The sequence below is a fragment of the Eretmochelys imbricata genome, chromosome 6 (genome assembly GCF_965152235.1).
Source record: "Eretmochelys imbricata isolate rEreImb1 chromosome 6, rEreImb1.hap1, whole genome shotgun sequence".
Lineage (NCBI taxonomy): Eukaryota > Metazoa > Chordata > Testudines > Cheloniidae > Eretmochelys > Eretmochelys imbricata.
Window position 1 is genome coordinate 71,443,366 of NC_135577.1, and position 233,332 is coordinate 71,676,697.

General features: G+C 42.9%; 6 protein-coding genes and 3 long non-coding RNA genes across 14 annotated transcripts; 5 read left to right on the forward strand and 4 right to left on the reverse strand.

Annotated features, from left to right (window-relative positions):
- Positions 1-7,380: 7,380 nt before the first annotated feature.
- Positions 7,381-62,891, reverse strand: RTF1 (RTF1 homolog, Paf1/RNA polymerase II complex component). Its single transcript, XM_077818857.1, has 18 exons — positions 62,709-62,891; positions 58,700-58,810; positions 52,364-52,511; positions 48,677-48,881; positions 34,670-34,784; positions 32,208-32,319; positions 30,813-30,948; positions 29,782-29,959; positions 28,469-28,551; positions 20,607-20,694; positions 20,401-20,508; positions 19,280-19,357; positions 17,970-18,091; positions 16,569-16,626; positions 14,655-14,732; positions 13,190-13,285; positions 11,715-11,826; positions 7,381-10,219 (listed from the first exon to the last, which is right to left on the reverse strand). The coding sequence occupies exons 1-18, from the start codon at positions 62,784-62,786 to the stop codon at positions 10,113-10,115; spliced, it is 2,013 nt and encodes a 670-aa protein (XP_077674983.1). The 5' UTR covers positions 62,787-62,891; the 3' UTR covers positions 7,381-10,112.
- A 2,462-nt stretch (positions 62,892-65,353) lies between these two features.
- Positions 65,354-77,389, forward strand: NDUFAF1 (NADH:ubiquinone oxidoreductase complex assembly factor 1). Of its 4 annotated transcripts, none has more exons than XM_077818859.1 (6): positions 65,354-65,421; positions 66,172-66,242; positions 71,190-71,817; positions 73,810-73,995; positions 74,438-74,512; positions 77,187-77,389. In XM_077818859.1, the coding sequence occupies exons 3-6, from the start codon at positions 71,311-71,313 to the stop codon at positions 77,325-77,327; spliced, it is 909 nt and encodes a 302-aa protein (XP_077674985.1). In that variant the 5' UTR covers positions 65,354-65,421; positions 66,172-66,242; positions 71,190-71,310; the 3' UTR covers positions 77,328-77,389. The 4 variants fall into 4 exon arrangements, with proteins under 4 accessions (XP_077674985.1, XP_077674988.1, XP_077674987.1 ...); XM_077818861.1 differs by having other exon boundaries at positions 65,372-65,389; XM_077818860.1 differs by lacking the exon at positions 65,354-65,421 and adding an exon at positions 65,575-65,735.
- A 949-nt stretch (positions 77,390-78,338) lies between these two features.
- Positions 78,339-112,656, reverse strand: NUSAP1 (nucleolar and spindle associated protein 1). Its single transcript, XM_077818858.1, has 12 exons — positions 112,487-112,656; positions 103,107-103,172; positions 101,170-101,361; positions 98,195-98,372; positions 95,598-95,696; positions 90,610-90,722; positions 89,747-89,812; positions 89,348-89,535; positions 88,772-88,956; positions 86,834-86,947; positions 80,339-80,450; positions 78,339-79,694 (listed from the first exon to the last, which is right to left on the reverse strand). The coding sequence occupies exons 1-12, from the start codon at positions 112,577-112,579 to the stop codon at positions 79,607-79,609; spliced, it is 1,494 nt and encodes a 497-aa protein (XP_077674984.1). The 5' UTR covers positions 112,580-112,656; the 3' UTR covers positions 78,339-79,606.
- LOC144265832 (uncharacterized) lies at positions 80,537-84,160 on the forward strand. The gene is made up of 2 exons (XR_013346375.1): positions 80,537-83,158; positions 83,488-84,160. It is a non-coding gene; the product is annotated as an uncharacterized LOC144265832 (long non-coding RNA).
- A 449-nt stretch (positions 112,657-113,105) lies between the features above and the next one.
- OIP5 (Opa interacting protein 5) lies at positions 113,106-124,236 on the forward strand. The gene is made up of 5 exons (XM_077820269.1): positions 113,106-113,412; positions 114,365-114,431; positions 115,818-115,940; positions 116,981-117,062; positions 122,073-124,236. The coding sequence occupies exons 1-5, from the start codon at positions 113,106-113,108 to the stop codon at positions 122,229-122,231; spliced, it is 738 nt and encodes a 245-aa protein (XP_077676395.1). The 3' UTR covers positions 122,232-124,236.
- Positions 124,237-127,772: 3,536 nt separating this feature from the next.
- LOC144265833 (uncharacterized) lies at positions 127,773-150,238 on the reverse strand. Its single transcript, XR_013346376.1, has 3 exons — positions 150,131-150,238; positions 139,237-139,329; positions 127,773-137,738 (listed from the first exon to the last, which is right to left on the reverse strand). It is a non-coding gene; the product is annotated as an uncharacterized LOC144265833 (long non-coding RNA).
- A 117-nt stretch (positions 150,239-150,355) lies between these two features.
- On the forward strand, positions 150,356-184,249 carry LOC144265836 (uncharacterized). Its single transcript, XR_013346377.1, has 2 exons — positions 150,356-150,951; positions 183,592-184,249. It is a non-coding gene; the product is annotated as an uncharacterized LOC144265836 (long non-coding RNA).
- CHP1 (calcineurin like EF-hand protein 1) lies at positions 154,641-196,944 on the reverse strand. 2 transcript variants are annotated; one of them, XM_077818866.1, is made up of 7 exons: positions 196,223-196,938; positions 186,276-186,348; positions 164,638-164,718; positions 161,347-161,474; positions 160,096-160,157; positions 158,584-158,706; positions 154,641-156,663 (listed from the first exon to the last, which is right to left on the reverse strand). In XM_077818866.1, exons 1-7 carry the CDS (start codon positions 196,287-196,289, stop codon positions 156,610-156,612), a joined length of 588 nt encoding a protein of 195 aa, XP_077674992.1. In that variant the 5' UTR covers positions 196,290-196,938; the 3' UTR covers positions 154,641-156,609. The 2 variants fall into 2 exon arrangements, with proteins under 2 accessions (XP_077674992.1, XP_077674993.1); XM_077818867.1 differs by lacking the exon at positions 164,638-164,718 and having other exon boundaries at positions 196,223-196,944.
- EXD1 (exonuclease 3'-5' domain containing 1) lies at positions 196,826-230,567 on the forward strand. 2 transcript variants are annotated; one of them, XM_077818865.1, is made up of 11 exons: positions 196,826-196,883; positions 197,751-197,989; positions 199,068-199,136; positions 201,545-201,587; positions 206,001-206,131; positions 208,206-208,273; positions 213,665-213,751; positions 214,835-215,137; positions 217,921-218,064; positions 219,394-219,585; positions 227,605-230,567. In XM_077818865.1, the coding sequence occupies exons 2-11, from the start codon at positions 197,857-197,859 to the stop codon at positions 228,382-228,384; spliced, it is 1,950 nt and encodes a 649-aa protein (XP_077674991.1). In that variant the 5' UTR covers positions 196,826-196,883; positions 197,751-197,856; the 3' UTR covers positions 228,385-230,567. The 2 variants fall into 2 exon arrangements, with proteins under 2 accessions (XP_077674991.1, XP_077674990.1); XM_077818864.1 differs by lacking the exon at positions 196,826-196,883 and having other exon boundaries at positions 197,268-197,989.
- The last annotated feature ends 2,765 nt before the right edge of the window (positions 230,568-233,332 follow it).

Below are 233,332 nucleotides of genomic sequence, written 5' to 3' on the forward strand. Positions count from 1 at the left end.
CAGACGTGTTCCTGTCTTTAACACTCAGATGCCCAATTCCCAATGGGGTCCAAACCCTAAATAAATCCATTTTGCCCTGTATAAAGCTTATACAGGGCAAACTCATAAATTGTTCACCCTCTATAACACGGATAGAGAGGTATGCACAGCTGTTTGCCCCCCCACCCCCCAAGTATTAATACATACTCTGGGTTAATTAATAAGTAAAAAGTGATTTTATTAAATACAGAAAGTAGGGTGTAAGTGGTTCCAAGTAGTAACAGACAGAACAAAGTGAATTACCAAGCAAAATAAAATAAAACACAGAAGTCTAAGTCTAGTACAGTAATAAAAACTGAATACAGATAAAATCTCACCCTTAGATAAAATGTCACCCTTAGAGATGTTTCAATAAGTTTCTTTCACAGACCGGACACCTTTCTAGTCTGGGCACAATCCTTTCCCCTAGTACAGCCCTTGTTCCAGCTCAGGTGGTAGCTAGGGAATTCCTCATGCTGGCTTCCCACTTGTTCTGTTCCACCCACTTATATATCTTTTGCATAAGGCAGGAATCCTTTGTCCCTCTGGGTTCCCACCCCTCCTTCTCAATGGAAAAACACCAGGTTAAAGATGGATTCCAGTTCAGGTGACATGATCACATGTCACTGTAAGACTCCAAGTCTTCATTCCTCCCAGCCTGACTCACAGGAAGGCCTGCATGCAAACAGAGCCATCCACAGTCAATTGTCCTGGTTGATGGGAGCCATCAAGATTCCAAACCACAATTAAATGGCCCACACTTTGCACAATTACAATAGTCCCTCAGAGTTATATTTCATATTTCTAGTTTCAGATACAAGAATAACACATTTATACAAATAGGATGACCACACTCAATAGATTATTAGCTTTGTAATGATACCTTACAAGAGACCTTTTGCGTGAAGCATATTCCAGTTACATTATATTCACACATTAGCATATTTTTATAAAATCACATAGGGTGCGTCACACCTGGGTTAGTGTTTTTGTTGTGTGGTTGCTGATGAGTATTTGCTTCAGATTGGGGGGCTGTCTGTTAGCAAGGGCTGGCCTGTCTTCCAAGATCTGTGAGAGTAAGGGATCGTCCTTCAGGATCTGGAGAGGTTTTAGTTGGGGGCTGAAGGTGATGCTCAGTGGCGTTCTGTTACTTTCTTTGTTGGGTCTGTCTTGTATTACGTGACTTCTGGCTCTGTCAATCTGTTTCTTCACTCCAGCAGGTGGGTATTGTAGTTGTAAGAATGCTTGATAGAGATCTTGTAGGTGTCTGTCTCTGTCTGAGGGGTTGGAGCAAATGTGATTGTATCTTAGAGCTTGGCTGTAGACAATGGATCATGTGGTGTGGTCTGGATGAAAGCTGAAGGCATGTAGGTAAATATAGCGGTCAGTAGGTTTCCGGTATAGGGTGGTGTTTATGTGACCATTGTTTATTAGCACTGTAGTGTCCAGGAAGTGGATCTCTTGTGTGGACTGGTCCAGGCTGAGGTTGATGGTGGGATGGAAATTGTTGAAATCATGGTGGAATTCCTCAAGGGCTTCTTTTCCATGGGTCCCGATGATGAAGATGAAGATATCATCAATGTAGTGCAAGTAGAGTAGGGGCGTTAGGGGATGAGAGCTGAGGAAGCATTGTTCTAAGACAACCATAAAAATATTGGCATACTGTGGGGCCATGCGGGTACCCATAGCAGTGCTGCTGACTTGAAGGTTTACGTTGTCCCCAAAACGTGAAATAGTTGTGGGTGAGGACAAAGTCACAAAGTTCAGCCACCAGGTTTGCTGTGACATTATCGGGGATACTGTCCTGATGGCTTGTAGTCCATCTTTGTGTGAAATGTTGGTGTAAAGGGCTTCTACATCCATAGTGGCCAGGATGGTGTTTTCTGGAAGATCACGAATGCATTGTAGTTTCCTCAGGAAGTCAGTGGTGTCTCGAAGATAGCTAGGAGCTGGTAGCATAGGGCCTGAGGAGAGCTGGTATGGCCACCCCCATTTTTTCATGTTCTCTCTGTGTTTGTATTTTATATATATATATATATATATATATATATACACACACACACACACACACACTAAAAAAAATTATATCTTCCTACTGTATTTTCCACTGCATGCATCTGATGAAGAGGGCTTTAGCCCACAAAAGCTTATGCTCAAATAAATTTGTTAGTCTTTAAGGTGCCACAAGTACTCCCCGTTCTTTCTGAGGATACAGACTAACATGGCTACCACTCTGAAACCTTACTCCTAGATGTCCTCCACTCCTGTATGCACGGGGCAGGGGGGGATCTCCCTCCTCCAAACCTCAATCTCCACCCTGGGTGACCCAATGGGAGACTAACAGGGAGATGAGAGGTCTAGAAAGACAGGCAGACCCCAACACATACCCTTCTTAGTAACTCTGTGCCCACTTCCACAGTTTCGCTACCAGCTGGAGCAGTATTGGTCTCGCTGGAGTATAAAAACTCTTATGCCAGAAAACCTCTTTCATTTTCTTAACTGACATCCCCTTCTCCAAGGAGTCAGCTACAACCTCCTCCATCTGCCCTGCTTCCCCAACCTTAGCAGGTACAGGAAGAGTACATGAGTGTGGATGACCAACCTGCCCTAGACCAGGAGCTACCAACTTCTCAAGGAGCCACTTCCTCTTCTCCCAATAAGGCCATAAATCCACCTTCTTCAACATCTCAGGATGAGTTTAAGATTTTTCATGATCTCCTCAAGAGGACTGCTGAGACTCTGGACATTCCTCTTGAAGTTATTCAGGACAAACAAATTGTTGGTGATTATCCATGCTGCAACATTGGGTAGAATAGCAATGCCCATAAATAAGGGCCTTCTTGAGCCTGCTAAAGTGACCTGGCATACTTTCTCTTTGTTATACTAAAATAGTGATAGATTTCTAATCCTTCAGTCAAACATGCCTTATAGATAGGTTGATGGAAATCTAAGGCATGTTTTCTAATCCTTCAGTCAATCTCAGTGCTCTTTGCTGAACCCTCCCCAATTTATCAACATCCTTGAATTTTGAGCACCAGAACTGGACATAGTATTCCAACAGCAGTCACACCAGAACCAATTACAGAGTAAAATAACATCTTTACTCTTACTCGAGTTTCCCGTTTATGCATACAAGAATCGCATTTGCTGTTTTGGCTACAGCGTCACACTGGCAGATGCTACCAAGGCTGATAGGCAAGAACAACTTGACCGATGGACTGAACATTACAAAGAACTCTATTCAAAGGATGTCATTATCTGTGATACTGCCTTAGCTGCCATTCCCCATCTTCCAACGATGCAGGAGCTGGACCAGACACCAACTCTTGAAGATGTAGAGAAAGCTATTAAAGAGATTGCATCTGGGACAGCAGCAGACAACTATCCGATACCTCTCCAGCTCCTAAAGGCAGAGGGAAGGAAGCTAGCAAGTGACAACTAGGCACTTCTCTGTGCCTGTTGGGAAGGAAACCACATACCCCAGGATCTGAAAAATGTGACAATAATTACTCTATATAAAAATAAAGGGGACAGAGCAGTCTGCAACAACTATTGAGTGATATCTGCTCAGCAAGATGCTTAAAAGGGTCCTGCTGAAAAGACTAAGTCTTTGCTGAGAGAGTCTACCCTGAGAGCCAGAGTGGGTTCAGAGCTAAATGCTCCATGACTGACATGTCCTTCACATTGCACTTGTTCCAAGAAAAAATGGCGTGAACAGGCATCTCTCTACACAGCATTCGATGACCTACAAAAGGCCTTCAAATATGGTTAGCAGGAACGGCATCTATAGGATTCTGTTGAAATTGAGTGTCCACAAAAAGATCCTCTCTATTGAAGGAGTTCCACAAGGGAATGAAGACAACCATATTGTATGAAAATGAAACAGAGTTTAGTATTGATACTGGTATGAAGCAAGGCTGCATCAGCCACCAGCTTTGGCATCTTCTTCTCTATTCTTCTTAAGTACGCCTTTGGAAATGATCAATCTGGCATACTAATTGAATCAAGGATGGACAGCAGCTTGTTTAGCAGATGGTTCCAGAGCAGAAGGTATGTCACCCAGCACACTATTCAGAATCTGTTTTTCTATACATGCTGTATTAGTCTCTAATTCACCTGATGAATTGCAGGTCATGATGAACAAGTTATCTGATGTATACACCAAGTTTGGCATGGTAATCAGTATCAATAAAACAGTTATGTCACAAGATACCACCTTTCCACCTAAAATTGATGTCAATGAAGCTCTGGATAACATGGATCTCTTCTGCTATCTCGGCTCAATTCTTACCAGCTGTCAAGGTTCCTTCCACACTCTGAATGCTAGGGTACAGATGTGGGGACCTGCATGAAAACCTTTTAAGCTTACTTTTACCAGCTTAGGTTAAAACTTCCCCAAGGTACAAACTATTTTACCTTTTGCCCTTGGACTTTCGCTGCCACCACCAAACATCTAACCGGTATTATTTTATTAGGAAAGAGTCCGTTTGGAAACGTCTTTCCCCCCCAAAATCCTCCCAAACATTACCCCCCCTTCCTGGGGAAGGTTTGATAAAAATCCTCACCAATTTGCATAGGTGACCACAGACCCAAACCCTTGGATCTTAAGCACAATGAAAAAGCATTCAGTTTCCTAAAAGAAGAATTTTGACAGAAGAAAGTAAAAAGAATCACCTCTGTAAAATCAGGATGGTAAATACCTTACAGGGTAATCAGATTCAAAACACAGAATCCCTCTAGGCAAAACCTGAAGTTACAAAAAGACGCAAACAGGAATATCCATTCCATTGAGCACAGCTTATTTTCTCAGCCATTTAAACAAACAGAATCTACCGCATATCTAGCTAGATTACTTACTAAGTTCTAAGACTCCATTCCTGTTCTGTCCCTGGCAAAAGCATCACACAGAGAGGCTTTGTTTTTCCCTCCCCCCAGCTTTTGAAAGTATCTTCTCTCCTCATTGGTCAGGTCATTGTAGTCAGGTGCCAGCGAGGTTATCCTAGCTTCTTCACCTGTAAAGGGTTTTTCCTCTGGCCAGGAGGGATTTTAAAGGTGTTTACCCTTCCCTTTATATTTATGACACCAGCTCACTTAACCTTGATAGAGAACTTGATGCTAGAATCAGCAAAGCTTCTGTCACTTTTGGCAAATTTACATCAAGTGTTTGGAGCAACAAGTTACTAATCCTGAACATAAAGGTGTCCATGTATCAGGCTGGTGTCCTTTGTACCCTCCTTTAGGATTGTGAAAGCTGGGTTACATACTCCAAGCAGGAGCAAAGATTGAACCATTTCCATCTCCGATATCTTAGAAAAATCCTTGGAGTTACTTAGGACCAACAGATCACCAACAACGAGATTCTTGAGAGAACCAGCCTACAGTCTATGCAGACTACACTGGATGTTTGCAGGCTTTGCTGGTTGGGACACATGGACTGCATGCCAAAGGCTGTGCTCTTAAGAACTGCCTGCAACACAGAGGAAGGCCAAAGTGCCAATACAGCAACAAGGTCAAGCAAGGTCTCAGGAAATTCAGCATTCCCACTGGGAAAATCCTGCCCACAATTGCTCAGTTTGAAGAAGACGGGTTAAAGCTGGTGCAGTCACCGTGGAGTGCCATCACAGAGCCCAGGCTGAGGCCTGCAGGCAAGCCAGGAAGCAGAGTATGCTTCAACCTCCATCTCGCAAGTGGACCTGTAGCCACTGGAAGGTTTGCCGCTTGTGCATTGGGTTCTTTTCCCAAACCATTGCTAAGCACCACTCGTGGACTTTGTTGCGTCTCCTTTAATCTGTCAAAATGTTAGATGGCGCACTGGGAGCTAGTGTTCAGCTGATTATCCACCAAGAGCCCCAAAATCTTTCAGATCACTGCTTCCCAGGATAATATCCCCCATCCTGTGAGGCCTACGTTCCTGGTTCCTAGATGAAGGCATTTATATTTAGTGACGTTAAAATACGTTGTTTGCACTCAATTTATCAAGCAATCCAGGTGACTCTGAATCAGTGACCTATTCTCTTCATTATTCACCACATCCCCCAATTTGTGTGTCATCTGCAAACTTTATCAGTGATTTTGTTTTCTCTTCTAGGTCATAGATAAAAATATTAAATAGTGTCGGTCAATCCTCTGGAACCCCACTGGAAAAAGACCCAGGATGGAAGGCAACAACATGTCTTCACGCAGATGACCAGACATATGAATTTCCATACCCTGGGGAGACTGGCATATCAAGAGAAAGAATTTGGAAACCTATGGTCTATTTCTTGACATGTATGATCAGTGATCCATTGTTGTACACTGTAACCCTCTTATCATTTCCACTTTACATGTGCTATTCATTGAACACTTAAGTTTGTCTTCTCTTACTGCCAGTTCTTTCTTCAGGGAACCAGCACCCCCCCTTTGACTCAAATTTTACCTACTTACGCCAAAAAAAAAGTTAACGCCCCACACCCCCAAATATTGCCTTGATGAAAACTGCCAGAAGTCTTGTGATGCTGCAAGATTCCACTTAGCATTTTAAAAGTGCATTTACTTTGAATTCAGCAAGAAGACAAAAGCACAGATGTATTTTAAAGTGTTCAACAGTGACCAATAGGTATATACCTACCTAAAAGTGACAAGACAAACTATTATAAATAGCACACTTAGCAGATGATCCAGACACACAATTTTCCCAACGGATTTAGTGAGATAGGGTCAGTTTCTGCAGATTTGTTTTCTTCAAAAAAGATTCCTTGATGAGAAGTCTCTAGACCAATTTGGAAAATGTCAAGGAAACAAACATGCTATCAAAACAATAGTGTATCCACCATATAAGCCCCCTAGTCTCATGACAGCTCTCTTCAGACAACGATCTGTGTGTACGGAGGGCAAGCCAGAAGGAGACAAGCCAGATAAAACTGAAGGACGTTTAAGTGATGTGGCATCCATTTCTTTAAATAGCTTCTCTGACCTCAGTTTCATGGTTCAGCATTTCTGACAAATAATGAGATAGGAGAAGAGTAGCTCAGGTTTCTGTGGAATGAACAGAAGTAAGTTTGGGTCTGCAGTGAAGGACAATAGAAAGGCATAAATCATAGTGAACTATCCTTCCCAGTGGCTCTACTTCACTCAACACTTAATAGCATCAAGGAGCCCACACTTGATTTTCTTGTACCCAGAAGTAGAGAGCTGCTCAGAAAACAATTGTCCATTTTACCATGAACAACAGCAGCACTTTTCAATAAGTATGTTATAATGTTGGGCTTTTAAATCATTTCAAGTCATGTTATGGACAAAAATGCATAGGAACATGGAAAAAACACAGGTTCCAAGCATGTGGAGACCAGAGTGCCCCATATCAAGGGATTAAACATGATCAACCTTATTAAACCAACCAACCAAGTTTATTTATAGAAGTCTGTACATTTGTAATGAACTCAGCTAGGACACCAATAAAACAAAAACAAATAAACCCATCCCTTCCCAGTGAACGGGAGGTGTCACTCACCTTTACATGCACTTAAAAAAGCAAAAATAAGATTACATCTTCATACACAATTAGTTCTGTAACTATTCAAGAAATGGAGTCCCTTGATGCATTATTCTCAACACAGAGTGTGGTTTGCATACAGTAACTCCTTGGCTATTGCCTCTGTTCGACAGTATTTCCGCAGAAACCATTCAGACTTCCAGAAGGTTGCAAGTGGTAGCTGATAACTGGGGATGCTCAGGACATAACCACTTTACAAGTTTTGCACACGAAATTCACTGTGTGCACCCATCTTTTTAATTTGATAAACTCCATTAATTCATGTGGGAAAACAAAGCAGATGTACTATTTACAACAATATCAGGGTCTCATCACTGTTTTTATTATAAAGTCTGTATCTTAGTTTGTGACTCAGTTGTAGACGTTTACTCTGGGATGAAATGGCACATCAAGTGAAAGCATGTAAAAAGAACTGAGGAGTAAAAAGTTTCTCTGTAGTCATTGTACCCCACAATAGTTTTTAGTAATTTTTGTAGGCAATTCAAGTTTTGCCTTGCACAATTTTGCAGTTATTCTTTTGTAAATCTTCAGAAATTTTGATAGTTGGGAAACTGTCTACTGCAAATAAAGTTTTTTTATTACATATCTGTAACATCATTGTAGTTGCTGCAAAACCAAAATGATACCAAATGCATATCTATCCAGTGGATCATGATGTCTCCTACAAAGCTATAATGGCAGATTCCATAAATCCACTTTTTAAAAAAATGTCAAAAGGACATACGTAAATGAGAGCCCACAACAGCTCCAGAGAAGTTGCTACAGACAGACAATCAGGAAAAAGTCTATGATTACATATTTACACAATAGTCCATAAAGGAGTTCCAAAGCTATGGACTATCTAGTAAATAAGCTATTAAAAAGTCCACAATTTGTTTACACAGCAAATAAGAGCTGCTTCAGAGGTGGAATTTTTTTTATACACAGTTCATTATATCAATTTTCACACAATTACATGACATTTCTTTAAAACTACTGTTAAAAAATTAACAAAAGGAAATTAAAATAAGAGCTAGATTAAAGTTTCATTAAGGATCCAACAAGTAAGTCACCAAGAGTCAGACTCAGGTTTAGATATAACCACTATATGCAGCTCTTAGAAAAATAATGCTACAACACTCCAGGAGGAGGTGTCAGGATCTTCCGTTCCTTCAAGACTCAATTTAGAAGAGCATCCTTACTTGTTCAGCACTTAAGCTCATGCTTTGGTGCTTAACTCAAGCAGGGTCTCTGAATTGTCAGACCTCTAATGCTTTTTTAATTTAGTTCTTAGTTCAGTATATTCAGCTGTATTTGTTTTGAAAAGCTCTTTGTTAAATGCCACTTATATTTACACTTGGATTTTTACACCTGAGTGATTATCAAGCAGTCATCTTGTTTCTAGTCAAACATTCCATAAAGCCATACAATCCTTGTGCTAGTGTTTTACTGCACCTGTACCACTTATATATAGAAAATATGTATCAGCAACTGCCCTCAGACATTTTCAGTACAGTTTCTACCTTGTCCTTCCCCTTCCACATAATATGAACTAATTTTTTTTTTAAAGCCTAGTTTAGAATTACTCACAAAGCAAAAAACCAAAACCACAAACAGATTGGAACCCAGTAAAGACAAGGTGATGTGAGAAAGATGGGACGTTGAACGATTAGTTGGATTTGTAGAAGAAATATAGGAGCCTACCTCATGAGCGCCCAGGGGCATCCCAGAAGGAGCTACTTCATTCAGTTACAGCAGGAGACTCAAGATACTCTACAGATCTACGGAGGACGAGTCTCACACAAGAGCACTTTGTGGGACTCTCAACAAGTATGTGTGAGTAAAAAGGGGAATGTGAAGGTACACAGCTATATCAGCCAGGCCTGTTTAGTAAGAATCACATTTAATGAGTTTCTTTCTTTCAATTTCAGATGCTCAAATACAGCTGGTAGAAATTCAAAAACAGCCGTAAAGAAATGTGACAGACTGATACAAATAGTACTGCAGCATAAAAAATGATAAAAAAACACCTGAAAAAAAGTCACGTAACACCCTCCCCCCACAAAAAAATTTACACTTTGAACCTAAGCCAGTTTTTGAAGTTTCCCTTCTCCAGAGCTAGGAGGAGGAAGAAGAGGAGGAAGAAAGTGCAGATGACCTTCAAGCCACAAAGGTCTTGTGCCAATGTTTACTCGCCATGCCCGTGGTGGTATGTACGGAGAGATCACCAAGTGCCGATGCTGCCACCACCAAAGAGATTCCTACAGAAATCCCAACTTGAGGCTAATACTGAACACAACGAGCTGCATCAACAATAAAAACAAAAAAATAAAAATAAAATCAAACTAAAAAGTGGGAGAACCCCAAATAGCACAGATCCACATTTGTGAAAGGGCAAGAAGGGAGGTCTATACAGTAAATAGTCAAATGGTTTATGTTACAGATGACTGGCAGTTTTAAAGAGTCTCTTCCCAGCTCCATTGCTGCTCCAACCCAGAAGGGGAACGGAAAAGGAAGGAAGAAGAGAAGTTGGGACATCATCATGGAGCATGCGGGATCAGAAGCAGCGGAGTGGGTATGCTCAAATAAGCCCCCGCCTTTTCTTGTAGTCTTCCAGGTTCAGTGATCGCCGAGGGGCACCATCTTTTGCTGGTGGAGCTTTGGAGGTGATGGCCAGCGTCTTAGATTCTGTGAGGAAATAACAGAAAGTCAGTGCTAGAATACATGAAAGTGGAAGTTCTTTTGCTTGGTGGTAATGATAGGAGAGAAGAGATTTCAGCCTTCCTGCCACAAAATAAACCAAGCTTCTTCGTGACAATTTCACCTTGGAAGTATGGTTAGCTTCTCTGCTAAACATTAAAGTAATAGTACATTGAACTAAAGGCATTTCCAATTATATGACAAGCATGTTCAATTTTGACTTTGCACCTCTTAAACCTGCTCTCTGCCACCAATGCTTCCATCTCCAGAAGAAACTACTCTGAAGTTACTAATGTTGCTGTCTCACATGCTGCATTGCAGTGTTCTGACAATGAAGGACATTTGTTACATGAGCATAGCAGAGACACAGGACAGACCTCACAAGGGAGTAAAACCAGTCAAGTTTTCTGTGCAACATTTCTTTACTTCCATAATAAAAAGCTTTGTCCAAGCTGGGTTTTTTCACATTGACTAGTACAACCTCCCTCCTTCTGACCTCCCTGACGCCCATCTCATTCTCCTTCAATTCATCCAACACACTAATGTCAAAATGCAACTTCACAAAGAATCTATCTGCTCTGAACACATACAGTCACACTCAGATCCCTATACTGGTTCTCCCTCAGCAGTAAAACCTACATTTTGCAAAATCCCAACTTGTCATCCAATCTTACATTAGATTTAAGCTCCCTGCCGTGGCATACACTGCACTGTCTACCTTTTGGCTCTACTTTGATTTACCTCCCTTGCTCACTTCATTCCTCCCAAGCCCTTCACTCCCACTACCCCCTTGTGTGTCCTTCAACTCTTGTCTTTCTGACTTCTTCCACTCTGACCCTTATGCCTACAAGGCCCTTCTTGGCCTGTTCTGCTATGACTTGACGTTCTTTCATTTCCCTCCTGAAACTACAACATAGGAACTTCCATATTGGATCAGCCCCATGGTCCTCTTCTGAGACCCTTGCTAGCTCTAGTCCTCCCAGCAACTTGATGCAAGTTAATCTTCATTATTCACACTATGTTACACCCCCACCCACTCCCTACATTTATAAAGTTGTCTGTTTAGACTGCAAGCTCTTTGGGACAGGGGTCTTGTCTTCCTATGAGTCTCAAGACGATTGCTGGCAGTGCATAAACAAACGCCACCATCAAAAAGACTATGTAGAGAGGTAGCTACAAATTCACTGCTACAATTAACATCTTATCTCCTTACCTCATTAGGCTACTGTCTTGGTGCCCCAAGAGTTTTACTAGTAACATGAATCTCAAAGCAAAGTCACAGATGTTCCTGTGGTACAGCACCTTCTCTTAAAGGTATTTGCCAGAACTATAGTACAAAGCCCGCAAGTCCCATTCCCAAGTCTGCTGCTGATCCAGACAGCAGTTGACTCCCAACTAAAACTGGCAGCCCTGGTCCACATACTTCTGTAATCTAGCAAAAGCTGGAAAATCACCTCCCTACACATACATAAGAGACACCCACCTGAGCTGGGAACCTGGAGATCAATCTTCACATCAAAGTCATGCACTTTGAACAGGTCCTCTGAGAGGTCACTAGCTGATTTTGAGTTCACGTCTTTGTCCTTCCCCTGACCCTGAAATTTAAACAAAGTTTCAGCAGTAGCAGCAGCACAAATCTGACAAAGCAGAGTCACAGAAAGAGATGAGAACGTTTTATTAGCCACCAACATGTTCAATCTGGACCTTCTGTTGTAACAGAGGCTACACATTTATCCTAATTATGAGCTTAACTGTAAAAAGTGAGTGAAAATTCACAAAATGTCACAATAACCTATAACAAACAGATAAAAAGAGGTCCAAAACGGAGACAGAGACTGAATTAGTCCAACCAAAAAGGCCTGCTGATATAACTCAAGGCCAATGTTAAGATCACGCCTGGTAAACAAGAGAAGTATGGAACTGGAAATCAATTAACCAAAATGGGTATGTAGAAAATTAGGCCTAATGGGTGAACAAAATAATGAGGGGATGGGGTACTGCCCCACCACTCCCTTTTTGGGGTCTTTAAAAGACTTTGGGGGGGGGAAAACAATTGAAGGACGAATATGGACGCTGGCTAAAAGACTGGAGAACAGGAATGAGCAAGCTTCACCATCAGGGCTGCCATTTTCACCATCTCTCAGACCTTGAGATCTACCATGAAACCATTAGGCCTTCATTATCCTAATCCTGAAAATATGTTCCCAGACTGGGGGTGGGGGGCAGCAGCAAAAGGGACCCAAATGACATTGCCATCTTCACCTGACTCCTGACCACCACCTGGGGTACAAGATTGTCTTCCCTGTCCCCTTGTGTGTCCTTTCCCTCCCCCACTTCATTTTCTTCTCTTTTCTATCCCTCTCCTTTTTCCTTCTGTCTAATAAAAGCCTGGCTTAGCTGGCTAAGACTGTGTATTTCGCAACACTGCTGTAACCAAAAGGTAAATAAAAGCAGCTCAACTAACTTCTTTTCTTTCCTCCAAAAGGACAGTTATTACCACTTTAATGCCATGTAACACCCTGCCAATTAGAGGGGGTGGAAAGGTTTCTTTTTGAAAATGCTCTCCAGCAAAAAGGTACAAGGAAGGTTGTTAACATGAAAACCTTAATAGTTTACATTTCAAATGCTCTCTTTTTTCCCCCCCCGTTCTGTATTTTTAATAAAAGGTTAAAAGACATTTAATGGTGTTTGCGCCATGGTACTAAGCAGGCTGAGGTCTCTGTACCCCAAACCTTGTGTAACACTGTTTAATACTGGACAATAATAGCGTCATATTAAAACCTTCAATTCTTTGGGCCCATACGTTCCATCTCAATTAATACAACACTTCTCTATACCCATGACTCCAAGGCACTATGATAATACAAATAAATAATAATAGTACCTTAAAATTAAACTGCAGGATTCTAAAAAAAAAAAAGGTGGAGTAACACAGCAGAGGAGGGATGCAGTACTTGCCTTGCCTATGTCCTTTGGTGCATCCGGTAAAGCACCAGATCCATATTTTGCATTTAGTTGGGCGAGGATGGCAGCTTGGACAGCAGGATCCCTGGACTATGAGCAAGAGAGACAGTGAGCAACTGCATATCCTTAGTGATACCCATGCGAGATCTGTCCTGACATTAAAGCTCATAATGCTCAGATTCAGAGAGCTTAAGGCCCGAATGGACCATAAGATCATTTAGTCAGACTTCCTATATATCACACAATTACCCCTGTATTGAGCCAAATAACTTGAGTTTGGTGAAAGCACAGCTTCCAGGAAAGCATCCAGGCTTGATTTGAAGACATCAGGAGAGGGAGAATCCACCACTTCCCTTGGTGATTGTTCTACTCCCATTTATACAAGGATCACATAGCCCAGTTTTGCCACAGCATTGCACCACAAAGTCATGTTGAGCTGCTTGTTCACTAGGACCCCTAAATCCATTTCAGGGTCACTGCTTTCCAGTCCACAGTCCCCCTCATCCCCTCGGGATGTTTTAGGAAACTGTTAATGACCCTTACTGCCAAAAAAAAATTGTGCCTAATTTCCGATTTGAATTTTTCTGGCTTCGGCTTCCAGCTATTGGATCTTGTTATGCCTTTCTCCTCTACGTTAAAGAGCCCTTTAGCATGGGGTATTTTCTCCCCATAGAAGGTACTTGTACACTGTAATCAAGTCACCTCAATCTTTTTTGATACGTTTAAGTCTCTTACTGTAAGGTATCTTCTCCAGTCCTCCAGTAATGTTCGTGACTCTTCTCTGCACCCTCGCCAACTTTTCAACATCCTTTTTATACTGTGGACTCCCGAACTGTATGCAATATTCCATTGTGCTATACAGAGGTAAAACACCCCTCCCTGCACCTACTCCCATTTATACAAGGATCACATAGCCCAGTTTTGCCACAGCATTGCACCACGAAGTCATGTTGAGCTGCTTGTTCACTATGACCCCTAAATCCATTTCAGGGTCACTGCTTTCCAGTCCACAGTCCCCCTCTTCCCCCCGGGATGGTTTAGGAAACTATGCACTCAACTAAATATTTTAAGCATTAAAACATATATTACGTTACACAGGGAGACTTGGCAGCTATACCAGCACAGAGCAGGTTGTTGACCCAAAGCTGTCCCATAAGAATTTACTAGTGAGTTCCAAAGCACCATCATCTCCCCACTCCTCCATGCCCATGTCCAGATCACTAATCCGACACACTTCGCTAAGAATAATGTGCTATAACACCTTTTCCTTGCGGTGGGTGTATTGATCCTGGTCTGAGTATGTATCACCGTTGTATCTGGACAACTGTTCCCAGTAGTCCTTCCTGACTGTGACACAACAGGATATTTATTCTTTTCCTTTCTATTCCACACATGGACAGTCTGCACTGCTCCCAACCATCCTCCACTTGCCTTGGACTGACTTCAGTGTTATACTTACATTGGAAACTATCGTGGGCTTGCACTGCCGCCTAGTAAAAGGGTCCATTTGCTGGTTTTTCATATTGTGACTTTCAGCCTACAGAAGAAGCAATGAACAGTCTTACATAACTCACTACGTTCACCTGTCTTGCCTTTGTCAACCCCAACACAGACACCATCGCCATCTGCAGCATCAAGGTTAGAAAGACAACAACAAGCACCACCAATAACCTCTATTAGATCATATCCACAAATTTTACACTCCAATCACGCTACTCCAGGGGTCGGCAACCTATGGCACGCGTGCCAAAACACGGCACGTGAGCCAATTTTTAATGGCACACTGCTGCCTGCCCGACCCGGGCAGACAGCAGCGTGCCACTAAAAATCCTGCCCGGCCCGCTCTTTTCTGCCCCCCCTTGCCACGGAGCGGGAGAGGTAAAAGCAGAGCCGCAGCACGCTCTCTGCTCCGGGGACCTTGGGGAAGGGGGTGGGAATCAGGGCATATCCCCTCCAGCTCCTTGCCATGAGCCGCTCAGGGCAGGGGGCTGGGAGCATCCCCACGACCCCAGCCCTCTGCCCTGACCCCTGCAGCCCCCTCACACAGCCCCAGCTCTGACCCCTGAACCCTCCTCACACACACCCAGCCCTCTGCCCTGACCCCTGAACCCTCCCCACAACCCCAGCCCTGACTCCAGCACCCCCCACACATACCCAGCCCCCACCATGCCCTGACTCTTGCACCTCCCACATTCCCACTCCCACCCTGAGCACCAAACAGGAGCTCTTGCACACCCCGCCCCCCACATTCCCACCTGCACCCCTTGCACCAAATGGGAGCTGCCCAGGTAAGTGCTCCACACCCAAACCTCCTGCTCCAACCCTGAGCCCCCTCCCTCATTCTAGCTCCTGGCCAGACCCTGCACCCCAACCCCCAGCCTGTTCTCAGCACACTCCCACCCTCATGTCAGTGCAGAGAGAGGAAGAGAATGGCTAGAACCAGGGAGAAGGTAGGTACCTACTCTATGTGGATAGGGCCGGGACTCCAGACCAGCAGCGGGCTGAGCAGGGCCGGCAGCCGGATCCCTGGATGGCAGGAGCTGGCGGACGGAACCCCAGACCAGCAGCGGGCTGAGCCGCTCAGCCCACTGCCAGTCTGGGGTCCCGGCCATCGGCCCTGCTCAGCCCACTGCCGGTCTGGGGTTCTGGCTGCCTGCCCCTTGCCAGCTGGAGTCCCAGCCGCAGGCCCCAATCAGCCCGCTGCCAGCCTAGGTGAACGGAACCCCAGGCCGGCAGCGGGCTGAGCGGGCCGGGGTGTAAGATCAGCATTTTAATTTAATTTTAAATGAAGCTTCTTAAACATTTTGAAAACCTTGTTTACATACGACAATAGTTTAGTTATATAATATAGAGACTTAGAGAGAGACCTTCTAAAAAACGTTAAAATGTATTATTGGCATGAGAAACCTTAAATTAAAAGTGAATAAATGAAGACTCAGCACACCACTTCTAAAAGGTTACCGACCCCTGCTCTACTTCCTGAAAGACAAAGTGGAGACGCTACTTGCATATTTCTCATGGATGTTGAGAGGCTTAATTAGTGTTAGTTAAAACACTTTGAAGTCCCTTGAATGAAAAGCACTACAGAGCAGAGCAGTATTTCCCTCCATTACTATACCTTCGTAAGTCTGATTTCTGACTCATGCAACACCCAATATTCTACTATTACAACCACCACGGAAACCTGCTAAGAATGTGGCTGGTCATGGGAGGGGCATGTAATTTCTTTATAATGCCACTTTCTGAGTTTTGTTTTTAAAGAACATCTTGTAGGATAAAATAATATGTATATCACCATATAATTAGCTACCCGCCACTCCCCTGAAAATTCCTTTTTTTCTTGTAGCCCAAGTATTGCTTCAACATTCCTTACCACTAGAGCCTTCTCGGACTCCACAATGTTCCATTCTCTATTCCTCTGGTTGATGTAACTGCAAAAAAGAAGGGGGACAGAGGGGAGGGGAGAGGAGACAGAGTACAACAACAGTGTTATTTAATGCATGCTACTAAAAAGCAGGAAATCATAGAAACCCAGGACTGGAAGGGACCTTAATAAGACATCTAGTAGAGTCCTCTTCACTCAGGCAGGGTTAAGTATTATCTAGAACAGTGGTTCTCAACCAGGGGTCCGAGGCCCCCTGGGGTGCCGCGAGCAGGTTTCAGGGGGTCCACCAAGCATGGCTGTCATCAGACTTGCTACGGCACAGGACAGAAACCCAAAGCCCTGCCACATGGGACTGCAGCCAGGGCCCCCGAATCCCACCACCAGGGGCTGAATCTGAAGCCTGAGCACTTAGCTTTGTGGTGCCCCAGGCAACTGCCCTGCTTGCTACCCCCTAACGGTGGCCCTGGCTTTTAGACGTAGAAAACAGGTGGGCCATGGAGTTTTTATAGCATGTTGGGGGGAGCCTCAGAAAGAAAAAGGTTGAGAACCCCTGATCTAGAAGACCATCCCTGACAGGTACTTGTCTAACCTGTTCTTAAAAACCTACAAAGGAGATTCCACAGCCTCCCTAGATAATTTGTTCAAGTGCTTAACTCCCCTTGCAGTTAAGAAGTTTTCCCTAATGTCTAACCTAAAGCTCACTTGCTGCAATTTAAGTCCATTGCTTCTTGTCCTGTAGATATGGAGAACAATCCCCCCCTCTTTATAACAACCTTTTATGTGCTTGAAGACTTTTGTCCGTCCCCGCCACAATCTTCTCTTCTCCAGATTAAACAAATCTAGTGTTTCCAATCTTTGCTCACAGGTCATGTTTACTAGACAGTTCATCATTTTGTTGCTCTCCTCTGTATTTCTCCAATTTGTCCACATCTTTCCCAAAGTGTGGTGCCCAGAACTGGACGAAGTACTCCAGTTGAGGCCTTACCAGGGCTAAGTAACCCTTTATGTCCCTGGCTAGTTTAATCGCATTTTGTGCCTTGGCCTTTCTAATTTTTTCCTATATGCTTTTAATAGTCATTTTATTTAAGTGACTGCTCTCACTGGCAATCACTTTCTGGCACACAACCCTTTATTTGAGATGGTTGGGAAGAAAGGTTTCATTTTTGACAACAGGAAATGGATTCTGGTGCATATGATCAGAGGGAGAGAAACAGCAAGTGAATAAGTAGCATAATTAGCAATCCAGGTATTCAGGTCATAAGTATATGTACAGGAAAGACATGCCAGAACTTGCAAGTAGCACTAAATGTTTTTTGTAATTGGTTTCTCTCTTCTGTTGCCTTTTTATTGATGTGCTTTAAAGGGACAATGTCAACTTCAGGTACCTACCTGATTGCAGAAATGTTTTTTGTCCGCTGGCGATCCAGGGCCTCTGCTCTTTCTTCCAGTTCATTAAGCTGATCTTGAATCTGTTTTGCCTTGTCCTGGTCCCCCAAGTCTTCTGCCATAGCCTTCAAACAACCAGTAATTTGTTAGGCATAATTCTCCTCCCCCACAGGGCCAGTCAGATATTAGGGATAGACCTAGAGTCATCTAGCCTGTTTTACTTCAGTGCCGTTCTTACTTCTACCACTAGAATAAGAGGATCTCATTTTTTGTTCCTATACAGAAGGCTGCTATAGTTTGATTAAAACTCACCTTTCCCCTGCCCAGTACAGGAAAAGACTGATTATTATTGCAATTGTGAATTTTAGTTTAGTTAATGCAATGAAAGTTTAAATCAGACTGCTCATTTAATGAGATATACAATACCACCTTTGTCATCCTTTCAGAAAGTCAAAACTCAAAAGCTTCTCTTTCACCAACAGAAGTGGGTCCTATAAAAGATATTACCTCACCCACCCTGTCTCTCTAAAACTGAAAATACACCATCACACAACCCACAACTCTGCATAAGTGAATTTCAGTAAATAATGGTTTATCAAAAAAGTTAAATCAGTCCAAAGCGTGCAAGAGCAAACTTAACAGGATACTAAATCCCTTGATTTCTTGGGTTTGTATTTTCTAGTATCAAACTTAACGAGAAAACCAAGTGTAGATTTTTCCTTGGTGTGAGAAGCTACGACAATTTTTATTCTTCAAAGGTATTTTAAACTGTTTGACTTTTAGGCCTGTGCTATGCACATGACCAAGTAAGCCACTCAAGGCTCTGAATATTCAAGTCTCTTCACATGAGACGGCTGCATGGAAAGAAACCATAATGGCCAGTAAATGGTTCAGCCATCCATTCCTTTCAATAGGAATTTGAACAGCGGGCTGTAAAAAAAATAGTATAGGCAAGCGATTTTCAAATTCTCCAAAGAGTATATAGTAGCAACAACGAGGAAAGAAAGTGAGCTTCTACAGCCACCAACTAGGAGCGTCTCACCCTGAGGACAAGAAAGGACAGCTGAGACAGCTGCTGGCCATTGTGCCTCATCAGAAGGTGGCAAGTGCCCTCCAGTGGTGAAGGAATTTAATGATTCTGACTGGCCTCCAGATGTTCTGGAACCCAGCAGTTCTCTGCGTTCTATTTGCTGTTGAATTTAAGTCAAGTTGCTGCAAAGTACGTGGTGCTTTGGTTATAACTAGCATCCAAATAAGCTTTGATTCTTCAATCAGAAGAGCTTTGCACTAAGTAGGGGAGTATTATCTCTTACCTTCTCCTTTAGTAGCTGAGTTTTCTTCATGGCATAGTTGGGAGGGGCTTTTCGGAACCTCTCTTTCTCTTTTACAATCTTTCAAAAGAATCAGAACAGAGAAGTTATAACAATATATACATTTTATAATACCTGGAGGAGCTACAAGTGACAGGCCAACCGGTACCATTAAACGTAAGACAATATTTACTTCTACAGAACTTAGAGAACCTGGATTTGTGCAGGAAATGGCCTAACTTCATTATCATGCACATTGTGTAAAGAGTTGTCACTTTGGATGGGCTATCACCAGCAGGAGAGTGAATTTGTGTGGGGGGGTGGAGGGTGAGAAAACCTGGATTTGTGCTGGAAATGGCCTAACCTGAAGATTACTTTAGATAAGATATTACCAGCAGGACAGTGGGGTGGGAGGAGGTATTGTTTCATATTCTCTGTGTATATATAAAGTCTGCTGCAGTTTCCACGGTATGCATCTGATGAAGTGAGCTGTAGCTCACGAAAGCTCATGCTCAAATAAATTGGTTAGTCTCTAAGGTGCCACAAGTACTCCTTTTCTTTTTGCGAATACAGACTAACACGGCTGTTACTCTGAAATCTACCAAAACACAAACTAACAAGTTACAACCTTTTACTATATATATGGCCTATAACAAGACTAATGACACCAAATTACACTTAGTAAATACTGAGCTAGTAAAGAGCTGAAGAAATTTATAATAGCCAACTTTAATGTGATGCTAATAACTACTTAGGACTCCGTACTATTTTACTCTGCTCAGAGAAGGTGTAACTAAGTGAAGGAACTCTTTGCAAGGCTGCAGCATAAGCCTGAGATGGGGCACAGAACACAGAGAGGATATAATAAAGTAGGAGCGGGCATTAAAAATCAGGCCTACTTAGGCCCCAAACTATTCTTTCCACCTCTTTCATTTATTCCATTTAATTTTATTACTTGTACCTTTCCCACTCACCCTCACCACAGTGAAACCAAGCACTTCTGACTTCACAAGCTCCAGAGCTCTGCTCTTGTGAGTTTTTGCTCCTTTTGAGCACTGCCCTAGTGTCACTTTAGGAGACCTTACTTACAGGGCCCCATCTCAAAGTACAGTCATTTTGTTTACCTCCTCAATGTCCTGGTCATTAAATTTGTAGTTGAGGGCTTCTTTGATGGACACTTCCTTCTTGTTTATCTCATCTAGTGTAGGCAACTGCATCCCAGCAGAGAACATCTAGATATAAAAACAAAAGGTGTCAAAATCATTCTCCACTCATCAGAATATCCCTGGCAGAGAGCTGCTACGAAGAGGAAAAATTAGGGCAAACTCACCGCTTCCTTCCACTTCATGAACTCACTTTCAGTAAATTCCTGATTTGAGACAAACTCCAGACGAAACACACGCTGGTCACTGCCATGCCTGCAACAAGAAGAAAAAAAAGTTACTGGAAAACTTATGCCAACCAATACAGCAACATGCCCATCTGCTGGATATAGGGCAATGACTTGGGTCTACAAAGAAAGACAAAAGGTTCAATGTACTCTAGCCAGTTAAGTGACAATTTAGGCTGCTCTAATTGTGTTCACTAGGTGTCTACCTCCATCCCAAAATTCCTGCACACACACTCCAGTGGGTCAGTCCTGTTCCAGTCTGCATGTGAGAGACTGGGGGGGGGGGGGGGGGAAGCATACTATCCTACAGCATGGGGATAATCAAGGAGGCCTGGGGGCTGGGCTATTTAAACACACGACCAAAAAGCTGAGGGAAGGAGACGCCAGATAGGCTGCAGTGGGTGGTGGTTTCTCTCAGAGACCAGGAGAAAAGCCTAACCTGATTCTCAGATTTGGATTTGTGGACTTGTTTGGGAGCTCTGAAGCAGGGCCCTCATGAACTGTTTGTTGTAATGATTCCTGTCCTGTAACCATATTAAGAGGGGAGGTGGCATTTGGTCAATGTGTGTTGTTTCTCCCTGCCCTGAGCTGTTTAAGTGACTCTACCTTGGGAAATTAATGAGACAGACTGCAAACATCCTTTAATGTTGTGAACAAGCCTAATGGAATTAAGATAAAAACTTATTTCAATAAAGTTAAACCTCACTTAAATAGGGTTAATACTTTTGGGTAAATTGTATTAAAAATGCAACTATGTATTTTCTCAAGCAGGAGGGAGGATGCTAAATGAACTTCCTCCATCAGCAGCCTTGGAAGAGCCAGGCCATCCCTCTCCTCCCCCCCCCGAGAGATACACATTCTAGTTCAAACTGGATTCTTCAGTGACTAACAGACAAAGAAAATACTTTGATAAATAACCTGGGTTTAGATAGACTCAGGGCCTTCTTCCTGATCCAGCCAATGGACAGGACCTCTGATCCCCGGAGGGTCCCAATCCTTCAGGGAGGGCTGGAAGGATTTGGTCTATTAAGGCCCCATAGGACTGGGTGCTTGTTCTGAGTGGGAGCTGTGGTAAGCTGTTAAACACAAGGACTCCCCTAGAGTGGGGGGTTAAAGGACTTATCCTGGCAGAATCCATGTTGGGACTGGGGTTCCTGGTAAGCTTATTAGTGTGCATGGAGATTCTTTTATTATTTTCTCTGTAAAGTATAAAGTAGTCTTGCTTAGAAAGAACTGTGTGGTAACATATCTATAGCAATTATACTCTTTATCCATCTCTGAAGAGAGAGCAAAACAGGTCTGTTTTGGCAGACTGTCTTGGCTGGGAAATAAACAAGGAAAGCAGGGAACTGTGCAGCCTGCGAATACCCTGATCACAAGGGGAAGAGACACGGGTCTCCACCCAGAAAGGCAATGACTAGAAGCTGGAAGCCGAGAGTCGGTGCCCTTGCTGAACCACTGAAGGGAAGTGTGCCCTGAACTGTGAAAATTAAGGTGGGGCATACTTGCAGTACCACAATAGCTAAACGGGGCATGGAGGGACTGCCCATGCCTTTACATTGCATTACTACTTAGTAGCCAGTTTCTAAGGAGCATGAAGCTGACAATATCCAGGCATATTATATGGTGGCACTAGTTCCATCCAAAGGCACAAGAACACCCATCTCTCCCCCAAACCTTGACAACATATGGCACTACCCACTAATAAATAGGATTCTCTTCCACTACCTTAGTTTTGAACAGTGACATTTGACAAAAGGAAGTTACTCACCTTGTACAGTAATGATGGTTCTTCGAGATGTGTCCCCCTATGGGTGCTCTACTACTCACCCTCCTCCCCTCTACTTCAGAGTTCTTGTCAAGTACTCTGCAGTAGAGAAGGATCTCGGGGGGAGGGGGTCACCCGCCTGCATGTGCTGGTTAATTCACAGCACTTCATCAGCTGTTAGTTCAGCAGCAGCACAAGGACACAAGTTCACCTGTATTGGAGTATCCACAGGGACACAAATCTCAAAGAATCATCGTTACTGTACAATGTGAGTAACTTCCTCTTCAAGTAGTGTCCCTATGGGTGCTCCACCGCAGGTGACTCCCATGCAGTATCCCCAGTGGGAGGCTGGGGCTTCAACATTGAGTCTGCTATGAATGACAATGCTGCGGAAGCAAAGACAGCATCAGAAGTAGAGCCCCTGGTAATCGCATAGCGTTCTGCAAAGGTATGCTCAGACGCAGGGGTTGCTGCCCTGCAGATTTCAGAAATAGGGACATGCCTGAGGAAGGTAACAGAGGAGGAACCCAATCTCGTGGATTGTGCGTGGATTCCAGATGGAGGTACTACGTTATGAACCTGATAGCAGTGTTTGATACAGTTCAAGTTCCATTTGGAGAGTCTCTAGGATGATATCGCGGCTCCTTTAAACCTTTGTGCAATAGAAAGGAAAAGCTTAGGAGATCTCCTAAAGGCCTTCATCCTGTCCAGGTAAAAGGCCAGGGCTCTTCTAATGTCTAGTGTGTGCAGTATAGCCTCCCTGTTATCATGGTGAGGCTTAGGGTAAAAGGTCAGGAGATGAATCAGTTGGTTTATGTGAAAAGATGAGGTCACCTAGGGGATGAACTTCAGGTGTAGTGTAAGAGTAAGCCTGTCCTGAAAAAATATTGTATAAGGGGGGTGTGCTATCAGTGCCATTATTTCCCCTATTCTTCTCACTGATGTGATCGCCAACAAGAAGGCTGTCTTCATAGACTGGTATGTGAGCAAACAAGTAGCCATGGGTTCAAAGGGCTGCCTAGTCAAGCTCTTTAGTATTAAGTTTAGGGCCCATGTTGGGATAGGATGTCTGGGTTGGGGGAAAAGGTATACTATACCCTTGAGGAATTGATTTCTGGTTGGGTGTGAGAGCACTGAGCATCCCTCTACTTGTTGATGGAAAGCTGCGATGGCGGCTTGGTGAACTTTGAGTGAATTAAGAGATAGTCCTGATTTCTTGAGAGTCAGTATATCATCTAAGACCACTGGGAGAGTAGCAGATGTCAGGGAAATTTGTCTGGAATTACACCAAACTTAAAACATGGTCCACTTTTGCAGGTAAAATACAATGTGTACCAGATTTTCTACCGCGTAGTAACACACCCTGTACCTCCTCAGAGCAGGATCTTTCTATGTGCTGGAACCATGAAGGAGCCAGGCCTCGAGTCAGTATCTACAGGTTTGGATAGAGAGTGCATCCTTCATTCTGCGAGAGGAGGTATGGAGCGGGTTAGAGAGATATCAGCAGGCATGTCGCCAATTATGACAGGTAAGGGTACCACGTCTATCTCAGGAGGGAGCAATCAGTATGATGTTTGCTCTCTTTTTATTTTTAAGAGGACTTTCAGCAATAGAGGGAATGGGGGGAAGGTGTAGAGAAGGTCCTTGTCCCATGGAAGAAGAGTATCCCCTAAGGAGTACTGTCCTATTTCTGCCCCGCAGCATGGACATTTTTTGTTCAGGTAAGTTGCGAACAGGTCTATAGTTGGTGTCCCCCATCATCTGAATATGTTGTGTAGCACTGCTGAGTTTATCCCCCATTCATGGTTGCATGGGAACTTGTGTCTGAAATAGCCCACTTTCATGTTTTATACTCCTGGAAGATAGGTCGCTGATATGGTGACACTGTGGGAAACGCACCAGTTCCATAACCCACACAAAGGGAGAGTGATCTGGCACCTCCCTGGTGATTTATGTACTACATGCATGCTGTGTCAAGTCCCGAGTGTGCGTACCCTTGATTAGTAGAAAGAAGTGGGTGCAGGAATTCTTAACCATGCTGAGTTCGAGGAGGTTGATGTGAAGAGATGTCTCTGTGGATGACCACTTGCCCTGTGTCGTAATATTGTTGAGATGTGCACCCCACCCTATGAGGGGTGCACTGGTGGTGAGGCTTAGTGATGAGCAAGTGTGCAAGAAGGGGATCCCTGAGTAGACATCTGATGTGGATGATTGTGATGAGGAAGACTGGGAGTCTGACAGTTTACATATGGAAAATCTGGATTTTTTCTTTTGTGGCTCATAATAGCGTTGAGTTGCAAAATGTGGTGTGCAGGATTTATGTTGTGGTTGCGGACTACATTTTCTTTTTTGTCCAGGTGTATAAATCCCTAATGACTGGAGAGTGACCCTTGAGTCTTTGAGTGTATGGAGGGATGATCAGTCTTCTCGGCAAACAATTTGGTGCCCTACAAAGGGGAGGTCCTCTACTGTAGTCTGTACTTCTTTAGGGAAGCCAGACAGGTGCAACCAGGACACTCGCCGCATAACCACCACTGTAGAGATGGACCGGCTGCTGTGTCAGCTGCATCAAGCGCTGATTGTAGCGCTCTCTTGGCCACCAGGTTTCAGAGTGGTAGCTGTGTCAGTCTGTATTAGCAAAAACAATGAGGAGCCCTTGTGGCACCTTAGAGACTAACAAATTTATTTGGGCATAAGCTTTCATCAGATGCATGGAGTGGAAAATACAGTAGCAGGTATAAATACACAGCACATGAAAAGATGGGAGTTGGCTTACCAAGTGGAAGGTCAGTCTAATGAGAATTCAATTAACAGTAGGATACCAAGGGAGGAAAAATCACTTTTGTAGTGGTAATGAGAGTGGCCCATTTCAAATAGTTGACAAAAAGGTGTGAGTAACAGTAGGGGGAAATTAGGTTTTGAAATGACCCAACCACTCCAAGCCTTTATTCAGGCCTAATTTGATGGTGTCCACTTTGCAAATTAATTCCAGTTCTGCAGTTTCACATTGAAGTCAGTTTTTGAGGTTTTTTTGTTTAAGAATTGCCACTTCGAGGTCTGTTATTGAGTGACCAGAGAGACTGAAGTATTCTCCTACTGGGTTTTGAATGTTATAATTCCTGATGTCAGATTTATGTCCATTTATTCTTTTGCGTAGAGACTGACCAGTTTGGCCAATGTACATGGCAGACGGGCATTGCCACCAGTTGTCCTTCACTAACAATGGCTCAAAACTGTTCCCAATGTGACTCCAGGAGCTGATCAATAGATGCATTAAGCTGGTATAGTTGTCGTAGTCGTATTTTGCAGTCAGAGCTTGATAGTTGGCAATTCTGAATTGTAGTGTGGCAGATGAATAGGCCTTTCTCCCAAATAGGTCAAAACACTTCCAATCCCTATCGCTGGGGGTGGGCTTCACATGGTGTTGGTGCTGGGAGTTCATTCGATCCAAAATGGAATTGCGGGGGAAGAGGTGGGAACAAAAGAAATTCCATATCCTTAGTTGGGACATATTTCTTATTGGCCTGTTTGCAGGTAGGCATGACTCATGCCGGGGTTTGCCACATAAGTTGGGCTGGGTCCAGAAGGGCCTCTTTGATCGGGAGGGCTATTCTGGAGGAAGAGGAGGAGTGCAAGATGTCCAGGAGTTTGTGATGGGTGTCTTTTACTTCTTCAAGAGGAACCTGCTATGTGTTTGCCACTCATTTAGCTAGATCTCGAAAGAGCCTGAAATCATAGTCTAGGGATAGCAGAAGGGGCATCACTACCTCATCTGGATAGGAAGAAAAGATGTGAGTTTGTGGGTGTGACTTCCTCCTCAAATCCACCCTCCTGTTCCTCCATAATCTCCTCTGGAGGTTCAGAGGCTCTGGATACTGTGGCTGAGGGAAAGCATCTCAAAGGCTCACAGCAGGCCACACTAGATGCTTGAGAGGCTTGGAGTCTGTATGCCACCGAGGGATCCCAGTAGGGCCAGTGGTTCCCACGTTGGCCATACCAAGGTGGTTGAGGAGCAGACAGAAGGTATGACTGAGGGGGCCCAGGTTGGTAGAGGGCACAATTAGGACTGGGGGAAGAGTAATGGGAGACTACCTCTTCCTGCTCACTATCTGATTCACCACTGGAGAATGGAGATGTGTGACACAGCACGAGACTCCTGCACCCAAAGTGAACTCGGTACTGGAGCCCCATGAGATTTTAGAGTGCCTGAATTCTTGTTGTGCCGACCTCCTAGGTGCTGATGGTCATTGTCGGTGGCCATGGCACTGAAGGGATCGGTGATCTGGGCTGTACCAAGCGCTCTGAGGCTGGATGGCTTGCTGTTGACAGTGCCAATGGCAAAGCTTGTATTGGCAGGGTCTTCTTAGTGGTGGTGCAGTCTCTGTCCTTGCCTTTATCTGTCAGTACTGTTGCTTCGGTGCCCTTCACGTCTTTCAGCACAACAATACCTGCCACTTCAGACCCTAGTGAGTCTGGCTACTGTGTTTAGACTAGCTCAGTACCTACGATACCAAATGATGATCTTTCCCAGCTAGCTCAGGACTCACGGTTCTCTTTTTTGAAGCCTTACATGAGGGGTCCGTGGCTATTTTCTTTGACACATAGTCCTTAGATGTCACGGGCTGTGGGGAAGATTCGCACCATCTGGGTGACTCCTGGCATGGGTCCAGGGATGGCTGAAGAGCTGCCTCCATGAGGAGTTTTAGTCTCAGCTCTCAGTCCTTCAGAGATCTGGACTTGAGTTGTTGGCAAAGACTACAGTTTTGGGAAATGTGGCTTTCCCTAAGGCAACAGATGCAGTGGGAATGTTTATCCACTACAGTGATGGCCTCCTTGCATGTGAGGCACCTCTCAAAGCCCAGTGAAGTGGGCACACCCCCATGCTGGGGCAAAGGTTGTTTTTTTGTTTTTTTAAAGAAAGAGAAAATAAAGAAAGCTCTACAACTCAGAAAGGGATTAACTAAACTACTGAAGTGCTAAGCGAGAGATAGTCTGTTCACCGTATTGTTAACAGCTCAGTCTCTAGCCAGAGGCGGTTGAGAAGGAACTGAGGGGGGGTTCACCTGTGCAAACTGGTTAGCCTCATGGCAGAGCACGAGGGGGGCACAGCACATGTGCAAGCTGAATGGACACTTCTACCAAAAGTTTTCTGATCAGCTGTGCTGGACACAAGCACCCACAGGGACACTACTCGAAGATGATGACTAAATTATACTGTCCTTAACGCTAAGAGGAGGAGTCCTTCTAGTTTCTAAACAGTATCAAAAGTTCTCACCATCAGCCAGTCAGCATTCTATTTCTGATGAGCATCTCACATGGCTCTCAGATTACCAGGGAATCCCTACTGCCTGAGGAAGTTAGCTGCCCTGGTGAAACATTCCCTTAGACTCTAAGGCTTACAGTAAGGATTTCTCTCCTTGAACTAGGAAGCAGAGGCTATTACCAGCCATCAAAGTGTTAATGATTAATAAGGCTCTTTCAGAGAGTTTATCAAGTTATTGCAAACCTGCACCAATATGCAGTCTCCAAACATCTGTGAGAATTAAGAAAGCAGGTGTCTCATTTTCATACCTCACCAGGATGTTGTGAGGATCAATGTATTACCATGCTGAGTGCCTCACAATCTTTAATAGGGTCCATATAGGTACCCGAGAGAGAGATTTGATACGTCACCCTGTCCACCATCTGGTGTTTAAGCAGCACTGTGTGCCTATCCCTGTTCTACCTCTGCCATAGGAAGATACATTTTCCCATTGCCCTATCTGGAGGTGGTGAAGAGGAAGAAATACAGATGGCTGACATCGCACAGCAGGAATATGCAGACCTCTGCTCTGGCAGTCTCCAGATTAATTTCTTGGACCGCAAGGGAAGTAAGTGGCCATTTTGTGAGCTATTTACCACCTCCCTATTTAAGGGGGAAAAAGCGTTCTGACAAGCAATCTGCTTTATGGCTCTTGTCTCCATATCACACAGGAAACATTCCATCCCATAAGAGGGCAATGTACCAATTGATAGAGTAATTTTATCACCTTACCGTAACTGTAGTCCTTTGTTTGTCCTGGTACCCCCAAGCTGGTAAACCTTTGCAGTTTCTACAACACCAGTTATTTCAGCAACCTAGACCATTAAAAAAAGATGTACAGGAGAACAGACTGTGAGGACTAAGTTCATGACATTTTCTGAACACTCTCTGTACTTCGAAGTCCTCTCCGCTTGAGACCAAGCTTAGTCTGATTAATAATTCTAACTAGAAATCATCATTTAGATGAAAGAAAGATAAACTGAAGACTCCTCCCTGCTATGTTAGCAGATATTGTACAAGTTACTTCCTATAGTTTTGTTCTTCACCTTCAGCTAGCAACTAGCTGGCAGTTTATGATGCCAGCTGAAATAGGTATGGTGTTTAAGTGGTCTCAATTCTTCCCCAGTAGCATGATGTATATAATCCTACAGTAAAACAGCTGTATCTACTATAGGGAGGAAATAAAATACACCTTCAGCCCTGCCCCATGTATTAGCACAATCACTCTGAAGTACCAGTTTTTGATTGGAACTTCAGAGGATGCTGCCATATTCTTTCATGTAGTCACTGTGATGAACAGCAATTAAATGATTAAATTATCTCCCCAAGGATAGTCAGATGTGTCAGATTGTGTAAAATAAAATAAATTAGCACAGGAGAAAAAATGAATCTATGCTCTCTCTCATCAGTTCAAAAACCCAGTTTGACAGCACTATCTTGTCTTCACTGTAGAGCACAGCTGGTGTTAAATCCTTTACCAACGTCCTCAAATTCACTATCAGTTTTGAAGCAGCAAAGCATCGTTTCCCCAGTTACCCTCTTTTCTGAAGAGCACAGGCAAAGTGGAAATGTCTGGTACCGTAGTGCATACTTTGATTTCTCAAGAGACGAAGCAGTAAGACTTTATGGGAGTGACCACAAATTACAGGAAGTGGGAATCATGCTGATCCTTACTTGGTCACAGCAATAACTCAAAAACTATTTTTCAATACAGAATAAAGAGAAGCAGAGCAGCATCAGTTAGGGTTGGAAGACTAGGTTTTCAATATTGTTTTCGTATGGCCCCAATTTATCGCATTGGATTTAGAAATCAGTAAGCTGCGGCTCTCTATTTGGCCACCTTGCCCCCCTCAACTTTTTAAAAAAAAAATACAGCCGTCTCCACTACTCTAACAGCAACAGGCTCCTTCAGTACATAATGAAGGATCGTTTACTTGTAATCACCCAATAAATTATGGGCTCTTTCTCGTCAGATACCAGACAAATAACGGTAGCTGTGAATACTGCTACCAAATGGGAATCAAATCCCTGGAAGACAAACTTACCCGATAGACAGGTTTACTGTTGTGGTTCCCAATGCCAATACGCACAAAGCAGCCAGTGACTGTCTTGGCAAAGAAAGGCATATGACACCAACGCTCCAGCTTATGCCGAGATAACCGTACCCGATTCAGTTCTTCGGGTAAGGAGACTGGCTGGGATTTGGGAGGAATTTCTTCTTTTCTGGTTTGGAGAAGACAAAAGGAATATAAATCTATTAGCACCAAACAAAGGGGCTTTAGATAAGGTGTGGACCACCAAATGCTAACTAACTGAAACATTTGTAAAGGGATTCAATTTGTCAGGATGGAACAGTGTAGCTATGTGAATTTAGTGCTCATGAGAGGTGTCCAATGGAAAGCCCTGGAGACCAAAGCCCTCTATACATAGGACAGGTACAGCATGGGCAGTAGTTTCCCTTACACTTCTCAACTATGAGCCATGTTCTTCAGGGTGCAAGTACTTTAGTCTCCAGGGCAATTTAATCCTTGGCCCAAGGTCACCAAATCACAAATCAATGGTAGTAAATTTCAGTCACTAAAAATATGGGCACAATTTGAACAGTAATGTAGGCTTCTTATCCCATCATTACGAGGCTCCTCAACCAGCCATTTTATACTCAACGTTTTTCACAATGCAAGTGTGTAGCTTCAATTTTTCAGCACAACTGGGGCTATTTCAAAATGTTTCCCCAACTGGCTTAGCCCTCAAGGTTCAAGTGCAAACTCTGGTGCCAAGAAGCAAGAATTACCTCACCTTCCAATCACTGAAGACAACAGGAAAGAACACACTTGGGCCACAAGAGTCTTAAATCCTAGTTGCTGATCCAGTGGTGGGAAGCTGGACTATAAGAGGGAATGCAAATAAACCCCAAATCTACCTGCACATAGAAGCCCGCAAATGACATTGCCAAGAGGCAGAGCCACCTCTGATGCACCAAATTGCCCGCACTTAATCCTCTGAACCTAAACATGGACAGGTATTTTAAACACATACACAGAACAGCAGTTTTCTATAACCTGTGCTCAATACTTACTCTTCCTCCTCATCAGATGAGGATGATCTGGACGTGCGATCACTCTTCTCACTAGACTTATCATCTTCCTCTTCCTCTTCATCATCTGAGTATACTTCACTAGTTTTTAATGGCTGTTTTTTTGCAAGCAACTCAGCTGAAAAAAGAAATAATTGTGCCTTTATTTTTGCTGAAAGCTACTCCTTGCACATGTAACCCTCCAGTTGTAAGAGACAGGATAACCAGATAATTATGTGATCACAAGCTGGAAACCACTTCATAGCATGCAGTTACACTTACACCTAAGCATTCAGTTAGTCATTGTAGGTATACTGTTTGAAACAGACAAACAGGAGTATGCAAAAGTTTCCTAAATCTCAACTGTGCTCATTTGAAACACTTGGTGGGGAACAGCAACGTGATAAGGAAACAGGATTCACATACACATACTTAAGCTTATCACTACCTTGCCAGTCTATCTGCGCAGAACACCAACTTTTGGAAGAAAAGGCACAAACCCTGAAGGTATTAGACCTTTTTAACCATTCTAGTCAAGGACCAAGGAAGGCCAAAAGACGGTGTCGCAACTGTAATCTGCAACAAGAAGCCTGGGGCATGTGGTGGAATGAACAAAATGTGTTCGGTTTACATGTATAGAAACAGATGGCCATAGACAAAACATTACTAAGAAATTAACAGAATCTGGGTGGTTTAGGGGGTTAGTAATGGAACCTTTCATCTCGAGGTAGTCACTTGAACTATATCTCAAGCTGGCAGGAATGAAATGTTGCCATGTGCTCACGATTCAACAGACTGTGTGAAATTATTTGGTGGTTTCAGTCCACTCCCCAGTGAATACATATCCCTGTCTCACAAGCCATCACCGCCAACTGGCACCTTTGTTAGCAATTTCAGTCAAAAGACCAAGGAAAGAGAGAACATGGAAATGGCAGTTCTGGAGTGAAAAAAGGTCAAAATTGGAGCATGTTAGGGGCGGAATGTGAGAGTTTAAGGATTTTGGGCTAAATTTACATGAAATTGTATTGAAGATTTTTTTTTTTTTAAATTAAAAACCACACAGTTTTGGAGATATTACAGGGTTTAGAATCAGTTCCGTAGGCCACTAAAGAACAAAATGTACTGGCTTTTAAAATGGTGGAGGCAGCACTATAGGGAGAAGTGGGTTCAGGAAAACTCTGCCCAAATCAAGAACTGGGGGCAACCAAGGAGGAAATGGGGCACAAGGCCACCACCATTAGTTTCAAAACCAAACCAACCCACTTAACTGAGTTTTTTATATTGACACCAGTTTAGAGACTAATGCCCCAGCATTACCTGTTATAGCCATATTACATGATCAGCAAACACACTCCAAATTAGGTTCTTTGCAGGTCGACAACAAACGTTCATATTCACCTGTTCTGTTCTTCCTTTTCTCTCTCTCTGCTTTCAATTCCTCCATGGCCTGAGATTTCTTATCCAGTTTCTCATCCCGCTTTGACCGTCGTTCTTTGTTGTGTGACATCACCTAAAGGGCGTGCACAGAGAACACTTCACTACCTAGCCACAGCTCAGACTGAAATGAGGAACAAAATTAAAAAAGTTCTCTATTCTAGAATTAGAGCTGGTTGACATTTTTCATTCAAACCATTCAATAAAGTCCCTTTTCCTGCCCCCAAAAAACCTGAAAATTTTCAGAAAAGCCTTTGAAAATCCTAACCTCGGTCTCAAAACTGAAGATTGATATTTCAAATTTCAAAGTTTAATTTTTTGTTTCTCTCCTGCTTTTTCCTCCTTTTTTACTTCCTAATTCCCTTCTGCCACTGAGTGTTGCCTCGGGTTTGTTTTCACTTTTTTTTTTTTTTTGCTGCTAAATTTCAGAACTTCAATTTTGGAAGAGTTACAGAATGGCAAAAGCAAAAATGAAACTAACTTTGCCACTAACTTGGAGAGTCTCAAAAGTTTTGAAAAGTTAAAATGGCAAAGGAAAAATGGGTCAATCAAGGTAACATCATTACATCATACACCTGGACATCATTCATTTTATTGCACGCAGTGACAAAAGGGAAAAAGGGGGATGATGGGGAAAAAGTTATACATTTTTCAAAATATACTTTGCACAGAATTTCAAAAAAGCTAAATGTTGTTCCATTTCAAACTCTGCAAGATGGAAACAACTTGAAGATGTCATTTCTCATAAGAGATTTTTCCATTTTGAGCACCTCTATCTCAAATACCTGGTAGTGTAGTATGGAAGGTTCTATCAGCATAAGTCCTGAGCGACTTATGCAGGATATGTCCAAGAATATCCTGCATAAGTCGCTCAGGACTTATGCTGATAGAACCTTCCATACTACACTACCAGGTATTGGAGATAGAGGTGCTCAAAATAGAAAAATCTCTTGTGAGAAATGAATAGTACAAATAGTACAAATGAATTGGGTTCAAGAGTTACATCAAGGGCAAAAACCAACTAAAGTTTTTAGATGTAGCTGAAAGTTTCCTAAAGTAGCTCTACTATCATCACTGTAAAGTCTGATCTTGGAACTTCCCAATGGAACACAAGTAGAAAGCTCAGACTCTTCCCTTTCCAGTGGTATAAAACTCTCATTTCTAGCCCTCCTGGGTTATGAGATAGCAGACTTTACAATCTGTCATTGGTGCAAAAGTGCATATTGCATAACCTACACTTCAGACCAATGACATTTCTTTGCAAGGTCAAAAAGACCACCACCACCAAAAAAATCATTTCTCTGGCAGGTTGTTTTTCAAAAAAAGTGGCAGTTTGAAGTTGTTCAAATGTTTGGAATTTTAGAGGTAGCCCCTAGGAAAGATGGAATAGTTGGCAGAATACATGCCAGTCAGTTAAAGATGCAGGAAAAAAAAGTAACACGTGGCTCTGCCATTTATCACATATAAGTAAAGTACACAAGGGAGGTTACCCAGGTAGGAGACAAAAGACTATATAGACAAAGTGGATTCTTTCTTTATATTTGCTAGATGACAAAAATTGTGTAAATTAAATTTCACACAGAAAGATATACTAAAAGAGCATTCAGGTTGCAAAGTGAAAGCACTCAAGAGGCAAGAAATGCCGAAGTGTTCTTGCATAATTAACTCTTACCCCTTGTGCATGTGAATTACAATACAGTCCTTCATGACATGAACACATTCCTTCAGAGCCCTACCTCTGGTCCTCCTAGAACATTGCCACATACACTTCCAGGTGTAATGAGAAATTCAGCTCAACTTCCTTATAAATACAGGTAATAGAGTCATTAGAATATTGAGAGGTCATTCTTCAAAGAGAACTCCTGTATAAAAGTCTGTACACATGCACAACACACGTTTAAGAAGTTATAACTTAACTTAATGCTAAACAGATTTTCACCAGACTACAGAAAGTCTCTAGGTTGCAGATGTGCTTATTCTTTGTGCTCAAAAATGGCTTAACTGTTTTTGGTCAAACTCCCTTAAAAATGCACTTCCACCATGACACCAAATGTGGGAAAAGTAAAAGTTTGACAAAAAGATATAAGCAACAACAAAAAGCCCCTTTAGAATGAAAGCAGTTAAGCAGATATTATATAATAGCACAACAAATATAGCTATAGTTTTTCTTTAATTTATACATTCTTTGTGAAGAGTCACCTGTACATTCCTCAATAGACAAAAGATGTTTGGTAGCTTTATTTTTTTATTTATTTTTTTAAGTGATCTGAAAACTCAAGATTGCATTGAGCACAGAAGAGACCTGACTTCCCTGCCCCCTACCAGGTTGCCGAGAGGGGTATGGAAAGTGGCAGGAAGGAGGGCAAAAGACAGCAGCATTCCTCTGTGGGATAAAGTGACTAGTAGTGAGAATTGCTGTTTCTTACCTGGCACTCCTGGATCTGTGTGAGCTTTTTCTTCTCCTGCTCTTCCTCTTGCTTTTTCTTTTTCTCCTTTTTTTCTTTCTTTTTTGCTGTTTTTAGTTTCTTCTTAATTTCAAATCTGGGCATAAACAAGTGGGGGTGAAGAAGCAGATGAAAGTATCCCTCCTCAGGGGGAGGGATAGCTCAGTGGTTTGAGCACTGGCCTGCTAAACCCCGGGTTCTGAGTTCAATCCTTGAGGAGGCCATTTAGGGATGTGGGGCAAAAATTGGGGATTGGTCCTGCTTTGAGCAGGGGGTTGGACTAAATGACCTCTTGAGGTTCCTTCCAACCCTAATATTCTATGATTCTATGAAAGGGCTGAAACCAATTTCTGGCATGACTCAGACAAGGACAGCATCAGATTCAAGGAGCATTACGAATTAAAAACTGAGATGGACAGTAAGTGTAAAATCTTGAGTTCTCTACCACTAAAATAGTGCCTGAAGTTAAAGAAAATGGATACATGCTCAGACTCTCACAGCTGAGCCATAGTTATGCCGTGATAAAGTGGGAATTGGAACAGTCAAGCGAAGTACAGTAAGAATCAGTAGTTGAAGTTTGATAGTAATCTAGAACCCAGACACAGACTCGTTGGAAAGGTACATGTGATACCACATTATACCTGGGGGAACAGACATACTAACTAGCAAATTTTGTTATTTGTTACATTGCAGCAAAGTTCCTAAATGTAATCAGGTTCTTCAGATTTCAGCCTATAAGATTGTGAAGTTTCTTTTTCAGCACCTATACAAATCTCAGTGTTCAACTCCACAGCTATAGACCTTTCCAAAAGAACCAGAAAAAGCATGTATCTAGTATTCATAAGCTACAAGAACAAAATAATCCAAAATTGCATTTCAAACTTGGTCCCAGTTCTGTTATACACATACTTCACATTATAAGACAGCCAGAGAACAAAGACATAGCTTGACAACTTATATTTATTATTATAGAAGTACAAATAGGGTTTCCATTCAAACACCCGCCAACTTAGGAGGAGACATGCACAGAATGGGTAGGAGTACTGGAGCAGAGTGATTGAGCCTACAGCAGAGAAAAGCAGCATATTTTTGATGCCTGCATATACAAACTCAACGCTGACCTGTATAGCATCATTTATGTAGATGGGTCTTCCCATGGGTTTGAATGTATTCCACAGAAACAATGTTAATTTAAGGAAGAGAAGAATCTAGATTTTCTGGTTAGAGAACACCATCTCCACTCTAACAGCCCAATCCTGCAAAAGATTGAGCATGTGAGTAACTTTACTCAAACAAGTAGTTCCACTGGAACACTTAAACCCCAAGAAGAATGTTGAGGGGCTTTTATTAATGTGCTCTGTTGAGGGACCAGAGCTGAGTAAATTAGTTTCCGGTTCTCGTCAACCTCCTTTCAAGAGGCTCAGTCAATGAAGACTCTCTACCACCCCACTAAGAATCTCCAAAAACCTGCTGCTGAGCCCTGGAAGAAGATACCCTTTTTGAGTGAGCAGAATATCACTTGCTACCCACTGGCCCCAGCTCCCAAGATGCTATCAGAAAACCACAGTGTTTCCAGAGTTTCAAAACACCAGCTCCATGCTGGTACCTCCCCATATCTTGTTCAACATGGAATCCACCTTGCCTTAAGAGAAAGGTAAAGTAGAATGGAGGGGAAACTGGGCACTGAAGAGCACAGATCAGGGGAAGTTGGAACTACCCCACAAGGGGTGAGGAGGCAGCATGGTTCTCCCTGGAGTCCAATCTCAACTTCCTCTTCCTCTTCTCCAGCACAGTGGCTCCCTCCAGGTTGCCTCAGCAGACACCTTCAAATATTCAAAGTTGACTATTCCAAGGTGTTAAATCTCCACAACCTAAAGGATGATCACATAAAACCCACCAACATGTTAACATTTTTAGTTCAACTCCACTTTCCTAACGCACAGAACAACGTAACAACTAGTCACTGAGGTGGATCCAAAACATCATGGATTGAGGAGTTACATGGGTATATCACGGAGTATTTCCTAGGATGAGAAACTAAATTTAGGACACTTCTCATCTAGCAAACTTTTGCAAAACACTAATTTTTAAAGATTTGGCAACTTGTTCAATTTAAACAGAAGACCCTGAAAAGATCTTGAGCCACTCTTAGCAATGCTCAGCTGTTTATAGATTTTCTTAGCCAGCATGGTAACTAGACCAACTGAGCAGATGGTTTGTAAGAGATGGGGATTCTCAAGTTATTCTCCTGGGGATTTAGAGAGACACTAGCTCTATTCTGGCCCTTTCAGTACAGCAGGAATTACCTGAGCATCAGGAATTCTGCACTGAAGGTGATCAAAGCAGTAGCAATGTAGAAGCCCATATGAGTTTCTAAAATGAAAGGAAATCATAGAATCATAGAATATCAGGGTTGGAAGGGACCTCAGCAGGTCATCTAGTCCAACCCCCTGCTCAAAGCAGGACCAATCCCCAATTAAATCATCCCAGCCAGGGCTTTGTCAAACCTGACCTTAAAAACTTCTAAGAAAGGAGATTCTACCATCTCCCTAGGTAACACACTCCAGTGTTTCACCACCCTCCTAGTGAAAAAGTTTTTCCTAATATCCAACCTAAACCTCCCCCACTGCAACTTGAGACCATTACTCCTTGTCCTGTCATCTTCTACCACTGAGAATAGTCTAGAACCATCCTCTTTGGAACCACCTCTCAGGTAGTTGAAAGCAGCTATCAAATCCCCCCTCATTCTTCTTTTCTGCAGACTAAACAATCCCAGTTCCCTCAGCCTCTTCTCATAAGTCATGTGTTCCAGACCCGTAATCATTTTTGTTGCCCTTCGCTGGACTCTCTCCAATTTATCCACATCCTTCTTGTGGTGTGGGACCCAAAACTGGACACAGTACTCCAGATGAGGCCTCACCAATGTCGAATAGAGGGGAACGATCACATCCCTCGATCTGCTGGCTATGCCCCTACTTATACATCCCAAAATGCCATTGGCCTTCTTGGCAACAAGGGCACACTGTTGACTCATATCCAGCTTCTCGTCCACTGTCACCCATAGGTCCTTTTCCGCAGAACTGCTGCCTAGCCATTCGGTCCCTAGTCTGTAGCGGTGCATTGGATTCTTCCGTCTTAAGTGCAGGACCCTGCACTTATCCTTGTTGGACCTCATCAGATTTCTTTTGGCCCAATCCTTCAATTTGTCCAGGTCCCTCTGTATCCTATCCCTACCTGCCACCGTATCTACCACTCCTCCTAGTTTAGGATCATCTGCAAATTTGCTGAGAGTGCAATCCACACCATCCTCCAGATCATTTATGAAGATATTAAACAAAACCGGCTCCAGGACCGACCCTTGGGGCACTCCACTTGATACCGGCTGCCAACTAGACATGGAGCCATTGATCACTACCCGTTGAGCCCGACAATCTAGCCAACTTTCTACCCACCTTATAGTGCATTCATCCAGCCCATACTTCTTTAACTTGCTGACAAGAATACTGTGGGAGACAGTGTCAAAAGCTTTGCTAAAGTCAAGAAACAATACATCCACTGCTTTCCCTTCATCCACAGAACCATTAATCTCATCATAGAAAGCGATTAGATTAGTCAGGCATGACCTTCCCTTGGTGAATCCATGCTGACTGTTCCTGATCATTTTCCTCTCGTGTAAGTGCTTCAGGATAGATTCCTTGAGGACCTGCTCCATGATTTTTCTGGGGACTGAGGTGAGGCTGACTGGCCTGTAGGATCCTCCTTCTTCCCTTTTTTAAAGGCTGGCACTACATTAGCCCTTTTCCAGTCATCCGAGACTTCCCCCGTTCGCCATGAGTTTTCAAAGATAATGGCCAATGGCTCTGCAATCACAGCTGCCAATTCCTTTAGCACTCTTGGATGCAACGCATCCGGCCCCATGGACTTGTGCACGTCCAGCTTTTCTAAATAGTCCCTAACCACCTCTTTCCCCACAGAGGGCTGGCCACCTACTCCGCATGCTGTGTTGCCCAGCGCAGCAGTCTGGGAGCTGACCTTGTTCGTGAAGACAGAGGCAAAGAAAGCATTGAGTACATTAGCTTTTTCCACATCCTCTGTCACTAGGTTGCCTCCCTCATTCAGTAAGGGGCCCACACTTAACTTGGCTTTCTTCTTGTTGCCAACATACCTGAAGAAACCCTTCTTGTTACTCTTAACATCTCTTGCTAGCTGCAGCTCCAGGTGTGATTTGGCCCTCCTGATTTCATTCCTTCATGCCCGAGCAATATTTTTATACTCTTCCCTGGTCATTTGTCCAATCTTCCACTTCTTTTAAGCTTCTTTTTTATGTTTAAGATCCGCAAGGATTTCACCGTTAAGCCAAGCTGGTCGCCTGCCATATTTACTATTCTTTCGACACATCGGGATGGTTTGTCCCTGTAACCTCAATAGGGATTCCCTGAAAAACAGCCAGCTCTCCTGGACTCCTTTCCCCCTCATGTTATTCCCCCAGGGGATCCTACCCATCAGTTCCCTGAGGGAGTTGAAGTCTGCTTTCCTGAAGTCCAGGATCCATATTCTGCTGCTTACCTTTCTTCCCTGTGCCAGGATCCTGAACTTGACCAACTCATGGTCACTGCCTCCCAGATTTCCATCCACTTTTGCTTCCCCTACTAATTCTTCCCGGTTTGTGAGCAGCAGGTCAAGAAAAGCTCCCACCCAGTTGGCTCCTCCAGCACTTGCACCAGGAAATTGTCCCCTACATTTTCCAAAATGTGTTCCTCTGAGGGGTCCAAGCTTCTCTTATGGCACATAAGCTGTAATATAATGGCTATGCAGCTGCTCCATTACAAGCCACTTGGCTGAGGGAGAAATAAATGGATTCCCTTTACTCCTACTCTCTGATTCTTTGCACAAAGCCTGCATCCATTCACCTCAATAGAGTGTTAATGCAAACCTAGAGACAACAGTTTAAATTCTCAGCTTCAGCTACTTCCTCTGCTGATTGCTTTAGCAGAAACATGCATTTCAACTGAGGCTATGAATGCAGAATGGGTAGAATACCACCTATTTTTCATGCAAACTGATTCATGAACCATCTTAAGACAGATATTGTTCAGAGAAGACTTGGAAGAAACTGCTAAAAGCAGACTCTTAACAGCCAGGCTGGGCCAGATTCATGAAGATCCCATAACTGATCATACTGGCATGGGTTGTAAGCCAGAACCTTCCCCTTTACAGACCTGCCACAGGAAAGGTGAGAAGAAGAGATGAAAAACACTGAGAAAAAGCAGAATAGAAGGGAAAAATCTGTTTCGTGTAAACCATAATTTTGTCAATTACACACAACAGCACCACCTTTAATGGAAAGGATTTTGTCACTGAAATAGCAAGTCTGATGAGAGAGACACAAAACCCACTCAATCTAAAACCTTGTCTACACTACAAAGTTTTGTAGACAAAAGGCATCTTTTGTCGACAAATCAGTGGATGCATACACTGCGATGCGACTTTTGCCAGCAAAAGTGCCTGTTTTGGCAACAAATTAAAACCACCCCAACGAGAGAGACAAGGCTTTTTGCACAAAATTTGTGTCTACAAAGTGCCAGTGTAAATACCATGCTTGATTTTATAGCTTTAATTGGCCTCCAGGAAGCGTTCCACAATGCCCATCGTGACCGCACTGGTCAGCGGTTTGAACTCTACTGCCCTGCAGCCAGGTAAACAATTATTCTCCCCCCTCCCCCCTCCCCCCGAGAAACACTGGGAATTTTTGAAATTCCATTTCCTGTTTGCTCAGCATGGAGAGGTCTTATCACATCTTCCCAGGTGACCCTGACAAGTTATTACACAAAGGTTTTCCCACTTGGCCCACTGCGGAGCTGCTGGGTATATGGGGAGAGGAGGCTGAGCAGTCCTAGCTGCACTTGAGCCGTAGGACTTTTGATACCTATGGGCAGATTTCTCGAGGCTTGTGTGAAAATGGCTATGATCAGGACACGCTGCAGTGCAGAGCAAAGAGAAAGGAGCTGAGGCAGGCGTACCATAAGGTGAGGGAGGCAAACCATCGCTTTGGTGCTGCACCTAAGACCTGCCGGTTCTATAAGGAGCTGGACACTATCCTTGGTGGTGACCCCACCTCCACTGCCAAGAGCTCCATGGATAGTTCGGTAGACCTGGAGGTGGCGGAAAGAGGACCTAACCCAGAGGACCAAGTCACTGATGAAGAGGTGGAGTTAGAGGACGATGTGGAGCAGACAGCCAGGAACTGTTCACCACTTTGGAGGTGTCTAGCCAGTCTCAGCAGTTCCTCTCCAGCGAGCAAGAAACAGGAGAGGAGACACCTGGTAAGTGGCTGTGGTTTGTGTAGTGTGGTGGATTCAGGGTATTGAAATGTACAAGGCTGGCTGTGTTTGTGTGTGCTGGACATTCCCTGTGTAGCTAATCAGTAGGGCAGAACAGGGTGTTGATGCATGCCCAGATCTCACAGGAATCCTCCAGAGAGATCTCTAGGAAAGTTTCCTGGAGGTACTTGGTAATCCGCTGCCGAAGGTTCCTTGGCAGATCTGCTTTGTCCTTCCCCCATAGTAGGAAACTTTCCCGTGCCATTGGGCAATCACTTGTGCAAGGACAAAAAGCAACACACAAGCAAGCAGCATAGGGACCCAGGGAGGAAGCCACAAGCATGTAGTAGATGTACCCTTGCTTCCCTTACTCTCAGCAGTGAAATACCTACTACAATGACCTCCTGCCTGTGGAAAAATGTGGGAGAATTTTAGAATTTTTCCCCTAGTCGGCTGCACCACAACCCTTGCAGAGTGCTTTTTCCCCCCAGGTAAAGCCCCCCAGCCAACACTCATCATGCTTTGGGTGTTCACCAAGATGTGTGCTTATCAAGGGTCAGTGAGAAAGTGATTATGTTACAAAAGGTATTTTACTGAAATGTTTCAATGCTGTGCGTGAACTTAACAATCATGCTTCTGTGCATTGTTCCTTCTGCTTCAGCAGATGTGGCCTTCAGGAACACAGCACACACCAGCTGAGCGTCTCCGATAAGAAATCGCCCAAGACAGAGCAAAGACGACATGTTCCAGGAGGAACTGCACTTCTCCAATGCAAAGAAAAGGGAACGAAAGGAGTGCTGGGAAGCCGAAAGGCAGGACAGAAAAAAAATTAGGAGTTTGTTAAGGATGCTACTGAGCAGATGATTAAAGTCATGGAGGAGCAAATGCAGATGCTGAAGTCCTTAATAATGCTGCAGACTGAGTGGATGCGTACCTGCCCTCCCCTGCAGCACGTTCAGAATTCTTTTCCATGCCCCTCCCCCACCCCAAACTCCGCCCACACAGTCCTTTCTGCTTTCCCCTTCACTCCACCCCCTTGGACAAACTTTCAAAATGATAGCTGGACATACATGCAGCTCTGAAAGTCTACCTTTCCCTGATACCTCCTTTCCCACCAAGCATCTTTGTGTGTGCGCGCTTTCTTGTGCAATAAAAGCAAAGTTTTTGAACGATAACTCATCTTTATTTGTTTCCTATAAATTGAGATAGCAGGCACTACCAATACATACACAGGTAGGTCAAACATTTCCTTACTGGAATGTAAGGCTCCAAATGCCACCATTGCTTCCCAGGAAAACTACATGCAATGTAACATTGCAGCACCAATCACAGAGATAGACATTACTGGTTCTTATTTTCAATGTTGCCTCAAGGCCTCCCTGATTTGAATTGCTCCCCTCAGGGCCCCTCTGATACCCCTGGTATCTGGTTGCTCAAACACTCCACCCTTGAGCAAACGTTTCACCCTTAACTTCAAAGATTATCCAACATACAACATGTGGCTATGACCATGGGAATATTATCTTCATTGAGGTCTAACCTGCTATAAAGGCAGCACCAACACACCTCTAATCTGCCAAAGGCACATTCAACAACTGGCTGAGTAGATGCAGGATGACAGTGGAACCGCTCCTTACTGCTGTCCAGGTTTCCCGTGTAAGGTTTCATGAGCCATGGCTGTAAGGGGTACGCTGGGTCTCCCAGGATCACTACGGGAATTTCAACATCCTCCACTGTAATATTCGGATCTGGAAAGAAAGTCCCTGCTTGTAGCTTTCTATACAGGCCGGTGTTCCTGAAGATGCGTACGTCATGCATCTTCCCAGACCACCCTGCGTTGATGTCAGTGAAAAACCCATGGTGATCCACAAGCACCTACAACACCATGGAGAAGTACCCCTTCCTATTTATGTACTCCATTTCAAGGTGGTCTGGTGCCAAAATTGGAATGTGCATGCCATCTATCGCCCCTCCACAGTTAGGGAAACCCATTTCTGCAAAGCCATCCACCATTTACCGCACATTTCCCAGAGTCACGGTCCTTCTTAGCAGGATGCGATTAATTGCCCTGCACACTTGCATTAATGCAGCCCCAACAGTCAACTTCCTGACTCCAAATTAATTCACAACCGACTGGTAGCAGTTTGGAGTCACCAGTTTCCACACAGTGATTGCCACACGCTTCTCTACCAATAGGGCAGCTCTCATTCTGGTGTCCTTGTGCTGCAGTGCTGGGCTGAGCTCCGCACACAGTTCCAGGAAGGTGGCTTTCTGCATCCGAAACTTCTGTAGCCACTGCTCGTCATCCCATAACTGCACGACAATACGATCCCACCATTCAGTGTTTGTTTCCTGAGCGCAAAAGCGACAGTCCACCCTCTGCAGTTCTTCTGTGAATGTCAAAAGCAATCTAAAATTGCTCCTATCCGTATCACACATCATGTCAGGCAACTGGGAGTCTTCTTCAGTTAGGAATTTCACGATTAACTGCACTGCCATCCGCAATGTCTTCATGACAGTTATCAGAGCATCGGAGAGCAGTGCAGGATCCATCCCTTCTCACAAAGATGCTGGGTGCACAGCAAACAAGGGCCATTGAAAAATGCCAGGAAAGACAGCCAGAAGCCCAAGGAACACTGGGAAAGAGAGCAATGCATCATGGGACATTGAGCCCAGTCCCAAGATATGCTGTGATACGCTCCGCCTTCCCACAAGACCTAGCGGCAGAAGGCATCGAGCTGGACTGTGGGATAGGTATCCACAGTGCACTGCTCACACTGTCTGTGCTAGTGCCCCAAGTTTGGACGTGCTCTGCTGACAGAGGGTGAGTGTGAACATGCAATACAGATTTTTATTATAGTGCTTTTTGAGTGTCAACATAACTTTTTGCAACAAAACTCTGTAGTGTAGACGAGGCCTAAGATAGGAAACCAGAAACAACCCCCTGAAAATGACAGAGGAGAATGCTGAGAAGCCCACAGAAGAAAACAAAGAAAGGTTACATAATTTCTTTTGACTGTGTGTGGCTTAAATGTGTTGACTACAGATGCAGAGGTAGATTATGCAGATAATTTCCAGATGCTCCCTCTACAGCTTTCCTCCCACTTCTGGCCCATCCAAGAACTCTCACTCCCTCTGCAGTTTCTTTTCCCTTTCTAACTGTGTGTTGCCCCACTATATAGCTCTCCATGATTTCTGAAAAAATTTCAGGAGCCCAATACTACCTGTTAGATTTACCACTCTAGGCAAAGTATACTCCTTGTTTAACCTCTCAGACCATATAATGGTATTTTAGAAAACAGTAATGGGGAAAGGCAAGAGAGAAATGGATTCTCTTTTGTACAGATTAGCTGGCAACAAGTCCCTGAGAAGCAGCAGGAGCTTTAATAGTAGTAGGCAGAGACCACCCTATTATATCCAGCAATGAGGAAACTAGCAATGAGGAAACAAGCTTTTACAGATACTTGAACATCTGAGAGTTACAACATTAAGATGTGTCTAAGTTTTATCTTCTGTGGAGGGAGTGGAAAAATAGAAATTCCATTCCTCACACACTCACCATCTATTTGTTTTTGGTGGCATTGGAGGACATGGATGGCCACCAGTTCACACAGCACAAAGTAATAGATTAATGTAGTCTATAGCCTTGTTAATTAATTAACATAGGAACTGACAGAACAGGACATACTAATTACATCTGGTCTAGTTGTCAGTTTCCAGCAGTAGCGAAATCTGGAAGCCTCAGTCAGTCCTCCTCCTTCCTCTGGTAGATTCTCAAAGAAAGGGGGGGAATCTCTATTAGGAATATTGCACAGCTGCTTTTATGGAATTAGACTCAAAGGGATCAGGTATTTTCTCAGCTACCCTGAGCCTTGGCTTCCTCTGGAGCAACTCTCTCCCAATATCTAGACTGATTCTACCTCCCTATTGTGATGTGATCCCGGCACTGTGATGTTTTTAACAAACCTAAAATTTAGGGGTTGGATTTCTATGTGAGCATGTAAACCCATCAAACCTTAGTCCCCTCATACCTTTGCTTTACATTTCCACATGACGTGAGCAGCAGTCAGTCTTTACCAACTGGTGCCTGTTAGGTCTGACAGTGAAATTTCTGTACTATTTTTTCCTTCCCTCCTTCATTTTTTTGGTTTAAAAATAAGTTAAATATAAAAGCTATGCTAATGCAATCTCAAAGTAACACACTGCAAATGACAAACCCAGTAAGATTTAAGACTTCCAGCAATACTTCCAGCTGTAGTTTCTATTCCTATTTCTGTATACGTTTTACACACCATACAACACACAGGATGCGCAACAATGAGTTAATGTGGCTGTAGGATTTGTGATTTTACCTGTGTAACCTTGATGGTGCGTCAATTGTTCTTTCAATTTAATATCAATATTGTAACACACCAGTTTCTGTACAGATTATTAGTTATTTGTATTACTGTAGCACCTAGGAGTCCCAGTCATGGGCCAGGACTCAATTGTGCTAGGTACTGTACAAACAAAACAGACAGACCCTGTCCCAAAAAACTTATAAGCTAAATATGAGACAGGTGAATAGACTGGGGAAGACAAGGAAACAATGAGAGAATCTTGGACAGAATGATCAACAGTGGTCTCAGCACACTAACGGCGTACCCACTGTCAATATATTGTAGGCACCATGGCAAAGGAGAATTTCAAGGAGGGATTCAAAGGAGAACAACAAAGTGGCTTTGTGAATGTTTACAGGGAGCCCCTCCCAACTACAGGGACAGCATGGGATTACACACGAAAGTGCCTGTTTGAAAGATCGTCACAGGCCAGTAGGAGGCAGGACTTCATCTCTCCATAGCAAATGAGAGAAGTAGGTTGGGGACTGATCATGAGGGACCACAAAGGTGAAAACATGCATTTTATGTCTGATGTGATAGAGAATGAGGAGCCAGATGAGGAATATGAAGAGGCTGTGACATGGTCAAAGCAATGGACTAAGAGAAGGATCTTTGCAGCACTATGAACAGGGAAAGATTGCATTTGCCCACACCAGGAAAAAACAAAACAAAACCAATGTTGCAATAATTTACACACAAGGCAAATTAACTGAAACTATAGTGAACAACAGAATTATCAGACACAGAGATGAATGCGATATGTTGGGGAAGAGTCAACACACAGCATTTGTAAAGGGAAAATCATACCTCATCAATCTATTAGAATTATTTGATGGTGTCAACAAGCACGTGGAAAACCATCCAGTTGATATAGTGTACTTGGACTTTCAGAAAGGTTTTGACTAAGTCCCACACCAAAGGCTCTTAAGCAAAGTAAGGGATCATGGAATAAGAGGGAAGGCCTGTGACAGTCTGTACGTTTAGATTCACCCTTTTTACAAGACTGAGAAATTTTGTACAAATTATGCCTTGTGAGGTATCATTTGAAAACTCATGATGTGCTCATCATTATTGTCCTGGTAAAATGTGTGTGGCAACACTGTATGTAAAATTATAAGAGTCTACTGTATAACGTTAGTGAAACATATTCCAAGTTTAGAAAAGCAGGCACAAACAGTTCCTTGAAGACAAAAACCAAACTGATGCCTCAGCTAGGTATAAACAAAAATCAAATGAACCATCACCTGGTTAAGTGGCCATTCTTTAGCAGGAAAAAGGGGTGTGAGCAAGAAATTTATATCCTGACAGTGGAACAGCTGGAAGTTCCCATGCAAACAGACTTGCTGTCGCCTGAATCCCAGTTGGAGATGATTCTCAAAGAAGGGGAATGCTATAAGAAAGGGGAACACTCTCCAGATTATTTTTCTCCCCTCATCTCTAACTCACAGCATCAACAAACACTTGAAAGACAAAGGAAGCATCACTGAACTGGGGGGGACTCCTGGCTGAAAAGAATCCAGCCAGGCTGCTATAAGCATGTGGTGAGAGAAACCTTTTTGCTTTAAATTCACTTAGCTTTTAAGTATTAATTTGCATTTTACCTTTTATTTCTTTGTAACCATTTCTGACTTTTATACCTTATTACATGCAATCACTTAAAATCCATCTTTCTGTAGTTAATAAACTTGTTTTATTGTTGTATCTAAACCAGTGTACATTTGGATTAAAGTGTTTGGGCAACTTTATTTGAGATAGTCTGTCATTTTATTAATAGAAAATGATGTTATCTATAAGCTTGTATTGTCCAGAAGGAAAGAACTGGGTAGTATAAGACGTACATTCTGGGGACAAACCTGGGACTGGAAATTTGCTGGTGTCACTATGCAATATAATTCAGGAGTGAATGGCTAGAGCACTCTCATAACTCAGCTGGCAGTAATTTACATGCTAGAGGCCGTGTGTGAGCAGGCCAAGAGTGGTTGCTCTCACAGCAAAGCAGTGTAAAATGCACCTAAGGTTGGAGAATTGAGAGGACACAGCTGTTCAGCAGTCCAGATTGTACCCTGAGTAATGTCACATGGTCTTCTCATGAGTCAGTAGCTGGTTAGAAGACAGGAAACAAAGGGTAGGAATGCATGCTCAGTTTTCACAGTGGAGAGAGGTAAATAGCAGGGTCCCTCAAGGATCTGTACTGGGACCAGTGCTGTTCAACATATTCATAATAAATGATCTGGAAAAAGGTGGCAAAGTTTGAAGATGATACAAAATTACTCGAGATTGCAGTCAGCTTTGGATTTAACTAAGAGTTACAAAGGGATCTCACAGAACTGGATGACTGGGCAACAAAATGGCAGATGAAATTCAATGCTGATAAAAGGAAAATAGTGCATGTTGTAAAACATAATCCCAACTATACATAAGAAATTATGAGGTCTAAATTAGCTGTTACCACTCAAGAAAGAGATACTGGAGTCATCACAGATAGTTCTCAGAAAAACATCTGCTGAGTAGCAGTAGTAGTCAAAAAAGCTAACAGAATGTTAGGAACCATTAGGAAATGGATAGAAAAGATAGAAAATATAAGGCCACTAGATAAATGTATGGTACGCCCAAGCCTTGACTACTACATGCAGTTCTGGTCGCCCCATCCCAAAAAAAAAAAAAAAAGATATTAGAATTGGAAAAGACACAGAGAAGGGCAACAAAGATGATTAAGGGTATGGAACAGCTTCCATACGAAGAGAGATTAAAAAGACTGGGTCTGTTCATCTTAGCAAAGAGACAACTAAGCAGGGATATAACAGAGGTCTATAAAAGCATGAATGGTGTAGAACAAGTGAATAGGGAAGTGTTATTTACCCCTTCACATAATACTAGAACCAGGGGTCACCCAATGAAATTAAAAGGCAGCAGGTTTAAAACAAACCAAAGCAAACACTTCTTCACACAACAGTCAACCTGTAGAACTCATTGCCAGACGATGTTCTGAAGGGAAAAAGTATACATGGGTTTAAAAAAGAACTAAAGAAGTTCATGGAGGATAAGTCCATCAATGGCTATTAGCCAAAAGGGCCAGGACACAACCCTATGCTCTCGGGGTCTCTAAACCTCCAAATGCCAGAAGCTGCGAATGAATGACAGGGGATGTATCATTTGATAGCTGCCCTGTTCTGTTCATTCCCTTTGAAGCATCTAGCACAGGCCACTGTCAGAAGATGCGATACTGGGTTAGATGGACAAGTGGTCTGACCCATTATGGCCATTCTTATGTTCTTAATTCATAAACTTACCTTCTCTTCAGCACTTCCCTCTTCTCTATCCGGTTAAACAGCTCCTGTTCCCTCTCCTTCTCTGTCATCTGTTCCAGCCGAGCTCTGTCCTCTTCATCTCCCATCAGGTCCTCCCCATAGCCATCATGGAACTCCTCATCTTCAGATGATGAATCTGAATCTGAGCTGGAGGAGGAGCTGTTGCTCTCAGAATCAGACACTTCACCTGAAATGAAACCATGGGACAGTTATGTTATGCTGCAGTAAAACTAAGTACTCCAGCTTGGCCCTACCAACAAGGGATGTGGAATATGGCATCTGTATTAGTTCTCCACTATGCTAGTAACAATAGTATGGAATAAGGAATCAGAATAAAGACAATTAAATTGAAAGACAATACATTTAAAAACTCAAAATGGAATACTCAGTAGTGCATTTTGTGTGAAAACAATCTTCAAAGTATCATGGAGTCCAAGGATTTTACAGAATTTCCAAGAGATTATGGTGTCACTGCTGTTCCACCATAATGTCCACTTAAAGATGCAATGAAGTTTTCATTTTGACAGGACTGTTAAAAATGTATTTTTCCTGAAATGTAGAAGTAACAAAAATATTGAGTGACAGAGTATGTGAATTTTTCATTGTTTTGATGTAGATCAGGTTGACACACCCTGAATAATAAGATGTCAAAAGTGACTACCAGTTTTGAATTTTTCAATCGCTTTTGACAAGAACGTTAAAGTCCTGTGATCTGATTTTTGCCCCATATATTACTTTACATCTGCTAAGTAGGACACAGAACCTACTTATAAGTGGCATTAAGTTTCCAACAAGTTAGTTTTAATACACCAACATGAAGCTGACAGCTTAAGCACTGTTGACATCACCATTCCCATAGTTGTTGAAACAACAGAATGTTGTCTGCATAGGACTTCAGGGGACAACATTGCTAAGCTACAACACAGGCTAGAGCTGAGACAGACTACCCTAATGGATAGTTCCTTGAGGGGACCTTAAGTTCATCTCTCAACTCAACTAATGGTAGTTTATAGTTCCATACCCTTCACCACCCTTATTGCTAGGCAACCCAAGAAGGCAATTAAAACTGCCAGTACCTCCCCACCAACACTTTACAAACAAATTAGCTTCAGGCACTGCTGAGAACAGAGCCCAGGCCTCTGATATGACCACCCAAATATTACCCAGCCATACTGCACCACAGATTGATTGTTCCACATTGTTATTTTAACCAATACACCATATTGCCCTCCCAGAGTCACGGATAGAATCTTGGATTCCTGACCCCATTCCCAACAGATACTAAAAAGGGCCCTATGAAACCATAGGGCCCTATGAAACCCATTTCATTTTTGTGGATTTTCAGATTTATTATTTTCTGATTGTTTTTTCCCCCCCATTTAAAAAAAATCCATCTTTATGGGGTTTTTTAAATCAAAATTGTTTGATACATTGACAATTAAGTCACCTTACCGTAAATACATAAAAATGTTCAGATATGGACTGCAATGGGAAAAATTGATTTTACAAAAACAGTCCTACCATTTGAACAAAACATCCTGCAGATATACAGTAACACATTTTAAATCACTTTTTAAAGTTGTGCTCAGTAATGTGACCAAACTGACACTGCTGAACAGTAACACAAGCCCACAGAAGTAAGAGCTCTTACAGTGTCAATTCAACTGAATTCATATTTGAATAATTAAAAAATTTTAAAAATGCACAAAGCATAAATATTTCATCCTTGGAGCAGTTGCCATTTTAAATTAAACTCAGTACTTTCAAACTTCTTATATTCTGAAGGAATGCTTAAATTCATTTTGAATGCGATTAAATAATTTTGAACTATCATATCAGTTTATTGCCGAGTCGCATTACAAATTGACAAACTTAAATGTCATTTTTGCCATCTCTGGCAGACATCTCCACTGTGATACAACATGGTTAGCCTCGTAATGTTTTCTTCAGAAAGTGATTCCCTCTTGGCTGTAAGTAGATTTTTATATTTACTAAAGCTTCTTTCTGTGTCTACAGAGCTGACAGAGAAAAAGACATAAGGGTAGGACAATCTCTGCTATTTTAGGCGCTCGTCCCTTCATAACCTTCCAGTAAGTGCAAAGACACAGTGCATCTGGGACAGGTTCATTCTGAGTGCTGCACAGAAATACCAGCCATTGTTTATACAGTTCTGGTGAGGGGTGGGTGAGAGGTGGTAGCTTGCTGTACTGATCAATGTTTTGTTGCATGGCTGGAGTTTTCCTGAGAGCTGCAACTCCTGTGAAACTAACACAGCAAGGAACTGAGTTCTCAAAAGCTTCATTTAAATCCCAGATGCTGGCCCTTCTTCCCTAGCCCTTGCACTCATGGGTGGCCCTAGCGCCCTGCATGTCCCTCCCCACACCCTAGCCCCTGCGCCCCTGTCCCAGCATCCACTGGTCTCTTACCTCCGGGGCTGCAGATAGCTCAGCTGTGTAGCCTGCACTGCCCGCCTGCCACTGCGGTCCTAATGCCGGGGAGAGCCTGGATTCTGTATTATTTTGATTCCAGGATTCCGTCTGAGTTCTCATTAATGGAGATTTCATAGGCCCCTACATCCCCCAACTTCAAACTTGCAATCTAGCACAAATCCTTAAATAAACTCATATGCTTTTATATCAACAGATTGGCATATCTAACTGTCACACAGTTTCATTCACTTAGGAAATTATTCTGCCTTAACATTGCTGTGGTCACTGTTAAGTTTTTCAGTTAGAGTGAGTCTGATAAAGCTGGGGAACATATTGTTTTTCAGTATTAGTTGGAAATGGAAGTAACAACCCTTAAACTTGTCAGAATGTTATCACCACCACGGTTGGCATTATGAAAGTGGCGTAGAATATGGGCGAGTTTTCCCTTAATTTATTTTAATTAGAGATGTGGGATGTGTCTGGATACAAAAGATGTGCCTGGATGCAACAAGAACTGTCATTGAAAGTTTTTCTTTGCATTAACATGGATTACAGCACCTTCCTCTGAAATATCTGTTACCAGCCATTGTTCAAGACAGAATAATGGAATAGATAAACAATGGGTCTAACATCTTCCTAGATCTTTTCCATTCCCAGGTACCTGCCTGACATTGTTACTATAAACAAAGTTACACTTGATTTTTCTTCTACAATTTCAGCAACACATAGTATAGAATTTTGATACAGTGTATAGGATAATGAGCAGTCTTATAGGAATACATAATTAAGTATTCCCCATACAGCACAGTACCTGCAATAACAGCCAAAGGAAAAGTTTATGGGAGTGTGGGCAGGAAATGAGGAGGAACATCCATGGGAATAAAAGATCATGGGCCCTAAAGGGGAGGAACAAACTAGAGGGCCTAAAAACTCTACCCTTCCCATCTTTAATTTCTAACACAGATTGAGATAGGTTTAACATTTTTCTGTTAAAGTACTATTTAGTATTTTTAATAGGTGCTTTCAGCAATACTGTAGTCAACTACATGCAGTTTGAGGTCAGCTCCGAGTCACCGCAAGTCTAAAAATTATTTGACAAGATCATCCAGATTACTAGGAGGGTAACACAAGTATTCTGAAGATGATTTGGGGTATCACTGACATACTGAATAGCACATATAATGAAGTAGCTTCATTCTGAGTAGCACTGGCACCTAGTGCACAAGGAGTGTTTTCTTACCCTCTTCAGGTGCTGAACTCTCAGCCGAGCTGTCTTTGTCTGAGCTGCCTGAGGAGGCAGCTTTGTTCATCTGTTTCTTCATAGCTCCCTTCTTCTCTACTTTGCCAGCTTTTCCCTTCTTTTTGTTTTTAGAACCTCCAACAGTCCACTGAAAAGTAAAAGGAAAGGACAGAAACATGAGACAAGACACTGGAAGACCCCACTCACTATCCTCTAAAATAATCAGTACCACACCACAGTATAAGAAATACAGTTTTGAGACGCATCCCAATATACAGACAGCTGGAAGACAAATCAGTGCTACAAGAAAACTGAGGCAAATGGCAAGCCGTGCATTCATCCCATCAGACTTAACAATCAGTCACATGAAAATCACCCAGATTTTTACCAGCTGCTTAACAGATGGCTCATATTGATAGGACAAAACAGTTTTAAGTCACAGGAAGGTCCCCAAACTCTAAAATCAGAGTTTTGTAATATTTAAAAGCAAATCTGAGCCGTGAGGGCTTTTACTCAGAAAAACAAGTTTACCGATATAGCTGGACATTGCTTATTCAGTGTTTTAGCTTTAGTCTCCCACTATTAAACAGGCAAAAGCGATTGATTTGTTTCCAAATCAAGTTTATTCAAGAAGCATATTTTAGATTCCACTAAGGGAAAGAGGTAGAGAAACAGAATCCTGCAAAAAAGTCCTCACCCTCAACCCCACCAGGAATACACAGAACAGACAAGTATCAGATGTGCAAGTAATTGCAGCTTTTCTTGCCCCAAGATTAATGCATGAAACACCATATGCAGTAATACAAAATATTTCCACATACATAAGAGACACAGTAACCGCTGCAACAGGAACTATAAATTTAGTTTGACTTCTATACTTAAAAGGCTCAACTTCAGCATTCTCTTAACATCCTTCTCTGCTTGTTAATATGCTTAAATTATAAGCTTCCTGGGGCAGGATTGTACCTTCTTGTAAGGGGGTGGGTCGATGAGGTTCTGTGGCCTGCAATATGCAGGAGGTCAGACTAGAGGATCATGATGGTCCCTTCTGACCTTAAAGTCTGTAAATGTGTATGGAGGGCACCTAGGACATGGTGCAAAAAGATTAACATTGTGTCCTTGTAGTTGCACAAATTCCTTTTACCTTCTATTATACAGTATATTTTTATATTAGGTTTCTTCATCATCCCTAACCACTCATCACCCAGTCACAGCTGACCAACCAACAAGAAGGGTCAACGATCATTCAGTAAACATATACTGTGTTCATGTGCTCTGGTCCATCATTAACTGCCAGTAGTCTTGTGCTTTTGAGAATTCCCACTTGATATGAAAGAAGGTTCCTTTATCTCCGAAAGGGGTAAGAGTTTTAAAATTTTTGTATCTTGACACCATGCCATTACATTAACCTCATCCCCATGACCACCCCAGTCAGGGTCCACTGACGTTATTTAAGCAACCAGTCCATTAAACAGAAACTCCTTGTGGTATAACAACAGATATCCTTTTGCATGAATGAGATCTTGCACTCAAGACCATTCCCCCAGGCTATTTTAAAAAGAGAGGGGATACAAAACTTCTGCCTAATTAATAGGGCTGTCAATCACAGGTAACTCATGCAATTAACTCAAAAATTAATTGTGATCAATTGCACTGTTAAACCATAGAATACCAATTGAAATTTATTAAATATTTTTGGATTTTTTTTACATTTTCAAATATATTGATTTCTATTACAACACAGAATACAAAAGTATACAGGGCTCACCTTATATTATTTTTATTACAAATACCTGCACTGTAAAAATGAAAAAAAAAACAAAATATAGTGTTTTTCAATTCACCTTATACATGTACTGTAGCGCAATCTCTTTATCATGAAAGTGCAACTTAGGAAAAAAAACCCTATGTTTGTGTTACAAAACTGCTCTCAAAAACAAAATAATGTAAAACTTTAGAGCCTACAAGTCCACTCAGTCCTACTTCTTGTTCAGCCAATCGCTAAGACAAACAAGGTTTTTACATTTACAGGAGATGCTGCTGTCTGCTTCTTATTTACAATGTCATCTGAAAGTGAGAATAGGCGTTCACATGGTGTTTCTGTAGCCAGCATTGCAAGGTATTTATTTACGTACCAGATATGCCCAACATTCATATGCCCCTTCATGCTTTGGCCACCATTCCAGAGGATATGCTTCCATGCTGATGTTGCCCGTTAAAAAATATTGTGTTAATTAAATTTGTGACTGAACTCCTTGTGGGAGGACTGTATATCTTCAGCTCTGTTTTACCCGCATTCTGCCATATATTTCATATTATAGCAGTCTCGGATGATGACCCAGCACAAGTTTGTTTTAAGAACACTTTCGCAGCAGATTTGACAAAACGCAAAGATGATATCAATGTGAGATTTCTAAAAATAGCTACAGCACTCGACACAAGGTTTAAGAATCAGAAGTACCTTCCAAAATCGGAGAGGGACGAGGTGTGGAGCATGCTTTCAGAAGTCTTAAAAGAGCAACATTCAGATACAGAAATTACAGAACTAGACCAACAAAAAGGGAAATCAACCTTCTGCTGGTGGCATCTGACTCAGATGATGAAAATGAACATGCGTCGGTCCACTCTGCTTTGGATCGTTATTGAGCAGAACCCATCATCAGAATGGACGCATGTCCTATGGAATGGTGGTTGAAGATGAAGGGACATATGAATCTTTAGCAATTCTGGCACATAAATATCTTGCGATACCGGCTACAACAGTGCCATGCAAACACCTGTTCTCACTTTCAAGTGACATTGTAAACAAGAAGCGGGCAGCATTATCTCCTGCAAATTGTAACCAAGTTTGTTTGTTCGAGCGATTGGCTGAAGAAGGACTGAGTGGACCTGTAGGCTGTGAAGTTTTACACTGTTTTGTTTTTCAATGCAGTTATTTTTTGTATATAATTCTATATTTGTAAGATCAACTTTGATGATAAAGAGATTGCACTATAGTACTTGTATGACGTGAATTGAAAAATAGTATTTCTATTGTTTACAGTGCAAATATTTGTAATAAAAAATATAAAAAGTGAGCACTATATACTTTGTATTCTGTGTTGTAATTGAAATCAATATATTTGAAAACGTAGAAAACATCCAAAAATATTTAAATTGTATTCCATTATTGTTTAATCGCGCGATTAATCACAATTAATTTTTTTAATCGCTTGACAGCCCTACTAATTAAGTATTATTAGGAGACCGTGTCAGACCTGAACGTAGTCTCATACATACCTCAGACTGCACCTGTTATTCCTTTTGGCACATATCAACTCCCATCCTCCCTGCCTGCAATCAGTGGTCACATAAATCAAATTTGACTTTGTTCTCCTTCAGCAAGTACCCTTTTTCATCCAGTTAGCCTGCCATTCCTAGAATGCATGGACACCACAGATTTCTGAATTAACTCTCTTGATACTCAGTTATAGACTTTATCCTCTGATCTGTCAACAACTTTTTATTTTTCCAGCTCTTGATTTCTATGTTCCCTCTTTCATCCTCTCCATACAGTTCTCCTCAATCGACAGTTACTTAGTGCTGTGCAGTACATTCTCTTCCTATGTTTAAATATCCTTTGCTCAACAGTTTATGGGGGAGGCTCCATCACTTCCAGAGTTTTTGAAATGTATACAAGTACTATAGACTGATCAAACAGCTAAAGTATATTTGTCTCAAAACCCACTAGCAGCTATTATGAATACTAACGACCAATGATCTTGTGAGATCTTGGGATAGTGAGATTTGACAGATGACTAGCAAGGTGTTTATCGGTGTATTCCATGCTCTCAGCATCCCTCTAAGTGTTCCACTTAGTGTCACAGATGTTAAAGACTTGCAACAACCATGCAATTTCTTTATGAATTTTTTTCTTTTAACATTAAACTCTGCCCTGCTTCCACATGGCTGTTCAGCAGGGAAAAAAGCAGAGAGCGAATGAGGTAGAACATGACAGATAGATAGCTTCCTTCCCCACATTTCCACCTCGCAAGATATGATATAGCAGAGGTGCTGCTGCATTTCACTTAAGAGGCCAATGAGTTGCTGAATAGTTATAATTATGTCTGCTACCGATCATTTACTTAGAAGCACACTTGTCACCAAAGCAGAGGAAGCCCCAGAGGATCCGCAAGAATAGAGAGGTGACAATAGCGTACTGACAGGTTTCAGAGTAGCAGCCGTGTTAGTCTGTATTCGCAAAAAGAAAAGGAGTACTTCTGGCACCTTAGCTTATGCTCAAATAAATTTGTTAGTCTCTAAGGTGCCACAAGTACTCCTTTTCTAATAGCGTACTGCCTACTCTCAGCAGAAACACTGGGCTAGTTTACAAATCTGGGGATGGAGTACATAAGCAACTGGATAATTGACTGAAGGAGAACAGTCATGGCCCTGTCCCTCCCTTCTTGCAAACCCCACCATGCCAAGAGCACCAAACACAGCAGAATTTAGCCATAATGAAAGAAGAGGAGAGATGAAGAAGATTTTCCACGGTTACCTTCTTGCTAAGACGACTCCCCTCTGTTGCGTACAAGATATTTTATGTCAGAGCCTGCACTTATGGAAAAAAATCTACTGCAATGATCAAGGTGCATGAATAGCACATGATGGAGCAGAAATATGTACTTCATCTTAAAATTCAGTGTGGGTGAAAACTGAACACTTTGTTTTATTTTTCCTGCAATTTACAAACCCATTTATTTTCATATTTTGTGCACAGTGAATATGGAGGTCTGATGACTGAATCGTGATGCAATCAAATCCTAAATTAAACTTCAGAATATGTATGGACAGGTTTTTTTTATTTGTATTTATTCAGAGTCAAAAAACTGAATATAAATACTTGCGCAAAGTGACAAGACAGTCAATGACGAGGAACTGAATTTTTCACATCCCCAAGATGTACACTACATTTAGAACAAATCAGCTGTGTGCCAGAAAATCAGAATGCATAAGTGATTAAAAGCCAACAGTCATCAAATAAAATAATGTACTTGTTAATAATACCACCTAGCTCTGATATAGCATTTTTCATCTGTAGATCTCAAAGATGTACTAAATATAATAGAAAGTCATTGGAATGAAGCTTCACAGCATCATCTCCTTCTTTAAAGACTTAACACCACAGTTTTGTTTCAATCCTTGTTTTCTATAAATGTCTCAACAGGAGAACTATAGCCAAACACATTCTTCCTACTCATTTATATTTATTGGAAGAACACTTTACTACGTGCTAGAAATTTGGGAGAATGGCTGTTTATCATTGGTCTACACTAGTGGTTTTCAAATTGTCAAAATGTTCTTTCTTGCAATTATAGAAAGAAGAATTCCACAGCTCCTGGTGTGACCATTTTTAAAGGGTGGAATGAACCATCACTCCACTTAGAACAGAAGAACTGAAGAAACTTCCTGCAGAAAGATGTTTGTAAAGCTAACTGTAACATTTCCAGACTCTTGAGCCCAACATTGCAACTGAATATTTTTACTCATGTAGTTGCGCAAACAGCTTGTTAATTTTTCTGTCTTACTGGGTCATTTTTATTTTAATTTTTAATAAAAATTAAATTAGGAGGCACCAATCCCCAGTTCTAGAATTCCTACACACCAAGACCAAACAAAAAAAACCAAAGCCAACAGCCAGGCCTTACCATATAACAGAAATAGTCAGGCAAACCCTTAGAACAAAAGAGATCAGAAATATCTTGCTCTCCCCAGGCATCCCACTTCCTCAAAAGCTCTGGTAAAAAGATGTGCTCTGTAGCATGCTGATGATCATCAAATCTGGGCTATTTCAGACAAGGTTTTCTGGAGGAAGTTAGAGAGGAACAATGCAAAGGGCAGTTCTAATGCCAAGCCCCTCAACTCCCAAGAATACTCAAGTTCTAAAACAAGCAGTCCCTCAAACTGAAGGGCTCTCAAGCACCTCCACAGATCTCACCTATGACAATATCATATGAGGAAAGCAGTAGTTTTAAGCACGCAGGTCAAAAAACATTTAAGCCATTTTTTCATAGCATTAAACAAGTGCTGAATTTTCTAAAGATATTCAGTGTACCGAGCATACAACTACAATTCTGCATTTGCTGAATTCCAAGTGAAAGAGAAAGAAAAATGTTCTTTCTGAAGCTATTTTCTCTAGGCTTAGTTAAGCCTCTCAGAGAGGCCAGCCTCACTTTATGTGTGTCTATACACAATGGTTCTGAGCATACTGTATAATAAAAATATTATCACTGCTAATAATGTCAGAACTCTCAAGACAAAAGCTGTAGCAACTCAGATATACCATGTCAAACTTACCTCATCATCACTGTCTGAGGTCTCAGAGTCCGAAGAAGCTGTTGGTTTGCTAACAGGTGGCTCTTTTTCCTCAGAGTCGCTGCGTTTCCGTTTGGCCAAAGACAGTAGCTCCTAGTACAAAAATAGTTTACACTTATTTTAAAGATAAATAACTGGACCTGCTAATCCATGCTTTTATATTTGTACCCCTCTCTATAGGATCCAAGTACTTTCCAAAAACAGTAGGTCTCTCAGTCAGCGTCAATCATCAAGTTTGTGTTTGTATTTGTATTACATGAAAATAAAAACAGATCAATTCTGGAAAAAAATTTTGAAGATGACAAGCCATAAGTGCTAGGTATCATTATTACTGTTTACTTTGTAAAGAGACACAGCATCAAGACTGATTACTTTCAGAGACAGATTACCTTTTGGTGATGCCACATGGCAAGGTGCGTGATGCCACACGGCAAAGTGCGTTACAGACACTTTAAGTGCATTGTTGCATGACCCAAAGACCAACTGCCTCTAACTAATCAGGTAATTCCTATGTAATCTCATTTTTTGAAGTATGTTAGTAGTTATATACTTTGAAAGTAAGTTATTTTAAAGTTGCAAAGACATTAAGACATACACGATTCAGAATCCTAACTGGTCCATTCAATCCCTCTTCACATCCCATAACTACAATAAAATGACACACTAAATCTTTGTATAAACACATTCATATGGCAGGCCTCAGGCTGGAAGATTGTAAATTAGCAGAGTCATGCTCCCACAACAAAGTTCTAATGAGCACTTTCAAAAACTGGGAATGAAAATAAAAATACATTATCAAGAGGAGTAAATATTAGCCAAAAGTAAATATCAACTGTCAAGAATCAAGGGCTCCACTAATAGGTCCAGGGGCAATAAAATAAACTCCTACTACCTCAGCTAGGTGGAGCTGGGTGCTGGGATTCTATGTTCTGCAGCAGCCTTGGCTAGTTTGTGTCTGATAAACCAGTGGTTCTCAAAGCTGGTCCGCCACTTGTTCAAGGAACGCCTCTGGTGCGCCGGGCCAGTTTGTTTACCTGCCGCATCCGCAGGTTCAGCCGATCGCAGCTCCCACTGGCCGTGGTTTGCCACTCCAGGCCAATGGGGGCTGCGGGAAGGGCAGCCAGCACATCCCTCGGCCCGCGCCGCTTCCCGCAGCCCCCATTGGCCTGGAGCAGCGACCAGTGGGAGCCGCGATCAGCCGAACCTGCGGACGCGGCAGGTAAACAAACTGGCCTGGCCCACCAGGGGCTTTCCCTGAACAAGCAGCGGACCAGCTTTGAGAACCACTGTGATAAACCAGAAGTGTCAACCCTCCCTAGCTGTTAAAAGGAAGAGGAGCTTTTTGTCTTCTGTTTGCTGTAAGGATGTAAAGAGTCACAACTTCTCTAACCTTACCTTATTTCTGGACTCTCCCACCATGAATAACTCCACTCCCTGGCTCCATTCCTAGCTCTTTCAAGGAACACAAGCAACCACATGAAATTGACATGACTCTACAGTTTAGATGTTGCCTGCGACGTTCTGAACAGCAGATTCTCTAAAATCCTTCACTACTGCTGCTGCTGCTGAACTTAAGCTATCAGTAGCAGCATCACCACATGGGAACTTTTGCAGTCTTGGGAAGATAACACTAAAGTGGTTTACAAATAGTTTCCACAAATGGAAGGTTTACCTCACAACCATATGATTTGGAACTTCATTTTTTAAATGCATGTAAATTCTGCAGAAATTGATGGCTTAGGTCAGCACACTTGCCAAGAAAGCTTCCACTGGCAAGTGGTTTTTTCAAGCCTCTCTCTGAAACAAAGGCATGTAACATCAGAAGATTAAGTTTATATAAGATTGTAATTTTTTTGAAGCAGTGGTTCCTGACCTTTTTTGTTGGAACTCCTAACCACTTGCACAGAAATGGCTGAATAGCATCCCTCACCCCACCTCCCCGTGTATCCCCTCACACTGTCACCATTGTCCTTTTATTCTTGACCATTTTTTTTTTCATTTCTGAGTAACTATTCTGAAGGGTTCCTTCTTCTCCAATTTACCAAAAGACTATATGCTGCAAGGCTAGAGGGGAGGCACCAGTCAGGGCCCTATTTAGCATATGCTTTCCCAGTGGAGCCACAGAAGATAAAACTGCATCTCTGCTACCTGAGCCTGAAGTCCAATACATGTGAGCAGCTAATACGGCTGTCTCAAAGGCCTCTGTGGAACAGTAGGAGTAGATGGGTAGCTTTGATGGAGCCATCGACTACTTCACCCACAACTGTGAACACATGTTTATAGTGTATGGGGGAGGGGACCCACAAGCTCCCCTCACGCACAATGTTCCTCTTCTCTGGCCAATGCCAGCCTGCTCTAGCCCTGGCTTGTGGTCATTCTCAGGCTGTTTAACACTGTGAAATTAGTATGAATTTAGTGATGGTGAAGAGCTGAAAGCCCTAGAGACTGAAGTTCATTATTCATGCAAAGAACAGAGATAAAACCATAGCATCTGTGCAAGTTTTCCTATCACTGCTCCACTACTATTTCTCAACCTTTCCTGAAGGAGCCACCTCTCTGGGTCATAGACAAATTCAGTCTCCAGGCGATGTTCATTCTTCATCTTTCTATCAAAATGCCAAACAACAAAACTTTGTTTAAATTTGTTTTATTTCCCAACACAACAAAAGCTTCTCCTATGAAGTTACCAGTTAATGGACCAGTACCTGCATCCGCTTCAGATATATGTATGCTTAAGAATATTTAACCAAGATACCCAACTGGATGAACCTCCTTATGTGAGTTATAATATATACTGTACAGAAATATATCACATCACCAGTGACTGTTAAGATTACAGGAAAATTAAAAAGATGGGATGTCTTTTGAACAAAGTCCACTCCACAGGGCAAAAGAAGTGGAGTCTAACTTCCATGCCCTTTTTGAAGCTCTCATGCACTTCAATTAATGCCAGATATAGTATTTTTCTTTTGGATTCCTCTTGAGATGTGCAGACACTCTACCTCATTACTATTTCTGGGCTCCTAACCTCAAGTAATGTCCCACCAATTGAGCTCCCCAGGTTCAGCCACTGCGGCTCAGTGGAAACTAATGAATGTGTATTAATAATTCCCACAGTAGCCCATCTTGACCCTCTACGGACATACGGTGCTAGAGGGTCTGGAGAGAGAGGGGACCTGATTATATTTATCTTCCCCTAATTGGTCTCCTAGCATCTGAAATACCATGAGAAAACTAACTGTTCTTTTAAGTATATTCCACTTATTCCTGCAGTTTTTGGTGTACCTATAGGCATAGGCCACCTGAACCTTCAATCTGACAAGCATCAGCAACTGAGTGACACTTTTCCCATGGAGCCAGCACCAGGAACTAAGTCCAGGGGATGAAAGCATTTTAGAACACCAAATTCCCTCAACTTTTAGCAGCCTACCTGACCCTCAGACCTTCATCTTTAAAACAGAACAAGCTAACACCTTTTCCTAGCAAGTAAGATTAGCTATGAAAGAGCTCTTTCCAAGGCCTGGATGAAAGTAGCCACCATTCTACAGCACAGACATTTACCCTCTGCCCCACATTCTAGTCCAAATTGATGCCAAGGTTTCCATGGATTCTTATATCCCCAGGGGGGTGTACCATAATTAACACCTGTATCCAGGGCTCTAGAGCTTCTGTTGTCACCCCCCGCCTCCCGCAGGGGGCCCCACCACCCCACGCCAATTTCACCCCATGCCACCCCCAAGTGCCGGGCTACTCTCTACCAGCACCCGCTGCCTCCCTCCCCCCACATGCGCTATGCCCGGGGGTCTCTCCCGCGGCCCCGGAGCCCAATCGGGACCCCATCCCGGCAACGGGAGGGGGGTCCAAGGCCTCCCCCAGCAGGGCGGAGCGAGCTCCGGCCGGCCCCGGCGGGGGGACAGTGGCGCCCAGCCGTGTGCTCCGAGCAGCGAGCCCGAGCCCAGGCCCCGGCCCTGCCTCCCGCTCAGCTGCGTACCTGGTCCAGGTTCTCCTCGCTGCCGCTGTCCTCGGTGTCGGAGTCGATGAGGACCCGGCCTTTCCGCTTCTTCACCATGGCGGGGCCGGCTCCGCCGCGCTGAGGGGCCCGCGGACGGTGCGGCACTGAGAGCGGCTCGGCCTCCCCCGCGCCGCCCGACCGCCCTGGACACAAAGGGCACCGAGCATGCGCCCCGCGCCGCCCCGCCCTCCGGGGCGGGGCCTCCGCAGCCACTGGCAGAGGGGGCGGGGCCTGGGCCGGGTGCACGTGCCTGTGGGGGGGCTGCTGGGACGCGGAGTCACCCGTGGGGCGGGGGTGTCTGTCACCGCAGCCTCGCGCCTGCCGCCACGGCCCCTCGGCGCCCCGGGCCGCCCATGCGCTGCAACTCGTGGCTCCCGGGTGACTGGGGCCGACAGGGATTGCGGAGAAGTATGTTCTTCTCCGTTTTCCAGTGCGGGCTGGTGTCTCAGGGCATCTGGCAGCGCTCTGAGCGCAGACACGTTCGCTGCCGTCCCGGAGAGTCAGGCCGATTGCCCCCCTGTCTGGGTGGGGCTTTCATAGCGCAACTGGGGAGAGAAAATATTTAAAACACGGGAAACTGTGACTGTGAAGTCTCCAAACTGGGAGGGAGGGGGGACACGACTACAAAGGTGTGTGTGTAATACGCAAAAATACTTTGAACTGAGGCTTGAAATTGACTAGATAGCAAAGTAAGCACCGACACCTTGGACAAAGCCCCACTGACGTCAGTAGGGCTCCTTAGAGGTGCAAGTGTCATGATGCAGAGCTTGTTTCAGGATTAGGGCTCAAGAGCTCGATCCTGCTTCCACTGAAAGTCAGCGATCTAACTCCCACTGACTTCACTGGTGCAGGTTTCAGAGTAGCAGCCGTGTATTCGCAAAAAGAAAAGGAGTATTAGTGGCACCATAGAGATTAACCAATTTATTTGAGCATAAGCTTTCGTGAGAAGTGAGCTGTAGCTCACGAAAGCTTATGCTCAAATAAATTGGTTAGTCTCTAAGGTGCCACTAGTACTCCTTTTCTTTTCACTGGTGCAGGATCAGGCCCGAAATGAGGACAGAATGTATCCAGTTGTTTTTATATTATAACTGAATGGGTTCAATCATGAGAGTGGGTTTATAAAATCACCTTTTAATAAGTTAAGATATAGAGCACTGCAGCTTCATGACCACACAAACATCGAAACAGTCAGCTAGCTGTACATATGAGAGTACAACCTGACGTTTTTACTTAGGTTGTACTTGAGCAAATTTCCCATTGACTTCAGAGAGTTTTGACGGAGCGAAGTGCTCAGATACCATACCATGGTGATAGGTACCATATAAGAAATATTATAGAATTCAAGATTTGCCCCTGGAGAATAGAATATAACCTTCTTTTCTTAAAGCACAGATTACATACTTCGTCCCTGATTCTGCATGAGGCTCTGCAGTTGGCAAGACATTTTCTTAGCTGTACATATGTTTAGATAAGGACTAACGGTTGTTATTAAGAATAATTACTTTTGTAATCAAGACAAAAATCTTCAGTAAATTATAGTTAAGATTGTAAATCAGTATATATAATCTAGGGGGGTTCCATTAAATACCATTGATATTGGAAAGCCATGAACGTGAAGGTAGTGTTTAAAACCCCAAACAACAGATGTTGAGATGTATCAATGATATAGTTAAGGTACTCTAAACCAGTGGTTCTCAAAGCCAGTTCACCCCTTGTTCAGGGAAAGCCGCAGGGCAACGGGGGCTGCGGGAAGGGCTGCCAGCAAGTCCCTTGGCCCTCGCAGCTTCCCGCAGCCACCATTGGCCTGGAGCGGCAAACCGCGGCCAGTGGGAGCCGCGATCGGCCAAACATGCGGAGGCGGCAGGTAAACAAACCGGTCCAGCGTGCTAGGGGCTTTCACTGAACAAGCGGCGGATCAGCTTTGAGAACCACTGCTCTAAACAGCTTTAACTCTTACCTTCCCTAACACCACAGAGTACCGTCGTTACTCTGGATACTTTCAATGTAGTATAAATTAGCCTGTACTGTACTAAGTATCACACGCTTAACTAGTTAACAGTTCATATAATGAAAAACAAATCCTTAATGCTGTTCATAGCATACAGAAAAAAAAACCCTTTTGATGTTTCAATAAAACTACATGTACAATTAAATAATACTTTGCACTTATAAATCTCATTTAAAAAATTTCAGCTGAGGCTCTCAAAAACACTTTACAAGCATTAACGATTTAACCTTCACAACCTCTCTGTGGCTAGGAAACCTTTAAGAGACACCTGACGAACACGAGTGACTTGCTCAGTATCACACAAGGAGATAGTGATACAGTTGGGAATAAAAACCAGGAAACCTGATCCCCAGCCCTTGTTCTAACTAGTAGGTGATGCTGCCTCCTGGCAGAGGGATCTGTATCCTGGAGGGACGCGCGCACACACACACTAGGGAACCCAGCTGCAGACAATGACATGCAGGCTGAGCGGGGACTGCGGTGGCTGTAACTGTGAGCACTGAGGTTCCGAGTAACTCGCTCCCACTTGAAGCTAGTCCGCCAAAGCGTTGCCGCGCCTCAGGGGGGTGCGGAACCTTTGCGACGCGGCCAGGGTTCCCCTGACGGGGGCTGAATGCGGCGGACCGGGTCGCTGGAGGCTGAGCTGCCTGTGGTAAGGGGGAAGCCTGTGGTCTCTGGCGTCAGGTGAGGCCGTTGGAGGGGGGGCGTGGTTGTCCTACGGCGGGCTAGCTTGGGAGAGGCGGGGGGCCAACCTACCCCCGGGGAGTGGGGCTGGTCTGCGGGGAGGAGGTTCCTGCCTGGCATCGGCCCGTTTCTCCTCAGCACCGACCAGCGCCCCCAGCCTGGTGTTCTCCGATGAGCTGGTCTGGGGAGGCTGCTGCAGCCGGGCGCCTTGAGACAGTCACCGCGTCGTGACATGATGCTGCCGAGCTAGCCCTAGAGTAGCGTCCAGGGCCGCTGTAATCATGTCTGGAAACGGTGGGGTTGGCCCCTCAGAGGTAAATGGCGGAGCTCCTTTGTGCTATGTGTCATGTCCCCCCACGCCCTCACACATCAGGGGGATTAGAGAAAACAACCTGTTAATTAGGGCAGAGCTTAAGTGAGTGCATAGGAGTGCAGAGGGGAGCATGGTGGGAGCGCTTGTGTGTTAAGGGGGGGTGAATGCATGGGGATTATTCTGCTCTGGGTGCATTTGTTTATAGTCACAAAATGCTGCAGATTCGGTAGAACCCCAGCTCTCCAAAGGTCTCTGAGGACCCCTGGAGACTAGGCAGTGAGGTGCCTGCCAAGGCAAACTTTAAAGGTTACCTGCAAAGAAGAATAAATTGGGCTTTTGCTCTGATTTGCTTCTCTGTGATCTATATAAAGGACGGAATGGCTTTTTTTTAAGATTGTTTTTCACTCCTCCCCTTCCCTGCTTGTGTTGTACTTTAGAAATCTGGGTTCTGCTTCCACTGAAAATTCTATGATGACCAGAAAACTAGTGAAATGGTGACATCACAAAGGTAAAAAGAGTAAAAATTGAGCTCCTGAGAGAAGGGATTTTTAGTCAGACTGTTTAAAACTCTCTTTTGAGTTGTTTTAACATCTGTGATAAATTAATATTTTGGAAAAAGAATGTCTTTGCTAAAGAGTAAAAGAGCCCTCCACTAATATATGTGCTGAAATCTGACTTTACTTATAAAAATTTATGCAAATAATTTCTACTTAACTGACTAAATTGAAGTTCTATAACAGTTCAGTTTTATCAGCACTCTGTCTCTTAGATCAGTGTTTACATGCTTTTAAAGTGAAAATGAAAATCAGAACTGTAATATAATTTACAGAATGAATAGTAAATTTGCCAATCCATCTCTCTCCAAAGCCTATGGGGGACCAGAATAAATCTATGTTGAGCCTGGCCTAGTAATCTTCACTGCACTTTGGAAGGGCTGAGGTCTGCATAACATTCCTAGGACTGTCAATTCTCTTTTAGTTAGTAACTGTACTTTGTTTTAGGGAGGATCGTTACTTCATCCCTTGCCAGCAGGGAACTGCAAAACTTGAGCGCTTTCCTTGCCAGCCATTCTGATTGAACAGTAGTGTGTGTGTTTATGGGGTGGGAATTCCTTGTCCTAAAAATGATTTTAGGCTACAACACGTATCCCTTGGTCTGTCAAGAAGCAAACATGGGACATGAGAATAACAATAATGCTACAGTCTATTTCTCCACTCTCATAGCAGTTATGTGCTGGATAAGCAACACTTTCTTCTTTTTTTGACACACATGTTCTTCTGTCATGCTTTCTAATCTTTGGTCTGCTACTGACTGCCTGGACATATCATTGGTTAGGTGGCAGACTCAGACAGGACAACTAGCAACAGCTGCTTCAGAGTAGCACAGTGCTAGTGTTGAAGCTGGCTGCAGAGGCAAATGGCAAACTAATTATAACTGATCTAGTTTCCTGATGCAGTCAATACTACATGTAAAGTGCTTCTGTGCTTGAGTTAGTTGCTCCTTTGTAACTGCTTCTGACACTGCAAGGAAAGGAGAAGAAAAAGGGGGAAAGAGAGGAAGAAAATGAGAAGGACTGGAGGATAAGCAAATGCAGAAGGTTGGAGATAAGAGTCTTGCTGATGTTCCACAAAAAATTTTAACTTTGAATTATATGGGACATCAACGTTCAGAAGAAACTCTGGGGTAGGGAAGTTGGACTTTTGAATTAAGAATTCCCATGGGGAAAGAACAAGTACAACTGTTGAGCATTATTGGCACTTTTATAATATTTATCTTGAACACCTTTCTTAAAATCCCAGAGAAAATAGTGTATTTTAAAATGTCCGGTCAATTTCTATAGCAAGTCCAATCCAGTCTAGTTTTACTTGTCTGAAATTATAATAGCCAATACATGGGGCTGTGAACATTAGGGATGTGAAATAGAGGGAAAAGTGTGTGGATGGGGGGGAGGGTAGCCGTCTAAAAAGAATACAGAGAACATCCTTTCTTCTCCTAAGGGGAAGATTGTCATACTACTTCGGGGTGGAAGCTTTAAAAGCATTTTTGGGAATGTTTTCGGCTGCAATCTGCCATCTTAAATCCTCCGGCCAATTTAACTCTTCCTGGCATTTCTATGGTGGTAGCCTAAATGTGATCTGTTAGGCATGCAAGGTGGGTGAGTGATGCTTAATAATGACAGACAGAATGAGGGAAGGTACAGTATGACTGCTTAGACTTTCTGCATATTTGCGTCTGAAAGGTCATAACTGAATGCCAGATGAAAGGAACATAGCAGTCCATATGGCATTATGGTTCAGCTGCTGTGCTCTTCCCTATGGACTGATCTACACTTAAAATGCTACAGCTACGCTGCTGTAGTGCTTCAGTGTAGACACTGCCTATGCCAACGGGAGGGATGCTCCCATTGACATATATAATCTACCTCCCCAAGAGGCAGTAGCTAGGGCCATGTCTACACTAGATAGTTTACAGCAGCACAGCTGTAAGATCTCTTGTGCAGCCGCTCTATGCTGATGGAAAAGAGCTCTCCTGTCAACATCATTACACCACCCCAATGAGCAGCAGTAGCTATGCCAGTGGGAGAAGTGCTCCTGCCAACATAGCGCTGTCCACACCGGTGCTTATGTCGATGTAACTTAAGTTGCTCAGAGGTGTGAAAAAACGTAAGTGGCATAAGTTATGCCAATATAAGTGGTAGTGTAGACATAGCCTAGATCAACGGAAGAATTATTCCTTCAACCTAGTGCTGTCTACACAGTGGGTTAGGTGGGTTTAGCTAAATTTCTCAGGGATGTGGATTTTCACACCTGAAGAGATGTAGCTATACTGATGTAAAATTCTGTGTAGACCAGGCCTATGCCTCTTACTGACTCTGCCACGTTCCCCGCAGGGAAGAATATTGTGCAGATGAATTATGGGCTTTTCAGTTTTTCCATATCTGGCATTTGATACTGTTGGAGACAAGATACCACAGGGGTTTTCAAACTTCATTGCATTGCAACCCCCTTCTGACAACTAAAATTACTACATGACCCCAGGAGGGGGGAACTGAAGCCTGAGCCAAAGCTCGAGCCCCATCACCCCGAGTGGGGAAGAGGAGGCAAAGCGAAAGCCCAAGTCCCACTTCCCCAGGTGGGGAGGCCAAAGCTGAAGCCCAAGGACTTCAGCCCCAAAAGGGGGCCTGTAACCTGAGCCCTGCTGCCCAGGGCTGAAGCCCTCGGGCTTCAGGTCTGGCCCCGGGTCCCAGCAAGTCTAAGCCAGCCCTCGTGACCGTGAGTGCCGACTCCGTGGGTGCTCTGGGGCTGGAGCACCCACAGGGAAAAATTAGTGGGTGCTCTACACCCACCGGCAGCTCAGCTCCCCTCCCCACTCCATCTCACCTCACCTCCGCCTCCTCCCCTGAGCGCGCAGCGTCCTCGCTCCTCCGCCTACCTCCGAGCACTTGCCACTGCAAAACAGCTGTTTCGTGGCGTAACAAGCTCTGGTGGGGAGGGGGAGGAGTGGGAATGTGGTACGCTCAGGGGAGGAGGTGGGGAAGAGGCAGGGCCGGGGTGGGGATTTGGGGAAGGTGTCCAATAGGGGCAGGGAGGGGGCGGAGTTGGGGTGGGGACTTTGGGGAAGGGGTTGGAATGGGGGTGGGACGCGGTGGGAGGGGGCAGGGCAGGGGTGGAGTCACGGTTGGGCCAGGGGCAGAGTGGGGTCGAGCACCCATCGGCACCAGAAGAAGTCAGCGCCTATGCTGGCGATCCCATTAAAATGGGGTTGCGACCCTCTTTGGGATCCCGACCCACAGTTTGAGAACTGCTGAGATAGAAGATGAGATGGGCCATTGCTGTCCTAGTATGGAGTTCCTGTTTTTTCCCACGTTAGATTCCAGATTGCTTCAGTTACTGGAATGGCCAACATCGGATGATATTATCAGAACAAAGATTACAAGGGATGTCGGACTGAATCTGGTCTTTCATAACATTTGTTCCATGACTTCTTTAGATGAGGTTGACGTCTTCTTCAGGATTGTCTTTTAACTTGTGCCTAAATAAGGGATGTAAAGCAGGGGCTGAGCTATTGCACTATAAGGTCTACCTTTGTCAAGTGACCTTCTCCTGTCCTGTGACAGAATTCAACACACTGTGGTATCTGGATACCACTGACCTTAGAGTCTGAGTCCCAGTCTTCATGTTAATCGCTAGGCTGTGAATATTTCTATGCAATTACATATCTGCAGTTCTCCTTTCACATCCTGTCAGGCTATGGTGCACATATGTAGTGATTATTCCCAGACATATAGTTATCTTGAAATTGTGTTCAGATTTGTTAATTAGAATTCAGGAGTCCTCTAACAGTGATGGTAGGGTATTTAGGAGCTATTTATACAGAGATGAAATGTGTATTTTTTGAGCTAACATGCCTTTTTTTTTTCTTTTCTTTTTTTTTCTCCTTTCTTCAGTTCTCTCTTTTGCTTAGAGTATTCCCTGCACACTTAGTTCCATCCAGCTACAGAAACTTTTCAACTTTTAAAAATATTTTATAAGAAATTATGTGGTTGGGTTATCAGACATGAGCATGTTTCAGTCTGTGCGTTTCTAGTGGGATGCCTTTGATATGAACTCTAAAATAAATGCAGTAATGAATTGGAAAATTAATAATTATTGAGATGGATAATAACATACATAAGTAAAAAAAAAAAAAAAAAAATAGTGAGGTGGAAATTCCCTTTGCATGAAACCTAGTAATTTAATCTGTACTTAGTTGTCCTAAAAACACTGTTTACTACATGATGATTCCATAACTGGTTTGGGTCAAAATTGTTCACAAAATTCTGTTCACACAATGCTTTAAAGTAGGGGTTCTCAAACTGGGGGTTGGGACCCCTCAGGGGGTCGTGAGGTTATCACGGGGGGTCGTGAGCTGTCAGCCTCCACCCCAAACCCCGCTTCGCCTCCAGCATTTATAATAGTGTTAAATATAAAAAAATGCTTTTAATTTATAAGGGGGGAGGTCGCACTCAGAGGCTTGCTGTGTGACAGGGGTCACCAGTACAAAAGTTTGAGAACCGCTGCTTTAAAGGTACACCATCAACTTGAAAATTTTATATCTCTTTGTAAAAGTTGTATCTACTGTTGTTACAAGTAGCACCTGAATTTACTATAATGGAAAGAGAATAAATGGGGAAATATCTTTCAGTTGATTTACTTTATGCATTTGACAGTACTTTGTGTAAGTCAGTCATTTTCTCCTGTTTGTGTCTTCAACACAACAAGGGCAGGCAAAAAGTATTTAAAAATTAGGAAAATGTTACTGTAAATTCACAAGAGGGCTCAGCTGGTGTAGTACCTGAAACTACTTTTAACTCATATTTTTTGAATTGACTGGATTTCAAGTTGGTGTCCCTTTTAAAATAAACTTGCAAGAATGCTTCAGGTATAGCTTCTCTAATTGTTTCTTCTCATTACAGGTGGAGGCAAGCTACATTAACCAAAATAGGATCTATCTAGGTGGCTTTTTTTGAAGAATTTGTTTCCAACCTGATAGTTATCTTAAGGAATTCTGATTATTCTTCAACCTTGTTTATCGTTATGGCTCTATCTTTTAAACTGCTGGACAGTATCTTTCTTTCTAGTAGGTGCCATAGGCAAAATGCCTTGTATCCTTTGCTTGGACCTCTCCTCACTGATTGCATCTCAAAATTGTACAGTAGCTATAGGAGACCAGGGACATCCCCTGATAACACTCCACCTTGGAAGATGAATTTCAGCTTTGAGAAGGGAGTGGATGGAATTAAGAAACATTTTGGCATCCTAAAAAAGGAATTGGTGGATCACTGGAAAGGGCCTGAGGGCTATCCTTTACAGGAGTACTTGTTGGAACAGACTAGAGTGGTCTGGGAGTTTCGCAGCCAGAAAGATTTAGATGAGTGGGTGGTTTCTTCTGACGTAGAGATCGGAGGGAAAAGTGAAGCCTACCTAAAACTGGGTAAGAATAATCAGACTGCTCTGCTGTATGGGACCCTCAATACTGAAGCACCTCGTGATGGGGAGACAGAATACAGTGGATATTGCGCAATGAGAGCCAAACTGCCAAAGGTGAGTATAACTTAGTGACTTAAGTTATTAACATTGTGTTGAATCAGTCAGCATTTCTCTGCAATCAGGACCGGAGCAGTAGACACTTGGGTGGAAATTCTCTCTCTAGAAGAATACCTTATTGTGTCATGTTTAATTTAAATGAGGAAAGAAAATAAATGCTCCCTGATGCAAGAAAAAGAGAAACAGGCTGAAGTTACATACTATGCATCCCAGTCTTATTGCACAAAATTGACTTCATGCGACGCCCAACTGGAGAAACCTCTACCCCTTGGGTACTCGTTCTTCTGAATATGAATAACTGATGTGTTTACTTGGCACGGTGCAGGGAGCTTACAGATGAACTTTCACTATTCCACACATTTCACAGTCTGTCCATTGAATAAAAAAAGCAAAGCTCATACTATCACTTTTTACTGGTATTAGCTAATTAGGTTTCTGAATTTAAATTTATAACAACTTAATGTGTCAATTTGACTAAAACAAAGGCAGCCTTTCACCTAAGATCAGAATCTCTTGAGAATTTAAAAGGAAAATCTATTGTCCTGTGTTTTACGGCTGTATAACTGCTTGTCAAACCAGCCAGAATAAGTGGTCTTTTACTTGTTGCAAATGTATCAGAGCATCTGAAGGAATGAGACACTACTGCATCAATCCATTTAGTGATGTAATTGTTGCCCTGCTTCGTGAGCAGGCTCAATGAAGCCTTATCTCAGGGCTAGATCTTCCTTTTCAGGAAAGAAACAAATGACTTTGTTTTTTTATCAGCATAAAGTGGGTTTCCTACTGCACCTTGATAACTGAGTAAAAGACAACCTTGTGTATGGTCTCCCCACAAACCAAAGATCTCCTGCAACAAAGTTTTGTATCCAGAATTGGTTTGTTTTAAATAATTGGTTTAGTGACTAATCTGGACACTAATCTGTGTTCCCCCAGAGTCTCATTCATCTCAGTGGGGCTCCTTGTAGGTGCTTAGGTCTGCCTGTGTGGAACAAGTTGCAAGATCAGGGCTGCATCTTATAAAATAAAGGTGATGAAATAGGGAAGGTGTGCAAGAGTCAGAGGAATTGGACATTTATATGGATAACAAGAGTGTCAGTATCTAATACATTTTGGAAAGGATGGTAGTTATATAAATGCTAGTTTCAAGGCTCAAGCTAATTTTTATTCGGGATTAGAACGAGACTTTCATAGGGGGCAGGGTGTCCCACATCTGCCATCTGTGAGGTTTCTTGCACCTTCCTCTGAAGCATGCTGGGCTAGATGGAGCATTGGTCTGATGTACTATGGCACCCCTTTTTATGTGTGGAAGTAAAAACAGATGTTAGGCCTGCTACCTTTGAGAGGGTAATCTGGTGCTGGAAATGAAGTCTCACTTGTTGTGATTGAAGAAACAGCAAGCATGAATCTTTAGACCAGTGGTTCCCAAACTTGTTCCATCGTTTGTGCAGGGAAAGCCCCTGCTGGGCCAGACCGGTTTGATTACCTGCCGCATCCGCAGGTTTGGCTGATCACGGCTCCCAGTGGCCGCAGTTTGCTGCTCCAGGCCAATGGGAGCTGCTGGAAGCAGCATGGACTGAGGGACGTACTGGCTGCCGCTTCCAGGAGCTCCCATTGGCCTGGAGCAGCGAACTGCAGCCACTGGGAGCTGTGATCGGCCGGACGCGGCAGGTAAACAAACTGGCCCAGCATGCCAGGGGCTTTTCCTTCATCAGTGGTGGAACAAGTTTGGGAACCACTGTTTGAGCATTCAGTCCCATTTGAGGCCTGTAACACATTACCGAAATTCTGTGTGACTGATAGCGTAGTGGAAGTCACTCACTCTAGCTTTCCTTATCCTCCAGTTTCCAGTAGGTCACAGCAGATAGCTTGGATAAGGAGAGTGCCCAGAAAGGGGAAATTGATCAAAGTGGTGGTTACCTGTAGTCTTCATAGTAGTAATTCTCATTGAAATATTGAGCTGCAATAACATGCTTTATTTATACCTTCTAGGGAGCGTTTGAAAGGAAGAAGTATTATGATTGGTCAAACTTCAATAGTCTGTATTTACGCATTCGTGGTGATGGTCGACCCTGGATGATAAATATCTATACAAACCCATACTTCTCCCATCAAAAGGATGACCTGTACAATTACTTCATATTCACCCGAGGGGGTCCATACTGGCAGGAAATTAAGGTAACTTTGAATATTTCCTTGGGACTGAGGAAGATTAATCCTCTTCAGTACTGTATTGCTTTAAAGATTGCTGCATTTATGCATATGTAGTTCTTTGGCTTATTAATACTGACAGAAGCTCCCCCAACAGCTATTCTTTTTCTATGGAGAAAATAGCTAGCTTATATAATTCTGTCTAGTCAAAGGGTCAGGTCATGGAGTTCAACAGGGCAACCAGCAACAGTCACCACAGAAGAGTATAGGGCTGGAGCTGGCTTCAGAGGGAAACAAAGAATAAGTTTGATCTGGTCCATCTTCTGTGTATTAACTCCATGTGTATGACTGGCACTATTGCAGGAGCCAGACAGAGCATAAAATGGGTTATTAAGTCTTTTGGGGAAAGTGATTCTTCTTGTATTGTATGTGTACATGTAAAACTAAAGTCCGTATTCCTTATTGTCAGATTCCATTCTCCAAGTTCTTTCTCTCAAGTCGGGGGAGAATCCAGGATGATCAGCACCCACTCTGGTTAGATAAGGTAAGTTGTTTCTGCACTTTATACTACTGAAATTCTCATTAAATGATAGTAACTGTGTAAGTGAAGACCATTTAAAACTCAAGGTATCTAGAGCTATATGAACTTGAAATTGCAGTATTTTTTCTCCAGATATTAAATATATGTAGTTTCTCACTTTTTCTCTTAATATTCCAAATTTAATTAAAAATCTCTTATCTAAACCAGTGGTCTCCAAACTTTTTTGATTGCACACTCCTATCGGTAAAAATTTTTTGAGCACGTACCCCCAATATATGTGTATATATTATATACATGTACTACTGTACTAATATAGGGTGTAAATTATAAAACATACACAAAAAATAGAAATTAAACGATGAGATAAAGATGAAATAAAAAAATTTAAAAATATTTAACAGTATAAAACCCCTTTTTGCTCATTAAAAAAATTACTATTAATTTAGTGAGCAATGTGATTGAATATGCTTTATTATTTTTGAAATCTTGGTTTAACACTTGGTGATATAGCAGGCGCTCAGGGTGGGAGTGCCGGGTGTGGGAGGGCGCTCAGGGTGGGGGTGCGGGAGGAGGCTTAGGGCTGAGGCAGGTAGGGGGTGCAGAGCACTTACCTGGGGCAGCTCCTGTTTGATGCAGGGGGTGTGCGGGTGGCTCTGTGCAGTACCATCCCGATGGCCACGATTCTGGGAGCTGTCCCCCCACCGCGGCAGGCAGGGCCACCCAGAACGCAGGGGCTTCAGGGCCCTGGGGCCCTGGCCTGCAGCTCTAAAGCCCCTTTTGGAATGCAGCCCTGCGAGCACAGGCCGGAGGACTCAGAAGGAGCTGGGGCAGCTGCGCAGCCAGTGGCTGGAGAGAAGCAGCACTTTCCCCTTCAAAGCGCCGTTTCTCTGCGGCTGGCTTTGAAGGGGAAAGTGCCGCTTCTTTCCGGCTGCTGGCTGCCCCTGCTCCTCCATGGGCCGAAGGACTCAGGCCTGCCCCTCCCCCCTCCTGTAGTGCTCCTCCTGCTGTGCCACCTTTTTGCTCCTGCTGCACCCCCCCAATCGATCGTCTTGCGCACCCCCCTTTGGAGACCACTGATCTAAACAAATTTGAAGAGATGTGGTTACTAAGAATCAGTTGACAATTTATTGAGGCTTTCAGAGAGCCTTGAAAAACTAGTGATGAGAAGAGGCAAAGTCCTGCATTTAGACAAAAAACCGTCAAAAGTAGATCTAAATGGTCAATTATGGCAAGAAAGTGGGGTGTATTAGGACAGGTATTAAATATGTATTAGCAACCTCAAAAGGGCGAGCGGTGAGGTGATAATTTGTAGCTCACAATTCTTTAGGATAGTCAAGACAGAAGAAACCAAAAGCTAGGTGAATGGGTAACATTGTAGCATATGAAATTCACTGTTGGCAAATGCAAGGTGAGAGACATTGGAAGCAATGGGCTATTTGTACACCTTACTGGGTTCTAAGTTAACTCAAGAGAATGCTGGTCATCACTGAGGACTGGTCAATGTACAGTTTGTCAAAAGTAAGCAAACAATGTAAGGAGAAGAGTCATTTTATGTAGTACCCATTACATAAATCAATGTTATGTACTCACCTGGAATACTGGGTTCAATTTAAGAACCCAGTTAAAAAAAAATAGATAGGGGGTTCAGAGAGGGGTGATGAAAGTGATTAACAGCATGAAAACACTTCAGTAGTAAGAATGAAGAAATTGGAACTGTAGATGAGACATGGTAAAGGTATACAAAAGAGCAATTGATAGAGTAGGTAAATCAGATAGAAGAACAAGGAAAATTCAATGAAATTAAAGCTTAAATACAAACCTAATAGAATACTCAACGTTACCCTGTCAGACTCCTTCCACAAGATATCATTGAGACTACAGGCTTAAGGATCAAAAAAGTATTATACCTTTTGTACAGTTAATGAGAACATCCAGAGTTACATTAGTGAAGATTAAAAATAAAACCTAAAATCTTGTAAGAGAGGCTTTACATTTCAGGGCATTAGCCACCCTCTGTTTGATGAAGGCCAGAAAGAAACTATCAGAGTAACATAAGCCAGAATTGGCTACTACAAAATTTCATGCACTTTCCTTGGTCTGATTGGGTATGGGAATTCTTGTGTGTAATACCTGACATTTCCTCCTTACATCCCCCCCTTCCGCAATGGCCTCCATCCTTTTAACATTTTTGTTTGTGAAAACCTTTAGCAGGCTACTTAAGTTTGAAATCCTAAATTACATGGAAATAGTTATTATGTCAAATGGGAAGTTTGCCGTGAATAAATGTCTGCATATTTAGCAGTATACTTAAAGGCAGAATCAGAGAAATTTGCAGCACTGAAGAATTTCCTGGGTTAAAAATTTCAGGGCTTTTCCAGGATCAATAACACACTCCTTTTTCCATATAGCTCAACATAGTTCAAAGACTTTAGAAAATACACAAGGGCACATTATATCACTCTTAATCACATTCTGTAGTATTAATCCAAAGTGTTTTAGGAGTTAATTTTGCTGTAGCAGTGTTGCACATTTGAACAGATTCCTGTTGTAACATGAATATGCTTGTGTGGTCAATGCACTGTATGGAGAACATGGAAAAGTTTCCTAGGCTTTACTACCTCTAATCTCCCCATTACTTGAAACAATATCCAAATGAATAACCAATTTCTTTTATCAGATCAGTACTGTTGGATTCACACTGGGAGACAAGGCAGATGGCTCTTTCCAGCTGGAGATAGACTTTATTGGATTGCTGAATGACAGAGCTCATACAGAGGAATTTGCCTATGAAAAATATGAAAGAAATCCCAAGGTCTAGATGGGCCTGTAATCCTGTGGAACCTGCTTCAGTAGCTCATTTTATTAAATATTTATACACCATTGTTAAACTTGAGTTTCTTCATGCATGATGGGGGTGGAAGTTCACATAAATATTAAAGAGTAACTGCATGAAGTGAGTGGGATGGACTCCATAATAAACTGAGCAGACTTGCAGCTTCAGAACATATGGTATTTCTTGTGGTTTCCAACAGCCAGTTGCAGAAGTTCACTGTGAAAACAGACTATATGAGATTATTGGTCTATTGTTGGGGAGATAGTTTCAAAGCGAATCAGGGTCCAGTAGTGCAAAGTTATGTTAGAAACTGCTGTCTGGATATATTGTTCAGGCACATGCCTACTCGTTAGAGGCAGTTTCTATCCCAAAACTGACACTAGGATTCTCCAGAGTGGGGATTCAAAAGCTGGGAAAGGCCTACACATCTTAATTTATACAACATGTAGCAGGGTGTGGAGGTGATGAGATTTTCCTGAAGAGGGTTTAGTTTTCAAAATGCATACATTTGTTTTAGGACAAGGAGTGCTGGGTTTCAGTTTTTCCATAATCCTGAGTAAAGGTTTATATTTAATAAAGGATTTCAATCAAAATAGTGTTCAAAAAGTGCTCAACTTAAAGTCTAGAGAGTTAGAACAGTTCAGATGCTGTACCTGCTTATATTCCCTGCCAGTTTGAGGCATATTTTCCTATTCAAGTGTCTTTCTCCCATTATGTCAGACTCAGACAGTAAACTGGTAAGACCATACACAATATTGTCAAAAACAAAGTGACACATTCTGTAACATTATCCCTCTGTCCCTGCTAATCACTATCAGTAAGAGTGTTTCAAAACTCTAATTTAGGACATCCCAACAAGTGAACTGCATCAGTAAAAGTGATTAGGTGGACCATGAAGCTTGGCAAATGGTAATACATTCCTTTTCTTTAGTGGAAGAGAGGATATGACCTGTATGTATGAGCACATCTGGCACTTGCATACGGTTAAACTTTGTGTCTGTCTCACACACACACACTAACAGCCATACTTATTATTTAAGTCATAAGCAACAGCATTAAATACAAAAAAACAATTTATTTTCCCCAGTTAAACAGTATAAACATTTATATAAAAAGCTTTTCTATTTCTGCATCTAATGTTTCAGCAAATATCACAGGAAAGGTTAAGCCTAAACACAAAAGTGAACCTATTACTTTGTAAATATTTGCTCATAAGTCCAAAGAGCTGTAATGAAATAGCAACTGCAGTGCCGCCTCCTCCCCCCACTCCCTTCCCCTGTGCTTCAAGTCCATTCCATGATGTTTAATGATAAAATCAAGATGATTTTTCTTTACATATTACCTTGGGAAATTGCTGATATTACTGCTACAGGCTTTCTAAATCTACTCTAAGTACATCATACCTCGAAAGAACTTGGTTTATAATATAGAGTATCTTGTAAACACTTCAGACTAGACAACTGTTGTTCTATTATGCTAAATTTTATCCTGTAATAAACGTGGAGAGGGACAAAAAACTAATAACTGCTCTTCACATATCTGATTAGCAACCTACCAAGGTTTGCGTTAACTTCTATTTATTTTTTTCCTATTATTTAGGGCTTTTAGTTCTCCAGAAAGCCCTTATATGGTTTTCCCTCTCCTAGAGATTGTCGTTTACTGCACAAAGGACTTAAATATAGGAAACCGCTCTAGCAATTGCTACTACATATACCCTACTTGTCAGAGAAGTCTCCCAGTGTCTTAAACTTCTTGATAATGGAACATATTTGAAGTTATTTAGCATCTAGAGAAATATGCCCAACTGATAAGTGACTCAATGTGAATAGGTTTCATGATTATTCCTTTAACATTTCCTCCCCCTCCTCCCCCCTTAATATCTCTTCAGTCTAATAGTTTTATGGAATCTGCTTACTTAGGAGAAAGCTTTTGTTCAAAATCTGCAATCAAGAATATCTGGCCAATCTAAAACCTAACTGGATGAATGGCTCCAAGTGATTTGAGATACTCTTGGGGCTCTACTTAAAACATATTAAAAGATTTAGAGTATCGATATTTTATCCAACTTGTAAAATCACTAACAATGTTAAGCTCAGCAGTACTAAGAAAGCCTGTCCTACATGGCTAGTAACATCCAGTCAACTCAGGTGACCTGACTCATCCTTTAATGCACACATTACAACCAGAAATATTTACAAAGGTTGGAAAGATTTTTCCTGAGAACAGTATTTACAGTGAGTCCTTAAGAAGTTACTAAATTCCTCCTAAGCCATAGATAGTCCCCTGCGGGTTCCAAGCAGCTGAGCCTTTTTCTGCTTTCTCTCGTGCACATGCTTCTCACGCCTCCCTTCTCTGAAAGTGAAAAGAAAACAAATCACATTAAATTGGAGCAGGTGAGCAATTAGTTGCATAGGCACAGATAACTATATGCATAAGCAATTAGAAGGAATCTTTTAGGTTAGCCAGATGAGAGGCTCCCAAATTCGCTTAGTTGCACTGGCCATTTGCTCCATTTTTTACTCATTAGATTACATATAGAAATGTATGGCTGGAAGGAACCTCAAGGAGCCATCTAGTCCAGCCCCCTCCACTAAGGAAGGACCAAGTAAACAGAGGCCATCCCTGACAGGTGTTTGTCTAACCTATTCTTAAAAATCTGACTCTTATGAACTCTTTTGCAGAAGCACAGCCCATAAAACATACAGGTCCCACTATATAAGGCTACATCTTGAGCTGATCAACCTGTTAAAATCAAGGTGGGGCCTACCATGCTGGGACCTGTACTTTCCAGCAGTCACATTTAGCCTAGGTAGAGGGCAGCTGTGAGCTATACTTTGGTCATCCTGATGCTAAACATTTTGATAGAGATAGAAAAATTTCTCTAACATAAGTATGGTTAAGGACAGTGCATTTATTTAAAAGTGTTGGCTTGTCACACATTTAAGTGTTAGTGCTCTCTAGTGTTAAAATGGCACCTAAAACACCCTTGTACTGACCTGGTCTGGAGATGTGGCTGTTTGTAATCTTTTGTGTGTGAAGAGACGCTGCTATTCATAGATTTATTCAGGACAGTGTTTTCTTTTGAGTCACCCCAAGGTTTCAGTCTTCCTATATTGTAAGAAGCAAAAAAACCCAACAAAAAAACCAGACCAGCTAGTTATTAAAATTTAGTAATTGTGTGAATTTATGTTGTTAATACTGGCATTCTTATCCTCAACTCTACAGATAACACAAGTTGCCTGACTGCATTTAAGATCAAGCACAAACACCCTGGTGAATTACATCAATCTGGGTACTAGCCAGCTATTTGGGGAGGGCTTTCTATTGGGGGTGGCAGAAGCCTCTGCTCAGAATCCTGCCTGTGGGGTAGTATTAATTGGGAACTACCCCATAATGGAGCCCTCTCTGCTACCGTGGAAGGCAGGGATCTGCCACGATGGTCTTTGGCTGACAAAATCCTTCCCGTTCCTTAATCCACTGTGCCCTGTTTTAGAGGGAGGGGAAGTGGCCTGGTCCAGAAGAGAAGCCTCAGCTCCCTGCCATCTGAGCAGAAAGCTCTGAGTGGGGCTGTCTTGCCAACACAGCAGCAGACTCTAGGGTCAGCAGAAAAAAGAGTTACCAACCTTTCGTAACTGTTGTTCTCAGAGTTGTGTTGCTCATGTCCACTCCATTGTAGGTTTATGTGCTCATCACATGCACTGTTTTTCCCTCCATGGTATTCATAGAGAACCAGCTCTGGTGCCCACTGGAGTGGTGCATGTATTCACTGGTATAAGGAGCGCCGCCAGCTTCTCCCTCCCTCAGTTCCTTCTTGCTGGAACTCCGAGAGAGGGGAAGGAGGGTGGGTCATGGAATGAACATTAGCAACACATCTCAAAGAACAGTTACAAAAGTTAGTAATGATTTTCCTTCTTCGAGTGATTGCTCATGTCCATTCCATTCTAGGTAACTCCTAAGCAGTATCTCTGGAGGCAGGCAGGAGTTCATGGACGTGTCAATTGCAACACAGCTCTGCCAAATTTAGCATCATCTCTGGCCTACTGGGTAATGGCGTAATATGTGGTGAACGTGTGTACCAAAGCCCGGCTCGCAGCCCTGCAGATGTCCTGGACAGGGCCACGCACCGGGAAGGTAGCCGAAGACACTTGAGCTCTAGTAGAGTGAGCCTTCACTATTGGTGGAGGCACAGCCTGTGCCAACTTGTAACAAGTGCAGATGCAGGTGGTAATCCAGTTTGAAATCATCTGAGAGGATACCGGAAGGCCCTTCATCCTGTCAGCGATAGCAGTAAAAAGCTGAGTCAATCTGTGGAAGGGCTTGGTGCAGTCCAAGTAGAAAGCCAGGGCACACCTGACATCTAGAGTGTGCAGGCATCTCTCCTCGTTGGTCGTGTGAGACTTTGGACAGAACACTGGGAGGACGATATCCCGACTGACATGGAGGTGTGACACCACCTACAGCAGGAAGGCCTGATAGGGTCAGAGCTGAACATTGGCCTTCTAAAATACCGTATACGGGGGCTCCGAAGTGAGGGCTTTAATCTCGGAGACTCAACTTGCTGAAGTAATGCCTACAAGGAATGCAACCTTCCACAACAGGAGGAGGGGGAACAAAAAGCCATAGACTCGAAGGGTGGACCCGTGAACCTGGAGAGGACCAGGTTAAAGGTCCCATTGGGGAACCAGGCTGGAAAGAGTCTTTCAAGAACCTGAGTCATCTCATGTGAGAATACAGATTACCCTAGACACAGGGATGGAAGGCCAATATGGCTACCAAGTGCACCTTTATCGAGGAAAAGGTGACGCCCTGGTGCTTCAAGTGAAGCAGGTAATCCAGATGGGACTGCAGGGACGACTGGGTCGGGGAAATATTCCATTCCGACTCCCAGCAGGAGAAATGCTTCCACTTTTCCAGGTACATCGCTCTGGTGGAGGGCTTTCTGCTCTCCAAGAGAGCCTGCTGTACCTGACTAGAGCAGGCTTGTTTCTCTAGGTTCAACCACACAGCAGCCAAGCTGTGAGGTGGAGAGCGGCGAGGTTTGAGTGCAAGAACTGACTGTGATCCTGGGAGATAGGTCCAGGCAGTTGTAAAGTGGCCAGGTCCATGAGCATGCCGAACCAATGCCGGTACAACCATGATCCATGCCTTGTCCCTCTTGATCTTCAAGAGAACCTTGCTCATGAGTAGAATCAGCGGGAAGGCATACGTCAGGTCGGCTGACCACGACAGGAGAAAGGTATCGGAAAGTGAGTCTCTGCCTAGGCCTTGCAGAGAGCAGAACTGATGACATTTTCTGTTCTGTCTGGTGGCAAACAGGTCCACTCGGGGAGCTCCCCACTTCTGGAAGAGTATCTTGACGACCTCTCAGTGAAGGGACCACTCATGGTGAGAGAAGAAGGACCTGCTGAGATAATCCGCCAGCATGTTCAGGACGCCAGGGAGGAGCGAGGCTTCCAGGTGGATTGCATGCTAAATACAAAAGTCCCATAGACAGAGGGTTTCTTGACACAGAGCCAATGAATAAACTCCACCCTGCCTGTTGACATAGATGATGGAGGCTGTGTTGTCTGTCGACACCTGCACCACCCGAGCAGACAGCTGGGGAAGGAAGACTCTACATGCCAGGCGGATGGCTCCGAGTTCTCTGATGTAACGTGAGATCCTCCCGAGACCATAATCCCCGAGTCTACAGTGCATAGAGATGTACTCCCCAACTGAGGTCAGACGCATTTGAAATCAGAGAGACTGTGGGTTGTGGGCTTGCGAACGGCACACCTTCCATTACCAGAGTTGGATTGGACCACTACTGCAGGAAGGTAAATACCTGTGTGGCGGGATTGTGACAATCTTGTCCAGGTGATATCTGGCCAGGGAGTAGACTGACACCAGCCACATCTGGGAGGGGAGGCAGCCTGAGTCTTGCGTGACAGACAACATACGTGTAAGCTGCCATGTGCCCCAGTAGTCTGAGGCAGACCCAGGCAGTGGCGAGTGGATGGGCCATGATGCTGGCAATCAGATCTGCCATTGCCCTGAACCTGGTCTCCGGCAGGAATGCTCTGGCTTGGATAGAGTAGAGTATCTCTCTAACAAATTCTATCCTTTGGATCGGGATTAATGTTGATTATTGTTCGTTTATCAACAGGCCTAAAGCTTGGCAAGTGGCCCACAACTTCTCAACATTGTGCTGGACCTGGAGCAGCCTTTGATGAGCCAGTCGTTGAGGTACTGGTAGATCTGGAACCTTGACGTCTGAGGTAGGCTGCTACCACCGACATGCACTTCGTGAATACCCTTGATGCCTTTGCTAGGCCAAAGGGGAGCACGACATTGGTAGTGACTGGTCCCAACTATGAAATGTAGAAACCTTCTGTGTCCTTGAAATATCGATATGTGAGTAGGTATCCTTCAGGTCAAGGGCGACGTACCAGTCTCCCAGATCCAGAGAAGAAATGATGGAGGCCAGGAATACCATGCGGAACTTCAATTTCTTGAGATACTTATTGAGGCCCTGCAGGTCGAGGATGGGGCATAGACCCCCTTTTGGGATAAAAAAAAAACCCTTTTCCCCTTAAGTGCAGAGGAACATCCTCTACCGCTCCCACCTGCAGAAAGCCCTGCACCTCCTGAGCGAGTAGATGCCTGTGAGAGGAGTCCATGAAGAGGGACAGGGAGAGAGAAGGGGGATAGAAATAAACTGAAGGGTATACCCCCCTGCTACTGTGCTGAGGACCCACTGGTCCAGTGTTATAGAGGCCCAGGCAAGGAGGAAGGGAGACAGGCGGTTGTAAAAAAAAAAAAAAAAAAAAAAAGAACAACGCCAAGCCATCAAAGGGAAGGTCCTGGATGGGTTGCTGAACCTCTGCTGACAAACCCCGACGACTGCAACCAGGATGCCCGCCTCATTGAAATGGCCAAAGTCATAGACCAGGACAAGGAGTCTACTGCATCTGAGGCTGCTTGCCTGCCCTGACTACCGCTCTGCTCTCCTCCAGAATAGCCAGGAATTCCTTCCTGGGCTCCTCAGGCAGCGACTCTGCGAACTTGGCCATGGACTGCCCAATGTTATAATCAAAGTGGCCAAGTAGGGCCTGATGGTTGGCCACTCTTAGCTGAAGGCTGGTTGTAGAATAAATCTTTCTACTGAAAAGATTGAGCCTCTTCACCTCCTTATTCTTAGGGGTCGATCCCGGTTGGCCTTGTCTATCATGCTTATTGGCTGCTGACACTTCCAGTGAGCTTGGGGTGGGGTGTGTGTACAGATATTCAAACCCCTTAGCGGGAACATAGTACTTCCGCTCCATCCGGTTAGAGATGGGGGGCAGGGAGGAGGGGGTTTGCCAAAAGGGCTTTGATCAGTTTCACAACTCCCTTGTGTACTGGTAATGCCTGAGACCAACTGATTCTCTGGCAATGGTTGGGGAAATGCCCAGAGGTTCCACAGGTGCCAGGGGGTTGGCAATTGGCCCTGGGGCCGTGCAGCCCATGGGGGCCCAGAAGGAAATGCCGATGGCCCCAGCAGCTGGCCTTGGCCTGTGTGTAGGAGTTCCTCCTTGCTTTCAGAGCCTGAAGACAGGGAGGCTTGTCTGGGGGGAACCAGGACGGGACTGATGTTGCCTGTCTACCCTGTTCCTGTCAGCTCTCTCTGTGGACCTCCACTGGGGAGCTGTACTGGGACGATGTCTCTTGGTGCCACGATTCCAGTGACTGGCGGCTGCGTTCGGTGACAGTACCCCAGCAATTGACGCCTCACGCCATGGGGGCGGTGCTGTTCTGTGGACCAGGAGTGAGAACGGGAACGAGAGGATCGATATCTTGGAGACTGTCAACGTACCCACGGGGATCTGTACCGGTGAACTGGAGACTGGTGACAGGACTCTGTGGACCAGCGTACCAAACCTCCGGAATGGTGCCGCGAGCCTGGAGACCGATTCGGATGCTCCAGGTGCTGGGGCTCTGGGGACCAGTGATGAGCTTCCAAGGGTCTGTGCCAGATAGCAGGTGATTGACGCTAGGATCCCAGTGAACACTGCCTAGAGACCGGAGAACAACTCTGGGAACTCTGGCAGGTAAGCTGACCCGCATCCAGGGGCTGGTGGGCGGATCTCAAAGGGGGCTCGACAGCTCTGTAGGTGCTGGAACCAGGCCACCGTCCATAGAGAAAGAGCTGCCCCTCACATAAGGGTCTTTGCTGTCCTCCAACTCTCTCCTTCCCTTTACGAGACACAAGAGAATACCCTCTCCCGGCCTTTCCTTGCTTTTCAGCTGGTACCAGGGATGGGGATTGGCGCCAGTCTGAGGTCGGTGCTGGCAGCATGCTCTGCACCGAGGCTTCAGTGCTCAAAGCAGAGTCCAATCTAGTCAGCTCCAATGCGAGTGCGAGGGCCAACTCCATAAGGAGCGCTCAAAGACGAATGTCCCACTTCTTTTTCGTTCGTGGCCTGAAGCTCTTACAGATGCGACACTTGTCGCTCACATGGGTTTTCCCCAAGCACTTTAGACATCTTTTATGGGGACCACTGACTGGCATAAGTTTCTTGCAGCAGTCACAAGGCTTGAAGCCCAGGGACCAGGGCCTGCCCCGTCCCTAGGCTAAGTCCCATCCAGGACTAACCAACTATTACTAACTCTAACACAAAGGGAACTGTATAAACTATAAAAGTTTTTAACAACTATATACAAAAAGTTCACAACTAGACACAGTTGAGAGATGTAAGCTTGCGGAGGCAAGGAGACGTTCCAGCACTGTCACTGGCAGTAAGAAGGAACTGAGGGAGGGGGGAAAACCAGCAGTGCCCCTTATACCGGTACATATGTGCACCACTCTAGAGGGTGCCAGAACTGGTCTCCTACGGATACCACTGAGGGAAAAACCTCCGGGACTGGTGCATGTGGTGGGCACATACACCTACAAAGGAACGGACACGAGCAATAACTCGAAGAAGAACTTGATTTATGTGGGTCATATGTTTCTGTGGAGATGTCCCAAAACTGACTTGTTTTATGTGGTGGTGGTGGTGGTGGTGGTGGTAAGAGGGCAGCATTAATTGGCAGCAGAGCTCAGTCAGTAGGAATCCAGTATCTATAGGCCCAACAGGAGGGTGTGTTTTTCAGCCTGGTGAATAGGTGTTTGACAGGGCTTGGGAAAAGTTGCCTGTTTATTTGAATTTTATGTTCTGATACCTAGAATGCAGTATGTCTAAACACTTAAGAGAAACTAGAATTCTTCTAGCAGCAAACAGAAAGAACCAGTCCAGCTGTTAAAAGCCCAGATTGTTTTAGCAAAAGCCTCTCTGCTAGAGAACATACTTTGAATGGTTTAACTTCAGAGCACAAGCTATCATTTTTAAGGCTGCATCCCCATGTAGAGTGTGTGATCAGATATGGAATATGACAGAGCTGCTTTGTTGCTGCCCATAATGTAAGAATGCCCTCTTTCATAAGTTCAGTACTTGTGTCCCCCCTATGGAAATAGCACAAAGTCATAGTACCTCTGTGTGGCTGATATCCAAGTGGCCTTGACAGACTTGCTTTCAGATCAAATGTTGGCTTCTTGGTACTTGTGGGTTCTGCAGTCTGAGCTGCAAACTTGAATGGCGTAACAACTAAAAAGAAAACCAGGGTATCATGTTTAGAGAGAGGGAACAAGAATTTCCAAACAGCCAAATTTAAGCAAACAGTTAGGAAACTGCACAAGGAGAACACTACAACAGCCCAATTCTATAAGCCAGCCAAACCAAAGAACCATAGGGTCTTACAAACTACCAAGGATCCTCACACTATAAAATGTACTCCACTGAAAACACATTTAACACATGGGATAACAGGGAAGAGGTTGAACAATATGGGGCAATAGTGTACAAAGGACAGATGTGGAAGATCTCACACTTCTGGTTGGATTTTAAGTAGATCGCCCTGGTGTGTAGCAGATCTGCTAAGCCATACATCTAGTCCAGTACTTCTCAACTGGCCTGTGGCCTCCCAGTGGTCTACAGAGAGCACGCTGATCACATGATGCTTATTTCCAGCTGTCACATTAAATCACAACTAAAAATTCATTAAGTACTTAATGCTATTTTTTCATGTAAGCAATTACTGTAGGTTACAAAAGGTTGGTCTGCATTCATGAAGAGCAGGGAAGGTGGTCCACAAAACTATGAATGGAAAGGGAAGTGTCTGTGATAGTCTAGCATGTGATCTATACTGGAAGACACTGAGGGTAATGGATGGCTGTTAACAGTTCTACCTGCACACCACTGAGCGAACTGTTAGTGCCAAGTAAAAGTTGTGAGTCACATATATAATGCAATTTACATGGTCATGTAGTTTGCTATGGAACCATGGACTATTTTAAAAGGCTACATAATTTACTCCAGAATCTAAGTCTTCATTTAAAAACATTAATTCTCTAGTAGTTCAAGATTCTCTATGTCTTGATCTCATGTTTCAACAGAAAAACAAAACAAACAAAAAAAAACAGATAACCAACAAATGGATACTGTACTGATTGGCATAAGTGCCTGCATGCCATTCTTGGGTCCTTGACATATAGGTCAAACGTGCCACATAGGACATAAAGTGTGAATGAGCGAGGAGCTCAGTCCTTTCTTAAGATGTTTAAGAAAACAAGACTACGTGGGGTGCCTTATCCCTTTTATGTAAGCCAGCTACTATCCCATACAAACTTTTGTCAACACTTCCAGGAAATGTTGAATTTAACCCTAATCCTGAACTACCCAAAACAAAGTAAGACACTCAAACAGTTCTAATATTGACTTCTTGCTCAGAATTGATTTATTTTAGCTATCCAATTTATTTCTATCTCAGGACATGACCTTCACATGCTGTCCAACACTTGCTTCCCTGCTCTCAACTTCAGTACTCTGTAGGATATGAACTGTTAGTTTTATTATCAGGAGTGGGACTTCTATACAATTGTATGAGCATGTTTCGAGACTGGTAAGTCATGCATCACACCATACATGATTTTCCACTTCTCCAGAACAAGTTTGATAGCTCGTTCCCTATTCCATTGTATGGTTATTTGGTTGTCCAGGGAGCTTTTATACAAGGACACTTAAACCTCTTCTGGAGTACTCTAGTACCAAGTCTGCAATGGTGCTTTTATGTTTCCTTGGGGCAGTTTTATCTACTAATAGCATAATACAGAAACTGCTCAACCACACACAATAAGTACAGCTAGACTGGAGATAATTTCTTGCCTTTTATCTTATCCAAAGATTTTTAGCAACTACCTTTTTCAGTTCAAAGGATTGAAAGAAAATATAAAATTTAAAAACAAGATATTGCAGTCCCCTAAAGAATCACTCCTGTCTTGGGAAGTATTTCCCCTTGCCCTTTGCTAAAGCATTAACGTTTGTTTCCAAATATTATGTAAATTTTAAAGCATCAGTTTCTCAGAAGATTACCATTAGGGTTGGTCTTTGATGCAGTCAGCTCATGGTTTGTTGCATTTCCATTAGTGCTCTTTCTAATTGTGGGTTTGCCACTTTTCTGGCTATCAGGTGTGCAGATCTCCAAGAATGGTGACTTTCTAGATGGAGTCTTCGTAAGGGAGCGCTTGTGTTCATTATCTTTTGTAGCTTCTGAGAATCTGAAAGGAAGTAGTTATTAGTCAGAATAAAGATCTGAACCTTCCTGCATTAACAGGTGCTCATTAAAAACACTGCAACCAATGTAAGTCTCTTATTATCTACCAGAGAAAACACGAAATGCTGTAATACATGATCCTTTGGCACATTCCTTGTCATGAATATGCAACAAGAATTTGAATCTGCATCAAGTGCTATCAACAACTAATGCAACAATCACACAATGTTTTTATTACAATTTGATTTTTGAAGTTCAATTTTTAAATTTCATGATTTAGTTCACTTTTGGAGTTATGAATGCAGTAGGATAAATCAAAGTAAGTGTTCATTAATCTGTGTTGTTTATATATTGTACCAAATACTTGACTGATGTTTTTGGTGAGTCCTTTTTACCTGACATTCATTTTGGTTGTTGAGAGAATGGAGGGATTGAATGAAGATTTCTGAGATAAAATACTCCGATTTGTGGTGCCTACAGAGATGCGTGGGGAGCGCCGCAGGTTGCCTGGAGTACAACTCGGAGAGAACTTTCCTCTTTGGGGATTTGGGCTGAATAAAAATACTCTGCTGCTGGAGCATTTCTAGAAACAGAGAAGTGGGCGTTTAGCACATTCTATGAGAGTTTGGCATTTGGAAAGGCATTGCTGCCTGGATTGTGCTGGAGCTACAGAACAGAATACATTTAATCATAAGTGCACAGATCAGTCTGCTTTAAAGAATAGTATTTCAAAAAAGAGAAGATCTCCCTCATAACTAGACAGACAAGATTATCTGGGGGGAAAAAACTCTCACCTTAGCATTGCTGTGTGGAGTTCCTTTCTCACATGCCTTTGCATGGTTAGCTTTTTTAGCCAACATCTGCAAAAATAAAATGTAAGGGGTCTTAAATAGATACCAAGTGTATGGATGAGTGAGTATCAGCAAGATAAGAAACATAACATTCAGAATAAAGTTTCAATTTTCCTGTTTTGACCATATTCATTGGTGTACATTTCTGTAAATCTTAGCATGTGCACACATTTGTCACACCTGGAAATGCCATTATTTTGGAATTCCCACACGTTCAAGTTTAGAATACAAAATCTGAGAGAGATCCACGGGCCATCAAGAACCATTTACATGCCAGGTCTTTTGAAGGTGAGTTGAATGCCTTTCCCTGAGAAGGTATATAAAAAGCACTTAAGTTTTTCACTTTGGATGGGCATTCACCGGTCAAGACCATCATTTAAATCCCACTTTTTAAGATGCTCAAGTTCCATGGCAACCCAGACACAATTAAGATGTTTGGCTTTTTTGTCTAACAACCCCACCAATGTAATTAGGAGTCTACTTTTTTAAAGAACTACTTATAAAGTATGTATGCTACCCTGATAGAGTCAAAGAAAGATTAGTTCTGTGGGAGACAGAAAGAGGCCTTGGGGGACAGTCAGAGTACTCAGGATAGACTTATATCCTCACAGTCTATGGGATGTTAGGATTGTTGAAATTGCATGGGCCTGCTACCAGTCAATTAGTCCTCAAAAATGGTCCTTTAGCCACATGGGAAAATGCATGGCTCATACTGAGGCACTGTGGGGAGACAATGCAATAAAGAACCCTCTCTAGATTTTAGAAGAATGTAGGGATGAGGGATATGATCCTCTATTGATTCCTACCTTGACCTCATTGATAGAATTGCTGAAGTTTTCAATCAGTTTATTTTTTCTCTCAATGTAAGCATCAATAGACTCCATTTTCTCGAAGTGAGCCTCATGCAGCTTCTTGAAGTCTTCAAAATTCCAAAAATATGGAAGAGAAATTGTCAAGATTGGTCATTTTATAGGTAAGTGTAAATGATCAGAGGATGGAGCAAACCTGGAATAATTGTCAGTAGGGGATAGGAGAAAAAAATATTTAAGTGCACTTTTTTTCTGACTGTATCCTGTGAGTCTAAGTCAGTGGTTCTCAAACTGCGGCCCACTTGTGGCCCAAACGGCACACAGCTGCGGCCCATGTGACATCCTCAGGCCCATACAGGCAGTATTATTTATCTATACATTTTAGTTTAGATGTGGCCCACATAACAAAGCCCTGGTCTACACTACGAGTTTAGGTCGAATTTAGTAGCGTTAGATCGATTTAACCCTGCACCCGTCCACACGACGAAGCCATTTACTGCGACTTAAAGGGCTCTTCAAAATCGATTTCTGTACTCCTCCCCCAACAACGGGATTAGTGCTGAAATAGATTTTGCCAGGTCGAATTTGGGGTAGTGTGATCGCAATTTGACAGTATTGGCCTCTGGGAGCTATCCCAGAGTGCTCCATTGTGACCGATCTGGACAGCGCTCTCAACTCAGATGCACTGGCCAGGTAGACAGGAAAAGGCCCGCGAGCTTTTGAATCTCATTTCCTGTTTGGCCAGTGTGGCAAGCTGCAGGTGAGTGCAGATCTCATCAGCAGAGGTGAGCATGATGGACTCCCAGAATCGCAAAAGAGCTCCAGCATGGACCGAACAGGAGGTACGGGATGACAAATCTGTGCTATCAGACCTCCGTTCCAAAAGAAGGAATGCCCAAATATTTGAAAAAAATCTCCAAGGGCATGAAGGACAGAGGCTATAACAGAGACCCGCAGCAGCGCTGTGTGAAACTTAAGAAGCTCAGGAAAGCCTACCAAAAAAAACAGAGAGGCAAATGGCTGCTCAGGATCAGAGGCCCAAACGTGCCGCTTCTATGATGAGCTGCATGCCATTCGAGCGGGTGCAGCCACCACTACCCCACTGCTGTGCTTTGACTCACTCAATGGATTATCACGCAACAGGGATGCGCATTTTGGGGACGAGGAAGACGATGATGAGGAGGCTGAAGATAGCACACAGCAAGCAAGCGGAGAAACCGTTTTCCCCGAGAGCCAGGAACTGTTTCTCACCCTGGACCTGGAGCCAGTACCCCCTGAACCCACCCAAGGCGGGCTCCCGGACCCGCCAGGCGGAGAAGGGACATCTGGTGAGGGTACCTTTGTAAATATAATACATGGTTTAAAAGCAAGCATATTTAATGATTAATTTGCGGCCAGTACAGCTACTGGAAAAGTCTGTTAACGTGTCTGGGGATGGAGTGGAAATCCTCCAGGGATATCTCTATAAAGCTTGCTGACAGAAGGCAGGAGTCAATTCTGAGGCTACTGGAGGATCAAGCTGATATGCTCCGGCATATGGTTGAGGTGCAGGAAAGGCAACATGAGCACAGACCGCTGCTACAGCCCCTGTGTAACCAACTGTCCTCCTCCCCAAGTTCCATAGCCTCCTCACCCAGACGCCCAAGAACATGGTGTGGGGGCCTCCGGTCACCCAACCACTCCACCCCAGAGGACTGCCCAAGCAACAGAAAGCTGGCATTCAATAAGTTTTAAAGTGCAGTGTGGCCTTGTCCTTCCCTCCTCCCCCACCCCTCCCGTGCTACTGTGGCAGTTATCCCCCTATTTGTGTGATGAATTAATAAAGCATACATGAATTTGAAGCAACAATGGACTTTATTGCCTCTGCAAGTGGTGATCGAAGGGGGGAGGGGGCGGTGGTTAGCTTACAGGGAAGTAGAGTGAACCAAGGGGCAGGGGTTTTCATCAATGAGAAATAAACAGAACTTTCACACCGTAGTCTGGCCAGTCATGAAAGTGGTTTTCAAAGCTTCTCTGATGCGCACCACGCCCTCCTGTACTCTTCTAACTGCCATGGTGTCTGGCTGCACGTAATAAGCGGCCAGGCAATTTGCCTCAACTCCCACCCCACCATAAATGTCTCCCCCTTACTCTCACAGATATTGTGGAGCGCACAGCAAGCAGTAATAACAATGGGAATATTGGTTTAGCTGAGGTCTAAGTGAGTCAGTAAACTGCGCCAGCGTGCTTTTAAACATCCGAATACACATTCTACCACTGTTCTGCACTTGCTAAGCCTATAGTTGAACAGCTCCTGACTACTGTCCAGGCTGCCTGTGTCTGGCTTCATGAGCTATGGCATTAAGGGTAGACTGGGTCCCCAAGGATAACTATAGGCATTTCAACATCCTCCACGGTTATTTTCTGATCTGGGAAGAAAGTCCCTTGCTGCAGCTGTTGAAACAGATCAGAGTTCCTGAAGATGCGAGCATCATGTACCTTTCCCAGCCATCCCACGTTGATGTTGGTGAAACGTCCCTTGTGATCCACCAGTGCTTGCAGCACCATTGAAAAGTACCCCTTTCGGTTTATGTACTCGCTGCCTTGGTGCTCCGGTGCCAAGATAGGAATATGGGTTCCGTCTATCGCTCCACCACAGTTAGGGAATCCCATTGCAGCAAGACCATCCACTATGACCTGCACATTTCCCAGAGTCACTACCCTTGGTTGTTGCATCCGATGAAGTGAGCTGTAGCTCACGAAAGCTTATGCTCAAATAAATTGGTTAGTCTCTAAGGTGCCACAAGTACTCCTTTTCTTTTTGTGAATACAGACTAACACGGCGGATACTCTGAAACCTACCCTTGGTAGCAGCAGCTCAGTGATTGCGTTGGCTACTTGGATCACAGCCGCCCCCACAGTAGATTTGCCCACTCCAAATTGATTCCCGACTGACCGGTAGCTGTCTGGCGTTGCAAGCTTCCACAGGGCTATTGCCACTTGCTTGTGAACTGTGAGGTCTGCTCTCATCTTGGTATCCTGGCGCTTCAGGGCAGGGGAAAGCAAGTCAAAGTTCCATGAAAGTGCCCTTACGCATGTGAAAGTTTCACAGCCATTGGGAATTGTCCCAGACCTGCAACACTATGCGGTCCCACCAGTCTGTGCTTGTTTCCTGGGCCCAGAATTGGCGTTCCACGACATGAACCTGCCCCATTACCACCGTCTGTCTAAAACTGGGGCCCGTACTTGGTGTCCACATTGCTGGGGCACGTACTTGAGAGCCGTCTGTTCCATGTCCTCATCACTCTCCTCACCGTGCTGCTGTTGCCTACTCGCCTGGTTTTCCAGGTTCTGGTTCTGCATATATTGCTGGATAATGCGCATGGTGTTTAGAACAGTCATAACTGCTGCGGTGATCTGAGCGGGCTCCATGCTTGCCGTGATATGGTGTCTGCAGGAGACCAGAGTGGCAATGGAAGCGGCAGGTGGATGACAATGCTGACAGAAATATGGCGCCCGCACGGAAAAAGGCGTGAAACGATTGTTGGCCATTGCTTTCACAGAGGGAGGGAGGGGGGAGCAAGGGGTAGGCTGGCAGCAGACGGTGGAGTATGACTGCTAGCTATCATCATCTCCTGGGTGCTCGCTATGCTGCTGGCTGGGAGAGCAGCCTGAGGCAGAATGGCCCCTTCAAGGATTGAACTCAACACTGGGTTTAGCAGGCCAATGCTCAAACCACTGAGCTGTCCCTCTGCCAATATTCCAGGCAGGACTGAATCTCCATTAGATAAAACTTAAAGAAGAGAATGACCTGAGTCACTCCCATTTATATCAAGGCGCCCTGACAGACCTCACCGAGGTCTGCCAGGAGCACCCATGTCTGCCCAGGTGCCCCGACTGACCTCACCGAGGCCGGCCCAGAGCACCCAGGAGAGGACAAGGATGGCTACCAGTTGTAATGTACCATCTGCTGCCACAAGGCAATGAGCTGCTGCTGTTTAGCAATGCAGTCCCACGTCTGCCAGCACCCAGGAGATGTATGGTGACGGTGAGCTGAGCGGGCTCCATGCTTGTCGTGGTATGGCATCTGTACAGGTAACAAAGGGAAAAAGGTGCGAAACGATTGTCTACAGTTGCTTTCACAGAGGGAGGGAGGGAGGAATGGGGGTGGGGGGCGGCTGACAACGTGTACCCAGAACCACTCACGACAATGTTTTTTGTCCCATCAGGCATTGGGATCTCAACCTAGAATTCCAATGGGCGGCGGAAGCTGTGGGATAGCTACCCACAGTGCAACGCTCTGGAAGTTGATGCTAGCCTTGGTACTGTGGATGCACTCTGCCGACTTAATGGTCTTAAGTGGGGGGGGACACACAATTGACTGTATAAAATCAATTTCTAAAAAATTGACTTCTATAAATTCAACCTAATTTTATAGTGAAGACATAGCCGTAGAGTGCTTCATATGTGGCCCACAATGGTAAATAGGTTGAGAACCATTGGTCTAAGTGATTAAAAACAAGTGGAAGTGGTTGCCTATCTCTGCCTTGACTAGTTCTAAACGAATGGCAAGTAATTATTTCTTCAGTTACTGGGTGTTCATTTTAGTGCAGATCATTAGTTCAAAGAAAAAAAGATAGCAACATAATTTAGCATTTCCTGTCTGATGTTAAAAAAACCCTTACAAATATAAATGCTTTTCATTCAGAAGGGTTTCAAAGCACTTGACAAACTGATTTTAAAACTAAGCACATTTATATACTACCAACATACAACCAGCTCTTGGGAGAAACACAGGCAGATATACACCACACTGGAACACTTCGGAGTCATGACAACTGCTTTATAAAAGAGCAAGATGTTTTCCCCAAGCAAGCCCTATGAGATTTCAAGCCCCATATTAAAAAAAAAAAAAGAATGAGATTGGATTCATTTAGGCAGTAACAGGCAAGTCTCCTTTCACACATGTTCAATAAGCCTATTTTCAGAGATAGTAAATAACTTACTTGGCGTAATGGGTTTCACTCCTGTTCTTCCAGTTTTAGACAGACGGTCTACATATCGAGGGATCTTCCCAGCTGGAGGATGGGCTGGGAGAGTGTCATCTGGTACCATCAAATCAAAACAAGACTGTTAAAACTACTGGAAGGTTAGCTTAATGCCACTAAAACTCAAGCTATTCTTTTGCTTCATGAAACTCTGGAAGCTTCCAATACCGAAGGAGTACTCACTCCCTTAAATTGGGGCTGTAGTATGAGAAATAAAAATGGAACTGTGGAGTCCCACATTCAGAGTCTCTCAAAGGCTTCCACATTAAAGGTGTTCCCAAGAAATAGGATGACTTTGCCAACTGCAAGCTCAATATGGTATCAGAAAGTCAAGGTAGGTTGTTTCCTTCTCATGCATCACTATCAGTAAAGGTTCTGCAGGCCAAATTCTGCTCTGGGTGGCAACCCAATTGCCTGCGTTGGCTCTGCAGCACTACTACTAGTAATAATAAAAGCTTCCATGACTATTGTACATGAATGCACATCTGGGAGCTTATCTGTTTAAACAGGGGGTGACATTTTTACTTAGAGACTTGAGAGCAGAACCCACAGTGACTAAAGATTTAGCCAGTAAGTCTTGAAGCTTTTCCTCATTTTTATGGTTTGAATTTCAAGCTTCTTCTGTATCATGTTTACACCGATATTTCTGCTGAGTTCAGTTAGTCTTCTTTCTTAATTTTAAAACAATTCACAAACAGCTGTATTTTTTAAAAAGACGTTAGATTAGAGTATGATAGCATTTGTACACAGAAAGTGAATGCTCAATTATTCCTTATTTCAGGCCTGCCCTGAAGTCAGTATAGAATGGCCCCAAGGTATTGGGGGAAAAAAAACCCAACATGATGGGACCAAGGGGTGGGAAAATTAGTGATTTCTTTTAACCCATGTGTGTAATTTTCTCTGTAGGCTTGTAACAGAACACTTGTTGAGTCACTAGAAGGACATATTGCTCAGATAGAAGGCAGCAAGTGTAAACTCAAACAAGAACTATGATCATGGTATAAGAGAGGGATACTGCAGCTGTTTCTCAATGTGAAAGCTCAACTTGTTGGGTCAAACAGAAGGCTCTTTTATATTGTGTGTGTTGATTGGTGTATCTAACTTGGGGCGAAACATTAAAGTTGGCTTCCCATAACAGTTTTCTTGCATACTCTACTGAACAGCAGTTATGCCCATGCTTCAACTCAGAGACTGTACATACCTATTGTGCCATCTTCCTGGGGCAGAGCATAGGATTGCATATGGCTTAGTGCTTGGGTTCTCAACCTTTTTCTTTCTGAGCCCCTCCCCACCAGTATGCTATAAAAATTCCATGACCCACCTGTGCCACAACTGTTTTTCCTTCATATCAAGTAGATTAAAAACCAAGGCTGGCATTAGGGGGTAGCAAGCAGGACAATGGCTCAGGGCCCGATGTCACAGGTGGCCTCGTAAAGCTAAGTTGCTCAGGTTTTGGCTTCAACCCTGGGCGACAGGGCTCAGTCTTTGGCTTTCTGCCCTGGGCCCCGGCGAGTCTAACGCCGGTCCTGCTCTCTGCTTTATTCTGGCAGATCCCCATAAACCTGCTCACAGCCACGGCCACACACACAAGTGAGGAAGACACCTGTTCTGATTTTCAGCATCATATCAAACACAGCAGGCAGGGAATGATGAAGTTTCACTTCCCTGGACATGTTTTTTTGCTGTCTAAGCTGCCCAACAATAATATTTTTTCCTAGCCTGCATATAAATTTATACTAACTACACATCTGGGAAAGTTGAGTCATCTGCAAGCAGAGGCCAATGAAGTACAACACCTGAAGTACACTTCCCCACCTCTTTCCTCAGGAAGAGAGTGCCACGTTTATGATAATCCAAGAGGCACTGAATTTAAAGGTGATCTCCAGAGGAAAAGAGTTGGGATTGTGTACCTCATCGTCTTCTTTTTTAATATATGAAGAAGGCCTGAAAGATTTTTTTTTAAATATTCAGCTTGCTTTTCACATAAGAAATTCAGGTCTTGTCTACCCTGAAAGGCTATGGTGACTAGATTTAAACAGTTAACAAAAAAGGTTTTGAACAGCCTGACCCAAAAATCTTTCTATTCTCAACTGCTCACCTTTCACTCACTTTAAGCTTGTGAAGGTTATTTTACTAGTTCTCCAAGAAGTAATGTTTGGGAAACGGACCTTTGCTAAAGATTTGATACACTAGTCAATTTAAGTAAGGGCATGCTTAGACCCCCAAGAAGTCCTTCACCAAAACTACAGAAGACCAGACTTGACATTCCCAAGGAAAAAACCCAAGCAGAACACCCACCATCTCCGAACTTTCAAGCGTCCTTTACAATTCATAAAGGAAACAAGTGCACAAGCCCAATTTTAAAAGATTCTTCACATATCACCTTTAAGTGAAAGGTGTTCCTCAGACAAACAATCTGTCATGGAACAACGATCTAGGCTATTAAACCATCAGGACATTTCACAATATTTTTACGGACATAGTACATAAATCAAAATTCCTGTCTGAAGTATCATAAGTACCCAAACTAAGAGCTACTTGCATTTTCCCCTTACTTTCAACTCCATTTCTTTTAGCAGAAACCATCTTCTCCCTTTGCTGGCTCTTCATGGGATGCATCTCTGGGTTCACAGGAGCTTTGTTCTTAGCTACAGGTTCCTCATTTTGCCGTCTTTTCAATCTTTTGCTGTCTCCATCCTGGGGTACTTCTTTTTCTGTCATTTCTGGATAATTCTGGAGTTCAAAGATGTTTAGGTTAAGCCTTTTTTTCAGGATGTTCTGCCTGTTCTTTAGGACAAGGTCTACAGTAGAAAAGGTTTGCGGTATAGCTATACCATCAAACCCTAGTAGTGTAAATGAAACTTATACCACCAAAGAAGCGATTTTTCTGATAGCTTATATTTGGCAAGCAAAATAAGCCTACTCACGGTCACTTTGTTGCCAGTATACCTGCATCTACACCAAGGGGTTTGCTGGTATATGTGTTGCAATTTCTCACCCCTTATAAACAAAAACAAACAAAAAAACCCACTGACATTGCTATGGTCACAGTTCTGGGTTTAACTGCACATCTGCCCCCTTTGTGGTCTCCTCAAGAGCATCCCCTTAGGTTTCTGGCCTGACACCTTTGTTCTTCTCCCTCCAGATCAGAGTTTTAGCGATGCAGTCCCCTTGCAATTCACTGTGCTTGTCACAGAAAATCTGACTTTAGTTTAACACTTGCAGTTCTGCTCTCTCAGGAACAACGAGAGTCAGTGACCAACCAGCTTTTGCAAAGTACAGTATATTTAGTTAAGTCAAAGCATTACAGAGAAAAAAATTCAACTATTAATCTATATGCATCCTAAGCTTACCAGATATGACCCATCATCTGCATGAGATTCTGGTAGGTCCATAAATTTGTCAGTTCTCTGTTCCAGAGTGAATCTTTCCATGAGTCAGATCAGGCTGACTCTTTATATAGTTTTTGGGTCTTTGTCTCTTAGGCCTCCTAAACCAGGTAAAACCAGTTAATTCTACTTCTCCTATGGGGAGAAGCTTCCAAGGGCTGGGTATTTGCATAGTCAGCACTGGAAATTTGCATTAAACTTCCACCCCTTACTAATTCTAGATTCCACTGCAAACACACCCTGTGAGCCAGAAACACAAAGATATATACACCACTTATTGATACAATGGTCTATCACTATTCCATGCGTGCATGGCATCTGACACATCTCCATGTAATTGTCTTTGATATTTCCATGGTCTCACATCTGTCACAGCTATGCTGGTAAAAGCTTTTAGTTTAGACCTGGCCGAATATGCTATACCAATTTGGCACTTTACAAACAAACAAACATTCTCCTTCTGCACCCCTTTCTTCTACCCACCCTTTTCTTTTTAAACAAAAAGTCTCACATACCAACTTAGAGAGAAAGACCTAATGTCTATATAAGGGAAAGTGAAACTTTCCAGACACCAAATGCCGCTAAATGCACAAAGCAAACCAACTGAAGAAAGTTTTTCTTTCAATTCTGGTCATCTGAGGTGTTGCTTGTGTATACTAGTTAACATTTCAGAAAGCGGCATGACAAACTGAAAACATCCTTTACTCTATTTTTCCAAACTGACCAATGCTCTTTATGTTTAGGATAAAGAGTGAGATCACCTAGTTATCTCAGCAATTACATAATGTTCCAGGAACACTAGGAAAAGATTTTGACAATGTTATTTTAATTAGATGGACTGCTTATAAACAAGGTACGGCAAGCAAAGTTCTCAGTCTTGCTAGAACTCCCTTTTCATCAAAGCTAGCCAGCAGAGATAAGGAGTATTGTAGAAGCATGGAGTTTAATGCAAGTTGATTGGCTGGATGATGAACATGCCTGGCACCAGTGCTGCGCTGGATGTATCAGGTACAGCATAGAGTTCCACCCTTTTATTGGAACACCCAAGAATATCGCAATACACAGATGTGGGAGAGGAGAACACAGAAACTCTTACTTATTTGAAAAGAGCAAACATGAAGGAAAATATTTTAACAAAGATAGCACACGAGAAGGAAAATTCTTGTTGATCATTAGTTGTCATTCTGCCAGAGTAAGTGAGGAGGAGGAGAAATTCAAAAGCTGCAGGACCAAGTTAAGAAATAGTGATGTCTCGGCAGCTTTGGTGCAACTGCACCTGGAATACTGTGTACAGCTCTGCTTCAGACTGCATAAAATTGGTTGTTTCCTCAACAGTGACATTTCAAAAGTTCTGGATAATTTTAAAAACTGACAACAGGGGGACCATCATCTTTCTTTGAGGGCAACTTAGTTTAAATCCCATTAGGGATGGGGGAGGGGGAAGAGGGGAAGGTTGTGGCCATTTTTAAAAAGAGGGTGGTTCATATTCAGAATTCTCTAAAGAACATGCTTTGTCAACCTTTGCTGAAGAAACCTGCAGTTATGAAGAACAAGAAAAAAGGGACCAAAAGTCTAAAAAATGTTTCTTCAAATTTAAGACACTTTCAGGAAGTTTAAAGCACTCAAAAAGCCATACTTAGAACATGGTGTACTATAGAGTACAAAAGGAAAACGATATTTCAATGCTTGAAAAAGTGCAAAGATGGCTACTAGACTCATCTGGTGATCAGAGCGTCTATTAAGAAAAAAACTTCAAGAGTTGAGTGTATTTAGCCTGAAAAGAGAGTGAAACATGATTATACTGTCCTGGTACTTAATCTCTAATAAGGTTCTTAAACTGCACCCACTGTGGTATTTGAGCACCTAAAGTCAAATTATGACTCTGGGAAAGACCCATGAAGATTACAGGTGATCTGAAGTTGATAAAGAATAAGCTTAAACAACAGGAATAGTTGATTGCAGCTAGCAGTTGACACAAGTTTCAGAAAAGTAGGGTACCAAAATACAAAGTCAATAACATTACTGGGTTTGCCTGTTGAAAGGCAGGCATTTCCTGCCAAGTGGTGGCAGAATAGACCAAAGGTTCTATTTAACGTGTGCTTCTCTTAATAAAAAAATAAAACCTGAAAAACTTGAGTTACCTCTTTCTCAACACAAAACACCATATCTTCTTCATTAGTATTAATTTCCTCTTTGGAGGCCATCTTTCCAGTTGCTACCTTCCTCCCTTTCCCACGCCTTTTTGTGACAAAGGACACTGGAATAGGTTTGACCTGCTCCAGACTGCTGAGCTCCTCTGCATCTGTGGAGGAGGATTCACTCCTTCCAAAGTCCTGTATAAGAGAAATGGGATTATTGTCTAACATCCTTACATGTGCATATTCATGTCAGATGCACTAACGAGAAAGCTTCACAACTTATTAATGGAACACAGATATGTCACACCCATTGTTCACAAACAACAAACCTGTTGGCATTCTCGCTGTTCACTGGCATTACAGTCAGTGTGCTGATGTCAGCTTTTTCCTCAAACACTGAAGTTAGTTTTTTGAGGGCAGTTTGTTAGTCTTCTATCTGAAATCCTCTCATTTGTTTTTATTGTATACATAGCATTCCGTCAAGGTATTTAACATATTCAGCATTTCACATTTGACACCTGACCGGAAGAATCTTGGGGCTCTCCAAGTTTTTAAGATCTCATAGATCTTTTTAAAATCCTGCAAGAGATCATGTCATCTGTGCTCCTCCTACAGGGCTACTCTGATCTCTAGCAATGGAAAAGCATACCTATGCTGTTGATACTGCATATACCACAGCCCAAGGACTCAGCAGAAGAGTGAATCTGACAAGGATCATATCAGTTCTTAATGGTTTCACAAAAGGGGCCACAATAGAAGTATATGCAATACATAATGACAGAGAAAGTAGCTTCTGATTTACCTTATTTCATAACATAAAAACAAGCGGACATTCAATGAAACTGAAAGGCAACACATTTAAATAAAAGAGGAAGGTTGTTTTTGTTGTGTTTAAAAAAAAAAAACCACACATACAGCATAACAATATATTAGGATAAAAAAAAAACTATAAAAAAACCAAACCAAACCAAAAAAAAAAAAAACCTTTTTCTCTAGGATGTCCTTTGGTTATAGCATCCTTAGGAGTAACTTGTAAGTGTAGTAGGCACAAAATGGACAGACAAATAGGATTAGACATTCATTCATAGAGGTGAGAACATCCAGTTAAAGAATATAAAAGGTAGATAGGATAAACAAACAAAAAAAGGAAGGGACACTCCCTCCCACCCCAACTGCCTAGGTTTAGCAAAAGCTTCCTATACAAGCTAATTTATTCCATATAATAATTGTCTTTATGAGGTTTCTTGTACCTTCCTCTGAAGCATCAAGTATTGACCACTATCAGAGAAGATAGCAGATTTGATGGACTATGGATGTGGCATGACATTCCCTGTTTGTAGGCTATCCTGGGAAAGCATTAGTTGCAGAAGCAGCACAGGTGTTCCCTGATGGTGGGTTCAAAGCTTCACAGCTAGTATTTAAAATATTGAGATCTAGGTTGTCATTGGCTTGGTTCAGCTCCTGAAGATGATCTTCTCTTAAAGGACACAATGGAGAATTTTGTACATTTCCCATTGCTAATGTCTGGAGCTGAACAGATCAGAGCAAATTTGAATATTAGCATATCAGCTTCCATTTGACTACATTTTAGCTCACACTAAAGATAAATCTATGTAGGTACTGGAGCACGAGTTCAGTTTTAACTCCAAATTGTTTTGTCACAATTCCATTACTAGGATGAACACTGGCCTAGTCATATATGGAACCATTTCGAAACTAAATACCAAAAATGTCAATTTCCAGCAGTAGGTGAACACAGTAAGCATGAGGCAGTGATTTTAAGTAAAAACTTAAATTTATATTACCATTAAATGAGAAGCACTTGTCATTAAATGCAATGCACTGCAATTATCAAAATAGGAGCAACTTTCTTAGAAAGAATGGTTTCTGCATATTGTCTTTCATAAGATTATAAGAAGTCAGCAGACATCTGTTCTTACCTTACTTCCATTTTCTTGTTTTGGCTCATGAAAGTGCTGCTTCAGAGCTTTCAGCAATTTGTCTGCCTGCAAAGGAGTCAAGAGTATAAAATGTGACCCAAAGAAGACACTAATCCATTAAACAAAAGGTTGCATAAGCCAACCCTGTATATCGACCAATTCAGCAAAGCACTTAAGCATCTGCATATGGCCTTTTCTATTCAGCAAAACACATGTTTAAGGGTATGTCTTTTGGCAGCATGTAGAGTACCTACCTGCCAAGCCCCCCAGCACAAGTATAAATAAGCAGTGTAGCTGGTGAGGCTTGGCTTAGGCAAGCAGAGTAAAAGACATGTCTGGGGGAGGTGGGTCTGTATGTACATACTAGCCTACACACTCTCTGCTGGCCCAAGCCGTGCCTCCCCGTCTACACTGCTGTTTTTATCAGTGTAGCGTCCTGCTGCTGGAGCCTTTTCCCTCTGCAGGAAAGACTCCCACAGCAGGGAAAGACTTCAGCAGCAGGGGTGCAGTGGGGAAACCTCTGCCAGCTCCCAGCTGCTACAGCTCTTCCTTGCCGCAGGAAAACACTATGGAAGCTATAAAAGACTCTGGCAGGAGGGAGGCAGCAGAGAAAGACTGAGACTTTTCCTGCTGCCTCCCCGCAGTGAAAGGCTCCAGTGGCAGGGAGGTGCTGAAGCTTTTTCTTGCTGTATCCCCTCTGCCAGAGCGTTTCTCTGGCACGTATAGCTATGCAGTGCAGTATGGACGCAGACTGCTTTTCACTGCAGCACGTGGCTACATGTACACTACACGCCATTTCCAGTGGCATGTAATATAGACATTGCCTAATTTTAAGCAGGTATTTGAGTCTCATTAAAATCAATAGGACTTAAACACATAGAATCATAGAATATCAGGGTTGGAAGGGACCTCAGGAGGTCATCTAGTCCAAACCCCTGCTCAAAAGCAGGACCAATCCCCAATTAAATCATCCCAGCGAGAGCTTTGTCAAGCTTGACCTTAAAAACTTCTAAGGAAGGAGATTCCACCACCTCCCCAGGCAACGCATTCCAGTGTTTCACCACCCTCCTAGTGAAAAAGTTTCTCCTAATATCCAACCTAAACCCCCCCACTGCAACTTGAGACCATTACTCCTTGTCCTGTCCTCTTCTATCACTGAGAATAGTCTAGAACCTTCCTCTCTGGAACCACCTCTCAGGTAGTTGAAAGCAGCTACCAAATCCCCCCTCATTCTTCTCTTCTGCAGATTAAACAATCCCAGTTCCCTCAGCCTCTCCTCATAAGTCATGTGTTCCAGACCCCTAATCATTTTTGTTGCCCTTCGCTGGACTCTTTCCAATTTATCCACATCCTTCTTGTAGTGTGGGGCCCAAAACTGGACACAGTACTCCAGATGAGGCCTCACCAATGTCGAATAGAAGGGGACGATCACGTCCCTCGATCTGCTCGCTATGCCCCTACTTATACATCCCAAAATGCCATTGGCCTTCTTGGCAACAAGGGCACACTGTTGACTCATATCCAGCTTCTCGTCCACTGTAACCCCTAGGTCCTTTTCTGCAGAACTGCTGCCTAGCCATTCGGTCCCTAGTCTGTAGCTGTGCATTGGGTTCTTCCGTCCTAAGTGCAGGACCCTGCACTTATCCTTACTGAACCTCATCAGATTTCTTTTGGCCCAATCCTCCAATTTGTCTAGGTCCCTCTGTATCCTATCCCTGCCCTCCAGCGTATCTACCACTCCTCCCAGTTTAGTATCATCCGCAAATTTGCTGAGAGTGCAATCCACACCATCCTCCAGATCATTTATGAAGATATTGAACAAAACCGGCCCCAGGACCGACCCCTGGGGCACTCCACTTGACACCGGCTGCCAACTAGACATGGAGCCATTGATCACTACCCGTTGAGCCCGACAATCTAGCCAACTTTCTACCCACCTTATAGTGCATTCATCCAGCCCGTACTTCTTTAACTTGCTGACAAGAATACTGTGGGAGACAGTGTCAAAAGCTTTGCTAAAGTCAAGAAACAATCATCCACTGCTTTCCCTTCATCCACAGAACCAGTAATCTCATCATAGAGGGCGATTAGATTAGTCAGGCATGACCTTCCCTTGGCGAATCCATGCTGACTGTTCCTGATCACTTCCCTCTCATGTAAGTGCTTCAGGATTGATTCTTTGAGGACCTGCTCCATGATTTTTCCGGGGACTGAAGTAAGGCTGACTGGCCTGTAGTTCCCAGGATCCGCCTTCTTCCCTTTTTTAAAGATTGGCACTACATTAGCCTTTTTCCAGTCTTCCGGGACTTCCCCCTTTCGCCACGAGTTTTCAGAGACAATGGCCAATGGCTCTGCAATCACAGCCGCCAGTTCCTTTAGCACTCTCGGATGCAACTCGTCCGGCCCCATGGATTTGTGCACGTCCAGCTTTTCTAAATAGTCCCTAACCATCTCTTTCTCCACAGAGGGCTGGCCATCTATTCCCCATGTTGTGATGCCCAGCGCAGCAGTCTGGGAGCTGACCTTGTTCGTGAAGACAGAAGCAAAAAAAGCATTGAGTACATTAGCTTTTTCCACATCCTCTGTCACTAGGTTGCCTCCCTCATTCATTAAGGGGCCCACACTTTCCTTGGCTTTCTTCTTGTTGCCAACATACCTGAAGAAAGCCTTCTTGTTACTCTTAACATCTCTCGCTAGCTGCAGCTCCAGGTGCGATTTGGCCCTCCTGATTTCATTCCTACATGCCTGAGCAATATTTTTATACTCTTCCCTGGTCATATGTCCAAACTTCCACTTCTTGTAAGCTTCTTTTTTATGTTTAAGATCCGCTAGGATTTTACCTTTAAGCCAAGCTGGTCGCCTGCCATATTTACTATTCTTTTGACACATCGGGATGGTTTGTCCCTGTAACCTCAACAGGGATTCCTTGAAATACAGCCAGCTCTCCTGGACTCCTTTCCCCTTCATGTTAGTCCCCCAGGGGATCCTACCCATCCGTTCTTAAGTGCTTTGCTGAATAGCTTGCTTGCTTCATTGGAGTGGAGAAGTAGATTCTCCTGACCAGAGATCTTACAATCCAGCTGTTTTCCAGAGAAGCTAGTAGTTTTAGGACAAGGTATTTTGACTCATCTAGTTAAACACAATCCAATTAAAACTTGTATCTAATTTCTGCAACAGCAACACTTACTTTGAGCCATGCTCACATGCAGATCATACTTTCCTAAGTAACTAATGCCAACAGGGAAAATACTCAATACAAAAAAATTGCAGAATGGAATTTTTAAGCTGCTTAATGGCAATTTTCCAAGGACCTAAATGGGAAAAATCAGCATAATACCAAAGTTTATCTCCTCCCTTATGTAAAAGTTCCTATTGAATGAATGTTAAGGATTACCCATTGCCATGTTTTTCAGATTTAGAACTATATAAATCTATGTGCCACTTTTGCAGCACTGTAAATGAGAACATTAGCACTTCCATAATAAACTAATTTTCAGAGGTTAAAACAAATGAAATAAAATTAATTAAGTTTAATTAACCCTAATCCAGATTATTTATTTTTATTTTAGGAAACTTGGCAGGTGAAGTCTCAGCCCAACATAAATTTGAAGACATTATGGCTCAATGAAAACTATAAGCAACTTGAAAACACTAATAGCCATGCATAGTATATCGTGTAGCCATTTAAAAGTCCGTGCAGATTTTATACATATATCAATTTTTTTTCCCAAATGTCAAGGGTGCTCATCCCAGCTGGAGATGAAAGGGTCAAATTCAGCTTTGATTTGGCATGACTTATTTTTTGCTCTAAATACACAGCTGGTTTAGCATTTTAAAAAATAACATTCATTCCAAACACATTATAGGAACAGCTTATTCTCTATTCCTTATTGGTTCTATAATGAGACAATCAAGTGATTGGTAGAAGCTTTCCAAAATATAAAACTGAGTTTGAAGTTTTTAGGAGATTCCAAAGTAAAGTGAAAACTTTGGAAAAGTTTTTGAAGGATTTTTGAAAGGCGTTTTCAGTACAACACCATGTTTAAAGTAGTTGTGAAGCCATTCATTGTAGCAAAGGTGCCAGAAGTCAGTGCAGGTTTCTCAGAATGTAAAAAGTTGATAAAATTAAGGCTGTTGAAATGCACTACCAGTTACATTTTAAACACTTATGCTTCTTCCACACCTCCCACTCTGTAATCTTAGACCCTATCTTGACAGGCAAAAATGCTGTGTTTTTTCCACCTTACAGATAAGGCAACTTTTTTAAAGTTTGCATCAGATAATGCTACAAAGAAGGTAGCTTGAAGATGCACTCAGCCCAGAGATAAAAACAAGAACTGGCTAAACACTGGTTTTAAGTTTCTTGGAACAGGAAATTAAAGTATCTGTTGTTAAAAATCTTGTACAGACATGCTCTCTCTTGAACCACCACAAAACAATAATTCAGTGATTTTAGAACAGGACAATTTTACATACAAGACTGATACAAGAACAATTTAATTTAAATAGTCAAGAATGAAACTTGCTTGGTTTGTTGCCATGAAAAACTGAAGCAAGCTTCTGTTCTCTTTTTGGTCATAAAAGACAGTTTACTCCAATGTCTTTCCTGAGTGGCATTCTTATCAAGCATTCCTCTTCCTCAATACCTACTCCCACTTTTCCTTTGTCTAAAATAATAGTTGCAAAATGAAATATTGCAAGGATTCTCAAATGTGATTACTGTACAAATACACATTTCAATACAGAAATGGTCTCATGGATCATTTCCTCTCCCACATGCAGTCACCGTAATATCCATGAGGCACCTATAGCACTTACTGCATAGGAAAGTAATATTAGGAAAGGTTTCAGAGTAACAGCTGTGTTACTCTGTATCCGCAAAAAGAAAAGGAGTACTTGTGGCACCTTTGTTAGTCTCTAAGGTGCCACAAGTAATCCTTTTCTTTTTAATATTAGGAAAGTATGGATTTTGTTTATTTGTTTTAATGCAGTTTAGCAAATGAAAACAAGGCAAGTCAGTATCATGTGACCAATGCAGCCTCCATGGATTACTATTTAAGACCTGATGTATATTGTATTTAACTTTGGGGATAGGTTATTGTCACAGATCTGACTGGGCGCTCCCTGCTGGTGACTCACCACATTGCTGTGAAGGGACCCAACTGCTGAATCCTCAGGTGTTTTAAGCTCCCAGGAGTCTTAACAGAGTCATACAATTGCTGTATCCTAGAGAGCTCCTGTGTCAATGTATATCAAGCTATGCACTGGAGCAGAAAGAATGACTCCAGATGGGCCCAGTGGCCTCTGATCCCAGCTCTCAGAATACCCTGGAGTGGTAAGGAAATGGAGGCAATGAAATGCATGTAGTTTGTTTGTGAATAGTTCTGTGCATTCCTCATGTGATTAGGTAACGATCAATAATGTGGTATAACTCTGTGCAAAGCATCTCTGTGCTATATTCTCCACTTACGATGTGGCCCCTTGAAGAAGGAAACTAGAAAGCTCACTCTTTTGGGTCAAGTTCTGGGAGAGGCTTTGTTTAAGCTATAGGGGAGTGCAGGAGTCACCAGGGTTTCAGGAACTGGGCAGAGGGACCATGTGGTCACAGCTTTGAGGATGAGATGATAGAGGATCTGGAGCCCAAGACAGGGGCAGTGATTGGACTGGATTCTAGGTAAGTTAGACATGTGTGTAGACTGTTGTTTCAAAATCCTCTTTCTCTAATGCTTTGTTCCTAGTGGTAAGTATTACTTTTGCTTTAAGAAGGCTGTTTAGGTCACTATATGCCACTGGTTTTAGACGGGTAGCCGTGTTAGTCTGTATCAGCAAAACAACAAGGAGACTATGTGGTCAGAGTTGGCAACGGGGTTTGTTGCAGGGATTGGTTCCTGGGTTTGTGTTTTTGTTGTGTGGTGTATAGTTGCTGGGGTGAGTATTTGCTTCAGATTGTGGGGCTGTCTGTAAGTGAGGACTGGCCTATCTCCCAAGGTCTGTGAGAGTGAGGGATCGTCCTTCAGGATAGGTTGTAGATCCATGATGATGCGCTGAAGAGGTTTTAGTTGGGGGCTGTAGGTGATGGCTAGTGGCATTCTGTTACTTTTTTTTGTTGGGCCTGTCCTGTAGTAGGTGACTTCTGGGTACCCTTCTGGCTCTGTCAATTGGTTTCTTCACTCCAGCAGGTGGATATTGTAGTTTTAAGAACGCTTGATAGAGATCCCGTAGGTGTTTGTCTCCCTACGTGCCACAAGGGGCCACAACAGTGGTACTCTTAACTCACCCAACAATATCGTTAATCTATCCAGCTATACTCTTAGCCCGGCAGAAGAGTCCGTCCTATCTCGGTGCCTCTCCTTCTGCCCCACCACCTCCACAAACATGATACAGTTCTATCCACATATCTATTCAAGGGACACCATCACAGGATTTAACCACATCAGCCGCACCATCAGGGACTCATTCACCTGCGCATCTACCAATGTGATATGCGCCATCATGTGCCAGCAATGCCCCTCTGCCTTGTACATTGGCCAAACCGGACAGTCTCTACCCAGAAGAATAAATGGATACAAATCAGATATCAAGAATTGTAATGTTCAAAAACCAGTAGGAGAGCACTTCAATCTCCCTGGACACTCAGTAACAGACCTTAAAGTGGCCATTCTTCAACAACAACAAAACAACTTCAGAAACAGACTTCAACGAGAAACTGCAGAACTGGAATTAATTTGCAAACCTGACACCACCAAATTAGGCCTGAATAAAGAGTGGCTGGGTCACAACAAAAAATAATTTCCCCTCTGCTGATACTCATACCTTCTTGTCAACTGTTGGGAATGGGCCACATCCATCATGATTGAATTGGCTTTGTTAGTACGGACTCCCCACTTGATAAGGCAACTCCCATCTTTTCATGTGCTGTATATTTATACCTGCCTACTTTTTTTCCCACTCCATGCATCTGATGAATTGGGTTATAGCCCACAAAGTCTTATGCCCAAATATATTTGTTAGTCTCTAAGGTGCTACAAGGACTCCTTGCTGTTTTTATATGCCACTGGTCACACACTCCTGAAGGGAAGTCAGCAGATGACTGAATTCAATTTAACCAGCAGGATAATAAATGGTGGTAATGTGGGGTATCATAGCCTAGGTCCCACTGAAAAGTAGAAAAGTTGTGAAATTCCATCTCAGGATACATAAAGGCCCGATACCTAAGCTAAGACAATGCACTCAGAGAGGCCAAAAAGGGTACAGAGGTGCAGCTAGCCCTGTAACCATGATGGTCCACATCCCCTCTTCTTGTGTCTCTAGGGGAAGGATCAGTGTACCTAGGGCTTATTCTACAATTTTGCGCTGCTACCCGATAGCTGCCAAGTTCTGTGCACCGTAGTTCCTCCAGTGATGTTTTCCATGGAAGTCAGCTACTGATGGCTTTCTGGATAAGCTTAACACCACCACAAAGGGTCACTATCAACTGCAAAATACCAACACACCCTGCATGTGCCTGATGTTATCGATCACATGACAGCAGACAGGTGAGAGGAAATGCTTCCCCCCAGATTACTTTGTACCTTCGACAGCACCTTTTTTATCGCCAGAAACGCATCTGGCCCTGTGTTGAGAGTTACTGACATGTACGGGGTGGGAGGAATCAGAAATACCAGAACGCAGAATTCTTTGAGGGGAGTCAACAAACATGCGGACAAAGAGAATGCATAGGATATAGCATACTTGGACTTTCAGAAAGCCTTTGACAATATCTCTCACCAAGGCTCTTAAGCAAACTAAACAGTCATGAGATAAGAGGGAAGCTCCTCTCATGGATCAGTGACTGGTTAAAAGACAGGAAAAAAGGGAGGACTAAATAGTCAGTTTTCTGAATGGAGCGAGTAAATAGTGGTGTCCCCCAATGATCTGTACTGGGACCAATGCTGTTCAACATATTCATGAATGATCTAGAAAAAGGGGTAAAGAGGGAGGTGGCAAAGTTTGCAGAGGATACAAAATTACTCAACAGAGCTAAGTCCAAAGCAGACAGCGAAGAGTTACAAAGGGCTTTCAAAAACTGAGTGACTTGGCAACAAAATGTCATATGAAATTCAATGTTGATAAATGCAAAGCAATGCATATTGGAAAATATAATCCCAATTAAATATACCAAACGATGGGGTCTAAATTAGCTGTTACCACTCAAGAAAGAGATCTTGGAGTTATTATGGATAGTTCCCTGAAAACATCTACTCAATCTACTCAGTCAAAAAAGATAACAGCGTGTTAGGAAACATTAGGAAAGGGATGGGCAATAAGAATTAAATGCCTCTGTATAAATCCATGGTATGCCCAGACCTTGAATACTGCAGGCAGTTCTGGTTGCCCATCTCAAAAAAAGACATATTAGAAATGGAAAAGGTACAGAGAAGGACAACAAAAATGATTAAGGATGTGGAACAGCTTCCATATGAGGAGAGATTAAAAAGATTTTCACCTTGGAAAAAAGAGATAACTAAGGGAGGTTCTGATAGAGATCTATGAATGGGATGGAGAGGACAAATAAGGAAGTGTTATTATTGGGAAGTGGTCACCCGATTAAATTAACAGGCACCAGGTTTAACACTAACAGAAGAAAGTACTACTTCACACAAGGCAGTCAACCTGTGGAATTTGTCAACTGGGGATGTTGTGACGGCCAAAAGTATAACTGGATTAAAAAAATTAGATAAATTCATGGAGGATAGGTCCATCAATGGTTATTAGCCAAAATGGTCAGGGACACAACCCCATGCACTGATTGTCCTTAGCCTCTGCCTACTTGGCCCAGCCAGGAGATGGATCATTTGAGAATTGCCCTGTTCTGCTCATTCCCTCTGAAGCACCTGGCATTAGCCAGGGTCAGAAGACAGGATACTGGGCTAGGTGGTCCCTTGGTCTAATCCAGCATGGCCATTCTTAGGTCCTAGAAGTTCACATGGAAGCTTAGGGGCTGTGGTCCCACCCTTGCGCCCTGTCAATCCATGTGGGATAGGGATCAGACAGTAAGTTGGGAGCTTCCACACATAGTGGTGCCAGGGGCACGTGCACCCTGCGCCCCCACCGCAGTCGCACAGAGAACTGGAGCCCAGCTGGCACAGGGACCCAGGAGTCCCGACCCCCAGCCACAGGAGCGTTAGCCGCGCCCGCTCTGCCACCCTTAACCCAGGTCCCCACTCACACCTTTGCTCGGCGGTATCATCCCTCCCTCCCGCTGCCACCCAGCGAGCAGACCCCTGGCCCGGTCCCGAAGCCGGCGGCCCCGATCCCCTGTGCCATTCGTCTCCATGGGTACCCCATCTCCCTTCCCAGCGGCTGGGGGACTCTCCCCGGCCGGGGCGCCACCTCCTCACCTTCAGGTTGGCTCGGAGGCCGGCGGCTTTGGCCACCTGCTGCAGCTCGCTGTATTTGAGCGACTCCAGCTGCGGCAGCGAGGGCGGCTCCATGGCGGCAGGACTATAGCAACGACCGGGACCCCAGGAGCCGGTCTGTGAGCGCTGCCCGTGGTAACCGCCGTGCTCGTGCTTCGAATCTCGCGCTCAACTGACACGAAGCTGCTTCGTCCCACCCCCCACCATTCAAACTCACCCGTCCCGCCCTGTCATTGGCTGAACAACCTACCAGCGGAGGAACGGTGAGACACACCGATAGCCAATGGCATCCTGGGGAATGCCGTTTGTTTTGTTTAAACACGATAGGCACATGTACACAGTCTATCAATTTAAAGACCCGCCCTAGCCCAAATTATCGCTATCTGATTGGGAAGTAGAATGATTGGTATCCCCCATCATCCAATGGCCGGAGGAAGTCATTTCTTTGTGGCGAGGATCTGGTCAAGTGATTGCTTGTATTCCGTCCAATCGGAGCGCAGAGCTATAGGTAGTACTCCAATTGGAACAGGAAGGGGGCGGGCGTTGGGTTCGAATCCGGGCGGGAGCGGGAGGTCGGGCACCGCGGGAGAAGAAGAAGAAGATGGCAGTGCGGAGGTGCATCCAGCGGCTGTTCCAGGAACCTCAGGTTGACGGCGCCATCACCTTCGAGCGACCGGGCCCTGCTCTGCAGAGCTGGGGCCGCCCACCGCGGGAGGACGCGGGCATGCCGCGCGGCGGGGAGCCCCAGCGGGAGCCGAACAGCCCCGGCGGCGGGACGCTGCTGCGCCGAGGGCTCCGGCTGGAGGAGTGCGCCCTGTTCCACTGCAGGGGCTGCCGCGCGGTGCTGGGCGACTCGCTGCACCTCTGCGCCCAGGAGGACCGTTGCCTGCGGGTCCTCGTCTGCTTCAGTGAGTCCCCGGAGAGCCAGACTCTGGGCCTGGATTCACTAGCGCTCCCTTGGCCTGAGTGCCTGTGGGAGCCCCGTAGGCTGGGCTGGGCAGGGCTACCTGGCACTGGCTCTGACGTGCCCCTCCAGAGAGGGATGCGGCTGCTGCGGTCCTCAGTGATCTAAGGGCGGGCCTAGCATCCTCTCCATGGAGAGCAGCGTAACCAGTGGGCTATCCCCGCCCGAGTGAGCTGGTCTGGTAGCTCCTTGTTTTCTCTGGACCACCAAATGGCCCTAATGCGTGCTCGGAAAGCACGAAATGTTGGGAGACTTCATAAAACGTGGCATCAGTTTCAGTTCTGCTCTGAAGTGACATAAAAACAGTAACTCCCTCTCAGCTCTACTCAGCTTGCAAGTGAAACAGCAGTCCTCTAAAAACTCATTCGGGACATAAGTGACAGTAAAGCTGCTCCCTTCCCCTCACGTTGCCCCCGCCCAGCGCCTGTTAGTTTCATTCCCACTCAGATCTGTCTGCTAGCTGTGAGCTGTCCCTTCCCTTTTCCTTGTGCTCCAATACAGGATACTCTCACTAGAGCAAAGGTGGAATTGCATGAGTCTTTAAATACACCCGTTTTTGCGCAAGTGGGTGGCTCCAGCAAAAAGTCCGTATTCTATTATGCTTACACAAATTAAACATTACAAAACATAGTTGAATCTGGGATTCAGTCACATAGTCTGAATAACAGCATTGGAGGATTTAAATTTTCTATTAATGCAAACATTTAAGTCGACGCAAACATTTAAAAAAATCTACTAGGATTAAAATGTTTTTTTCCCATTAAAATAAATATAGAACAAAAATAAATCTTTCCAAGCCTAAAGATAGAAAGTTAAGAACCTTAGTGTTGGGGAACGTATAAAAGTATTGGTGAATGATCAGTGGTGTATGACTATCTATGGGTTTATCTTCTCAGAAGTCACAAATGATGTTGTTTTGGACGATTCTTTAATGGTCGGTATTGAAGGAGCCCTTCTAGGATGGTAGGTACCTCAGATGTTGCTTTTTGCTTTTGGTATTAGTTCTCAATTTGAGATGGTCACCAAGCAGAGCAGAAAGGCATTAATGTGTTGCTTCTGAATTTTAGAAATGTCTCTGTGCCAGAAGAAAATAAGTTTCTAAAATCCCTCCAGCTCCCTCTTAGAGGTGTCTCATAGAATTGACAAATAATCTAGTTTGGTTTTGGACCTGTCCACTGCTTTTTCAACTGAGAAAGCCTTTGTAAATAGATAGTGGGGTTTTTTTTTGCGGGGGGTGGGGAATATAGGCTAAGTTTTTGCCTTATTTACCCTTGAGGTGAGGGGGGATCAAAAAAGGAAGCAATCTCTATCAAAAATAAAGGTTTATATACCTGTTAAGATGGAAAGTCTTTTTATATTCTTTAATAGTGAAAGTGAACAAGTTTTGCTGGTAGTGAATTAAACGATCAGTAGAAGCTGGTTCACCTAGATAGGATAATGTTTTTTCTTTACCTATTATGGGGTGAATCTAATGGGAGGGAAATAATGAGTTAATCAAAACTCTGCAGAAAGGGAAGTGGCTAGAGGAGAGTATCTTTGTCAAGCATGGTTTACAGTGTTTTTATTAGACTTCACAGAAGAAAATAAGAAACTGAGTTTGAATCAACTTTCAAAGTTGAGTAGCTGAAGCAGCTTGAGCTGTCTGCAGATTTGAGGAGGCAGCCCTGTGTCTGTATTGTGCTTGATTCATATTTGGAAGGTTTGTCACAATTATAAGTGTTAGAAACTTTTTTTAAAGCAAAGTTTGTATTCTGCAAAAGGTGATAGCACTTGCTTTCTACTCCCCATGAGGAAATGAATTTTTCACAGGCATCTTGCACAGGTTGTAATTCTTACCTGTTACCACTCTTGTGGCCATTTTTAGCTTTTCTTCTCTAATGGGGTAGGAGGGACAAGACAAAAAGGAAAACTTAATGGTTGTATAGCTAATGAGTTGATGATGTTATGGTTACACCTACCTCAGTTTCCTCTGTGCATCTTTCTATTTTTTGTTTTCATTTTTAAGTCTGTCTGAAATTATTTTCTCTTTAAATGAAACAATGTGTTTCAATAGCAGCAGAGTGTCCTGAACTGACCTTTTAAGTTAGATTTCAGTTTTCATATTTTAACCTTAGCTTCTGGGGTTTTCCAAACTTTTGAGTGGGTAACAGTCTTTGTATTAAAGGCAATCCTGTGGACCATCTGCCCCACCACTTTGTCACAGAGGTTATGGGACTCCTATTATAGTGCTTGCTTATATGGAGAAGTAATAATACATGTATTGTTATGGCCTGATGGCACCAGTAAGCAGTGTTTAGACTACAGTTTGGAAACCTCTGCTCTACTGAAACCTTTCCTCTCTCTTTTCAGCGCTTACTATGCATTGTACTGTCGTTCGTGTGGATTAATGGTGGGCTTCAGCCTGTATTCTGCCTTTGCTGCCCTGGTTCATCTGCGAGGCCTCTTTTGTCTTTTCAAGGACAGCATCCTCTGGTTAGTACACACCAATATGACGGAGAGTGACGACTTAGAAATTAGGTCCAGAGCAGAGCCCTTCATGGGAAGGGAGGGAGTACCAATATAAGGAACAATATTTTGATTTGTATAAAACAAGAATGGGAAATGCAGGTTGGTGATATTTTCTTCTGCCACTGAGAACTGATAATATCAAAGCTAACCCTGAACTGCTTGTTCATAGTTTCTCTTTCTGGTAATAAATGCAGGTCAATCAAAAGCTGTGTGAATTCTAGTAACAAAAATGCTTCCTGTGGAAGTCCTTACTTTGTCCATAAATAGCAAAATCCTCAGCTACCAGTCTACTCTACATTTTTTTAATGTAGTGCTGAGAAGCTTATAAGAAGGCACATTAAACTTGTCGTCTACAAACATTCTAGTATCATTACAATCCTTTTTGTTTAGAATGATACTGGCTAAGTTTTATAATGTATTGATTAATGTACATTATATTACTCTACCTTATACCACCGCTAGAATGTAGCCACCGTTGTGCACTCTCCACCTGCAACATCTATGTAAATTCTTAACTTGGAGAAATTATTTGGCCTTTGCTTTCTATTGCAAGGGTAATAGAAGTAGAGAGAGTGCAACTTTCCAAATTAATACATCTAAGCTAATACGTCTGTATTGCTTGAAGACCATTTCTAGCCAGCCTAGTCATAAACACTAAGTTTTGTTCCTAACAATACAGAAATATATCACAATTGTATATCACTTAACTAGAATTGAGTCAAACTTACTAATAGATTGTTATACTAGCATGCTGGTTGTCAAGCAAAAGTGATCTTTTTAGACTGAGGGTCTATCTGTGGCAGCTATAAATTGTAGTTGGTGAAAGAGAGATTAAACAATTAAGGAAAATGAAAACTTTGTTCTATTTTAATATTTAATGATTACATTGACTATTTTTGGTCACAGTTTGGCACCTGGATTAATTTCTGCATAAGTACCTTTTTATAGAATGAATGTTTCTCTGGTTTTTATTACTGTTCTCTCTTTTGACTTTTGTTTTTCAGTTATCTCTTAAAAACTAAAGCCATAATAGAGGCCTCTGAGATGAACTTTCCTGCATTGAGCCTAAAGGAACACCTGGGAAAAGTAAAGTTTCTTTGTGATTTTGTGTGTGTTAAAATGGGGGGGGAATACAAATGAAGTTTTCAGCACCACCCCAAATACACTAACCTATTAGAACAGTCATTCTTAAAAATCCCATAAACAAATGGATGTGCATGTTCTTCTGGCACAGGACAGAAACTTATCTTTAAAGGGGATTAAAGGAACACAAGCAGGTTTAATTTAACCTATAGTTCTTGTCTGTGTCAACATCCTGTTGTTAAACTGAAGAAAAACAAATTTCATTCTTCACCACTGACATTTACCTTCTGCATCAAACTTAGGATGGACAACAATTAGTCAAAGTCTTATCTAATTGACGTCTATGTTCTCCTATATTGCAACGTTTGGGCTGTGCTAAATGTAGAAAAATGCTGCTACCCTAAAATTTGGTTCTACTGTCTTTTATTTAAATCCTGTAACTGCTTTTACAGTACCTATATTTTAGGCCTAAATTAGTTTGAATATCCCTTTTTCTTCAAAATTTATTTCTCCTAAGTTGTAAACCACTTCTGCCTTTGTTTTTGTCTTTGTTTTCTGGTCTGAATATGAAATTGGGCCGGATGTGTTTTCTTAAGGCTTCTCTCCTCCTGCAAGTCATCATCAGGCCTTTCTGGGTACATTTACATATCAACTAGATACCCCTGCAGCTGGCCCAGGCCAGTCAACTTGGGCTTGAACTGCAGGGCTGTTTCATTGCTGTGTGGACTCCCAGGCTTGGGCTGGAGTCTGAGCTCTAGGACCATGTGAGGTGGGAGCGTCCCAGAGCTCAGGCTGCAGCCTGAGCCTGGAAGTCTACACAGCAGCGAAACAGCCTCAGGAGCCAGAGTCGGTTGGCCCTAGCTGTGTAGATGTACCCTCTGTGACCTGAATAGGGAACATTCTGTTTTCCACGGTCACATTAAACACTTTAAAGAGTCAATTGTTGCGGTCCTTGTTCAAGCAAAACTTCCATTGAAATCAATCAATGTTTTGCTCAAATAATGGTAGCATTTGATCAGAAGTGCAAACAATGTTTTTGAAAGGTTTGCTTACAAGGGATGTTGCTAGAATGATCATAGGATTGAACTCTGTATGGACTCTTTGCCATTCATAAAATAATGACATGTGCAAGACTCTGTTTACAGTTGTAACCTGATGGTATCTCAGGTTCTCCTTCAAATAATTGTCCACACAGATTCCACTTGGGGTGTCCACTTGGGTGAGATCAGACACTGTTATTAAAAAGAATCCTTTATGACTGCACCTATATCCTGGGTGTCTTATTGCCCTCTGTAGTTGGGGACATAAACGGTGGAGAAGCCTCAGCCATCACTCAGTTCCTTCTTACCAACTGTGGCTGCAAGACAGAGCCCCTTTAGTGTCTGCATCCTTTGCGACTTTAGCTTTCGCATTTCTATAGTTACTATTTATTCTGTAGGTTACTTTTACCCACTGGTTTTATTAAAAAAAAATATACCCCCATATAATACCTTAAAATGCCTGACATCAAATCACCAGGGTTGAAAACATGTCCATCTTGTGATGCAGCAATGCCCATTATTAATGGATATTCTAGTTGTCTAATTTGCCTAGGAGGGGGATACGTCTCAGAGTGCTGCTCTGTGTTCCACTCCTTTTCTAAATGTGCTTCAGCAGACAAGGGGGGAAAGGCTTAAGCTCTTTCTCCTGGAAAAGCTTATGCAAGCCTCACTGGATCGGCAGACCCCTGGCATAACTTCACCAATTAGGTCAGTCATATGCCTCCAGAGCCCCAGTGAGCCAAGGCACCACTCTCAGCTCCTGAGCCACCTTTTAAGTTCTGTTTGTCCACCACATTCGCATCTACTTCCAAAAAGGGGCTTCAAGGAGAGCCGCTCCTGGGATCAGCGCAGGTACCACCCCCTTTCCAAGCAGAAGACAGAGATCCTTTCCTAAGACTATTTCTGTGAAGAGCTTGAAATCAGAGTCCTGCTTCAGTACCTCCATACTGAAATCAGACTGATGATTCCTTTTCAGCATAAGGACCTGTGAGCACCACGTGCCCTGTATGCAGCACTGGCCTCTTCAGTACTGTCTGAAACCATCACACCAAATGTCTGAGCACCTTGGCACCAGTACAGCTTCAGTGCTGGGCCTAAAACAAGGTCTCTTGGTGCTGTGGAATCACCTTTTATAGAGAGACTTGGAAAGGTGATCACCAAACCCTCAACTTCTCACCCAAAGGTTCACTCCTTTTTGTCTTTCTCAATAGAACACATCAGGCCTCCTCTCCTGAGCATCCCCTTCCACCCCCTGTGGGTAGCACAGTGGGAATTGGGCTGGGAGTCTAGGGATTAATCTCTGAAGGGTGTCAGGAAGTCATTGGGGTCCTGCAGGGAGCACTCCATTGGTATCCACCCATGTGCCCTCCGTCCCACTGCTCTACCAGGTTTGGCCATACTTGTCCCCCTCAGCTGGGAAACCATATTCTAGGAAGTCAGAATCCTTCGCAGTCTACAATGCCAGAGCTCTGTCATCAAAGAAACAACTCCAACCTGCACAAGTACTGTCCTAGCCACAATTCATGAAAGTTGAGGAAGAATATAAGGAGACCACCACGCTCCTGCACAACCACCTCATGCCATATCCTTGTGCTCCTCCATATGAAGCAGTTAATCCTCTATCTGTTGCCCCATTGGATTAGCTAAAAGTCTTCCAAGACCTGATGAGATGAATGGTGGAGATGCTGGATACTGTGATATCCTGCAGACTTCATCTTCAAGGAGATGGGTTAAAATAAGTGATGGACTGCTTGATCCAGCCAAGATAATTTGGCATACACGTGGCTCAGTTCCACTTACCTGGTACCCTCCTATCAGTTTTATTGGAGGTATCAGCCACGGGATTTGAATATTATCAGCATCCTACTTCAGGCACTCTGATGATATAGGCATTTTAAGTAAATCTAAACATCAAGGCCAGCTGAAATCCATCCCTTGAGAGAAGGACTTCAGAAAACTAGATCTCTGGTAGAAGAGTCTACTTGTTGAGCCTCCAGATGAGAATAGCAAATTACCAGGTGCTACTCAAAATATGATTCTTTGATTTGAGATCAGCTTTCCAACTTTCTCAATAAATTCTTGAAGGAGACCTAAGAGAATTCAAAATCTCTAGTGGCAGAAGGTCAGCTTATAGGCAGCCTGGTACCTGACGTCAAGAATTATAACATTCAAAAACCAGTCGGAGAACACTTCAATCTCTCTGGTCACTCAATTACAGACCTAAAAGTGGCAATATTACAACAAAAAAAACTTCAAAAACAGACTCCAACAAGAGACTGCTGAATTGGAATTAATTTGCAAACTGGACACCATTAACTTAAGCTTGAATAAAGACTGGGAGTGGATGTGTCATTACACAAAGTAAAACTATTTCCCAATGTTTCTTTTTCCCCCCTACTGTTCCTCACACATTCTTGTCAACTGCTGGAAATGGCCCACCTTGATTATCACTACAAAAGGTTTTTTTTCTCTCCTGCTGGTAATAGCTCACCTTACCTGATCACTCTCGTTACAGTGTGTATGGTAACACCCATTGTTTCATGTTCTCTGTGTATATAAAATCTCCCTACTGTATTTTCCACTGCTCAAATAACACGGCTGCTACTCTGAAACTGTCAAGGGGCTGTCTGGACCACCTTCAGATCCTTCTTTTTTCACCCCAGCCTGGCAACTGCCTTACTTCCAAGAAGCCTAACCTCAGACTGATTAGTCCTCAGATAATCATCAATGGGTATCACTTCCAATTTTAAACTGCTCCAATGTCCTCCTAATCCTCCTAGTCTCTCTTCAGGAACCCTTCCCATGCGGGAGTCTACCTCCTGCTTCAACAAGTCTCGCATATGTCTGGGAGCAGTGGAGGAAATGCCCCCAGATTTCTGTGGCAAGAGCTTTTATTCCCATTGGGCTTAGGAAGTAAAGAAGAGGATGGGTCTCTATTTCTCTGTCTTTGATGTTTTAATGCTTTCATCCATCATTTCATGTTCCACATGCTTGCCCTAGATTCTATAATACCCTCTTTGGATCCAGTGGTCTGTAGTTCTCAACTTCAGGATGCCTATTTTCACACTTAGATTTATTAAACTCACAGAAAGTAGCTGAGATTCATAGGAGCATCTCATTAGCAATACAGGGTCCTACCCTTTGGCCTTTCCACCGCTCCATGAGTCTTTAAAGTTCTTAACCATGGTGGCAGCTCATCTGAGAAGGCAAAGAATCCAGGCATACCCCTACTTAAACTGGCTCATTTGAGGGAAATCCCCATAGCAAGTGATCAGCTATTTTCATGTGTCTTTTAAATCTTCGTCTCGCTGGGCCTCAAGGTCAGAGATAAATCCACAGTTGCACCAACTCAAAGGATAGAGTTCATTGTGGAAGTGATTAGATTTCACACTTGTGGGAGCATACCTCCCTCAGCAGAGATTCCAAACTATGACAGATATCCGACAGCTCCAAGCACTCTCCAATTCATGAGTGAGGACCTGTCTACTTTGTATACTGTGTTGTAATTGAAATCAATATATTTGAAAATGTAGAAAAATATCCAAAAATATTTAATAAATTTCATTGGTATTCTATTGTTTAACAGTGCGATTAAAACTGCGATTAATGTTTTTGAGTTAATTTTAATGAGTTAACTGCGATTAATCGACAGCCCTATTATTTACCTTACAGTAACACAGCAGATTCCATGCCTGGCCCTCCTTCCCTGCTAATTCAGAGTCCTGTTATAGGATTCTTATTAGTGAAGGGTGGTTGAGGCAGCTCTCCCCTTTATGCTCTCTGCTGAAGAGGCAAGAGGGCACTCAGGGTGCAGGCACAGCTACAAAAAACACTGCTGTTCAAAATAATTTGATCTTTGACGCTGGTGCACCAACAGTGGAATCTGGACAACACATCTCAAAGAACCACAGTTACTGTAGGGTATATAACTGTTCTTTACCTACCCTTAATTTTTAATTTATTTTTTTTCTAGCTGAAAGAACAACTTGTGGGGGTCCACGTGCGTCTAGAGTTACTGATTAAGAGGCTGGAAGAACTGAACCAACAAATCAACATGGCTGACAAGCAGGGCTATGCATCAAGGACAATTGGCCTAAAGCCAGGATTTGCAGGAATCAAGTCAAGCCATTAATATGCCACCATAGAATATGGAGCCATTTGTGTATCATTGCAGGTTTCTTCATTGTGGTGAACAAAGGGGTTTGAAATCACCACCACCCTGAAAAATGTCAGAGAAAGCTAATTTGCTACTTTGTATATGTGTGAAAAGCGTTTGCTGAAATATAGCTCAGACTGGTGAAGTGGACTGGATTTTTAAGAAGCAAGAAACTGTTTCCTCCTTCTGCGACTTCAAAACAAATACCTCATCCTTGCAGAACTTCCACTCTTGGAGGTGTAATACAGCTTGTACTGTGGTTCTTCCTGAGCAATATATGGTTTAAAAACCAGCTGTTGGAAACTAAGATTTTAAGTTCCTGAGTGATTCTAAATATGCTACCATGTGATGTTATTCAAGATCAGCCATTATACAATGTTTTTAGTGGGGGCTGAAACCCTGATATCTCTTCATGTAGAGGAAATGTTCACAGTAGCTAGGCCTTGATCCAGATGTCTTTCTGTTGAGTCTTGAATTGATTCTTTCTCTTGTTGTGGATTTATTTATTTATTTATTTAGTAAGTATGTGTGGGTGTATGAGGGAGAGAGCGAGAGGGCTCTTCTTCCTCCCTGGCTGTGGGGGTAGAAGCTCTTATTTCTCTCTATACCTGGGAAGATAAAAGGAGCTACCCTTTTCACTCCCCCTCCACAGAAGGCATACTTATGTTTTAAAGCCTCCAATATGTTTGGAAATTATGCCTGAAATTTTGTATCAGGCATAGAGGGGAAAGTACTTACGTGCTCATTTTAATTCCATTAAGTGATTTTTTTTTTCCTCCACGCCGAGCAAAAGACTACAAGCAGTATTGGTTCTGGCCTGAGTTGCTGATCTCAGCAATCCTAGTACCTCATGCTTTTTCAGTTAGTGATTGGTTTGATTTTTCTCAAAAGTGAGCTATGTAGGGAAAATGCAAACTTCTAAATGAGAGAAGGGAGTCTGGGACTGCTGGAAAATAGCCCACTCCATGATACTAGAACGGTCTGGATCAGCAGCTATTACATAATAAATCATGTGGAGTTTTTTGGTTACTGATCATAGGAAGTCTTTTGAAGTATCCATTCTGGTTAGGCCAAATACTTGGCAATAACCTAGAATAGCAAGAGCTGTGTTTTGAGGTACTCAGACTGAAATAGGAGAACTTAATATCTCCTAAACTAGTGCTACATTCAAATCTTGTAAATTACTTACATTTTTAAGATGTAAAATTGTGTACACTCCACAACCATCACAGGAGCTGATACTCGAATATATCATAGTAGTTTTCAATAGTAACAGAATTTGTAACTAAAGGTGAAGTCAAAAACTAGGTGTGTGATGTAAACATGAGATTTTTGTATATGTATTTTGCATGTCAACCTATTTGTTCGAGACAAGATAGGTGCAATAATATCTTTTACTGGACCAACTTCTGCTGGTGGAAGGTACAAGCTTTCAAGCTACACCAAGCTCTTCTTCAGCTCAGTGTTGCTTAAAAGCTTGTACTTTTAACCAGCAGAAGTTTGTCTAATAATTTCCTGACCTACCTTGTCTGTCTCTTATCCAGGGACCAACACAGCTACAATATGCAGACAACCTATTTGTTCATACTAGCAGATTTTAATTTTATTTCCTCTTCTATAAGAGCAGTAGTCAGAGCCTCTCAGAGCAAATTGCTCTTTTAAATAGCAAATACTTCAGAAGTCCTTATTACAAAAGGTCCAAAGTTACTGTATACTACTTCACTAGTGTAAGAATAAGGGAATTTCTTGGCCATTGTTCAAGAAGTGGAGATGACCAAAATCTATTTTATGGTCTAGGCTATACTACCAGTAATATATAGTTGATGTTAATAGACTTGTCCAAAGATCAAGGGTAGAGTATGATCCTAATATTGTAACTTCATTTTTCAGTTATTTGTTCACCCTCTTAACTGTTGCATTCAGCGTTAATCTTGAAAAAATGCTTAACCGTGGGATTAATTCTCTTCTCCCCCCCCCCCATTTCCCCTCCCTTTTTGTCTCTTGTCCCCTCTATCTCTGCTGTAACTCCAGTTAGCTCCCCTGGGTTTTAGTCCTACCTCCTGTCTGCTAAGATTAAATAAATAATGTTTGTAAAAAGTGCCATGTTTCAGAATCAGCACCCTAATGGGGGAGCAGGGGTGTCAACACAACCCACTATTTCATTGTTGTTAACTTGGAAGAGAAGCCTCTGGTCAGTTACATTTTGTTCATGTATTCAGCATTATCTTTGCCACTGTTAGGGATAAAAAAAATTTTATTTTTGTTTTTTGAAAGCTGAAATTCAGCAGAATCAGATTACTGGTATATTCTACAGCCCATGTGTATATCAGGCAGGTTTGATCTGATCTCTGGAGTAAGTCTAAATCCCCTTTCTCTTAGGGGCCAGTGGTTTTCAACCTTTTTTTTAATTTATTTGCAGACCCCTATATTTTTAATGGAGGTGCGGACCCGTTTGAAAATCATAGCCAGTCTGTGGACCCCTGGTTGAAAACCACTGTCTTAGGCCATGTCTACTCTGCAGCTGTAGAGCCATAGATGCTTCCTATATCGACAGAAGGGGGTTTCACTTGATATGTAGTTAATCCACCTCTCTAAGACATGGTAGCTAGGTCGATGGAGGAATTCTTCTTCATCTACACAGGGACTAGGGGGAGGAGTAGGTCGACCTAACAATGATGCGAAAATTTTCACAGCCCTGAAGTGACTTAGCTCGACCTAGCTAACTTTTCAGTGCAGAGCAGGTCTGGGTCAAGTGATTCAGGTCAGCCATGGCCTGGGTCTTTTATTCTAGCGTAGATGTACCCTTAATGTGTAAGGCACTGAACTGAGGTCCCGGGGTGGGGTGGGGTGGGGTCCCATACTGAAGGCAACAGGTTAAGGAGTCCCTTGAAGAATTTTGCTGTTGTAGGGTATGTGAAGACTGAGAAACCGTCAATTGACAAAGCAGAGTGCAGTGATGGCAGCTAAATGAACCAATATCAAAGTCAAGAACAACCCTAGCAATTTCAGGTCTAGTAGGTAGCTGAGGGTGGATATCACAGGAGAATTAGTAGGAGATATGGAGCATTGGGTGCACTTTCTGGAAGTGCTTCCACTTCTGCAGGTAAGTCTTTTGTGGGGTAAATTTTCTATCTAATAGCACTGACCTGGACTTCAGGAGAACATCCCTGCTTTAGGCCCGAGAACCATCAGGGAGCCAGGCCTTGTGGTGCAGGGATGATAAGTTGGGGTGGGTTATGGAGCTCAACTCCTTGGGTAGTCACTAGAGGGAAGCAAAGAGGCAGACATGTTGCCAGATCAGTCAGGACTGGGAACCACACCTCTCAGCCACATCAGAGCTATGAAAATGGTCATTGCTTTCTCATTTCAGTTTGAGCAGGGCTTTGTGGATCAGTGGAGTTAAGGGGAAGATATAGAAGAGACCCAAAGGGCAAGGAGGGTATTCCCAGGAAGTTGCAACCATGTTCCACCACCTTAAGAACTGATGACATTTAGTGTTGGAAAACGTGGCGGAGGTCTACCTGCAGAAGACCTTAGGTAAGGCAGCTCTTGCCTGTGGTCTTGATGGAAAAAATCTGTGGTTGATCATGATCTATAACACCATCAGAGAGACAAGTATTCATGGAGCAATGCAATAGTTCCATTGCCTCACCAGCTCTGCGTAAGGATCAGGATTTTGCTCCTCCTTGGCAGATTATATAGTACATGCTCATTCAGTTGTCCCACGTCGCTGTGGTTGGCCTTGAATGAGATGTTGGAAGTAAAGCCTAAGGTACTGCTCAAAGTTAGAGGACACTAATGTGTAGCAACAACTGTAGTGGAGCCCATCTGTACTATCCTTTAAATGAGTGCCCCAGTGGAGAAAGGAGGTGGAGGTGAGAGGGGGATTTCCATGCAGACTGACATCCTTGCACCTAGGTGTCTCAAACTGGGTACACCTGAGAAGCTTTTGGTTTAAATGACTTGCCTAGCATCAGAGGAATGGGACAATTCAATTCTCCAGAGCAGCATTCAACTGCCTTAACCCCCTCTCTTTCTGCCATCCACTGCCTCCTTCAGTGCATGCTTTCCGGCTTCTGCAACAAATGGTCCTATAGGTGGGGTGGGGTCCTATAGGCAACAGCCTCCTTCACTACACAACTCTGACTCAGTGCCAGAGGATGTCTAACATGTGCACTGATAGGAGGCAGGGATTCCTGTGGAAAAAACAGACTGTGATCATTAATTAAAGACTCTCTCAATGCATGCACACAAGGGGAATGAACTGATATTGCATAAGAAACCTTAATTCTGGCATTTCCTAACTTGAGTGTTTGACGCTGCAAGGTTAATGTAGTTTGTGTATGTAGGTTCCTAGGTTTTTAAAAATCAAAATTCCATCATGTGGCATGATATTAACACCCACACAGGTTATCAGTAGTGTTGGAACCTTTACATCTACCACACCAACCTCTGCCAGTTGAGCTAACACAGTAACTGATTAGCAGTAGTAGGGTCTCATCCTTTCTGTGGACCAGTGCTAGATGGGGACTGGACACTTAGCCAATGGGTTTCCAAGATGTTTTCTGACAGCTGATGAAAGCAATTTTGGGTTCCATTTCTGACTCTGGAGGGGAGTGTTTTCTAATGGTCACAGGCTCCTTTCCACCCCTTCTGTGTCCCAGTTCTGTCTCTTCCCTGCTCCTAATCCCACTCCCATCTTCCTTACTTAGCCATTCCCAGTCTGCCCATCACATCCAATCATTGCCCCAGTCTCCTTGTCCAAACAGTTCCACTTCTGCCACATATACATGCTAGTTCCTTATATAATTTCTTTCCCCAACTACACTGATCTCCAGTTCCATTCTCCCTTACCACTCCAACTCCCACTTTCAATTTCCCTCTCCCTCTTCAGTCCTAGTTTCTGTGCCCCTCTCTTCAGGCTACCTGTCCCAATCACACTGAACTTTTGTTCCCTCTGCATTCAAATCAGGCAACTTCCTCCTATGCACTGCTTTGGGGATGGGTGTGTGTGCATGTTGTGAGTACAGCATTACCCAATGCAGTCTGAAGCTACAACTGCAGAGTTAGTGGACTGAATCTTCAGAGGATGTAGCTGCTAATATCTACTGAAACTGAGCAAACTGCGATTTTTCACAATGGATTTAACTTATGAAAATCTGTCCAAATTTGTTCAGGAATGGCAAAAGGCATATCCCTGACACAAAAGCCACTTGCTAAATTGGGTGCTAGAGATTTTCAAAGAAAAAGTCAGACATTTTTTAAATGTATGCAAAACAATGTACATTTCCCTAGCTGTGTTTTTGTAAATGCCTGAATCATTTTGGCTGAAGTTTTCCAAAATAATTCAGCCTGAGGCACATTAAAGTTTTGGCAAAGTAGTTTATAACTCTGAAAACAAGGTCTTATAATGAGAAGGGTTGGGTAACCTTAACAGGCAGAACTACCAGTTCCACCTGAAACAACATGGCTACCTTCTAGCTTGTCTTTTTTCCTAACAAATGACACACAATGAGGTTTCAGTGCATTCTCAGCCCGTGCTGCTTTATTGCTAAAAAAAATTGTATACAGGTGCAGAGTTTCCAAGTTCATTTTTAAACAGTTCCTCTTTACAGTGTCAAAAGAATAAAGTCTTTTCTTCAAATCCCCAAAGATGCATAGATATAAAAGCAAGCTGCCTTTTGGAAAACGTCAACTATATACAGGGAGAAATTTTTAGTATTACCACATAAAACACAGTGCGATGGAATAAATGGTTTCCAGTGTTACCACTAAATTCCTTCACTAATCTTTCCTGTGCATGGTCTATTGAGTACAATGAATATGTGATCATACTATCAGAAGTTCAGTATAGGAAGTATTCTCTAGCCTAGTTTCCAAACTTAAGGACAATTTTTTTTAAAAAAGGCATCTACTCAATCCCCTTCCTATGTTAGAGCTGAAAACCACCTTCAAAATTTCTCCTCTGCTCTTCCACCATGCTCCTCACAAAGAGTTTACTTACAATGAAGTCTTATTTCTTTTTTGTTTAGAAGGAAAATAAGTGTGTACTTGTAAATATACTAACTGCTTACCCCTCAGGCAATGTCTACACTCCAAATAGTACAGTGGCACAGCAGTAGTGTACATTACAGCGATGGAAGAAGTTTCTCTGTCACTGTAGTAACTCCACCAACTTGAATTCTTAACCTAGCTACTATCACTCTTTGTGTACCTAGCCATAGGGGGTTTATGTCAGCATAGCTGCAACATTCAGGGGTGGAGATTTTTCTGAGTGTAGTTACTGTGTTGACCTAAATTTTAAATGCAGACCAGGCCTTATTTTAAAAAAAAAAAAAAAAAAAAGGTACTAATGCAGGATTTTAAACTGAAGAGTAGTCCTGAAGGATGTCCAGTAGGGTTTTAGTGGCATGCTTGACCACTTGGGCTAAACATGTTTTAACCATTCCTTTTTGCCTACAGAAGCTGGCCCAAAGGAAAAATTTCAACCATATTCTGATACTATAAAATACAGTCAATCACAGATTAAATCTTAATATTCCCTTTTTCATTTTGCAACGACTGTACATCTAAAGAAAGAACAACAATGAGAAAAAAATATATAGCCCCCCACACCAAGCCAGCATTGTGGGTGTGCTTGTATTACACTGGCTAAGAATGTAGACAGGAGTTAACTTGACCCATAAACCATAAAGAGGTGGGAATTTCTGACAGAGGAATTTCCACATAAACTAGGTCCCTCCTGCAAAGTTAGATGTAGCCATAATAAGATAGAAGTAATGAATCTCGAAGGCTACTTGTCTCAAGTCTGAGAGCTTCTGAGTTTACATGCTCTACACTAGGAAAAGCAGCATTAGTTCTTGTGCTCTGCTACAGATATAACTTTTTTTTTTTTTTTTACATTCTCAGCAGCAATTTTCCCCAAACACCCACAAAGTGGCTCAAGAAATATTCTTTGCAGAAAACATAGTGAAAGTTTGCAAACAAATAGATGGCACCTGATTTCCATTGGTTCTCTCATGTCAAAATTACTATTTTTTTTTAATCAGTTAAATTAAGAACAAAACATTGTCACCTATGTTGCTAGAGGTCAGGACGCTCATTGAGCAAATCTCATTTTATAACTTTTTCAAAGTTTTAGTCACAGAGCTCAACAAAATAAAAACACAAGTTTTGTCAAAAATTTCACGTTCATTCCTAAAAGTTGCCATTACTGCTGGTTCATACCAGTATGCTTCAGTACAGCGGCCTATGTGGCTAATGAGTTACCTGAAAATACTATTAAAAAGCTATTCAACACCTGAAATATGTGGACTGTGCTTATTGATTTCAACCCCTTGCAAAAAATTTACCTCACTAGGCCAAGACCTCTTTCACCTATTGTCAGGCAATTCCTACACTCAGTTTACTATGAGTCAGTTTTATGTTATCCAACTTGGATTTCACCTGTTGCCCTCCCCACACCCTGGGAAACTCTGCACCTTTCTGTTTGCTACAATTGCAGCAGCTGAGAAACCTCATCTCGCCACTAAACATGCTTAGTTCATGCCCTGTTTTTTACATGCTCAGGGCACTAATGTGAACCAGGCAAGAGGTTAAAAAGGCGAGTTCTGCTGATCCTCGTTCCTGATATACAGTTTTGGTGCCATGCTTCTGTCCCTATCTGTATAATCTGCCCCTTTCTCTACAGAGGCAGTGCATTCTTTAAAAACAAAATTTGAGAATCAAAGCAGTAAGTTCAAGCTATTGGTATATTAGTTCCTATTGCTTCATTATGAATAAATGCATATCTGAATTTACTGGTAATAACTATGTAACACTAGACATTTTGAATCATGCATAATTAGAATACTAGCTCTATAAGCCTTGATTTGTGGGCCTGTGCCACTCTTCCTCTGTTTGTCCATGCAGGTCTTTGTGCCTACGGCTTCACAAATGAACATTCTTTTAGTTGCTCTGCAAACACACATTCAGTTTGGAGGGAAAACAGAATTTACACAGGACATGCTACAGCAAGTTAGAACATCTGACAGTAAAGATAAAAGGTAAGCCTTAGAGAATTTGAGTATACTGTGACTGCTTGGTACGTAGGTTTAGTGCCAGACATATCCTTTATTTATGCTGCACATGTATACACATTATTCTAAAGTCAAACTTCAGGAAAAAGTGCAAAGCAGACTGAAGGAAAATGGGGGTGGTGGGGGTGGGTGTCCACAGGTAGCATTCTGCACTGCTGTGTGAGACGCCCAGGTTCCGCTGCTGGCCCTTCGTGTCTTAGCCTGGCCAGTTGTGAAGGCAACATGCTGAACCTTGGGGAGGAAAGGCTACACCTTGAATTGCCCAACATATAGCCCTCTGGCGCAAGTAAAAAGCTGTACAAATGGGCTTGGAAGGCAATCTCAGCTAGTCTCCATTCACAGCTGAAAGGATGGTCACTGCAGTGCAAGGAAAAAAGGGGTCTCTAAGAGCACTGACAAACTTCCTCAGGAAAGGTTCTGTTCTCCCATTATTACTGAGGAGTACTTCCATAAAACCCTGAAAATAACCTTCACAGCAGAGCTTGTAGCGAAGCCCTGTTTAAAATATCATTTTCCTGAAGCTTGTCACAGCTCTCTATTCCCAAAAACTTGCCACAAGGATTTCTTAGTGCTGAGAAGGTCTGTAACAGCCAGCTGTATCGAGCAAGAGCTGCAATTCACAGGATAGGTACTGGCTAGAACTTCTCCAGCAGCACCAATGAGCAAGAAAGCAGACCACAGGTTTCTGCACGGTCCACACACTTATGATCTAGACTTAGCATTGCTTAGACCTAGTATTAGCATGCCACTACTTGAAAACCATCACATTATCTGAACTTTCTGCTTTGTTTTGCAAGCAAGGAAATCAAGGGCTTGGGAGGTGAAAAAAGAAAAAATTATACCACAGGTCAGTGGCCCCAGGGCAGCAGGATCTCTGACATTGCTGCTGTGAGCTGTCTTTGGAAATTTAGTCACCCCTGGAGAATAGTTCACCAGAAAGTCTGCAATGGCAGCAACAAGCAGATAGATAGCCTTCAAGTTTTCATTGTAACTGTGTAACACAGTCTTGCAAAACTCTACTCAGCTAGGAAAAGTACATATTCTGGAGATATGAGCAAGATAGTGTTTTCATTATTATGGTAAAAGACTGGCAAGTAGATTTTCGTAATTGTATAAGGCTGGTCTAATACCATCTAGTATGCCTAGGACATGATCAAGTTAAGGTCTCTTCTTGGTATGTTTCCTGTTTTAATAATAATTTAGTGGCTGGAATTTATTTCAAATTACCATCTTTTAGATCACAGGTTTTCATGTGCAAGACTACTATTGGATATGCCCTACTTGCCAACACTTAACTACTTATCCATACATCCATCTTGGTTACATTAGATTAGGGGTGCCCACATTTTGCCCCAACAGAGACTCATGTTATTGACTTGCCAAGGGACAAATGGCCCCACCTAGTTTACTAAATAATGAAGCAAAGTTCAGCCACTCTCACACACTACAGATAGTAGCATGCAATATCCCACCCTGATCAAAGAGATTAAGCCACCACATGGATCAATACACACTTTGGTTTAATAATTCAATTCAGGACAGAATATGGCATGCCGAGCTGTATATTCTCTGCAGGCTACACTTCTGTATTGAAGACAAGGTCAGCTGTGGGTTGTATTTTAAAACTCCATGGGCTCTTTTGAGTGCCCCTCTAATAGTTGCCAGGGACAAAGACCACAGCAGCAGATCAGTTCTCCTCTGCCTTACCAGAGAATCTACTGCAATTGGCTTTGCAAAACTCAAAGGGTGAACAGAAAAGTTTTAATCTTAAATGGAAGCGTATGGCCGGTTTGTACTTAAAATTTTAAAAGAGGAAGGAGGACAGTCTTTTGAAAGAAATAAATCCTGCAATTCTGTCCCTGCAGAAGAAACATTTGGTATGTCAACATTTGACAATACTTTCTTTTTAGGACCTGTCATATCTCTACTTAGTTTATTTTTACAAAAAACAAAAACCCCTCTCTGCAATAAAAGCTTTAAATCATGCTTTCCAACTGTGGGAAACGGGTCTTCTTTGTATCTCAGCACTTTCCTCTCAGAGGCACTGCACATGCTACACTACAAAACAAGCAACAGGGAAACCGGCCACTCATACACAACTGCCCACTCTTCCCTTACATGCACCAATTCAGACGCATGACCTATAGCTATCCAGGTTTTATACCAGGCTCATCACCATGGTATTTAAGCGCCATATTCCCTCAAAAGAAAGAGGAATTCTTCCATCTTCTTGAAAAGAGACACTATTCTCTTCATGCAACTCCCTGCAGCACAGACCACAAACTTATTTGGTTATTACCACTTATTCTACTGTACAATCTTGCTAATGCAAGTTAGTTACTATTACATGCAAAACAGTTATTGCTACTAAAATTCTAGTTTTATTAAATCTTTTTATGGCTTTGTTTGCATCAGGGATATTTCCCCCTACATACTGTGCTATTTTTGCATTCCAGTTTCAGAGGTATTTTTTATCAATTGATTCCCCCAAGCACTAAGCTACTTGATTCAATGGTATAGCTACTTTTATTCAGAACTGAACTAGCTTTGAGCACAGTTCCCCAGAGCTCTACTGTAAACAGCCCACCTGCCCAATATACATGGAGAGACGGAATATGCAGAGACTCTGTTTTTTATTACATAATTAACTCTGCAAGAATCACTGGTTTTGTATCTCAGTACATTTTGCCCATTTAATTAATCTAGATCAACTCAGAAACCCAAGCTACCCATTTTTCCCAGGTGGCCATTTACAGGCAGGGCTCAAGAAAAGATGCAGTACCCTCTCTTAGCTGACAGCAGTCTTTGTTATTTTTAAAACAGAGGTGGGTGAAAACCAATAGTGAGAGCAATTAAAAAGCTATTCCAGGAAATCAGACAGATATCATACACAGGTTGTTGTAAACCTGGGTTGGGAGTCATTTCCATCTCTTGCTTCAATAGTCCAAACGGCCTTTTGAGAAAGTGATAAATAAAGTTAAGATTTTGTCACGATTATTTTTAGTAAAAGTCAGGGACAGGTTGCAGGCAATACAAAAATGCAGGGAAGCCCATGATCTGTCTCTGACTTTTACTAAAAATAATGGGGATGCGGGAAACTGACCAGGGGATGACTGAAGCCCAAGCTCCGCAGGGGGGATGAAAGCCCAAGCCCTGCAGTTGGAGGAGGGGGAGCTCTAGCACCCACCATGGCTGACAGCTCTAGGGCCCCTGCCGCCTGCAACGGCTGATGGCTCCAGTGCCAGTGACTGAGAGCTCTGAGGCCCCCACCGTCCATAGCAGGCTGACAGCTACAGGGCCCCTCTGCTCATGATGGCTTGGAGATGTGGGATCCCCACTGCTCGCAATGGCTGACAGCAGTGGGGCCCCTGCCACCCGCAGCGTCTCGGAGCCCCCGCCGGCTGACAGCTCTGGCCCCAATGCCCCAGGCACAGGGCTGAAGCTGAAGGGAAAATGTCACAGAGGTCTCTGAAAGTCACAGAATCTATGACTTCCATGACAAAATCTTATCCTTAGTGACAAACCATTTGGATTTCACCTAGCTCAGCTTTCCATTCTCAGAAGGTAGAGGGAGAGGCATTGTGGAGAGAGAGAAAATTGCCACTCAGTTAAAAAAGAAATCAGATAGCTAGGAAAAGTACTGGAAGTGTCAATCTATAATTTAGGATGCTAAGTGCACAAAATTGAAAAAACTTGTATACAGCAATTTGAATTTAATAATTTAACTAGTCTTACTAATTAAGTTGATCATTAGCATATCATTTTTTAAATAGAGTTATTTCTGCAAAATGTGAGTCTGCTCAACAGTTAACAGAACTCATTAATTATACTCATATGAGAAGGTAGCAGAGTTGCCTATAAAACACGTACAGTGCCTCTTCAGCTTCTGTACGGTGGATGGGATAGGTAGTAATGAAGTGGTCTACACGAAGACAGAGTCTGCAAGAACAGTTTAGGGTGTCTCACTAAGACTAAAAGGAAACAAATACCACTGTCAATTTGGTGGGTGTCCTGGATTTGTCTTGCAGTTCACCTTATATGGACGAAGAGATGATTCGTCTGGATGCTCACAGTCTACTGTTTAGCTTGGATAGACTTTACCAAAAACAAAACAAAAAAGTCAGCTATTATTCCACAAAGCCCCTCAAGTTAAAAACTCTGTTTCCAAAGATAGCATTGTCACTACCACTGCCTAAGAAGGATACTGCATCTTTAGACCACGTTCATAACATCTGTTACTGTCTGCTTTCTACTGTTAGTTACATTATTGTCAATAATAATTTGCCACTCTGAAATTGTAAAAATACTACTAGGCTCATGCACTGATCCTAACATGGCACTACAGTTTGCTACGAAGCACTAATGCTTATGGAACTATACACATCTCAAAATGGAAGACATTGGTGATTTTGTTGTTTTCAAACAACTTGTAACATCATTTTGTCCACAAGTATTAAAATATATATATATATATATATATGTATATATATCTATTGCACATGCCCCTTATTTATTTGTTTAACCTTTCATACGGGAAGATTTCCTGCCAACATGGAGAAACAGAAGCGGAGCAAAGAGTAAAGTCTAAAGGCTGAGGCAGTATTGCCTAATACAGCAGTTTCATAAAGAAACTGGCAGGAAGCATACTGCAGTGGGGTCTTTTGGGCATGCACAACTGCAGTTACTCCTGTGACAGCCACAGAACATTAGCCGGATTATAATTTTATCTTAAAAATTAATCAAGTGGCTACATGTTAGGGGGCAGGCAGGGAAAGTCAACATTTGTTTCCATTTCTCACTATGAGGCAGAGCTTGGAGACAATTATTCCTATCAATGTGGCAAAGTGGACTAAAGTGTGTCCACCTTCTCCAGAGTCCATTCTCTGCCTTTTACAATATATGGGAAACAATATCAAATTTGCTATGAGGCTGTGCTAGAAACAGCTGCAAGTGGTTATGCCAGAAGGGAGACAAATAGGAGTCAGGAAGGCGAAAAGAAGAATCACCAGGCTTAAGAACAAACATTTGCCATAATGGATGCCTTCTAATCACATTTAAACCTGTGACATGGACAGCAGATATTTCCCTCACTAATGGCCTGATCCTGCCTCTACTGAAATCAATTCTAAATCCCATTGACTTCAGTAAGAGAAGGCTCTAAAAGGGAACATATTTTTCCAGTTGTCTTTAACGCTCAAAAATCCAAATTCTGTTTGGCAAGGGACTGCACTGTATTTAAAAGAAACCAGCCCAACTGTCTACCCATGACAAATATAATTATTTCTCCAAGTGAACAGATAAACACAGCTGACTGGTGCATTGGTGCTTACTATATTCTGATGCCATTACATCTTGTATTATTTTCAACATGAAATGTACAGCTCAACATTCCCTACCCAATGAGTCTGATTTTCTCTCTAAGAGAGCACAAAACAGGAAACAATGTAATTAAACCTTATTGTCACAACACAAGTTCCCTGTGGCTCTACACAACTTTATTTCCAGGACCAAAGCCAGTGCATGGGTTTGTTCAACTCCAGAATTTGTTCTTCTTCAACTTCCACTACAATAGATAGATTAGATAGACAGATTAGAGAGATATAAGAAAAAGTTTCTTTAGAGATTCTCTCTTCCCCATCCTTTTATAATCCCTTCCCTTCTCTACCAGTCATAAAATGTTGCTCTCGCTACTTGTCACCAGGAGTTAAGTAGACTTTCAGCTGTTGGGTTTTTTTTTTTTTTTTTTTTTTTTTAAAAAAGCCATTTTTCGGTTGCCTGGCTCTCTCCAGCGGTTTTCTAAAAGAAAATAAAAATTAATATGAACAGAGCCTATACCCCTTTTTTTATCCAGATTTGAAATTATATGTTTTAAAATCAGCAAATCACATTTGCTAAATTCACATTAACACAAGCTTGAAATAAGGTGCACTACTAAGTGGTCCAGGTTCAAGTGGAAGAAAACAGATAAACCAATTATGGCCTTTCCACCAAGAAACCTCATTGACCACACAGACTACCACTGCAGCGAGCAACTAAACAACATAAAGCTTCTATCTCAAAAGGAAAGAAAACATCCCGTGTAAGTCACAAGTGATGGAGACAAAGACTCTGGTGTAAACACGTGAGAACCATGATCTCCTCCTTAGTTTGGGAAGGAGATACAGGAGGAGCCAGAAAAAGAGCACACTTCCTTCAGCATTTCTGCTCTCTCTGAACTTGTTTCTCTATCAGACCTCCCATCACCTACACCCTGGAAGAGTACCCATCCCAGTATTCCAGTAGCCAAAGGAGAGTTAAAAACCAACTCCATCAGCTGTATGAAGAAGTTATAAACTGCATCCAGGACGTTGAGGGGATGAGCTGGAGCATTATCCTTGTAGCCTCTCCCATCCCACCAGAGGTCAGTTGCTTTATTAAAAAGAAGTTCTGTTCCATCTCTTGGATCATAGACAGTTTTTTTGTTCCTTTTGCTGCTGAAGCTGCTGGAGAAGACTGGAGGTACAATGTAAACCCAACACTATAGGATCAACTTTAGCACTAGGAGGCTCTCAAAGATTCACCTTCTTAGGGAAGGGGCTTGCTACAAAAGAGACAGTGCAGAGCACTTTCTTTTCCTGGTGAAAGCTCCTCACATTCACTGGTTATGTGGATTTACACATGCAGATGTTTTTGATCACAGAATGTGAGGATTCATCCATCCATGATATACAAGGTAATTCTGTATTTGTTTCTGCGCATTAGCTGCTTCACGAGGTGACATCGAGACATTTATCTACAAAGTCAGTTCTTTGTTCTGGATTAGGACATCCTCATTAAGGGATTTTCCAGGATTGTGGGTTTTTTGTTTTTTTTTTAAAGTTTGTTCCTCATTTCAGGGTGGAAATCTGTTCTGGTTCTCTTGCTGCAACCTTTCACATATGTTGAAACAGCTTGGCACAGCATCACATGCAGATGCACTATCCATTTACTTGGTTCTCCAATAGGGCACAGTGGGAGAAGACGTTACGCTCCTAAGATTATAGAAAGGAGATACCATTCAAGAAGACTGGTTTCTGTGAGAGCATGCCTGTAAAAATCTTCTCTAGGGTGCAAAAACAGAGCTCAAAAGCTCTGAAGACATCACTTCAGGGACATATCAAACATGAGTTCTGTTGCTCGCTTGTAAGGGTTGGTAAAATGCTTGCTGTGTGCTCCTCTGGCGGATGCCAGCTGGTGCAGGCTCCACACATCAAATGGTGGTTTAAGAAGTTGAAACATAAAGAGAAGAATCTTTTCTCATTACATGCCATGGAGATAAGGAAAAGACTTTTCTTCACTAGTAGTGGAGCATCCACCTTTCACTGTCTATGATCAGTTTCTAAGCAAAAGTAACAGGATAACTTCCTCTGGGATGCCAGGAACAGACCTGAAAACACAAAAGGAAAAACAGAAGGAATAACAGAGAACAGAATGAAATTAACTCAAAATTAAAATGCTCAAAAGTTCACTTCTTCAAAATCTGATTTCAATTTATACAAGATCAGGATGTTGCACAAACTGCAATGATAGCGAGACTTAAAGTTCTTAGAGTTCTAACTTTAGAAGTTTCTAGGCTGGCTAAGTAAACACTACAGATATACTGAACTAAAAACTTACTTGCTCACACAGAAGCAGTGTGTCCAGCAACAAATATCACACTGTTGGGAATGTGGTAGGTAACTATATTATTTCTTAATTGTGACCCAGAAATATGCTGTTGCAAGGGAAGTGTGGTGCCAGGAAAAGAATACACACATTGCACCTTGATTGTCTTTTTGGCCAAATTTTCAAAACAAACAGGTACCATAAACCAGGAGCTAATTAATCACAATATACAAGACTATGAATACCACAAGTGAAGAAAGGTGTTCATAGTGGCTGTAAGATCACACAAGTTAGGTTCTTTTCCTGTGCCCACTTGCTTTTCTTCATTCACTGAAGATAGAGAATCCCAGTGTGACTACACCTATGCTCCTGCACCAATAGCACTTTCTTGGCATATCTGATCATAGTGGCAGTTTGAAATGAAGCTTCTGTTTTAAACTGATGATGCAACTGTGTAGGGGCACAGCCATGTTGGTGCCAAGAGATCGTTTTTCTCTTCTATGGCAGGAAGTCCATCAATGACCCTCTCTATGCTGCAATGTGGGAAAGGGGGAAGATTTCATATACACACCAGCTTTTATTCTTCCTCCATTATCCTCTTCCCCCTTTATCTGGTCTTTTCTTGCCTATGTCTACCTCCCTGCTCTAGATCACCTTCATTCCTTGCTTGGCAGGTAGCTGAAATTAATCTCCTAGTTAACATTTTAGGGTCCCATATTGAAAGAGTGGGTGGATATTGGTGGATCAGAAAAACACAGCTATTGTACACATCCCTTTAACTTTCTCACCAAGGAGCTAAAAGCACTTCACAAATATTAGCAAATTTCACATCATCATACCCATATAAGTAGGAAGGTCGTCTTATTCTCATTATACAGATGGGGTAACTGTGGCAGAGAGGGTGACTGACTTGCTTAATGTCACACCAGAAGTCTGTGGTGACCTGGAAAGAGAATCCAGTGTTTCCTGACTCCCTGTCCTATGCCTTAACGGCAAGAACATCTTTCCGCATTGCAAGAGACAAAAATGAAATCAAAGCCCTCGAATTAGTTGTTTAATATTTGACATTTTGACTGTCAGCATAAAATAGAATGCAATTAGCATTTATTCTTGTTGGAATAAATCATTAAATCAGGCTCAGTTATCAGGAGCAGTTCAAGCAGACACTGTGGTAATAGTCCAGTACCCCTATAGCATGCCAAGGAAAGCCAAATCCCTCTTGGACTGACTTAAAAAAAAAAAAATCAGAAACAAAAAAGAAACAGATAGTTTATACCTACCCTTAACCTCATGGCCACACATGCCATCATTTTCCACCAAGAGCCTTTCCTTTCAGTTTGCTGATTGGCACTCAAAATGGAACATAAGTGAACCTGATTGGCACAACAAGATGGATAATAAATAAATAAAACAAACAAAAGAGCAAAGCAAGAACAAAATTTCTGTTATCCTGACATTGTGCAGGGTACAAACACTAGGAAAAGAGCAATAGTGGTTATCTTCCAGGAATTAGTTAAGCAAGAATCATGATGTTACTCCATAAATTATTATACAGATGAATTAGTCTTTCCTTCCCCTGATAGGAAAAAGCCTACTGAGCCACCCTGGAACGAGCTCATCCATCCCAACAAATACCTCATTCTAAATGGTAGCAAAATGCCACTGGTTTTAAAGTTTAGTTTTCAATGGATTAAATGAGAGCAAATCAACTTTCCCCCTCACTTCTGGGGAGAAGAGCACCTACCCAAGACATTTCCAAAACGTTTTTGTTCAGAAACCATTCTGTCCCTAAGGTAAGAATATGCATGTTATTTAATAGATCAGCTGGTGAAATCTTTCACTTTAGTCAGTTTGTGCAACACTTACTCCTGGGGGAATCTGACACTACTGCACGTGTGCATATTTAATGAGCCCCGCAGATTTCTAATTTTTCAAGCAGAAAAAAGTTTCTGCCAAAATGTTGCTACAGTTCCGCCTTTTGCCCACCAGGAACGCTGTGGCGACAGAACAAAGTTGCAGCTCCCTGCAGGGAGGGAAGAGAGAGCTGCCTTCACAGCGCTTGTCAGGCCAGGTCAGGAGATGGGCTGTGGGGGGCAGGAGAGGTGTGTCAGACAGGGGCTCATAAGGGCTAGTGAGGGAAGACAGACTGGGGCAGGGGCTGAATGGGAGTGGAGGCACAGGGCCACGAGGTTAGGGTGGTGCAAAGACACATGGGGATGTGGCGGGGGGGCGGGGTGAAGAGCTACACAGGGACAGGGGAGTGGCTGGGTGAGGGCACAGAGACACGTGGGGACAAGGGCAGATGTGTCTGACTGAATGGGAGAGGCTAGGGTTCAGCCAGGATCTGCATGGGGGAAGCTCCCTAACAATCCATCCCTGCCACACACACACACCCCAAAAAAAGGTTCCATACTTTTTCCACCCATACTCAACAGCCCTCCAAGTTCACACCCAGGCTCCTTCCCAGCAATTTACTTCCCTCTCCCTCAGCTCCTCCATTACCCCTGACTCCCCCAAGCCTTTGCTCTGCTTCTGAGGGGTGTGAGAAATATGGTTCTGCATTGTTGCTTAAATGAATTAAGAACATAAGAATGGCCATACTGGGTCAGACCAAAGGTCCATCCAGCCCAGTATCCTGTCTGCCAACAGTGGTCAATGACAGGTGCCCCAGAGGGAGTGAACCTAACAGGTAATGATCAACTGGTCTCTCTCCTGCCATCCATCTCCACCCTCTGATAAACAGAGGCTAGGGACACCATTCCTTACCCATCCTGGCTAATAGCCATTAATGGACTTAACCTCCATGAATTTATCTAGTTTTCTTTTAAACCCTGTTATAGTCCTAGCCTTCACAACCTCCTCAGGCAAGGAGGTCCACAGGTTGACTGTGTGCTGTGTGAAGAACTTCCTTTTATTTGTTTTAAACCTGCTGCCCATTAATTTCATTTGGTGGCCCCTACTTCTTATATTATGGGAACAAGTAAATAACTTTTCCTTATTCACTTTCTCCACACCACTCATGATTTTATATACCTCTATCACATTCCCCCTTAGTCTCTTTTCCAAGATGAAAAGTGCTAGTCTCTTTAATCTCTCCTCATATGGGACCTGTTCCAAACCCCTAATCATTTTAGTTGCCCTTCTCTGAACCTTTTCTAATGCCAGTATATCTTTTTTGAGATGAGGAGACCACATCTGTACACAGTATTCAAGATGTGGGCGTACCATGGATTTATACAAGGGCAATAAGATATTCTCCATCTGATTCTCTATCCCTTTTTTAATGATTCCTAACATCCCATTCGTTTTTGACTGATGCTGCACACTGCGTGGATGTCTTCAGAGAACTATCCACGATGACTCCAAGATCTCTTTCCTGATTAGTTGTAGCTAAATTAGCCCCCATCATATTGTATGTATAGTTGGTGTTATTTTTTCCGATGTGCATTGCTTTACATTTATCCACATTAAATTTCATTTGCCATTTTGTTGCCCAATCACTTAGTTTTGTGAGATCTTTTTGAAGTTCTTCACAGTCTGCTTTGGTCTTAACTATCTTGAGAAGTTTAGTATAGTCTGCAAACTTTGCCACTTAACTGTTTACCCCTTTCTCCAGATCATTTATGAGTAAGTTGAATAGGATTGGTCCTAGGACTGACCCTTGGGGAACACTACTAGTTACCTCTCTCCATTCTGAAAACTTATCAAATTATTACTGTATTAATACCAAATTAGTGCTGTATTAATAAGTCTAGTAAGAAATCTATTTGTCAAAAAACATTTCCTGAATCTTTTTTGTTGTTGTTTGTATTGTTACAGACATACCTGCTGACAGGTATTTTGAAATAAGTGACCAAAAATAATTGAAACTTGGTGTGACTATATTGTGTTATTTTGACAAATAAAATATGCAGAATTTTAAAATATTGTGCGAACTTAATTTTTTGGCACAGAATGCCACCAGGAGTAAACACTGTACTCCTCATCCTCCTAAAATTTACATACCCATACCTAATTAAGAACACCAGTAAATCCATGCACGGAAGAGCTCACCTGGAGAACTATATGTACAATACACTACTTCCCACACTGCTCTTAATTGGATTTGTTCTGTAAGAATTTTTTTTTTTATGGTGATAATTGTTCAACACACTGGGACTGAGATTTTCCTACAGACATATGTCCAACTCCATTTCCTTAGAAACTGAGGTGAATGGAATTATTGCAGATTGATAAAACAAATACATCTTTACTGCCTGTCTAAACAGTTGTAGGGGGAAGGAATAATGTCAGGCCTCAAGAATGTGATGCTGACAACCCAACTGGTAGAATGATGGATCACCTGTAAGCAGGGCTGCTTCATTACACAGAGCTTACACAATTAAAAAACACTCCCAACATACACACGAAAGCATTCTGATCCTTTTTATTCTCCTCCTCCTGCACTGCGGAACATTTTCACAGGCAGAGAAGAACCAGAACCTTTAGCCAAGATACAATCCACTGTGCTCTATTGTGATTTCTAGCTCTATTCTCTTAGGTTAGCCCTTACATTTTCACATTGTGAAAGGTCAGAATTTGACAATCTCAAATCATACTACAATAACTAAATACACAATAGATTTTGAGAGCATGTGAACACAACATTAAGTCCTTCGTAGAATAATTCATTTGATAAAGAAGAGTGATTCCGACCAACGTTAGAATGAGCAAAGTAAGACCCAAGACTATAAGTGAATGAACTACACATTAAAATAAGTCAAATTTTAAATATTTCATCTGCTGCTGCTGCTTTTTCATAACTACATCATGCAAATGAGTGCCTCAACTAGTAATGTGCCTCAATTTGCTAGGGGCAAAATTTTCAGACATTCACTAACTTCATATTTAATTTTTAGAGTGCTCAGCTTGACACCCTTTCCACCTGATTTTCAGAGGTGATGTGGAACCATTCATCACACGAACATCAAAGGAAAATGCAGGTGCTCTGAACTTTTGAAAATCAGACACAAGTGAATGAAGTTTATTTAAAATTAGTGAACACTTCTTAAAAATGTTTATCATAAATATAAAGGGAAGGGTAAACACCTTTAAAATCCCTCCTGGCCAGAGGAAAAACCCTTTCACCTGTAAAGGGTTAAGAAGCCAGGATAACCTAGCTGGCACCTGACCACAATGACCAATGAGGAGAGAAGATACTTTTGAAGCTGGAGGGGGGGAGAAACAAAGGGTCTGTGTCTGTCTGTGTGTTGTTTTTTGCTGGGGACAGAACAGGAATGGAGTCTTAGAATTTAGCAAGTAATCTAGCTAGATATGCGTTAGATTATGATTTCTTTAAATGGCTGAGAAAATAAGCTGTGCTGAATGGAATGGATATTCCTGTTTTTGTGTCTTTTTGTAACTTAAGGTTTTGCCTAGAGGGATTCTCTGTGTTTTGAATCTAATTACCCCGTAAGGTATTTACCATCCTGATTTTACAGAGGTGATTCTTTTTACTTTTCTTCTATTCAAATTCTTCTTTTAAGAAACTAAATGCTTTTTTCATTGTTCTTAAGATCCAAGCGTTTGGGTCTGTGGTCACCTATGCAAATTGGTGAGGATTTTTATCAAACCTTCCCCAGAAAAAAGGGGGTAAGATTTGGGAGGATTTTGGGGGGAAAGACGTTTCCAAAAAAACTCTTCCCAGTAACCGGTGTTAGACATTTGGTGGTGGCAGCAAAAGTCCAAGGGCAAAGGGTAAAATAGTTTGTACCTTGGGGAAATTTTAACCTAAGCTGGTAAAAGTAAGCTTAGGAGGTTTTCATGCAGGTCCCCACATCTGTACCCTAGCGTTCAGAGTGGAGAAGGAACCTTGACAATGTTGTTCCTTACAAAAAGAGGATTGTTTGATCATAAGGTTAGTAATTTGCAGGTATGCTGCACAGGATTTAATTTTAGTTGATAACTGTCAGTAAACGTCCATTTTAGCAGACACTGAAATCAATGGAAAAAACAAGCCCTCTGCACTCCTGGTGTCACAGGAGTATGAGGTGCAGAGGAATCCCTGTGCTGCCTTAGGGCCTGTAACACCTGATCCTTGCAGGCATAAGGTGTGGGGGAGGCTGTGGACCTGGCAGGGCAGAGCAGAGACCCCTTGCTAGGACTGCAAGAAGAAGGACTCCCCTAGCTGAGGGTGAAGTCACAAGGTGCTGAATGGCTCCTCCGACAGTGCAGGCTGCCCTCTGCCCCGCTGCTACAGACCCACTCTCACACTCACCATCAGGGAATGCCAGGGGTCTCTGCTCTGCCAGGACCACAGCCTTCCCCACAATTTGTACCTGCAGGGATTGGCAGCTCCCCCGTGGCAGAAGTGTGTTCATGACGTGGGAGGTGCAGATGGCTCCCTGCATGGCCGCAGGGACGTGGTGCCCAATCCCTGCAGGCACAAGATGCGGGAAAGGCTGTGGTCATCCTGGCCCAGTGGATCAGAGACCACCCAGCTAGGGCTGCAAGGAGAAGGACAAGCTTCCAGCTGCAGGGGAGAGCATCCTGCTGCAGGGGAGAGCATCCTGCTGCTGAATAGTTCTAGCCCAGGATGGCTCCCAAACATTTGGCCAATGAGTGAGTGGGTGGGTGGGTGGATGGGGGCAGTGACACCCAATCCCTGCAGGCAAGGCTTCGGGTCCTGGCCCAGTGGAGCAGAGACCCCCAGCCAGGACTGCAAGTTCAGACTGCAAGGAGGAGGAATAGTCCCCAGTAACAGAGGAGCCCACCCCACTTCTGAATGGCTCCATCCTGGGTAGGAGCCATTTCAGCAACACAGTGACCTCAACCATGGCTAGGGACTCATGGTCCTCCACAGGGGGGTTCTGCTCCCCCCCACCAGGACCCCAGCCTCCCCTGCACCTTGTGCCAAAGGGATTGGGGTCACCAGCCCCGCAGGGACCCCTCCACAGCTCCACTGTCATGACCGCACTTCTTCACTCATGTGCCAGGAATGTGGGATCCATCTCTGGTCTGGACTGTTCAGGTCATGTGTGATGGATGTAGGTAAGGAAGTATGGAGAAGGCAAAAGTCAAGGTTATAGGTTGCAAGAGACTGCTAAGGTCTTAACTAGGAATTTCCTGTTTTTCACGGTTGCACTAGTGGCATTGTCACTTGAGCAAGTTAAACCAGGGATGGCATGGTATTTATGAGAGGTGGTTTTTACCACCATGGGAAAAACCAGTTAGTCCCAGTTTAAGACATTTTCTATTTCTATTTGCTGTTTCGTCAACACACACCTCATTTCAATTAGTTTTAGTTACATATTCAAACTGTAGTTACATAAGGCCGTAGATTTGTAATTAATTTAGGGTTATACAAATAAAACAAAACTGCAGTGGGCATAATACAAATATATGTAAATATTGGAATGTCTGTATGCAATTTGGTTTTGTATCTTCTCAAGGAAGTTATACACGTTATCACATATTTCAGTTTTCGATATAAAACAAAAGTAAAAAACAGTTGATTACATGAAAATGACAATAATGCTGAGTTGCACGCTTGAAGCATTAAGCAATCAAAAGCATGCAAAGTTACAGACTACCAGTCTAGGTCCATTTGGTCAGGCAGCATTCTGTAGCAGAAGACTAACTTTGATGTAGTGGACAGATCAAGCCTATTCCTCCATTTTTAATGGATGTATCCACAGTTTCAAAAGATTCATTCTGTGTTTGCTGAACCTGCTGGAAACTGGTACAATTATTTTTCTAATTCAAACCAAGTTTAAGACAGTATTTACCAGCACCCTGTCCTAAGCTAGGAAATTTTTTCCAGGAAATTGCCAATCGGAGTTTAACCGCTTTTTAACCATGTTTTTTGATTTGAGGGAATATACATGAGAGCTACACTACCTGCAAGACTCTAATGGTTTCATAAGCAATGGTCCCCAGAGTTAATTTTTCCTTCAGATCCTCCTCTTCTATCACAAGTATTGATTTAAAATGCTGTTTTGGTCAGAAAACCGAGCAACTGAAAATGGCAGCTTCTTGATTGATCTGCTTTTTGTATTGCTTCTAGTATTTTCTTCTGTGTTCTTTGCTTCTTCTTTCTTTCCCGTGTTCTCTGGCAGCATAAATTGGATTCCTTTCAGCAACAAAAATGTCAACTAACTTCCAACGGCGGATTTATTTATTTTTACTGGCAATTAGGTAAGGAGGAGTATCTTGATTTTCACATCAGTGGGGAATGGAAAGAGATATGGAATCACATAGTAAGGGGAAGTTCCTGTAAAAAACACTATCTGAACTAGGATTCCACGTTTTTGCTGAAGAAGTTAATGACATCTCAAGCACTTGAAGCCTGGCCACAAAATGCTCCAATAGGAGCTTACAATCAGTCCAGAAATGAATGTCCTTCACAGTCTTGCTATTATATTCTAGAGAGAGGTTTTAAAAAGAAGCCAGAACACCATTCCATGCAATAATGGGGAAAAATAAAACAGAAGCAAGTTCAGAAAAAAAGTTTTAGAGAACTCGCCTTTTATTTTTCCTTCTCAAAGACTATGTTGACCTATGAAGGTAGACGGCTGGACATACATAATCTCCTGAGTTCCTCAAACAAATCCTCCAGACAGGGAAAGGAATGTGGAAATTGCTCAACAGCAACTCAGGCAGCAGTTTTAGCCCCAGCTGGCCAGGGGAGTTTAGAACATGGACAGTCAGGCCCTCGGTCCCCCCACTCCTCGCCCACGGGAACAAGATTATTAGGTTTTATTTTCTGCAGCTCTTGGGGAGCCAATGCAACTAAATATCACCATTAATCCATGTTAAATGTGCATACTGCTATTATGGGTTGAATGGAAGTGGTGAGTGCATGCATGTGAAGGAGAAGGGAGTTACTTGCCTTCTTATTATTCTGTTAATTCTAGTCAGAAGCAGGACCATATTTATTCTGGAATATCCCAGCAACATATCCACCTCTTGCAGAATCAAAGAGAACAGAATCTAAGCTTTAATTTGAAAAAGAAAGATTTCTGGTAAGAAAATCTTCCTAATACAAACTGAGACAATCAATGTGAGTGCAGTCTTCCTGAATATGCACACAACCTAAAACAATAATTAACTCAAACTTAACTACAGTATAATTATTTTATCAGTAACATGCATCTAATTTCAAACATCCTGCCATGTTTTCCACAGGTGTCCAAAACTCCAAATGTCCTCTACCTACCCACCAAGACTTCTACCTTCCTCCTGACAAGTACAATGTAGTTATGTATTTTCAACATAAAATTCTACAGCAAACTGAAAATTTCATGACAGCATTACCAAATTAAATTGTGGAAGCTCCTTTGCTGGAGGTTGGATAGCCATCGGTCATGGATGGGGGTTAGACTAGATTGGGGTTATCACAACAATATTTTTGGGAACCTCAAGAGTGTGGCCCCAACTCTTGCTGGTGGCTGCTCTGACAATTTTTCCTAAAATACTTAATTAACTTTAGGAAAAATAAATAAATATGCATATATACACATCCAAATCATAATTTATTTATGTAGATTTTTTTTTTGCAGACTCAACAATAAAAATAATGTACAGTTGTCTCTATTCTTTACTGGACCTAAATAGAATACAAACTCAAATAAGGTACTTTTCATGTTCTTGTTTTTTTGTTATTTCTTTTGCTTTTTTTTTTTTTTTATTTTTTAAAAAGGCTTGCTAGCTAGTTAGTCTGCTGCTGTGAAAAGTGATATTTGTATGTTTGATAATATCACCTTTCACAGTTCTCAGCTAGCTACTAAGTCTGCTGTGAAAAGTGATATTAGCAAACATACAAATATCAAATTTCACAACAAAGTTTTCTTAGCCCTGGCAAGCCAAGGAACTAACTAAACTTTGGATGGGGACGTGGGTAGGAGGCAGAGGGGGGCAGAGGTAATGGGGAGTGGTGGTGAGCCTGGGGCTGGTGCCCGCTGTCATGTAGCCAGGGTCAAAGCCTAGACCCCGCAGCTAGGACCTGGAGCCGGCCACCCTGCAGACCATCACCCTCAGGCTGAAGCCCAAAGCCTGAGCACCAACGTTCCCGGGAACTCTCACTGGTTTCCTGCTCCTCTGGCAATTGTGGCTCCGGGGGGGGGATAGGACAGGGCCCAACCCCTGCTGGTGGCCTTGGGGGAGGGGCGACTGCTTTGACCCTTCCCCAATCACCACTGCCCAGGAGACTGTGGCAGCAAGAAAAAGCCCCTGGTGGCCACATTTGAGAAACACTGGACTAGATGACCCCGTAGTCCCTTCTAACCCTATGATTCTATGAAAAAAGTTCTTTAGTTTAGTACCAGTCTACTACATCAGAGCAACAAAGAATCCAGAAGGCCTAGGTGCATAATTTAGTAAGTACACTGACCTTGGCGACAAGTTAAAAATCTGGAAAAGGGGAAGCCTGTTTTTAAATAATATTGTATTATGTGAATTTTCCCATTGTTTATAGAATACTTTCCTGCTCGCTGTCTTCAATAATCATTTGGAAACTTGAAACTGAAATCAATTTTCTTGTTGACATTTCCCTCTCTCCACCGTGCATACAATCTCCTTTATTGCTGTAATATTGCTTAAAGAAAAGGAGTACTTGTGGCACCTTAGAGACTAACCAATTTATTTGAGCATAAGCTTTCGTGAGCTACAGCTCACTTCATCGGATGCATACTATGGAAAACACAGAAGACGTTTTTATACGCACAAACCATGAAAAAATGGGTGATTATCACTACAAAAGGTTTTCTCTCCCCCCACCCCACTCTCCTGCTGGTAATAGCTTATGTAAAGTGATCACTCTCCTTACAATGTGTATGATAATCAAGGTGGGCCATTTCCAGCACAAATCCAGGTTTTCTCCCCCCCCCCCATTTTTTCATGGTTTGTGTGTATAAAAACGTCTTCTGTATTTTCCGCAGTATGCATCCAATGAAGTGAGCTGTAGCTCACGAAAGCTTATTCTCAAATAAATTGGTTAGTCTCTCAGGTGCCAAAAGTACTCCTTTTCTTTTTGCAAATACAGACTAACACGGCTGTTACTCTGAAACCTGTAATATTGCTTGTGAATCCTGATTTTGAATTTTTAAGCATCTGAAATCCATTCCCTTGTGTGCACCCCTCACCTAATGCAATATGCTCACAGAAAACAAAGGTAGAAAAAATAGGTCAAGTCATCAATTTAACAGCATTCCACTAACATCCAGACTTCGTGTATAAAAGATACAATCTTTTAATAGCGTAATTTTCAGGCCTCTATTTTTGTAGTCTGAAATATTCAGCACTCTTTTCACCAGCTGAATAGACTAAATTCAAATTATGTGTTTTGATTTTTCTGCCATGCACATCAACAGTTGCAGCTGTTCTCTGAACATAAATTACAGCTGATTTACTATGCAGGAAACGGTTCTTCTAACCATCTGCTGCAGCGTACTAACAACTCTATATCTAATGCATCGCTATGGGTTATCCATACTTCCAGTGCCTCTGAAGTTATTCAGACTTCTTCAGGGTGTATTCGAGCTCTCCTCATTCAGACAGACTTGAATTCAGGACCCTTTAAACCAGCACTCCAAACTATTTCTGCTATGGTTTTCTACGAACCCTTGAACTACATTAGTATTTAAATACAACAGTGATAAGCCCAAAGATAGACAGACGACGATACAAACCACAGCAGACGGGTAGCTTCGGGAGGAGCATTATCAACTGGAGTAAACTAGCGTGTGTGTGTGTAAAATTCAGATACGAGGAATCTAATTAAACACTCCCCCTAGAATTCTGCGGCTCCAGTTTTGGAGCATCGCTAACACACACCGTCTGCCAGGCCCGGGGGGGGGGGGGGCAGGGGGAGATGGTGAAGAGGCAGCACCCAGCCCAATCAGGGGGATACCATACACACAAACACACACACGGCGCGGGAGGGGAGGGGAGACATCGAAGACGTATGTACCCAGGCCCAGCCGGCTTAGGGATTAAAGGGGGGGGGGGAGGGCCGGTACTTAACCAGAGCGAGTACCAGCCGGAATTCGTATACGGCCAGGCCCAGCCCAATCAGGGAGCAGGAAGGGGAGGCGGGTACATAGATGCCCGGGCCCAGCCCAATCAGGGAGCGGTGAGGTCCCGCCGCTACCCAGGCTCAGTCTCGCTCCTCGGGCAGCCATTCCCCGCTCCGTTTACCTGCCCCTGGCCGAGGCCGCCAGGCCGCGGCCGGCCCTCTCCCCTCAGCCTCTTCCTCTCACTCCGCCATCTTCCCCGGCTCACCTCGGCCACCCAGTCGGGGGCTCAGGCGCCCGGCGCCTCCAGTCCCGCCCACTCGAGAGCCAACCTATGGGGCACCGCATCGTCATCCTTCCGCCTTCGACAAGCATTGGTCAGTGGACGCATCCGTCGGAGTTACTTGGAGGCCGCCTGCAAAACTCTCTCCTCTGATTCGCAAAAGGGTGCTCCTCTCCTGGCCGAAGTATTGGTTACCCCGTGGGATAAGACCTCCCCTCACCTACATGTAAACGGGCCGTTTACGTTTGAATGTGTGTTCGTGTGACTGCGATTCCAGCCAGCTGGCGCGGAGGGAGTGAGCCCTGACCTGGAGCGGGCAGGGCAGGGCAGGAGGCGGCCCAGCCGTTACCGAAGGCGCCCCAGGTTGTGGCGCCCCCCCCTCACCCAGGGACGTTTTACTAGGAAAGGCCCACGCTGCCCAGAGCACGTGGGGCCAGCCCAGGGAGGCCTGAGCTGATCTCCCGGCGTGGGATTTGAGCCTGTTGTGCCAGGGAACATGTAGTACCACTAGCACCGCCTGCCCCTCCCTAGCAGCTGTGACAGACAGCACGGAGCCGGCCTGGCAGCTACTGAGGAAAATAGAAAAGAGCAAAAACCTCGAGCAAGCCCACTGAAAAAGTATGAAGAATTTGAACTAGTAAGACATTTTTTTTTTTTAGTTTTTCTATAAACATCAAGGGGGCGACTAGCCCATCAAGGTGGTAAGGGAGGACTCAAGGAAGGTAAGGCAATTGCGGGAAAGCAAAATTAATTGTTGCTTTGGTCTTCACTGCAGAGGACCGAAGGGAGATTTGCATACCAGTCATTCTTTGTCAGTAACAAACTTGAGGAACCATCTCAGATTGAGGCATCAGTGGAGGTGGTTTTGGAAGAAACTGATTAAATAGTAATAAGTCACCAGGACCAGATTGCCTCTGATGCATCATCCACCAGGCATTGTCAGAAGACAAGATACTGGGCTAGATGGATGATTAGTCTGACCCAATATGGCCATTCTTTTGAATCTACTATTGTCCTTGGTAGTTTGTTCCCATGATTAATCACCCTCACTGTTTAACATTTGTGCTTAGTTTCTGAGGGGAAGGTGTCTGGTTTCAATTTCCAGCCATTGGTTGTTGTTATACTCTATATTAGGTTAAAAGACCATTTTTAGGACGCAGTAGGCTCTCCACATGAAACTATTTCTACACCAGCAAGCCCTGCCACCCCTGAATCTTTTTTGGTAAGACCATCAGAATTATGGATTGGTCTCTCACTGTAAAGCATTTTCTCTAGCCCTCAGGATCACTTGTCTTCTCACCCTTTTTTCCCAACATCCCTTTTTAAAATGCAGACATCAGAACTGTACACGCTATTCTAGTATCCATGCCATAAACAGAGAAAAATCTTCCTACGCACTACTTCCATTTATACATCCAAGAATAACTTTAATCTTTTCAACACAGCATTGCAGTGGGGTCTTATGTTAAGTTGCTTGTCTACTATAACTCCTAAATCCTTTTTAGTCCCTGCTTTCCAATATTCACTTGCCCCCATTCTGTAGGTGTGGTCTGCATTCCTTGTTCCTAGGAATCCAATTTTGTATTTGGCAATATTAAAATGCATTACTTGAATAGGTCCAGATTACCAAGCAATCCAGATCCCTTGGTATGACGGCCCTGTCCTTGACATTGTTTACTACTGTCATCTGCAAATGTACTGATTTTATATTTACTTCCAAATCACTGAAGAAAGTGTTAGTGTATCAGGCCTAGTACTGATCCTGCATAACCCCACTAGAAACAGACCCATCTGATGTTTCCCCATTGACAACTATTTGAGATTTGTCAGTCAGTTCTTAATCCTTTTAATGTGTGTTTGATAGTGTAGTGCTAATTTTTAATCAGTGTGTCATCTGGTACTACATAGGTCTAAGAATCTCAGTATATTGTATCTATGCAATTATCATCCCCTCACAGAATGAAACCAAGGTAGACAAGATCTCTTCCATAAAAATCATGTTGAGCAGCCTTATATTGCTGTCCTTTAATTATCAATTGAATCATTTTTTCCCCATTATTTTCCCAGGATTGATGTCAGACTAACCTGCCTCTGATTACTTTGGTCATCTGTTTAAACTTTTGACTACTAGCACAACAGTAGTACTTTTCCAGTCTCCTGCAATATCCCTGCTATTCCAAGATTAAAAATAATCAGCAAGCCTTGAAGTTCTTTGCCAACACTTATGACCGTTGCATGCAAATTATTCAGGCCTACTGACAACTTCTGGTAAGGATAAGAGGATGTTTAAACATCCTTGTTTCAGTTACTAGTGGACTGGAAAGTACTTCCTCATGTTAAGTGCAGCATCCTGCTTCTTTGTAACGACAGAAGTATTGAACACTTGTGTTTAAATTGATAGATGAACTCATCCTCAGATCTCTACCTTCACTGACTGTTTCAATTCTCAGCTATAATTAAACGCAGTCTGTGGGGTAAAGCACATGAACGCTACCAACAGGGCTTCTGTTGAGGTGTGCCCACAACCAGGGGATTCTTTTGTAGGATCTTAGATCCATCACAAGTCCATGTTCAGATTGAAACTCAAATCTTGAATCTTTGACACTGCTTTCCCACACAGCAACTTATTACGCACCAAAATGCTACAATAAAAAAAAGTGTAGATTGCAAAAATCAAACCCCCTCCCCTAATTTAAAGCTATAACTTCAGTTCTTTCCTGTTATGCAAATGCATTATGCTAGTCTAGTTAAATTAGTGCACACATACCTTTTCCCCCTCAAGGATCCTTGCTCCTTTTGTTACACTGTAGATCTACCTTCACTACTCAATTATAGCTTGATAGCTAGTAAAAAAACAAAAAACAAAAAACCTTACACCTCTCCCATCAGCAACAAGCCCTGCATACTCCAACTGGTACGTAAAAGTCAAGCTTATTTCTGCCCTCACTCCCTCATGCATCAGCCCCACACTAAGGTGTTCTACAGGCTCAAATTAGTCCTCAATTATACCTTTACACTCCATTTGTCATCAATGCAGTTGCATAACTAGCAGCAAAATATGGCCCTGAAGCAGACTTTTTTAAACTTATGCATAAGTCAGTATAGCATTCAGCTCCCTGTCCCAAAGCTGTGTGGACTCTAAAGTGTCACAGTACACAACTAGATATGATTAAGTATGCAGAGCATATCTAATGTATTTTTTAAAATCAGACTAGAAGTGCACTTAACACAGGGACTAACAGGATGGTAACAGGAAACAAAGGGTAGTTTAGAACAGTGGTTTTCAAACTGTGGGTCATGGAATGTAAGGCACTGGGTTGCAGCAGCTCTGGTCAGCACCTCCAACCGGGCGGTTAAAAGTCCTGTAGGTGGTGCTGCCTGGCTAAGGCAGGCTAGTCCCTACCTGTTCTGACACCGCCCTGCACCCCAGAAGCAGCCAGCAGCAGGTCCGGCTTGGGGTGGGGGGTGTTTTACGCCACAGGGCTGTGTGCGCTGCCCCTGCCCTGAGCACTGGCTCTGCACTCCACTCCAGCTAGTGGGGACTGGGGGTGGGGGCGGTGCCTGCAGGTGAGAGGCGCATGGAGCTGCTCGTGTGTCTCTGCCTAGGAGCCTGACCTGCTGCTAGCTGCTTTCAGGACACGGCACAGTCTATGGTGCCAGGACAGGCAGGAAGCCTGCTGTAGCACCCCTGCTGTGCTGCTCACCAGGAGCTGCTTGAGGTAAGCCTATGCCCCAACCCTGCACCCCAATCTCTGCCCTGAGCCCCCTCACCAATCCTGGAGCCCCTTCCTTCACCCCTAACCCCTCATCCCCAGCCCCATCCCAGAGCCTGCATCCCCAGCCAAGCCCTGACCCCCTCCTGCACTCCAACCCCTGCCCCAGCCCTGAGCCCTGACACCCTGAACCCCTCATTCCCAGCCCCACCCTACAGCCCTCACCCCAACCCTCTGCCCCAGCCTTGAGCCCCTCCCACACCCCTCATCCCCAGCTCCGTTGCGTTGTGGGCATCAACAATTTTCTTCAACTGGGTCACCAGAAAAAAAAAGTTTGAAAACCACTGGTTTAGAACACTGGAGAGCTGAGTATAGAGCAGTAGGCTCAAGTTACTTATGGACTCATGGGTAAGTACTGCTAGTCTTCCCTTTAACCGATGCCCTGTTATGGAGCTGAGGCTTAGAATAATCTCTTCCCCAGTTTGAACTTCCTTGCAGGGTGGGTAGGATGGCAAATGACTGCTTGTTTCAAAGTCATGACTGCTTCAGTTAATTATAGGATTTTTCATAATCTTCTTGAAGAAAGGAGATCACTTTAGGTTGCTTTCTAAAATGTGCAGAATCAGACTGTAGAGCCTACCAACAGCCTTAAGATTGTTCTATAGTGAACAGAGTCTGTCAACACCACACAGGCACAATTTTTACAGTGAAGACTTATTTATGGATTGATAAATACAGAACTCATTGGGACAATAAGGCACAACAGTTGACTACAATTACACAGGCAGAAGAAATAGAGAAACATCTTTTAAATAAGCAAATCAAAGCCTATAACATCTTGTGTACCTTTCCATGTTAACAGTCACATTCCTTTCCTTTTTACAATTCCTATTTTACATATGGTCATAAAACCAGAATGTTTCCTTCTTGTACAGAACAGGAATCTTTTACAATTCTCCAGCCTTACTATTGAATTGCAGTCTGAAAATTTCGAAGTGCAACATCTTTCTGCAACTCAAAAACAGAGTGTCTGAAGAATCCACTGAAGGATTCCTTAATACAATTAAGTAAAGGAACTAAAGAAATCCATTTGAGGGTTGAGTCTTAGCTCAATACTTACAGAAACTTACGTTAAACACATGATGTGGAGGTGTGTGTGGAAGCACTTAAACACTGATTCTTCCATAGAGATGGACCTCCAAGTCAACTCAAGACACTCCACTGGTACTGGTTGTCAGATCATTTGTTGACTTATCCACATGTGCACAAGAAGCTGTGTAGCCAATGAATTTGGAGGTTAACAACTGAACACATCCATTGCTTTTGAATCCTTGATTTAATATATAGTCTTGCTGTTAAGTTTTTAATTTAAAAAAGTTATCCTTTCAGTTGTGTTGGTTTCATAAAGATTTGTGGAAAGTATCTGATCAAAGTATTATACTCTAAAATCTCACCTTTTAATTTGAACTGGGATATACTAGGCAATTCCCTAAAAACAGTTGTATCTAAACTGCCATGAAAGTGTTCCAAGTGCAGCTAAACTAACACCCACAGTGCAGATCCACCAGCCAGGGTGGGGCTCAGATAGATGTTACCCAAAAAAAAAATCATTGGTTTTCAAATAATCTAAGGATTAATATGAAAGCAGCACAAGGTGTCACTAGAGCTATTACCACTGGATGGTGACAATGACATGAAATCAAACTTTGTGCATGGCTAGTTTTCTTGAATTATAAACACCGGTAAATAAATCTGCACTAATGAAAGCAGTAAATTGTGATGGTGGAGGTAAGAGTGCCCTGTGGGAAGGAACAGTCATACAGAAAAGCAACCTAGGGAGGGGTGTTTTGTGGTCCACTGGCAGTCAGAGCCTGCAAGCTGCTCTTAAGACAGCCACTTCTGCACCTGGTACTGGGGTAGTTTGAGGGATCACTAGGTGGAGTCCAGTTTGTTCCACAGAAGTTGCAACTACTGCAATCATGACAGATTACTCTCCCCACTGTGGATTAATTCTACAGAATCCAGTCACAGCATTTGAGACTGCTCAGAACTGGCACAGTATTCCCAATCCTACAGTCCTGGGAAAGAAGCTACATGACTTAAATGATTAATTTAAGGTCGCTCTAAAGGGCAAATCTGGAAAGAGGGAAGAAAGGTCTTAAAAAAACCAAGCAGTGAGCAAAAAAGGCAGCTCTGTTGCACTAGCATGGGAAGGAAAAAGGCAGTGCTACTGACATCTAGGACTTACTGAAGGAATGATTTAGCTGAAGTTTGTTTCACACTATACACTACTCCCAGTAAAAAAAATTCAGATGGCTTTTCTGTGGGATCTCACCCCCTTTTTGGCTTCCTAGATGTAGAGCTCCAGAAGAATAAGTTTGCAGCAGCAATACATAGGAAGGAAAGGCGATCATTATAGTCATACAGCAATGCAGAGGAAAAATCTGAAATAGGGACTTTTTAATGCTCCATTCCAAGCTGCACTGCAGCCACTTCCCTTTGTTCCTGCTACACAGGGAATGTTCACCTTTGTGGAACAAGCTGGTGAGGGATTGCAGATGTGTTTTTCCATGTACCAGTAGCAATGCACTATGGAAAGATGGTGGGGAGAAAATGGAGTTCTAGTCCTTAGAAATTAGGAGTGGTAAGGAATGGGTCTCCCATCCATCAGTGAAGAAATCGAATGCTCATTTTCTGCTCTACATCCACCTTCTCCAAAACCTGCAATAAAACCAAGAGACAGCTGGTTAAGTCACTTATGTACACAGTTCTGTTCCAGTTAAAATGTTGAATGATATTAAAAAAGCAAGCAAAAGGAGTATGGGGCATGCTGGCAAGCCAGTCTTTCATCTGGAGGCTGCTAATGCTGTGCCCCAGAAGCTAAGCTTTCCTTTTAAAAATTAAGAAAACCACAATGTGAACCAAGTGTAACTAATATAGTAATAGCGGCAAAGAGTCCTGTGGTACCTTATAAACTAACAGATGTATTGGAGCATAAGCTTTCGCGGTTGAATACCCACTTGGTCAGATGCGTGTAGTGGAAATTTCCAGAGGCAGGTATAAATATGCAAGCAAGAATCAGGCTAGGGATAACAAGGTTAGTTCAATCAGGGAGGATGAAGCCGTCTTCTAGCAGTTGAGGTGTGAACACCAAGGGAGGAGAAGCTGCTTTTGTAGTTGGCTAGTCATTCACAGTCTTGGTTTAATCCTGAGCTGATGGTGTCAAATTTGACAATGAACTGAAGCTCAGCAGTTTCTCTTTGAAGTCTGGTCCTGAAGTTTTTTTTGCTGCAGGATGGCTACCTTTAAATCTGCTATTGGGTGTCTAGGGAGGTTGAAGTGTTCTCCTACAGGTTTTTGTATATTGCCATTCCTAATATCTGATTTGTGTTCATTATTCACCCACGAAAGGTTATAGTTCAATACATCTGTTAGGCTATAAAGGCGCCACAGGACTCTTTGCTGCTTTTACAGATCCAGACTAACACGGCTACCCCTCTAATACTAATATAGTAATGTCAATCTCCAGACAGCCAGGAACAGCTAAGAAGTGTGGACTATCCTCCTTTGTTAAGAGGTTGTCACATGAGTTAAAGGTTAACAAGTATCAACACTACACAGTAGAACCTCAGAGTTACAAACTGACTTGTCAAGCACACTCCTCATTTGGAACTAAAAGTACGCAATCAGGTAGCAACAGAAACAAAACCAAATACAGTACAATACTTTGTTAAACTTCTAAAAAATAAAAAGTTTAAAAAAAGATTTGACAAGGTAAGGAAATGGTTTCTGTGCTTGTTTCGTTTAAATTAAGATGGCTAAAAGCATTTTTCTTCTGCATAGTCAAGTTTCAAAGCTATATTAAGCCAATGTTGAGTTGTAAACTTTTGAAAGAACAAAACGTTTTGTTCAGCATTAAGAACATTTCAGAGTTACGAACAACGTCCATGCCCGAGGTTTTATCATTTTTCACTACTGGACAAGGTATATGGGCTTGTCTACATCAGGAATTTGACTGGCACAGATACAGAAGAATAATTACTCTGCTTTAGTTATGCTAATATAATTCCCCTGGGTGATTATTTAATAACATGGAGTAATTATTCCGCTATAACTGTGCCAGCCAATTTCCCCATGTAGGCAAGCCTCAAGGAAGGAAGTGGATTATCTTTTTCTGATCTACTGTGATCGGAGTCTCATTTTGGGATCTCAAATGGACCTTGGAAGACCATTATATTTTCCCTAGTTTGACTCCTGGCACAGGCCATTTAACTCTCTCCCACGAGAAAGTTACCCTTGTGGTGGGCCTCTTGCCTGAAAATCTGCTTGACTAAAAATTCAAAAAACAGATCCAGCTACATAACCTCAGAAGAAAAAGTTCACAGAAGAGGTATACAGGCTGATTATGAGGGATTATACGCTGGCAGCACAGCCCCAGAAGTGAACCCTGCCCTTCAAGAGGCTATGATCTCATTCCCTCTGCTAGGGCACAGGGGAATTATGATATACTGGGAAGGACTGCTACACTAACTGCAAAAATGAAGGGTAGTATCTTTTTGGCTCATTTCCAACTGTTTATGTAACTGCTCAGTGATGACCACATTCAATCACTTCCTGTAATTCAAAAGGTTAATTCCCAACCTTGACAAACTCTGTGAAGGAGATGGCACTGTCTCCATCCTGATCAGCCTCCTGGATTGTCCTGTCAGCAATACTGCCCAGCTGCTCGTCTGAAATGTTTACACCAACCATCATCCGCAATACCTGCAAGATACAGAAAGCCCAGGAAGTCTGAATATCACTATATAAATAACCTTTAAGCTAAGAGTGTTATGGGAAGATTATTCTGAAAGTCTTGTGCAGAGTTTATGCACAGTACTCGGAACAAGGATACCATCCAAGTAGCAACTCTGTGTAAATAGAACACAGCAGGACCCTTGTTACTGTCTGGAAATGTTTTCTATGATCAAGATTTTCAGTTCCTCTTGTACACCAAACCTATTGACCAAAATTGCCTCCACACAAGTACAGAATATACAAGGATGCCTTTATGTGCCCCCTGAACAGAAGTGCAAGCTTCTTCCTCATTCCCAAAAAAGTGGAATTCAAAAAAGAGCTCCTACAAAGTGAGTGAATAGGATTCTCGGAATAATTTTTTTTTTAAATCTGGTAGTTTCAACTATTTTTCACAAGACTGACAACTGCTTGATTTGACCTTTCCCTGTTTAGGTTTGTTTGGTTGCTTTCTGAAGCCTTGCAAGTTGCTAATATGCAATCAAAACTGCACTAGTCAGCTCTTCTCCTTCCTGCCAGTTTGTAAGGTGCTTTTCTGTGCTGAAGACAGAAGTGAGCAGTTTTGATCAAATGCAGTTCCTTGCTCAACATGAGCCACAAATTACTGCCTACTTGGCAAGATTAGTAGAATGCAGTTACTCCCAACTCAAATCTAGCCTGATATGCAGATCCATGCCATTACAGTACTTATTTCTTGTTGCTTTTCTCCATCCAGGAGGAAGGCAACAAAAGCTTTATCCCCATGGGAAAAAACTGATCAGATAAACTAATCCACCTCAAAAAACAGACCCATACCTAGTCTTGTTGTCCCGGCCATAAAAACTAAGTATGGTGGGGTTTTTTGTAGGGGCAGGTTACATCTGCTCATCTGTGTTCCAATGGAAGTATAGTCATCCATAAATAATCAAACATGTTAAAAATTAACCTAATGCTCTGCTGAAGTTTTTGATGGAGTACGAAGTCTATGCTCTTACTGGAGATTGAAAGACAAGTCACCATATTTTTGAAGCTACAGGTAGGCAGAGTCCAGTCAGCCATACATTTTTGAATGGCCTGTAAAACTGGTCTAACCACAGTTGCTTGCAGATGCTCCAACTGTTAGATCAAAGGCTGCCATTAGACTTCTTCCATATTCTAAAGCGGTTTTAGGTCGATGGAACATTTTTTGGGAAGGTCACCCAAGTGCCCAACTTCCAATAAAATCTTTCACATGTCAATGTGATGAGCAGGTCAATTTCACTCTTTTACAAAAAGCATTTTTAGGGAAAGAATTTCTTTAAGGGTTAAAGTTGCAAGCTCGGTCATCTAAAGACCAACGGACTCAATTTAAGTCCCATTCTAGCCCAAAGTGCTCTTTACCTGAAGGAGCTCATCTCGGGATATCTTGTCATCTTTATCCAGGTCATATAGTCGAAAAGCAACTAGAGGGAAGGTGAGAATGAGTCAGCTGAATTCAGGTACTATTTGTTCACCTTCCCCACCCACATACGTAAATTTAAATTTCATGCACTCAAAAACATGGTTGTCCGAAAGCTGGCAGCAATGTAGGTGTTGGGGTCATTAAAAAATGACCATTGATGTAAATATTAGACTACAGCTTTTCTAGGATCCTGTTAACTCTGAATTATATAATTCTATAAAACATTTTTCCCACCTACCACGATAATCAGTTTGTTCCTGCAATTTGCTAGTGTCTCAATATATGTAGTCCTTTTCAGAGGATTGCACATTATTGTCCAGAGACAACAGCCACTTAGAAGTTACCTTTCAAGATCAAACCAGTAGTCCATCTAGTTAAGTATCCAACGTGACATGGGTCAGTACTAGATTTACAGGAGGACACAGCAACCTCCATAATGGACAATTCTATAAATAGCCTGCTTGCAGGGGAAGTTTCTTTCTAACCCTGAAACATGAGTTTCTTTCTTTAATTCCATAAGGAATCATCTTTGCACTGTCACTTCTCTGACTGGCCTACACTTTGCCTTAAGTATATGGTCAAATCAGAGCCTAGAAAATGCTGATCAGAAGACTGCTGCAGACTACTTAGTATATAGGAGTAATTCACTTTCCACTCTGACCATACGCTTCAAGCAGAATAAGGAACAATCATGACAGGGGAGAGTGGGATGGAGGTGTGAAGATGAGTGGCAATACCATATCATATGAAGGACTGGAGAAATAGCAAGTGGTATGAGGAAGGGAACTGGAAGGCCCATTCATGGCTGGAATACTACTCTACTTCCAGAGAGCATCTCTCAGAACTGCTCTGACACCACAGCAACCTGTCATGAGACATTTAGGAAAGAGCTGAAATTAGTCCAGCATAATCAAGTCTCCAGAGTGAGCTCTGAGAATCTCTGTACGTAACGCCATTTTTACTAAGCTTCAACATATCCTACTAGCTTCTGAAATGGCTATGGCAGCCTCTGTTACAATCTACTACTTACAGGTTTTATAAGTCAGTTTGTATTTAAAAATAAGTACTGCAGTATGTCAGCTCAGTCAGTGTGTGTGTAGGGTCACTCTCTCAGGAAACATAAGGGTGGAAGACTAAAGAGCCAGGAGGCAAGGAATGGAATTGTCCAGATAGAGTGTGAAGTTCCTTACAGTGCAGCTTGTTACTCCGGCTGTTGAGTGGTTCTGGTCCATTCTGGTCTTTGCTTTTTTCATTATCTTCAATGGGTCGGAAGTGGGCCAAAGTCCTCATGAATCCACGGAAATTCACCTGGTCCTCTCTGCAAGGTATTACAACAGGTAAATTGTCTAAAATTTAGCATAATACAGGTTGTCTATTGCAGTTGTGAACTCAAGCTTCAGTGACCAAACAAGTCCCTTTGTGGTATTTCTGTAGGAGCAAGTTAATTGAGTGTTCTATAAATTTTTTATTTATATCCAGCAAGCCCTTGCCTTCTTGGTCTCCTTCAGTAGAGGGAAATTTCCTTGTGGTCATCCAGGAATTGCAAATGTTTTCAAGAGCAGTAGCAGAATTATTGGTGGATACATGATGCAATGTAGAGAGGAGGTATGGTCTGAGGTAGTAAAAAGAATCAAGATTTCTTAAGGTGAGGTTGGATAAGTCATTTAGTTTCTATAAAATAGGTACATTTACTCACCTCAAAACTGTTGTAGGGGGTTTAAGATTTCTAAAACATTTCAAAATTTCTTAGATGAAGCACAAAATGAGGAACCAAAATTTAGAAATGAACAAGGTTTGTGCAAGTAGAGTCTGAAAATCTCAGGCACTAGTTCTTTAAAGTGACGAACTTTGGGTGTCAAATTCGACACCTTAAAAGAGCTCTAAATTCAGGAAGTGTGAGATCCCACTTTCTCAAAATCATGCCCCTTTAAGGTGCCTCAAGTTGGGCAGCTCAGAAGTTCAGGAACCCCAAAATAATTTGTTGAAGTCTTGTACAAAGCTTTTTACTACAGGAAACCACACTACCTATGACCTCTCTTCTCAGGCCCTTTTTATCCAACAAAGGAGGAAGAAAGGCATAAGGCAATCTTGTTTTTCCCTTAGTGGGTCAACGCGGAGGAACTGGGGAGAAGGGTAGACATCTAACACACTGGACCAAAAAGGGAGTTCCAGGTACATGAGACAGCTTGGTAGGCAAAAGATAGGAGAACACAGAATGACACAAAGGTGCTCTGAACAAAGTGAAGTGGTTAGGAGACAGATGAAATGCAGTTTATGCCAGACATTCAAGGCAAGGAGCTTACTGAACTGGAGGGTGAGAAGCCAGTGAAGCAACTACAACCCATGCAGAGTGTAGTCAGAGTGACAGGCAAGAAAGATTTTGCAGCTGATTTCTGGACTGATCAGCTGGGGGTGTGTGGGGGAGGAGAACATGAGTAAGCCCAAAGGAAATTGCAAAAGACATCCAAGGGCTTGGACAAGGGTCTTGGCACTGGCAATAGGAATGGATAATTTTGGAGATTTGAAACAGTTTGATGGGAAGAGAAAGAAGAGTCTGGTTTTAGCCATGTTAAGTTTTAGCTGCTGGTATGGTATCCAAGATGTCAGATGCAGATTTGAGGATCAGTATTGAGGTGGCAGCAGAAGCCATGTAGTAGGTTGACATTACCTATTGAGAAAAGGCCCAGGACAAACCCCTACAGAGAAAGGGGAAGAGGAGGCATCCCCAAAGAAGATACTGAAGGATCAGACAGATACTAAAGTAATCTAGAAGAGCAGTGTCTCTGAATCCCAGAGAAAGTGTCTCTAGGAGGGTCCGACCGACCATAGGCACCAACTTCTGCTGGTGCTGGTGGGTGCTTGACTCCCCTCTGCCCCCCGCCCCCATTCCAACCCCTTCCCCAAATCCCTGCCCCGGCCCCACCTCTTCCCTTGAGTGCACCACGTTCCTGTTCCTCCTGGAGCTTGTTACACAGCAAAACAGCTGTTTTGCAGCGGCAAGTGCTGGGAGGTAGGTGGAGAAGTGGGGACATGGCACGCTCAGGGGAGGAGGTGGAGGCAAGGTGGGGCAGGGAGCTGGGCTGCCGGTGGGTGCAGAGCACTCATGGAGTCGGCACCTATGTGACTGACTACATCAAGACAGCAAGAAGAAAGAGGACAAAGAAGAGGCCTTACAGCTGATGGATTGACAGTCTGCCAAGCTGGAGACTGAGGTGCAGGACAACGCAGCTTACACTTGAAGAAAAAAAAGAGGACTTGTGGCACCTTAGAGACTAACATTTATTTGAGCATAAGCATCCGATGAAGTGAGCTGTAGCTCATGAAAGCTTATGCTCAAATAAATTTGTTAGTCTCTAAGGTGCCACAAGTCCTCTTTCTTTTTGCAGATACAGACTAACATGACTGCTACTCTGAAACCTTACACTTGAATGTCACTTTTCAGTGAAGTTGATGATCCTGGGAGGAAGGCAAGGTGGTTTAAAGAAAGTCCAAAGGTGGAGAACCAGACAATTAGGGAGTAAAGCTGCTTGATAAGAGATACTAGTGCTAGAAGTGAGTTTGTAGCTGATAAGTCTGTATTGTCTCCTCTATGCAGGGTTGCTGTTGCCATATTGGTCTCAGGATATTAGAGAGAAGGTGGGAGAGGTAATAGCTTTCATTGGATTAACTTCAGTTAATGAGAGAGAAGCTTTCAAGCTTACACAGAGCTGTTCTTTAGGTCTGGAAAATATATTCAGCATCACAGCTAACTACAAGGTGGATCAGACTGTTTAACATAAGTAGTTGACACCATAGGCGCCAACTCCGTGGGTGCTCTGGGGCTGGAGCACCCACAGGGAAAAATTAGTGGGTGCTGAGCACCCACCGGCAACCAAGCTCCCCTCATCCCCCACCCCATCTCATCCTCCCCGCTCCTCTGCTTATCTCCCAGCACTTCCCACCTGGCTGCTGCCAAACAGCTGTTTGGCAGCTTTAGCACACTCCAGGAGGGAGGAGGAGGAGCAGGAGGTGGGGAAAGAGGCGGGGTTGGGGCAGGGATTTGGGGAAGGAGTTGGAATAGGGGTGGGGCCTCATGGAAGAGATGGAGTGGGGGGAAGGCTGAGCACCCACATGAAAGAAAGTCAGCGCCTATGGTTAACACATTTCAAGTCTCTTGGACTGTCACCAGAGGCATTCAGCAGCAAGATAACAGGAATGGAGAATAGGTTAACATGTGAACCAGAACTGAGTATTGATTAAGGATCATAACACCCTGATAAGGTAGGCAAGTGTCCCCATATTACAGATTGGAAACCATACAAAAAAGATGTTAAGTGACTGCCCAAAGTCGCACAGCAAATGTATGGGAAGACTGAAGATAGAATCCAGGTATCCAATTCCTACTCCCATGCTTTAACCATAAACATACCTCTGATTAGAACTTTGCAATGTTTGTCACAAAACTTGTAGACCATTTGGAAATGCATTCAATAGGAACTTACCCCTCTGGGAAAAAGGCATTAATAATCCGGTCTCCCAGGGGGTTGATGGCAAGCTCAGGAATCCGTTGGAAGTCTTCACGGCTAAGGGAAGCAAGAATATGAGAGTCTTCATAAACTTAGCTGTAGAGAAAGTTGCATAAAGACTGAGTAAAGTCTAATGAGAGGATCCACAATACAGTACATCCATTTGGATTTTACTTCTTCAGCAAAGTACTTTGCTGTTTGCTTTCCAACCATAATAGTGCAATAGCTGTTAAAAGTTTATTAATGGCACCAAGACAAGGAGAATAGTGCTGAGTTTGTATTACATTACATGCCTATAATAGTGCTAATTTATCAAGTTAATAGCACTTCTCAGATACAGTGAATACCAATTTATGCAAGAATCATAGAATCATAGAATATCAGGGTTGGAAGGGACCCCTGAAGGTCATCTAGTCCAACCCCCTGCTCGAAGCAGGACCAATTCCCAGTTAAATCATCCCAGCCAGGGCTTTGTCAAGCCTGACCTTAAAAACTTCCAAGGAAGGAGATTCCACCACCTCCCTAGGCAACGCATTCCAGTGTTTCACCACCTTCTTAGTGAAAAAGTTTTTCCTAATATCTAATCTAAACCTCCCCCACTGCAACTTGAGGCCATTACTCCTCGTTCTGTCATCTGCTACCATTGAGAACAGTCTAGAGCCATCCTCTTTGGAACCCCCTTTCAGGTAGTTGAAAGCAGCTATCAAATCCCCCCTCATTCTTCTCTTCTGCAGGCTAAACAATCCCAGCTCCCTCAGCCTCTCCTCATAAGTCATGTGTTCCAGACCCCTAATCATTTTTGTTGCCCTTCGCTGGACTCTCTCCAATTTATCCACATCCTTCTTGTAGTGTGGGGCCCAAAACTGGACACAGTACTCCAGATGAGGCCTCACCAATGTCGAATAGAGGGGGACGATCACGTCCCTCGATCTGCTCGCTATGCCCCTACGTATACATCCCAAAATGCCATTGGCCTTCTTGGCAACAAGGGCACACTGCTGACTCATATCCAGCTTGTCGTCCACTGTCACCCCTAGGTCCTTTTCCGCAGAACTGCTGCCTAGCCATTCGGTCCCTAGTCTGTAGCGGTGCATTGGATTCTTCCGTCCTAAGTGCAGGACCCTGCACTTATCCTTATTGAACCTCATCAGATTTCTTTTGGCCCAATCCTCCAATTTGTCTAGGTCCTTCTGTATCCTATCCCTCCCCTCCAGCGTATCTACCACTCCTCCCAGTTTAGTATCGTCCGCAAATTTGCTGAGAGTGCAATCCACACCATCCTCCAGATCATTTATGAAGATATTGAACAAAACCGGCCCCAGGACCGACCCCTGGGGCACTCCACTTGACACCGGCTGCCAACTAGACATGGAGCCATTGATCACTACCCGTTGAGCCCGACAATCTAGCCAGCTTTCTACCCACCCTATAGTGCATTCATCCAGCCCATACTTCCTTAACTTGCTGACAAGAATACTGTGGGAGACCGTGTCAAAAGCTTTGCTAAAGTCAAGAAACAATACATCCACTGCTTTCCCTTCATCCACAGAACCAGTAATCTCATGATAAAAGGCGATTAGATTAGTCAGGCATGACCTTCCCTTGGTGAATCCATGCTGGCTCTTCCTGATCACTTTCCTCTCATGCAAGTACTTCAAGATTGATTCTTTGAGGACCTGCTCCATGATTTTTCCAGGGACTGAGGTGAGGCTGACTGGCCTGTAGTTCCCAGGATCCTCCTTCTTCCCTTTTTTAAAGATTGGCACTACATTAGCCTTTTTCCAGTCATCCGGGACTTCCCCGGTTCGCCACGAGTTTTCAAAGATAATGGCCAATGGCTCTGCAATCACAGCCGCCAATTCCTTCAGCACTCTCGGATGCAACTCGTCCGGCCCCATGGACTTGTGCACGTCCAGCTTTTCTAAATAGTCCCTAACCACCTCTATCTCCACAGAGGGCTGGCCATCTCTTCCCCATTTTGTGATGCCCAGCGTAGCAGTCTGGGAGCTGACCTTGTTAGTGAAAACAGAGGCAAAAAAAGCATTGAGTACATTAGCTTTTTCCACATCCTCTGTCACTAGGTTGCCTCCCTTATTCAGTAAGGGTCCCACACTTTCCTTGGCTTTCTTCTTGTTGCCAACATACCTGAAGAAACCCTTCTTGTTACTCTTGACATCTCTCGCTAGCTGCAGCTCCAGGTGCGATTTGGCCCTCCTGATTTCATTCCTACATGCCCGAGCAATATTTTTATACTCTTCCCTGGTCATATGTCCAACCTTCCACTTCTTGTAAGCTTCTTTTTTATGTTTAAGATCCGCTAGGATTTCACCGTTAAGCCAAGCCGGTCGCCTGCCATATTTACTATTCTTTCGACTCATCGGGATGGTTTGTCCCTGTAACCTCAACAGGGATCTACCAAACAAAAAAAAAAAGAAAATCTACCAAACAATTTTAGTTAGTTATCCCTCTAGAATGATTGGACAATACACAACTACAGGAAAAGAAAGCAACATAATGAAAAGCAAGTAACAACTAAAGTAAATTTGTTTAGCAACAGAGTCACTTGAGTTGGAAGGAATTTTAGATTAGTTCATCTGGAGCGATGTATCACAGTCTTGATATCACCAAAAGCCACTAATCAATGTTCAGGTTTTAATTTCTTTCTGTCTGGACCCTTTGTTGTCTGATCAAGATATTTAAATAATGCTGTGGAAATGAAACTTGAGCTTGTTTCAAACAGGAAGCGTTCCCTGCTTTAGAACACTAGCAGTTTTCTATAGGCACCCATCGAAACTAAATAAGGTCAGGCTTGACAAAGCCCTGGCTGGGCTGATTTAATTGGGGATTGGTCCTGCTTTGAGCAGGGGGTTGAACTAGATGACCTCCTGGGGTCCCTTCCAACCCTGACATTCTAGGATTCTATGAAGTATCTGTGCTGCTTAAAAACTACACTGGTAAACAAAGTTACGTTAGTATAAAAGAGTTTGTACTTGTGTAGCTTATTCAAATTAAGAATGCAAAATAAACAACAGTTTAAAGCACCGTTATAGTTATACTGCTAGGTTTGTAAAAAAAGTTCAACCAGTATAACAGTTGGTAATTGGTACTAGACTTCCTTATTCATTTAGGCCTGTAGCTGGAAAGGTATTAACGCATTAATTAGTGGTAGAGGCCAAGATGTACTAAAATGCTGGTTGAAAGTTTAAACACATTTTCGCCAAGAAGCGATTTCAAACTCTTCCTTGTTGGGTGCCCAATTTGTGACCTTGTGCCAGATTTGCAGAAATACTAAACACCGACAATTCCACTTGAAATCAACGGGAGCTCTGGGCACTCAGCCCTTCTGAAATTCAACTAAAAGGTCTCAAGTTGGGCACCCAAGAACTAGTTGCTTTTGAAAACTGTCTTAAGCAAATGAAGTGGTGATACAGATGACAGTCAGTTCAAGCTTTTCTAAGCACCAGGCCTAGTAATGCAGGAATCTGAACATGAGGACGTTCTGGAGACAATTGTGAGCTACCACTTCACAGAACTATAAACATTAGACAGAAAGAGACCTATGGAGTCTAGTCTCACCTATTGTCAGTGGGAACTGCTCCCCACAATGTTCTCTAGTGCTCTTCCAGTCTAGTTTTAAAATTTCTCCTGCTGTTGCTATACTTGAGGACCCAGTTGTAGTGTAACTATTGCTGGGGTCCCAATCTAAGTTCCCTCTAAGCTGTGCGGTCATGCAGCTGCCTCTCCCCCAGCATGGATCTGCCGTGGCAGGGGAGAGGAGCCCCTCCCAACCCTTGGCTCAGGCCAGGCCTGCCCGAGCTGCTGCAGCCAGGGAGAGGCGCCTCTCCCCCAGCCCCGAGCTGCTGTGGCAAGAGAGGGCTGGGGGGAGGCGGGGGAAGGAGAGTCCTCTCTTCCCCGTGCAGCCCCAGGGCAGCCTGCACCCCAAACCCCTCATCCCTGGCCTCACCCCTGTGCCTGCACCCCAGTCCTCTTCCCCAGACCCGAGCCCCCTCCCACACTCCAAACCCCTCATCCCCAGCCCCACCCCAGAGCCCGCACCCCCAGCCAGAGCCCTCATCCCCCCCACACTCCAACCCTCTGTCCCAGCCCAGAGTCCCCTCCTACACTCCAAACCCCTCGGCCCCACCTCATGAATTTTGTTATGTGCACCAATATGGAGACGATGTGTCACACACTGCCTCCATACTGGGTGCACATAACAAAATTCATTCCACACATGTATGTAAAAAATTAGAGAGGACACTGGTCCCAATTATAGTATATTTGTCATAACATGGTTAAAACAGTGTGATCTTAGTTAAAAAAATTGGTCATTTCCCCACTGTACTCTGTCTCTGAACAATGCTACTGCCCTGTGCATGCCCATGCCTGTGTTATGCTTCAGAGACATGATTAAGACGCACCTATACATCAAAAATAGATAGCCATGTTGTAACTCAACCCCCTCAATATGGTTGTATTTGAAATAGACAAGGGGCACAGCACACAGATGCTGTGAAGCCAAGATGCAGTGAAGCATCTACACTGGGATAAAAGCCATTTTAACTACAGTGCTTTGGCTCAAATTCCAATGTGTAAGGCCCTACCAAATTCACAGTCCAGTTTGGTCAATTTCACGATCATAGGATTTTAAAAATCAAATTTCATGATTTCAGTTATTTAAATCTGAAATGTCGTGGGGTTGTAATTGTAGTGGTCTTGACCCGAAAAGGAGCTGGAGTGGCAAGGCGGAGGGTCACAAGGTTATTTTAGGGGGGTTGCAGTACTGTTACCCTTACTTCTGCACTGCTGCTGCGGGCGCTGCCTTCAGGCTGGGTGCCTGGCCAACAGCTGCTGCTCTCCACCCAGCTCTGAAGACAGTGTCGTAGTAAGAGTGGCAATATTGCACCGCTCCTAAAATAACGTTGTGACCCCCCTTCAACTTTTTTGGGTCAGGACCCCCAATTTGAGAAAAGCTGGTCTCCCCCATGAAATCTGTATAGTATATGGTAAAAGCACACAAAAGACCAGATTTCATGGTCTGTGACGCATTTTTCATGGGTGTGAATTTGGTAGGGCCCTACCAATTGTATACAAGCCACTGAAATCAACTACTCCCACATCCTGTCTAGAATTTTCCATTGACATAACGTCAGATTCCTTGCTTGTTAAATTTCAGCTTCAGAGAATTTACATTCAACATTTCAGCCTCATGTTGTGCCTGGTTTATGGTAAGAGTTTAACAATTAACTACAAGTAACCCCTAGGTTTCAAATCCACTTCTATTTTTGCTCATTAAGGGGACATTATGGGGTAGGTATTATAATTGGAATAGCTGTAACAGCCATAAAAATAACTGAATGCAGAGAGGCAAGTTGTACCTCATTTTATACACCCAAGGCCCCTCAGAGTCATTAGGGACCTACTTCACCTGGCTGAGGCCGGAGCCTACAGGAAATCGGATGTTCTATTTCTTCCTTATTCATGGGGCCATAGCAGCAGGCTTCTCCCAATGAGACTTTCCAGGAACCTTTTTCTACTATAACCTTGCTTAAAGGTTGTTTTGCCTATGATCTTTAACTGCAAATTGGTTAGTCTGCATAATAAAGAGTGTCCATGACATTTTTCAGTACTAAACAAGAGTTTCTGCTGCAAACAATTAGTAGCTTCTAGGTAGGCTATGCATTTCTAAGCTGTGGGATGTGTCTTCTGAAGGGAACACAAGAGCCCAACATGGGGGACACACCCATCTCATTGCCTTGTCCCAAGCATCTGCAGGGCCATTGCTGGCCACTCATTCTTTCACCCGCTACTGCTCTTATGTTTGGTCTTCCTTGACTAGGTGGTCACACATAGTGCTGTTCCCCGATGTCTGACAAGAGAGGAAGCAGCACTGTATAGAACTGAGGAAAGAACTGAAGAGAGAATGTGACAGCAGTTGTGGGAGTAGATAAATGGAAGACAGTTCCCAAAAGTGAGGAAATGGGAAAGGGAGGAACTACTGGAGAAGTGGAGAGAGAAATAAGTGAAATAAAGGGAGGAGAAAACTGGCAAGGAGAGCAAAGCTTCGTCTATGCTGGTTACAAACACACAAACTTTGGGGGAAGTTTCCCTGTGTAGACCAGGCCAGAGAACTGGGAAACGTGTCAGAAGTGGAAGAAAGAATTAGAAAAGCAACGGGTAGAGAGGAAATGAAAAACAGAAAAAGCAGAAAAATACAAAGGAGATTATATGTGTAAATGAGTCAGGTGAGATGGGAGTGGCACTATACGCAAAAGCAAGCATAGAATCAAACATAGTAAAAAAATTGAGTGACTCAAAAAAAAAAAAAAGTGACTCATACACTACTGCAGAATCTCTACAGATAGAAATTCCATGCTTGAATAATAAGACTAGCAGTAGGATACACTACAGCCCACCTTACCAGGATGGTGAAGGTGAAATGCTCAGGGAGATTACTGGTTTTTCTGTTTTTGTAGCCTCTCTAATGGAGGATTTCAGCTGTTCCCATATTGAATGGGAACATGTCACCTCAGTACTGATACAGAGACAAAAATTTATACACACCATTAATGAGTGATTCTTGGAGAAGCTAGTCCTAGAAGCCATGAAGGGAGAGGGAATTTTGACTTAGGACTAAGTGACTCGCAGGATTTGGTCCAAGAAGTAACTATAGCTGAACCATTCAGTAATTGTGACCATAATGTAATTAAATTTAACATCCTTGAAGAGGGAAAATACCAAAGAAACCCACCACAGTAGTGTTTAACTTCAAACAGGGGAACTACATAACATTGAGGTGGCTAGTTAAACAGAAATTAAAAGGAATAATCACAGAAGTAAAATGCCTGCAAGCTGCATGGAAACTTTTCTAAAAATACTCAGAGGCTCCAACTATATGTATACCCCCAAATTTAAAACCAACAAAAAATCTGTAGTATGAGGGTCAAAAAATGCCATCATGGATAAACAAAGTAAGAGGTGGTTAAGGACAAAAGGACATCCTTTAAAAATTTGAAGTCAAATCCTACTGAGCAAGAAAAAAAGGAGCATAATCTCTGGCAAGTCAAGTATGATTAGGCAGTCGTCTTAGTAATGCACCACCCCCCCTTGCAGCTCCCAATGGCCAGGAATGGGGAACTGTGGCCAATGGGAGCTTCAGGGGAGGTACCTGCAGGCGAGGGCAGCGCACAGAGCCCTCTGCCCTCCCCTCCTCCAGGGACATGGTGCTAGCCGCTTCGGGTGCGGGGCTGGGGCCGGGGCCTGCCTTAGCCTCACTGCGTGCTGCTGCCACCCCGTCACCGCTCCATGTAAGCGGTGACAGGCTGGAGCCCGCACCCCGGTCCCCTGCCGCACCCCAACCCCCTGCCGCACCCCAACCCCCTGCCGCACCCCAACCCCCTGCCCTGAGCTGTTTCCTGCACATCGCACCCCCTCCCACACCACCTCCTGCACCCAACCCCCTGCCCCAGCCCTAAATTCATGGTCGTGCATGCAATTTTCCCACCCAGATGTGGCCCTCTGGCCAAAAAGTTTGCCCACAACTGGGTTAGATGATAAAGACAAAATATAATGCCACTGTAGGAATCCCATGGCACACCCACACCTTGAATACTCCACGCAGTTTTGGTCAACCCATCTCAAAAAAGAGGTCTGAACTGAAAAAAGTATCGCGAAAGGCAACAAAGGTAACTGGGGGTATGGAACAACTTCCATATATGAGAGATTAAAGAACTGGGACTGTTCATCTTAGAAAAAAAGATGACTAAGAGGGGATATGATAGAGGCCTATAAAATCACGAATGGTGTGGAGAAAGTGAATAGGAAGTGTTATTTACTCTTTACAACACAAGAACTAGGGGGTCACCCAATTAAAGTAACAGGCAGCAAGTTTAAAACATAAATACTTCACACAACGCAGTCAGCTAGAATTCATGGCCAGGGGATGTTGAAGGTCGAAAGTATAACTGGGTTAAAAAAAATTAGATAAATTCCTGCAGGATAGGTCCACCAATGGCTATTAGCAAAGATGGCCACGGATGCAAGCCCATGCCCTGGGGAAGGAAGAATCACGCAGTAATTGCCCTGTTCTGTTCATTTCCTCTGAATCATCTAGCACTGGCCATTATCAAAAGACTGGATACCATTGGTCTCATCCAGTATGGCCATACTTATATTCTAGATGTGGTATTTGCATCAGAGCACGAAAGAAACAGTAAATTTATTTTAGATAAAACTAGAATCCCTCTTCCCCCTAGTACGTGTGAAACATGTCCCCACACACACACACACTCCAACCAATTTCATAGAATCATAGAAGATTAGGGTTGGAAGAGACCTCGGGAGGTCATCTGGTCCAACCCCCTGCTCAAAGCAGGGCCAGCACGAACTAAATCATCCCAGCCAAGGCTTTTATTAAGCTGGGCCTTAAAAACCTAAGGATGGAGGTTCCACCACTTCCCTAGGTAACCCATTCCAGTGCTTCATCACCCGTTTAGTGAAATAGTTTCTTAATATCCAACCTTTGGGCCAAAAGAAATCTGATGAGGTTCAATAAGGATAAGTGCAGGGTCCTGCACTTCGTACGGAAGAGCCCAATGCACAGCTACAGACTAGGGACCGAATGGCTAGGCAGCAGTTCTGCGGAAAAGGACCTAGGGATGACAGTGGACGAGAAGCTGGATATGAGTCAGCAGTGTGCCCTTGTTGCCAAGAAGGCCAATGGCATTTTGGGATGTATAAGTAGGGGCATAGCGAGCAGATCGAGGGACGTGATCGTTCCCCTCTATTCAACATTGGTGAGGCCTCATCTGGAGTACTGTGTCCAGTTTTGGGCCCCACACTACAAGAAGGATGTGGATAAATTGGAGAGTCCAGCGAAGGGCAACAAAAATGATTAGGGGTCTGGAACACATGACTTATCAGGAGAGGCTGAGGGAACTGGGATTGTTTAGTCTGTGGAAGAGAAGAATGAGGGGGGATTTGATAGCTGCTTTCAACTACCTGAGAGGTGGTTCCAGAGAGGATGGTTCTATACTATTCTCAGTGGTAGAAGAGGACAGGACAAGGAGCAATGGTCTCAAGTTGCAGTGGGGGAGGTTTAGGTTGGATATTAGGAAACACTTTTTCACTAGGAGGGTGGTGAAACACTGGAATGCGTTACCTAGGGAGGTGGTAGAATCTCCTTCCTTAGAAGTTTTTAAGGTCAGGTTTGACAAAGCCCTGGCTGGGATGATTTAATTGGGGATTGGTCCTGCTTTGAGCAGGGGGTTGGACTAGATGACCTCCTGAGGTCCCTTCCATCCCTGATATTCTATGATTCTAACCTAGATCTTCCCCACTGCAGCTTGAGACCATTGCTCCTTGTTCTGTCATTTGCCACCACTGAGAACAGCTTTACTCCATCCTCTTTGGAACCCCGCTTCAGGTAGTTGAAGGCTGCTATCAAATCCCCCCTCACTCTTCTCTTTTGCAGACTAAGTAAGCCCAGTTCTCTCAGCCTCTCCTCATAAATCATATGTCCCAGACCCCTAATCATTTTCATTGCCCTCTGCTGGACGCTCTGATTTGTCCAAATCCTTTCTGTAGTGTGGATGCAGTACTTCAGATGTGTCCTCACCAGTGCTGAATAATCACTTCCCTTGATCTGCTGGCAATGCTCCTACTAATACAGCCCAATATGCAGTTAGCCTTCTTGGCAACAAGGGCCCACTGCTGACTCCTCCAGCTTCTCGTCCACTATAATCCCCAGGTCCTTTTCTGCAGAAATGCCATTTAGCCAGTCGGTCCCCAGCCTGTAGCTGTGCATGGGATTCTTCAGTCTTAAGTGTAGGACTCTGCACTTGTCCTTGTTGAACCTCAGATTTCTTTTGGCCCAATCTTCCAATTTGTCTAGTTCACTCGGGACCCTAACCCTACCCTCCAGCATATCTACCACTCTCCCCAGCTTAGTGTCATCCGTAGACTTGTGAGGGTGCAATCCATCCCATCATCCAGATCATTAATGAAGATGTTGAACAAAAACAGCCCCAGGGCAGATCCCTGGGGGTACTCTGCTTGATACTGGCTGCCAAATAGACATTGAGCCATTGGTCACTACCAGTTGAGCCAGACGACCTAGCCAAATTTCAATCCACCTTTAGTCCATTCATCCAATCCATACTTTAACTTGCTGGCAAGAATACTGTGGGAGACCATGTCAAAAGCTTTGACAAAGTCAAGACAATCACGTCCACTGCTTTCCCCATATCCACAGAGCCAGTAATCTCATCATAGACGGCAGTCAGATTGGTCAGGCATGACTTGCCCTTGGTGAATCCATGTCGACCATTCCTGATCACCTTCCTCTCCTCCAGGTGCTTCAAAATGGATTCCTTGAGGACCTGCTCCATGATTTTTCTAGAGACTCAGGAGAGGCTGACTGGTCTGTAGTTCCCTAGATTCTCTTTCTTCTCTTTTTTAAAGATGGGCACTATATTTGCCTTTTTCCAGTTGTCCGGGACCTTTCCTGATCACCATGGGTTTTCAAAGATAATTGCCAAAGGCTCTGCAATCACATCAGCCAACTCCCTCAACACCTTTGGATGCATTAGATCTGGCCCCATGAACTTGTGCATGTCCAGCTTTTCTAAATAGTCCTTAACCTATTCTTTCACCACTGAGGGCCGCTCACCTCCTCCCCAGACTGTGCTGCCCAGTGCAGCAGTCTGGGAGCTGACCTTGCTTGTGAAGACTGAGGCAACAAAAAAAAAACAACAAAAAAAAAAACACACATTGAGTACTCCAGCTTTTTCCACTGTTACTGAATGGAGGGGGTAACCTAGTAAGGGCCCCACACTTCCCCTGACCACCTCCTTGTTGCTAACATACCTGTAGAAACCCTTCTTGTTACCCTTCATATCCCTTGGTAGCTGCAACTCCAGTTGTGCTTTGGCCTTCCTGATTACACCCCTGCATGCTCAAGCAATTTTTTTATACTCTTCCCTAGTCATCTGTTCAAGTTTCCACTTCTTGGAAGATTCCTTTTTGTGTTTAAACTCACTGAAGATTTCTGTTAAGCCCAGCTGGTCGCCTGCCATATTTGGTATTCTTTCTGCACATCGGTATGGTTTGTTCCTGCACTCTCAATAAGGCTTCTTTAAAATACAGCCGGCTTTCCTGGACTCCTTTCCCCTCCTCATATTAGCCTCTCGGGGGATCCTGCCCATCAGTTCCGAGGGATGGAAAGTCTGCTTTTCTGAAGTCCAGGATCTGTATTCTGCTGCTCTTTCTTCCTTTTGTCAGGATCCTGAACTCTACCATCTCATGGTCACTGCTACACAAGTTGCCACCCACTTCTACTTCACCTACCAATTCTTCCCTGTTTGAGAGCAGCAGGTCAAGAGGAGCATGGCTCCTAGCTGGTTCCTCCAGCACTTACACAAGGAAATTGTCCCCAACACTGTGTGTGTGCGCACGCACGCTTTGAATAGCCTGGAATAGCTTGCTCTCACCAGTTCAGAGAACTGGTGGTGTTTCAACCTGAATTAGTTTGTGTGGACACAGACTTCTTGAAGTGATTCAACTTGTCCTCTCACTTTCTCACAAGGCCAGTGAAAAGTTCTCCAGAATGTACTGTTTGTGAACTGTACCCAGTGCTTTGCCATTTGTTTAATATGGTGATAGTGTGGAAACATAATAAGAGTGCAATTTTTTTTTTTTAACTGAATCAATGTGACTAGTGGGCATACTGAACTCTTCGTACCTAACAGTTCAATTCTCTAATATAGAAGTTGTCACTTAGAGGTCACAGGAAGATCAATTTTCTATTAACTGTTGGCTCCAAGAGTGTTGGGAACTACCAACTTCAGCAGATACCTACTTGTCTAAAGCTTAAGACACCAGCAAAGTAATTGTGACATTTGACTGCACACCCAATTTATTTAGTTACCTCCTCACTGACACTCAAGCCTACCAGGCTATTTTGGCAACACTTATAGCTTATTACATCAATAAAGATTTAATTTGGATTCAGTAGTGAAAAAGGAGCTAAGCGGATCTTTTTTCATGCAGCTCAATTGCACCCAGATAAGTCATTTTAATTTAAGATAGGTGGGGAAGGATGGAAGACTTTCAGTTCTACTTCCCCTAAAGATTTATCCCCCTCATTTAAGAGGACTGTCTCTCAGGAGTAGAAAATGGAATTTAGAGATTAAGGGGCATAATAGCATGCAAGAAGGGGAAATGCTAGAACAGGGAGTGCATGAATACCAGTACCAATTATTTATGTCCTGCTCCCCACAATTTGGTTACAATGGTTTTTCAATACAGCTAGTTATCAAGTGTTAGAATGCGAAAAGATGACTTTTAGAAGTTTCTGTCCAGGATAAAGGTTTCATTGTTTAGATTTTATCCTGTGACTATTTCTCATTGCTCATAAGAGGACTGATGGTATTTCTTTCCTCTTTTGTCTTTCTCCAGAACAGGGGTTCAGATTATCTCAGGATGGGCTACATCTTAGACACAGCATCATGGACACTTCCCCTTCTGATCATGGTCACATGGACCACCTCCTCTACCAATTACAATCATGTAACATCCATGTGACAATAGCCATCACTTACAAACAGTAAATAGAAAGCTAATGCACTTTTTGCAGATTGAGAATAGTAAGATGGTAACTGAGAACCACTGGACCAGCTAGTTTTCTAGAGTAAGCATGGAAAGCTGGTGAACCGACTGGTCAAATCATGTCAGTTGACCACTGTCAAATATTGACAGATATCCAAGAAACAATGCCCTGATGTAGGCAGCAGCTACTTTTATTGATTGCATCATGGTGCCACTCATTTTTTAGGACTTCATTGTGTTTTTTTAGGTTTCTAAGTTAAAATAACTTGCCAACTAACTCATTTTCTGTAATAAGGCATAATTATTTAAGACCAAGCCTATGGGAGACCCTAAAGTCATTTGTTATTGTTACTGTTCTAATAGTGCTTTAAAATATTTGACAGGTGAACTGACCAACTCTGTTCTGTACCATGAGCAGTGTGCTGCACATCAGTGCTAATTTTCAGAATAGTAATTTATTCAACAAAGATTCAGTTTGATCTGAATCAATTTCTCTCCAAATTTTTTAAAACTGCCACTTAACCAAAAAACCCAAAACCAGTTGTTTGCCCAGATGTATTCCAGAGCTTGTGAATCTGACCTGGAATTGTGTAATTTTTCCCTTATTGGTTTAGTGGGAACTCACCTTTCTTATAAATTGAGTGTTGCAGAACCTCACATTTTGAGCACTGGAATAGAAAGGGAGTGCAATTCCAAAGTCACTCCTCTCTGGGACTAAATGTATTTAGAATCTCCCACTTTCTACCTTTGTCATAGTTTGTTCTAGATGTTTTTTTGGAGCACAGAGCTTCCTACTTCAGACTCCAAGACCTTATCAGCACTGGAAGTTAAACAGTTTTCTACAGTCACGTACATACCCTTTGAAACCAATGGTTAGGCCATAGACATGTGACAGGGAGTTTGATACTGCAGGAGTAGTTTAGTAATTATTCACCCTAGTAAAGACAAATGAACTCCCCTTTCCACAAAAACTTATACTCTTAAGCTACACTATTACAGACTGAGCTACAACTGGTAGTAATATATTTATTTGTATAGACTCAATAGATTAATTTTAAGCTTCAACAGAGGAAATAGGTGCGAATTGGATCCAAGAAAGTCTATTCTAGCAGCCACCACCTTCACATGCTAACTTTGATGTTTAAACTGTTGGGTAGAGTAAAAAAGGTTTATGTACATCTGTGCAGGTATTCAAGATTAACATGAAAATAGCTGGGGTTAGAAATGGTTTCCCAACACAGTACACTTCCCTGTTTAGCTTGAAGTGGAACTGGCAAACTTATGGACAAATGGCATTTCAACTCGTATGAAAATGTTCCTGAAAAATTCTCATTCTGGTAGAAACTAATTTTTTCTAACAAAAAAATGACTAAAAGCGTTTGGTTGTGTTTGTGTCCAATGCAACACTAAAATTTGCATCACGAAGTTAATGCATTTTCAAAGTTTGCCTGTGAAACGTTGCTAATTTTAGGTGAGTAGCTTCAATCATGTCCACTCCTTGGAAAGTGACAGCTTCAACAACCTTCCCATTACAATAGTATTTTGTCTCAGTCAATTGCTAACATGTCTTTGCCAACGAAAAAAATAAGACTAACACTACATTCTACCTTCTTATTCTAATAAGGATCACATCATTTTGCTTGGAGCTGAAGTCATTCAAAACAGATTTAGCATTCATCTTTTCAGGATGCAAACCCCCAAAAGCAACAGTTTACAGTAAACCATATCTCTAAAGTTTAAGAATAAGGCTGAACTGGAGCTATTTGCAAGGACCAAAGTGGACTAGATTCAACTGGGATCAAGGAGTCAATGATCTAGGTTATTCATTCTCAGACAGTGGTCCACAGGATGCAATCTATAGAGCACTTCCTGGAGGTCTGCAAATCGCTTTGTCAAAATTTTCACACCCTGAGAGATGTCTTACAGTGAAAAAAGCTGTGCACAGACTAGTGTACCTGAGCTAGCTTAAAGCCAACAATAGCAGCAAAGACAGTATAGCACTAACTTCAGTTTGTTTAGTACAGGCCTAGCACAGACTCTGGATAAGTATAGAGTGGGCTAGCAAACATTGAAGCCCATGCTGTGCTATCTTCACTGCACCTAGAAAAAGGAGGACTTGTGGCACCGTAGAGACTAAGGAATTTATTTGAGCATAAGCTTTCGTGAGCTACAGCTCACTTCATCCGATGCATTCAGTGGAAAATACAGTGGGGAGATTTATATACACAGAGAACATGAAACAATGGGTGTTACCATACACACCCTAACGAGAGTGATAGGTAAGGTGAGCTATTACCAGCGGGGGAGGGGAGAACCCTTTTGTATTGATAATCAAGGTGGGAAATTTCCAGCAGTTGACAAGAACATCTGAGGAACAGCGGGGGGGTGGGGGGTGGGTGGGAATACTTTGTTAGTTCATGAATAGAATACCAATTGAATTTTTTTATTAAATATTTTTGAATGTTTTTCTACATTTTCAAATATATTGATTTCAATTACAAGAGAATATAAAGTATACACAGTTCACTTTATATTATTTTTATTACAAATATTTGCATTGTAAAAACAAAACAGTATTTTTAAATTCACCTCATACAAGTACTGTATTCAAGCCTAAGTTAATTGTATCCAGTTTGCAAATTAATTCCAATTCAGCAGTCTCTCATTGGAGTCTGTTTTTGAAGTTTTTTTCCTTGAAGAATTGCCACTTTTAGGTCTGTAATTGAGTGACCAAAGAGATTGAAGTGTTCTCCAACTGGTTTATGAATGTTGGAATTCTTGACGTCTGATTTGTGTCCATTTATTCTTTTACGTAGAGACTGTCCAGTTTGACCAATGTACATGGCAGAGGGGCATTGCTGGCACATGATGGCATATATCACATTAGTAGATGTGCAGGTGAACGAGCCTCTGATAGCGTGGCTGATGTGATTAGGCCCTATGATGGTGTCCCCTGAATAGATACGTGGGCACAGTTGGCAACAGGCTTTGTTGCAAGGATAGGTTCTGGGTTAGTGGTTCTGTTGTGTGGTTCCTGGTGAGCATTTGCTTCAGGTTGGGGGACTGTCTGTAAGCAAGGACTGGCCTGTCTCCCAAGATCGGTGAGAGTGATGGGTTGTTCTTCAGGATAGGTTGTAGATCCTTGATAATGCGTTGGAGAGGTTTTAGTTGGGAGCTGAAGGTGATGGCTAGTGGCGTTCTGTTATTTTCTTTGTTGGGCCTGTCCTGTAGTAGGTGACTTCTGGGTACTCTTCTGGCTCTGTCAATCTGTTTCTTCACTTCAGCAGGTGGGTATTGTAGTTGTAAGAATGCTTGATAGAGATCTTGTAGGTGTTTGTTTCTGTCTGAGGTGTTGGAGCAAATGCGGTTGTATCGTAGAGCTTGGCTGTAGACAATGGATCGTGTGGTGTGTCCTGATGAAAGCTGGAGGCATGTAGGTAAGTATAGCGGTCAGTAGGTTTCCGGTATAGGGTGGTGTTTATGTGACCATCGCTTATTAGTACCGTAGTGTCCAGGAAGTGGATCTCTTGTGTGGACTGGTCCAAGCTGAGGTTGATGGTGGGATGTAAATTGTTGAAATCATGGTGGAATTCCTCAAGGGCTTCTTTTCCATGGGTCCAGATGATGAAGATGTCATCAATGTAGTGCAAGTAGAGTAGGGGCATTAGGGGATGAGAGCTGAGGAAGCACTGTTCTAAGTCAGCCATAAAAAGGTTGGCATACTGTGGGGCCATGTGGGTACCCATAGCAGTGCCGCTGATCTGAAGGTATACATTGTCCCCAAATGTGCAATAGTTATGGGTGAGGACAAAGTCACAAAGTTCAGCCACCGGGTTTGCTGTGACATTATCAGGGATACTGTTCCTGATGGCTTGTAGTCCATCTTTGTGTGGAATGTTGGTCTAGAGGGCTTCTAGATCCATAGTAGCTAGGATGGTGTTTTCAGGAAGATCACCGATGGATTATAGTTTCCTCAGGAAGTCCGTGGTGTCTTGAAAACAGCTGGGAGTGTAGGGCCTGAGGAGGGAGTCTACAAAGCAAGACAATCCTGCTGTCAGGGTGCCGATGGACCTATTACCTGTGCTAGTGTGAATAGGCTAGCTTTTGCTGTGTAGATGTACCCACAGATTTCAAGGAGTGATGCTTGCCATTGTAGCCCATTCCAAGGCTGCGTTTCCTGAGATTTATTTGGCTAAACAAACCCTAATCAACTCTTCGCACTTTGCATTGCTGACTCCTCTGTTACATGTTTCCTCATTGTGAATTCAGTAGATCAGATTTGCAAGAGACATCAAAATGCAAGGGTAGCAAATGTGAACAGAACTAAAATCCCAAATTACATCAGTAGATGGACAAGTATTAATAACACAGTTCAACAACCCCCAAAGAAGTTAACAGTAAAGACCAAGACACTGCATTTATGTAATTAAAACAAGTTTAAATTTCTGTTTGTGAATATATATTTAGAAAACCAGAAAGTAACAAAATGTCAGAGGGGAAAGTTTTGTGAAGAATCAACTTCAAACTTTTCTGTGCCAAACTCTCCATGGCCTGGTTGATTGGAACACAGTGCTTAACTCAGTTTTCACTTTATTTTTGTAGTTCTCATTTGAAAGTTGTACACAAGACAAACTATGAAAAAAAACACACCCTGCACCCTTTAGATATGAACAATTACTTTTAAGAACAACATTCAAAGCCCCCCATGCCCCAGATACTTGGCTCCCACGCTCCTGTTTGTTCTTTTATTGAGCAAAGTATATAAAATACATTTAAAAGGTGCAAATGAACAAGTAAATGATTTGCAGATCAAAATAGTATCAAGTTAACTAGGCGTCACCAAGACAATTAATAGCCTGTGACTCAGCAGCAATACAATCCTTTTAGTCACAGAAGCAGCTGCAAAGCTGGTATCATGGAACAACTTTTGTGATAAGAATTGATAAAAGTTCGAGGTGACTTACAAAGAAAATTTGGGTTTGTATTTGTGTCTTTGTAATAAGGCTTGAACATTTTTTTGTTTAAATCTTATAAGTATCAGGAATGTTAAGTCTGGTCTTGTATTTTTCTGAGAGATTTTTCATGGCTCAGCCTGTATATTTGCATTGTAACCCCATGTAGCTAGAAAAGTTCTTAAGTCAGTTGCAGCTTTCTGAAATCACTTTTAAAACATCTTTTGGTTTAAAATAGGTTTCCCTCAGGAAGATTTTCTTCAACACTAATATCTGCAGCATGATGGCCACACAAAACAGCAGCTTCCATAGCTAGATCTTCCACTTACAGCTTCCTCTGAGCTTAGATGGCCCTGGGGACAATGAATATTTAGAAGGATCTCAACTAAGTTCAGCAGGTGTTAGAGCTTTAAAGCAATCTGAACAATAAAGCAATTCTGTCTCAGTCAGGTTCTCACTTGCATGATTTACCTTATGCTATACTATCAGTTCTCCACAGAATTTCATAAAAGACCTCAATTTAATGTAAACAGGCAAAAGAAAACCTTTTATAACATCTTTTGCACCTTCTATAGAGAAGAAAAAGAATGGCAGCAAAGTAGGGCTGTCGATTAATTGCATTTAACTTACGCAATTAACTCAAAATTAATTGCAATTAATCTCATTTTTAAAATCACTGTAAAACAATAGAATACCAATTAAAATTTATTAAGTATTTTTGAATGTTTTTCTACATTTTCAAATATATTGATTTCAATTACAAGAGAATAAAGTATACACTGTTTACTTTATATTATTTTTTATTACAAATATTTGTTGTTTTTACAATGCAAAACAGTATTTTTAAATTCACCTCATACAAGTACTGTAGTGCATTCTCTTTATCATGAAAGAGAAACTTACGAATATAGATAGTTACAAAACTGCACTCAAAAACAATGCAAAACCTTAGAGCCTACAAGTCCACTCAGTCCAATTTCTTGTTCAGCCAATCCGTAAAACAAACAAGTCTGTTTACATTTACGGGAGATAATGCTGCCAACTTCTTATTTAAAAGAGAGAAAGTGAGAACAGGCATTCGCATGGGACTTTTGTAGCCGGCATTGCAAGGTATTTACGTACCAGATATGATAAACATTCATATGCCCCTTCATGCTTCAGCCACCATTCCAGAGGACATGCTTCCATGCTGATGACGCTTGTTAAAAAATAATGCGTTAATTAAATTTGTGACTGAACTCCTTGGGGGAGAATTGTACATCTCTGGCTCTATTTTACCCACATTCTGCCATATATTTCATGTTATAGTAGTCTCAGATGATGACTCCCCAGCATATGTTGTTCATTTTACAAACAAACACTTTCATTGCAGATTTGACAAAATGCAAAGAAGGTACCAATGTGAGATTTCTAAAGATAGCTACAGCACTCAACCCAAGATTAAGAATCTGAAGTGTCTTCCAAAATCTGAGAGGGATGAGGTGTGGAGCTTGCTTTCTGAAGTCTTCAAAGATCAACACTCCAATGCAGAAACTACGGAACCCAGACCACCAAAAAAGAAAATCAACCTTCTGCTGGTGGCATCTGACTCAGCTGATGAAAATGAACATGTATTGGTTCGTACTGCTTTGAATTGTTATTGAGCAGAACCAGTCATCAGCATGGATGCATGTCCTCTGGAATGGTGGTTGAAACATGAAGGGACATAAGGCATGTAAATATCTTGCAACACTGGCTACAATTGTGCTATGCGAACACCAGTTCTCGCTTTTAGGTGACACTGAACAAGAAATAGGACGGAGTGGACTTGCAGGCTTTAAAGTTTCACATTGTTTTATTTTTGAATGCAGGGTGGGTTTTGTTTTTGTTTTTTTTTAAAAAATTCTACATTTGTAAGTTCCTTTCATGATAAAGAGACTGCACTACAGTACTTGTATTAAGTGAATTGAAAAAAAAACAAACTTATTTTTACAATGCAAATATTTGTAATCAAAAATATAAAGTGTGCACTGCACTATTCTGTGTTGTAATTGAAATCAATATATCTGATAATGTAGACGACATCCAAAAATATTTAAATGGTATTCTATTGTTTAACAGTGTGATTCATTACAATTAATTTTAATTGCTTGACAGCCCAATAGCAAAATATTTTAGCTAAAAGTTTAGCATTTCTTGACCCCAAATCTGTCTAAGAGCATTGAGTAAGTGGCAGAAAGTTTCAAAACTCACGATATATGGAAGATACAACTATGGAAGCTGCCATTTTGTGAGTTCTCGTGCTGCAGATATTTGTGTTGAAGAAAGAAGTCTTGCTGAGGCTTTGCGGAAGCAATACTTTAAGCCTAACTATGTTTTAAAAGGTGTTTAAGAAAAATGCAACTGAACTCTTATGAACTCTTCTAGCTACACAGAGATGCAATGTGAATAATTTCTGTAGGAAAAAGAAAATCTGCACAGCATCATAGGTGTGCACAGTGTTTTACAAACATTAGAGCCTAGAGAACCTCCTCCCCCCATTTGGGTTAGGTATTTAAACAAAAACAGTCCCTGCTCCAGAGAGCTTACAATCTAAGTGGTCAAGACTCAGCTGAGTGTAGAACAGCTGCAGAGGGGAGGTAAGGTAGAGGGATAACAAGGGTGGCCAAATACAAGGTTACATATATTAATTGGGATGCTTTTTTAAAAGTAAGTGAACAAGAGATATTAGTGACTCAGCAACAGGTTACTTGTCCCACTGCCATTAGGCCATTAACATGGGCAGAGGTGGGTCTTAAGTATTTGAGGGAGATCAAAGTGGTAGCTATGAAAATTGGTTTGGAGGAAGAAGCCTTTTGGTAGGGTTGGGCATTTAACTGGTCAAAAAACAATTGGTTAACTGACTGAGTCAAACATTGATCAAATATCATCAGTTCTGTCAAACGTGGTCAAATATTTTAAATTATTAGTTTATTAGAAAAGTAACAAAAAAGTAAGGCTTTATGGTCTCTAGTGTGCATAGCCATGGATAGACATTTATGCCTAATTACAAAGTTACTTAACTAGGTTATTTAAGTCAGAAAAATTGACTCAAGCAGCAGCAGAAGGAAAAAGAGCAGGAAGGGAGGGATCTCTCTACTCCCCTCACTAGCACAGAGCTTTTAATATGATCAGCAAGGTCTAGCTGGGGACACAGGTGGAACAAGAGGATTACAAATGGCATATTTGTGGAGGGAGGGAACTGGATGTTTATTTACATAGTCATTTAATGCAGAGTTGTTTGCTTAATGAGGGTGGAAGAGTTAATAGTTGTGATGCATTTGAGAAGGAAGAGACTTAATGGCTGTGCAGATTTTCTTGGTTTTGGGAAAGAGGTTTAGTGACTGAACCCTTCCTCCCTCCTCAGCTCCCTTCTGAGTTAATTTCTGTGCATCTAGTCAGTTTAGATCAGATTTTAAACTCAGGAGCAGGGATGGTACCTTTAAACTTGTTTAATGGTGGTTTACAAAGCACATGTACACTGAAGGCTTGGTATTCAAATAAATAACATACAATATTTGAGAAAATTCCAGACAACCAAGATACTCAACTTTCTATTAGTTCACCTTTTTCCCCCAACAGCATGTAGTAAGTAAGTGATCAAGACATTTAAGTAGGCTTGCTAACAAACAGTACCATAATGAAATCAAAAAGGTAGGCCATCACCAATATCAGGGCATTCTTCCTGGAATATCTGACATTTGACCAGCCAGTTACCTGGCTTGTCAAGCTTACCTTTTGGTATAATTTTTTAAGATGTCAGATTTTTGCTGACATTGATTTTTATATGCATTTTAAAACACTGTCTGGTTTATTGTGCTTTAATTGTAACTGTCTGTTGCTCTCCAAATACCTAACTGCTTTATAAACATTTAATATATAAATTTAAAAACTGCTTTATTTTAAGAAGTTCATTTTAGGTCAGTAGAAAGAAGACTCCTGATTTATCAGGTGGGAAGATCTGTGTTCAAAATCTTATTACGTTAACCATCATAACTAACTTGGATTATCACAAGATGAGTGGTAGAAAGTACCTACCTAAGAGTCCCATTCTCTCCTTTGTCTAGGCTGGTGAACCGACTGTACAGACGAGTGATCTGACTGTGGGAAACTGGAGGGAAAAAGGAAAATTAGACAAGTCAGTTAAACAATAACCCCATCTCCAGATTGGTTCACTATACTGAACCAGTCATCTGCAAACAAACAGACAGATGAAAATACTAAAGCACTGGCAAACTTGTCAGAAGTCTGAGCTGCACTGCCCCTTCCCACCTCCCCCAGTAGCAGGGAATAATTCTGGGGTTCTCCCATGAAGTCAGAAGAGTAGAGGCCAGTGCTGTACATCTGTAAGTGGGATCAGTTAGTTTGTGGTCTTTAACAAAAATATCACCAAGAAGTTTTCAACCCTGGCAATCTGCTTAGTTTACATTTTTGAGGCTAAATATTTAATGATAGTCAAGTTCAACCCCAATATGTCTCTCCACCCCTAAACTGTCAGAATCCATAATCAAAAGCCTTTCATGCCCCAAAAGTCAGTTATGTTCACTTTATCAACCCCTTCCCAAATCCCCACTCAGGTTTGAAGAGTGGAAACTTTGCATTTTTATAAAAATTACATTGATACAGATTGAATGAATTTGAAAGCAAATTACAAGTGTAATGTGAATATCCTTCAATAGCATATTCTGTATTGCTAAACAAACCAAAGCTCTTATCTCTGCCATATTTCTGATGAGCAAAACATTTTAAAATCTGGCTTACAGCTAGGGTAGTTCCTCTAGAAAGCTAGCTGAGCATGCAAGGGAAAAAAGGGCAGCGAAGAATACATCAAACCTACTTGCCTCCTCCTGCAAAAGTCTGCCTGAATCTGAATGCAACTAGTTTCCAGGGTTCCTTGCTGTACTTGTTTCCATCTCCACGACCCATTCAAATTAAATTAAAGACAGATCACGCAAAGGAGCTCAGTTTTGAGAGAGCAGAGCAATAAAGCTTTCAGATCAGAAAGTTCAAGGGATCCCACATGCAGACAAGACAAACATTACATACCCAACAAGTCTACAATTAGTGGTAGAAATGCCAAATTCAAAACAAACTATTCAAATCAGCCCAGGTTTTGGAGGCAACAACTGATATGGTGCTGCCAAAGACATTGTCTAACATCTTACAAAGACTCTAGTGAGGGAGTTCTTTCTGTGGATTCTGGAGTCCTGATCCCCGAAGTCAACAGGCAGGTCTGCACTGGCAGTATGGCTCAGGCCTTGTTAGGTATTTCAGATGTTGTACCAATTTAATACAAACCTAGAGCAGGGGTTTCCTAAATCCTGATGTTTAGTCTACAGCCCTCTACAAGACTTAGTTATAGAAGTGACATTAAGGGCAACTGTACACTACAAAATTAAGTGAAGCTACTTATGTTGACATACAGCCACCACAATAATTCAATTGGTTTTACACATCCATGCTACACTTCTTGTGTCGGTGTGCTGTAAGGATAGTTTTGTCTTTATGGTCCCCACTTCTCTATTGTGTGTATGATCTCGGTCTGGTTCTTCCATTGTTTCTGTCTGTTACATAATTAATTTTGCTAGGTGTAAATCAATTAAGGTAGTGGGGTATGATTGGTTAAAGAATTTTTACACAATAGGTTAGAATTCGTTAAAGAACTGTTAACCAATTATTTTACTAAAATATTGCTAAAGGTATAGCTAAGCAGGACTCAAGTTTCACTATATAAACTGGGGTCCAAGAAGGAGACCAGCAAAGGGAACAGAAGGAGGAGGAGGAGGAAAGACCTGGAAGAAGAACTCACCTCTCAGACACAGCCTAAGATCAGAGCTGCTAAGAATCCTCTGCACGACCGATCATGACATGCAGCAACCAGAATCCAGATGAGACTGGCCTTGTGTGGCTAACAGGGAAAGTCTGCCTGGCTAACAGGGAAAGTCAGGATTGGTGAGCATAACATTGTGTGCTTAGCATGTGTATTTAGCTTGGTAATTGTTAATAAATAGAGGATAAGGATATTACTGTGTAAAGCTCTTTCACTGGTAAAAGGTCCTGAAAACCTGCAAAGAGTACACCTTGAACGCTAGGAACTGGGTAAAGGTGGGTGCCCCTAGAGCAGTGGTGGGCACCCTGCACACGGCCCGTCAGGTAATCTGCTGGCAGGCCACAAGACAGTTTACGTTGACCATCTGCAGGCATGGCCGCCCGCAGCTCCAAATGGCTGCGATTCACCGTTCCCAGCCAATGGGAGCTGCGGGAAGCGTCAGCCAGCACGTCCCTGCAGCCCACGCCGCTTCCTGCAGCTTCCATTGGCCAGGAACGGCCAACTGTAGCCACTGGGAGCTGCGGGTGGCTGTGCCTACAGATGGTCAGTGTAAACAAACTCTTGCAGCCCGCCAGCAGATTACCCTGATGGGCTGCAGGTTGCCCACCACTACCCTAAAGCGCACACGTAACAGAATTTTGTGCAGTTAACAGTGCGTCCTCACCAAGACCACTTTCACAATGCCCCACTCAGGCAGTTAAATCAGTGCAATGGTTTCTGATAAGCAGCAACAGTTGCTGCCAGCAATGCAGTGTCTACACTTACATTGCATTGACCTAACCACATCAACTTAAGGGCTATGCCTTTTGGAGGTGGAGTTAAGTCAGTGTAGTGGGCAAGTTACATCAGTGGGAGCTACATTTTATTGTAGACTAGTGATACTCAGATCTCAGTGGTTTACAGGAGCCAAATTAACAAACAACATTACCCAAGAGAGCTACAATAGTGTGAATTCATTTTTTCATTTACTATTGTTTTTATATACATCTTATTCCCACAGCAAAATGACTTACAATGTTGACCAATTGTAGAATACTTGGTCAAAGCATCCTGATTAGTTAACTGTTTTATCATCATGTGCTGCAAAAAGCTTCATGAGACACATTAAAGAGATACTTACGGCTCCCAAACCTCAGTCTGAGTATCACTGGTTTAGACGCTTATGTCAACCTGACTCTGTAGTGTAGACCAGGCCTTAGTGCACTAATTTGGTACCATGCCAACTCAGTTTCAAGAGCTGATAAATAGGATTAATTGCAAAGGTTTATTCTTACCTGAATAGGTTGCACAGCAGGTATCAAGTCTGTATGACTGGGACACAATAACTGAATTCTTTTATCAGGCTTGTTCTTTCACTAAGTTATTTGTTTAAACTCTGCTGTTCCTTTCTCTAGGATGGGCTGCCAACAGTACTTTGCTCAATGCTTCCTTGACAACCTTGTGTCTTAGCATGGGTTGGGCAATATGACAATTCCAAATAATTGCAAGCACATAGCAAATTGGCTCTGGTCTTTCAAAGATTGAAGTTCATTGTATTATAGACGCAGCCGATAGGTCCCAGAGCTTCAAATATTTACCAGATGCATACTTTTGAGTAGAGTTAAGTGATAGGGAAAGAGGGATGCACTACCATCTAAGTCTAGGCCAGTGTCCAGAATTGGAAGCCACTGGAAAGGAGGAAGGTGCCAGGATTTCTACTCAAGTATCATCTCTGAACAATGATCAGGTATTCCATCTTTTGGATCACCTCCCAACTAGTAGAAGCTTGATAAATTTGAAAACTGTGCCCTTGCTACTAGAGAGGGCATTGTCTTCTCCCCATTGAGAATCTCATGACTGCTGCAACGGGGAAGCAATTCAGGGCTCTGCTAATACGTTCCTCTCTTAACTTCTCTTTTTAGCCCTCCCCACAGAGGCACCAACTTTCTGAGTTCCTGAAGGGGGCTCGACCCCTGCTCCACCCTAGGCCCCACCCCTTCATAAGCTCTCACCCCCAGTCTGCCCCCACCCAGCCTCTTTCCATCCCTGTTCCTCCCCTCCCCCACCAGCACCTCCTGAATGCCACTAAATAGTGGATCACCAATGGGTGGGAGGCACTGCAGGGAGAAGGTGAGTAGCTGATAAGCGGGTGGGTGCTGAGCACCCACTATTTTTTTTCCATGGGTGCTCCAGCTGTTGAGCACCCACAGAGTCAGCACCAATGCTTAAGGCTGTGAGTTTGTCATGGAGGTCACGGATTCCGTGACTTTTCGTGACTTCTGCAGTGGCCAGTGCGGCTGGCCCTGGGCCAGCCTAGGCTGCTCAGGCAGCCCCTGGGCCAGCCGCACCAGCCGCTGCTGGGGCAGTTTTCAGCCACTGCGTCCCCCTGCGCCCCAGCAGCAGCAGGAGTTTGGGTGTGAGAGGGGGCTCAGGCACAGTAGGGGGTAAGGGCTCTAGGCGACGCTTACCTTGGGGGTCTCCTAGAAAGGGGTGACATGTCCCTTTCCTCAGCTCCTAGCTCTGCCTGCTGCCTCCACACACAGACACTGCCCCTGCAGCTCCCATTGGCCACAGAGCCATCTGGCAGAGCCAGCACTTGAGATGGAGGCAGCGCATGGAGCCACCTGGCCACACCACCACCTGGGGGGAAGCTGTGAGGAGCCAGGTAGGGAGCCTGCCCCCCCCCCCCAGTACTAGCAGGGATCCTGCCTCCCCCACATCCTCCCGTCCCAAGTTTTAGTCAGGGGTATGTAGTACAAATTATGGACTGGTCACAGGGACGTAAATTTTTGTTTACTGCCTGTGACCTGTTCATGACTTACTAAAAATACCTGTGACTAAAAGAGCCTTACCTATGCTCCCCCATAAAAATCTGCAGTGATCAACTCGGCTGTCCTCAGCATTCTCAAATGGCAGCGTGAGAATGACAAGATTCTTGGCATTTTCACTACTATCCACAAAATTCTGAAAGGCAACAGTGAAACTGATTCAAGTTGTGTTAATTTCACTTTGATTTTAGCTTTACCAAGCAGCAGCAGCCCTTGAGCAATCTGCAGCCTCAGGATGATAACATTCCCTACTTTAGTCATCCTTATTCATAAGATCACTTGTAAAATTTAAATTGTACATGCTTGGGGGTAGAAACTGTGTCTTGGTTTTTCCATTAAGCACTTACAGTGCCCCACTGTATGCTATCACTTGCGTATGTTTACATTTGTTTCATGTTTGGAAAGTTCCTTGCAATCAAGAATCCACTTGAACTTTTCTATTAAAAATTAAATTTTACACACATCTACAAACTCTTGCACTCTCTTCAGGGAAATCTCCCCCCCGCTTGTAGCCTGCAAACTGCTTTTAAACACCCTGATTGGGACTACTACAATAATCCTTTTGGTGCACTTACATTTAATATTTCTGAATCACATGCTTTTAAGAGCCTTATAGTACAGATGTATTATCATCAAATAAAAGTGCATTTTGAGAACTTATGTTTTCCGTGTAACAGATATTCATTTGAAATGAGTTTTCCTGATTAGTTCTCTTTTGTGATCTTGTGCATACACACCTAACTTGGTCTGTAATCCCCTCCCACCGCACATAGACACAAAGGAAGGGGACAGATCAATAGTAATCTGACTAGTCATGAAACAAGATAATTATATGATCAAAAAATTCAGAGACAGGTCACAGGCAGGGCAACAAATATTCTATGATAGAGGTATACTCTAAATGTTTAGGTGCATTACTTCAGCATAAGGGGAAAAGGGTGTGACCTAAAACTTCAAGTACTGTAACATTCCTATGTCTATTCAAGGACCTGTAAAAACCAAATATCAACAAGCAACATTTTCCAAACCTGGCATCATTCCAGACTTCTCCCCTATTTCTTACACTGGCTACTGAAATGTGCACTTCAGGGGGGGTTCTTAAGATGGTCTTGAAACAAAGTTCCAAGCAAATTTCTAAGTTGATCACAGCAAACTAAGGGGGAGGAAAAGGAGGAGCAGGACTGTAAAATGCCATGTAAGATCTTAGCATGGTACTACACTACCTTGGACTAAGGAATTCAGGGAGCAAAAGTTCAGAAGTTACTGTGGTTACACAAGAATCTACTGATGATTACTTGTCAGATAGCTGGGTTTTAAGGAACATTTAACCCATTTGCCTTCTTGAAAGCCTTAACTATACAGGTATAGCAGAATTACTATTATGCACAAAATGAATCTCAGACTGTCAGCACGGAATTTAAGTATGAAAATCTAAAACTTGAACCTAAATTTTAAATTCAATTTGGGAGAAAATAAAAAGCATTCTGCCACAAAGATCTTTTCTATCCACTCCAGGTACAAAGGCTAATATGAAGTACTGTGTAGCTATTAATACTGTCAGCTGTGGCTTTGCCTTGCCTGTAAGGGGTCCACTTTCAGTGGTGGGAAAGACAAAGGTCACCCACAATTGAGAGAACTCCACAGGCAAGTATCCACCAATAGACTTAATGTTTAAACCAAATGCCCTTTTCATTTACTTCCTCCTATCCAACAGGAACTGGAGAAAATACAGTTTAGTAAAATGGAGACAGATGAGTATAGAGTCCTCAGAGTAATTAACAGTGTTACCATTTCTCAAGTTGGACATTTAGCGACAACATGATGTTCTGCTTTAGCTGGTTTCAGAGTAGCAGCCGTGTTTGTCTATATCCGCAAAAAGAAAAGGAGTACTCGTGGCACCTTAGAGACTAACATTAATAAATCTGTTAGTCTCTAAGGTGCCACGAGTACTCCTTTTCTTTTTGCTTTAGCTGGGTTCACTTTAACTATTTAGCAGAGGAAGTATCAGGAGCACCAAGCTTCTAAGAATTGGTGGATGTTACAGATCCTTCAGAATGACCCACAGTCACAGCAATACTAACTGTTTTTCCACCAAACTTTGTTCCAGGTACTTTATGATCTGCTTTTTAACTGCCTTTTACTTGTGTAGACATTTATACCTGTGGAAAGGGAGAGTAAGGTGCTAACCTAATGGTGGAATTTTCCATCCACTGTGCAGACTACACAAGGTAGAGCAGAACAAGCTTCTAGTCTAAAATTAAACACTAGAAAAGTTAAAGATTACTGAAGTGAGAAAAAACGTAATAGCCTTTACAGTCCATACAGACATGAATCATTTAAATTAATTCACTGACAGCAGAGTTTTGTTTTATAAATCCTTAAACAAAAATTAAATCCTAAAAATAAATATTTTAACTCAGACCTCAAAAACCAGAATCTGAAATTTAAGTTGCAAACCACAAATATAAGTCTCACACTAAAAAAAGTTAAGTGAAGCATTTAAGGGTAATCAGGGCAGGAACTCTCCTAGTACCAATGCTGTCACTTAAATACTCAGTCTCTACACATACTCTAAATCGGGGTAGCCAACCTGAGCCTAAGAAGGAGCCAGAATTTACCAAACGTACATTGCCAAAGAGCCACAATAATACGGCAGTAGCCCCTCCCCCCAAACACCTCCCACCCACCAGCAGCCCTGCCAAACAGCATCTCCCAGTTCCTGGCATGCAGGAGGTGCTGGGGAGGGGCAGGAGAAGGAGCAAGGGCATGGCAGGCTCAGGAAGGGGTGGAGTGGGGGCAGGGCTCATGGTAGAGCCAGGAGTTGAGCAGTGAGCACCCCCTGGCACACTGAAAATTGGCACCTGTAGCTCCAGCCCCAGAGTCTGTGCCTATACAAGGAGCCACATGTTGGCCACTCCTGTTCTAAATGTTCATAAACCAGGCCCATTGCTCAGTAATGATTCTCCAATATTAGCTGAAATAATAACAGCATAATGCACCAAGTATCAGGGGCCTGTCGGAAAATCATTCCCGAATATTTGCTAGTGGTACTGGGACTAGTTAACATTCAGACTATCTAGAGGCCAACAGTTTAAGTTAAACCTTTGCTTGTTTTTAAGTTTCCTCTTTTTAGTAAGAGATGTCTGAATACACATGCAATGATCAGCTGGGCAGAGCAAATTCCGGCTGACAGTGTGCAGGGGGCTACAGGTAATAAAGATCCATGGCTGTTGATGAATCCAACGAGCATGGAAATAGTCTACATACTCAATCTACTTGTATCAGGAATATGTATGTGGTGGAAATCCATCTTTCTGGAAGAGATACAATATCCTCATAAAGGCAAAAAACAAGAGGTAGGGAAACATTTAATTTGGAAAGATTTAATTCTTTGTAGGGGCTGAAGCAGCAAGACTATACAAAAGACAAATGAAATCCTGGAAGTAAAAAAAGTGATTTCTTAATTCTAGGGAAAGTGAACGATTGTGGTTCTCAGAGCTGCAACAATCATGTCTAGTCCACAACACACTCAATTTTACCGAGACAGTTTCATTTACTAATACATGGACGATTAGTGACCCCACTCCTATTTTGCCCAGATTCTGTATTTATGGAAAGGCAATGTTCAACAACTAGAGGATGAGGTAGGTTATACAGAGCACAGTTTTACTATAACAGTTCTTAAAATGTTCCATCTGCATTCATAGTACAAGGATTTGCAAGCTTTCCTGTTGTTGACCACATCCGCAAGTCTCATGGATCACCTCTCTTGCATACATGGTGCTTTCAACAGCCCCTCTTACTTGCAATCATAACACATCCCTAATGCAACTATGCAATCACTTCAACTGCAAAGTAATACTAGAAAGGCATTTACTGTATTTTTAGCCTTTTTTAAAGCAGTTTAGTAGCTGGAAACAATGAAAACCAGAAACATGCAATAAGCCAGCTCTCCAATGACTACCAGAAAGTACCCCATCAATTTATATTTTGGTAAATACAAAAGTAGATTGACGGTTGTCTTCTTCTCCCTTCGCATCTCAGGCAATGCGAATGCAAAAACTATCTTCTAATGTCCATAGTAACAGCTCCTGTGCTTCCTACCTTCCACCCTATAGCACTGTTGCAGGGGACAGTGAGTGTTGTATTCCTGATATTCGCTCAATAGCAGTCCCTATTCAGCACTTACACGTTCCCTGGGCTACAGCACAGAATCAGAGATTTGTACCCAGCTCCCTGACAGTCTCTGCTTTCTATTGTGCCATGTAGCTCTCCACCACAACAGAGAATCTGTCTTGCTGGTTTAGGCCTATCAGGTTAGGAACTCTGCTAGCACTAGGAGTTAAACAATGGCTGATATTAGCACAGTTTTACCTATGAGGCAGGTAGGACCTTTACAGACAAAAAGAGGATTCTCAGCAAAGGTAACTGATTTTGACAAGAAGTGCTGCAGTGCTTCCACCCTGCAATGACAGGTTTCAGAGTAGCAGCAGTATTAGTCTGTATCCCTAGAAGGAAAAGGAGTACTTGTGGCACCTTAGAGACTAACCAATTTATTAGAGCATAAGCTTTTGTGAGCTACAGCTCACTTCATCGATAGCTCAAGAAAGCTTATGCTCTAATAAATTTGTTAGTCTCTAAGGTGCCACAAGTACTCCTTTTCTTTCCACCCTGCGTGTTCCTCCTTTACTAACACCAAATAATGGGGGCGGAGGGTGCAGATTAGGGAGTGTAAAGGCCTCCGATCCGCTACAGCAAAACCCCATAATCCTATAGTCATGGTCGGCCCCTTTTGCTGGGATCGCATCCCCCCCAATCATGAGGCGCTCACGCGGGCCGGTGAGTCACATCCCTCTTCCCTCCTGGGAGGCTCGTTCCCGGGACGGAGGGAATGACCAGGGCAGAAGAGACTTGGCCACGCAGAGAGCACCAATGCACAGGCGAGCGAGCGGCCCCCGCCTGGCCGGAGCGGGAAAGGAGAGAGCCCCCGGCGGCCCAGCCAAGGGAAGAAGGCAAGGGGCTGGCAGCACGGCCGGAGCGGGGGACTGTGCCTGCCCCGGCACCCAAAAGATGCTGTGCCCAGCCGGGGAGAGCCAGAGGCGGTGAGGCAATCTCCGCACTGCGGCTGGGAACAAGCCGGCAGACGGGCCCGCACGACGCTCGCGGCATGGAAGCGGCGCCAGGCTCTCAATGGCCCCGACCCCCGGGCCTGAGTTCAGGCGACCACCAGCCCGAGTCTTGGCCAGCACCGCCCCGCCCCCGCTGCTCCACCGGCCCCGGCTGTGGGGCAGAGACCGGCCGGCCGCCCGCTCCCGTCCCGGCTCGCCCAGCCCAAGCCCGCTACTCACAGCCCGTCTCCTTCTTGATCTCCTCGATCTCCTCGTCCCGCAGCAGCGAGGATGCTCGTGAGCCCATCTCCGGCCGCCGCCTCTGGCCGCAGGGGAGCGGGACAGTGACAGCCGCGGCGCCGCGCAGAGAAGGGGGGGGGGGACAAGCAATGGCGGGCTCGGCCAATCAGCAGCGGCGGCGTGCGGGCCCCGGACGCTGCGGCCGGACACCGGTGCGGCTGGACGCCAAAAAAAAAAAAGGGGGAGAGAGAGAGAAACCCCTGCGCTTCCTCTTATCAACCCCGGCTGCGGGCCCGGCCCCTCCTACACCGCGCTGTAACCCCGCCCCGCAGCTCCTCGCCTCTCACAAAGGAGAGCTCATCAGCGCCTGCGCGGAGCGGCTCCTATCTTTCTTCTCGCTAACGGTCACACTTAGGGCTGTTTAACGTCATCACGAGAGGCCCTAAAAGCGCGGCCCTTGAAAACTACTACTCCCAGCATTCTGCATTCCGCGTTGCTCTGATTACTCACCACAAGGTGTCGCTTTGTTCTCTGGGAGTTGTAGTCCCTACCATGGCCCTGACGCTACACTAGGAGCAGGGAGTTTGTACGTTCTGAAGAGGCCGCCGCCCTGCCCGCGCTATCTAGTAGCGAGTAGCTCCGTACGGGTCCGGAGGACTTGGTAGTGGGGAAGGAACTTGGGAGCTGCCCCTGCGGGATCCGAGCCCCCTGGTGTGATTCCGAGCCCCATGCAGTGACCTTAGTGGTGACCTATCCACAGGGCTGTCTCTGGGTTCCCCCTCCCCTGGGAAGAGCTGCCCTGGGGCCCCCAGCGCGAGCCCTTCCTGACTGCCCTGCCCCTGCGTGCGGGCTGAGAGGCTCCCCACACGCACTGTCACGCCAGCTTGGTGAGCTGCGACTCGAGGTCGCTCCCAAGGGCGGCGCTGAGGTCACAAAAAGCCGCCCCAGCGTGGGGCGAGTTAGTGCGCTGCACAGTAGGGAGTACTGGCTGGCAGAGAGGAGGATTTGGTCTGGCAGACCAGTAGAGACGTCCGTAAAGGTTGGGAACCGCTGCCTAGCTGATAGGTGCAGAGAAGCAGTTATACAGGGACCAAACAGTGCACTGACTGTATTTGCTTTTTAGTGAATGGATCTGCTTAATCTTAACTGTTAAAAGGTCCCATTTAGGAGAGAAAATCCTGATCTGTTCAGCAAAATTTCTGAGATTGTTCTACTTTTCTACAGTCATCATAATTTCAATCCTGTAGTTTGCAAAGGGTCTTCAGATTTTGGCATTTATGCTCCATTTGACTGGGAAGCCTACAATGCTGGTTTTTAGAGCTAAATGTGATTTCTTCTATTACCATTGCCCCATGTATGCAGTTGGTTGACAAATGCAGTGCCTGTATGTTATGAATTATTACATGCTGGGGTGCCTTTCCTCCTCGGTCTGCAGCTTTATTCTACTGGATGCTGAGTGTCACAGCTAGAGGGCATTAAAATGATTCTGGCTCTGTCTTTTCATTTTTCTTCTTGGATTGTCCTGCAGAGGTCCTAAGAAAAGTAAATCTTTTGACAGAGGAGTTCCCCTTTTCATTTCCTACTCTGCTTTGAGAACCAGACTATTTGGGGAGCTAGTTTGGGGATATACCAACATGGATCCGAGCAGCGATTACCAGTTCCTCAATGAGATTCTGGGAAAAACAGTGAAAATCACCTTGAAATGTGGCATCTTCCAGGGAATATTGCAGCATGTGGATTCCAGCAGAAGTATCGTTCTGAGCAGAGGTTTAATTCTTGTTCTGTACTTGTCACCTAAATTAATGTAGTTCTTCAAATCCTGGGGGGGAATGGGGGAGTTCACGAAGGTGTATTTACATATTCTAGATTGGATAGGGTAGGGGCTCATTGGCGTGCTATATCATATGTTGGAAGGGTGTGTGGGTTGGAACGTCATGTCCCACATTGTAAAGAGAACATTGTTTCCCACATGAGGAAGAATAGATTCATGTGATAGATATACATTGTTTGATGTGCCAGGACTGAACAGGGTGTTTGTTCTATACCGTTCTCTGGTCTTTTCTGAGACTATTTAGACTGAGTAGATGGAGGGCATTGCTTGCCCAAATTCTGAATGTAGTGAACAAATCTGAGATTCTGTTTATTTTAAAAGATAACTGGGATTTTAAGTGAAATAGAGGCATAATCTACCTTCAGGATTTATCTTGAGCAAATTAAATCTGCATGTAGTCCTCATTTCAAGAGAGTTAGTAGGAACAGGAGTGGGTTCTGATGTACTTATGCCTTGCTCAGCAATAATTATGTGTAACTGGAATTTGTGCCACTCAAATTACTCAATGGCTGACTTTCACTGATAACTCCAGAATAATTAATCTTCAGCCGTTCAGAAACTAACTAGAACTAGGCTGCTCAGTCTTTTGTGCGGATTGCACCTACTGCTGATTGCACCAGGCACAGACTAACATTCCATTGATTTCAGAGGGGCATAGTTGTACTCATGCAATGAAAAACAAGCAGCAGAAGAGTGAACACTCTTACTTAATGTAACGTTACAAAGGATGTGGGCCCAGCTGTGCTGACAGCTTTGGGATTGCAAAAGAATAACTGAGCCCAGAATTTGCCCCGTTGTGTCCACCAGACATTTGCATACAACAGTCTCATTGTTTTTTGTATTAGTTTTACTCAATACAGTAATTTTAAATTGTTGATTTAGTGCTGTTGCCAATTGTCATTAGCGAAGACCGTTTTGTGGCCTTATTTGGTGTGTAATCAGTTCTTACCTTTAATTTTAATGCAGAGCTCAATGTTTCTGTTTATTTATCTACCTGTCTTTTAATTATTTCAGTGAAGAACTTGGAAACAGGCAGAAGCATGCCAGGTGTGAAGATGTTTTTTGGTTATGAAATTGTGAATGGTGAGAACTTTCTTTGTTCTGCAAGGGTGAGGTTCATGGGTACTATCACATGTTTAGCACTTTTGTTTTTCTTTTCTAATGATGGGCCCTATTCAGGATTTCTTACTTAGATAAAAGTCCCATTTTAGTCATTGAGAGTTTTGGCTGTGTAACTCCTAAGTAAGGAGAGAAAGGATGCTCCAGTGGTAAAGGCCCTAGTCTAGGACTTGGGAGATCTGAATTCAAGTCCCAGCTGTGATGTTGGGCAAGTCATTAACCATTCTGTGCCTCAGTTTCTCCAGCTGTAAAATGGGGATAATACTACTACTTTTCCTCACAGGGATGTTGTGAGGATAGATGCATTAAAGATTGTGATGTGCTCAGATGCTACAGTAATCAGGGAGGGCCATGTAAGTATCTTTAGGCTTTGTGTACACTAGCACTTTTGTGGGCAAGACTTTTGTAGTTGAAAAAAACAAAACTGAAAAAGATTCAGTGAGAAGTTTCTTGTTTAGATTTTCACTTTCCCCTAGAGTGTTTAAGCCAAACACAATAGAATTGTGTTAAAAATGAAACTGATTATAACAAATGAAACTGACTATAATAAAACTTTATAATCCAAGTGTTAAGTAATTAAAAACTGGAAGCATTTTAAAGGGACTCGTTAAGACATAATAATTTGAACAGCACAGAACTCTCTCTTCAATATTTCATTAAATTGTGCATTCTGTAAAACACACACAAAATAGCTGATGTTTTCCTGTCTTTCAAAGATTTAATAGTAGATTTTATAATGAGGTCTCTTATTACTATGATTTAAAGGGATACTGTCAACTTAAAAATCACTCTTCTGTCTGAAAATGTACTTAAAATAATAGATAAAACTTAAGATTACTATAGCTGAGAGGTCAGGGGGAAAATATTTCCTGTTCATCTTTCCCCACTCCCCCTCAGCTTATTTACTTTTTGCATATAACAGCACTTAGCATATCATCAGTTTTGGTTTTTTCCCTATATAATGAGTCAGTTTCCCCATTCATTTGTTTCGGGTCTGTCACATAGCAATATAGGTGAGAAGAACATTTAAAAAAATAGGAAATTTTGATTATGCAACAATAAAATCGGCAGGGAAGTAGTATCCAAAACTGCAAAAATTATAAGATGGGGATAGTAGTACTTGATCGTCAATCTCAAAGCGCGTTGTTAGGATTAGTTAATGTTTATAGAATTCTTGAACATATAAAGTGCTTTATGGGGCTGATCCAAAGCCCATTACAGTCAATGTAAAGATTGCCATTGCTTTAAACCTTGGATCAGATCCTTTAATTTAAACTATTTTAACGCTTTTTTTAAAAAATTGACAATATTTCAAGTTGATGGTCTCCTCTTAAGTATTTTTATAAAGTATGCTACATTACATTGGTTAGTATACTGTGCCAAATTATATTGATTAATATGCTCTGAATTACTGAGTTCATTAAAACTAGGCAAAGTAAATGATCAAAGTACATTTTGAGATTTATTAGCCTTGTGTTTAAGTCTTGTTCACTTAGTTCAATAATTCATGGAAACACCTTGTGAAAAGGCTGTGTTGGGCCTCTGCTTGTCTTCTTCCCCAGATCCAAAAAGACAAAAAGAGGAGTCAGAGCATTCTGTTCTCAGACACAGAAGAATTTTACTGATGAAACAAGAAAAGGAGTACTTGTGGCACCTTAGAGACTAACCAATTTATTTGAGCATGAGCTTAAATTGGTTAGTCTCTAAGGTGCCACAAGTACTCCTTTTCTTTTTGCGAATACAGACTAACACGGCTGTTACTCTGAAAACTGATGAAACAAACTGTGGAGTCAAACTGTCTAAGATAACTTTATTTTGAAGCCACTCCCACAGATAAAGAATTTATGTGCAGTATGCTACTCTGAGGCCTTTTTAAAGCTTCATTTGGGATAGCCATTGTGAATTTTTTAGAAATGTCCCTAGTGAAGACAGGCCTATCTGTCTCTGTGTACTGCTGACACTCTCAGTTTTGCATTGGGGGCAAGGAGATGGAAGGCAGCTCTCAGAGTGATCTATGTACTATACATCCTTGCCTCCTTCTTCAGGTTATCACATTTACAACAAAATTTAATCTGTAAACTGGTGGTGCAATACTGGCCTTATGCAGGGCCATATAGGTTTCAGTAGAGATGCTGTAGCATCAGCTGGTTCAACTTAAATGCCACTGGTGTAAAATATTTCTACTGCATGCTATTGCCTTTGATATCTGATCTATGATTACTTTTTACAATGAATGCCTTGCCATGACTGTGTTCCATACTGGTCAGTACTAGTTCTGGCTCGTCTTCAATTTCTTGGGGATTAAATGTAGTTCTTAGTCAATGAGTTGCTGATGTTAGAGCTGTAACAGAAGTTGTTGGTTTGTATTACAGTGGAATTGCTGGAGGAACTGGAACAAGCTGCAACTCCCATCAGGTATGTTGGAAGGGACTTATCTTTCATGACTGGAAAAAGAATGTACCTATTAGAATAGCCAACAAATGGAGGGAAAATCTTATGAGTATAAGGTTAAGTGACACCAAGATTGTGTTGAACTGTTCTAAGAGGGAATGGGTAAGGAGATGGCTGGGGTGTTTCCATTACTGAAAAGACTCTTCTAAGATGTTCTTCCTTTCTCCATCAATGAATAATTTGTTTGGTTTGTTTGATAATGAACTCGTGGTTTCCAGGGAATATTTCTCACAAAAAACCCTTCATCCACGGCCAAACAGTTGTACAGGGGAAGCTACATTTACCTACATTTGATAAGGTTTGAAATATAACATCTGGAAGCTGGCACAGGTGTGGATTTGTACGTAAAACTCTTGAATTTCTACTCAGGGTTGCATCTCCAACACAAATTGTGTTAGGTTACTTGGTTTTCAAGTATTTCCCAAGGCCATATTTGAAACTATTTAATTTCCCTCAGAAGGGAAATGGGGATTGACTGGCTTTTGCTAACCGATCCCTTAAACTGCAGTTTGCAAGGTGAATACCATTCTCTTTAGCAGCAATCTTTTACGTGTACAAAAAGTCGAACTTAGTCTTTTACCAAAACTTATTCCTGTATTCATCAATCCTTTAAAGAGAAGCTTTTTGATAAATGACCCTTTATGTCTTTAGGGGCTTGTCTCTTGTACTGCTTTAATTATACTGGTGTAAAAACAGATATTGTTCAAGAGGTTTAACCCCCTAGTGTGGATGCAGTTATAATGGTGTAACCACGCTTATAGCGATATAGCTTATAAACACCAAGGATTGTACTGATGTAAGTATTTTGGTATAAAAGCATACTCCTAAACAAGATAGTGAAATTGTCCATAAAACTGTGTAGATCAGTCGTAAGCCAGGTGCTTCAGAATTCCTTGAAAATATGGGTAAGATCTGATGAGAAACAGTCAAATGAAAGTGACAAGTTTTTAAAGTGCTTTTATACAAATGCTAGAAGTCTAAAATAATAAGCTGTGTGAACTAGAGGGCTTCATATTAAATGAGGATAGTGATATAATAGGCATCACAGAAACTTGGTGGAATGAGAATAATCAATGGGACACAGTCATACCAGGGTACAAAATATATCAGAAGGACAGAACAGGTCGTGCTGGTGGGGGAGTGGCACTCTATGGGAAAGAAAGCATAGAATCAAATGAAGTAAAAATCTTAAATGAACAAAACTGTACCATAGAACTTCTATGGATAGTAATTCCATGCTCTAATAATAAAAATATAGCAGTAGGGATATATTACCGACAACTTGACCAGGATGGTGATAGTGACTGTGAAATGCTCAGGGAGATTAGAGAGGCTATACAAATAAAAAACTCAGTAATAATAATGGGGGATTTCAACTATCCCCATATTGACTGGGTACATGGCACCTCAGGACAGGATGCAGAGATAAAGTTTCTTGACACCTTAAATGACTGCTTCTTGGAGCAGCTGGTCCTGGAACCCACAAGAGGAGAGGCAGTTCTTGATTTAGTCCCAAGTGCAGCACAGGATCTGGTCCAAGAGGTGAATATAGCTGGACTGCTTGGTAATAGTGACCATAATATAATTAAATTTAACATCCCTGTGGCGGGGAAACACCACAGCAGCCCAACGTTGTAGCATTTAATTTCCGAAAGGGAGACTACACAAAAATAAGAAAGTTAGTTAAACAGAAATTAAAAGGTACAATGCCAAAAGTGAAATCCCTGCAAGATGCATGGAAACTTTTTAAAGACACCATAATAGAAGCTCAACTTAAATGTATACCCCAAATTAAAAAACATAGTAAGAGAACCAAAAAAGTGCCACCGTGGGTATACAACAAAGTAAAAGAAGCAGAGAGAGACAAAAAGGAATCCTTTAAAAAGTGGAAGTTAAATCCTGGTGGGGGGAAATAGAAGAAGCATAAACTCTGGCAAATGAAGTGTAAAAATATAATTAGGAAGGCCAAAAAAGAATTTGAAGTACAGTTAGCCAAACACTCAAAAAGTAATAGCAACAATTTTTTTGAGTACATCAGAAGCAGGAGGCCTGCTAAGCAACCAGTGAGACCACTGGACGATCGACGTGCTAAAGGAGCACTCAAGGACGATAAGACCATTGTGGAGAAACTAAATGAATTCTTTGCGTCAGTCTTCACTGTTGAGGATGTGAGGGAAATTCCCAAACCTGAGCCATTCTTTTTAGGTGACAAATCTGAGGAACTGTTGCAGATTGAGGTGTCATTAGAGGAGGTTTGGAACAAATTTATAAACGAAACAGTAAAAAGTCAGCGGGATTAGATAATATTCACCCAAGAGTTCTGAAGGAACCCAAATGTGAAATTGGAGAACTACTAACTGTAGTTTCAGAGTAGCAGCCGTGTTAGTCTGTATCCACAAAAAGGAAAGGAGGACTGGCAGCTCTCTAAGGTGCCACAAGTCCTCCTTTTCTTTTCACTGTAGTCTGTAACCTATCATTTAAATCAGCTTCTGTGCCAAATGGCTAGAGGATAGCTAATGTGATTTCATTTTTTAAAAAGGGCTCCAGAAGTGATCCCGGCAATTAATTACAGGACAGGCAAACTGGTTGAAACTACAGTAAAGAACAAAATTGTCAGACACATAGATAAACATTATTTGTTGGGGGAAGAGTTTTTTGTAAAGGGAAATCATGCCTCACCAATCTGCTAGAATTCTTTGAGGGGGTCAACAAGCATGTGGACAAGGGGGATCCAGTGGATATAGTGTACTTAGATTTTCAGAAAGCCTTTGACAAGGTCTCTCATCAAAGGCTCCTAAGCAAAGTAAGCTGTCATGGGATAAGAGGGAAGCTCAGATCGGTAACTCAGTAAAAGATAGGGAAAAAAAGGGTAGGAATAAATGGTCAGTTTTCAGAATGGAAAGCGGTAAATAATGGTGTCCCCCAGGGGTCTGTACTGGGACCAGTCCTATTCAACATATTCATAAATTATCTGGAAAAAGGGGTAAATAGTGAGGTGGCAAAATTTGCAGATGGTACAAAACTACTCAAGATAGGTAAGTCCCAAGCAGACTATAAAGGGCAACAAAAGGCTCTCACAAAATTGGGTGGCTGGCCAACAAAATGGTAGATGAAATTTGATGTTGATAAATGCAAAGTAATGCACACTGGAAAACATCATCCCAACTATACATATAAAATGAGGTCTAAATTAGCTGTTACCACTCAAGAAAGAAATCTTGGAGTCATTATGGATAGTTCTCCGAAAACATCCACTCAATGTGCAGTGGCAGTTAAAACAATGAACAGAATGTTGGGAATCATTAAGAAAGGGATAGATAATAAGACAGAAAATATCATATTGCCTCTATATAAATCCATGGTATACCCACATCTTGAATACTGCATGGAGATGTGGTCGCCCCATCTCAAAAAAGATATATTGGAATTGGAAAAGGTTCAGAAAGGGGCAATAAAAATGATTAGGGGTATGGAATGGCTTCTGTATGAGGCGAGATTAATAAGACTGGGACTTTTCATCTTGAAAAAGAGATGACTAAGGAAGGATATGATTGAGGTCTATAAAATCATGACTGGTGTGGAGAAAGTAAATAAGAAAGTGTTATTTACTCCTTCTCATAACACAAGAACTAGGGGTCACCAAATGAAATGAATAGGCAGCAGGTTTAAAACAAACAAAAGGAAGTATTTCTTCACACAGTGCACAGTCAGTTTGTGGAACTCTTTGCCAGAGGATGTTGTGAAGGCCAACACTATAACAGGGTTCAAAATAGGACTAGATAAGTTCATGGAGGATGGATCCATCAATGGCTATTAGCCAGGATGGGCAGGGATGGTGTCCTTAGCCTCTGTTTGCCAGAAACTAGGAATGGGTGACAGGGGATGGATCATTTGATGATTACCGGTTCTGTTCATTCCCTCTGGGGCACCTGGCATTGGCCACTGTTGGAAGACAGAATACTGGGCTAGATGGAACTTTGGTCTGACCCAGTATGGCAATTCTTACGTTCTTATGTCTGCATCTTGGGACCCCTCCTCTCCCTGTCAGGGCCTTCATCACCAACCTCCTCAGTGGACCTCTCTTTTGCTTGATTTTGCCTTTGGCTTCTTTACATTTGCCCTCTGAAATAAATATCCAATAAACAAAGCAAACTTTTAGTTAAGAGACGGCCCAGAAGCTCTCAGGAAACATGTGAATGTTGACTAGGAAGCTATTACAATATGTGGGGCAGCTCACCACATGGCTGTATGTAAGTGTAGGATCCTGGATGAAAGTCAAACAATGCCTTACAACATATTATCAAGTTTATGTTGTATGTCCCAATGTGTGTTCACTGCAGCACTGTCCGTGATATCTTACACTGTCGTCTTGTGCAGGGACAGTCTAGTTACTGGAGGAACTGGAATGGAGAGGGGAGAACCAGCAGAGCACAGCCCACAGAGTTCTACTTGCATTTCCCCAAAGAGCCGGGTCACCACCCTGAGTAACTTAAAATATACCCTGGCAGGTAACTGTGATATTAGGAATGCAAGTTCAGTCTTTCTGCAAGCCAAACAATTAGTATGCGACACAAGCTCCTTTCCCAGGTTCTATATCCTTTTCACGCTCTATGTCCAAATCGGATCCAAATTAACTAAATAGGTTTTTTTTTTTAATTCTCACCTTTAGTTATTTTAGGCATATCTGTGTGTGAACGCCTGTATTTTGGAATAAGAGTGCCTTTCTCTTAAGTCAAATTGAAATAAGGCACTCTTGTTCCAAATATGGCAGTCCACACAGACTTGCCCTGAAATAACTAACTGTGTGAATTAAAACCGATTTAGTTATTTCATTTCTATTTTGTGGGTAGACAAGCCCTAATTCATGAAGCGGTTTGAAACCTTAAACAGAAGTGCAAGTTTACATCAGAGTGGTACAAGCTCCTTGGCTTGTCATAAACTGAAAACAAGAAGATGCCGTTGGCACTGGAGCTGCTATTAAAATACTCTCCAATTTGTCCTGACTAAGGAGGAGGAAAAGGTTCTCTCCATAATAAATATATGCCTTCAAGAGGCATTTTGAATAAACGTCATTAAATGGGCTCCAGTTATCTCGTAGATCAGTTAACACTAAAGCCTAATGATGCCAATTTAAATGTCAACATTGCTGACTATTTCACTGTTGATTGTTTCAGCATCAACAGGCAGCCATTCTGGGACTGTGACCCTGTAGTCTCTCCCTCCTCACCTTTTGAACTCAAGGGTTCACAACGTCTTTTCCTCCCACGTTCAACTGCAGGCTCATAAGGAGCAGTATTAAAATATACAATATATATTCTATAAAAATAAGGAAATCTTAGTTGTCACATTATACATTTTTCATAACACTTATACTATGGATTTCTCCCAGCTGTAAAATGACTCTTTCACAAAGCACCACAACTACTCTTGTACAGAAGTCAAAGTATTTCATGCAATAAGCAATACATCTTGTGAGTGTGTTAATCTGATGTTTCATTATTTTGTGATGTCAACTAAAAACTTAAGCCTGATTAGCCATTGATGATCAGTGCGAGGCTGGTTATTACACTTGGAGGATAGTTGCAGTGCGTTGGTGGTCAAGTAGAACAGTTCCTGCTTTGTGTGCAAGTGGTCCCAGGTTCAAAATCTGGCTAATGTCTTGCAAGGGGTTCAGATACCAGGGTGCTACAAGAACCTTCTGTTCTGTTCTGTATTGGAAGTACAGTTACAACAACTCAGGAAGTGGGAGAATGGAGCAAAATTTGAACATGACTTGCAAAGGATTTTTTTAAAGTGAGGTTTATGTTCTTTTTCAGTTCTTTAAGATGGACAAAAATACTGAAAGGAAGGGTTTTTTTAATCTGCATTAAAAAAAATTAGAAATGTCAAGATTGTGTCAAGTCCAGTCTTTCCTAGCTTTGCTAGAGTACCTTCTGGGGTGTCAGAGATATGTGTTGTGAGCTCTCACACCTTAACTGAAAGAAAAGGGAGTGCTCAATCTTTGCAAAGAGAGCCTTGCTCCAGGTGTTTGTTAGACATTATTGTTAACTAAGTATTAACAAAACCAAAAAAATCAGTTTTAAGACTGGCTAAAAATCCCTTTCTCTCTTGATTGCTTAATTTTCACTCTCTTGTGATGTCATCATTTAGTAGTTCTGCCCTCATTATAACATGTTCCAGCCTGGACAGAAGCTGAATTTTAAATGTTAAAAACCTTTTTACAAATCTTTTCCTGACTCCTCTGTATTTCATAACAGAAACTAAAAAGGGCACCTACCTATTTTGTTTACCTTTGAAGATCACTTTTAAAACTCATTAGTGGTTTCTGTTTCACAGTGAGATCAAAATCCTGGAGGCTGGAGTTGCTGCTGACAGACAATCATTCTATGTTTGCTGGGAATAGTTGCAGCAAACTTTGTTTGGAAGTGCAGTAATGTACTTGGAGTTTTTTGTTTTGGAGGAAAGGGAAGGTGGGACTGTGTACAGCTCTTGTAAAGATGGGACTTGAGTGCGGGTATGAATATACATCCACTGTGATTACTGATGCAGAGAAAATCTCTAATGTTGTGTTTTTCATTGCAGAGGAGGAAGAAGAGGAAAATATGGAGTACATAGTCATTGATCAATTCCAGCAGAAATTTGGTCCCGCTGTGAGTAATAACAATGATAATATTCGGGCTATGTCTAGATTACAAAGTTAAATCAACTTAAGTTACGTCAACCATCATCCACCGCTCTAATTCTACTGCTTTTGCAGTCCACACAATGCTCGTTGTGATGGCGGAGCACATCCATATTTGGCACTCTTGCATCGACAGACAGCAGTGCACCGTGGGTAAATATCCCACTGTGCAACTCGCCACCATCTGCCGCTGGGTGTTCTGGGAAGGGTTTGCAGTGCCGCGTGGGGGCAGGTTCACAGTCCCATGATGCAGTTTTCTCCATCCCATTATTCCATGGGCTTCCAACTATATTTTGCACCACTTTTCAACAGCCACTGTAAACTGCTTGCCTGCCATCTCTGTCCCAAAGCATGGATCTTATACTGCTCTCCAGTATTGTGATGAGCGTTATGAACACAGTATTTCATGAGCTGCAAATCTGATGATGACTCCTGCTCTATGTCATGGAAAGAAACAATTCAAGATTGCTTTTTGCATTCACGGAGCAGCTGCACATGGTGGACCCTTGGTTCTGGGCACAGGAAACAAGCACTGAGTGGTGGGATGGCATCATGATGCGTATATGGTATGATGAGCAGTGACTGCAGACATTTTAGATGCACAAAACCACCTACCTGGAACTGTGTGTGGAGCTCACCCCTGCCCTTTGGCACAAGAAGACCAAAATGAGAGCTGCCCTAACAGTGAAGACACAAGTGGTGATCGCGGTGTGGAAGCTGGCAACTCTGCACTGCTACCATTCAGTCACAAATCAGTTTGGAGTTGGGAAGTCCACTGTGGGGGGTTGTAGTGATGCAAGTGTGCAGAGCCCTTAATTACCTCCTGCTATGAAGGACTGTGAGTGGGAAATAGTGAATGGCTTTGCAGCAATGGGATTCCCGAACTGAAGCAGGGTGATAGATGGCATGCACATCCCCATTTTGGTGCCAGACCACCTTGCGACAGAGTACATCCACAGAAAGGGCTACTTTTCTATAGTATTACAATCTCTGGTGGATCACTAGGGTCGTTTCACCGTCGTCAAGGTGGAATGGCCAGGGAAGGAGCATCGAGATGGATCATCAGTCTGCTGATTTTGAGTAGCCAGATACTAAGGCTGTTAGAGGGGTTCAACAGGGGGCTATATGAATCAGGGAGGCTTTGAAGGAACATTTTGACAATGAGCCCCAGTAATATGTCTCTCTGTAATGCATTTAGCCAAGAATTGTTTTCTTGTACTGTATTATGAACCTTGTAATGATCGCTGTGTGCGCATTAATTTTACAATGCAAATGCACCAGTTGCCACTGGGTATGAATTTCAGCAGCAACCACCATTTGTAGGAAACAAATGAAGATTCCATATCTTTCTATAAATACATTGTTATTCAACAGCAATACAAACATTTATTTGTTCTGCAAGGGACATGAAAATGAAGAGTACATTTTCAAATGAGGTTCTCACAGTTGGGTATATGTCCAGCTGTCATTGTGATACATGTCCTTCGGGGCGGAGTGCATGGGGTACTGAGGCGGCCCAGGAACATGCAAGGAGTGTGTGTGGGGAGGGCATGGAAGGCAGTTTTGTATGGGCTGCAGGTGGAGGCAAGCATGGATATGTTCTGTCTGCAGTTCAGTCAGGGACCTCAGCATGTCTGTTTGGTCCTGTAGCAGCTGTATCATCTGCTCCTGTCCCTGTTTCCTCTCCTGGCTATCCATAAGCATTTTCTCATTGATATCCTCTCTTTATGCCCTCTGCTCACAATCCGAAGTATCTGAGGATTGCTGCACCTCCTGGAACATGTCTTCCTTATTCCTCCTGTTTCATTTCCTAATCTGACAGAGCCGCTCAGCCGGTGTGCAGGAGGAGACCGTCAAGGGCACATCTGCAGAACCTAAAGAAATAATAGGCAGAGGAACTATTGTGAGTGCATTCACAGCCTTGATTCAAACTAGTTAGAAACACCACTTTCTCACTTCCCCTTTGCAGGCACACAGCACAGTGGAAGCCCCAGGCATGGGGAGTTCAGCCTTTGGGGGGAAGGGGCAAGATGGGACTAAGGGTGGGGGGCTTCAGAGCGAAATCACTAGAAGCGCCTAGGGCCACTATTCTGAATACTGGCATCATTTTCCACAGGCGGGGGAGATAGCAGCTGTTATCTTGCCCCTGAGGGTAACCGAGAATGCAAGGTTGCAGCTCCTGCTTACGTGTGGCTGCAGACCTGGTCCGTATGCTGCTTGCCTCTGTGTCGCTTTGTTGCCTGCAGAAATAATTGCCTATTGGTACAGCAAAGTTTCCTATAGCGGGGGGTGGAAAACAAAGTAGCCCTCCCAAGCAATTTTTGGCAAAGGATTGCAGAGAACCTACAAGTAAGTTTCCTAGAGATCTCTATGGATGATTCCTGGGACATCCTGGTGGGCATCAAGAAATTTTTCTGCAGGACCCCCTCTGCCTAGGTGCACAGGGGAATGAGAAGCATATACTGTGCCTGTGTTGGTTATTTCAGTCCCTCTTCTACCCTGATTAAAAAAGCAGAGTTCTACTTCTTGTCTCCCTGCAGTATCAAAGAACAAAGAGTATTTTCCAGAGCTCCCCTTTCTTGCATCATGCGCGCCACAGCCAGAGTGCTGGGACTGGCTAGACACCTCTGGAGTTAAGAAGAGGTCCTGGCTCACCATGCCACCGGACGTCCTTGTCACCTGTCCCAACTCCACTTCTTCTTCCATCACATCTTCTTCGGGGTTGACTCCACTGACCACTGTCTCCAGCCCCCGTAAAGTATCCATGGGGCTTTTGGCCTTGGAGGTTGGATAGTAGTCGCCGAGGGTGGTGTACAGCTCCTTGAAGAAGCAGCAGACCAACGATTGGCCTCCCTTGCCTTCTGGTATGCCTGCCTCAGCTCCTTGATCGTGGCATGGCACTGCTGCGTGTCCCTATTGTGCCCCTTCTTCTCCATGCCATGAGCTATCTGCCCATAGATATCAAAGTTCCTATGGCTGAAGTGGATCTGTGACTGCACAGCTTCCTCACGCCACAGACCCAGCAGATCCAACAACTCCAGTGTACTTCAGGCAGGAGCGCGTTTTGCTGCAGGAAGCCAGCATGGTCAGCTGGGCAAATGCTATGTGAGCTCTCCATGCTGAACAAACAGGAAGAGGAATTTCAAAAATTCCTGGGGCTTTAAAGGAGATGGGGCACATGCCTGTGTACCTGGCTGCAGGGCAGCAGAGTTCGAACTGGTGGCCAGAGCGGTCACAATGGGCTTTGTGGGATACCTCCTGGAGGCCACTTAGGGTGACATAAGCAATGCAGTGTCTACACTGACGCTGTGTCTGTCTGCCTTATGTTGACTTAACTTTGTAGTGTAGACATGGCCTTAGAGTGATGACCTGAGACCCTGTCTTAGTCCAATAGATTTTGTTATGCAAGATCTTGAGCAGTTCTCCATGAGATCTTGTTCTGGAGTACACTTTACAGCTGGTGTTACCTAACTCCTATGGAGATGTGGTAACCACTATTTGTCTGAGCAAAGTGGCAATGATCTCTTTCATAACCACCAATGACTTCTTATACCAGCATAACAATGATGCGGAAAGGTGTGTGCACATGTATCAAATGCGTGGGGGGAGTTCTGTGCATGTTGGGGTTTGTTATCTTTGTGAAGTCTATCAAATATGGAGATCTGTGTCTATTTTTTTTTGTGTGTGATTTATATCAATTGTGCATAGCGGTTGTGCAAGGGGCCATGTGTGTATGGGGGTCTGTCAATCACTGGGGGTCAGAATTCAATGGATGTGTTTTGTAGGAATTAAAATTAAATGGTCTGTGTTGTGTGGAGCCTCAGAATTACTTGGTATTGGGTGACAGAATCAGTTGGTCTGTCTTTTCAGTGGTGTGTGGGGCTTTTGCAAGTTACCACCACTTTCTTTTTTTTTTCCTTCCCCAATCTGCCCCGGATCTGGAAACTGGCTTTGCTGCTGTAGATTCAACAGGAGGCTTAAGTACCTGGTGGTGAGAGGGTTCTGTCATAGCACCCTTTGAACTAATGGCAGGTTCATGATTAAAAGCCTTATCTGGGGGAAATGATCTTGTTCCCTGTGTTTGTATAACATAAACTGTTATTGTTTTTACATGGAAGTAGGACCTGCGAGGGACTGGGGCCCCATTGTGCTAGGCCTTGTACACACACATAGCAAAAAGATGATCCCTGCCCCAGAGAGCTAATCTAAGCATTGTTTGAAAAGGAAGATGTGAGATTTTTTTTCCTTCTAAAAAACGATAATGTTGGCCTTTGCTGCTGTGAATGGCCTATGCTCTGAGACTTGCTTTATTATAAGAATACTATAATGGTCCAGACCCTTTTTCCTTCAGTGCCCCAACTGAGCCTCTCTTCAGTTTCTTTTTCTGATTTTTAGTACTGCAAAAGATATTGACAGAACTTGACAGTGGTTAGGCTGCTGGTGTACTGAGACCACTGCCAGTCATGCTGACCAATACTGTGTCATTGTTTTCTTGTATTCTACCATCTGTTTGTCTGAATCCATTTTGCCTTATACTTAAATTGTAAGCTCTTTGAGGCAGGGACCATCTTTTTTGTTCTGTTTTTGTACAGCACCTAGCACAGTGGGATCTTGGCCAGTGCGTGGGCTCCTCGATGCTACAATAATATTAATAATAATATGTACAGCTTTAGAGGATGAACTCCTTTTAATCCATGGGCAGTGGGTATCAAAGGCTGGGGGAGGCTGAGCTTCCACAAACAGCCCTGTGTGGCCTGGTCACGCTCTACCCCCAGGCCCCCTTCTGCTTCCCGGCACTCTGCAGCTCTTCCCCTGTGGCCGGGACCCTGGGCTGGGGTTGGGGCTAATGTGGGCTGGCCTGTGGCAGCTGGATCCGGTGCTCACGACGCTTGCCCTACACTCTGGAGGGGATGATCTGGGTTCTGGCAGGGGAAGGTGGGTGATAGGGGCGGGCCGGGGGCTAACCTCCCTGAGCCCGTGGTTCACCCACCACCCATATTTTAATTCATGGAAAGAGGTAAAGTACAGGGAGCAAGCTTATCCATACTATCTCAACAATATGCCTCAAACCTCCTCTAGTGGTGAAAGAGTTGTTCATTATCCGAGTGCCATACAGTCCTGAAGCTCTCTTCCTAGACTATCACTGAAGGCACTGATTATAGTATATGTTGTGCTTTATATGGCTATCTTCCAGTAATTGGACTGAAACCTCCAGTGTATTTCTCACAGGCCACTGAACAGCTGTCAGATGCAAATTACTTTTGGTCACTAATGACTTCTGTTGAAAGACTCCCTGTTTTTATGATCAGACTCCCAAGGCATCCAATTTGTATATTCCTTTCCTTCTTGTTCTCACTAGATGCTGCACATCAAAAAACAGTGTGTTTTTGGTGTGGCAGCAGAGGGTGTTAATCTGTGTCGTCATGGAAGACTCTGCTGGCTTCAGGTAAGGGGCAGTTAAAGAAAGAGAGAATGTTTTTTTTCAAGGTGTTCCACTGTTAAGAAGGCATAATCTGGGGAAAAACTTGGGCTAGGTCTACACTTAAAAAATATACCTGTATAACCCACATAGTTAAGCTGGTGAAAGCCATTTTATAGAAACGATTATACTGATATAAAGTGTTTCATATCAGTATTACTTATTTTACTTTGCTGAACCAGAATAAGCTATAACAATATAAGCAATTTGATATAACTGCATCTACACTAGGAGAATTTTGCTGCTTTAACTATGCTAGGAGCAAAACTCTTATATGTAGACAAGGCCTTGATGATGATCGATCTTGAAACAGGTCAGAATATGGGAAGATTAGCTTAAAAGCATGAGTCCAGAGATGTTTAGATTCATGATAGTAAGGCCTTATCTAAATTAAAAGTTTCATTGGTTTAACTTTCAAGGTTTAAAAAACAATTTATTTAAATGTGTCCAAAGCCTGTGTGGATGCTCTTAATTCAATTTTAAATCTGGTTTATGTAAAATTAAGTGTCCACACAGGGTTTGAATGAGTTTAATTAAATTGGTTTAAAATAACACCTTTAGTTAAGCCAGGGCAACTTTGAATATGAGCAAGGCCAAGTCTTGTATCAAAGTCTGGTGGCAGAAGACAGGAGACAGTGTTTTCATTTTAACCCTTGCAGTGAAAGGGGAGTCAATGAATGGAAAAGTTCAGGGGGGGCTGTTGTTCGCTTTGTCTATATCCAGTGAAGGAAGTGGGGAAATGGAAGGTTGTTTTTAATTCAAGCATTGTGGATAGGATTTCTGATATGCATGTTCTGAAAATGCCCATTATGTAACTACACACAACAAGCTACTGAGTTTAATCCCTTATGGCAAACTAGTCTGCGAGTATCTGTTTGAAAACAGCAGGGATTTTCTCCAGATTAATATTCATGAAACTGTAAACCTGCTGTCCTCAAGATACATTGAGGACATTCTTTGACAAAGCTGGGTAACAGCAGACCTCCCCCTTCTTTTATATCCCTCTCTGGCCTCCCCACTTGCAAATAAATTGGGATTGGTTTGTTTTAGGTAGCCACGAGGAGTCGGGTTTTTTTATTTGATATTTTCCTTCTGGGGCCTCGAGTTTTCAAAAATGGACTGCAAATGGTGCTGGAAGACAAGAACATTTTGAAGGTAAGTGTTCAGAAGGGTGGCAGGGCATGTGTGAAATGGTTGAGCCACATCAGTAAGAAATTGCATTTGGATATTGAATCGACAGCCAGGTTCCAGCATCTTTCTTTGGTTCTTCAGGTCATCCATGACTGCCGTTTGATCTCAGACTGCCTCTCACACCAGTATGGAGTCATTCTTTCCAACGTGTTTGATACACAGGTACCCTGCTGACCAGTTTGGTTTGTAACCAGAGAATAGTTTCAGCAAGAGAAAAGCTTATTGGCTTGGTGTAAGGGTTTCTCCTGACTAGGATACAAGCATTTTGCTTCGAATGTACTAGCTGTCACGGTCTAACGAACACACTCTGAAACTCCAGTACAGGCAAGGCAAGCTGTATATATGTGTGAACAGATGGTCAAAGGCTTCAGTTTGACCAGCCAGCTTGTGCTAAAGCATAGCTTGCCTTGTCTAAATTGGAATTTTTGAATGTCAGTCAGAATGTGTTAGCTAAAGTTCTGAGTCCTCCCCCGACCTTTTTATCCTAGTGAAGATAAATCTTAACCTACGAAAAAGGTGTTTGTTTGAGCGCTGGTTTAAAAATATGTTAGCAACTAGTGTAGACAGGTCTTAACACCTTTAAAGATATGTTAGTTGATCATGATCAACCTTGGTGGGAGCTTGAGGCTTACTCCCACTTACATGAAGTCCAGATTTACACTGACTTTATCCAGGGGCCAATCTGGACTTCATGTAAGTGGGAGTAAGCCTCAAGCTCCCACCAAGGTTGATCATGATTCAATCATGATTCAATCATTGATCATGATCAACCTTGGTGGGAGCTTGAGGCTTACTCCCACTTACATGAAGTCCAGATTGGCCCCTGGATAAAGTCAGTGTAAATCTATTTTTACTCTTTCCATCCCTGTTACAAGTGCAGAAACAGAGTGAATGAGTTAGACCACACATGTCTACTGCTGATGCAGCTCCACAAATGCTAGCAACAGTGAGAGTGATAGAGTAGACCAGGCAGTGGTAAAAGCATCTGGTTCCATAGTTGCTAGCTGTGATAGAGGTGCATCAGTACTATGCATGAGGCTTGTCTTGACTACTAAGTGCTATTGTGTTGGAACTTGATAGTGAAGAAATGAGTTAACCAGCACATGCCAACTATGACTCCACTCAGTGTAGACAGGGACAAATTGTTGTTTGGCTAGTCATTGTGCTAAGCATGACTTGTGAAAAGACATAGTCAGCATAGTGTTACTTGTCTCAACTCTTGAAATCGTAGTCTAGCAGGATAATTTTTCTTAGTGTATGCAAGGCTTCTCTCCTAACCCATCCCAAAACGTATTTTATTAAATGACTTTTGGAGCAGATGGATGAACTGTTGTTCAGAGTCACCACCAGCAGCCAAATATCAATCAGAATCACCAAGCCAGTGATAGGTTTTGTCTGTACAAGCAAATTTTTGCAAAACATTTCCTTCAGTACCCACCATCAGATAACCTTCCATGCTAGAGCAGGTTTTCTGGCTCCTGCATGGTTAACTGACACATTGCAGATGGCTCTGCAAATTGTTTTCTACATAGTAAGTGCCTGGTCTAAGCAGGCAAGTTGCATTGGTATAACTCCTCTTATTTTGGTGGGAACTAATATGCTCATATACTCCCTCCCTCCCCCATTGATAGATCTCTTGTCTGATTCATAATCAGTCCAGCTCTGTCTTGGTGGGAGGTAAATTGGTTTAGTGGCAGAGCAGATGCATTCCACTTCCAGTATATCTAAACTGATGCAAACAGTCCTTCCACTGCTGTCTCAGTGCACCAGTCACTGAAGAATCAACCTGTTTTCCTTTCTGCACTCCATTGCACTGGAGTCAGAGTGCCCAGAAGTCACCACATCTTAGTGCAGGCAAACCCACATAGATCTCATTTATGAGTCACTTTATAGCAAGCAAATACCAGTTCTTAAAGAGCAACAACTTTTCAGAGGAAAATTCAAAAGATGTATCAGTATGCCTCACTCAGTGGCATGGTCCCGCTGTTACTAACAGCTGTGCAGATATTAGGAACAATGAAATTATTTGTTTAAAAAAAGAATCTCCAGTGTAGATACAGCCAAGTCTGCCTGGCTTGTCAAAAATATTTTATTTACCTTCTACCTGTGAGACAATTGTTGTGGTAACTGCCCAATCAGGTGCTATTAGTTAGGTGATATAACATTCAATGCAGCCCCTTTGTGCTATGTGTGGCTTTTAATGTACTTCCGCGAAAGTATTGATTCTATAGCTTTACTCCTGTGTTATAATACTGAAGCTTATCGTTTTTGTGTATAAATTTGTTTCATCATATTTTTCCTCATTTTTGGGCATGGCTACACTGGAAACTTCAAAGCGCTGTCGCGGGAGCTGAAGTGCGAGTGTGGTCGCACTTGCGTGCCAGGAGAGAGCTCTCCCAGCGCTCCTGGTAATCCACCTCCATGAGGGGATTAGCTCCAAGTGATCGGAGCCTGTTTACACTAGCGCTTTAAAGCGCTCTGGCTTGCTGCCCTCAGGGTGATTTTTCGCACCTCTGAGCCAGCAAGTTAGAGCGCTATAAAATATAAGTGTAGTCAAGCCCTTTGTGTCAGTAGTTTAATAATTTAAGAAACAACAAGTTTAGTGAGAAAGGAAGGAATCTAACGGGAACTCTCCTTAAACATAACTGTAACATTTTAAAGGGAGTGGGCAGAAAACTCTTAGCTCTGAGATTGTACACAGCTGAAATAAGGATTAATTTGATGGCAGCAAACTTATCTAGAGGATGTGTTAAGAGTGGCCCAGGATAGACAGGGATGGCGGAGCCTTGTTCATGCCCTAAGCGACATTTGAAGGCATGGAAAGATTATGATTTGGAAATTTTATTTTTAATTTACTGTCCAGTAACAAACTTCTATATTCTTTGCTTTTAGGGCCAACAGATGCTGATCATGACATACTGATCCCTTTCATATTCCCTCTGCAGGTTGCTGATGTCCTGCATTTCTCCAGTGTAACAGGTGGGTTCCTTCCACATCGGATCAGCTCCCTACAGGAGTGCTTGATGCGACACCTCAAGATGTCCCCCAGAAAGGTGTCCTTCCTGGTGTACAGGCAGCAGGCTGTTCAAGTGAGTGGCTCAGCTAGTTCAATACCAGTCATTGTCTCTAAGGAGACAATCAGGAACTGTACATTGCCCCTTTTAAATGTTTGTCTGTCATGATTGTCGGTTGGAGAAGGAGCTTGATGGTAGGAAACTCAGATTAATAGGTGCAGTTTGGAATTGTAACTGAGGGAGTTTGACTCTACTTGGTATTATCCAGGCAATCTCTGTAACCACCTAGGAAGCACATTAGATGACTGGTGCCACCCCATGCTCAGGGTCACCAGCTAAAGGGGAGGACATGTGACCTCCCTATATGACTCCTCCCTGCCCCCCCCCCCCAGCCAGGGGCCCCTGCGCTCTCCGTGGCCCCTTCCCACCCCATGTTACCTGGGTGGAGGTCTCTGTCCTCCTGTTGCGCTGGCTCCCCCTGCCATGTTTGGTTGCTTTCCCTAGCAGCCAGGCCCTGGAGCCACTCCCAGATTCTGCCCAGTACAGCACAGCAGCTGCCTGGGAGAGTCAGCGGACTGCCTCCCGCCCAGGCTTGGCTTCCGGGACAGCAGTTGAGTGAGTTGGAGCCCCCCCAACATGCTCTGTGCGCAGCAGTAGCTGGCTGCGAGAGAGCTTGTCTGGGGAGGGGGCAGCAGCAGCCTGCTCTCTGCTCAGGCTTGACTTCTGGGGACACGAGACGACTCTGAGCATACCCGGGGCGGGTAGGGAGGAAGGCGCTCTGGGTCACTTGGCCACTGTCTCCAGAAGCTGAACCTGGGTGGAGGGCAGCCTGCTGCTGCCACAGCCAGGTGCTCTCCCAGCTGCACCAGGCAGCATCCAAGGCAGCGTGGCTAGAAGAGGCTCTGGCCCTGACTCCGCCTCTTCTCTTCCAGCTCTGGCCCTGCTCCTTCTTCTCTCTGCCCGGGCCGACTGCTGGAGAGGCACTTGACCCTGCTGGAGGGGCACTTGACCTTTTGTGCCCCTCTCATGAGTCCCATCAACAGCAGGTTCAAGCTTCACTTGCCATCAGTGCTCATAATTGTATTTTCTAAAAGGTCATTTTGAAATTATGATATATGGGCAAAAAAACTACAAACCATGAAGAGACATGAAGCTCTTAGATAATGTAGGGTATGTCTAGATTGGAATAGTTAAACTGGCAAAACTTTTGTGCATAGAGAAGGCCTTAGAGGGTGCTACTGCAATGGTATAGCTAGTGTGTGCTTCAACAGCCCTGGGAATATTATGAGCATCTGGAAATACAGTGTGAGCAGATGAGAAAAGGAAGCACATGAGCAAAAGTTGCTCTTAAAAATTTTGCTAGGTTAATAACTGGGTTTTTTCATTTATATTTGGGACATGCAGGAGACCCCTGATATATGGTTTGTGAGACCTCTTCCACCTTCGCTGCTGAAAGTGTTGGCTCTGGAAACCGTTTACCTTCTACCTCTCCGCTTGTGGCTAATGGATGAGATGATGTCTGACTTAACAACCTTGGTGGATGGATACTTAAATGCATATCGGGAGGGGTCTGCAGATCTGCTGGGGAGCACAGAGGTAGACACATTCTTGCTTGCAGAGAGCCTGTCAGACACATCCCAGAATTCCTTGCAGTGGCTCCTGTGATACTTGAAGGAATGTGGAAGCATCCATCTTGAAATATCCATCAATGGCTATTAGCCAGGATGGGGAGGGATGGTGTCCCTAGCCTCTGTTTGCCAGAAGCTGGGAATGGGCGACAGGGGATGGATCACTTGATGATTACCTGTTCTGTTCATTCCGTCTGGGGCACCTGGCATTGGCCACTGTCGGAAGACAGGATACTGGGTTAGATGGACCTTTGGTCTGATCCAGTATGGCCATTCTTATGTTCTTATGAAAGTGGTTCTGGATTGTTATTGCAAGACTCCTGATATCAGGAGGAAAGAACTGTAACACAAACCAGAATCAGCAGGGATGCTCAAAGGGCTGCTGACTTCAGGGAAAGAAGTTGCAATGCTTTTCAAAATGATCTTGCTACTCTCTGTGCGTACATTCTGGTGCATATATTCCTAGGCATCTGCGTTCCCTCTCCTGTCACTCCATTCACTAGCACCTCCATAACCCTCTCTGTAACAATTCTCTTAGACGCATTCTCCAATTTGGTTTCCCTTCATAAAACCCCACCCATAGGCCTCAATCTTGTAAACATTTATGTGCATATAGTTAAACATATCTATGAACCGTCCCATTGAATGGGACTCCACACATGAATAATTAAGCACCTGCATAAGTGTTTGCAGCATCAGGGTCTTCATTAGTATTTTATCCCTGGTTTACAGTACTAAAGGTCTGAGTTACCATCAGCACAAATGTCAGTAGAAACCATGTAATTTGGGCCTGGGATCAAAGGTTTAAAAAATGTTAGTCTTGGATATGTGAGTATTTTTTAAAAGTATGCAGAATTTTTTTCTTTCAGTGTATAATTTTAGAAGCCATTGTTTTAAAAAGTATCCTTATAATCTTTAATATGATTTATTTTGGCTTTTGACTTGTCCCCTGCATGAGAATCACTTTGGGTCGATGAGGTTTTTTTTTCCTTAAGCCTCATTAGAATCTCTGCATTGGATTCGATATCTGAAGGGTATGTCTGGAATTAGACTCACTGGAGAATTCAGATGATAGTGATTGGAAAGGACCTCTAATCCATCCTCTTGCATCACTGGATCGCACTTCAGCAGGATTTGGGTCTTGGAATACCTACTCTTGAGTTAATTTAATTAGCTATTACTATTGTAAATAAGAAATGAGGCTGGGATATATCCACAGAGGAAAAATGTTCTAAAATTACTGATAATATTCTTCTGCCCCACATTTAAATGGGAAACATGAGATAAGGAATAATAATGTAGCTCACTTTTAAGAAGGAGACACGATCTAAACTTTTTCTGGTCTGGCCCCAATTCAACAAAGCGCAAATTTAAATCCTATGGGACTACTCATATGCTTCATCCAGTAGATGTCACTGTTGCGTCACAGATGAAGGGGAAGAGGCCATAATAATACATTTTTTCTTGTAAAGGTGACCTGCAAAGGAAGAAAAAGGTGTCCATAGTTTTTCAGGAAAAATAGGTCTGAGGGGACCTGAATTTCTAATGTAACATACATGCCAAAAAAAGGGGTGGGGGCAAACCCAACCTTTTAGACCATTTCAGAGTAACAGCCGTGTTAGTCTGTATTCGCAAAAAGAAAAGGAGTACTTGTGCCACCTTAGAGACTAACCAATTTATTTGAGCATGAGCTTTCGTGAGCTACAGCTCACTTCATCAGATACATACCGTGGAAAAGTCTGCTGCAGTTTCCACGGTATGTATCTGATGAAGTGAGCTGTAGCTCACGAAAGCTCATGCTCAAATAAATTGGTTAGTCTCTAAGGTGCCACAAGTACTCCTTTTCTTTTTAGACCATTGTTATTTGTAATAAAGAAGCAAAAAAGCATAAATTTATTTTCCCCTCCCCACCAGCTCACCAAAAAAAAAAAAAAAAGTTTGTGGGTTACTCCGATGGAGTATCCATACTAACAATGGGTCAAATCTTGGGTTATAATCCATTGACGCTATAGGATTTAGATTGGGAATTAATCTGGCTGTGTTCATTTAAAAAAATCCTTACTTATTTTTTTTTAATTGCTGTTAAAATCTAAATAGTTCTTACATTTGATGATCTATTTTTCTTCACACTATCTGTTTCCTTTTAAAAAAACTTCTCATCTGGGACAGTGAAAATAGTTGGTTTCACTTCTGTTTCTGTTTGGCATAGTCATGCCAAACCCACGAAAAACCCTCAGAAATTGGACTTGTTTTTGGCTTAGTTGGCTTGTGAGTTGCTTGTTGGCTAGTTTTTGCCTTGTAGCTTGTTGCTTGTTTGGCTGTTACTTGTTGTAGCTTGTTGCTTCTTTTTTTTGATCAGCTCCTGGCAAGCAGGGGCAAGGGGGGGAGAGAGTCGGGGTGCACAGTGGGCCCACCACAGTCCCAGACTGCATGCCGGGGGGATCTAGTTACATAGAGTGTTGGGGTTCTTAGGGATTGGCTTGTTTTGGCCTTGTTTTGAAACGGGATTAGCTTGATTTTTGGCTTATTGTGAAAGTCGGGGTGCTTATTTAGTGCGTGAAAGTTGGCAACTGTGCTTTCAGTTACACTTGCACTAGCAGAGGTAACCTCAGTGTGTGGGGGAAACAACTAGATGTTCACTAGATTATGGCCTTCTGTGAAACACAAAGTTGCACCAGTTTAAGTAAAATGTGTTTAAAAACTGATTTATTTAAATCACTGCAAAATCACTGTGCAGACACTCTTGAATTGAATTAAACTTGGTTCCTTAACTAAACTAAACCAATTTAAAAGTATCTGCTATTTCCTTCCCCTTTGAATGTTTGAGTGCTCTCCCCTCCCCAGTGCAAAGCCTCACTTTCCTGCTGTTTTCAGTTTTGCAGCCTGAGTAATAAAGGGAGCACAGCAGACAGCTGTGGTCCTATAAGCTCCCTTTGTGTCTATCTCCTTCTTTGCTGGGTCCAAATATATCATTCTGAGATGCAGGATTTCTATCCCACAAGTGTCTACAGCTGCCTCTGCCTGAGGAAGAAGAAACGTTAAGCAAATAATACTATGAAAAAAAGGGAAAAGTTTATCTAGAGGCTCAAGGTGGCAGACTGCTGATTTTGCTGCTGGGACAGTGTGAACCAGCCAGCTAGAGAGGGGGAATTGGCAATTAAAAGCAGAACAAAGGAAGAGGTTGCTGCCTGGAGCTCCTGCAAACAAAGCAGTGAGGGGAAAGCAAGCTGCCATATTGATTGACCACATGCAAGCGGCTGGCAAGCAGTTTAAACCTGCACTGAGGGTCTATAGCCAGCAGAGGGAGGCCACATACAGGCAAAGAAAGAAGTCTGCAGAAGGAATACAGATAGTGCACTAAAAGGAGTTTCTCTGTGGAACTAAAGGTGTTCAGGAAGGTGAAGTCCAACAAGAGAACAAAGAAATGGCAACTTTTGTGGGCATTGCTGGTGAATTTGGTGACAATCCAAATCATGAATGGTGTTGTACCTCAAATGTTTTGAGCAATTTGTAATCTACAACACCATTCCAAATGAACGAGTTTCAACCTTCCTGACAGTGATGGGTCTGAAGGCATATAGACTGCTATTATCTCCAACTGTGACCGAAACTGTTACATCCACAGCATTTTTCTTCTACCACATCAATGATAGCAGAACATTACTGGTTCCATCAGGGAAGTGGAGAGTTGGTAACATAATTTGTTGCTGCTCTAAGGAAGTTATTTGCGCATTGTCAGCTTGGGTAGACATTAAGTGATGCCCTGATTGATCAGTTATTCTCTGGATTAAGCAGTGACCCGGTTTGGAAGAAGTTACTGATTGTATCAGTGCTTACATTCAAGAAGGCTGTTGAAGTATCAATTACAATGGAAACTGCAGTGAAGTAGGCTCTGGAATTTAGTGTGAACCAAGATGTTCATCTCATGAATTAGTGAGACAGAAGACTACAGGAACGGAAACAATTTCCGTGTGGCCATTGTGCCCAAACTACGCACACTGAGAAGGATTGCTGGCCATGCCAGTTTATTTGCAGAAAGTGCCAGAAGAAAAGAGACATTGCCATGACCTGTTGCTCAGCTCAGCAACCAACACAGAGTAACCATCCATCCAAGAAGACACCTATGAAGAGTGAACCTAAGAAAAAATGGAATTTGGGAATTCATAATGTGGAAAAAGATTAGCTCTAGTGACAGTGACCGAGACCTAGCATTACATGTGTTATCAGAAGCTGGAGTCAGCGATGGCATCTGGGTCATACCTTTGATCAAAGGAGTTCATACAAGAATGGAGCATGATATTGGAGCTGCCATCTCACTGATTTCTGTATTTACCTATCACCAGACTTTGTCACTAGTTCCTCTGGAATAAACTTACACAGTTCTGAAGACTTATACTGGAGAAAAGTTTGGTCCCAAAAGGGATACTCCAGGTGAAGTTTCAACTAGGTGGACAATCAGTTGTTTTACACTTAGAATATGTGATTGAAGGAAAGTATCCACAATTATTTGGTAGATCTTGGCTTGAGACACACTCAATGTGAGTTGGACTGAGATCAAGGCGATCATGAAAGCATCTCAAAATCTTCAGGAAATACTTGACAGACATTCTAAAGTTTTTGAAAAAGAACTTGTACAGATGAGCAACAAGTCAGTGAAGCTCACTGTTAAGTGTGACAGCCAGCCAAAATATTGCCAGTGCAGAGTTGTGCCTTATGCTCTGAAGCCTCTGGTGGAGGCTAATTTGGACCGTTGAGTGAACATTGGCATCTTGTCACTGGTTTCACACAGTGAGTGGGCTACACCCATTATACCAGTGATCAAGAAGGATGGCTAAGGTCAAATTTGTGGAGATTTCAAAGTGATGCTGAATCCAGTTTTATGTGGAGACCAGTATCCACTACCTCCTATTGAAGATTTGTTTGCTACTCTTAGTGGAAGATGTTGTTTCAATAATTTGGATTTGCTCAACGCATACCTACAAATAGAGATTGATGCAGCGTCTCACAATCAACACACATAAAGGTTTATTTTGTTACAACAAGTGGCTTTCTGGTATCACATCAAAACCTGCCCTGTTCCAGAAAGCCATGGAGGAGATCCTGAAGGGACTGAATGGCATACAGTGTTATTTGGACAATGTCCTTGTTACAGGAAATGATCAAGAGTGCTTTTTTCAATTTATATTTGGCAACATTTTCTTTTGCATTCAGACCTGTCACAGTCTTTTTTGTAGAGACACAGGAAACCATGGCAGTCACTTCTAGAACAGATCACTGCAATGTGCTCTGTACAACTACTCCTGAGAACTACTTAGAACGTTCATCTGGTACAGAATGACTGCCTATTTACTTCTCATTGGAAGCATGCTATGCTTGTGTTCCACAGATTGCACTGGCTTCGAGTTTGTTTCCGAGTGACCCAGCCCTAAATGTTTAGGTCCTGGCTTCCCGTCTCCCTGTAGGATACCTCAGCACTTAAGATGCTAAACACACATCCTCCTGGTCAAACAGGACAGGGCTAGTGACAGGACATTTTCAGTTAAAAGCGTTTTACACTAGAATTTACTACCACCACCATTCTGATCCAGCGGAGCCAAACCATTGACCTTCAGGCAAGCTAGGAGGCTTATCTATTTCTCTAGGCCTTTATGAGGGGGTGGTTAAGTGGGTGAGAGTGGATTGGAAGGAGAAGAGTTGTGGTCCTAAAGGGCTAGGTAGGTATTAATGTGACATTCTTTAATATGTATGTTTATGTTATGTAGGCACTTAGAGCAATGAATAGGGGATTTAACAATACATACATAAAGTCTCTAAGCCAAGACCACATGTCTGGGTTGCAAATGCTGTAGGGGAATTAAAAAAAAACAACTACTTCCATTGGAATTTAAATAACCAGAACATATCATGAGCATTTTTTAGATTGTTCTTACAAAAAATCTTGTTTTTATAAGCCTAGATTTTTGGAGTCAATCTGATTTGACCTGTCCCTTTCAAAGGTGACATGTTAAAGGATTTTTTTAAAATTATTTTGCATTTTTCTTGCCACTTTATGATGCATAAGGATGGCCTGAAACTGCTTGCTTCATATGTAACCAGTATTGGGGATGGTCTTCTCTAATTTAGCTGAAGGACCTGCTTGCTGTCTCTAAGCACGTTAGTGAGCTTTTTGCACCTTAATTGAAAGGGTGGAGGTGTGAATATTTAGCAAAGATATCCTCCGTCCAGAATGCTAAGTTTACTTTTGTGACAATGTAGCCCTCTGTCCACACCCTACACACTATTATAATAAATGTTGAACAAACTATGCCTTGAGAGGTATCACCTAAAAACTCATAATTTGCTGGTCAGTGTTGTCCTGATAAAATGTGTGGCAATATTGTATGTGAAGTTATAATATTTCTCTGTATAATGTTGTTAACACATGTTCCAAACCACAGCAGAAGTTGGCAAACAGGTCTGTCTCAAACAAAGGAATGTGTGCGCTACTTAATTTGCATTTAAGTAGTAAACAGAGTCATCAAGCAGGAAGGGTAGACAAAGAAACTCCAAACAGGTGAGGAAAAGCAGCAGGGAACATCCTTCTCTGTAGACTTTTTGTCTCCAGAATCTCAGCTGGAAATGGTTTCCAAGAGGGGGACTGACAATATAAAAAGGAGAGACAGACACCCCAACGCACCCCTCCTCTCTGTCCATCAATTCATGTTCCAGAGGTGACAAAGAAGCACCTATTGAACTGGAAAAGGGGTCCTGGCCTAAGCAGTTTGGTCAGTAAGACTGCTGAGAGTATGTGGTGAGAAAAACTTTGCTTTGAATTTAACATAGTTTATGTTAAGCACCAGTTGCACTTTACCTTTATTTTTCTTGTAACCGTTTCTGACTTTTATGCCTCATTACTTGCACTCACTTAAAATCTCACTTTGTAGTTAATAAACTTTTGCTTGTTCTAATCTAGCGTGTTTAAGTTGAAGTGTCTGGGAAACTCTATTTGGGCTAACAAGGTGGCGTGTGCATATTATTTCTATTAAAGAAATGTGGACTTTATATGAATTTGTACTGCTTAGGAGAGGGCTGGGTAATTCAAGACATACATTTCTGGGAGGAAATCTGGGACTGGGAGTGTGTAGGGGTCACCTTGCAGTAAGACCAAGGCTGATAAGAACAAAGGTGTGGTTGGTTGGCTGCAGCACACACAGATGTAGCTGGGAGTGACTTGCATGCTGGAAGCTGGTTGTGAGCAGTCCAGGGAAGAGGCAACAGCAGTAAAGCATTATAAAGGGCACCCTAGGTTGGAGGATGGGGTGACATAGCTGCTCATTAGTCTGGATTGTCCCTGGGTATTGGAATAGGTGTTAGTTTAAAATCTGTTGGTTTTGTTTTGTCTAAAAATCCCTTTCCTTCCTAGTTGTTTGGTTTTTGGAGGGGAGAGGTTTTTTTGCGGGGGAGGTTGAGGATTTTTTTCTTTCTTTCAGTCTTTTTTACTCTTATGGTATGGTCATTTCCTTAGTTCTCCAGTTCACAATAGGGAATTCTACCAACGCTTAAATGACATGGCAGTAAAAACCCCAGAAGCCCCTGGAGCCTTGTCTAAAAGAGAGACCCCACCACCAGAGCAGCTGATCTGGTGGTGCTATCAGTGGGAATTTTTTTTACTACAATTCCCTAGTGCAGAAAGGCTTTCAGGGTAGATCAGCCTAAATTTCTAATGTAAAAATGAGCAGAAGGATTTTTTTAAACCTTTCAGTTCTTTATACATCATAAAGAAGCAAAAGGTACAAACCCAAATATTTTTTCTGTGGTAGGTTGCCTTTAAGAAGGAAGTTGAAAATTTTTTGTGTTATTCCTCTCTTCCAGAGAAACTATACTTTAAATTTGGGAGGCATTATAGTAAACAATTTTAATGACAGGATATTATTCTGTTGGGCTGTGACTTGTACAGAGGTCTTTCATGCTCTGCCTGTATTTTTTTTCTCCTTGTCTTTTTAATCAGACCTCTTGTATGGAGCTGCCAGAGGAGCTGCATCAGCTGGCAGATTTCCAAAAGTTGCGAAGAGAGACAGCATTAAAAAAGTACAAGGTAAATGAGGAGGGTCTCTTGATCAGACCACCTCTGGAATCCAAAGGAAAGAAGGCAGTGGAGGTGCAAGAAAAACAAGGAGAGGATAGTGGTTGGCTTTCTTCTAATGGAGCAGCCTTACAAAAGACATCCTTCCATCCCCAAGATCCACTTCATCAAAATTATGATGAGCAAAAGCAAGTGGTAGATCACTGGGAAAATAAAAAGTCTATAATTGGCTGTAAAAATCCACCCTTGGAAATGGAGGCAGGAGCAAGAGACTTGATCAGCTGGAACTCTGTATCAGAGAACACCCAAGCAACGGGGAAGGGATTCTCTCCAATGCAGAAACCTCACACACAGGCTGCTCGATCTTTAGAAGAAGAGATAAGTCTATTGTTCATGGGAAACAAGGATGAAGACTTACTTTGTGCAAAGCAAAGCGCCATTGTGTCTGCCTATACCCCTCCAAAAATTAGCCGTTCTTTTCAAGATTCATTCCAGGTTCCACGGCAGCCCTCGCTTTCTGTACTGCCTCCTTGCCCAGTCCTAGAGACTGTTGGTTTGTGGCAGAACCCATCTTCGAAGATGACCCAGACCCACATTTCCCATTTCCCAGTAAGGCCAGAAAGGGAAAGGAATTCCGCTGTTCGCTTTGCCTTCCCTTCAGGTCTCAGCTCCCGGATGCCGGCACCAAGCCCTGCAGGAAAATAGCAGAATTATTTTTATTACTCTTTCAAAAAAAGAAAATATAATTGTCTCCACTGTCCTGTCTGTACAAGTGTCTTCGAGAATTTTTAGGTATTGGAGAAAAATATTTCATTTCTATGTTCCCCACTGGTTGAAATAGTTCTACAGAACTCTCACCCAGTTCTAGCAAAGTTTTTGTAGTGCAGACAAGGCCCTACTGTGGATATAGCTTGCTGGTATAGTTTATATCAGTTCCCTGAACAAAATAAGCTATAATAGCAAAAGCACTCTTGCGCAGGTATAACTGCATTTTACATAGGACTTTTGCTGGTATAAAAAAATCACATCCCTAAATGACATTACTATATCTGCAAAAGTTTCTAGTGTAGACCTGGCCTCAGTGTGACAACACTAATGTAGATTCAGCTCCATCATTTTCACAAACTGCTAAAGTAACTGAGCTGTGTAGCATGGGATTGTTCAAGATTGTCCATGATTTGGTAAATACATATATTTAAGTATTGCATGGTCAGCACTTTTGATATTTTGGAAGAGAAAATCACCTCATTCTGTTGGGATGAGAAGGTTGTGTTGTGAAGTTTTGTGGCTGGTTGTCTCCAGTAAGATTTCACTGAGCACTAACAGTGTACATAACAGGAAGGAGGTGTGGTTCTCTGTCCCAAGAAGATTGCAATCTTTGGTCCCCTCATTCTTAGATTGCAGAGTTACATTAATGAAATGTGAGTCTGTTTCACTATCATATGGAATCCAGGGTTGGTGCTTTTGAACGTATAAAAATACTTGTTTGAGTTGTGTTGACTGGGACACAAACTGTTGAGTCATTGATTTCCAGTTGTCAGCCTGCGATGTATATGTGCATTTTTGAAGTATTATTGCCAGGGAAAACAAACTCCATATATTTTTACAAACAATACTAAACTAGCAGTTCCCAAATAGGACTTTCTTTTGGTACTGGCTTACTTTTTTTCATTGTTGTGTGGAAGGTGTTTCAGAGGTGGATTATGCTCCCTATATCAGTGCATTTTGGGGCTAAAGAGAGACAAGCTTCCACAAGTTCTCTGAAACATTTACAGTGCTCTGTATTTAAGAAAAAAAATCCAGGGTCTGCTGTCATGGTTTAAATAGAAAAATAAAATCAGTTTGAAACAAGCTTCTCAATTTTTTTAGTTTTTTAAACTTAAACTCAAGGCTCTGAAAACCAGACACTACAGAGTTAAGGTGAACACCCACCTAACCTTAACTCTGCCCTCTGGAGCTGGCACTGGGAATAATCTGTGTGTGCTCAAGCTGTGTTCATTATATTATAAGTTGCTGTATTGAATAATGGAGGGATGAGTTGGAGAAATTTGGCTGAGCTGTGAGATGAGGCAACCGGGGGGGGGTCCTTCCTCTCTGAGGGGGTTTCCTGAGTGCTCTGCCTGACCCTTGCCCCATGTGTGTGATAAATGCATAATTCCCCTGCGGGTTGCAGTTTAGTATCTCTAGAATGGTGGCAGTTATTCAAGCACATACTAGCTTGCATAACAGTAGCAGTGAAGCTTCAGCAGCAAAGGCTCTACAGCCCTGTCTGAGACCCTGGATACGTACTTGAGAATCTAGCTTGTGCTGCCACCCCTGCTAGGGTGGCTTCACTGCTATTGGTATTTGAGCTAACTAAATCAAAGCTAACTTGGGTATGTCAACTCATTCTTCAGTCACACCTGTTTGCAGTTGTCATAAACATACAGCTAAGAGTAACCTAGAATTCCTCCTTACCTCTAAGGGGTTAAAAAGCTCAAATAGCCTGGTTGGCACCTGACCAACAGGACCAACGGGGAAAGAAGATACTTTCAAATCTTGGGAGAGGGGAAGGTTTTGTTTGTGCTCTTTGTTTTGTGTGGGGGTTCTCTCTTGGGACTGAGAGGGGTCAGACAGAAATCCATCTTCTCCAACCCATCCCAATCCAAGTCTCCAATGTTGCAACCAATATAGGTAAACCAGGCAAGGTGAATTAGTTTATCTTTTGTTTTTCTTGGGATTTTTCCCTGTGCTAAGAGGGAGGTTTATTCCTGTTTTCTGTAACTTTAAGGTTTTGCCCAGAGGGGGATCCTCTGTGTTTTGAATCTGAATACCCTGTAAAGTATTTTCCATTCTGATTTTACAAAGATGGTTTTTACGTTTCTTTTTTTTAAATAAAATCCTTCTTTTAAGAACCTGACTGATTTTTCCATTGTTCCAAGACCCAGGAGTTTGTGTCTTTGATCATTTTGTAACCAATTGGTTAGGATATTATTCTCAAGCCTTCCCAGGAAAGGGGGTATAAGGGCTTGGGGGGATTGCTGGGGGAAGAGGAACTCCAAGTGGTCTTTTTCCTTGGTTCTTTGTAAAATCACTTGGTGGTGGCAGCGTTACTTAAATCCAAGGTACAAGGGAGAATTTGTGCCTGGGGAGTTTTTAACGTAAGCTGGTAGAAATAAGCTTGGGGGGTCTTTCATGCGGGTTCTCACGTTTGTACCCTAGAGTTCAGAGTGGGGAGAGAACCCTGACAGCAGTGTAGACATACCCACAGCAGGGCAGGTCTTCCCCAGTTACTTGCTCTCTGGGGGGTCTGGAGGATCCCCTGAATACCAACGCACACAGAAGGCAGGAAGGGGGGTTAGAGCTCCACACATTACAGCTGATAGGAGGAGACTGGAGAGGGACTCATAACTCCTGGAGGTGCAACATCCTCCAGCTCCAGGCTCATATGGGGAAATAGGGAGAGGGGCTCAGACTTCCTCCAGAGGGGCAGGCCCCCTCAAGATCTTGGCTCACCTATGAGGCGAAGGGAGTAAGGCTGGACCCACCAAAGGGGCATTGATGAATCAGTGCTGGAACTATGGTATAATAATCCCTCAGGTGGAAAAGTAGACACATGCCCAGCAATCATTCTCCCATATCTGCACAGGGCATGTGTAATTTATTATCTTTCAGAAAATAGAGGCTCTTCTAAATTAGCAGGGTGAATTTCCCGAAGAGAAAAATAACCCTTGACCTTGGCAGATAGTACCAACATGCCTATGGATCATTTTTAGATTTCTGCTAACCTTAGGGTTCATGTTTACATTGCATGCGTGTAGCTCCGGTTCCACAGACAGCATGTCCCCCTGAGCCACACATGTAATGTGAAAATGGAAGGCTGGAAACCCTCTTGGCTAGTCTTTCTGCATGTGTGCTTTTCAATTGCTTTGCTGTGTGAGTGTTTGGCATGTACTATTCTAGAGAGGTAAACTGTTTCTATAATAAATATTTCAGCATTGCTTCCCAAAGGGGCAGCAGGTGACATGCACTAGCTGAGATAAATGTTGCATAACTGAGATCTGTTGGGGGAGGATCAGAGCCATGATTTGAGGCCCAGGGTTGTGTGTGTGGGTCTGTTGGGGGGAATTGATAAACTATTGATATTGTAAAAAGAAAAGGAGTACTTGTGGCACCTTAGAGACTAACCAATTTATTTGAGCATGAGCTTTCGTGAGCTACAGCTCACTTCATCAGATGCATACCGTGGAAACTGCAGCAGACTTTATATATACACAGAGAATATGAAACAATACCTCCTCCCACCCCACTGTCCTGCTGGTAATAGCTTATCTAAAGTAATCGTCAGGTTAGGCCATTTCCAGCACAAATCCAGGTTTTCTCACCCTCCACCCCCCCACACAAATTCACTCTCCTGCTGGTGATAGCCCATCCAAAGTGACAACTCTTTACACAATGTGCATGATAATGAAGTTAGGCCATTTCCTGCACAAATCCAGGTTCTCTCACTCCCTCACCCCCCTCCAAAAACCCACCCCCATACACACACAGACTCTGTGTGTGTATGGGGGTGGGTTTTTGGAGGGGGGTGAGGGAGTGAGAGAACCTGGATTTGTGCAGGAAATGGCCTAACTTCATTATCATGCACATTGTGTAAAGAGTTGTCACTTTGGATGGGCTATCACCAGCAGGAGAGTGAATTTGTGTGGGGGGGTGGAGGGTGAGAAAACCTGGATTTGTGCTGGAAATGGCCTAACCTGACGATTACTTTAGATAAGCTATTACCAGCAGGACAGTGGGGTGGGAGGAGGTATTGTTTCATATTCTCTGTGTATATATAAAGTCTGCTGCAGTTTCCACGGTATGCATCTGATGAAGTGAGCTGTAGCTCACGAAAGCTCATGCTCAAATAAATTGGTTAGTCTCTAAGGTGCCACAAGTACTCCTTTTCTTTTTGCGAATACAGACTAACACGGCTGTTACTCTGAAACCTATTGATATTGTGAAATGCTATTCTTTTCCAGGGCCTGTATTTCAGGAACCCCTTGCTCAAATGACCCAAAATTTAGACCACTAACCCTACTCCACATCCTCATGAGGCACAGCAAATTTCAAGACAATCTTAAAACAGAAAGGGCATCTGAACCTTTACTATAAGAAAGCCGATGCTGCACAATAATAAATTTAAAAAAAACATACTTCAGGGATCTTTCTATTAGCACACTCTTGATTGGATAGAAGTTTGAGGAAAAGTGGGAGGCACGATATTCAAGCAGGCCTTCCCTTGTTGCAGTGGGGGAACTTTGCATAGCCATATACTCCTAACTGGAGTTAGGTCGGGAGAAGAACAGAAGCCACTGAACTATGATGTCCAGGGGACTCCCAGAGCCATTCTCCCCTTGTTGCAGCATGTGGACTCTATATGCATGCACACCTCATTGGATTGAACTTGGGGCAGGCTGGCACTTAGCACTGCATCTGCAAGGTTCTTTATCAGCCTTCACTAACCTCCACAACAACCAGGAGAATGGTAAATATTATCCCTATTTTAATAACAGGGAAGGTAAAGTGAAAAGAGGCGAAGAGGCTTACCCAAAACCAGATAGGAACTCTGCAGGAGATATACCATTCTTGAGACATTTACAAGTGCCTCAGTGGTTTATAATATCACTTG

What these genes read in the sequence shown, in the direction of transcription:
- RTF1 (XM_077818857.1), bottom strand. Translation starts at nt 62,786, where the DNA reads ATGGTGAAGAAGCGGAAAGGCCGGGTCCTCATCGACTCCGACACCGAG. An exon ending in TCATGAAGTGGAAGGAAGCG is followed by an intron (nt 20,509 to 20,606) that starts GTGAGTTTGCCC and finishes TTTTATATCTAG; the next exon opens with ATGTTCTCTGCTGGGATGCA. An exon ending in AGCCCACGATAGTTTCCAAT is followed by an intron (nt 13,286 to 14,654) that starts GTAAGTATAACA and finishes TCTTGCTCATAG; the next exon opens with TCCAGGGATCCTGCTGTCCA.
- NDUFAF1 (XM_077818859.1), top strand. Translation starts at nt 71,311, where the DNA reads ATGGCTCTATCTTTTAAACTGCTGGACAGTATCTTTCTTTCTAGTAGG. An exon ending in TGAGAGCCAAACTGCCAAAG is followed by an intron (nt 71,818 to 73,809) that starts GTGAGTATAACT and finishes TATACCTTCTAG; the next exon opens with GGAGCGTTTGAAAGGAAGAA. An exon ending in CATACTGGCAGGAAATTAAG is followed by an intron (nt 73,996 to 74,437) that starts GTAACTTTGAAT and finishes CCTTATTGTCAG; the next exon opens with ATTCCATTCTCCAAGTTCTT.
- NUSAP1 (XM_077818858.1), bottom strand. Translation starts at nt 112,579, where the DNA reads ATGGAGCCGCCCTCGCTGCCGCAGCTGGAGTCGCTCAAATACAGCGAG. An exon ending in TAAAAGAAATGGAGTTGAAA is followed by an intron (nt 95,697 to 98,194) that starts GTAAGGGGAAAA and finishes TGATGGTACCAG; the next exon opens with ATGACACTCTCCCAGCCCAT. An exon ending in ATTCTATCAATGAGGTCAAG is followed by an intron (nt 89,813 to 90,609) that starts GTAGGAATCAAT and finishes TTATTTTTGCAG; the next exon opens with ATGTTGGCTAAAAAAGCTAA.
- OIP5 (XM_077820269.1), top strand. Translation starts at nt 113,106, where the DNA reads ATGGCAGTGCGGAGGTGCATCCAGCGGCTGTTCCAGGAACCTCAGGTT. An exon ending in TTCAAGGACAGCATCCTCTG is followed by an intron (nt 115,941 to 116,980) that starts GTTAGTACACAC and finishes TTTGTTTTTCAG; the next exon opens with TTATCTCTTAAAAACTAAAG. An exon ending in TAAAGGAACACCTGGGAAAA is followed by an intron (nt 117,063 to 122,072) that starts GTAAAGTTTCTT and finishes TTTTTTTTCTAG; the next exon opens with CTGAAAGAACAACTTGTGGG.
- CHP1 (XM_077818866.1), bottom strand. Translation starts at nt 196,289, where the DNA reads ATGGGCTCACGAGCATCCTCGCTGCTGCGGGACGAGGAGATCGAGGAG. An exon ending in CCGGAGTAACAAGCTGCACT is followed by an intron (nt 160,158 to 161,346) that starts GTAAGGAACTTC and finishes CCTTCCCTCTAG; the next exon opens with TTGCTTTTCGACTATATGAC. An exon ending in CCCGAGATGAGCTCCTTCAG is followed by an intron (nt 158,707 to 160,095) that starts GTAAAGAGCACT and finishes TGTATCTTGCAG; the next exon opens with GTATTGCGGATGATGGTTGG.
- EXD1 (XM_077818865.1), top strand. Translation starts at nt 197,857, where the DNA reads ATGGATCCGAGCAGCGATTACCAGTTCCTCAATGAGATTCTGGGAAAA. An exon ending in AGCAGAAATTTGGTCCCGCT is followed by an intron (nt 208,274 to 213,664) that starts GTGAGTAATAAC and finishes TGTTCTCACTAG; the next exon opens with ATGCTGCACATCAAAAAACA. An exon ending in GAAGACTCTGCTGGCTTCAG is followed by an intron (nt 213,752 to 214,834) that starts GTAAGGGGCAGT and finishes GGTTTGTTTTAG; the next exon opens with GTAGCCACGAGGAGTCGGGT.